Source organism: Nipponia nippon, unplaced genomic scaffold (assembly GCF_047370975.1).
Source record: "Nipponia nippon isolate SJK-2023a ecotype South Korea unplaced genomic scaffold, ASM4737097v1 scaffold_9, whole genome shotgun sequence".
Classification (NCBI taxonomy): Eukaryota; Metazoa; Chordata; class Aves; order Pelecaniformes; family Threskiornithidae; genus Nipponia; species Nipponia nippon.
This window is the reverse complement of record NW_028262413.1, coordinates 34,337,700-34,626,057: the sequence shown is the minus strand read 5'-3', so window position 1 is coordinate 34,626,057 and position 288,358 is coordinate 34,337,700. Positions and strand designations below refer to the sequence as shown.

At 39.6% G+C, this 288,358-nt stretch overlaps 8 protein-coding genes and 2 long non-coding RNA genes across 24 annotated transcripts; 3 read left to right on the top strand and 7 right to left on the bottom strand.

Annotated features, from left to right (window-relative positions):
* Positions 1-59,634: 59,634 nt before the first annotated feature.
* On the bottom strand, positions 59,635-68,309 carry RSL24D1 (ribosomal L24 domain containing 1). The gene is made up of 6 exons (XM_087743747.1): positions 68,139-68,309; positions 65,571-65,684; positions 63,033-63,105; positions 62,240-62,303; positions 61,680-61,765; positions 59,635-60,040 (listed from the first exon to the last, which is right to left on the bottom strand). The coding sequence occupies exons 1-6, from the start codon at positions 68,217-68,219 to the stop codon at positions 59,967-59,969; spliced, it is 492 nt and encodes a 163-aa protein (XP_087599873.1). The 5' UTR covers positions 68,220-68,309; the 3' UTR covers positions 59,635-59,966.
* Positions 68,310-73,246: 4,937 nt separating this feature from the next.
* RAB27A (RAB27A, member RAS oncogene family) lies at positions 73,247-107,923 on the bottom strand. Of its 4 annotated transcripts, XM_087743744.1 has the most exons (11): positions 107,672-107,923; positions 95,689-95,806; positions 87,050-87,220; positions 86,290-86,515; positions 85,967-86,204; positions 83,795-83,831; positions 81,714-81,886; positions 79,911-79,996; positions 79,040-79,143; positions 78,156-78,279; positions 73,247-75,707 (listed from the first exon to the last, which is right to left on the bottom strand). In XM_087743744.1, the coding sequence occupies exons 7-11, from the start codon at positions 81,864-81,866 to the stop codon at positions 75,509-75,511; spliced, it is 666 nt and encodes a 221-aa protein (XP_087599870.1). In that variant the 5' UTR covers positions 81,867-81,886; positions 83,795-83,831; positions 85,967-86,204; positions 86,290-86,515; positions 87,050-87,220; positions 95,689-95,806; positions 107,672-107,923; the 3' UTR covers positions 73,247-75,508. The 4 variants fall into 4 exon arrangements, with proteins under 4 accessions (XP_087599870.1, XP_087599869.1, XP_087599868.1 ...); XM_087743743.1 differs by lacking the exons at positions 85,967-86,204; positions 86,290-86,515; positions 87,050-87,220; XM_087743742.1 differs by lacking the exons at positions 83,795-83,831; positions 85,967-86,204; positions 86,290-86,515; positions 87,050-87,220 and having other exon boundaries at positions 107,672-107,920.
* Positions 107,924-109,178: 1,255 nt separating this feature from the next.
* On the bottom strand, positions 109,179-110,124 carry LOC148050266 (uncharacterized). Its single transcript, XR_015701217.1, has 2 exons — positions 109,986-110,124; positions 109,179-109,813 (listed from the first exon to the last, which is right to left on the bottom strand). It is a non-coding gene; the product is annotated as an uncharacterized LOC148050266 (long non-coding RNA).
* On the top strand, positions 110,094-119,558 carry PIGB (phosphatidylinositol glycan anchor biosynthesis class B). 2 transcript variants are annotated; one of them, XM_087743119.1, is made up of 12 exons: positions 110,094-110,237; positions 110,317-110,452; positions 110,722-110,839; positions 111,445-111,549; positions 111,717-111,847; positions 112,464-112,604; positions 113,026-113,077; positions 113,503-113,714; positions 114,964-115,028; positions 117,336-117,546; positions 118,328-118,508; positions 119,094-119,558. In XM_087743119.1, exons 1-12 carry the CDS (start codon positions 110,108-110,110, stop codon positions 119,223-119,225), a joined length of 1,614 nt encoding a protein of 537 aa, XP_087599245.1. In that variant the 5' UTR covers positions 110,094-110,107; the 3' UTR covers positions 119,226-119,558. The 2 variants fall into 2 exon arrangements, with proteins under 2 accessions (XP_087599245.1, XP_087599246.1); XM_087743120.1 differs by lacking the exons at positions 111,717-111,847; positions 113,026-113,077.
* CCPG1 (cell cycle progression 1) lies at positions 110,545-145,393 on the bottom strand. 9 transcript variants are annotated; one of them, XR_015701216.1, is made up of 13 exons: positions 145,239-145,371; positions 140,359-140,430; positions 134,201-134,315; positions 133,145-133,224; positions 132,754-132,961; positions 131,668-131,763; positions 128,349-128,603; positions 127,459-127,470; positions 124,701-124,822; positions 122,236-123,632; positions 120,209-120,297; positions 111,441-111,561; positions 110,545-110,667 (listed from the first exon to the last, which is right to left on the bottom strand). XR_015701216.1 is itself a non-coding variant. In XM_087743114.1 (12 exons), the coding sequence occupies exons 2-12, from the start codon at positions 140,416-140,418 to the stop codon at positions 111,557-111,559; spliced, it is 2,439 nt and encodes an 812-aa protein (XP_087599240.1). In that variant the 5' UTR covers positions 140,419-140,430; positions 145,239-145,371; the 3' UTR covers positions 110,891-111,556. The 9 variants fall into 9 exon arrangements, 8 of the variants coding, with proteins under 8 accessions (XP_087599240.1, XP_087599239.1, XP_087599238.1 ...); XM_087743114.1 differs by lacking the exon at positions 110,545-110,667 and having other exon boundaries at positions 110,891-111,561; XM_087743113.1 differs by lacking the exons at positions 110,545-110,667; positions 111,441-111,561 and adding an exon at positions 113,638-113,780.
* A 1,400-nt stretch (positions 145,394-146,793) lies between these two features.
* PIERCE2 (piercer of microtubule wall 2) lies at positions 146,794-147,321 on the top strand. Its single transcript, XM_009470162.2, is given in 3 exon segments — positions 146,794-147,099; positions 147,101-147,177; positions 147,180-147,321. Coding segments are annotated over 3 exon segments (345 nt in total). The 5' UTR covers positions 146,794-146,971; the 3' UTR covers positions 147,320-147,321.
* Positions 147,322-147,647: 326 nt separating this feature from the next.
* Positions 147,648-158,174, bottom strand: DNAAF4 (dynein axonemal assembly factor 4). Of its 3 annotated transcripts, XM_087744611.1 has the most exons (10): positions 158,105-158,174; positions 156,450-156,497; positions 154,800-154,947; positions 154,264-154,397; positions 152,995-153,235; positions 152,096-152,241; positions 151,317-151,426; positions 150,457-150,610; positions 149,351-149,456; positions 147,650-148,774 (listed from the first exon to the last, which is right to left on the bottom strand). In XM_087744611.1, exons 3-10 carry the CDS (start codon positions 154,825-154,827, stop codon positions 148,665-148,667), a joined length of 1,029 nt encoding a protein of 342 aa, XP_087600737.1. In that variant the 5' UTR covers positions 154,828-154,947; positions 156,450-156,497; positions 158,105-158,174; the 3' UTR covers positions 147,650-148,664. The 3 variants fall into 3 exon arrangements, with proteins under 3 accessions (XP_087600736.1, XP_087600738.1, XP_087600737.1); XM_087744610.1 differs by lacking the exons at positions 156,450-156,497; positions 158,105-158,174 and adding an exon at positions 155,534-155,673 and having other exon boundaries at positions 147,648-148,774; XM_087744612.1 differs by lacking the exons at positions 156,450-156,497; positions 158,105-158,174 and adding an exon at positions 155,534-155,615 and having other exon boundaries at positions 147,649-148,774; positions 154,800-154,835.
* Positions 158,175-159,574: 1,400 nt separating this feature from the next.
* Positions 159,575-173,011, bottom strand: PYGO1 (pygopus family PHD finger 1). Its single transcript, XM_087744613.1, has 3 exons — positions 172,880-173,011; positions 168,353-168,438; positions 159,575-166,611 (listed from the first exon to the last, which is right to left on the bottom strand). Exons 1-3 carry the CDS (start codon positions 172,926-172,928, stop codon positions 165,490-165,492), a joined length of 1,257 nt encoding a protein of 418 aa, XP_087600739.1. The 5' UTR covers positions 172,929-173,011; the 3' UTR covers positions 159,575-165,489.
* Positions 173,012-173,917: 906 nt separating this feature from the next.
* On the top strand, positions 173,918-199,295 carry LOC148050265 (uncharacterized). Its single transcript, XR_015701460.1, has 3 exons — positions 173,918-174,049; positions 174,435-174,512; positions 199,168-199,295. It is a non-coding gene; the product is annotated as an uncharacterized LOC148050265 (long non-coding RNA).
* PRTG (protogenin) lies at positions 191,398-279,951 on the bottom strand. The gene is given in 20 exon segments (XM_087744495.1): positions 191,398-191,854; positions 192,969-193,073; positions 194,066-194,231; positions 195,151-195,271; positions 196,480-196,662; positions 200,302-200,472; positions 201,242-201,369; positions 203,068-203,254; positions 203,802-203,897; positions 229,227-229,415; positions 230,609-230,914; positions 231,955-232,119; positions 237,862-238,109; positions 238,759-238,918; positions 239,519-239,677; positions 240,841-240,978; positions 241,294-241,427; positions 242,359-242,503; positions 278,556-278,858; positions 279,864-279,951. Coding segments are annotated over 20 exon segments (3,582 nt in total). The 3' UTR covers positions 191,398-191,464.
* Positions 279,952-288,358: the final 8,407 nt, after the last annotated feature.

The window sequence follows — 288,358 nt, the reverse complement described above, 5'->3', positions numbered from 1 at the left end:
TCAACGATAGAGAGTGAGAGATCTTTAAATGTTGTTCAGTGCACTGAGAGTTTTATGACAGAATCATATTGATCAAAATTATTTATATGGTATAATTAAGTTTAGCAAGTCATCAAGAATGCAGGTCATTATTAGTCATTAGCCAATCCTGAAAGGGAAAGCAGAAAATTGGATAATACAAAATAACCTTAATAAACTATGAGATGGCCAACTGAGTGATCAAACCTGATAGCAAGTAACATATTGGAAACACTAAAGTAACAAAAGATCACAAAGTTGAAATGCATGAGGAACATTAAAACTGGTTCTACAGAAGGAAGATTATGACCTAATTTTTTTTTCCTTTTCACTACTGAAGTAGTAAGTATAAAACTACAACAGAAAAGTACCAGAATCTCTGGAAAGGATCTGGTGCTGTTCTACCCAACAAATTAATTTATAAGGGCAGAGGTCATCAGCCAGAAGAAGAAATTTGGAGGTGTACAAAGTATAACGTAAGGACAGAAATTTTCACGTAGCAGAAAACAAACAAAACAGTGAATTGGATCTGTGTTGGACATGGCTAACATACACCAAAAACGTTTTCCCTTATAAGTGGATAAACCATGATACCGTGCACTTCTGCAAAAGAAACAGCTTTGTTATTTAGAAGATGTCTTGTATATAGTTCATAGGCCTTATTTCAACATTTTCTAAGTGTGAATTAGACACTCAAAGTTATCACAGCACTAATAAATGGAGATGACAAATTTCTCAGTTGTTTGCAGTCATGCTTTCCTGCATCCTCGTGAGCTCTTATGGGTCTGTGCAAGATACTTTTGGAAAGATCACACATTGCAATATCTGATCTTTCCCTAGGGATATTTCTGCCACTTAGTTTTGAGACAATTCTTGTGTTTAATTAAATTCACCAGAAGACATTTACATTTGTACATCTCAACTTATATAAATTAAAAATATAAATAGGAAAACATTGCAGCATTCTGTGTGTCCTTCAGCCTCTTATCCCTCTCGGTTGCCTTTCTGTAATTCAGTGTTCTCTGCTAGTGCTAAAGGTTCCCACACAGACTGCAGTTTTCCTCCTAAATATTCCAGCATCACCTAATGTCCTAGACTTTCAATCGTTCATCAGGTGGAGCTTGAATTAAATTTAATCTTAGTGCAGTTTATGTTTCATAAAACCACTTGCTCCATGGAAACATTTTTATTCTATCATTTCCTACACAGAAAGAAAAGCCGTTTCAAGGAGAAACTTGCAAAGTACAAAAAGCAAAATCTATTTGGAAAGACAAAACTGCTTTTTGTACACAACATGACAATAAAAATCTAAAATCTAAATATGAAACATAAACAACATCTATTTCAGTAGTACCACACCCCTGACAAGAAACTTCGTATAAAGCAGCACATTCCACAGCCCGCCCTTGCCATACTTCCTACATCATTATATCACACTACTTAGACTTTCTGAGTTTTATTATAGAAGAAAATGGTCCAAAAAACATATGCATATGCATCATTAATTTCTCTCACATGGACTATGGTTCTCATTATTCATGATTCCCAGGCAGGAACTATTACAGCAGTCAGATATCAAGATGCGTGTAAAAATCGATGTCCATATTTCCCGATCACAGCAAAATAAACAGAAATTGATGAATCAACAAATTAGTAACATTTCATGCAGCAGAAAATTCTGGTTCACTGGTCATTGGCACAATATTCCTGAACTAGGAAGCTGGAAAGACAACTAAAAGTAATCTGGAAACTCCAGATAAACCAGACAAATACTTTCAATTATGGGTTTGACTTCTAGTTTGCTTACTGTCTCCAGAACTGGAAGCTAATGCCAGTGGCATAGATGAAATACAAAGTGCCTTATATTAGCTGCTAATCTAACTCCATTGAAGCCAATTAGTTAAACTGATCTGAATTTGCTCCAAGGCTTTATCACTTCAGCCTTGCCTTTTTTAATAAATCAAACATTATTAAAGAGAGAATTCAATAAAGTTACAGCGGGGTTATTTGGGATATATTATAAAGAAATTCATGTGATACCAACAGATGACAGCTCACAAGTTTGTTCTTTCACTTAAAAAATGCATAACATCCTCCAACCAATGAAACAGAGCAAAAGAAAATTCAGGGAAGATCATTTGAATTCACAGCTTTGCTAAGTTTATAAAATAGATTTTATGCACGTAGTACTACACAGACTGAAAATTCTTGCATTACTTGAATTAATTCACACAAAAAAAGTTATAAGGTTATGATACTGAAAAACTTTAAAGTATAACTGAAAATATATTAACGAAATTAGGTTTTTTGTTCAGTCGATTAAAGACTGATCAGGAAGATATAAACTAATCTATTCTTCTCCCATAAATTAAAGAGGGAAAAAAATAATCTATGTGAAAAAAATCACCGTGAAAAAGACACAAGCATTCAAATAGGTAGAATCTGCTGCAATTATAGTTATCCCAGACTGCTGGGTGCTGGGCAGAGAGAGGCCCCCCCTGCAATTGCTTCATATGCTTACCTCTAGCAAATTTGTGGGGATGGGGGAGTGTTCAGAGATTATTTTGCAGATTCTATGTATCAATAAAAAAATCTCCTTATGTGCCATATCACCAATGATACAAACTGGTATTTCAGTTCGACAGTTTGGTTTATTGACTCTTCAAACCTCACACCCACAAAATGGATAACTAAATAACAAATGTTTGTCTCTTCTCTGCTGCTTTTTCACATCTCTGCCAGTAATGTGATCACAGTCAGACAGTGTGGACACAAATGGAAATCCTAACTAATGGTCATGAAAAGATTAAATGCCTTCAACTATCATTTCTAAGTTTTAGTGAGGTTTTCCAGTTCAGCTTTTATTATTGTTCTTAAACTTTAAGAGATCAATTGAAAAGGGAAAACTCAAACACAAGGTCTTTGACCTGAATTGCTTGCAGTTAATTAGGATATCAAAAGTCCACAATAATGGGTACAGTACTGTTCTTTTCAAAAAGTACCTGACAATGAATGTTTGATGGTACTCGCAGCGCTAACAGAAAATTTCAGTGTGAGGACTCTAATTCTGCTTTTAAGACTGTCATAGTTAGTACTATCATGGGAGTGGGCAGGGAGCGGGGAGCTTAAATAAGCTTTTTCTTGCAATGAATAGCAGTGAGTTTGGTTCCTCCTACAGACAGACAAGCTCATTAGAAGAGCTCAGCAAAGCAATGCTATTTTAAAGTTCAGTGACTCTGAGCAACGGTCAAAACAATGTGGAATCACCACAATAACAAAGAAAGATGACCAGATTCGAGCATGCCTAGACAACCGCTTGAAGCTCAGAACCTCTTCTAGCTCACCCACTTGGACAAGGTAATTGCTCTACCAAGTGGCCCAGGGCTAGCCAAGGGCAGCAGCCTTTCCCACAGAGCGGCTGTATTAGATCTCTGCAGGTCTGAGCATCTTAGCCCAAGCTTTACTGATATTTGTAAATCAACTTTCTTTTCTTCTGAGAACAACTACAACTACAACTGCTTTGCTCATTAATGTATAACTTCTAGTAATGTCTTCAGTGAAGACCTTTCATTTATAATCATTGTAGGTTTCATGCCCTTAACCCAGAGCATAAAATTGAGACTTCTTCAGAGTCATTTTCACCTTCTTATTTTCATTAACAGCCTCCATTGGGAGCATAGAGTTTTCAGTAGTTCTGCTCTGCAAACAGCATATGGACCTACAACACTTTCCTCCTACACATCCAAAACATTTTCATGAAGGAGCCAAAACTAATTATTAAAAATATAATAATATCTTTATCTGAATACTTTCTATGTTTCCTACAGCTATTTGCTCCACACACAGAAATGGTTTCCCCACCCCAACAATTCCACAAAGATCCAGTTAATGCCATTCAGCAATGACTATCTCCCTGACCTTTCTTACCTGCATTAACTTCTCCTGGTTTAGTCTGCATTTTCATATGCTGAAACACCTAGGAGGTATGCAGTAGTGGCTATAAATAGCCATTTCCAATTACTCTTTCTCTGACCTTTCTGTCTCTCATTCTTGCCAATGTTCACTCTCAGGGCAGCCAAATCACAGTTTTCTCAGTATTTTTTTGGATGTACTCTCTTCTCTCATTTATACTCTTCTTTTTTTCCTATGCAAAGAATCTCAGTAAACCTTTCCAATTAAATTATACATCACCTTTTTGTTAATCAAGAACTAGTGCTCCACATGCAGCTTCCAAATTATAGCTTATATATATACACCCACTGTACACAGCCTCATACAATTCCTCCATCTTTGCTCTTTTTCCACCCTGCTACATTCTTTATATCCTATCTTTCTGACCCTGTTTTGTATGGCCAGACAGAAATTCAAGACTCTTGTGTAATATTTTATAGTTTCTCTTCATTAATGACTATTAGTATATGCTGATTTGTCTAAAATGTCCCCTACTTTGTTTTCTAAGAAAAAGGTATTTTAGAGTTAAACATACAAGTGCATAGAACCTGAAGTGCAAAGAGAAATTAGTGAAAATCACTATCCCTCCAGCTCTTGCAAGAGGATCTTGAGTGAGAAAAAGACCTGGAAGCCATAGCTTGCAATTAGAAGTGTACTACTTTAAAAAATTCAGTACATATAAAACCTTGAAATAAACCAGTGTTTTCCAGTGCAAGCACTGCCTGTTTTCTGACTTCAGCACAATAAAAAGTAACAATGCAATATTCTTGAATAAGAGCTTAAAAACAGAGAAGTAAAGTTATTTACAAATGTTTGTACACAGAGCTATAAAGCATAACTCTGCAAACTAACCACTAAAACACATCCCTAGAATAAAACTATACTACACACAGTCATCTTTTTTAGTGGAAATTTTATTCAACATTTGAAGCACGAAGGAGACATCAATTTCAAACCACTTAACATGTTTGGAACAGTCTATGAAAGCAGAAGTCAGAAATATGCACTGTAGATGATACTGGGTGGAGAGAACTGATGTGAGGATGAGGAAGTTTACAGGTTTAGCTTGAAAAAGTTCAGTGAGGATTTACTTACCGATTCCCTCGTTCTTTGATGAATCCATTAATGTTGTACACACTCACACAAACAGCTGTTAAACATTCACATCCATGCAACCAAGGATGACATTCATCCAACAGAGGTTTGTGTAAACCTGGGGTTTTAATCTTGTAGTCTGTGGACCCCTGGCAGGGGCTCTGCAGTATTTATAAAAGGTCCACAATATGTAACCGAGAGCAGAAAGCCCATTATTGGTAAGTTTAAACTTGCAATACAGGAAAACAAACTTTCACTTTAAAAACATAAGTGGTCCACAAGTGGAAAAAGGTTGGAAGTCACTGATACATCAGGCAAGTCTCACAACATGGGTCACAACTCATCAAATATAACATTACATTTTTTCCATTAATATTATGACAGTAGCCTGTGAGGAGATAATAGATCAGAATTTGCCTATACAATTGTCCTGCTTCTTTGACAATATGTACTGAGCAGATCAAATGACATCAATGACATTCTAACCTCTATTACTTTTATTTAAGTTTATGTGTGCTCTGCAGGGTGAATACACGATGTAGTTACCATACTTGCCATGCTGCTTGGGGAAAAAAAAAAAGTTACAGAAAGTAAATAAGATCTATAATATTTTCTTTCAAAGCTCTGGACAAAATTGTAGCTGACAGCTTAAACTTGACAAAAGTTATGGCAAATGTTTGAGATGTTCTGTAGTTTAATTTTACATGTCCAAATCCCTGACCTAAGTAAAAATCCAAAATTCTGTACACCCCAAAATTCTTTAAAGATTGCTTCTAGCATTCTTCAGAGGGCAAGTTTTTCCCCCTAGGACCATACAGACTGATGGATAATTACTTTTACAGTAAGACTGCACATCAAGTCTCTTGGTAGAAGATACAACAGGAAATTCAGATTTGGCTTCCCTTCTCAGCTGATCAACAAATACAGCAGGACGACAATTTACAGACCTACATTCACTCTAGAGAACACCACAAGGATTTAAGCTTTCTGCAAACCTGCTTTAAGGCTACTTTATAATGAAGGCAACTCCTGTATTTCTTCGGTTTTGCAAGACTTTTAAATTCACATATGTTTATTGTACAATTTTTTGAAATCTCTGATTTCAAGCCCTATAAAAGTGAAATAAACTGAATGGGACACCTTCCACAAAACCAGAGGTGTCACATGGGTTTATGCTAGTGATTCATAGAAAAGCTTCCTTTTATTGGGAGAGCAAACAGCCCAACAAGACCTCAGGGAACACATACAAGAGATGACATTCTGCCCAAGGAGTAAGGCCTGAGGCCTTGACATTTTCGCATCATTAAGATTTCATAGAGCCATTTGTAAAAGTCAGGGACACCAGTCCTTGCATGCTGGCCCAGCTCCAATTTTGGTAATTACTCCCTGACAGCTTAAATTCCCCTTTGACTTTGAAATATCTTCCTGTTCTTTGTACAAAAACCCTACCACTTTTTCTTTGCTTAGTATCTCTGCTTTTTGTGGAGGTTAAGACTTGTATACCTTGACTTCAAGATCAAAAATAAGCTTTATTGCTTTGTAGCCCTTGCACTACTGGAGAGGCCATAATGATGTCTGTTGATGCATAACGTGCTCTGGTTTCTCACTAAAGGATGGCCCATGGAGTGCCAGTGAAACCAGAAGGTACTTTCAGTCACCCTCAAATGATTTCTATTAAAGTGATGGGTTAAATTTACTCCTAATAGTTCTGTCCAGGGAAGCAGGACTCTAAACTGCTGATAAAAGAAGCCATAAGGAAAACAAAGCCTCTGAAATCTTTGAAGCTTAACTCCCAGAGCAGGAAGGCATAGGATGAAGGACTTGAGGAGTTGGGCTCCAAAGCAGAGGAAGAAAGGATTGACCTTCAGTTCAGTCCCTGTCCATGATGCTTCCAATGGCCTTGTAAGGAAGAAAATAATCTTTTAATAAAAGTTGATGTTAATAGGTGAACTCAAATTACAAATAACAGTTTACTAATGTAACCTAATCAGGCTTGTTGTGAACTGCAAATACAGTTGTTACAGAGCAATTTTTTTTTCTTGTTTTTTCTTCAAGCCTTATGCCTTCCTATCACTGTTTTCAGATTTGTATTTCCTCTGTCCATCCTTCCAGCCTCCTTCATACAGTTGCTTTAAAAATCCATGTACAGAGACTAGCCGCACTACTGGTACAGAGCACTTTGGAGTCAAAACTCCAAACTCTTCCAGACGTAACAGACAAAAATACATGCAAGTTTGGACATAATTGTATTTACTGCACTTGTGGTTTTGTTTGGCTTTTAATACTAAATTTAATGAAAATAATATTTGCCACGCAAAATCCTGCAAGCAGAAAGAGAACTCCAGGAATTACCATGAAGTTCTGCTTTGCCCTTTGGCCCCACCACAGGCAGGGCCTAGATAATCCCTATGTGCTGCTGGATTTCACTGTCAGATTTTAGTTTGCAGACAGTGAATTTGGAGTTGCTTAGATTTGATGCAAAACACTCTACTCCTGAAACACTTCTCCTGAGATCCGGAAGTCACCTTCTCCACACAGCAGCAACCCACTTTGCTATAACAACAGCCCTTACACTTACGAATATCAGACGTTCAGTAAATCTCTAGCACCTCTGTGAAGGAAATAAATGTTTTACAGACAAAAATATGGTAAAAATATTAAAGACCACACTCTACTGCTTTGCACAGTATCTTGCAGTACGTAGTGTCTCCTCTGCAGTCATCAGAACTACTCCCAGCACAAGAAAGAGTCTGAGCTTGAGGCGGTCCTACACGGCTGGCCAAGGTCATACAGCACATCTGTGACCAAAATGGGCAGACAGCCCAAACCTCTTCCAACTCCTGCCTCCTATGCCTTAATTTTCAAACTATGACTCCTTTCACTATGACATTCAAAGTCTTCAGAGCTCTTTAAAATATTGATACAGTACATTAATTTCTAAAATATTTGGGATAATGTATATTCTACAATGGTACGCATACAAAATATGAGTCATAACAAGAAGACAGAAAGGCCATTTGTAGGGGGCACTGGAGTTAGAAGCAATAACACTGCTTAACAACAAGTTGTTCTGCGTCACAGTTATCTTAATACCAGAGTCCCCTGGCAAGGCCATTTGACCAAAGGAAGTTAACTCCAGAAGGACTGCATAGCATATGGCAGGGGTCCGTGCAGCCCTCCCAGAAGCCTGGGAAACACACACACATTCACAGAGACAGTGTTTGCAATACGCAACTCAGGAGTCTCTGTACAGTTGCACATTATTTTTAAAGTGTCCTCATTGACTTACTATTTTCTCAGATGTATACGGTTAAAAAGAGTTATAAAGAATAACCCTTACATAATTATTTTTTTAAGCTCCTTCTTGAATACACACTTTGGGGCTGTCTAATGTTAGAGACATACTAACTTGTTCTCCTTGAAATGCCAGTCTGTATCTATTGCAGTCTGATGCTTTGGCTGGTGACCAGAACGCTTCTGCCAGCTGCATCCACTGTTTGCATCTTAGCTTTTCACCTTTTAACTTCACTTCTTTCCCTGCACCAATAACCTCAAACAATGTTTTTTTATGACATCCAATGCTGAAATAATCTTGGGCTTTCTTGTAAATTCCTACCTGGGATAAATATGTCCTACAGCCCCCCACCTTTGGTGCTCTCAGACAGCAACATCAAGTGAAGAACGCTGCAGGCAGAATTGTAACAGCCCAGATACCTGCTTCTGCTAACTGCAAGCAAGAGGGAAAGAGCTCACAAACAATGTGTGGCTGCTAAGCCAGAATTATTGTGCAAAGTTTTTTATTCCCATTGTTGAAAGATGAAGGATTCTGGACATTCTTTCTCAGATAATAGTAACAGCTAAAGAGTAACACCAAGAACCCTGTCAAAATAGTTGACTGACTTAAACCATTTTTGCAGAGCAAAAGACTCTCTTCACAGCTCCCTGTGTTGGTAATTAGTGCAATGAAGCCTTCACGTTTTTGACATCCAAAGTTGTTACACAGTAAAACACAAGGAACGTTACTCAACATTTCTCTAAAGGCTGCCACACAGAAAGGGATACAGCTGTTATTTTTCATTGGATTTCTAGTATCTACCTTCATTCATAAGAGATTTGGGGTGGGGGAGGTCACCAAAAGGGAGCACCTGAGAGAATTAATTACCTGCCAGTAACCTCAGCTGTTCTGGGTGTGCTGCTCATGTGATTTCATGCCCTGCTCTCCCTGCTGACTCCACAAGCTGAAGACAGTACCATCCACCCCATTCCCACACATCAGTACATAAGACTTTCTGCGTATTTTAAGATAGTCTCACTCAAGGACTTTGTCGCTAGAAGCTATTTACTTCTGCAGCCTTACACAGGTGACAAGTTTCTTTCAATTGAAATACTATTACAAGGTACAGTCTGCCTCAGTCATCAGTTTGTTTCTGTCTCTGACATTACGTTCTGCCATGCAAACCAGAATAAGACAATATTTCTGTGGCACTGACCAGCAGTACTGACAGGGTGATGGGTAACTAAAAGAACATTGGTGTCTTGTTAATTTGACTTATAAACATAATCGCAACTAATCAATTACATACTGAATTAGATACCTCCACAACCAGGCTCAGTGAAGGCCCCTTAATTATCTTTGGCATCTGCAGCAAACAGCCTCTGCACTACATGTTCCTCATTCCCATCAGTGTAATTTTACGTTCTTTTGGCTTTCATAAAACAAAAGTTACCATGTCAGCATCTCTGTGTACCTGTGAACAACAAAGTGAGCTAGCTTGCAGCACCCGGAGTTAAGAGCAAATCCTCCTGGAGACAGTGTAAACAGAGCTCGCATCAGCCATGCAGTCAGCTCACCAGCATGTCTCCCTTGATTACAGCTGTTTTATTTCAGAAAATTGTCAACAGAGATAACTCTACCTCGCTTGTCAAAAGAAAGGGTATCTAAAAAAAAAAAAAAAAAAGAGCAATACTCTTACCCAAGTACAAAACTAAAATAAACGTAGCTGTTTCAGCATTCAGAACACAAAAAGAATCAAAGGTTCATTAAATTAAAATTGAATTTAATTTCATTCTTTCATACAGAATAGCATGGTCGTTGCCTATGTTAAACATCATAATTCCATACATTAATTATTAATTTAATAAATTCAGAATAACAGTCTCAGAGTGCATAAAGGTCAGCAGTTTAGCAACTAAATTTGAGCGAAAATTAAGCAAAGCAATAAAATGCCATACTTCAGACAACAAGTATGACTCTTGCACTGAAGTGAACTACGCTCCCAGGGCTGCGCCAGACACTGCATTCTGAAAGCGTCGTTATATAACGATGCAGCTCGCTCACCTGCCGGGCAAAAATCCACCAGAAGGAACCTCTGGGGAAAATTCAGTCATGATGAATATACGCAATTGCTAATTACATATTTTTTTCTTTTGCATACTTCTAGACCTTTGGAACATGGCCACTGCTTTTGAATATTCTGCAATATGCCACAGCATATAAAAGTACTATAAGTTGAAGTAATTGTCCTTGGAAAATAGGGCTGGTTTATACTACTTTCACTTTCTTTTTTAATATTTATAATTATGCCGCTAGTGCACTATAGTGTGGATGAATAATCTGTATTTCATATTGATCTTAGAGAACTCAGCAAAGGCTTTCTTTAATCTATAATTAAAAATTAAAACCTTTAGGGAAGCTATTCATCTGACAGTCAGTTTTCTTCCTGCTGCCCTCTGCCAGTAATTAAGTTCTGCTAGAACTTTCAATTTTTATAAGGACTTGGCTTATTATAATTTTCTTCAAATTTGTTGCCACAAAACACCGGAGGCTCATGTGACAACAACTTCCATTTTAATGCTGCACAGTAATACTGATAATGTATTTAAAGTGTTTGTTATTACCAAGCTGTATTCTATGAAAGTCTGTACTACATATCCATCTGCCTTTACACTATACCTATTACACGTAAAAGCTACAGTTCGCAGAAAGAGGAATGTAGATTTCCCCATTCTGAATTCCATTTTGTTAGTTTAAAACTGCCTGGTTTTACTTAGTAAATTCAATCCAACTGACTGATAATAAGAAACGATTGATACCACAAAACCACACCTAGCTATCACTTTGCAGAGACATGTGCTGATCAAGTCTCAATATGTTTTGTGCAAGAGTACTCCTTCTGTGCTGCCCCAATGGGACTAACGCTGATCTTTGTATTAACCACAACACTTTCCACCCAAAGAGCTCAGATCACTTCTCTAGGGCTGAGCATAATTACCCCCATTTCCTGGGTGGGCCAGGCACTCCCATGACTAGCCCAAGACCCAATTCTAAAGAAACAAATATTGCTCTCGATTTTCACCAAACCTTTTCACGTTAGACTTGTTAACATGCAGAAACACGACCAGCAAAGGATCTCAGTAATGTCAAACAAGCGGGTATTGAACTCCCTTGCTGCCTAAAAAAATAGTTGACTTTCATCTCTGCTTGTCAAATCAGAAATCATTAGTTTACAATAGAGAAATCTGGCACTTGGCACTTTCCTTATTAGAATGGGAGCTCGGAGGAAAACAGAATAAGAACAGCTCTGCAGCAGCGCGCCCCCGTGATTAGGATAGTGGCATGCAGTGCTTGACACTGCAGGTCTTGCTAGAAGGAATAACTACAAAGCAGCTACCAGCCTTCCCCAAACCTGTCATTAATTGTAACCATAGGACTTAAAAAATTAATAGTAAAGATAGGATCTGAACAACCTCCTGCTGTGTAACGCAGATTCTCCAAAAGGTTCTCAATCACTAGCCTGCAAAATACTATAGGAGGGGCAAAAATTATTTTAGTTAAACAGCCAGGGAAACACAAAGGATCATAGCTAAAGCAAGCGAATCATTGTACTGCTACATTTCAGAGAGCATTTAGAATTTCAGCCCACGCTATTTTTTTTTTTGTCAGTACAGATAAAGAAACATTAAAGAGTTTAGATTTTAGCCAGATTTAGAGTGTCAAACCCTGGAGCTAAAATGTTCAATGTCATCAACATTCTTCCCACTTTTATAACATTTATTTGAATGCAAAGCAAAGCTAAAGACTCTGACACGCATTCAAGCAAAATAAAGTAGGTATTTAGAAAAAGTCATTGGCATGCCTTTTCATGCCATACTAAGAGGTTAAATACATGTCCATGGGTAACATAATTAGTTAAAACAATTCTGATATGAAGGAGATGATTTTCTCTTTGGTCTTAACCAGAAGAACATGGAAGTTAATGTGTGTTATCCAGGAGGGAAGGTTTTAACTTTAAAATGTGAGTGTACAGAGGTAAAATCGAAGTATCTGGTGAAACTGATGCCAGCATTACCCCCAATAGTTACTTTGTTTATCAGTTCCGATTTAAAAACACACAGCTGTGAAGATAATTATTTTGAAAGACATTTGAATTTCTTACGAAATGGAGTAAGAACATGAAAACAACACAGCCACATAAGCTAAGCACAGACCCAAATCCTGTGACGTTGACAATGCCCTGAGGATCATAGCCATAGCTTGAAAAAAGTCATGTATTTTCTGCAAAGACAGTGCTTCTCTGTTTCGATTCATACCCTTGCATATTTATGAAGCCCAAGAACAAAGTGAGGAATCTACTTTGTAGGAGGGGAACATGTAAACTGGACGCTGGGCCAGCTTATTTTACCTGGGATAGGAGGATTATAGGGAAACATTCCTGTAATCTGACAGTCTGTGTTCACTGACTATCCCACTTCTAGTGTTTAGACATATTTAACTTTCGACAAAGAAAATTACATATGCCAAAGCTCTGTTTCTATGGTTTTTCCCCTCTGAGATCTCTTGTGCTACTTCTTATTTTTCTGAACTGAAGCAATAAGACTGTCTTAGATCCTCCCACCAGCGTATGCCAGAAGAACAACATTAGAGAGGTGTCAGATATTTTGGCTGTTTGGGGCTTTTTACCAGAGGCTGCTTTTCTTCTTTATGATTCCTTTTTCAAGAGTGAATTTCTAAATTGCTGGACATATTAGGATATATATTCTTCTCCTCTCATTGCCATATATTACAAGACCTGAACTGGCCAGTACATCAGGGTGAAATTGCTTCACCACTCCAAAGCCAAAAGGCACCAAAGGCTTCCAATCTGCAAAGCCAGGTTTCATTAAAATGAAACATATGGAAAACTAGACCAAGGTAACCTTTTAAAGCAAGAAAACATAGACCTGCTGGGATGGACAGATGAAAATTAAATGACCTGAGAACAAACCTCTTTTTCCCTTCCTACCGTGTCCTTGCGCAGTGCTTCTTTCCACTGCTCTTCGCTTTCTAATATGCAATTTTCAGTTCTTCCTGATTTACGACAAACTCCTCAGGCCCATAAACAGCCCCTGTGGAGGTGTCCTCTCTCTCAGCCATAGGACTGGCTTTGGGCTACTCTCCTGCTGCAGGTTTCCAGTGGGCTGTGCCTCTCACCAGGGCTGTTTGCCCGACTGCCCTGTGTAAGCCCAGTCTCTTCTCCCCCACAGCCCTGCTCACCCTTCAGCACGGCGCCATGACGGGGCAGACAGGTTGCCTTCCCCCTACCACCCAGCTGAAGCTGCCTGAGCAGAACAACGTACCACACCATAAATGCAGGCCTAACATCCCTCACACCTACAAAAAGATTATTTCTGGCTCTATAGCCCTTTGTGAACCAGCATATTCCCAAGTTATCCAGTGAAGGAGCCCTCTTCCCCCTGCTAAGTGCCAGTAGAAATGCTAAACTTACTCTCTGCACTTCTCATAGCTGTAGCCCAGGGAAGAGAGCAGACCTGCACAGCCACATGAACACATGCCACAGAGGAAAAGAAAGAATGCAACACCCATTTCTGTACAGGCCACATGTTCACAGAGGAATTAACACAAGCTGTATAAAAGGCATTATTGCATGGAAAGCAATACAGCCCCCAGTCTCAGTTACAAGCATCATTCTATGATACTAATTTACATTACATTTACTCATGACAAATGCATGTTTCCATAAGCAAAAACATTTTTATAGCACTGCAGCTAATGCTGCTTTGTTTCACTGTACCTGACCAAGCAGTTCTCATGGAGAAATGACACTGAAGCAGTAGAGAGTGGGTGGGTTGACCTTGTGAATGGGAGGAAAGTAAATCTCTGTGGTTTTATTTTTCTTCTAGAGGACTTCTACATTCTGCTGCTTCAATGTCTCTTTGCATGACTCAGTGATCCTTGATCCCAAAGGGACATAAAATTTGGCAACTTTATTTTCTGTTGCTTCCTTGTTTTCTATTAGCTGTTAGTGTGAAGATATTGGATTTTTTCTTTGATCTGTCAGAAGAAAATCAATCTTTTTGAAGAAAAACAAGCAGAGAATTGTCTACTGACAATCACTGTTCATTTGACTTTTTCCTATTATTTGGAAAGCAGCAAATGCCTCATTCTACTGTAACACTACTTGTATTAACACCAAGTATTCTCCAAGGTTTTTCATTTTACTACTTAAGCTAGATTTCCCTTTTAGTTCAGGCTCTGCAGCAGTCGCACCATATGTGAAAGCAAATATTCCAGATTTTCTGTCCAGTGATTAAGGCATGACTAAGTTATAAATCAAATCTCAGATGGACTGGAGCAGAAAATCTTCATCAGAGAAAAGGCTTAAAAAACTATAAACTTCAGAGTTGCACCTCATGTCCAGACTCAGCCATTTGCGTGTCCCTCAGAATGGAATCTGACCCAGGAACCTGCTGTGAATATGTGGCACAGGTGATCTGTGCATGGGCAGTAAATCCAATGTTTCTGATACATACTGCGTTTGCTAGCTGGGCCCATATGGATGAGCAGGCCCCTTTGGCATGGCAGTGCGTTGTACAGCCTGTTGTGCTGTTTGGAGCACAAATGGTTGAGAAATGAGCAGAGGAGACTCTCCTAACATCCTAGCCTTCTCCTGCTTTGCCCAATCAAAGTTTTCAAATCTTATTTTTCTACCTGTTAGTTTGCTGCTATCAGTAAGCATTGCCAAATAAGTTAGCAAACATAGAAAAATATTTTAATCTGGTTAATAACCCAAATTTCAATTAGAAAGCTTGGAAAATGGTCTGAGGTAAAGTAAACCATGACACAAAAAAATAATTTGCACTGGAAAATTTGCAGAAACCAATATATTGTCTGTAAGTTTCCTCATATGAATATGCAAAGCTCTTATTAAATTAAGGACGAATACACAAAATCAACAACAAAGTATACAAAGATTAGTTATATTCAATCATCATGGTATATATTGTTGTTTTTTCCCCTGAGGTCAAACAGTAAAGTTGATTTAAAAATTCTGTTCATCTGCCTATATTAAAAGGGATCATCAAAAACACTTGATCTCCCTCAAATACAATCCCCTTTGGTAGTCTCTCTGAAGAGCAGAAGGGAAGGCATTATAAGTGACATATCAACAATACTGTAAATGGTTTTTCATATTTCAGACCTGACAAGGATGTAATCGAAATTCCATGCTTAAAACACAAGGCAAAGGAAGGAAGACAGCTGCTAAAACTAGATCTGCTAAAAATAAATAAATAAATAGATAAACAAATAGAAGCAACTTTTCAGAGAAACGGGCTACAAGTGCCCACAGGCCAAGAGGTGACTTCATTAACGGTGGCAACAGTGTCACAGAGACCAATGGACTAGTCTGTCTCTAGTCTAGTCTAGCAAAGAACTGAATGAGAGTAGTTCTAGATTTAATAGTCAGGAAATGTTGTGACTACCCCAGTTTCCTGAGTGGACTCCCAGAGTCTCACTGGAGGGTACCAGGTGCCCTTTGCTGAGGCGTCCATGTCAGAGACCACGATGCTGCCCCACTGAAGCAACCTACCCTGGCCCTGCAACCGTACTCCAAGGAGCACGGAAAGTGAGATGATAAATCCAGCCTGGCAGGGAAGGTGCTCTTTGTTTAAAAGCGGTACTGTTTCTCAACAGACATATAGGCAAAAGTTTTCCATCAGACAAATGCCAATACAGCAAAATTCTGCAAGGACAAGTCAGTTTAGTCAACTCTAATGACTGAAGCTTTCTGGCTTCCTGCCTACTCGCCTGCCTCCTTGCCATCCCATCTGTCCCAGCTCTTCATAGCATTTCCCAGTTTCCTGCAATAAAACTGGCAGCCTGGAAGTACTACCCTGAGCTGAGCTTCCCAGGGCATCACCCCTGCAAGGCTGCAAGGAGGGCAGGCATCAGGGGTCCCCATCTATTATTATTGTTGTTGTTGTTGTTATTTTAATAGAAACATACATTTGGAAGAGCCAATGAAGAGCACGCTGAGTATCCAGGTGTCTTCAGTAATGCTTCTATCTCCCATTACATTAAAGCCCAGGGCTCCAATATAAGCAGTGAAGGGAAGGGGTCCTCTCAAGAATATCATTCATTTCCTCACTAAACACACGTTTAAAATTAGAACACATGTTTACAGCCTATTAGCTACTGTCAGGATTTCATTAACCACTGTCAAAAGCAACCAGAGAAAATTAGAAGTGCTGATATTTTGTATAGTGATTTCTAAATACTTTCTTTCACGGAAAAGAGATTCTTTTCCAGTAAGATGAGAGGGAGAAACACAATTGAGAGAAGAGGAAGGGAGAAGATTTAATTCAGAGAAAGAAATTAGAGCTTTTTCCCCCATAAATAAACATGTTTTATTATTGTCACAAGACTTAGGACGTGGTTTACTGCACATACAATGTGTATGTTAACTTCAGTCTGCTTTAAGTAAGATTTTGACTAGCTATGAGAAATTAAGAATCTCACTGTGCAGAGAAAAAGCAGTGAATCAGGATACAATGCAACCAGAAGAGAGTATTCAGGATAGCTGTGGCACCTTATAGAACTCCTAAATAATTTTCAGAGGTAAGTGTCTGCTTAAAAGAAGAGTATTTTAAATGTGTAACAGAAAAGATTTCCAAATGAATTTACTATTAGATAAGGTGCTGGCTTCACAGTGAGCCCGTTTCACTGTTTTTTGGTGTTACTTGGTTCATCACAGGCACAGATACTTGCTTCCACCCAGTTCTTCAGGCTCAGTACTTTCTGCACTGATGAGATACACTGACAGCTGATATTCTGGCTTCCTGTCCATCTTGGAAAAAATCAAAACTGAAGAATATTTGAATACTTCCCTGCAAAATGTAAGCCCTAATAATATTCAGTTCCTGTAAAACTCCAGCAGGAAAAACCTTTGGGAATCTATGATTTTTTTGTTATAGAAAAATGTATTTTGGAATGAATGTCTATAGGTCTAGTTCACTTTCTTGCTTAAAGCAGGACTAACATAAACCCCTTTTTTTTTTTTCCTGAGATACTAACTTACGTTAAATCACATTGGCACATATAGCAAGGATAAAGTCCCCAAAAATGTCAGAAAATGGGGGGGAGGCCAGCCTGGGGATCAAACAAAACATACTTAGAGATCAGCTATTCCAGCGTGAACATCCATACTTTCATGCAAATGAAGTGACCCCAGTTTGCATAACTTGCCCTTTGAATACCAGGTTTGTTCCCCACCCACACAGCTATGAGTAGTTGCTTTCCCAAGAAGGATTTTTACAGGAATGGAGTGTCTTGCATTGGTATTCCTCCTGAAAAAAACTCCCACCATTTTATTAACTGTTCTTCCTCCAGTAGGTAGGTAATTAGGGAGATTAAAGCATGCTTTTATACCCAACCTAATTAGATAACTACATTAACTGAGCCACTTACTATCTCATTTATTTCTGAAGCTGCTAATGTTTATAGCGCTTCAGTGATTGCACAAAATGTATAAAGAGGACCTAAGGATATTCTAGTGCAACTATTTATTTGCCTTGCTACAGACTTTCTATGACTTTGGGATATTGATTTATGTTGAAAGGGCTATTTTCATTGTAAGAACTGCAAACCCTTTGAGAGTAGCCAGGTTGTTTGTTCTGTGAATGAGATGCTGACAGCCTCACCAACATTAGCACCAAGATTTCTCTAGGAGTGAGAGCAGAGCCCAGACAATTTAATCAAGAACAGTGCTATTATAATAGTGCAAGACAAACATTAATTTTAGTGATTTATAGAGCACCTATGCTGTCACCTTACCTCTCATGAAAGAGCCATCAATTACCCGATAGCAATTTCACGAAAATAACTCCTAGCTTAATTGCAAATACACGTTAAACATTCTTTGAATCCAGCCACTTGAAGTTTTATGGCATAAATTTTCACTTAGCTAGTTTTTCATCTGATGATGAGAAATCAGTTTACAATTTACATTTTCCCAATGCTTCTGTAAGTTGAATCTCATTATCATCTCAGAAACACGTGCTACAAATTCATCAAAAATGTCAGAAGTAGCAACAGAAAGGACTGAAGTCTAACACAGATCACTTGATTAAACACCAGTTTATTTGCAAGCACTATTGCTTCTGCATAAAACAAGGCTTTTCTCCTATTTTATTATTAGGCTTCTCTCACTTGTAGTAATTAAATATAATTTAAATTCTGCTTTTTAATAGCTATTAAATTATAACAAATAAGGAAAATAAAATTTACCACATTTCTCTGTATTTTATATCTGAATCTGAATTTAAGCTCTTCACCTTCATGTTATCCAGATTGCAAAGCTTTATTTTTCATCTTCTCTCAGACAAGAAACAACCAAGAATTCATAGCAAAATGAAATGGCTAAATATAAAATATTCAGTGAAAATATTCAATTCAATCCTTAGCAGCAATGGAGGAAATCTCCATAAACGTTCTAACACTTTTTGAACTTTGTTCAGTCACAGTTCTTTGCAGTGATATAATTTCAGAAGTACAGCAAAGAAACTTCATTGGAAGATGAAAAGCTAGGGTATGCTGCAGGGACAGGACAACTAAAGTTTGTAGAACATAGAGCTTAGCTCAGCAGATATGTATGTACGTATCTAAAACTCAAAAAAAAAAAAAGACTCAAACCAGTAAGTTCTGCAAGAGGTAGAGCCATGCAGTCCTCTTTGGATTTTACCATCTGGATTTCATCTGTATCCTCTTAAAAAGTAAAAGGTTTTTTTGCCCCATCCGGAATCGCACAAGACAATTCCACAACAGGCTTTTTAGACAAATGTGTCTCTCCTTGCCACAATAAACTTTAAAAAAAAGTGAAGCATGTTATTTTTTGTATTCGTGTGGTCTCAGTGAGATGCATGGTCCCTGGGAAGGAGCAGGGCCAGGTGGAACACTCTGGAGGAAAGGGCAGACAGGACCCAGGGAGAAGCACAGTGATGTGTGGGGCAGGGAAAGGGGTCAGAGGCCCAAGCAGAAATACAGAAAGAAACAGGGAAGAAAGAGCTGCTCAGGGTAGAACTTCCCAGGGGCAACAGGAACTGAGCACAGTTTGCTGGCAACAAAATTTGTTGAGTTAGACAATACCAAGCTTTAGTACATAGACTCACCTGCAAGGACAGTGGGCTGGAGAACCATGTATAAGCTCTAACTCCTGCTCCACCTTCTCTGGGCTTTTTGGATTTTTTGTTTTAAAAATTAAATCTTTGAGTTTAATCCTAATAAAATGTTTTAGAAGGGCATGGTTTAAAGCCTTTTGGGTGTTCTGGGCACCTCACTTAGCAGACTGTTTAGGCAGATCCTCTTCAAAGCTCTGTCTGTCTTGGAGCCCCAGCACAACAAAAATTAAATCAAGAAATTATCTTTTTTATCATTTCAGTGTATATCTGTTAGTAGATGTAAGCAAGGAATGTCAATTTTGTCAATATGTCAGTTTTTAATTGTTATTTGTTGCTTGCAAAGTTCTTTCTTCTTCACCCTCACTCTCCCAACATATAGCCCTTTTAGTGAGGCAGTTACAAACTGGTGAGAATAGTTTGCAGCCAGAAAAAGAGTTCGATGGAAGATGACAGTCAGACCAACAGGGTGCACATAAAGGAATTGGCCTTGCTGCTGTAAGGTGGTATTGATGGAAGTCAGAAAGAAAGGAAAATTACTGAAGAACTCAGTGCTGCCGTAGGTCACAGAAAAGTATTGGATTTGTTTAAGTTAGCCTGGCCCAGAGCCACTCTGCTAATTGTTGCTTGCTGTGAGCACCCACCCTTTCTCCTGTTACTGCTGTTTGGAAGTAGAAGACCAGGGCTGTGTGAATTGCAATCACAGCAGCTGCTCTGAGCATTCAGAAAGTGACACTAAAATATTGACCGGGGATCTGTCACAAACACTGACTTTTCCCTGAACGAGTTTTTATAATAGCTTACAATTGTCAGCGCTGAATCTTTATGTTTAGACAAGAATAATGTCAGATATTTAATATTAAAAAAATTATGGCTTTCTGGAACCTTTCATTCAAGATCACCCCCCTGCCAGAGCTGAGTTTCATCTTCCTTAAAGCACAAATCATACCACAGTACACAGCATTAATACAGCCTGCATTATTTAGAACTGTCACTAGCTACATTTTAGCCCTACTAGACACAGTCATAAGCTTGAAAAATACTGTAGAGCATTGTTTCAGAATTTAAATTTGAAGTGTTTGGGGTGGGGAAAAAAAGCTCTGTCTTGTCTGTCATTCAATTAATCCAAAACCACAACATACATCATCTTCTTTGATTCCATTTACTTTTATCTTCTGCTTGACCAGAAAAATAATTTTAAATTTCCAACTGGTTTTACTTGTTTGGGTTATGGAGTCCCACAAGATTGCTTAAAGTCAGATTATTTGTAAATGAAGTAATTTGGCAAAATTGCAAACTAATAGGTGCAATTTGTATTGTAACTGAGCATTAGGAACTCCCTGGAGTGCAAACTAAGTAAAGAGCATTTATGATACAATACCTTTTCTGGAGTAGAAAATTTCTTTTCGTTGGAGCTCAGAACAGCTACAGAATAAAGGACATCTCACAAAAAAAAAAATCTATTTTTGAGGGAAAATATAAAACTTCCTTGCCTTTGTAGCATAAAGTTTCCCCTCTTTTGCAAAGGCGGGAAGGATGGAGAGGGAGACATCTAGAGAGATCTCAAGGTTTAAGACTTCAGCATTTAACAAAATGCGAGCAAACATGTTACAACGCATTGAAACCATGGAAAGATCAAAGGAAAAATTTTATAAACTGGTTTGAGTGTCTCTGTCTCCCCGCTTTAGACAGACTGCTGGATTGCCATAGCCATTTACATAGGAACGGACTATAATACACTGTTACTAACATAAAGTAAGTGCAAAATACTTCATCACTGAGGATGTTTATCCAACCAGACTGATCTCACTTTCATGCATACAATGCCCAGCTGGAGAAAAAGCACCTAAGAAAAATGAAGTCTCAGTCAATACTTCGTTCCAATGCTCCATCAGAAAAGACTGATTCACTGATTGCCTGCCTTCCAGGCAGTATAAAACATGTCTGTCTGCAGCTATTCAAAAGCTCGAGGAGATGTTATAATTACTGCACCACTGGCCAAATCCCCATTCTTCACAGGCCAAATGAATTCCAGCACCAGTTTGGGCTCTCTTCTGCCATGACTCATTACTTCAATCCGTTGCAGTAACAGTGGAATGAAGACATTATTTAGAGGTAACCATAGGTTATAAGTAGGAGTATGGCATAAAATTGAGAGAAAATTTCAGCAGAACATTGTCCCTAAAAATTGTTACACAGAGCAATTGTAGTTTACTGGGAAATGAACAAAAAAGACTTATTTAGGTGTTTGGCATGCCAACTTTCTATGTTTAAGTTATGTTTTATATGGAATTTTTCTCAAATGCACACTTTGAACAAGGTGAAAAAGAGCTTCCCAAGCACTGGGCTAGAGAGAAATGCCAGACTGTAGAGAACTTGCAGGTGTCTACTGAGAAATTATAGATTATATGGTGTTAGCTTCCCTATTCTGATTATAAACTGAACTAAAAAGCAGATATTGGAAAAAGTATTTAATGAGTTTTCTATGCATAGAAATAGATGTACACCTGAGAAAATGTCAGGAACTTCTGAGAATGTGCAGCACAGCTTCTGAACTTGCTTTTAATATCATAACAGAAACACTGAAAAAAAAAAATCTCAGAAGGTTATTTAGGCAGATCTCACTGTCCATAAAACTCCGGTGTTTAATATTTGCTCTAGTCATTCCCCATTATATTTTTTTTTAAATAAAATAGTGATACAAGATTCATTCTCTTCAGATCAGACCTATACTGTTTCAGAAAAGCTTTCCTCCTGAATCTGAAGCTCTATTATGTTCTTTAATCTTTCCTGCAATAGAAAGATTACTGGAGTTACATATGAATGTTGTCAGTCTTGAATAATTTGGATTTAGCGTGGAAACCCAAGTGATGAAAACACAGACCTCAGAAATACCTTGAATCTTTTAAAATGCAGGCACAGAAAGGAAGGGGAGAAGGAAGGTAAGCAAACAGCCTAACATTTTGTGTGGTTTTGAAGTTTTGATATGAGCAAGTAAAAGTCTTTTCCTACACCCTACCAAGTCACGATCAGTCTACAGTGAAAAGATTTCTTCTTAATAATATGAGCCAGCCTGCACTACATAGTAGCCAAAAAAGCTTTAATTTTCATTTGTTTAATGTACAACAGAAGTACAAAAGCAGAATACAGCCCTGAATGCATTCCTTTATATCACAGTATAGAGCAAATTACTAATTAGCTAACTATGAATATAACTGTAATGAATAAAGTACCAGCCATTTTGTCTTCTCCAAAAAGCTGGCAACTCCCTAGCACAGGATTTGGGACAGTAAATGTCAATGAAGAAGCCCATTCTCAGTAGATCATTTCTTACTGATGTTTCCATCCTCACATACCTGTTTATAAGGCTATTCTTGATGCAGCTCCAAGATCACCACTGTAAATTCTTTTTTCAACATGAATTTCAATGTAAGACAAAATTTTCTCTCCAATGGAAAGAATTATAAGCATCAGGAAATGCAATAATTTTCATGATAAACTACACATGGATTCTGCTTACCTTGATAGAAAATGTTTTGCCCAAGGGACAGTAAAAGCTAAGAGTTACATATGCCACCATGGATTAAATTATGTAGACAACTGAATCTTTTAAAGACTCTGACACTGTTCAGCTTATTGGACTTACAATTCAATATCCTTTGGAATAAGAGACATCGAACACTACAGAACACTGAAGGAAACTTCAGTATAATAACATTAAGATTGGTACGAGAAAAAATTTGGAACTTGTATTGCGAGGAGATAGAAAATTATATGCAAAAGTATCTGCTGCTTTTCACCTCCTAAGGGTTTTAAAAAAATAAACAAACAAACCACTGAAGCTACAAGGCTCCAAGACAAAGTTTTTTCTTTTCTACATTTTATGGATATAAAATCTCAAGGATGTCATACACTAGAAGACAGAACATAGAAACAACTTCTCCACAGTAAAATGTTTCAGATGCACCTGCCCAGATTGTCACTGCTTTGTAAATGCAGCAGTTTCAATCTGTGCTGGGCATTTGGAAATAAAAGTCTGAGAAGAGATCAAGTTGGCCAGATCTTTCTGCTGGATCTGGTTAGACCTTCAAAAAAGGAAAAAAGAAAAACAAAAACCGAGAAGATCCTTATACTAACAGATGGAACTCAACTCGGAAGAGAAGACAGAGACAAGATTTGCAGACAAGACTGCTCCTGTCCCCTGTCCTGGCAAGTGGTCTTTGTTTCCAGGCTTCACTTCACCAGTTTCTGAGCTGCAGCAAACTCTGCCCAGTTCCCTGTGGCACCCAGGAAGTTCTACGTGTCCTTGTCCTAGACCTGGCAGGTTGCTCCCTGCTCCTCCTTACAGGCACCCAGCTTCCTGCCGTGCCTACTTCACCTGCTCTGCAGGCTCTAAAGCCACCTCTTCCCCAAGAGAAGGGCCAACAAGCCTCCACAGCCTCAAAGGTTATCTTGTCAGCTTCAAAAGAAATAAAGAGGTAAGCAAAAAACAGATGAAAGACACAGGCCATATTACAACAGAACTGTTTAAATAGTAATTTTATTATATTCTTTGTCGACATATGCAAATGACTAAGCCACTTAAAACTAGAATATTTTCTTTCTTTAATCCCCATTTACAACACGTTTGTAATGTTTAAGTACCACTCCTTGAGGGTTTCATTTATATATATAGTCCAAGATATTTATACATCATTGATCAGACTGTGTTTCAGTTTAGTCCCTAGAAACAATGCAGCCACAATGCATATGGCTTAAAATAGTTTTATTATTTCAGATGATTTGCAATCTTCAAACTCAGGCGCTTTCCTCAAAAAATGAAAAGGAGTAATTGAAATGTCAATTATTGCAGTTATAAAGAAATTTATTCAAGTGGCTTGATTTCAAGACACGTGACTAGAACAAAAATCCTTAATAAAATGTTTGTTTTAAAACAGTGACTAAAACCTCTGGAAAATGAAGTTGTTCTTGGCTCTGTTTTTCTAGTTGAAAATGAAGTTCCAGTTCCTCCTAGTTTTGTCTCGATGGTCATACCAGCACCATCTATGCCAGCATCAGCCTACACACAGTGTTTTATAAAGCACATTCCAGATCATAGAATCCATGGAATGACTGAAAGGGAAGCTGTCGTCATATCAACTTGAAACTATTCAGTAAAATAAATTGTGAATATTTTTGTTAAATCAGTCTTAACTGAACTATATGAAAATATTGGATAAATATAGTTTCTTTCTATGCTCTCCAGATACAATTATCAGTCAAAGCATTTGGAGTGACAGAGCAAGCAAACACACAAGGAGGGAGTCAGAAGTGTGCATTCAAAGATAAAGATTTCTAATTTGTAATTATGGTCTCGGACAAGACAAAATGAGCCAAACCTCACGGAGATAAAATAATATTTAAAGTAACATTGTAACAAGCTCAATATTTTTCCTGTTCCTAGAAGAAAATGTGATCCCTCGGCTGGTTTAAGGGCAACCTGAGGAAGATGCAAACAGAAAAGACAAAACCTGTCTTAAAGAATTTGGTTGCTCTGCATTTCTTTATATGTCAGTTAGCAGAAAAGTAGCTGGCAGACTACTGCATATACCTCTAATTTGGTGCTATGCTACCGATATTCCCAGCAGGTTTCTATACAGTTTGCTATTTCAAAGAGTCACATTATATTGTCACTAAGTGAAATTTACTATATTAAAAGCCTTTTCAGTGAAATAATAATCACTGTTTGCTGAGACAGTCTCCCACATGAATCAGCACAGAAGAGAAAAACATGTTCACCTTCCTCTAATTTGCTTTAAATTGCCATGTAGTCAGCTACATAAATCAATACATCCAAACAGACAATAACTGGGTTTTTTTTACTTTAATATATACATAACAATGGATGCACAGTAGCCCTATTCCTACTTATTAGGAGCACTATTTGCAGTACTACAGTTATGAATCTGTCAGCTAGTTCAGTAGAGAAACCTATTTACAGACATTTATAACTACATGACAGAAACCATCTTCAGGCTGCAACAGAGCATAAAAAGTTTCAGATGTGGTTTTTTCGGATGTGCTAAGGTTTACAGGAGTCCTCAAGTGCTGCTAGATATGGGGCACTGGCATAGGCTACCTATATCCCTGTTTATTTGGTGTAGGAAAGTTTAATTAGAAAGTTTGCAAAAGCAGTTTTAGAAGTGCAAGTACTTTCTTTTCAAGTGTATCTGATGTTCTTAAAACTTGCCTGCTTATTTCCACTTTAACCACAGTGTGTATCCAGAATTCCCAGTTCAAGGGAAAGAATGTTCAAAAATAGGAGCACACCTGAACCTTGACTTGAGAGGGCCAAAAGCAGTACAGAGTGTCCAGTTAATTTAATCTTTAATATCTGTGCTGTCTTCGTCAGCCAGGATAGCAAACCACAGCAACTATCTGATAGATATTTTTTTTCAACTCCTTACTCACCCTGATATCAGGGTGACATGCTCTCCAGACTTTGCACAAGGCAAAACCAAATACACATTATTGCCATTCAGCTCTCAAAGAATAATTACTTTCAGGCAACAGTCAGTAGGGGCTTTCAAGAAAGGGCTATTGAAAGCTCTGGGTCGTTTTCTGAGCGATCTGAAAAAATCTATCTTCTCCAAGTGCTTTAGTATTGCCTTGCCTTCTGCGGGATGTGAGTTAAATGTGCTCTTTTGCAGGGGAAATATAAAGCTGTGCAGAGTTCTTAGTCACCATTTTGCAGAGCTGCTAATACCCTTCCCTCTCACAATACCTAGCAGCAACTTGTACACATAAGGTAAGCATCAAGGAGACAGGCTCCACAGGCAGGAACAAACAAAGACAGGATATTTTGCATTTTCTTTGCTGTCATACCTGCTACTTCTACAATGCCAAAAGGACATGTGGGTGCCGCCAGGACTTTCAGCCTTATCCATGACTTCACAGCTCACCCTGCCCTAACTTAATTCTACAGATCAAGATGAACAGGTAGATACCATCATTTTGCATCACAAGACAAAAATTGATTTTTTGTTTTTTCAAACTTGATTTTTGTGACAGTTACCCCCTGTTCCAAGAGGTCTAGCCATGCAGTACTAAGCAAACCACTAAAGTCCCAATACAGGTCCCCGTGGGCATGGAAGCAGAGAACCAAACTACAGACTTGGTACTGAGTCTCCTTGTTGTTCAGTAAAAGCATTTCAATACAGGTGGCTCCCATATCTCTGCCATACAATCATTAACATGTTTTCTAATACAATTTTCAGGTGCCAACTTGCAGGTCCAGACAGAAAAGCAAACTCCCCATCACCAGGAAATGCCAGCCCAATGAACCTTAGAAGACTTGAACAGGAGCTATCCTCTGCCAAATAAATTTCCTTGACAGCTGAATAATTCTACTTTATCAAAGAACAGGAGTCTGTTCACCTGTCTTGAGTCCCCTTGACAGAAATTCATAAGGACAGTAGTGTTTTTTAAATGCTGAGTTGCAGGAAGGTCTGATCACATGGCAAGTATCAGCTTTTCTCCTGCACACCAGGAGGGGTTGTCAGATCAGGGCTAAGAAGTGAAGGATGAAAGTTTGGCCACAAGCCTGAAAGGTGAAGATCATTTGTAACCCCTTCTAAAGCAAGATCTGAATCAAGATTACTTAGCTCTTCTCAGCCTGCCTTTTTTTTTTTTTTCTTCCTTTTTTTTTCTGTAGGGCACTACCTTTGCCTGATTTTACAGGTAGAAAAAACTGCTAAACTGCAGTGGAAATACTAGGTGGCCAGCTACAGAGCCTCTGGAATACCTATCCCACATTAGTATGCAATATCCCCCAATTACAGAACTAGAAGATAGATTGTTCAAAATACAAAAAACTAGAAGACCCAAGATGAAAAACAAGGCAGATGATCATCTGTATTTTTTTTATCTGAGGACTTCACAAGCTGGAGAAGTCTTTGTCATTGTTCACTGTTCTCTATAAAGCATCACTTTGTAATGAGGACCAATCTTGAGGTTTGTTTTGTAGTTCAGGTCTCAAAAGAAAAAAGAAATAATTTTAAAGCAACAAACCCTTTTGTAAATGGTGCATGTGAAGGGACTAGAACTGGTTTTAGCATGCAATAATACCTAAAAGACATGACTGTATTTCAGACACAAATCTAAATATTATAATTATTTGCAAAAGAAAAACAAGGCAGACTGTTGCAACGCTGGGGCACCAGCTGGCTCACAGACAAACCCTTAATCTAAACAAAGATGTCAAGAAGACTTGAAAAGATATGCAGTAACTTGTGGTCTGTATTTTAAAATCACTAAAACTTAACTTTAAATCCACTTTGCAAGCACACGATGGGACAAAACATTTTGATCGCTTTTCTATAACCATCAAAAATGCTGTCTGTATAAACTGAGTTGAGCAATTTTTAATCTCTGGAAGACCACAATCAACAGAAATTTCCATTCATGAATCACTTTCTGCAGAAGAGCTGATGGGGAGGGAGAACTCATATCTGAAATCTGAGCCCGACTTTAGATGGATGGAAGTGAATCTTGCACACTTTGTATTAGTGTTTTTCAGATCTCCTGTTCTGACACGTGGCAGTTTCAGGACTTACCCTATTAAGTTACAACATTAATTTCCCAAGCACTTGAACAGCTGAAATGTTCAGACCATCATTGGTGAAGACAGGAAGGCAACGGCAAGAATTATGTTGAAAACACAGCATGCTCTTTCTGGTTTATACCATCTCAAACATGTAAGAAATAGAGGTTGTCATCCTTATATCCAATCTGTAACTCCACTTATCACTAAATCTATGAAAAAGAATATTTTCTGATTGCAATTTTACCAAAATGCAGACACCTAGAAAATCGTACATCTTCGTTGAGTCTGAAGTCTTTCAAATTCATCTAAGACAATACAGTGCCCTCTGCAGGTTTTCCTCTTATATTACAACTCCAGAAAGTAGGTGTCTTCGAGTATCTTCACAATGGAAAAACAAACTGAATTTTTATCATAAAATTCTGTCTGCTAATCTCTGAAATAACACTAAGTACTGTAAGATGAAAGGAAGACAAACTAAATAGAAATGGTCTCTTTTAAAAGTAATAATAATGTTGTTAATTGAGCTAAAAAACTTGGAACTATAATAGATGATAACATGTAGTTTTAAATTATTTGCTACTTAGTTGATGGAATTGAATGAAAGCATATAAAATATGTAACTGCTATCTAAGCATATATTATCAAGAAAAGCCTGCTAATAGTTTTTACAGGAATTCCACTTGGTTTAATTTTTATTACTTTTAGCAGGAGCAAGTACCATTACAAACTCAATTAGCACTTAGAAAGTCAGAAAGGAGATTAAATCCCATCATACCAATTTGTACAAAGCTTTTCCTTCCCTAGTACCTGGATGCATACAAGCTAAAAACTTAAAGCCATAACCACTTTGGCCATAACACTTAAACACACAGCCATAAACTCAGAGGTGGAACACATGAAGCTGTTCAGATACAGCATGACAAAACTTTTTCCTTGGCCTACTTTTTCACATAATAGAGAAGACACAGATATGAATTATTTTTTACTAGCTGTATTACAAAAAAAGTATTCATAAGAAGTTAATTGAGCATCTTTTTAAGGCATTTACAAAAGTACATCAAATTCTACACAGTGCAAAGGTAAAAGTTACTGAACTTCAGTACTTAGATTGAATTGAGCCATGTTGCAGTAATATATCACAGTAAATTTTGCCAGCAAACAGACTGATGACAGTGACAGGAGTTACTTTCTTTCTGAATATGTAAAACCCAGACAGAAAAAACAGAGGTTTTTATCTGAGGAAACAAGGAAAAAGATTAATAATGTTGTAATTTTCCTTCCTTTGTATACAGTATGATTCAGTGGCATGAAAACCCCTTTTAAATATGTCGCTGAGTAAGGGGAAATGTCATCACATCACATCAAGTTAGATTCAAGACTGCAAAAAGTATTTTTTGTTGAGATAGCTACACCCCGCATCAGAAGCATGGCAAATAGATATATGGAATTTATACACGTGTGTGCGTGCATGTGTAACAAACAAACGTGTGATGGTCAGTTTCATTTTTGTAGCAATTCTTTTTAAGCTACTGAAAAGGAGAATTCTAGATATATACCCAAACCATTTCACTAGAATTTCACAACTCAGGAAGAGCACAGCAAACATCTGTTAGCTCATCAGATGTAATCACAAACAAAACAAAGACACCCTGACAAGCCACAGAGCAAAATGGAGTTAATAACCCAAGTGGCAGTGCTCCAAAAGCAAACCTGGTGCATCTGTTTATAACCTCCCAAGAACACCAGCAGACTCTGGCTTTGCAAACAAAATTAAAGGAAATACTGTCCTTATTAATATGAAGCCTTTCAACAGTTTCAAACTAATAGGGGCAAAATTCCATTAATATTATAGCCACCTAGATTTTTTTCCTAATATGCAATAGCATTTTCTCCTAAGAGAGAACTTACGATTTTTCTACCTTTTCACAAAATGCTTAATGCCCCCAGCAATCCTGGGTCTCTAGCAATCCATGGTTTCTCTCCCTTGCCTTTGCTAATGTGATGGGAAGAACAAGCAAGAAATCTTAAAGGCAAGAGACTGGATATGTGTTGTTATCCCAGCAGATCTCATCACCAGCTGGGTGCTGCAAACTGCTCTGAGCATAAAAGTCTCAAAGATGTCAATGCCCCAAGACTCCGAGATACACCAAAAGGTTATCACTGATCACTAGTAGGGAAGCTGCAATTTGACTATTCGTTATCTTTGGAAAGGACAGGCAACCATGCAAGAGTGGGTTATGAGAACTGTAACACTTTTGTGACAGCTGTCCTCACACAGCCAGTGTCAGCATGAGAAGGGTAAGCCATGTCCATGACTGTCATCTTCCCCAAGATTAAATCAGAGAGGCAATAGCACTCTGCTGCACAAAGCCAGGGAAAAAAAAAGATTTGTTGAGAAAAAGCAGAATCAGCCTCATTGTCCCACTGGATAAAATTATGTCAGGAAGCAAGAAATGAGAAGCAAATCACTAGCTCATGATGTAAGAGGATACACTGGTCATGTGGTGTGTCCCCTTGAGAGGGGGCTGCAGCACAGACTGGCTCCTTGGCTGCAGCTGTAAGAGGATTCAGCTCCAACAGCAAAATAAACACAGGTTACGGAGTGACGTGTCTGCAATGCTGCTGATGAGGAGCAGGCTTACACACTGCATGACAGTAGAAAAGCGAGTGATGTTTCACCCAAAACCTACCAGTATAAAATGGCATGTTTTGATTTCAGATACTCATTAAGCAGGAAGTTATCCATTACATAAATGAAACACTGACCCAGTTCAGCCTTCCCTCTGTGTTGCCATTGCTGCTTCCTGGCAATGGGAGCCTTCACCAGGTTATTTCAGGGTAGTAGCTGTCTTCTGTGATTACAGTTTACTGCAGGGGTGATATCCTCCAGGGACTCTTGCCCTGTGACAAGGAGTAAGATTCAAGAATTAAACAACTGCTCTGATGCTCAGGTTGATGTTTATAGGGGAGGCAGGTTTTCCTGCTTTTCTTCAAAGCAGACTTTCATTATTTTGTTAGCACAGCATGTATTGAGCCATGTGGCCTCAGGTCCCTGGCTTCCACTTCATAATTTAATGTTAAAGAAAACCCAATATCTTACCCTCTAGCTTTCAAATCTGGACACAGCAATCCAGATAGATACACCTCAGGGAATCGTATGATTATGTTCCCACAAGTGTGTGTCTATAATTAGGAGCACAGCCTGTAATTTACCAAGTGAACCGCTCAAAGTTGATTTATCCATTGCAGCCGACTAATATTCCCAGCCAAGTCCCTGGTCACAGGAGGAATTCCAAAATGGGTGATCAGGCAGCAGCCAAAAAATTACAATTAGTTGGGTTCCAAGTAGAGAAGTTCATCAGTAATTAGCCATGTGTTAGAAAACAGACCCAAATCCATTTGGAAATTAAATGCATTCCTGATAATCAGTGAAATATCCAGTATTCTGGTGGAACTGCAGATTTAGAGATTTTTTTATACGTATTTTTGATGATCTCTGCGTTGTTAACTTGAGCACAGAGATGCACAACCTCAGTGCAGCTGCTACAGATACAACAGAGGTGTTATTGTTTCCTGTGGTCCACACTCTGTTCGTGGACCCTGGGTGAAGCCAGGTGAGCTGCAGAGCACCTCGGTCTGTTTGTCACAGCACTGACTTTGAGGGCCTCTCCCAGTGATGCCCTTCTCCTCCTTTTTCCTCCTCACAATAGACAAGAGCTGAACACTTTCTCAAAGCAAGCAGGACCTGAGATAGGAACACAAGAGCCAGCATTCACACACCAATGTCACACATTCAACAGAAACTCTTTCATCACAGTAAGGCTGGTTTTTACTGAGGCATCCTGACATACACAAAAACCCACTTTTGTCTCCTTGAGAGCAAGATGAGTATTACCATTCACATTTTACCAACAGGGAAAGAAAAGATGACTTTCCACCAGCACTGAGCTCCCAGAGCAGGGCAGCATGCCGGGAAGAGATCCCAAGACCGCTCTACAGTTGCTGAAAACCTCATGGGCATGGTGACAAATGGTCCTGTCAATAATTCAGTCTGGGCATCACACACACCACCACAGTTCTGCTCAAAGCTCCCCTAGGGGTCTGTCTGTTTCTTTTGTTTGTTTTGTTTTTAAGGTTTCTCCATTCTACTTACCTCCCCCCCAGTGACTTTTAGCCAAATTCACACCAAATTTAAGCACACAGATTACACTGTTTTCCTCCAGAATTCAGGATGAAGAAAGTGCTCGTTAGAAAAGCCATACGGCCTGTTGACATGCCTTCTGCAGTGCCCACCATCATTAAGTGTATGATAAGTCATGCTGAGAATGTGATCACAAATTTAAGACCAGCTTTTGAAGAGAATATAATGAGCTGATCCATTGTTGTGTGTAGGTACACCTCATTAAAAATAACTTTTAAAAAATTGTCAAATTAATGGAGACAGATTAAAAAAGGCTTCAGTTACAGCTGCTGGTATTCTCCTTACTGGCTTCATAACTTAACCCAATTACATAGCAGCCAGTTGCTGGAAGTGTTTCATTTAGGGCACTGTTCTTTGAATTTACAGGGACACAGAGAGAATACAGCTGTGCATCACGCAAAACTTGTTACGATGTACTAGATAAAAAGAGTTCAATTAACATGTTATATAGGACTTGAGAAGCCAACCATTTAGTCTTGATGCTAATAAGACCCACATATCTAACTCACATATCCAAGTGTTTTTTTACTCCAGTGTTGGTATAAATGAAGAAGCATCTGAAAGACTGAAAGGAAAAAATATTTCTCCTAGTTTTCACCTTGAAGTTTTGTGCAATCACAAGTATTTTCTATAAAGCCTCTTTTATCTTTTACATGACATATTTAGTTATTTTCAGAGATCCTTTCCCGCATTACAACAAACAACTTTTTAAGAAAAAAGATAATATTGTGAATATGAAACAGCCACAAAACCAGAAAATATGCAAAGTACCTGGAAATAAAAGGCAATACTACACAGAATTTTGTAACTGATTTAAAACTATCTACTTCCTGATCCATTAGCTGTCCTCCGAATACACGAAGTCTCAGTGAAGTCATCAGGACTCCACTAGAGATCAGATGTTTGCCCAAATGGCCCCCACAAGAATGAAGCCACCAGGCTTTAATCCTCACCTAATTATAACAGCAAGGCTGCTTGAATGGATAGTCTGCAGCCTTCATAGCTATAAGTATATTTTTACTTGGGCAAAAAATTAATTTCAAACTTTTTATATATATATATATGGTACAGAGATACAGAAAATGCAATTGACATGATTACAAATCAGAGTTTATCTAAGACATGATTCTTGTCTAAGCTATACTCATGTTTTGACAATCCCACCTACTTAAATGCCTTCACTTTCCTCTGTCATCCCCAGCCCTCTCCAAATTATCCAACTAAATACGCCAGCATAGTTTACACTAAAAAGAGAGGGGAGAAGAGGACTCTTGTAGTAAGCCAGCTAATAAGTGAAATTGATATCATGCTAGAAGGGAGAAAATATGGCAAGGCTGACTGAATAGAGCAAGCAGGATGCCTAGAATGGGAAGGGCAGAGGTAGCTATTACAACGAGATGAAATCAAGAAGAGCAAAGGAAATTATGATATCAGAGGAAAGGGGAGTATGGAGACTTTGATCTGGAGATTGTAGAAATGTAGATAGGGAGAGGGAGAAGTTTCTTGCAATGTGCTTGAGCACAGTGAGCTTTGGTGAGCAGCCTCTCCAAGGAGTACAGTAGGGACGCACAAACTACACCACAGTTATTAAAATCCAGCAAACTAATGACCACAAAGCAATACAGCAGCAAAATATGTCAGTTACATCTTATTCAGTAGTGAATATGGACATTATGGAACATAGTTAAGCTCAATATTTACAGGAATAATGATCCTAAAATCTACACTACTCTAAGGCAGAGCTGGATCTCACTTCTATGATCCCCCAAGCAAAGGAAAACCCAGGCTGAAGTCTGGAACTTTTGAAATTCTTTTGTGTATATGAAGATTTGCTGCCTCACATGTGCCTGCTGAATCTGGATGTGGATAGGGACAACCATAAAAAGCTGATCTCTGAAATTACACTTTTGGTAAGCTGATTCACAGTTTCTTCTCCAAGTCAGAATGCAACAGGCAGTCAGACAGCAGCTGACATGCAAATACAAAAAGCAAGTCACAGTAACTCAGACAAGTGAGACGAAGTCAAAGACAGCTTGCTTGTGTGTACAGGTCTAAGGAGACCGAAAATAGATAACTCACTCCCAGAATCCTGTCCTGCCTTTCTGGGCTCTCATATGCCACAGTTATTCATAACACTTCTGTGCCTCAAGGAGCCAAGAGCTGAATGTCTCCAGGCACTCAGTACTTGAAATACAGGAATCCCACAAATGCCAGCATAAAGCAACTGCTGCAGTTTCCAGTCAAAACCAGTGGACTCTTCTTCAGAGTCTATGTTCATGCTTTCTTTTGGGTACACTAACCACCAGATTTTGAAGCCTGACTTTGCAGCTGGATGCTGACAGCATCTACTGACAAGAAAGCAAATTCAAGTGCCCTCTTGAGAAGCACCATTTTTGTAGTTACTGATGAAAATCTCTTTTGCCCTGGCACAAAGTAGTATTTTGCATGTACTGTTCGCCAGTAACCATCTCTGAGCCTAAATATGACTAATTATTCAGGCTAATGACTTGTCCACAAAATGAGTCACGCTATTCTAAAGTAAGCGTAATTATTTTTTAGCAAAGTTAATTATTTCAGTAGAGAAGGTTAAAAAGAGTTGAGTTTAATTCAGATGCAATTTGATTTAGAACTCAGTTAGGAATATGCTGATACTAAACTGAAAATTAGAGTATCGAACGAAGGAGTTTCAACAAAATTAAATAAATCAAAGCAAGTTTATGTATAGGTAGGCCTATAGAGGCCATACTTAGGATAATCATTTACTCCAATTATTTTAGCAAATATAGCAATTTCACACTAGCTATAGTTTTAGAGATGCTTTAGAGGATCATGAATGGTTTATATTCAAGTGTTATTTATCCTGCCTGAGGCCTGAAGGTCAGCAGAGTGACTCATGAGAAGCTTATTTAATTATCTTTTTTCAGAAACCTGCGATATTTTCTCACACACAAAACTTCTTTTAATCTAAAAAAAAAATCAGATTTCCTTCTGCAGCTTTAATTACAAATTAAACCCAAGTTGTAAGCAAAGACAAATCTATTTTTAAGGCTAAGATCACTAGCACACAGAAGAGCCACTAGCCTGGCTTCCCCAGGCGGTTGAATACAATTTATACTCTGCTTGTGAAAAGTTCTTTCATAAGCCCTTGATTTTCAGTGTAATGTGTACCAATTAACATCGTCTTCTGACTTAATGAGAACAGCATTTAGAATTTAAATAAATCACTCTTTAGGGTGTTATCATGGACAAAACTCTACTGAAACACCAAAGAGAAAAAAGCAACAAAACCAGAGTTTAGCCAGTATGCAGGCTCCTAGCTCTTTGAATGAGAAGACAGCCACAAAATCCAGATTTGAATACTTCTCAGATGAAAATACCTAGGTCTACATCAAGACTTTACCTCTAACTAAAAACATTTATTTTTTTCATTTCATTTTAAATGCCACAGCTAATCTTGAAGGTTTTTCAACAGATTAAAAAGTAAGTATCTCACCAGTCAATGAAAAAGGGCTAATAAAAATTGCACATTCCTCTCCCAAAATTAAAAAAAAAAAAAAAAGGATATTTTAATCAGACGAATAATTCCCTCTGCAGATTTCTGGTGTACTAACTACAAAAAGGGATAGACATATATTAATCGCTAATGGCTTCCATACAACAACTACTTCAAAATTTACATTTCACAAAATAGGAGAGCTTAAATCTTGAAGAGCCTAAGTCTCGCATCATAATGTTTTCTCTTGTGGTGACAACAGAATCCAATGGGACTCTTGCAGGTTTTATTCAGCTTTCAGTAGAAAATGGCTGTAGTTCCTGTCTTATTCCTGTCACTTTAGCAGTTCCATATGTAGTCATTTTCACAAGATATTAAAAGTTATCAGAAATTAAAGGAAGCTTGAATTTCTGAATACCAGATTAAAGGTAGGTAACTTGATCTCTGGTATCCACTGAGCACTTAATAAACATCAGCAAGAAATTTGTGGAAGGAAAATAAACTCTTGATTTGACAAGGAAACAAGTAAGAAAATTAAAATTTACAAGATAGATAGAGACTTCATCAAATTACTAAAACCAGGAGTGTCACAAGGTAGAAGAGTTAGGTATTAGTACCATGGCGATGGGCTGCAGTAGCCTCACATGCTTGATTCTATTGTTTGGTCATGAGAAAATGAAAGACTTTCCCATAGACAACTTACAGAGTATCTATTTTTCTACCACTAATTCCAAGAATGTCTCCAGCAGGCTGCTATAAAAGCAATTACAGCAAAATGTCTTCTCTCCTTGCCTCAGCAATTTTAGCTGCTGTCGCCACAGCATTTTAATGTTGCCTCTTAATAAAGAGTGGTCATAACAGTGACACATCCCCAGGGATCATAGGAGCACAGGCACCTCTTGGTTGGAACAGGCTTTGGCCAGTTGTGGTTTGCAGTGTAACCAAACACCATCTGAAGAAGAACTTTTTCTCAGCTATCTGTTATGTTATTGCTCAGCTGTTCAGCCAGATCACTTGTACTTTCCAAGACATTCTGCACAATCACCAGATAATTCAGATGATTTGAATAACTGACCTTCACACAGCCTCACAAAGCATCAGAAATTCAGAACAGAAAATTGGAAGTGTTTCTGTATTTTTTAATGATATTCTAATTTTGAAGTTAATCTTTAAGAAGATGTTTAATTATTTTCCCTGAGTTTTTTCTATATTCACTACATCACAAAGAAAAATCATTACACTAACAGTACAAATTGTCGTTTCATGGTTACTTGTTGCTTCCTTCTCTCTCTAGTATTACATTTATCCAGTCTGAGCTCAGAAAAATGACCCTGAATAGTTTGCCAATGAAGTGCACAGGACTAAGGTGCTTCCTGATATCAACTCCAACAACTTGCTACCATGCCCACTTCAGATAATCATTTCTTAAATTAAAGAGTTGCTCTTGAACTCCCCTTTTGCTTCTGCTATAGATACATCGTCCAAGAGTTTTATTCTCCTGACAGTTAGGAACTTTACTTCCAATCCAAATTTATTCACTGCCAGTTTATGCCCATTACTTGTGCCAACATTTATCTTGCAAAACTCTTTCCCTGGAGTTTGTTCTTTAGGCATATTTATATAGTAACACATCCATTCTCAGGCTTTGCTTTCCTGAGCCAACCACAGCTTCCTCACAATATATATTGTCTGTTCCCTGATGAGCCTCACAATTCCTTTTGCACCTGCTCCAGCCTGCACCGAAAGGGCTGTACATACTTGTACTGTTAAGGGCTTACCAGGGCCTTGAGCAATGGCCTTCAGAGTTGCTTGCAGCAGCAGCGTAATGCCAGCCTGCAGGATGCTTGGGCAGCACAAAAGAAGCAGGCGAGTGTCCCACACCTGGGGCCCCACTGGCTCTGCAGACCTACTGTGGCACAGCCCCAGCATTGACATCAGCAGGGCCCTGCTGGCACTCCGTGCTGTTACAGCATCCCACCCATACTAATGCATCCATCCAGCACCAGCTGGGCACTGAGCCGGCCTGCATCCGGCAGGGCTGACACCAGGCATAAAACTAAATCACTCACATCTGACCGGTTCACTTAGCTCAAACCTGCCACAGGAGCTGTACAGCCAAATCCCGGCAATGCAGGGCCACAGTTGACAGATCCTGCCAGAGTCAAGCTGGATCCATGCAGTGCTAAGACAGGTATCTCTGACAGTGTGACCCCATCTACCTGCAGCTGGGGTTATTCACCCATGAATAACAGAGGGTCTGTATATGTTTATGACTCCATCACACTGTTGTTTCATACTCACCCTGGGCTGCTACAGTGCAGAAATCAAAACCACTCATACTCTGTATTTCCTGTGGGACTTGGCCATTGGTTCATTTCTTCATTGGTTTATCAACAGGGAAGAAAAAAAAAAAAATCAGTGTGGGTTATAATAATAAATTCCTTTCTAATTGACTATTGATTTTTCAAGATTTTTTTTTTTCTGGACAGTACCCTGCCCCATAGGGCAGTAGCCAGAAAGGTTTGAGGTGGGTGCCAGCCTGCACATCTTCCATGTCTCCCCAACACTGGAAATGCAAAAGCAACGCAGCTCAGCTGGAAGGAGACCTTCTCACTGCAATCCAATTCTGCTAGACCCCAAATGTCTAATACAGTTATTTCTGTTATGTTCTTATGCTGTATCCATCATCGTCTGCCATTTGCAATTTCACAAATACAGACGATATACATTATACAAGCTGCAGTCTGCATGCCAGATTTTTAAATTCTTTAGCAGCTGTTTCAATTGACAATAATTCCATAATGCATCAGGGTGTTGAAACAGTGGTGTGTACCTATATGTCCCTCTGGCAACACCCATCTGGTGTGATATTTGCCTCCTGCATCTTTAAGTCTAGGAGAAAGCCATCCTCTCAGTCACATTGTGTTCAGTAAAAAGCTATGCTCCAGGAACTAAACCATCAGAGGCAAAAGGAGAGACAGAAAGGAAGAAGCTGAGATTAGCTACATGCCGCAAGTAGCTCCTGGAGTTAAAAGTCACAAATAGACTCTGCCATTCTGTAAGGACAGATCAGTAGAGGGTACCCTGGGTAAAGGAAGGAGATAGCACTCCAGTGATGGAGGAGAGAAGAGAATAAATAGGGGAAGAATGCAGAAAGGAAACAGGAGAACTGGGACTGGACAAATAACAATAGGGAAAAAAATGACAGGGAGGAAAGCAATAGAAGAGTAGCAAAGAAAAGAACATGGAACACAAGGATGGGGACTTGAAAAGAAAGAAAAATGACATTATGAACAAAGAGGATGAGTCAGAAACGATTCCTGATTTCATTTGCAGCCAGTTCATTTGCAGAATAATTGCTTACAAAGCTGAACTGGTTTTGGCAGCTGCGTAGCTTGAGATTGCAGCCTCACGGGTGGCAAAGAGAACAGGAAACTTTGCATGCTATTGAAACAAGCTGACAGAGAATTGCAAGAGGAGAGCTGAGACTCCTTCATTCCACAGAGCTACACGCACACTGATTTCCCTTGTTCTTGTGTGTAGTGGGGAAGAGATCCTTTGCAATGGCTGGAGCACAAGGCAATTTTTTTTCAGGAAGAAAGTTGTCTTTTAAGAGGTCTCAAAATTCAGAAAACGAAAGTTTGTTTTGCAAAGACTTTAAGAGATTGGTTATCATTTTAAAAGGAACAAAAGGGAAGGTCCTGTTACTGCGTAGGTGGCAGCCCTAGCATAAGCAGCCATTTCCCTCCTGGCTGCTGCTCATGCCTATCCCAGGCTCCCTCTCCTGGTCTTTTGGGACAGCGGTCAGTGGGAGCCCTGTTGTGAAACAGGCCCAGAGAACAAACCTGCCCTCAAAATCATCACTGCTGTCAAAAGAAATGGACACATACCTCTGAATTCAGTTCAAACCCCAAAAATCATTTAAGAAAATTTAAAAAAAATGTTACTATGAAAAGTTATTCCTTGATGCAGTGAGCAAAATGGCCTCATGGCTAAAACACAACTCAGTTCCTAGTTCTGCCAATGAATTCTCTGTGACCTTATCACTCTCCTCTGTGCTTCAGTTTGTCAGATGCACACACCAAGCTTTGCAAGAACCCATTCAAGATTGAGACATTCACAGTCTAATCATGACAGCCAGAGGCAAGCACACCAAGCTTTCAAACAGAAGGAAAAATTCTAGGAACGAAAAAATCCAACTGCCAAGCACACAGACCAGAGAGATTTTTCATTTTGTTGGAGCAGGAAACCAAGAGTGTGATAAGGAAAGCGAGGAAAGGGAAGAGAGAAGACCAAACATATCAGAAGTGGTGAGTGTTCAACCATGGCAGGGGCCACCCTACAGAGGAATAAGAGCTGCACGCCCTGCAAAAGCAGGGCACGCATTTGGGAGCAAGTTTTTCCAGATCAGGACCCCCGGCTCTCTTATTGCAGTGCTGGCTGAGAAGCATTTGCTTGTGTCAGCTGAGATAACAGACATACAGCCAAGACAGCAAGTTGGATTAAGATATAATAAAAAGGTGCAATAACAGAATGGTTGCCAGTGTGGTAGACAACATGGGAAACACTAAAAGTCACTTCCAAAACAGAGGCTGCTATTTTCACTCACAAGAAAAACAAGCAATTTTTTTTCCAAATCACCAGCTGCTATAATATAAGCCAATTAACAGAAATAAAGCATTCTGTAAAATACAGTTTATATCAGCTGGGGAACTACAGCAAAATCATTACAAGTCTAGAGATAATGGGACATATCCTTTCTGGTGTCAATTAGTACAGTTCCCTTTGTTTCAAATCCAGTTTACACCAGTTAACTCTTGCGAGTGACACCACCAAACATTGTACTAACAATAACACCAGGCATGTGATGCATCAAAGGGCTGATGACAGGCATACTAATCAATGAGAGCCACTTGTTCTAATAACTGCTGAGAACCTGAAAAACAGGGAAACATAGGGAAAATTCATCTTGTAGAAGTCTACATGAGAAATGTGGAATGGTACGAATCTTATAGGCATAGTCTGGAGACAGTGGAATTAAGTTTAGTGCATTTTTTTCACTTCTGTTGGGGTGTCTGTGCAGGGCTAGAGTGCAAACCCTCAGAGGGATATCCAGGAATTGATTTATGAAGTGAGATGTAGGTGCCTCGCTGGAGATTTCACCTGCCTGACTTTTTCTGTCACAAACAAGTTGAGTGCAGACAAGAGGCTGTCTCTTGGCATCAAGGCCAATCTTTCCATTTTTCCTATTGCTGGCATTTATCCTCTTGCTCTAATGAGATTTGCAAATCAGTAAAGGAATTCTACTATAAAGTATCTTAACTTTAACCCGTGGAAAAGCAAAACAAAAGCATGTGATGAAGTATATATTTGCTTCAACAAAGCTGCATCACTGCACAAAAGATGCAAACATCTTGCTAAATATATCACAATACTAAGTTCTGCTCTGCAAACTTGCTTTAAAACCGTATTTCAGCTATACATGAGAATAAGACAGTTTGTACATGAAACTGCCCACAGAACTGCAGCTTCCATCTCTTTTAATCCCCTCTCTATGAAAATGCTCATTCCTCTCCCTTTATATTCTTCAGGTTGTGCTTTTAATTTTACTCTTCCTTCAAAAAGATTATCGGCATCTTTTTCTAAGGCAAGATAAATGAGGAGGATTTCTCTGTCCTAGAGAAGGTTCACCAGCAATCACACTATCTTTTCAATCAAAATCACCAGTCAACCAACATGTGTTTCTAATGAAATTGCACTTTTCTTTGATAAACCTCTTTCTATTATTTTTATCAAGGTTTTCCCCACAGCTGATTTTGGCTGATATGCTTGTAATTGACAAATTGGCACAAGTCACTACCTTTTCTGAATATTAATCATACAGTCTACTCCCTAGTCCTTAGAAATGTCCTTAGAAAAGCTAAAAATATTATTTTTTCCCCTCTCAAAACTCAGAGACATGATGTCAAGATTTTTAGCCTGATTTGCAGCTGCAGCAATATTAAAACTAAAGTGTCTTTGCTAAGCCTCACCTTTAGGTAGGCAAATCACCCACAAATATAGTCATGAGGGGATAACAATGAATACTTTCAGCCAGCAGGATCAAGATCCCAAAAATTACTCACTCACATTTTCCATATTTACCATCAAGTTACATCAATATTTTCTCTCAAGACACAGGAGATATTGCTTTTTTCTCTAGCTACTTGCCTCCTTGGCAAGTAAGATCACTCCTTACATGGGCAGAATTCCAGAGTCAATGGAAGATTTTACAGACTGTATGAAACCAGGCATCACTAAAGACAAAATACCAATACGAGTGGTATTTCTTTATTGCACATTCCCAGTTCCCATTTATCAGAGGACTGGTTATCTCTTCTCATGCCCTAGCTGCAATCTACTTTCAGCAGTGTATTGTAAACAACCAGCCAGAGCTATTTTTAGCTGTGTAATTAGAAACCATTGCTTCTCTGTTTAATTTCTCCTTCTGTAAGTATAGCTCCCAGTCATTACCAGATGGCTGTTATTACTCTTAGTACTGACCCTGCTGTCTGGATACCTACTTACACTTATTATCCACTCTTATTTTTCCAAATAAGGACCTTAATAAGGACAAGCATAGTCATTATCTCTACAATTGTGTATTAAATATTTCAACTTTAAAATTCAGATTGTAAGCAGTCAGAGAGCATATGTTCAGAAATTTTTTTTTAAAAGACTTCCTTTATTACACTGTCAAAAGATTCAATACTAATGATATTTTTGCAGTCACTAGAATGCTGATGTTTTATAACCTCTACCTTATTTATTGTACAAGGTTTATTTCCTTGGATTTGCTCCAAGATAGCTTTTGGCTGTTCAACAAATTAAAAATATGTTGTCAAAAAAAAAAAAAAAAAAAAAGAATCCTGGCTTAGCTCTACAAATGTGTTCACATCTTAAGCTTTTCTCTTAAAGGTTGTTATTCCCCTTGACTAATTATAATTAAAATTCTATACAAACTTTATTTTTCTTCTCCTACAAGCTCCTCTTAATTATAAAGATTTCCTGATCTTCTTTCTGTCACTGTCATGGGGATGCAGAGGATCCCAAACAAAAAAAATCACCTCATTACTTTCAGTGTCCATGACTTCCATCCATGTTGTCCCTGCTGTGTCAGCCAAAAGGAATGCATCATTTCTCCCCATCCACCAGCACCATCCATCAATGCCCTTCCTGCCACACTTGTTTTGTTTGCCTGTCCCTTTGGTAAACTTTGCACTTCAGGATTTTAACATCTGAAGGCAGCTCTGAAGAGCTTGGTATGGAGCAAACCTACCAGAAACCACGGCAGGAGGGCAGGTAAAAGCAGCCCCCCAGAGCACCCTGCTGGGGATGGCCCCTGCACTGGGATGGCCCTGGGAGGCCAGCCCAGTAGCTATACACACACGTACCTGATGAACAGAGGCATCTGATTTTCCAGGGAAAAAACACTTTGTGTAAGTGGATGATTTGCTTTTGTAGCAACTCACTGCCAGTTGTGATTTAACAATGTGCCAACGTGAGCTGAAACCTGTAATTCTGCGTGTATTCTTGAAGCTTGGAATACAAAGCTCGAGATTACATAACAAGAATTAGTGAGGTTCATAGGAAGCATACTTACAAACACAGGCAAGTTTTACTGATGTATAAAAGCGTATCATTAATAGGTTCATAGCTTGGATGAGTATGCTGTGCCAGTAATATTGATACTGGATATATCTAGGGAGGGGGTTGAATATTTTTCTTTAATTTTTAAATCTGATATTCCTGTCAAAAAAACATTCATCATATGCTGGCCTTTCTTATACAGGGGAACATAACAGTAATACATTAAAATAACCAAGTAACATTCGTTACAGGTTTTAGTCCGAAAATACTAACAAGCACCATTTTCTGCTTTGCACACAGCCTTCCCTCAGTATTGGCCTGGGGAACTTAAGAGATAATTGAATTTATTGTCCACCAGAGCCCACACCGAGAAGGTTCTAATTAGTTATAAAGATGCAAATGTCTAAACACTAGTATCACCTTGTACAGGTAAAAGGCCACTGTACAAGCACGTGAAATCTCTTGAAGACAGCTCATTTGAAACTTATTCACATTAGCAATACAAATGAAAGTACAGACAAGACTGTCAATGATATCTGGCATATTATCCCATTAAATTTCTACTTCCCCACTTCTAGAAGTGCACCGCTTATTTTGGCTACAAGTCACAATTCATCAGAATTACAAATTATTTCAAGACACCCTTAAATTCTTCTCCCCCACCCTCATTTAACCTAAATTGTTTATACTGTGCATCACTAGCACCTACAAAAATTCTCCCCTATTTTTTCTTCAACAACAAAGGCATTTGCTAGCGTCACACCAGGACATGGCATGAATATTTATGAAAAGATTTATTAGCTCAAACGGGTACATTTATAGATTCATTTGTTTTTGTCAAAACAATTTGTACCATTCATTCTAATTCCTAACCTGGATGGCTCTTTGCTGACTCAAAAGCTTGCATTTGCAATGCCTTTCCAACTGGTACCATGCTGAAAATATATCTGTCCTGCATCGAAAACCAAAAAAAGCCCCAAAACAATCAACCCCCCCCCCCCCCCAATTTTATTGAAATTTCTCTAACAAGCTACCCTTGGATCAGCCAAGAACAGTGCTTTCACTGAGAATTAGCAAGTAAATTCCTACCTCAGGAACATTGCAAAGATGCACTCAGCTACACACTAAATGATTCAGTAACGATCTGGGAATTTGAAGCACATGAAGCCTGGGTCTGACAACAGGGCTGTAATCAAGCAAGATTAGAGATCTGATGACTCAGCAAATTACATTTCCATAAGGTTTTGATTTCATTGACTATATTTACATCAACAGAAGAGAAAAATCTCAGAAGTCGTAATGCGGATTAGAGTAGTCTAATGAAGCGCACAGCAGAGGGGAAATCAAGTCAATAGTGTACCTTCTATTTCCCTTGTTTTAACCAGTCATTTGATTAATCAGCAAGTCAACAGCATTCTTGGTAAAAAGCTCCAGGATTAAGTATTCTGCACTGGGTGCACACGCAGAAATCGCCATTGAGCAGGAAGCCCCACAGTGCAGAAGCCAACATGTGGGCAGCATAGAAGCCCTTTACAGGTTGCACTGACAAATGCAGGGCATTGATCATGCTTTGGGACCAGCGCCTATCCCAACACCTCCAGCAGCTGTCTCAGTGTGTGAGAAATCAGGCTGCTCCCTCCTCTTTGGGGGAGGCCCAGGGCAGGCAGCACCCACCAGACATGCAGAGAGCACCTGCAGCCATCCCACAGCCCAGGCAGTTAATTTGCAGCTTCATTCAGTACCAGAGGTGGCAGAAAGGCAGAACTGAGATGAAAGGAAAACACAAACTCAGCCTTGCTTGTCATTTTTTAAATTTCTTCCATGATGTCAGGGTACAAGTGCAAATTCTTTAGGAAAAGAAACCCCTGATTAAAAACACTCCAGTTAGGGGAGCCAGGGCTGAAATGAAAAACACTAGCCAGGACAGTTTAGGGCTTGTGAAAGGCTTCAGCCCGTAAATCTAATCTCTTGCTGTAATGTCAGCCCCAACTGAGTAATAGTCATGCTTCAAAAGCCAGAAGGAGAGCAATCCCTCTTCACCAACCCCAGTGTATGGTGGTGGGGATGTATCACCTTCCTACAATTTAAGGCTTCCGGTCCTGTCCCAGTCCTCAGGTCCTGACAACCTGCAGTGTTAGCAGCACTCTCGGAGGACCCAGACCCAGCATGACTGCTTACAGGCAACCTTGTTGCCTAGAGATGGCATCCCCTCCTTCTTATATCCTAAAGAAATTCATTCTATGCCCACTTTGCCCACCGTAATTCTAAGGGAATAATAAGTCCCTCATAGTCCACCTCCAGACTAGCCTTTAATTATGCAGTCACAACCCCTGCAAACAGGCTCTGCTCTTTGATCTTCAGTTTAGTACTGCCATAGATGTTCTTAATCCCTTTTTTCTTCCCAAGTACACTCATAAAGGAATGGAAAGGAGAATAAAGCAGAACAAGTTCCTGTTAAAGCTTAGGGGATTTTTGTCCCAACCAAATAGCAGACCTGCTTTCAAGCTGCTGGGGCCTCTTCCCTCCTGTCTCCTTTGATGAAATGGAGATCTGTATGTGGAGACTGGCTGAGTGAGTGCAACCTGTTAGTGCAAAATGGTCTGAAGATTGTATGCATCCAACAGGCAGAGGTTACACACACTTAATCTCTTCATTTTGAGTTCTGAAGTGGCCTATCCTGAATACTAATCAATGGAAAATAGAGGAAGCAATTATTTATATGGACCTTCTCATTTATCAAAGCAAGAAGCTATAGGTTCAGCACACATTCGATCAGAAGGCAGACTGCAGGGAGCTTTCAGCTTCTTCCAACTACCAAACTTGTGATTAAATTCATTCTGTGCCCACTTTTCTCACACAGCTGGGCACCCATCAATCACAGCCCCCCCCAGGAAGTCCAATTCCCTCAGCTAATCTCCAAAGAGCAGTTAGACATGCACAACGTTAGCTACTTCTGGTAGACTGCATGCTGTTAGCAGGCTGTTTGAGAGACACAACCACTGTCCGAGCAATAATCACTCGCTGTTCAGTCCCCCACCACTCCCATCCTGTCTGCATAATTAAAAATCTGTTACCTTCTCTGACTTGGCTAGCAACTGGCAGCTCTCACAATAGTGCTCAGCAGCCATAGGGCTTTAACAGATGGCAAGACAATGACGCAGTTCAAAATCTAAATGTGATGCCACAAGATCAGACTGGTGCAGATATGGTAACAAAACAAAAAGCATGACAACTGTGGGATCAATAAGACATAGATGAAAAAATAAATTAAATGCATCTCATACAGTAGGAAGTGGGTGTAATTTGTTGAAGGATAAAAATAACAAGCTTGCTTCTCTTGTGTGTTGCAGTACCTGTAGAACCTCTTTGTATGTTTCCCATTTCCCTACTAATGATGCTGCAAAGCAATATTAACCAATAAAATAGCTCGTCATACTAAACACCCACGCACTGAGAATTAAAAGATGTAGTACGCAGATTTCATTCAACTAGTTATGGTGTACATATCATACATTTTTGTTGTACCATAACAAAAAATTAGGACTGAAATTGTCTTAAACATGCTCCGATTTTGCACCTTGCTGCTTTGTTAAAAGTGAAAGCATGTGTAAAAAGACTAAGTAATTGGATCTTCTGTTTTCATCTATCACTATCAATATTCAGAGAAGACAGGCTGAAACAAAGAGACTAGGGAACATCTGAGATCAAATCAAGATAACTCAACAGAAATGGATGTGAAAAAAATGGATGTGAAAAACAATGTCACGAATTTCTTCTCTTATTTGAGTTTGTTAACTTTTAGTCAAAAGTGTTTAAAACACCAGCATCTCACAAACACTGTACTTCCTTCATATCAGCCTACACGAAATTATGCCTTTGGTTCTTGAACTTTTTGATAAACCACCAGTATACTACATGACGGACGAGTACCTTAACACGATGTGAAAGATTCCCATAAAAACACTGAAAATGCATTACATATTTCAGCACTTAAACCACGTACCTGGTCTCCCCTCTGTCTGGAATTAGAGGCAAAGAGCACCACAGCAATTATTTCACAGCTAGCTCTTGGGGCCTAGTGTTTTCTGCTGCTCTCTGTCACCATCTGAGATTGGCATTAAATCACCCAGATCATGCAACAACAGTAAGAAAGTTATCATGTAGGATATATTACCTATGCCCCTATAAGGCCTTCTGGGCTGCTGCTATGTGAGGTAACCAAGTAAAACGGCAAATGTAAAAATACAGACAAGTAGAGCACTGTGTCCTTGCCCCAAGGGAAAGCCACATCATGCCATTTTGGGTCATTTTAGTTCATTCAGGAAGTTAAAATGCTTCCTTGGAACAAAAAAATCAGGTCAGGAATCATGGACTTGGGTTTCACTTGAACACTTTTTATATATACCTTTCAAAATGCAGCTGAAACATTGATCATGTGTTACTATTTCCCAAGACATGTTTATCGTAACAGCACCTGTGGACTAAGAAAGAGTCAGACACCACCATGCAAGGAGCTGCAGGGGAAGCCGTGAAGGACAATGCTGATGGCTGGAGCAAACAGCTGCAGGGCAGCAAGAAAGTACAAGAGAAACTTCTTATTTATTGAAAGCTGTTGCTCTAGCTGTTACACAGCCTGCACAAAAGCTGTGTAGAGTCAGTCTCCCTTAAATAAGGGATGCCCTCAGATTCAGTTTGCTTCTTTTCTAGCCCAAGGCACAACATATCCAACACAGACTGGATGTTATCCTTGCAAAATATTTAGCTTTAATTTTACAGACAGAAAAATAATAGCAGCAAGGAACACCCGTTGCACAGAAACCCTGCAGCTCTAGTGCTCAAGGTATCAAACAGCATGCCTCTCCATGGCTCAGCCTCCACACGAGCCCACCGATTCTACCCAAGATTACTAGCGATCTTCAGGATCTTGAAATTAGTTTCTGGAAACTGATGGTGCCCCTGAGGCACTAGGATTGATCAGGCCGCTCTGGCTCTCACCCTAGGTTCATGCACTCTGAAGGATTTGGGTAAGTAAGTTACATATAGTCTCTGATCTCCTTGCCCACACGTGCTCTGTGCTCCCAGGGCACTTGGACACCCAGATTCCCTCCATTCCCTGCCCAGGAAAGCCAACCTTCCCCAAAAGGATCCTTCTAGAGTACTGTAAATTCAGTTAAGCTGCAAAAGAACAAGTAATTGAAACTGATTCTGCACAGCATTCAAAAAATAATCCTTAATTACAAATTGGCAAGCTCAAAAAGGTCAAAGACTGAGGTAGGTGAAATAGCCTCACTGAAAAGCCATAAAAATGGATTACAAAAGATTAGAGGAGTGAAGAAAAAAAAAAATTGTTTAGGTCTGTTTTGACAGAACTTCTTCCACTCCCCCATCACATAAAATCTAGGACAGTTGATACTATAGCTGTCTCAAGTTCATCTGGTATTGACTTTTACTTTTTGGAGCTCTTCATCCCTACATCCACCCACACTATCTCCAGAATTAAAATTTGTTCTGCAAACTCTAAATCCATAGAACAAAAGCTTTTTCAGGGCATTATCCCCCATGTATCGTAAAAGTGTTCCACATCATCTCCCCAGCACAAGCTTTAGAATATGACAGAGGAAAAACTACAGCAAAAAATAAATGCGCATCTGACCAAAAAAAAGGAGTCCTTTGTTAACTCCCAGATTCAACAAAGCATCTAAATATGTGCCTAACTTCAGGGAGGAAGAAGGACTTGAGTAGCTATTTCAAGTCTTTGCTGAATTGAGATCCTACACATACACAGATTTCTTCCTTTTCTCTTTCAGAATTTTAAGTGATTTTTCTGAAGTTACATGAGCATTTTTAAATAAGTATTCAGGAGAAAAGATTCAGATCACAACACAACCTGAAATAGCATCAGTAAGTTCAAGCTTTTGATAATGTTTACCTCTATTTCATTTTCAAAGTACACAGAATGCCAAATCCTACTTGCTTTTCATATGCAATTAATCCCAGCAAAATCCTTTGGGACTACTTCTGAAAGTAAAACAAGCAGGATTTAGTTTATAATCCAACACCAACAGGAAGGGAAAATATGATATAGTGTTTTATCCCTAGCAAAGAACCCTGGCACTAAATCCTCATGAGTGAGTACAGCGTCAGTGCATATTCTGCAGCTAATCTGGCAACGGGGCAATTTCCTGTTTGTAATTTATATCCTTCCCCAAATGACAGTACAGAGACAGATGGTCACACCAAAGGAGGAAAATTCTGGAAAGAAATCTCCTTCCCTCAGGAATACTTCACAAGATCAGTCTGGGGACTGCCAAAGCAAGATCTTTTGCCAGGCAGCCAAATCACAATACACTGAAGACCTTCTTCAGGTTCTGGCTTCTGTATCAAATTCTTACCATCTAATATATATAATGCTGACGAAAGAAAAGCAAAAAGACATTTCCATGACTGGATAGGGCTTTGAATGCTAACGACTGGATGTTGTGACTCATTTCAAGTTTTTATCGTTCAAGAAAGGAAAGCTTTTCTGATTGCATTTTCTGCATCCTTAGGAGTATGCCCTAGGTTACCGATTATTTGGGATCCCATCATCAAGTTTTCAAGAAAGATACTTGTCTCCTTCAGGCTGCAATGGCTCAAGCAGATCAAGTTTCTAAAATACAGGCCATACAAATCTGATTTCAGCCAAGAGCTTTGTTCTCCTTCATAATTTTCCACTGTTTTCTGACACCAATTAACAGGGCCTTCTTTGTTTTGTTTTAAAGAGAAAATGAGGAATTTTAAGAATTATCTATGAAAACACATGATATAGTTAGTACAGCAACCATATATTCTTTATTTAAATGGTGAGTTTGCCTTTCTCTGAATTTTCAATATGCCAGAAAGATTTTGATCATCAACAACAACTTCAGCTTAAAAACCTTCAGGGCTGTCAGGTAGTAAGAATGATTTTTGGACAGCAAGATGAAATCAAATGCTGCTGTGATCAACAAGCTGAAGAGTTGCCAATTTTGATTTTGATCAACCCAAGTTTCAGAATTAAAACTGGATTTACAATGGTGGAAATTTGTCTCACCTTTCCTCTGTCTGTTTTGCTTGTCCGCAGACTGAATAAGACATCACTTCTTTAAGGCATTCATACTTGGCTGGGACACATTCTTCATAAGCTTGAGGGCTAAGGAAAAAAAGTTTTAAATTACATTTTAAAATACTGGATTACATTTCATGCTATAAATCATAAAATCTGCAACCTTGGAATCACAAAATACGTGTGACCATATCCTCAGTGAATAGTTTAGGAACACTTCAGCTCTTTTGTCCTGTCTCCATAGTGATAATAAATATAGAGATTTCAGTGCTAAATTTGGTTGCTTACTAGACTTACGCTGGTCTATTAGGATTTCCAAATTACATAAGCAGAGAGAGCTTCTGAAACACGGCTTAAGGGAAAAATTATATAAAATACAAAGTGTTACTAGTTATAAGAACTACTAGAATTTTGTTATTTAACTTCAGCAGAAGAATCAGAAATAAGTAAGATGGCCCACACCCTAGGCATTGACCCAGGAAAACAACAGTCAACTTCGTGTTTGCATGGGAACTTCTTTATTCCCAGTCAAGTGTTTGGGGTCAGACCAGAGTCATTACTGAATAGCACCGTGTCTGATTTGTATTATACTGATTTGTATCAGGGACACACATTAACAGTCCCATCTGACTTCCACAGCAACCAGTATAACTGCCTCATGATTGAACCTGGCCCTAGAGGCCCCAGTCAGTGACACAAACCTATCAAAAAAGATGGAAAGGATGAATGAAAGGAACTGTTTGTTTCAGAGCTGAGAAAGTAAGATTGAAATGACATTAAAAATGTCCTGTAGGCATTCTAAGATAAAATTTAATTGGTGGGGTAAGTCCTACTTCAGTCCTTTACTAGGCATGGGAAAGTTGGAAGAGAGGGAATGTACTCCTTGGGATGAGGTAGACCATTTTAGACAGGACTCAGAAAAGCTGAGCAACTTGAATAAAATTACTGAGGAAAGCAGAGCCAGGAATAAAATTCAGGTCTGCTGACTTGTAGCTGTCTACTCTCTGCTCAGCTATTGCATGTAATGTGTGGGAAGGGAAATGGCATACTGTATTTAGGATGTCAGAATTTACTTCTAAAAAGGTAAATGCTTCATAAAACTCCATACCAGTGAACACTTCCCTGCATCTATGATCAACTATCCTCAAGCATTTAAGAGAACAGCACCACTCATTTCCAAGTCACAGTTCTCAAGAACGAAGAGCATTCAGGGTGATATTCTTGGCTTGTTAAGAGCAGCAGATGCCCATCTGTTGAGATCTGTTTTGACAGAATTTAATCCCTTTGCAGTTCTTTTTTGTGCGTCTGTTTATTTTTTTATAATGTTGTCTGTCTCACTTCTCTTAAAAGCAAAATCCTAACCATGATGGCTGATGCATTCAGGGAGCCATGGACTTGTCTGTTCACTGAAGATTTAGAAAGAGAAAACATAGTGAATGACGTGGCAAATTCTACATCAAAAGAAACATGAACAGTGAAAGTTATTTTCTTTCTGCAAAACATGCGGGAAAAAGCTAGGAGTATCAGTTGAAAAGACAGTTACAAAAGAAACAAAGAACAAAGGGAAACGGCGTAGACATCCAGGGCACATCCCTATCTTGAATATTGCAATAATTTCTCATCATTCCATCCCATGAACCAGACAAGAAGAGTAGATGTAAGAAAGAGCAACAAAGATGCTCAGAGGAATATGCCTTCCTACAGAACAGGTTAATAGATTAGGACTCTTTGGTTTAGAAAACAGGTAACTAGAGGTCCACAACACTGCAAAAGCTGCAGAGAGAGTAACAAGAGAATGATTATTCAGCTTCTTGCAATACCAGAACTACAGAAAACCCAATTGTATCAAAAGCAAATCACAAATAAGTTCTTCCTCACAATAAGCAATTAAACAGGAGTATTCATCACCACATTACATTTGAGAAATGGAAGTACAGAGGGGTTCAAAATTAGGTTAGATTCAGTCATAGAAGACTGGTTCACCAGCAGTTTCCCAAGAAGTCCCTAGATAACTGACTGTTTGAATTTGGGAAGATAAACCATGGAAAAAGTCACTCAGATGCATGCTTCGTTATACTTCTCTGAAAGGACCTGTCATACTGGCCACCACTGGTACTACTAGGTTAAATGGACTTTAGACCTGAACCAGCACAAAAGTTCCTATATTTTCAGTCTAAAGGCTTTAAAAGTTTCCAAAATTGGACTCAACATGATTGCCATGAAAAGTGAAAAAACTATTAAAAAATTTTAGACAAACAGATCAAACTCATGTAATTAAGGCAGATTTAAATGACTGCCAAAAACCTACACAATCTGGGAAATGTAGTTGAGCAAAAGTTGGCATATCCTTAGAAAAAAGGGAGAGTATGGTTTAGATGTTCCTCATATGACCAGGTTCATGTAGATCATTAAATATGATACAATAAGAAAATAAATTGAACTGAGTGAAGTGCAGACCAGGATGATCACTGGAAAAAGCTTGCAATATTGTTGCCTGCAGACACTATTTTCCTATCAACAGAGGAACTGGATAAATTTATTGGAGGCCTACAGGTTTTTACCCTGCTCAAGCGCCTTTAGTTTGACCTAAGAATGCCTCCCGTGTTCACAGCTGTACGTTCTTAAGCAGAACCTGAATTCTATATATCTGCTGTAGAAGGCCTTCAACAGTAAAAGCAATTTTCAGAGAGCCATCTCCTTCCCTTTCAAAACAAATGAATCTACATCAGCTGTGAAAAGTGAAGAATGCTTCCTGTCACCTTTGTATCACAGCTTTTTGACAGCACCAGTGACAAAATCTGACATGCAATCTCCTCCCAAGTCAACATCAGACACGGAGGTAGACATGTACGGAGAAAAACCACAAGTTCTTTATAAACAGCATCACAGTATTCCCCAGATATCTTGGGGATCCTCTATATGAGGCATCCCAAGCAGTAGCAAGGCCATGCCCTAAAGAAATCTGGATTAGAGCGTGCTTTGTGCAAAGATCATTCTAAATTTATTCCTAGCTCAAGGATAAATACTGTTTTTTTCTAAATATCACACATGAATTAGGATCACATTATGATATCTGTATCTTCTATTTCAAAAGAAAGATTTTCCCCAGAGATTACTCACAAGCCGGGTAGAGCTAATCAAACTAACCTCGAATGACTTTCCGTCTGTACGCAGGCACAACTAACCAAACAGAGAAGGCAGGAGCCGCCCAGGGGGCCAGCCTGGCTGGTTCTTTCTGACTTCCAAACCCACCATCAGTTTTGTTAAGCTTGTTAGAAGAAAAAGCTGTCTTCACAGCTGCATCTGACAACTGCTGGGTTCAGGTCTGCCACCCATATGAATCAAGCTAAACCTGTATGGCCTGTACTACTCTGTCCCCGAGTTTTGTGTCAGGGAGTACACAAAGCCCGAGTACATGGGGATTTGAAGTGCAATCTGAACTTGCTCAGTGCTGGGAATGGCAGGCAATGGTCGTTGTATGAGAGAAAACCATTTGGTCTTTCCACTATGCACCTTATCCAGTACTACTTTTTAGAGTCAGTTTCTGCAGTGAAGCTAAAAGAATGAAAACATTACCTTTGGCAACATCTTGCATAAACAGAGATACTGTAACCAGTGCTAGCTTCAACACAAGAGAGAATTTCTGCCAGCTTTTTATTTTGTCAAGTACTAAGAAATCTCTCAAATTCTCCACTCAGGAATCACTTCAGTCAAAGTGGATTACCAAAGCAATTCTCTCAATCAGCAAGTTTAGTGCACAGTGGAGCTTTACAGAAAACAGCTTATATAACTGTAAACAAGAATTTCTTTTCAATTATGCAGAGACCCCCGCCTTGATTCCAGGTGGTAAGTTGTGGATGCACAATGTTATTGGCTTGTAAATAGCATGTCTGTTTGCATTCAGGAGTTTGTTTCCCTGTACTGAAACAATGTCACTAATAAATCACACTGCTTGAAGAGCTAGAGCTGATATCCTCCTTTACTCAATACATACCTTTACCGCCATATAGATACGTGTAAGATAAAATGTTCTCTGAGTACTTTTTAAAGGTGAAGCAATAGCAGTTTAAGAAACAAGAGTGACTTTACCAAACTAAAGATAATATGAAAAACCTAAGGGGGGGAGGGGGTAAAGAGAGGAGTTGTTTTGTTACCAAACAATCAAACCCAGCAAAAAGTATCTTCCAACTCAGCTATCTCCACAAATCCTTATTTCTCCCTCTGTTCCTACCCGGTCTCAAATAATGCTGCTTGTTCAAAACACTATGGCTATAATCAGGTTGATTAGGTCACAGTTAGAAAAAACAAGACAAAAAAAAACCCCACACTTTGTTGTATTTAGCAAACACCACCAAAGACTAATTATTACTGATACCAATAAAAAAAAAAAAATCCTAGTAATTTCTCTGCATAAGGCCTTTTTAAATTGAGATCTAAAAATAGACAGACAGACAACAAGCAGACTTAAACAATTTTATCAGTGGTTGATTTATTTTGGCTTTCTGCTCTCCCTGGTCGCAGTTCAGTGCGACCCATAAATAAGTTAGCCTGGTGAAGGAGATTGAATTTTTGAGGCCAGAACAGTAATTGAGGAATTGAACAGCCTGGAGGTTGAAATATAGTCTCCTGGGATGTAAGCCCTCGGACCTATTAGCAGCTGTCTATATTGCTTTTCCAGCCATTGACACATATAACCATGTCAACATATTGAGCTGATTTATGTTTCTTTGTGCAGCAAAAGGACAGATCTCATACGTGTTCTGAGCTCCATCACGCTGTTACTCTAAGAGTAAGAATATCTCAAGCCAGTTAGCTACATACATTACAACACATGCCAACATTTTGCTGCAAACTAAAAGTTTGCAGTCACCATCAATTTCCTCTCAGGAACTGTTTTTCAATATTTAAAGACATCCAACCAAACCTAATATTTAGGAGGTTAGGGGGGGAAAAAAAAAGTTGAACAAAGCTTTTAAGCTGTAAGCTTTTATAGTACAGTTACAGGGAAAAAAAAAAAAAAAAAGTCTTATTTCCAAGATGTGTTTACTGTATCTAACACCTTTTGTTTCTCAGCTAGTTTGCAAAATTACCGTTATCCACCGAAACTCAAAGATTCTTCTCTTGCCAAGTACTAAAATGTCAGATCTTTCGAAAATATGGAAAGGCACGATTTCCTGTGAAGAAAATCTGCACCAGTTCAGCACAATTTGATTACACAGAAAGCAGTAATCTTCACTTTTTCCACACTGTATTTGTCAGCATTTGCAAAGGAAAGACTGAAACGGAAGCCTGAGAATATTTTTGCTTTTTTTCTTAAAAACAAAACAAAATAGCAAAACAAAAAATCCCCACCAGCACCCACCACTTCATTTTTTCAGTTGTTCTCTCAGGATCAAAATTTCACAAGAAAACAAGAGACTCCACAGACAACCAAAGCAACAAGTGATTGACTGGAAAACCAACCCATGACTAAAGGTCAAAATAAGTATCTCCAGGTCTTACTTCATATGAAAACAGAGAAATTACCTCAGCAAAAGCGCAGGCCTGTGGAGGACACCTGAGCTCCCCGTGGGGCACAGCGGCTGTTTCAGGGCAGCCTCGGGGGCTTTTTTACCTGAGGAACCTGCCCCACCCCGCCCACCCGGCAGCTCGCTTGGTGCTGCCACTGCATTGCTGCTCCTCCACCTTTGGCAATAGATGTGCGTTTGATTCACAGCTCGATACGCGGAAATAAATACTTCTTTCCCTCCCTTACTAACTTAGCATCCCACGAAACCTAAAGCAAATGTTATTTCTAAGATGGCGTCATCGAGCGTGGGCCACAGGCTTCACAGGCGTGACAGAAATGGTTCCCCACACAGCACCCCTGAGCAGTGGTGTTTCGGATAGTTATGATGATAATCACATATTGAAAAAGAATGAAACCTGATAAAAGATCTAAAAGGCATCTCCAGGGTCTCAGGGCAGTGCTGTAAACCCCACAGGGGCCGCAGGCCTGCTCAGGGCTCTGCAGCATGAGGAGGTGAGGCAGTAGCCAGAACGTGTTAGCATGAGGTTAACCTTCTGAAAACAAAGCCAGCATTTAACTTGAAATCATTAAAGTGATGGATTAAAAAGGAAAAGGGGAAATATGAGAAAAAGTCACTTCATAAATCACTATTAAAATCCACATTTCCCCTTTGGCACAGTCAGTCTGTAAAAAAAGAAAAACATACATCTGTTTTTGTTTTGTAAGAAAAGATGACGACAACTGAAACTAAAAAGCATTTCTTAAAAACAGAGTATCACATTTGTTCTGATCAAGCCCATCATACTTTGTTTTGAATAAAGGCTCCCAATGGCATCAAGTACAAACACAAAATGGCAAGTTTGTTGGATCTAGTAAATGCCAAGCAAGACAGACTGTATACTGGAATTAAGCACTACCAGTTATTCATAAATAAATTATTTTTCTGACTAAATATTGAATCAAATGCACACTCTATCATCTGTCTTGCAACAGACTACTCACAGCACCTTGTGCTCCATTCCTACTAGATCTCAACACAGACAGGATCAGTGATTTGGACGTATGACACTAAAATAGAGATCTCTAATGAATAACGATGTGCTGCTCATGAAATACCGTCTCTCCAACTCGCTATTGGGGGAACTGATGGCAGGTCCTACCTCCCCAAAGGACTGGGCACTGCTCAGCCCCACAGGCAGGAGGCCGATGGCTCCCGGTTTGCACATCACCACACTCCTCCGTACGCAGCGTCTGAGCTAGAGCTGTTCAAGTGGGGAGCGGAATGCGGTTACTTCCTGGCATTTAGCAGTATTTCTCCATGACCACCGGAATACTGCTCAGTTGGATATTTTGTCTCCAAGTCTTGTAAACAAAATCCAAAATCTAAAGGAATTTTGAGTCAGCTTTGGCTTAGTTGAAAATTTTCATCCTAAGCAAGTAAAGATAATAACAGCTCTTCACCAAAATATATTTGAATAGGAACAGTTCCTATTAGAAATGTGGTTTGACAGCCAGCCCCCTAAAAGAAAGAAAAAACACCACTCCTCCGCAGCTCAGCAGTGCCTTGGCTGCGTCTGTGCATGCAGTGGGTTATGCAGAGATGTGCAGCCCCATGCTGTTCTTCAGCTGCAGTTGTTCACCCCTCACCATGTGCTGTCTCAGCAGCATCCTGCTTTAGCTGACACAGACAAGAGAACAGGACACCATAGCAATTAAATAAAAATTTAAAAAAAAAAAATCATAAGGGCACCTTCAGACCACGTGCTGTAAGCATGTTACTCATGACAGATTTCTAAACTCAACTACATCCTATGTACTCACAAGGTATACACAGCAGGCGACAAGTCTCTGCTTCTCAGGGAAACAGCACACCTGCACAATGATGGACAACTTCAGTATTAACTTTCGAAGCCCTTGCTTGCAATTACGCCATTACACAGGCTGTAACGAGGTACACAGGTTAAGCAACTCATACAACTGGCACGACGTTTAGGATTTATGGTTGTGGTGTACTCCCCAAATAGCTCTTCTCAGCTGCTGCACAATGACTGCTTCACTTACAGACCTTCATAGGAAAGGGTTAACAATCCCATAGAGACACTTTCATAGAGCACACAAACAAGTATTGCAGTTCATTTAAAGGTATGTGGACAGAAAAACTACAGATATTATGTAATATAAATTATTTAATGCTAAAAACTCATATGAAGTAAAAGATTGTATACAAATACTACTAACATCCAATGGGATTCATCACCTTTCTCTGCTTTGCACAGATTTGCTTTACTATTTTTGGAGAAAATTAAAACTTGGCACTCACTGAACATCATATCTTTAAAAGTCAGTAAAAAAAAAAATCTGTAATAACATTTTTAGATAAAGTATCCCACTTCAAGGATTAATGACATCAAATACTATGGTAAAACAGGCCACACAAAAAACACATTTCCCAAGCTGAAATACTGAGTTAACTTGTATAGTCACACATAAACATACTAATTAACATTCTGTGAAGGTCTCCCCTTCACTATGTCCAAGGATTATACTGTAGCATCTTAGTGATTTCACCCTATTGACGTGTTTTCAGGCCAACTTACCATATGCTTTTGAGATGTTATTTATATTACAGTTTACAGGGGAAATACTAATATTGTACATCTAAAATACTTATCAGCTATCACCTTATCAGCAAATTTTAAATTATAGCAAAATTTTTATTTCATGAAAATATGAAGGGATTATGTATTTTTATTACTAGAATTCAGTTATTTTAAACTCACTAAAATAGATCAAAGTTTCCTAAATATCTAAACACAATTCATAAATCAAGACATTATAAACTAAGTACAGTGCCTGTTTATTTCACACACTCCCCAGTGCCCCTTCTCACATGTTCAAATAGGACTCTCTTCTGAACTACACAATACACATGTAGGTGGTAGGCATGAGGAAGTTTTCCAGTGCTTGATATAGCACATATTCAAGTTTGGACTAGAACTACAAATTACTGTTTTTCAGGATAACTAGCACTGATGAGAAAGTAAATACTATTTTAAAGGCCTTTGAAAGGCTTCTGTGATCACACTGATGTAGATAAAATGCTGACAGTTTAAAAAAGCAGTGTATTTCTCTCAGTACGGATGACACACTGAATACCACAATATGCAAAATACCTACGCTTTAACACGATCGTCTTTTCTATCAAAATACTCCCAAGTGTTAGGTAAAAACAGTCAAAAGTGTGATTTATTGAGCATCTCAATCAGCCTGATTACATGTCAGATTTGAATTTTGGTAGGTCAGGAGGATGGCAGAGCCAACTTCAGGCTGGATGCCATCACCATTACTATTTTCCAAACAACAGTAAGTCCTACATGAATGTTAGCTTTGCCAGGCTTAGGTGTCAACTTCATCGTAATCCTGGGGAAGCTGACTTAAAAAGGAAATAAAACAAACGCTATATGCATTTATAACAAACCAAAAAATTTTCCCAATGACTACAGTAAAAATAAGTCTGGACTGATGAAAAATAATACATCCTGCTCCACCCTGTAACCATTAAGATAAATTTTTATCTGCTTTTACCACTATGAAGAAAAACAGACAAAATAAGAAAAGCTCAGGGCCAACATCTTTTATTCCTTGAATTATCAGGGAAAAGTTACCCAGAAAGAAAGTGTAACTTTCCAAGGAGCACACAGCATCTCAAACAACATGCCTTATTCTCCATCCTGATGACAAGGTCTTCTCAAATTACATAATAGTAAGTACTGGCCAAATCAGTATCCAACTTATTATTTTTTATAAAACCAAAAATCATTCAAACTGTAAATGACCACTATTTATTAAAATATATTTTTCTTCAATTGTAAGCACAGTCTGAATGATGTCAGGTGAGGCAGTAAGGAACTGTTAACTGCTGAAGACATATAAATAGAAAATAAAAACATTTTAAGAGTCTTCTTCCATAGCCACATCCTCTTGTAGCTTCTGCACCATTTTGTCCTCCAGCTGTTTTGGTGTGCCTTTAAAGCAAAGAAAAAATTAAATTCAGGATGTCTCTCTGAACCCAAATAACTGTTCTTCTTTGAACAATATATGTGTCTATTCTAGGTGAAACAGCCTAAATATATTGCTTAAAGAGTTGTTTAGGAGTAAACCCATCAAGCTTACAAGTATTTATTGCTCACCTCCATCACCACCTAAAACTACTGAAGAACTGTTTCAACAGAAAAGCTGATGCTGTTTTTATGCAAAATCCAAAATGCAATCAAACATATGTTTTCATCTAGTATGATGAACTTCGATATAGCTGGCAATACCTAGCAGAAACTTGCAAGGACTATAAAAAATGCATTACTTTTAACAGATCAATGGCCTTCACCCATTAGTTTGTATGTAAAGATTTAAGCCCTCCTGAATGCTGTGTTGGATGGCAATAGTGTTAACTCTCAATAATACTACCAAAAAGAAAAAAAAAAAATCCAGGATTGACACCTGATTCTGCTCTCTTTGAGGCTCAGCAGGAACTGCAAAACACTGAAAAGGCAGCTGTTGTTTGACAAAAAGATGTACTACATGCTACTGTGCATCAGTACAAAAGAAATAAACACTCAGGTTTATTCTTCTGAACTCAGATCTTTTTTCTTTTTCTTCCCTCAAAAAACAAGGGACAGATCAAACCTAAGTTTAAATATATACTAATATACTAATAATACTAATATACTAATAATACTAATAAAACCTTGTTTCATATATATATATATATATATGATCTTAGACTATAGTTAATGCAAACTAGAACTAGAAATATAAAACAGACTTCTAGTTAACGTCTAATAATATGTCACACCTACATCCATGGAGACAAAAATCACTGGTTAATTTTTATAAAACAATAACTAACGGAAACATTTTTAACTTCTCTTCACTACTCTACTCCATTAACTGTATTTTAAAAAATAAATAATCTTTACAATCCATTTTTATCAACATCATCTAACACAAGCTAGTATTTGCAATAGTTTAGAAACTAGAAAATTATTTAGGAGAAAAAGGTTTCTCCAACTGAAAAGCTCAGTTCACTAACAAAGAATACACATTATTATATCTGAACTAGGTACAGATTTTACTGAAAATTTGTAAAATTACCATATAAAAAAAAATGTTAGGCTTACACTGAAGAAACAGTGTTTTCATGTAAGTTTCACTGTACACAGTGAACTACAAAAAATCCCTACTCTCACAATTAACTAACAAATTCAAAAAGCAGAGTTTAAATACTGTATTTTATATCAATCAGTGGTATTGTCTGTTGAGTTCAAATAATCAATTCAAAGGGAAGGCTTAGATAAATGTATTGGTTAACAAACATGCAGTTCATAAGAGTACCAGGTATTGAGTGCCATTTAAAACACTCAAATAAGGAAAAGAAAGGATGAATGCAGGACTAGATAAATAAGAAGGTATGTTTGATTCAGAACAAAGATACTGCTTACATTTAGTGGCAAGAGCTATTCTCCGTATTCAACAGACAAATTAATTGTAAGAAAAATGCACAGGATTATTGATCTGTAGAATTAGTCATACCAAAAAACCCCAATATTCATCATAAAATTGTATACACAAGTTAACCTAAGAAAACCAGTTAAAGCAAGTTCTTACTTGCATGTGGAGCACGAAGAAGGTGGATATTCTGTTTGACTTCTTTGATGTCTTCTGCCTTCTGCAACTCTTTGCTCTTCTTTAATCTGCGGAGAGGGAAAATGAAAGTTACCTTCAAAGAGGAGATGTACATTTTTATTTTAATGCATGACACATCTTTAGCTAAAGGTATGTAAACTGTAAATTACTATGATTATGAGGAAGTAAAGGTAAAAACTATCTGAAAACCAATTCAAGCGTACACTGGATACTAAACCAGAAAAAGAGCCAGCACTCTATCAACTCTTACCAGAAATTTGTTTAAATCCAAGACTCCATATTACAAACAAGGAAATTTAACTATTATCATCGAGTGTCCAAAAGCTACATCTCATTGGACACCCAGTAAAGCGTAGTAGTTTGGTAGAGCCTTCTCAAACTGTTTTACCCCATCGCTTGGATGACTGTGTATGTACAAAGCAAATAACCATTTAAAACTTTTGATCCTCTTTTCTCTGGAAAAGACTGACCGTCTAATATAGAGTTGCAAGAGCTGGCATAATACAAATCCTTCTTCTTACCTGTTCATAATAAATCTAGCTTGGCGTTTTTGCTTTATTTCCTCCACTCTCTTCATTGCATCAACTGAAATAAAGCAGAAATTGCTTTAAATGTACTTACATGCCTACAGTTGAAAATACATGCTATTTGCAGAGCAACACTACCAGCATTCCATAATACCTCTATACCAGAGGCAACTCTTACACTATATAGAGGAAATTATTCCTTCTTCAAAGAGCAGGGTAGAGGAATATTCTGTGTACCAACTATGATGAACTGTATTTTTAAACTTATTTATGCTTCCACTTTTGCGCCTACGCATATTTTCTACAGTTCACCACCACTACAAAAGACTCTTACTCTGCTTGAAATCAGACGCAAGTTACCACCTTCTCCTTTGTGGCATTCATTCATGACATAAGTAACTCTTCCATTTTATAGCAATTGATTTATTAAACAAACTGAAGCGGAATGAGCAGGAAGAAAAACAACTGCATTAGTATAAAAGGCTTACAGTGGGAGCCTCTTAAAAAGCTGGAGAACGACTAAGGGTTTTTGAAGATGATAATTCAAAATAGAGGAATGCTGCACCTCATTTTCTAACCAGTTTCTGAAAAAAAATTAAGCGAAACTCCACACCTGTTCACGACTCAAACCTCCTCCACACGTAAGAATTTGGTCACAATTCCAGTAATTTCAAACACAATCACTACAAAGTGCCAACACTCTAAGTCGTCTTCTGAAAACACGTTCGTGTAGTGTAAAAGTTCACTCCCCATAGTTCATCTTTTGTTTTTTTCTAAAATGACTCACCAGTCTTGTTCCACAACTCTCTCTGGTATTTCACTGGTTCATTTCTACGTTTTTCAAACTCAAATGAATTATCCTATATTAAGAAAAAGTAAATATATATTATATACAGAAGGACATTTAGATCAATATATTCTTACTACAGCACTCACTCATATAACTTTATATTTTACATGATTTTTTTTTTCCCTTTCAGAATCTCAGTTCTTGTACTTTAACAACCATTAGGGATTACTAAACTAGAAGAAAATAGAGTGGAGTGTTTGACCTCAAAATGTCAGAAGCCACAGTGATTTGTCTGAAGAGAATTATTTACCAAAACATCTCCCTCAGCTATTTTCTTTTTAGCAAGACAAAAGGAGCAGAGAAGACCAATGTGGAGTAGGAAATACAGAGTAGACTAGACAGGTGGAAGGCAAAATTGAAAACGTGTAGAGTCAAAAGCATTTAGTGCAGGTCAAATAAGTTCTACTCAACAGCCTGTAATTTTGAAAAGGTTAAAAAAAAACCCCACACCACTATTTCATTTTAAGAATATTGAAATAATACAAAATAATTTGAAATTGTGAAATATTTCAATTGATGACATTGTGGTGTTTGGGGCAGCTGGGGGGGTTTCTTTCTGGTTTTGTTTGTTTGTTTGTTTTTTGTCCCCCTCCCCCCCCCCCAAGAATTTAAAATGGAAAAACAGTTTCCTGATTTTTTTTTGCTAGGCATACTTAGCTTTACACCAACTTTATCTGAGGACTTTTACCTGCCCAAAGGTTCTTTTTTGTAGTGGTAAAGCAGAATTATTAGACCAGCTGCTAATCTTCACTTGAGCTAAAGACAGCTCCAACGAGAAAAACGACAGAGAACAGCAAGAAATGGCACGTACGCACTCACAAGCCATGCTCCATTGGCAGACGAATGTTAGTTTTCACCACGGGACAGCATCAAGCAAAATATCCAAAATACAAGCTGTAGAGCACACCATACGCTAACATCTACACGCCATTCTTATTTTTAACAAAAAAAAACCAAACAAAACAAACAACACATACCCAAAACCCTAAAATTCATTTTTAGCCAAGTGTGACACAGCACCACAACTCACTGCAGTTTATCCTAAACTGTGTCAGCTTTTACGTATTTATAATATACAGCATTGTTTTGTATCATGAGAACACACCACAAACAGTGAAAAGAAGTCTCATAAGAGTACAGATGTTCAAAGTGCCATGATCTTCTAACCTACGTGCACAGAGATAAACTGCAGCTGCCTCATACTGGCCAGTGGATCTTTTCAATTCCAAACATGAGGGGACAGAATGACCAACTCCTCGGTCATACTGAGTGAGAGAATAAGACAGTCCTTCAGAAATACCTTGTGAACAACCACCTGGCAAGATTATGTCCTTCTTAATTTGTTTGTTGTTTAATAAAAAACTTGAAACCCAGGAAAACAAGTAAATCTATCTAACCTCTGTCCAATGACCCTGTTTAAAGCAGCAAGAACTGCCACCGTCTTACAAACTACAGCATTTCCCATTGTCACAAATCTATTCAGACACTCTCCCAAAGCTGGCTTATGAAAGAATGGATACCAACCAAACTACAACAAAGCACCACATTTATACATTGTTTTAATTCTTAGCATACATAGATATATCTCAAAATTGGAGCACATTATCACCTATTTAGACATGTACAAAGGAATTTCAAATTAAGTTATTTTCAAAAAGGTAATTCAACTTAGCCAGAAACAACTTAAAATCAAGAAATACAATTACAGAAGATGCTAATTAATCACGGCTTCTCAGAGTCACACTAAAAAATAAAATAAAATCACATTCTTCCCCTTGGAAGATCCACAGAAGGCAGCAAATCACTGTGTCAAAATACTTACTAAATTGTTAGTATTCTGTCAAAAAACAGGTAATTAAGTCACAGTAATTCCTGAATTATTTAAGGACTGTCCCACCAAATATGAGTGTTTAGTATTTTTACCACTGAAGTAACTTTGTCTTGAAATTGTTCTTAAGATCTTATATGCCGTTTTTGCAACATTCCAATCTACACAAGGATTTTTCGTATACATTGTATGCTTTAAGGAGACTTCAAAAGACAACCATCTTATGTGTCTACATAGAGAGACTTCCTGGGGTACTCGGTAACGCAGATTATCTGATTGTGCAGAAATACAACTACGAAATGTATATCTACAGACAGCAGGAGATTTATAGATGGAAAAAAAAAAATGCCTTGGACTTGGGAACTGCCATGTATTACCAACGTCGAGACCTGATACACTGGCTTCCACACTGAAGCTGAAACAGGAAGTTCCAAGTTACGGTCAAGCTAAACGAATAGCTCACTCTCAAGAGAGCTCACATCCTCTTCCACAATCCCTCTTTTTTCCACTTACTCCATCCCTCGTGCTCATCTAATTAAATGACAACACATTAAGCTAGCTAACCTAACCTACTTGCAACTGGAAGAGGCTAAATTTCTGCCATTTTAGTGAGCTAATGTGAAGCGTGAACCAGTTCAACTTCTTACCACTGTCAATTCTTTGCCAGCTGCTTTCCGGAATGCTTTGGTCCATCTCATCTTCCTGGGATTTCGCTTCTTTTTGAAGTTTCTGTGGCATTTTGATTTGCAGAATCTAAATATCTTAAAGAAGAAGGGGGGGGGGGGGGGGCAGGAAAAGCTTACAGTCAAATCATGTTGTTCCTGCCCCATTCTAAGCATGATATCAAACACTGAAGTTTCTCTAACAATACTGCTCATTGAAAACAATATTGATCTTTCAAATGTCAATATTTTTAGTTCAAATATAGCTATTAACAAAAAGAATTTCAAGCACTATTCTTATTTTTTCATTATAAAGTCATTTTCACAGCTGTCAGGGACATGCACAAATACTTACCATTAAACTGATTATAAATAAAATATACTGGAGTTGTGAGACTTATCATCTGCAAAAATAACTATAAAACCAAACCTGTACTACGAATAAACAATTTTCTATACCTGTCAGCACTTTTTAGATATGGTCCCATCCTGACAACAAAAAATCCTCACACCTCTCATATAACATTTTTCAATGCAATACACATACACACACACACGCACGCGCGCACACACAAAAAGTCTATCTTCTGGAATGTAGCGTTAAGCCTTAAAGATTACCCTGCAGCAGGAATCCTAAGCACATTAGTTAAGTCCTGGACTGAATTTACTGAAAGCTGTTAAAGCATATGCCAAAACAGAAATTGTAACCGACCTTTTTCCCCACTTCCCCCCTTCCATTTTTCTACATATTCTACAGAATGCCAGACTCCTTTTAGGTACCTGCCACTGCTAGCCATGGAAGCGCCTTATGTTCACCCAGGTGATGCTTTCAGGCCCCCATTCAAGATGCATAAAAGAAACTTCACTATCCATACTTGAAATTTCCCTTTTATTAGTATTGAAATTATGTAGCTAACAGCCAAGCTAAAGAACAACCCTCTGTCCCAAACTGTACCAAATCCAACAGACATTTTCCAGTCAAAAAAGAGTATGCAGCAAGATGGTAGTAAGATAAGGGGGCGGGGGGAAGGGCCATAATCATATCCCTATTTACAGTTTTTAATCTTCCCTAAATTTGTGCCTCACTTTGAACTATCCTGGGCTGCCTAGTTTCCAGAACAGAGCTGAAACTTTACTTAAGAATACTTGAAATTACATTTGTTATTCATGAGTTTTTGAAAACCTATTTTTCTTCAACCGTACTCTCCTTCCCATCTAATAGTCAATTCTAAAAAAAATAAATAGAAAATATGAAACCTCTAGTAAAGGTAATCATCTTCAAATAATTTTTTTTTACATTCTTCTACCACATTTTTTCACCTTAACTCAGACAAATCTGCCATTATATTTTGCTCTTTCATAGATTATCTGTTCACAACTAACCTGCCATTATGCTACTTTTAAAAAAAAAACAAACAAACAAAAAAAAACACGCCTTGCAGCCATTTTCTAGGAAACAGAACTGTGTCAGTCTACATCTACCTCTAAATTCCCAAAAGCTGTGACTCGGATGAGCAATACAATTGAGCCAGTATTTGTTTTGACGTCTGAGCATGGGAAGGAAGCTATTTCCGTAAGCTGTGTTTCACACTGGGGTCTCCAACACCCTATAGGAGTGATAAGGAGCACAGCAGAGGCTGGGAAACTATACACAACATTTTATGTACAAAATTGTCACCGTAACACAAAGCCCGAAGCGCTATGCGCATCCTGTTATGACAGCCTCAACTGGGTAAGTCACATCAGATATCTGAGTGAGTTACAACTTTTAGCAGGGTACCATAAGAGAAACATAAACCATTAAGTTTCGTATACAGTGTCTGTAATCTAGATTGTTCAAAGCTTTAGAATCACCTGCTATTAACCTGAAGCCTCCACTTCTCCAAAATCAGAAAATTAAAAGATAAAGATTTTGTATTGCTCTGCAAAGCACGTTATTTCTTAGTGAAAACTGAAAATAAATAATTCAGCCCACACTCTTCCACACGGCCACAACAGCTGCCAAATTACAGTGCCACTCCACGTAACGGCTCCCACACAGCAAACAAACCTGCGCGGCGGGTGAGGCCGCCCGGCACCCGAGGGACACCGGACCGGCCGCTGCGCCGGTAGCGGACCGCCGTGGGCGGCGGCTGCCGGGGCTCCAGCACCACGAGGGAAACGCTGCCTGCCGCCCCGCCGGGGCCCCGCACCTCCACAGGCCGAAGGAGGCGTGGCAGAAGCGCAAGCAGCTGCGGCGGGACAGGGGCACCCACCCCGGGGGGGGCCCTCGGCCACGGCTGGAACCGAACCGCGTGGGAAGCGGACTCCGCCTGTGGGGTCTGAGAGCTTCCCGCCCCCGCAGGGCGGGCACCTTCGGGGCCCCCAGGTGCACAAGGCCCCCCCCCCCCCCCCCTCCGGCGCAGGGCCGGGCCTGCTCAGGAGAAGCCGCGAACGCCCCGCCGCTGGGCCAGGCCCCGCCGGGCAGCCTGCGAGGGGGAGCGGGCCCCGGCCCCGGCCCCGGGCCCCGCCGCTGCCAGGCGCCAGCCGCGCCCTCCCCGCGGCGGGCGGTACCTTGCAGTCGTTGCGCACGAACATGACGCCGTGGCCCGGGTAGATGGGCCCCGAGCAGAAGTAGCACTTCTCGATCCGCATCGCCGGGCCCCGCCGCGCCGCGCCGCTCCGCAGGCCCCGCCGGAAGGGCGCGCTCAGCTGACCGGAGGCGGCGGGGCGCCGCCCGCGAGAGAGGCCACAGCGCCCCCTCGTGGAGCAGGGACGGCGCTTCGTTCGCAGGGTTTTACTGCGGCCATTAAACAGCGCAGCCGCTGCTGATCAGGAGCTTTAACGGCCCGACGCAGGCAGCCGGCTGGAAACAAGGCGGTGCTCGCTCTGGGGCTCCGGCCGAGCCGAGCCGACAGGAGTTACTGGGGGTGGCGGAGCGACAGCCAGCCGCAACGCGGGCAGTGACAGGCGCCAGCCGCCTCCTCAGCAGGCACAGGCACAACCCGCCGCAGAGCCGCCAGGCCATTTCACGTCGTATCCCTGTCGCGCCAGCAGCGTACTGGGTATTGGCAGACTCGCTCTGCCGACGGGCGCGGCAGGAGAGCCGGCGGCAGCCCGGGCCCCGAACAGAGAGGGTACAACACGCCGGTGCCGTCTCTCTTCACAAGCTGCTCGCTGGGAAATGGCACTGCCACTTGTATGGGGGGCCGTGGAAGCCTCTACCTCACACCCACAACGAACAGCCGTGAGAGAGCAGCAACGCTCCTCTGTCGCACGCTGTAGGCATCTGAGCGGAGCAAACTACCCCGTGAAGAAACCAGCAGCCAAAAATAAAGCGATACCCCCAAGAAGCCTGTAAATCGGATCACATAAAGCCTACCTGAAAAACAAAGAGCTCCTTTTCCTGAGCGTGGCTGAAGAGACCAGACACAGCCACTGTTTCTGATGCGGTCTCAGGAAAGACGGCTCCTGTTGGACATAAACCCCTTTACAGCACGACGTAGGACTGACCCTTCACCTCACCAAAACGAGGACACTCCAGGCCACGTTCCCACCCTAGGAAAGCAATTCTGGAAGAACGTGTCATTTTTTAATTTGGGGATTTTGGTTTGGTTTTAACTCTGAGTAGTAGAGTAGCATAAGCTTTTCAAATTGGTCTTCATGTCTTTGGCAGGCTTTGACAGTTGTGAAATACAAGGACCATCATGAGACTTATTATATGTCTTAGCAAGATCTCTTAATAAAACAGATCAGTCATATATAAAATGTGGAAGAGATTATTGCTCCAAAAATGAGAAACTGGGCCACAAGGCCACCACATGAACAATGCTGAGACTATAGTTTGTGTGGAAGTTCTCATTGCTGTGCTTTCTTTGAAGCTGTAAGAAAGCTCCATTTATTGGCTGATTGGAGCCATAATTTCTAAATCATTACACTAACAGGTTATTGGGGGGAAAAGGGTGAGAAGAATATTTACAAAAGCAATACTATGCCAAAAAACACAAACATGCTACATTTACTCACTGGATATACATATCAGCCACATGCATACTAGCTGTAAGAGCATGGTCCGTCCTTTGATTTCACCAGAGAGAATCCTGTTGAAAGCTGAGATACACTCATGCTCATGAAAGTATTAAAAAACAAAACAAAACAAAACAAACAAACAAACAAACAACCCAACCCATACACAGAAACAAAGTTGGGATGAGCTATTAGGCAATACTGCATCTTCAAAAGTAAACTGACTTTTCTCTTTCCCAGATGACTCTCTACTTCCCTGAAACATACATTCATATATTAGTATAGAAACGAAATACAGATGAAAAGATTTTGTGATCAGCTTGTGTTTGAGCCCCTCTGGCTTCTCATTATAAATGCAAAATTTTGTTCTAAGTGTGAAAAATGAATGAAGCTGAAATGGCTCAGTATTAACGTAAGGATAGAGACAGCAACCCAAGGAAAGAAAAGGGAGTCAGACATAGATTTTTAAATCTACGGTTGATTTACTCTAGAATTCAGGCAAATCACTTTCTGCTCCATTTCCATAGTTGTAAGATCCAAGTCTTCTACGGGGGAATTAATTTTTAAAGCAAAATTTGAAGTACTGTCTAAAGCCGATGGCTCAGCATGCATTACTCTAAGGAACCTATTACTCCTTCTGTTCTGCCTCCAACAGTTACCTGTTTATTGTGAAAGGACCTAAATGCTAGGCCCTGCACCTTCGTAAATTGTTTGGCATTGGAGAGTGTCTTCTCTCTGTTCTTCAACCTGGGGTGCCATCCCAGCTCAGAGTCTGAAATCTTCCTCACCGTGTTAAGGCTTTACCACCACATTTCCTGCTTCTCCATTTAAAAGAAATTAACTGAGTATTTGATGAAAAATCCATGTGTTGAATTGCATGTGCCTTTAGGGCAGTTTTTGCTTTCTGGTTTCTAGAACAACAAAAAAGGCAGTCAGCTTGGGGCTATATTAAGAAAGATGGAAGGAATTAAAAGAATTGCTTTAGCACAGGAGAGTCAGTAACCTTATCATCACAGAACTTGTCTCCAATCTTTTTGAAAACCAGACCTCAGCCACATCCTATTGCAGGAGACACAGGCTAGAGCATATGACTGGTGACTAGTACTCACCCCCAGCCTTAAGGAGCAACAGCTCTGAACCGACTCAGAGACAGAGAGCAAGATAGGACTCTACAGGATATTAGTTAGTCTCATGCTGCATGCCGGAGGGAAGGCTCTGTGGCTGTGACAGAAGATGGCAGCCCAGCTGATAAGAGGAAATAGTAGAGACACACACACAGAGCAATTTGATGAGGGCAGCTATGAAGACACAAAGTTTACAGCTAGAGGCAAAACCAAATAGTGACAAGTTTGCTTAGGTCTAGAGCTGCTGTGCTTTGGCATATGCAATTGCAATCCTTCTTTTTCAGTTTGATTACTTTGAGTTTTCTGCCCATGTGACTTTTTTTCCCCATGGGCTGTATTTATTTCACTGAAGACAGCTTTTTCTTGGCAGAGTACTGTATTATGAAGTCTTTGGTGGTTTCTACAATTTAAACACTGTGGATTACAGACTGTCACCAACACCTCCAGCAGACAGACAGGATGTGAAAGCACAGTGATACTACAAGCATTTACAATTGGATTTTTCCCTCCCCTCTTTTCATATTGAGGCACTAATCTCCTCTTCAAGTACAAGCCATTATGTTGTGGATTGGAACTGCTTATTCCTGATCTAAAGATTGAAGGTTGCTGGAGCCAGAATCCAGATTAATTATCAAAAAAGAATATGAACACCTACTCCATTAACAGTTACTCACAGACAGAATTAGGTATCCAGCTGAAAAACAGCCTCACTGGAAGAAGAGGTTTTGCAGCAAACTGAGTGGCTCACTTGTTTGATTTTCGACACAGGTTACCACAGCAAGAATTGTTTCACCAAACATCTCAACTCAATACCTTAAACTCCTAACAAAGCTCTGGTCTGCACATATTTACATACTTGTCCATGTTTCCTAATAGAAGAAAAAGGACTGTCATAAACCGTTCATATAAACTGTCATATACAGTCATATAAAAGAACTGACAACTGTCAGGCATGTACACATGTAGGATCAGGTTCATAGAGCGTATGATCATGTTGGTTGGAAGACACTTCTGGAGGTCATCTAGACCAAAGTCCTGCTCAAAGCAGGACAGATTACACCAGGTGGCTCAGGGCCACATCCAGTTGAGTTTTTAAGTGTCTTCAAGGATGGAGATTCCATAACCTCCGTTGGCTCCTGTTCCAATTTCTGACCGCTTGTACAGTGACAATTTTTTCCTAATGTCTAATCAGAATTTTCTATACCCCAGCTTTTCTCTGTTGCCTCTTTCCTATTCCTGTGCCCCCTGAGAAGAGTCTGGCTCCATCTTCTGTATACCCTCCCATTAGATAGTTCAAGACAGCAGAAAGGTCCCCCTTAGCTTTCTCTTCTTAAGGCTAAGCAAACCCAGTTCTCTCTCCTCCTACCCCTTGTGCCACCCCTTGGTGGCATCTGCTGGACTCACTCCAGCGTGTCAATGTCTGTCTTCTACTGGGATGTCCAAAACAGGGGACAGCACTCCAGATGCGGTCTTGTAATTACTGAATATAAGGAAACACTTCCTCAACCTGCTGGCTTCATTCTGCTAATGCAGCCCCAGATGCAGTTGGCCTTCTTTGCCACAAGGGCACACTTCTGGCTCCTGGTCAATCCCCTTTTGAACAGAATGCACATCCTCTTTTCTGCAAAATGTTTTTTTCAGCCAGTACTACCGCATGGAGTTATTCCAACTCAGATGGAACACCCAGTCACACTTGCCTTTGTTAAACTCAAGGAGGTTTAGTTCAGCTCATTTCTCTTGCCTGTCAAGGAACCTTTGAAGAGCAGCTGTGCCCTCCAGCATATCATAACCTACCTGGTAATCTACACTGCTCTTGATGGAAGTAGGTATTCTGAAAAATCAGGCTCCTTACCTTTGTAGAAGTAGTAGATTTTATAAAGTGTATTGCTCTATTCCCTTTGCTCTGAACATGCTATATGCTCACATTAGCAGCTTTCTGAATGTCTTATGAATACGGAAGTGTTGCCTCTATTTTCTTCTATGGGTTTAAGCTCCTTCTGGCATCACCCAGAAGGCATCAACCCCTCCATCCAACTGGTTCGGTCAGTGCCAGAGGGTAACATCAAGAAGTACCTAGGCCACAGAAGAGAATTTAGACACGTTTGAACTAAAAAAAACCGTAACGCATCGAGGCCGTGCAGAAGGACACAGACTGATATTGAACTGAGACAACAGGAAATGTTACAATTCAGTTCAACAAATGCTGACAAGGTTCATATCAGGAATGTTTAACTATTTTATATTAGTAAGAAATCCTAGGACAAAGCATCATAATGGAAGTCCTTTCCAAAACTTTGTTCCATTACAGATCAACATTTTCTTCTGACACTGGATGGAAACAACTTTTCTTGAAATTACAGTTTCTCATCACATGAGAATTCTTCTTTGTTTGGTTAGTTTTTAGAACTAGTGATAGACTAGTAAGAATAGTGTAATTCACTGTCAAGAAACTTTTACCGTGATTTCTCCTGAGAGCTAAAAAGGGAACAAAAGAGTTTTGTCGCAGAATAATTCAAACAGATAAGTCCTATGGCACATTTCAAAAGCTGACATCAAAGCAATTTTATGTAGACTCTCTTTATACAGTAAATAGTTACATATAATATGCATGACAAAATATGACAGTTTCAGTATTTAATATTTAATATCCAATCTAAACATAAGTATTCAAAAGGAAATATTTTTACACCATTTCAGTAGTCACTTAGCTCAGTAGTTGGTTGCAATAATCGTTACTGTTTTCAGGAAATGGATGGAGCTATAAGCACAAAAACTCCCATTAAAGTTAATGCATGACAAAGTTCCACTGCAACCCTCTGAAAAGCAAAGAGTTACATTAGAAGAAATTCAGACACTGAAGTACAGTGAAATGTGTTGTGTCCTACAGTAGAGTTCGATACTCTACTGGTCAGAAACGTGATGTTAACTTCAAAAGGCACTCTGAGTTAAACTACAGTAACTCCGGTCCACAGACATTTTAGAATCTTGGTATTGTATAGTAGACAAAAACCCTATATTTATTCAATATAAATTGCTTTAATCTCTGTCCTAGCCCCAGAGCAGTCAAATTATATTGCACTTTTAAAATATTCTGTGTAGGCTGTGATAAAAATCTAATATTTACATGTTGTGTTTGTTAAAGAACAATGCATTACTTTGTAAAATATTTTAAGAACCAAGTTTTAACACTTATTCTTGCATTATTAACATAACCAGACGCTACACCAAATATACATTTTTTTTTTAATTAGCTCCTATTCTAGAAACATTTTTGGTCCTTCAAAAAATTTGTTGTGCTGCAATTCATGTTTACAACTGGTATCAATGTTTGCCTGAAATTGCAGTAGTTAGAATATTTAAATAAATAAATATATAATTTCTAAAGAAGTAATAGCTTTGGAGTTTTGTAAACAAACTGCTGTGGAAAGTCTGTAAAAAAGACTCAATTTGGCATGTCATGACTTTAATTGGCAATACTTCAGAGTTATACAACCTCTGCCAGGGTAGAAAACAGTTTGGTAGGCACATCTTATAAATCAGTCTGGAAAAAAGACTCCAAAAAATACTGATTGTGCCTTAGGTTGTATGAATAAATAAAAACGATCAAAACGTAACATGATCCACTGAAACCAAAACTGACATTTCTGTGATCCATAGGGGGGAAAAAAAGAGAAAAGCAACTCTATTCTTTTTTAAATACAACCTAAAGGAAATGAACAAGCCGTAAATGAATATACGATAACCAAGATGTACAAGACACAAAGGTTGGCAGAATAAAACGTGCATTAGAAATACTGATCTAGACAGAACTCGTATTTTAGCTGCATCTCACCAGAAGACAATCATCATTCGTTTTTTCAATCCAAATTTGAAGAAACATTCCAAATCTGTGTTTGGTAAAACAAATTCAGCGCAAAGCACTAGCTCTGATGAAATTTTGCTGACATCTAGGTTGCCCTACATTCCTGTTAAAACATGAGTGGTAACATAAATGAAACATAACAACAGATGTACAGTTATGCCATTTACATATAAATGTATATGCATGTTCTAGAAATTCAAATGATGTCAGGAGGTCTCATAGGCTGTGTTGGATATATTTTATATAGTACAGTTGCAGTTTACACGTTCAATTTCATAACATACCCAAAGTGCTCTACATATGCACCCCTGTGCTTCTCTGTAGTTTTTTATTCTATATAGAATAACTTTCTATTGGTTTTCATCACTAAAAACTGATGGTTTGAGAGAGCAAGGAAAAACTAATCGCAGGCTTTTGCGGAAAACACAGAATTTGCTCTTTAAGATTGTTATTGATTGATGAAAGATTAAATGTTCCTTTTCAAAACCAAGAACCATGTTGGTAAGCTTGCCGTTAATAGAGACTTAAGAGCTGTCATAGTATCTAATCTAAATGCCTATCCTATGTAGTTAACAGACCCTTCAAAAGGCAATTGAGAATTCTTCAATTCAGAATCCTATCCTTTCTCATTGCCCATAGAGAGATGTTTCTAAATTTGATAATGAAAATTTCTCTCCTTCCCTTCCCTCCAAAGTAGAGAATTAGAGTAATATCCAGTGCTACACCAAATTAAACCTCTGTCCCATCACTAATAAACTGCATACCTTGCAAGCAAAGGTCAATGTTGTTTGAGAGGGAAAAACCAAAAATTAGTATCAAGAATTAATATAGCTCATTAAATAACTACACAATGTGATTTATCCATAAGTTAAACAGTTAAGCTGCAACTGTACTATACTTTAGCATCTACATTAAACTTAATTGTAACCGAGTTAACAGCCACATTTGCCTTTTTCTTGCTCCTCATTCAGTTGTTCTGTAGAGCTGTGCCCATTGGAGCGCACTACCCCTTCTGGGATCCAGGATTTATCCACACACCGTTCCATGCGCTTCATAATGAGGTCAAGCAGAGTTTCAATGGCTTTGCTTACATTATTCCCATTAGCTGCACTGGTTTCAAAATACGGTATTCTGCAGAAGACAAAAAACACAAACTTACATCACACAGTTTATATTCATAGGAGCAAAACCAATACATGACTACTGCCACATACTTAGAAATCATACAAACACTGTTACTGCTACTCCATAGCAGAAAGACGCTAAGTGGTCAGTGGTCTGAAATGCAAAAGAAATTAAAGAAATGGTAGGTAGGGCAGAAGGATAAGCTTTAATTTACATCATGGAGTCCACAATCTACAGAGGCACTGGTCAGTATGAGTTCCCAAAGTTATGCTCCCGAGGTCTGTTTTTTTCAGCTCCATTCCCCACAAGAGATGCAATTACTTTATATAGCCCTGTGTGCATAAGTGTTCCCCTTACTGATTTCTATCTACGTCAGCTAGGGTGTCATTGCGAGAGAGGGAATGCTAGTATGGATGTTCCCCTGCAGGCAAGGCAGTAAAGACTCCTAATGTGGTAGTCTTATCACTACAAAAGGTGACCGTTTCCTCTGTTGACACCTCAACTATAAGCTCTCTTACATAAAACAAACAAACAAACAAAAAAACCCAAAAAACCCCACTGTTCAGATCACCTGTGTCTTTGTTAAAAATGTTTCTGGGCACCTTGGTATTGGAAATAAATTGCTAGTTTTCATTATCATTGTGGGTCAGGATGTTTCAATGGCGGATCTGCAGACTTTTGACCTTCTGTGCTCGGTGCTCCCCATAGGGTGGTGCTGGAGTGGCAACATTAGCGTTACTCCCCAAAAATGACTGAAACAATCACTTCATAATTTTAAGTATTTCTTACTTAACTTGCAAGATTCTATGAGTGGTCAAAAATATTCTATTACTGTCTCTGTGTGTAGGTCTCCTGCAATCATTTTCAAAATACATCACTTACCAGTACAAGGCCTTTCCACAGAAAGAGGATATTCCCTATCTCACACTTTTGTTACCAGAAGACTGTCTGCTGCAGCAGGATTTATCTTGCTTTCCCTCAGGAGCATTTGGCAAAGTGACTCCTAGCAGCTATCTTGTCTCACTTCTAGGGGGCAGAGAACTTTGTAACTGCCTACAGATTGGATGTGATCTGCAACTTTGACTTTTAGCTCCCTATTCCTAAATTAAGTTGGCATTTTCAGCCACAAAGATAAATGCTTCAGAAATTACTTCCAGAAGGTGAAATCTCATGCAAAGAGATCTCTTCCAAATCTTTAAGAAATGGCTACATGCCATCTGCTGCTGTTTAAAAGTTTTTGCTCCTTCACAAGCAGCTGGTTAAAGTACCAAATGCACTTGCTGTTGTGTGTGTGACATGGACTTCAACCAAGCATTCTCACAGGAGAAGGAAAAAGTAAGAAGGTAATATTGCGCTAAACCCATTTGTCTCTAATAGACAGTTTGCTTCTGATTTGCTTCCAATGACTCTTCAAGGTCAAAGAAAGCTAGTTTGTGACTATGTGATAGGAAACACAACAGGACTAGACCTGCAGAACAAGGCAGTTATCACTGAGGACCTGGTGTTCACACTATGCATGTTTTGTGGGCTTTACTTTGGACCAGCTCTAATCTAGTCCCTCAGACTGAATGGAAGTTACTGGTTGGAGCACATCATCTAGTTTAGTTTTCAACTGAGAAGGAATCCAGTTCACATGCTAGAAAGCTGCTCCACTATGTGAATCAAACCACAATAAATGGATCAGAAGATTTTCTTCAAAAGTGCACTTCTGATCCACACTGAAATGCAAATGTAATCTAGAGATGAGACCCAGAGAAGAGTTAAGGGAGTATAAGAGTACTATGGGATTAATTAGTATCTGATAGGAACAAAGATTTTACATAGTTCCTTTAGGGACACATGACCTGTGCCTGTGGGGAAGGGGAAGGGCAAGGCTACCCTGTCTTCCTGCTGGTCTGACTTGGTTTTCAGACTCCCTGGAAGTCTCTGAGAGTGCGGATGCCTGCACGAAAACACTGCTGACCCCCTTGAGGCTAAGTCACTAAGAATTCACCTAAGGTACAATCCTAACAAAATTGCTTGAACAGTTGAGGGAAGATAGAATGGGAGGGGGCAGAGAACAGGGGAACCGTGGTCTGGACCAGAACTGCTCTTCTGTGGGAACCCAGCACTCTGCAGGCAGACTGTCGTAACGCTGGTGAATGCGTCCCCCAAGGCTCTCAAAGAAACTGAAGCCACATGTTTCCATGGCCATGTGAAAATTTACTTTGTTTACTGCCAAGGAAAGAAGAAGATTAACCAATCTCCAGTGCAAGATTATTGCAATACTAAGTATGAATTTTTAGGCAATGCAGAAAAAGTTAATCTCTGACAGAAAAAAAAGATATCATACTGGCCAGTTAAGCATTCTAAAATGCTTATTTTCACAATAACCCTTCAGTATACAGAAAAGGCATTACAGAACACATTTCATTCTTCTTTAAACACAGCAATAACTGGAAGGAAGTTACTTACCGATATTTTTCTGCAAGTTCCTTAGCCTCTTCTTCTTTCACCACTCTTTGGTCTTCCAGATCACTCTTGTTTCCACATAATACAATGTCAGGGTTTTCACAATATGCATGCATTTGTAGCTGACCTAACAGCAACAACATGAATAGGGGTCACAACTTACTGTCACACATGAAGCTTAGTAAGAACACTACCACATTTCAGGGGACACAAAGTCCTTCAGGAAAACAACTCTTTCAAAGACAGGAAAAAAAGTACGTTCCCTGTTATGTCACAGCACTTCTGCTATTGCACCGAGGAGCCAGAGAACAGGTGAACATCCACTATCACATACCCAGTGAAAAAGCCAGGGGAGCAGAAGCCTGACAAAGCTAGCACAGAAGCTGTGTATTTGTAGCTTAAGGAGTTATGCTCACCAAGCATCTTCAGTGAGCTGCCAGGAAAGCATATACTTCCCTCTCCTGACAGAAGATGCAGTTTGGGAACAGCTTCACCTAGATACACCAGCCTAGTAACATTTACCTTCCATTAAGTTTTGCTGACAAAGCTTCAGGTGAGTCAAAATAGAGTTTTGCATAGGCTTTCCACACACTTAAATTACTGGATATCACCAGAGTCGGGGATACGATGTTCTCTCAGCTTGCTTTCACATAGGTTAAGATTCAAGTTCAGTAGGCAAAGCTGAATTTCAAGTAAGCACTAAAAGCCAGCACTAGCAGCTATTACAGTTACGAATGCAACGCTTACTTTCTTTTACTGAGAAAGCTATAAAAAACCCCAGTATTTTCAGTTTTATTTCTCAGTGAGACTCCATATTTACAAACATAGCCCTCTTCTTGCCTGTGCAAAGAAAGAGAGAAAAAAGAAAGAATAAAGAAATGCCATACTTATCCAGTTCCTGACATTCAGAAAGCTTTGCTCATTTGTCAGATCAAAGAGTAGAAGAAACCCCATGGCATCTCTGAAGAAAGCTGTCGTCAAGCTACGAAACCTAGACCAACAAAGTGAAATTAGTTGGCTCTTCTGACAAGTTACTTTGAAAATATAATTGCATACAGTCATAAAACTGAGGTAGCTTAAGACTGAATTAACTAGAATGAAATATTCATCATAATTGTTTTGCTGATGTAGGGACTGGATAACAAGAATTGCTAACATTACTATGGCCTAATCAAGGCCTAAGGAAGTCAAGGAGACATTTTGTTCAAGCATGAGAGCTTTGGATAGTGTCTGCTACTATAAAGCATGACTTGATCAAAATTCAGAAATTAAAATAAGAATGAAATTCAAACTTTGAACAGAAATTTGTCCCCTATACACATCAGTTCTTGATTTTAAGACTATCAACCACTAGGACGCTAGTCTTTCGATAGACAAATAGAAAAGAATCCTTTGAGGTGATTTCACCTGTCTGACCTTCCCAAGACCTCAACATATTTACAGAAATTTAAGGAAAACTGAAAAAAGAAAAGCTTTAAAAACATCTATATACCCTCATCATGAAAAAATAAACGTAAAGTTTCCAAAAAGCAACAATTACAGTTTTAATGTTCTACAGTTGTAAGTTACAGTTGTAATTTAATGGGTGTGCATAGGAAACTTCTCCTCACTGTTAAAATTAAAGTAAGCGCACTTTCCCATCTTAAGTCATACAATTAAAATGTAACAATCAATAAAGAGAATTCATGTACTCGGTTCCATTTGCATCTAGCTTGATGACAACTGCCTTACTTGCTAGGTAGAGGGGGCAGAACGTACCTTTCCTGCCCTGCAGTATCCCAGAGCTGAAGATGTATCCTCTGTCCTCTGCCACCAACACCATCTGGCCCATTGGGTCTATACACCTGTAAAATGTAAATTTGCAAGACTGAGTATTAGCAATCCAGCCTCTATAGAACACAAAATAACTGACATTTAAAGTCATTAAATGCAGCAAAACTAGCACTGCCGATGCAAAGATCCCAACTACAACTCAATCCCTCTGCTTTATAAGACAAAAGTAATATGGGTTGCATTTTAATTTTGCATCCAGTTGAATATTTAAAAATAAGGGTAAAAGTGAAACTGGGAAAACAGTACCCAACAGACTATAGACTCCAAAAGATATTTAGGGCAGCCATTAAGTTTCATTAGGCAAGCTTAATTTTAGTATTTTGATTTTCTACTTTTTGCTGTTATCTTGTATCGTGTTCAAATTAAAAGGTAATTATAAGAAAACAACAATCGGATCATGCAATCTGGCAATAAATTTGTACCACTAACAGAACCTCATTAGCAAACAGAATATACTCATAAAGACATCTCTTCTTAGCTGCCAAAAGATTGCTGAAAAAGAGCTGAGGGGAGATCTTATCATATCACAGCTTAAAAAGCAGAAATTGGATTATAATAACAAAAGCTGAAGAGTTTATTCAGCATGAAAATATAAATAAGGGCATCTGTTAGCTTTGGAAGGATCAGATAAAAATAGATTCATTTCTTGTTTAGAACACTTCATGTTAGGTCATCTTCTTTACCCTCAACTGTCATTGTACCCAAGATTACCAGAGTTACAAACATTATCTTTAGAGACACAAAAACTTGCTGAATTTGTGGATTTTATCATTCAGGTTGTGAAACCTAAATCTTACCCTGAGTTGTCAAATATGCTGATCAAGTAAACCCACCATGTTTACTATCCCACAAAAGGAATACTATCTTATTCAAGAGTCCAGTTTCTCATTTCAGTAAGATATTTACACCTTCCACTACTGTGGTGCATGTCATCCATCAAAAGCCAGTCTGCACAATGCCCATTACACCATCCAGATTTCTGGACACTTGGGAAATCATCAGACTACACTGAAAGGCATTTAATACTTCTACATAAGAATGAAAAAAACTTGTGTCAACTCAATTTCTCAGTGCAGTAAGGACTAGCATCCAATTGGTTATCATAATGCAGTGCTCAGCCTCATGTCAAAAGTATTATTTGCCTAGTTTAATAACAATTCAGAGGTTAAAAAAACACAAACTACCTTATTTTTCACAATTTTCTGGTAGTGGTAACTGCTCAGGAAGATAGATCAGTTCCATGTATCATGCTATCCCACTTCATTCACATCTTAAAACGGTTTTAAAAAATCAACATTACAGTCCTTGTTCACTAGCCATTTCAGTTCACAAACAGCAAAACGATTTTTACTACAGCCCAATCCTTCCTCGTGAAGGGAGTTCAATAATAAAAGTGCTACTCCAGGTACTATGTGCACAACTCACAGAGTAGATACACTCATAGATACACTTGCTGAGCAGTAAGAAGTGGTTGCTTAGAATCAGCTCTTCTTACTTTGACTTTGGGGAAAATGGCGGGGGGACGACGAACGACACGACAACACACAATAACGACAAAAATAACCAGGTAAAATGAGATCATTTCCTTGTCACAAGATTAATTACACAGTAACTATTGATTGCATGCCTACACATAAGGATCGGCAGGTTAGATTTTTAAAAAATAGATTCTAGCTATCATCAAGACAGATACCATTTTAAAGTAGCACACAGTTTGTGAAAACTCACCACTCTCTTTTCCCGAAAGTCAATGCCCACTGTTGTGATAAATTTGGAATTAAATTTGCCATCCGTATATTGGTAAAGAAGGCTGGTCTTTCCTACTCCAGAATCACCAAGTGCTAGAAATTTTATGAGGTAATCATAGTCCCCATCAGACATAGTGAGAATTCAGGAGACACCTTAAAAAGCAAAGCGAAAAGGATTAGTTAGTGAACAATTCTGCCAAGGCTTTTTTTGACAAATGTTTAAAATACAAATCGTTATTTGAATTACAAAGCATCCAGCAGTGGGACCAGTTCTGTGCTCTTTTACACTGATTTCACTTTAAACTCTCAGTTATGCCAATTATCAATATCAAATTCAGCTGTGACTGAAAAAAATGCATAGTTAATTTTATCACATTCCTCTTATTACAAAGAGAAGACAAAATAATTTTAACTTCTTCAGGAAAGACTAAAAAATCAAGGTCAAGTATTCAAGATATCTGGAACATGAACTGCAGAACTGTTTTTAATGTGCGTGGAAGCTGGCAAAAGCTACTTGAACATACCACATGCCCACTATATTTATTAATAGAAAATTACTGTAATTTTTATTTAGCTATTTTTCAGTCTTGAAAAAGTTTTTTCATATCAGGAAGAAAAATAACCAAGCAACATTTTGTTGTTGCTGTTGTTGTTGTTGTTTTTGTTGGGATTTTTTTGTTTTGTTTAGAGGACCAATTTTCAAAGTTTTTAAAGTTTTTATCATGATGGTAATTAATCATTTAAACTAAATCTTGATTCTGAATTGCCATTAAACAACACACACATTTTCCTGTGGCCCATACACATTTAAGAAATTTCTCTCTGTCCTTTTTGTTCCCTTGAAAAAATGACCATATTAGAGATAGTCTGATCAAAGTGCAGTAACAGCTAGAATGTATAACAAAAATCACTGGCAAATTTCATATATACTAGAAAGAATGATGTAAGTGCACTAGTACTTTCCTGTTGAGTAGCTACTGAGCCTCTCTTCCCCCAAAACAAACATTAGAGAGCTGCCTTAGGTTGTTTTCAAAGAAAAGAACGTGAAAAGATAAGCCTAAAATAATCATTCTAAAAGCAACATAAAACTGGCATTAAATTGCCTCTTATGAAGGAGGGAAATAAGATACCAAAATACAAAAAGTAAGTTAGATGATGAAATAAAATACCAAAAAAAGTAAAACCTGCTGTTTCAACTGTAAATATCTGTATTCAATTGTAAATAAAGTATGTTGGAACTATTTGTAGCTTGAACTAGACAAAATTATTCATTTCAAGTCAAACACTGCAGTAGTTTGCATCAATAACAAAACACCAATTCATTTCTTGAATAGCAACTCACAGCTCGAGGTTTGGAAAAAACTCCGTATCTGAAGTATGTGGGTGTCAATCACCACCGTTAAGCTAAAACCATGACTATCTTTAAAGCTTCAACTTTGTTAGTACTGCTCTTGGTTACAAGACAGAACTGTGATTAGTCGACTTAGTCATGTCTGGACTTACCACGATCAAACGCAGACAACGGTCAGATTTACACCCAGACACTCTCCAGCTGAAGAGTCAGTGGAAAGCATCTGACACTTTTTTGCCATTTCCAGTTTTGAAGTCTCCCTTCCCCCAGCCAAGGCATATTTTACATTATGCCCTCAATGACAGTAAAACCTTGCAGGAAAGGGGGTTTAGGCAACAGAGTCACTACCACACAACAGCCAGCTAATTCACTTTTCACTGCTTTGTTTTAATGCAAAGTTTTGCAACAGAGTAAAAGATAGAAACAAAAAACCTTGCAGTAATAGTTATGAGTGAGCTTTTTACATAAATACACCACAACTGCAGGCCTGCATCTACCACGCAGGTCTGAAGGAGCAGTATGTTCAAGTGAGCAAGTGGAACAGGCAGCCACACACTGACATAAGAATATTTTTAGAAGAAATTAAAAGCCCTGATCCATTAGACACACTCACATATACCAACAAAAAGGGGTCTAGGGTTTTTGTTTCGTTTTTTAAATCCTCCCCCATGTTGGGGAAGGAAAAAACAAAGTAAAATCAGATCGCCTACCTTGTAGCTCTACAAAAGGTCTTTTCATTGAAAGGCACTAGAAGAAAGGGAAAAATATTTTAAAAAGCAAACAAGGAGGTTTTTACCAAAGACTGGATTTGATTTAGACTTCCATCTCTTAGATGGTGTTTCTTTCGCTCTCAGATGTTCTCCAAGGGCAAAGAGCTGTGTAAGCTCCCCCTCTACTCAAGTACGTGTTCTTTCAGCTTCAGTACTCCTAAAGCAATTGTTGCTTAAAAAGGCTTAAATGCAAATCTTATGGCCAGTATATTATATAAAGACAAGTTAGCTTCATGTCTTTTACTATGCTATCCCACTTGTACAGAAGTATTTGCCTTGTCGGTATTTTGTTAGCTAGCTATAGGTATGTAGAACATACTTTTAATAAAACAAGTGATAGTGCCACCTAATCACTGCTAATTTATGTTGTAAGAAAGCTAATTTATTTTTTCCCCTGTGCAAGACGGAGGAAAGAAGGGCTCTACAGCTCTTACTTGGAGCTGTAAGAAACTGCTATGGTTCAGCTGCATCCTTCCACTGAACAGAGCTGGGTGAAAGCTCTGGTTAAAACACAAAGGTCAAGGTTAGACCTTGGGAAAGTAAAACCTAAAGGTATTCCTAGTATCATATCTGATTTGTGGAGTATTTGTTTGGGCAAAAACACCACATCATTCGGACCACTTAAACCTCAATTCTCCCTATGGCTGGTAGCAAATAAAATTTGCAAGTGACTGAAAGAGGACTAGGAGCCCTTCACAGAAAGGGCCTAAAAATGCTTTCTAAAGGATTTGCTTGAGAAGGAAATTTTCCGCTTAGGCTTTTGAAATGCACACACCTTTCACTGCACCCCATAATGTCAATCTATTATTCAGATATCTCCAGGGAGTGGTTCTTGTGAAACCCTGCACAATTAACCTATCCTTGGAGACATGCAAAGAGCTATTTTCTTAGCAGTTTCAAGCCCTGTCCTCCTCCTTGTACAAATATTTAAGTAGTGATCTCCACCCTCTACTTCCGAGACCTGCAGTCCTAGGGCCCAGACACATCCAGCTCCACACAACAGAAATAAGAATATATTCACAGCAAAGTATATTCATAGCAAAAACTGCTGTGGCGTTTTTAAAAGTCATGGCCCTGTTACTATAAACTCATCCCATTTTTTTCCTTCCAATTTTGCTTTTTTTTAAATTAGGCTTTATAGCTTCATACCTTCCAGTCTTTCCTTCCATATCTCCATACCTCATGCATCAGGGGAGTGGGAGGTAAAAAAGGAAGAATCAGAAAAAAAATGATGATACAGTTGGAATTCATCAGGTCACCAAAAGAAAAAAAAAAAAAACAAACCTGAATTTGTTTTAGAATGATCATTCCCAAATCTTGCTTCTAAGAGTAAGAACTCCTTGGCTGAAAAAATTCACTGATGGACACAGTTTTAGGCTCCACACCAAGCCCTCTAGGGTTTTTCCCTTTTGTAAACCCATCCTTGAATCCCATTCACCTCTGGCTTTGCACTTCACCTAGCATGCAGATGGACAGAGGCTATGAACAAGTGCTGGGAAAACTCCACTGGCCTTTTCCATTGCTGACAGGACCCCTACAGCCATCACTTAAGCTGTGCCTGTACAGCTGCCACTCAGAAGCCTCCACATACACACACGTCCAGATCGTGGCTTACCAAGATGGGATGCTCTGCAAAGCAAGTGCTGCTTTTGTTCATTGCATTTCCTAGTCCAAGGTACTTTCACATTAACAGGCATCAACGTTAATAAGCTCATATTTTTGCCTCCAGGACACAAATATCACAACCCTATTGTGTGATAAAACATTCAAGACTATGGCAGTGTCGTTCCTGAGTAAATTAAGGAAATCAGCTTGGCATGCAGGATCTCCCCCGTGCACTATGGGGACAGGACATATGCTTTCTGAACAAACTGGCCTTGTGCAAAACATGCAACTCCTGTGCTGCTACAGAGCTGATGGAGGGGAGAATGAAGAAGGCACAAAGAGATGAATAAATGAAAACGCAAGTCAAAAAAAAAAAAAAGAAAAGCATTGAGCTGCAAATAAAAACGTGTTCACACACACAGAGAGTGTAAAATTCAGGAAATCTGAACATGCTCTTAAGCAGACAGTCTTCAAGCACATCAATTTAAAGTAAAGTATACCACTTACCCCAAACTCTGCTAAAGGAATACTTAGGCCACACTGGAGATAGTACTTCCAGTAGAAGTATTTTTCTAGCACCACCTCTTTAGCACACAGCCAAGAGGCTTACGTGTCACCTGTTTGCATTCATGTTGATGGGTGCTCAGAGATAAAGAGGTGTGCCTCATGTCTCCATGTCTAAGGAGGGCGCTGCCTGGCAGTGTGGCTGGGAAGCAATTACACAGTTCACATGTCCCATTTATTCCTAGAGGCAAACAGCATTTCAGAAGAGATCTGTGTGTGACCTACCTAGGAGCAGATGTAAAGTACCTGCTAAATCACCCACACACCTTAATACAATTATATTGTTCCTAACAAGCGTTTTCATAGAAAAATGTATTAACGATGGAGTATATGGATCACAGCTGTTCAGTTCTGTTCATAGCTTTACATCTTTCTCTCTCAGGTGCAAGGAGAATACAGCAGTCTCTAATGCAAACTGCTGTTTTCTTTCTTCCTCTCTCGTACAGACTCGAGGACACGACGCTGCCTCACGGGTACCATGGTGAAAGCCATCTTTACCAAAGAAGAGAAAAATTATTGTTTGGCAAAGACTGGAACATAAGGTATTACATCTGACGTGACTTCAGACCACACCCGCAACACCACCCCATTTCACAGAGAAGCAATACATATCTAACAGAGGAAGCTTTTTGGGGGTGGGGGGTCCTCCCCACACTACACCACCTAGCCAGCCCTCCCAAGAGCAAAAAAGCCACTATTCTGTATTAAACTACTCAAGTAAAACCATTTGTTTGACTCAACCCACTCTTCCCCCTCATACCAAGTGAAATGACTCTCTGTACACAAACTCAGACATCACCCCAGCATCCCAGATCTGTGGTGCAGCCAGCCATAACACCAGTGACAAACATGGTAGGATATACCACACAACTATAAAGAGACAAACTAATTTGAATTTGCCAAAACACAGATATTAGACCAATAATTAATTCATATTCTAAGATACCACAGGATTTTATCACATTATCCTTTTGGGGATGGACAGCAGACTCTCAAGAGTTACAGTTAACTGTTAACAGTGCCCACCTTCTGCAAGTGTCCCTCAGTTTTCAGGTAGATCTTACAAAGACAGACGAGTTGTGGCTTGGCCTTGCCTTCTTTGTTCGGGAGAACCAGATCCCACTGGAACAGCGGGACATTCACTGGTCTGTGTCCTAGAGGTAGGAGCCAAACTGCAGTGAAGTCTGCATATTCCCCCTGCAATGGAGATCCAGCCCTCAGTGGATAGAGGGAGCGCAGCAAAGGGTTACATCCCTTGGCATCTATCACAGCAAGAGCAGTGTGCAATAGGCAAAAAAGTTGGGAGTTTGCTTAAGAAGGTTCTCCTGTATTCATAGATAATTGAGCCATATTTGTAAATATACTGTGAAAAAGTCAATGCTATTTAGAGTTCAAAAATGCTTTGCAAATGAAGGTTTTGCCAAACATGGCTTTATTCTTAAAAAGCAGTTGAGGATGCATGCTTATGATTAAAAAGTTGACATCAGCATTGGGGGAAGAGGAGTCCAAATCCCACACAGACAGAAAAGGAAAATACTGCAGGTGTCTTGATGGACAATGTGTAAATACAAGTACATGGTAATAAAGCATTTGTACGGGTTTGATCATTCTGCAAGTACAAGTAAATTCATACTAAAAAAGGTTCTCACCCGAGCGCTACACAAACTTAAACAATTTCAATAGCTGTTTCATACATCACCTGATCTGTTACAGCAGAAGCAACGAGAAAGTGATCTGGACCTCAAAGGAATGCGTTCACGACTCCTGTCATACCAGCACTCCCATCACACTACAGCAAAGCAATAACCACATTCTTGCCTAGCGTGGGTGAAGTGTAGCGAACGGCCTCACCCTGCTCTAAGGCTTCAGTAGCACCTTAATGCCTGCAAAACTGGTCACCATCAGACACTTGCCAACTCTGTCGAAACAGGGGACAGAGAGTTAAACAATGTTCCTACTTACTCAACACTTTATTAGAAGTGCCTTTGGCTAAAAGCTGCCAGATATGTACAAATGTAATTTAAACAAATTATGACAACAATTTTTTATAAACTCAAGTAACTGCTATGCTGGGGGAAGAGAGTTAATAAATAAGCATTTTACTGAAATATTCTGAGCTGCACTATTTTTTTCTTAGGAAAATATATGACCTGGCTTGCTTTAATTTTGGCCAAAATGACACTTTCTGCGACTTCTGGGACTTTTCTGTAACATAAATAACAAGAAGGAAAATACCCCTTCCTCTCACAAATGAGAGGAAGAGATTCAGTTGCTCTGAGCATTTATCTTTTGGTTACTCTCAATTGCTTTACTTGACATTTCATTGTTATGACCTTTTTAGTTTCAACTATAGAGGAATTCTAAGGAATTGTAGGATCAATGTCTAAGGATTGTCTCTTTCTTGGAAGGATTTAAATCATTTTAAGGGTGCTCAGGATACATATAAGAGTCTGCAAAAATACATGCAAACAAATAGGCTGCAAGGCTTTAGCTTCCAAATGCTGATGTCACTTCTGTCTCAGCTGAAGACGCTCTAGGACACTTTGTCAGCTGTCAGCATTGCTAGAACTGCAGAATTTTGCAGAGCAAGAAGAACTGACAGGCACACAAAGCACTCCGAGAATGAGTTATAACGGGATATGCCAGGCATAAAATCACGATCCTACCCAGAAAGGGGGCACAAAAGAGGTAAGTGAAGCAACAGGTCTGCAGATGTGGTGAGAGCATTGCACAACAGGCCGTGCAAGGAAACAGCAGATTCTGGATTTCGTTTCCAGACAGCCAGGGGAAACTGGGAACGGAGAAGCCAGGAAAGGAAACAACAGTTAGTTTTGCAACTATATCTGCATTTCAGCATAACCAAACCAATGAAAAGGAGGCTGAATTTCAAAGAACAGCTCAGTTACATAAAGGAATGAAAGGCAGCATAGAACTGGAAAAAAATGGAAAATAAAACCAGGAATGTTGCACGTGATACTCCAACACCACCCATACGGAAGGATCTCTGTGCAGTTTCAACTTATCTGCAAAAAGTGCAGCACCATCTCTTTCCCCTCATTAGTTTCTAACATTTTCATGCTTCATGGAAGGACAATACTGTAGATGAATTTTGCAACGGTATCTGATGAAAACAGCTGAACTCCCTGAGAGGACCTGTCTGCCTCCTGGAAACGAGAGCTTTTGCCTCCCAAGTTACCTCTTTGAACTCTCATCAGAAGTTGCTTTCAAGTTGTAGCAGTGAAGCAAACGTCTGTACCATGTGAATAAACTCCAGAATAGACTGGGAAAAATAAGGCAAAGATTTTTTTTTTTTTTTTTTAAAAAAAACAGCTCCATACTACTTACTCCTTCCTTAACCATTCAACTGTTCCTCTAATAAATACATTAAGCCACAATGCCTTACAAGTTAATGTGCCATGCTTTTTCACTAACTTATGAACAGGGAATTCAGAGCGATGCCCAGCATCCTTCCTTGATGGGACAATTCTGACCGCCTTGGGACTCAGCTCATAGCTTACCCACAGCCTAACCTTAACATGTGTAACACATCTCTACACTGTACCTGCTCTTGACAGTACCAAGGAATTATGAATTGCAAGTCTTACGTAGATTTACACAGTTTCAAACTCTTTCAGTCAACACAGGAGCCACCAGGATTTCACCCACAAAGCTGGTCGTATTCACAGAAGGGAAATATCCAGAAGTTTGCCCACCCACCCATTCAGCAACACTTCTAACTCCAGAAGGACAAGGAAAAAGAGTACACTTCTGTTTCTGCCCTCAGAAATAGCCACTGAAAGATAAAGGAGAAGATAATAAGAATCAGACAGGATCATAAAAATTGAGCATTTCTTTAAGGAGTGGTTAGGTTTTCCTGCAGATAACAAAAATCTCCAGCAGACAGCTAGAACAAGCAGACACATGAAAAAGCAGAACAAAAGGAATAAGAAAAGGTAAAAAAAAAAATCTAAAAACTGAAAAAGGAAGCAATTTCGTATGTGCAGTTAGAATATGAATGCAGTGGCATCTCAGGGAAAACACATGCCTGTACTCAGGCTAAAGAAAGTAGTACATTTTATGCTCTGCTTATATGGGCGATTCAGTAGGCTGCGATACACATTTGTCAGGCCAGGTTCTTTGTCCAAGCCCGTTAAAGCACATACTGTAAACAGCCAGAGGAAAATATTTGCAGCTTTAAAAAAAAATTTTTTTTTTCCTCCTCCAGGGCAGGAAAGTTCTCAGCTGCCTTCCACCTTGTTTTGTAGGATAGATACCTGGAATACAGATAATGCTTCTCCAAAAGGTCACACCACCAAGCTCATGAAGGGTACAAGATACATGCTGCATTAGAAGGAAATAATTTGGCAAAAATAAATTATCATTATTAGGTCAATTAAAAGTCTATGGAGAAGGTCAGGCAACAGACAACTTGAAGATACCTCCTAGTCACTGTTAGATAAAAGTGAAACCCACACAAATATGATACAAATGGGACTATAAAATAAAACTGCATCATTCATCTAACATGATGTGGGCAAGCGTACAAAGGTGTGAGGCAGGAAAGAATTTCAGTGCAGAATTTAATCCACGTTTTCATCCTTTGGATTAGGAAATATCTGCTTCTCTTGTTTTTCATAGGAGGCAAACTCTGTTCCTTGCTAACTCTGGTTTTTGATTGGAAGAGGCAACAAAAGTTACTCTTTTTTGCAGCTGCTACCATTCTTCAGCATTATTGCTTTTCTATAATATTGTGATCTGCCCTTACTTTTGGTGCAAGTTACTCGATTTAGTTCAACAATAAATACCAAGAGGTCACAGTATATAGCATTTCCTACATTTTGTTCTGGCTATTTATTCCTCAGGAAGTTAAAAGTTTTCTCATTATTTAGATGACATTGGAGTATCCAAAGATTTTTAAGTCTATCAGAAGTTAGTCTGTCTACACTTGCCAAATGAAAACGGCCAACCACAAGGCATCGTGGCCTTTTGGAGCAGGATTGATGTACCAGATCACACTTCCAGTGAAAACATCCTGTTCCTCAGAGAACTTACTGGTTATCAAAGTTATTGACTGAATAACTAATCAATATCCATTTCCAATGAGCTGGAAAATCTCTACTATCTATGAATATGGGGCATGGCATTAGGAATAAGAAGAAGTTATTTGTGGAAATATTTAAATCAGAAGGGTTTCTTAAATGGATCTAGCAAAAAGGGCAAAATAAATTTATAGTTATCTGTGGGAAAACAGGCAAAAATATCAGTTGAGAAAAACCCTGTCTACTAACTAGAAAAGATTATTCCTTCTGCTCCCTAATCTCAAACCCAATGTGATTGGACTTGAAATACAAGGGACAGTTAGAGATGCTAAGCAGGGAAGTGGTGCACATGGCCAGAGATGGACGTATCTAGATTGATAAAACTGAGGCTCACAGCTAGCATTCACCTCTCCCAAACTTTTAAAAATCATAAAATCTTGACAGAAGCATCCTTGCAGGTGCCAAGCTCACGGGGCCTACTCCAGATCATGCTGGCAACCACTGCAAAGTCAGAGCACTGCAGGCTGGCAGCATGACACTTCAAAGAAATGGAGAGATGGGTCAGTCGTGAATAATCTGCTCTTAAGAGGTCTCAAAAAGAGACTGAGTCTTTGATTTCAGAGTCTGTAATAGCTACAGTCTGAGCAAGATATTTTCTGCCAGTACTGGGCAGGATTTTTTAGTAAACATGTCTGGAAGTAGTAAGCATATGTGATGCTTTCATGTTTCATAAATGCTATGAAAAGGTTAGAAATAACTTGCTGAGAATACTCTGGGCATAATTTAACTTGTCCATTACATAATAAAACACCAATTCTGCCTGAAATAGAGCCAAGCAGTATTCAATAGGCCATGACCTGTTCTCTTCAGGAAGTTACGAACGTGCAACAGCAAAGCAGAAATCTTGACAGCAAGAGTCATTTTGGAGCATGCTTGTGGCTTAAATGTACCACTCCAACTCTTCTAACAAAGCAAAGCTAAAACTACAGGTTCTTTTTGTTTTCGCAAGAATTGAAAAAATAAGCCCATGCTTTCAACAAGTCACTGAATCTTCCACTTCGACAGCTCCAGAACTGCAGCACGTATTAACACTGTCCAAGCTTTCTATTGAGGCTCTGTAGTCTGCCAAAATATTCAGACAGTGCTTTGGCAAAATTTGGTTCAATTCGTATCCTAGCACGGCTTCTTTTCTAGAGCCTCAGGGAAGGGATAATTCAAAAGAAGCACCGATTAAGCGGGCTGAACTGCACAACACAAAGCTCCCATTCAAAAAGCCTGCTGTTTTTCAACCTGAGTTTCCAACTCTATTTATCTTGCTACTCTGATCAAAATTCCATATTACAGCATGAATGATAGTTAAATCTTGATATACAGCAAAGGCTACTCAGATAAACAGCACAGTAAACTATCATTTCTTACACTAATTCTTGTCACAAAGGTATGCATGAGCCCTGCATGGAAAGCAAAAAGAATCGCAAGTCTAATGCCACAGTTTGCCCATACTATTAATTCTAGCTATTCCTGAGATTGAGGGAGGGCCCCCAGGTGGCTGTAGCGTAACACCCCTGGCTGAAACCTGGCAGCTGTTGCCAGCTTTTCATGCTGTAGATGCCTTCCTGCAGAATTCTTTCTTAACATTTCATGCACATATACAGTGTCCTCAAGTTTCACTTCAACTGACCTACAGTAACAGGCAATTTCCTACCTCTCCTCCCAGAAGTCTTCAATTAAAATTATTATTCAGAATGTTTCTGCTATAGCTAAGAAATGGCTTAGCAGCAGCAAACAACCACCTTTATAACCCAAGTTCCAGAAAAAATACACTAAGTTATTCTAAGAAAATAAATTGCCAGTCAGACTGCTGTAATTGATCCAAGCAGTATAAGTTCCGTGTAGAAAACTGCATCAAGAAAACACATATGTAGTTTTCATACCACAGTGGATTCAGACTTCTTTCTTGACTCAACACTAAGTATAAAACTTTGCATGCTTATGAGGAATCCGAAAATCTCACGCAAGCTGACAAACCATATAACGATCTGCAATATTTTATGTTCTACATTATGACTGAGAAAGGCATCAAACCTCTGAAATGAAAAACAGGATATAAAGGGTAAGTAGATATGAAAGAATCTATTCAGCTACGCACTTCTGTGCACAAGTCACAAAAAATGGGGAGTATGCAATGGTACTGTCCAACAAGAGTTTCTGTTTGAAAAAACTCATTAAAGTAGGAGCTGCTGTTCCATCTTCTATTAAAAGACTGACTTTGGCTTGAAGTGTTTGATTTGATTTTAAACCAGTGCATACGATTTCCTATAGAAGGAAATAAAAATCCAGCAGTGAGATTCCAGTACAAACAAATTTAGTATGTGAAGAAAGAAAACCTCAGTTAGCGCTAATCAGTACAGCTGCGGTGCCTATTGTGGGCTATGCTAACATACATCAACCCACATACTCCCAGAGAATTCTCACCTCACCAAGTTCTGCTTTTGTTGATACCAAGAGTTGCACCATAATGAATCAAATAATGCGTTCTTTTCATAATGCATTCTTTTGTAAAGAAACTTTATCCCTATGACACAGTGTTGAAACAAAATTCAGAAGCAGAAACTATATTATTTCCAAGATATGAAGCCATATTATTTCCTAGTTATGAAGCCAAACATTTTAGACCAAAGAAAAGTTATTCTCAACTTTTTCTCCTTAAAAAGTTATTTCTATTGCCCTTTACTAGAGCTTATTTCCCTCATTCCACAAGGATATGTTCCATCTCTTTTTCCATCATCGGTCTTCTTTTTTTCAATTTATTTTTTAAAAGGCAAAAAAAAATATACAATTTCTCTTTGATGCCATTCTTAGTGACATGTTTAAAGAATTCCAGCTGAATTAGATTCCCAGTTTGTCTTTAGCAGGCTTAATTACTAAGGGTGTTTTGTTTAAGATAGTGCTGTAAACGAAAGACATGGTGGAAAAGAGCAAATATACCAAAACCCATTGGGAGTATGGTGAGGGAAAGGGGGATAGCACCACATCCTAGAATATTGTTTTGATCTATACAACAGAATCCTAACATTATCAAAATTTAATCCTCAAATAACTTAGGCTATTAGAAATCACTACCCTAAAATGTGCTAGAAATTGTTTCTGTACCACACATTCAAAATGCACATGTAATGCAGTAACTGAAAAGCATTATGTAACAGTAATTTACAATGAAGCAACTATGACAACCGATCCATCCAGCACAGCACAGAAAAAACCCACTAAGTTAAGCATCAATGTTCACAAAAATCCTTTCTCCCAGTTATTTTATATAAGCTTTTTCATACACTGAGGATGTCTATAAGGAAACAGCAAGAAAACTTATTTATTTATTTAACTACATTTATGAATTTGTCACTTCTTTCTCATAAACAGAAATCAAGGGGTGATGATCAGGACTAGAAAAATCATTTCAAGATACTCTATGGTAGACATCAATTAAAACCCTGGGAAAGCCTTGTGACCTTCCCACAGAAGTGGAGGGGAATACTGTTTTCTGTTCTCTGAACAACCCCTTGGTTACTTACAGTCTACAAAAACTGGAGTTTTGGTCCATGATTAGAAAAACACTAGCAAACACATGGGCTAGAAAGGATGCCTGATTACAAATTCATGCTTGCAGTGGCAAGGAATGACCTAGTCAGATAGGCACATACATTTTGAGTTTCTTCCAGAGAAGATACAAAATACAGTAATAACATACCACCCCCATATTGTCTTTACCGTAAAATTAATTTTAAGATTGAAACCAATACTATATGATTGAACAAGGAATGTGAACTAGATGAGCTCTCATGGTTCCTTGCAGTCCAACTTCTTTTGCTAATTTTGCTAATAGACTGTCCAACACACCATTTTTATTCCTTTTATCATCAATACATTTAGTACACATGAGAACAACCACATTGGTGCACAGCCCAGTCAAAAAAACCACCATTCTAAAGGACTGTTTTATTAAGTATAATTTATATGTTAATGAGAACACAGGAATAATGGGGGAAAAAGTTCAAGCAGTACAACATTTAAAAATACTGAGTTGCTTTGTTTTGTATTATGAAACATTATTTGCGCAGTACACTTTACTATCAAAGGTCTAATTCCACCTTCTAACTGTAGAACAAGTTTGACTTAACACAGAAGGAAATGTAGGCTGATGACTTGGGACCAGAAAGGGCATCTTATGGTTACTGAATCCAGACACTGGTCACTGCAGTTGTTTCTTTTAATCTTATTGATAAACTTACCCAGGTTTGTCTTTAAATCTGACTGATTTCTTTGAGAAAAGCAACGACCGAAAATGTACCAAAGAGCTGCAGTTTTCTCATTTAAGCCCAAAGCCTGTGTTTTACATAAGCCAGTATACTTCCTAGTTTTAAGTTTACTTTTCCCTCTAGAACATGAGGATGCAGCAATGCTGAACCTTCTCAAAATCAAAATATTTCAGGCAGTTTGTCAAAAGTACAGCAACATTGTTTCAAATCTCTGAACAGAGGAACAGTTGGCATACAACAACTGTCAGCTCAAGGAAAGCAATGTAATAAATCTGTGAAAATAAATAAAAAAGAGAAAGTGTTTACATACCTATGCTTAACAGCTGCAAATGGATCTGTAGTTTTCCAAGGGTACTTCAGTGACGAGTTTCCTGACACAGTTCAGATCTCTTGAATACCATAGTCATCCAAAAAGAGCCGTTTCTCATCTACCCGTATTATCAGCAGAGAAAACAAAAACAAAAACAAAATAGTGTAGTTCAGAATAATAGCTCTAAAATTCACACTGAGATGCAAAGCTGCCAGCCCCACACAACCACCCTACCCACCTAATTACATTCAGCTGCTTGTCATGTGGTCTTGCTGACTGATCAAGTGATCTCTTTTCCTCCTTTTCAAACTAAGCAACTTAGTTAACTGGATCTCCCTAAACCAGGTAACAAACATTGAGCTTTTGCTTAAACTACTGACCCTCTCCCTTCTGGTCATAGGGAGAGGAAGTTACAGTATGTTTCATTACAAAAACATAGAATAAAATACAGCAAACACAGTAGTCTACTATAATGAAACATAGTGAGAACCAACTACTCACAAAACAATGGAGAATTTCAATTTTGAGCCTGATTTTATGCCTTTACAGATGGCAGAAAAAAGTTACCGACAACAAAATTGACAAAGTCACCTGAGTGAGACCACATAAGAAGGAGTTGGAAGGATTCAGGTGGGCAGCGGCAGCAGTACCCATGGCTTTGTGGGCATCCACGTCCAGCCCCTTCTGCTGAACCACTTCTTATAGCAACAAGCTCCAACAAAAGACCAGAGTTAAGATGCTGCCAGAAACTTCATGAACCACTGCAGCTAAATCTGCAAGCCCTTCCCTCAATCCTAAGACACATATGCAGTCATTTTACACATTTAAATACTTTCAAGGAAATAAAGTTACTGATTTAACATGTAAACCAACTCTTCCTCAACAACGAGTCCATTCATCAAGGCCTGTTAACACAGACGCCCAACAAGCAAGATTCACGTGTCTGGCCACGTTATGGCACTGGTGTCTGCACCAAGGCACTTGCTGGACAGACGTCCCTGTGCTGGGTCCAAGGGATAAGAGAGGAACTCTACAGCCGCTTGCGGTCACCACGAGGCCTCGTCCCCTCTCGCAAATGCTCTTGACATTACAGATGCTAACAGTAGAGGACTGAAAGGTGTGGACAAAGGAAGTTTTGCACTAACCATGTAAGATTTAGCAGATGTGAGCTTTTACAGAAGTCAGGTTGCCTTGCACAACCCTTTCTTGTCTCAGTTTCTTTCCTCACAGTGTTTCAAGAGCAGAGAAGTAAGAAAGCAAATTAAGAAGGTTTCTAAGACTACTCTCCAGGCTTATAATTTAAGAAGTGCTACAGGCAGCCTGCTACAACATTTAATGTATCCTTAATGCATTCATCTACCAGTAACGAAAACAACTCCACAAGCTCTGTAATTCACTTGTCTGAACTCTCTCACCTCCTTTCCTGCAAATCATTCTATCATGGTTTAGTGGTGGACTTGGCAGTGCTAGGTTAAGAGTTGGACTTGATGATCTTAAAGGTCTTTTCCAACCTAAACAATTCTATGATTCTAATCTTTATTGCCCCTTCCCCAGTGAACATCTAAGTTCTGTTATACAGAGCTGGCATCCAGCTATTTGTGGTGGAACACTTTTTCATGCCCTGCATTAGCATTTTTCCAGATTTAGCAAAAATCTATTTCTTTGACATTTTGTTACAGGTTATAATTTTTAAAAACTCTAACCATTCTTGGCTCATTCCAATCTTCTATAAATTCCACCACACTTTCAGAAGAATACAGAAGTCCCTTTTTTGCTCCCACATGCAATAAAAAAGTTTGTGTTCAGTTTTCAGCAACGTGAACATTTTTAATCTTTAACTGCATCCCTGATCAATACCAGCACATTTGCTTAGTGTGAAGAAATACTCAGACCACAAGCACCCAAGAATTTCTGGTAACTGCTCCAGAGCGCAGAAGGAGGAACAGGATAAGAAGTGTTGACAGACAAACCAACAACTCTTTTGCCGCGTTGCAAACAGCCCTGGGGGTGGCTACACAGCCTGAACACAAACTGCCTGTCTGGAAGTCTCAACCAGCAATGTAAACAAAGTTCAAGCTCTTCCACACAGTAAGATTTTTGCCATCTTTGAGGGGAAAGCAATTCATAAATAATTTACAGAGTTCAGCTTTTGATTTCAGGTCAAAACAAGGCTGCTTAACTTTCCTCTTACCAACCCGGTGTGAGGAATAGCAACCAATTTCCACTTCCCACTTCCAGGAAAGGGTTTATCCAAAACAGTAAGACTTTGCTAGGAAGGTACAGCTGAAATAAAGCTTATTTTCTGAGGGTGAAGTTTCGTTGATTTCAAACTGCAGAGTTAGTACCAAAACAGAGGTCCCCAGTTTACATACTGGGAGGACATCAATGTTTGGTTATTTAAAGTATCTGTTTTTAAATAAACACATTTGCAGCCTCTCAGCAAAGGCTGCACAAACAGCTGAGCCAGCCCTACTGTGGTGGCAGGCAGCGCACGGAAACGGTACAGCAGCAGCTGGAACAGGAACCCCTGCAGCCAGCCCATGGTAAGCCTTCCTCTCGCTGCTACCTGAATCTTAGGGGGTTGTAAGAGCTTGGACATTTTGTAAGTTGATGTAGCGGATCAAAATTACACCAGTAAAGTCCTGAAACTGTGAAATGCAGTTTGAAGCTCCAGCTCTACAAAGGAATGGCCACCTATTTAGTTATTAAATCTTCCCACCGTTTTTATGAACAAATTTTATGAACAGGTTGTATGAACAAGATGACCTGAATGCAAGGAATTTATGGCCTTCTTGTAAAAATAATCTAAGCTATACAGGCCTAGGAATTTAGGAGGAAATCTGAGGAGAGTCAAACACAGTGGACAGTGTGGAGCACTCTTCATCACAAGCATCGGAATATTTGCCTTCATACATTCCACGCTCTTGAGACAAGCCGCAAGTGTCCGAACTGTCCTGCAGCAGGTGTTTCCTCTAGAAGAAAATGCTGGATTGTTACCTGTCTGACTATGGTTCATGCAGGAATTAAGACATCTGCCACTGGAGACAGAAATAGGGGAAGAAGAGGATCTAGCAACAGTCCATTTCAGATTATGCTCCAGAACAGCCCATCTCTGTTTTCAAAGCCAAAAGCTCTGAAGTTGCCTAACATCAGTGTCAACCGCCTCCACTCTCCCCACTCCCCAATTACCCAATTCTGTTGGGGGTCTCCTCTTCAGCACTCTGACCAGTTAATGGCTTTTTCCGACACTCACCAAAACTCACCATGCCCTTACCAACAGCCATAGCTTTTACACGTGCATTCAACACATGACCTGCAAGACTATGGAATGAAAACCAACCAGCTGGCAGCCAAGGGTAATGTTATTTTTAGTGTCCACAAATCTTATCTGTGCCACAAAACCTCTACTGGCAATCAAAGAGGAAACTTAAAAAATGCAAGAGGAGGAAAAGCAGCCACTGGGACACAGTGCTTATGAACTGATTCGTGTATATGCTGGCAAACGTCAAGAAGACCCAGAGCACATGCTACACAGCAATCATTTCACAGTGAGAGAAATACCTTACAAAATACAAGAAGAGGAGGTGAGAAAAAAGTAAATAGGCAAAATATGAACATATTAATTGGTACAGACACATTCCTACAACTGTAAAACAGAATTAAAGTTGTTTCCTTGGAAGAAAGTCAGCTTCCCACAAAAAGACACTCTGGAAAAAACCAGAGGGGCCGATGGAATGTGTTGCAAAGGAAAACTGACCAGCTGCCATGCAAATGAGCTTGCTACTTACTGCCGCAGCAGTCCATAAATGCAGTAACACGCCAATACCTCAAGACAGAACTAAAAAGACCTGAAAGGAAGAGACAAAATCCTTTACATTGATTTTTTTTCTGCTTTCCTCTCACCAATATCCCTCCAAGAAAAAAAGAAAGAAAAGACAACCCACACTCAGAAGATCAGCTTTCACACCAGAAATGTAACAGCTGAACTTTGCCAGCATTAAATCATGAAATACCCCTTCAGTGTTTAAAATGAAAGTAGGTCAGGCAGGCCTTCCTTCTACCCAAAAGGCACATCTGCTAAATATTTAGTAATACTATAGATAAAAGTAAAACTTTCATGTTTTGTCCTTTCAACTATAAGCCAACCTAGGCAGTTTCTAGTAATGGTGACAGAGCTTTCTTTTAGCATTGCAAGAGATGAAGTATTGGTATGTTTAAGGTCACTAGCATTTTACATAGAAAAGAGCTTCTAAAAATAGTCTCCTCCAGGAGAGGCTCTGCGTGACTAACTTCAAAGAGTTACCAGGGTCTCTTCAAGAACAAAAAAAGTTAACGCTAAAATAATGGACAAATTAAAAGCATCAATTTTGTTTTCATGGAGTATCATACTGCCTAAAGACAGGAATCCTTCCCAGCAACTAGGCACTCAACATCAGCACTTTGGAAAACTCTAGACCAAACTCTGTCATCTTTTTCACAGGAAAAACATCAAAAGATTGCTTCCCAATATCAAATTTGCTTATATTTGAAGAACCTGTTAGTATCTCAGAAAAGACTAGTAAAACTATCTCAAACAAGCAGCTCTAATTGAATTGTCAATTCTGTTGAACTACTAGTTTACTGCCTCTATATCACTTTCTATTAATGTCAGCGTAGGCAGTTTCTCCTGAGGCAAAGCCAAGAGTGTAGGTGCTTGCTCCAGACCTGAATGAAAATGGAAAGAAAAAAGACTTTAATTCCTGAATCAGGTTCGTTCCCTCTTATTACAGTTCTGAAATATTAGAAAGAAAATAATATAAAAAAGTGTCCATGTACAAGGTGTTAAGACACCAAAAAAGGTGAATAAAAACTTCTGTATTTAAAATGTCAATAAAATGTATTAGTGTAAGAACAAACATGATTATTCATTTTGACTGAAATGCACAAATTTGATCATTTTGCATGTAGGGAACGATATTTTGGCAACATTCAAATCACATCATCTGTACTCAAAAGAGGAATATTTAACCTAAAGGTGGATGAATTACTCGATGTGCTACAGCTCTTCTGCGAGACTTCTGTTGGTTCCACATTTTGTAAAACTTACAAAGTTGGTGCCTGATTGCATGAAGAGAGCACCTAGAACAGTAATGCATGCAGACAGAAGTGTCCCTGCATTTTGGTAAGAAGCTGTAAAAGCAGGCTAATAATCTGATGTCTCTGTCTTCAGTCTGAAGAGTTACAAATCTCATTTTAGATCAATGATCTTTATCTATGTATTAAAAGGGTTGATGACTAAGTGTATTTTTTAAATTAAAAAATGTAGTAGCTTTACAGGAAGCTGTTGTTCCAACGTAAAGGAACATGTGCACTACAGCTTCCTTAGAAAGGACTTTCAATGTTTTACAATTCTATAATATTAATACAGTTTTGAAAGTTGCTTTGGTATTTTTATTCATGCTTAAGCTTAATCGATATGCATTTGTTCTTTGCACTACCTGATCCAATACATCATTGCCAAATAAAAGACACTGCTTATTAAAACTGATTGCAGCAGAGTTCCCGTTTGGAGACAGCTGGGCTTTCCTTCCAGCACAAGAAGATCCTGTTCACATCTTCTGTAAATCTTCTTAATAGGACAAGTGGTCCTTCATTCTCCCCATAAGCTAACAACAGTGTCTCTTCCACTTTAAATTTGCTCTCAGGAGGAAACATTGAAAGGATAGTTATTTGCACTGTTTGAGAGATATAGATGCATGCCTCTTCTGAGCTACAGAAAAGTATTCCTTTTGTCCTATATTATTGTTTGATCTTCCATGCAATGAAGCATATGAAACCTAACTAAACACCTGTGATGCCTATTTTTCTCCTCTACCATTTCTTAAACCATGAACATCATTAATATTAGAGCTCCTTCATTTCCACATTTATTCAGTGACTCCCTAAGTAGGACTAACCTGACTGGTTGATCTTCTTTCCTTCAGAGTGTGCAAGAGGAATGGGTGGGCTTGTAAAGGTGGTGGTTCTGGAGTGCATTAGCAAAGTAGGTCTTTCAGTTCCACTGGCCCTATTCCACTCCCTGTGCAACTCCCAATTAAGAAAAATGTTACTGCTCCCATTCCTTGTGATCCCTCAGGACGCTAGGCTGAAGAAAAATTCCCTAAAGCTCAACACACCACAGTGGAGACTGCGAATGCATTAAGGACTTCTTGGAGCAAAGCTCCAAATTTGCAATGCAAAAAACAAAGCTGAAATGAGGACATGCCTTTAGCCTGGTTTCCTAAAGAAACAAAGCTTATTAGAGAGAGGGGCAGACACATTGAATTTCTCTCATTTCTGCCTTCTCCCCCAACATTTGAATCTGTTGATCTGTTTTAACACTGCTTCACAGAGGGGAAGAAGCCACAAAGATATTAAGTTCCTATACAATTTGTGAAAAATTGGCAGCTGGATTAAGAAAAGAGTCAGATGCACACCTCCACTGAAAGCTAGCAGTTACACTTTTTCAGTTCTGAAAGGGGCACGCACTAGCTGGCCAAGTTGCAATGCATTGCTCCAGACTAGCTGCAGCACATACTGCCACAATCATTCAATTTTATGTTTACTTTCAATTTGGATTTAAAGACATTTTCCATTTAAAAGCAAATTAAATTTAAGCACATCTATTATTAAAAAGAATAGTTAATAGAATAAAAACTAGTTGAGTGTCACTGTATTAACAGTTCAAATTCGCGGGTTTTGTGTTTTGTTTTTAAAGCCAATAGAAAGCATGATTCTACTTTTGCAGCACACTCTTCTAATGGGTCTTCCAAAGCCTGCTTCTACTGGCACCCAGCAGGATCTCAGGCCCTGTCCTGTGCCGTGGGTGCTATACCCAAACTGACAATTCTAGAAAACTATCAAATAAAGATTTATAGTCACCTCTTCTACTTCATAGCTAAAGAACATTTTAAAAACTACTACTTTAACAACTCCAACTTAGGGCTACATTTATCCAATGTATCCAACATTTTATGAGAGTTTTGCTCTCAAATTCAGAAGAAATACAATGAAATTCAGACAGTACTGTCTTCAAACTTGGATGACACCATCTCTGTACAGAGACATCTATCCTTACACTATTCTGATGCAAGAAAGACTATGGAAAAATTAAGTACAGCCAGACAGTTCATGCCCCAGCAGAAAAGACCTGCCAAGTTCAATCATTGTCAGAGGAAAAAGACAGCACACCATGTGCTGTTACATGCACAGGATCTTAAAGCGACGGATGAGAAACACTCTGTTGCAAATGGATGATACCAGCAGGGCTAGAACCTAACCTGATACCTGTATTTTGGGTCACATTCAGTCATGCATGAAGTTTGGCTTGGAACCAAACAAGTGGGGGGAGGGGAATTATGATTAATATTTGCCATTTAAACAAAACAAAACAAAACACTACTACCCTACTTTTTGCTATAATGCACATTCTGAATGTTAGCTAGGCTTCAAAGTAGATTTGGAAAGCACCACCCATTGGCAGGAACTGTAACAGCAATTCATCTCTCATGCAAGCCTTGCATAAAACAGTTTCACAGCACAAGCAACTCCCACAACAGCTCGCTTTGAGTGATACCCTTAAGTTTTCAAAATGCACCACACTCTGCGTTAGTCATGCAATTATCAGCAGGGATTTGCAGAAGGAATATAATTTCCCTCAGCAACTACTAATATGAAACATTATACTTGCAAGACTGTCAGACACACACAAGAAAACTTGCATTTTTTATCATAAAAATGAATAAACTTTTCTTCCTACCCAACATACATGCTGTATTAGTCCTTATCACTGACAGCAGCCTTCAGTCCAAATGTTCCCATTCCCCAAGGATGTTATTAGAAAGAATTTTTTTCTTCCTTTTCAGTTCATAGAGCAACCTTTTTCCTTATAGCTCTTGGACTGAGCAGCTGAGAGAACCAAATGAAATATCCAACAGTTAGGAAAATAATGAGATAGGCCCTCAGAGTAAAACCTGGTTGACTTTGGAAAGCACATGGCATTCACTTTCACAGTTGTATAGCAGCTACTATGACAGCACTGCCATTTTGAAGTGTTTAATTAGAAATAAGAGGATGCCTTTAAAACAGTAGTACTTCTGCAAGAGAACATTCGTCACCTTCTAATGACATACGCTGCCCCATGGGTTCATATGCTTAACAGAAGCACTATAAATATGGTGTATCAATTGTTTTCAATTTTGTTTTGTATCCTGCTGTTTCTAATTCAAACCTGAAAGGGGCTTACATACCTGAAAGCTCACCTACCCTTTCCAACAACATAAGTTGGTCTAATAAAAGGCATTACTTCTACCCATGGTGCTCACCTTACCTGAAAGGAAAAAAACTGAATCTTGAATAATACTTAACTATTTTGCTATTTATTCCTTTATCCTTTTATCACCTTTTCAATTGATAGCTGAACACACAAGCAGTAAGATGGCCAGATGCAAAACTGCAATCACAAACTCCAAAGTTAATCTGGAATCAGGTACTTGATTTGCATAGCAGTTGCCCTTACACCCATTCAGTGTTTTATTTGCATATAAAATATTTCAGCTAAGTATACTCTTTACAGTACTTTCATTCACATAACTCTTTTACACAAAGAATCACTGCAGAATTGTAGACTGATTTTCAAAATACCATCTGCAAGTCCCCACAAATTTAACTTTTAATTTAAAAACATTGCTCATATATCTAACAGCCCATTTTTTTCCACTGCAAACCACAAATTTCTAGAAAAGCTGTACTCCTCCTCCTAAGATTGTATCATCTTCATTGCTGTTTCCTGCCCCTTTCCTACCTTACTACCAGTCTTCACATTGTCTTCCAGAAGTGCCTTTATCTAATATGGTTTAGTCTTACCCGTTTCTCACCAGTAAAAGTACCAGACATAGAGAAAGGGAACAGCTAGGGGAAATGGGTTTGCAAACTCAGGAAAATAGCACTGCATTGGTTTACACTTGGATATTATCTTCATAGCCGTAGAAGCAAGAATATTTGCCTTTTTTTTTTCCCTGCAGTAGTTTAAAATACTGAAGAACTTGTCAGGTCAGCTCCAAAGTGCTGGCCAGTACGTGAAAAGGATTCCAGCACCTGGTACTATGCAAATATATATATCAGAGTATTTTCAACCCCTTGAAGCCACTGCAACATCACAGGAAAAAATTATTCTGGTTATATGCCATATTTTAATATATATGCCATAACTTAAAATCTTCAAAGCTTATTAGATTGGAAAATAAATCACAGATGTTGAGACTACTTATTACAATAATCAAAAGTAAATTCTGTTGTATTATGTATGGAAACAAAACAATATAAGGATGTTCCAGGAAAGAAATTAGGGGCTAGGACTTCCCATTCAACTATGGTTTTACCTCCACTGGATATAAAAGGGTATGATCTCAGCTGATTTAACGTTCAAGTTAGTCCTGCCTCCTGACAGGGATGCAGTTTTCAGACTAAGACGACCAAAAAAGAAATGAGGAGAAGAAATCTCATAACCAGATGCTATTCCCAGAGGAAGACTGGTTGGGAATGTATTTGTATAAATAGGAAATAAAAATTATTTCTTCTACAAAAAGCTGCCTTTCTTAAACCATGCTATACTTAAACAACTTTTCAGCCATGTTTGAAGTCAGTTCTGTAAACATGATTGTATCTCCAGCATGAGTGGTATCTGCAAGACAAGAGGAGCAAAAGCAAGTCCTTGAGCACTTGACATACCCAGCCCAGCAAATGCTTAGCTATAAATATGTAAGTAACCTTTTGAAATTACTGAAGAATAAACTTAACTATCTACAGGATCAGATAACATGTGCAGTGGAGTACAGTAACACAGCTTTAATACGGAAGAGAGTATCTGATGATTAACTATGTAAATCATAAGTTTAATACATTTTAAATGCACCTTGTTATAATTATTTGCTGAGACATTAACAGGGGAAAGAGAGTTGTCATTCCTTATATTCCCTCTCTAGTGCAAATTTTGCCTGTTTCTAAATTAAATCCTTACTAGCCTTCTGTTGACCATGACAGACTGCTCTTCACAATGGCGTTGATCTGCAAATCCAGGATTATGCTGAAAACTGACAGACTAATCAATGGTCATTATGCCAGCACAGCAGATACCTGGCAGTAACAGAGCAACCAAGAATCCAAAGCAGACTCACAAGGATTACTGCTCATAAAACTCCTTTCTGTAAATGACAAAAGCTACTTAAAAATTCTTTTATCTCACCAATCTTCTCTTTGAAAGAAAAGGAAATGTGTAGTCAAGTGATAAAATAATGTGTTCCCATGTTTAATGATAGTGATGAAATCACACTTACAGTCTAGTTTTAGATATCTGGTTGCAGATGAGAAATTTTATTAACTGTAAAAATAAAACAGTGTAAGTTGCAGTACATTCCCCCCCACCCAGAACTCCTTTGTACAAGAGACTAAGTAGACGTAAAATTAGAACCCTGAACTAGAAACACAGGAACATGCTGTTCTTTTTCCCATCTTTTTAACCATGCTTTTGAGACATCCATTTAGCATCACAAATACTATTCCTACAATTATGTATGAACATTTGAAATGCATATGGTATTACATGCTTTTCCCTAGCCGGAAAATACTTGGAACAGTCACAAAAGTAGTATAAGTCTATGAAAAGAAACAAGAGATGAGAAGACAAGTCTATGTAAGAATAAATTTCCAAGAAAAGGCAGCCAGAAAAGATTTTGGAAATGGATTAGTGCTGCTAATGCATTTTATGTGTGGAAATCAATAAACATTTTGCAGAGTTTCGATAAAAGCTGTAAGTATAGAGAAACATCACCTTGCCAGTAACACCTAGCAGAACTCCTAACTCCAAACATGCATATGTGTTATCCTGATGAAAAATTCATAAGCACTAACCATTAGGGAAAGTGAGGAGTCATACGATCAGAAAGCTCAAAATACACCTGATGCATCTCTAAGGAGAGATAAAAATTAAAGTTGGGTGGTTTTGACAGTTCTAGGCATGTCCTTTATACTTTGCTAGCACCATAAAAAAAATACTACTTATGTATTAATATAACCTAGTTACTTACAGAGCTAGGAAAACCAAGACATTTGTCTGATGGATTTACCTTTCTTTAGATCCAAGATCATCAAAGTGTTAGTTTAGCCCAAGCATTGCAAATCAGGTTGAAGAGACCTCCTGAACCCTCTCAGCAAGCAGACTCTACCTGACAAACACGCAGTGTTCAGAAAGAACCCACTGCTCCCAGTATCTGTTGATACTCGGATACAAGATTTAAGTTCCAGGTAAACAGATAAAACATACTTATTTTGCTCCCACAACAATTTACCATTTTTAAAGGCTTTTTTTTTTTTTTTTAATCAGACATGCAATCCATGTCTCTTTTTTAGAACAGAAACGCATGTCTTGAGCCGTAGGAAACTTGCAGGTCCCGCAGCCGGTACGTGCGAAGGCCTGAGAGGGATTGTTTGTGCAGTCAGTCGTGTTCACGGCAGCAGTTGTAAAGCTGAGCACATGCACGGGCAGAGGAAGGGCCGAGGCTTCAGGCTTTCTCCTTTGATCTCAGGAATGAGGCCCCCTTGTTAAAAGCCCCAGGTGGGCAGGCGAGAGCAGCGGGCGAGAGGCCGCGGAGGCAGAGCGGAGGGGGACGGGTGCCGGCGCTGCCGCCGCGTTGGAGGCAGGTCCCCGCTGCCGGCAGGCTGGGACACCGGCTCGCTCCCCAGGCTCTGCAGCACCGGGAAATCACCTTTTTCCCCCAGTATTTCGAGCTCCCTGCCCAAACCACTCGTCCTGAGATTGTGTATTAGTTCCTTTTGCAGCGGAGACGTTTCTCTGAAGCCCCCCCCCCCCGTGCCTCCTGCAGCGGCCCCGTCGGAGGGTGACAGGGCGGGGAGAGCCCCGCGCTCCCCCGGCCCCGCCGCCCCTCAGCGCGGCTCCCCACCCTCCTACCTGCTCGCCTCCCCCGGCCTCCGGGGCTCCCGCAGCTCCGCGTCCCGCCGCACCTGCCCTTTTTTGGGCTGCAAGCGTGCGTTTTCCGTCAAGGCAACATCACTTCCCGTAAGGCCCGAGGTAGGGGCGGGAACGGGCCCTCCCGGCCGCAGGGCAGCCGCGGGCAGGGCTGGGCTGGGCTGGGCGGGCGGCAGGCACCGCACCGCCCCGCCGTGGCTCGGCTCGGCCCGGCCCGGCCCCACGGCCCGCCCGCCCGGGGCCAGCTGAGGGGGCCGGGGAGCAGGGCCCGAGGGCAGCACCGCCCCGGCGGGGGGGGGGGGGTGGTGCGGCACTGCCGCCCGCGACTCCCTCGGCTGGAAGTCGGTTTTAGTTCACCAGGCTGGCTCTCCAGGCGGCCTCCTCCTCGCTTTTCTGACAGATGGCACGCCGTTTAATAAAAACTCAGGAGAGGCAAAACAGGTTTTGAAGAGAAAACACGTGTTGCCAGGGAATGCCCACCACTGTGGGTTTAGTAGTTGTTTCTGTTGCCCGCTGGCTACCTTCCCTCACCAGAGAAAATAACTTTCTCTTTGCTCTTTCGACAGCTGCCCCATACACCCACTTTAAATCCAGCAGTCTGCAGAATTCATCGTGTCTTAATCTCAGTTGCATCAATAACCCTTTCTGTCTGCATCAGTTCAGACATCCTCCTTCTTGAGACTTTTTAAAATCAACTGCCATCTTTATGGACAAACTTCCAGCAATTATGCTTACAAAGCAAGTGCCTACCAGACTTCAGTTACGCCTTTTTAAAATAGCCTCTTCAGTACAGAATGGTCTGGTGAACAAAGGAAGCTGCTGGAGTCACCACAGCAGTTCCTCTGTGTTTGCACTCACCACAGACCGGTGGCATTTCCTCACGTCCACTCGATTTATCACGCACTCAACTGCGCCTCCCAGTCCACCTTCTACTGCTGTCCTCTCATCTTAGCTGCTTTAAAGTCCGTCCACTGCCTCCAGCTGTCACGTCATTCCTGGCTTTAAACAACAGCACATCCAGGGAAAGGGTTTCTTCCCTCGTACTGTCCAAACAAGATTCTGTTTTAAAACCAAAATCTGAAAGAAGTTCCTCCCAAGATCTGCAGGTTTTGGCTTCTTTTAGATTTACTAAAGTCTTGAAACATCTACTGATCTACTGTCCTTGAGTCTCAGGTCCTGTTCTCTTTGTCAGACTGATCCACACCTATTGCAAGATTAATGCTGTCCTACCAAGCTACCTGCTGAAGCCCTTCTCGAAGTACCACCTTTCAGGCAACCTTACCTATTAAATAGCCACTCTAGCCTCGTTCTTTCAGGAATGAAAGATGCGTGTATGTATGTGTGGTACATGCGTATGTATATATATATATATATGCCGGTATGAACATAAGCCAAGGACACCAAAGTTGGGTGCCAGTTCCCTTCACAGCCATCAGTACAACTGCAGTCCCAACAGAACTGAAGTATTAAGAACTGAAACCGTGACAAGTGGATAAAAATGGTATTTATTGCTTGGAGGATCAGATCAGAGGCAATCCAAAAAACCCCATGAAATGTAAGCGTACACCAGTGACTTTCTTTTTCCAGTTCTCTGGTGGTTATTTAAACTTAGACGTGAAGACATACCTTTAAACATCCAGAATTTTATACAAGTTTCAACATTCACGTCCCTACAGGCTGGTGCCAAACACACACGGACGCGGTTACATCCTCCGATGGCGGACTGCCTCAGAGCGTGGCCGGGCCGCGGAGGAGCCCGCCCGGGACCGCCACGGCTGCCGCAGGGCGCAGAAGGGACATCCCCCGGCAGGCGACGAACGCTCCCAGCTGGTGCGAGGCGTGGGCGCCATTTCCTCGGCGGGCGGCGCGGAGGTCCGGGCTGCGCGGCGGTGCCGGGGAACGGCGCGGGGGCACCGGCGCGGCTCGCACGACTCCCTCAGGGCCTCTTCTCCGGCGCGGCGTCCGCCGGCGGCTCCGCCGTGCCCTCAGGGTGCTGCGGGGGCGCGGGCGGCTGGAAGACGGGCCGGTAGATGTAGAGCCCGCTGGCCACGCCGAGCGCCACGGCCAGGGCCACCTGCGGCAGCGGCAGCCGCCCCCACATGCCGGCAGGCGGCGCTGCCGCACCTGCGCCCACAGACACGCGCGTGAGGCGCCGCGGCCTCTCCGCGCCCCTCCGCGGCACCTCCGCCCCGCGGCGGGGAAAGGGGACGGGGGCAGAGCTCGGCGCTCGGCGCCCCCCGCCCCGGGACCGCTCCGCCCCGCGGCCCCGAGCAGCTCCAGACCCGGCGCCCCTCACCTGAAAGACAGGAGACCACAGAGCGGAGGCCTCCCGTTCGCTAGAGCGACCGGAAGGAAGTTCCGGCGGCGTCCCCGCGGCCGGGAGGTCGCGCATGCGCCGGCGGAGGCCCGCCTCCGCGGATGGAGGCGGCCGGCGGGCTGCTGGCGCGGGCCCGGGGCCGGGCGCGGAGGCCGGAGGCGGTGCGGCTCCGCAAGCGTCGGTCGGTGCTGTACAGCGCCCCCGGCGGAGCCGCCGGGCAGCGAGGCGCCGGTAAGCGGGGCGGGGCGGGGCGGGGCGGGGCGGTGGCGCCCCCCGGCGGGAGCCTTGACGGACAGCCTTCCCTTGGCAGGCGCTGCCGGCGGGCCGGCGCCGCTGCTGGCGCTGACGGTGGCGCTGCGGACGCTCAACTGCTTCCTCGTCCAGACCAGCTTCGTCCCGGACGAGTACTGGCAGTCGCTGGAGGTGGCCCATCGCATGGTCTTCAAATATCCTTCGCGGTGCCGGCCTTCCGCCGGTCCTCGCTCCCCCCCCATCGCCATGGCTCTGCGGGCCGGAGGGGGCACGGCCCCGCTCCCCGAGCTTCGCGGGAGGAGCGCTCGGGAAGAGGCTTTCAGCGCTGGCTTGGCCAGAAACAGGCATCCCGCTGCTTTTGGCCGCGAGGGTAGTGGTCTCGGCCCAGACAAGTCTGAGAGTATCACAGCTGGAATGAAACTTTTTGTTTCAGTTGTTCATGATCTGTCCTTAATATTAATAATTATGGGTACCTGACTTGGGAATGGGCAAATGGCTTAAGGGGTTATTCGTACCCCCTGATCTTTGCAAGCATCTACAAAGCTTTACAGCTGCTGGCTAAGGACGACGTTCAGCTGCTGGTGAGTGTAATCAGAAAACGCATCCCCTACTAAAACCCAATTTAAAAGCATTGTATTTAAATTCAGTGTATTTTTATCATTGTCCAGGTAAAATACAAAGCCTTGAATCTGGCCATTAGAGATGTATGAGCACAGAGACCTCACTGAAGTGTTTCGCCTGGGTGCAGAACTCATTTGTAGATCTCCAGTCACAGTACTGATGCCTGTGACTGCAGAGGATTATTCTTGGCCTCCATCAATCCCCTTCTGTTTCATAGTGATATTGTTTGCCACTACATCATAATTGCTCAGTGGTTCAGTTTTCCAGAGTGTTTAATAATATGTATTTGTACTAAACTCAGTAACAACAGCCCCTTTTGACCTCTACTGGAGATGAATGGCAAAGAATTCTACTTTCAATTTCTGAACACTTTCAATTGAACTTTAGACTTTCTTCGTCTTACCAAAGGACCTTACTGGTCTTTTTAAACAAATCATAAAAAGCTATAGAGAATATTCACTAATTCACTATTTTCATGTCTGAACTCACTAATTCAGTAGTCCTCTCTTTGAACTTGGAATATAACATGTTTGTTGCAAATAAAATTTTCTCTCTGCTTACATAGATATGGGTCCCTAGACTTGCACAGGCAGTGCTGGCAGCTTTTGCTGATGTGAAGCTTTACTCCTTAGTGCGACACCTTGAAAATGCAGAAACAGCAAAGTGCGTGGTGAGTCTTAGCCTATAAAAAAAATTTATGCATGTTAATAAACAGTGTTGCAGTGTAAACAACAGCAAAATGGTAACTCACACCTTGAAGAATTATCACCTTCATTTAAAACTACAGAATTTGTTTTCATGTTTCTCCCTGTGCATCCTGTTGTTCATAATTTTCAGTACTTCTGCCAGCTGTGTTCCTGGTTTACATGGTATTCCTGTACCAGAACTCTAACAAACACCATGGAAACTCTTCTTACCATTTTTGCTCTTTCCTACTATCCGATAAAAGGTTCCAAGATGGGAAGCAGGTGAGAAACTTTCTACTAACAGTACTGATAACTTTTGGCTTGGGATAACACTGATCTACTGATACTGTTTAAAATGCTAACTTTTATCTTAAAATATAAGACAACCAAAACCACCTCATTCATGTAGCAAGAGCTCTAGATCATGGAAAGAACAGCAATTGTGGTATTTCCTTTAAATTTTTTTTCTGAAGCCGTGATACAGTTGGTATATAAAATTACTACTCTCTAGTTCCCTTATGCAAAGTATCACTTTATGGGAAACTAATTTAAACTTGAAAGGACTGGAATTTGTGGTAACTTGGGAAAAGATAACAAAAGCTTGTTTGGGTTCAGATACCAGTTAATTTGTGGTCACGACTTTCTTTACCAGCTATCTATTTTAAAGCAAGTATGTGCTTCTAGTTAACAACTCCATTGCTAATAAAGCAATTACATAGTCGTCAGCCTTCCAAGTAAAGCAGAGTATCTGCACTGAGAGAATCAAAGTTATCTGCAGTATGAAAAACTTTTGGTCAGAGACATGACAGTATTTAAATTGTTGACATGTCACTGTCTGCAAAAGAACTGACTAAACCTTTTGATAAACTTTTGTTTTTCTTATGTTCCCTCATTCTAGTTGCAAATATTTAGCTTTGATAGCACTTGCAATTGTTATTCGTCCCACCGCTGTTATCCCATGGATACCTTTGGTCTTCAGTCATTTTTTGCAAGAACAGAGGAAAGCAGACCTTATCCTACACAACTGCATTCCAGTTGGGTAAGTTCTTTCTGAATTTAAACTATGACTGTGCACAGCTATATCTTAAGATTGATTTTACCACCACAAAGGCAGACAACCCAAAAAAGCTGATTTCATGTAAAAAGCAAGGAAAAAAAAACCAGTCTTTTTGCAAAAGTTTAAAGAAGGGGCATGCTTCCTTTAAATTAATGTATATGCTGCAAAAAAGCACTAGGAGAGATTTCATGAGGATGAGGCATGAACAGCATTCCAGCTTAATCTGGGATTGTGCCAAGGATACCAGGTGATGGCAACTGGCCACTGTAAAAAGACCATGAGTATGGATAATCTCAAAAAAGATTAGGAATCAAGGAATTTTGACAGCTGTTTGGAAAAGAGTAGAATCTGGTACAAAAGCAATTCAGGCAATATCAGTGCAACCAACTTTCCATTTTTGCAGATTGGTCACAGTAGGAACCTCTTTAATAATTGACCGTGTGTTTTTTGGTGAGGTAAGTTGTTTTAAATTTGACTTAGAAAAAAATTTGGTTTAGTATTTTAAAATAGACAGATGTAGACTTGTCTAACTTCTGTTATTTCTGTGACTGTGTCTGGCCTATGATCTCTAAATATATCCTAAGCCATAAAACCTTAAACACTGACTTCTCAGTTATTTTAAATGTCAGGGTGTTACTTAAGATCAGTATGCTCAGCTATAAATCAATAGTTATCAACAAACTACAAAACTTAACACACTTCTGTGTTTCATTGCTAAATATAGGAAGTCTGTGACGAGTCTTAATAGAAAAAACCCGTAAGTACGAATGAAAATGCTGTATCATTTAAGGCCAGTGATGACTGTAATTCAATTTAGCTGTTGGTTTTCACTTTGGATTTGTATTTAACTTCAGCCCCCCACCCCCCCTAAATCTTCCAGTGGGTACTGGTTCAGCTGAACTTCTTGAAATTCAACGTGCTGCAGAACTTGGGAACATTTTACGGATCTCATCCTTGGCATTGGTACTTCACTCAGGGACTACCAGTCATCTTGGGTACCCATCTGCCTTTCTTTATTCATGGCTGTGTGCTGGCACCAAAAAGGTATCACATCTTTCTAATGGCAGTGATTTGGACAGTGTTGGTATACAGGTAATTTCTCCTAAGTGTAACTACTATCTTTCACTGGTTTTGTTCTTCTCAAAGCTCATGTCCTCTCTAGAACAAAAAAAGCATAATATGCAGGTTAAGTGATAGAAAACTTTAAACTACTCAAACACTCCAAGAAACGCAGTCAATTATACAATAGTTTCTAGAATTTTATGTAATACTACTTCTTGTATCATTACCAAACATATTTTTAGAATTTATTAGACCCTTAAAGAATAAAATAATTCAGCATTAAATTCAATGGAAAGTTAAAAAAAAAGACAAAAAACACTCAGTCACCTAACAGGTATTTAAGCAACAATAGAGCTAGTTGGAAAACTGTGTTTACTAGATGCCTGTTAACATAAACACCATTTAATTTGGTTCTTTAATACATCCCCAGTAGGATGAGATGTTCTTGGGCCTCTAAAACTTACTCCATTCACAAGTCTACACATAGCTCTTAACATTTATCATAGGACTGTATGTCTTATTTTAAGTTGAGAAGTAGAAGAAAAGGTAAGCTGTTTCTAAAGCATCAGAATTAACTGTAGATTAAACAAGAGACACTTTCAGACAAGAAAAGTTAGAGCAAATTAATAAATACTAAGTAATAAATAGCGTTAGACTACAGTAGTAACGGAATACAGCGAAACAGTAGCGAGGCCACAAATGCCATCTCTTCTTTCAGTCTAACTCAAAACTGGCTGTAGCTCTCTTGATTTTAGGCCTTTTTTATCTCCCTTAGTCTTGTAAGAAGCTGCTTGGTTCCCATGACACAAGTCTTGCAGCAATCCCCAAAAAAGCCCCAAAAGTTGGCATGGGAAATTGTATAAAGTTGCAGCAGCAGAGGTGAACGTTACTTTGTTAGACACAAATGTGTACTTGAATCTTATAGCTTCTCATCCACGCTTTTTACTGTGTTCTATTACAGAAAGCAAATTGGTGAAGTACTAGCTAAGTTATATCTAGTAGTGATAGAAATAAATAGACCACTTAATTGCTAGATTAGTAGCCAGGTACTTTTATTAGTGCTTGGTTTAAACTGACCAAATAATCTTAATTTGAATGTACTCATTATGTTATTAAAAAGTAACAATTTGGACTTTTACTCTAAACTGCTTTGATGCCAAAAGCTTTTTAGTACATGCAAGTGCTTTTCTTCCAGTCCTCCAAGCTCAAAAACGCATTTTCTCAAGAGAACTGATGCATTTAATTTTCTCGCTGTATTATTATATCTGTTTTATTACAGCATGCTGAGCCATAAAGAATTCAGGTTCATCTATCCGGTACTGCCATTTTGCATGTTTTTTTGTGGTAAGCATTCGTTTCAGATGTCTTGCAACCTTCCCTGTGTATAATTTTTACCTAAAGAGAGACTGTTAATAGTCAATGTAGGTATTTGACAAAGGATTCTTAGAACTAGCCTAACCTTTTCTTACAGCTAGGAAAAAAAAGGGAAGGAAAAAAAAAAAAGATGAGGAACAGCGAGTGACTGAAACACAGATGGAGAATCCTTAGCATGGACAAAAATACTTCCTGCAAAAAATAGGGAAATTGCCTCAGTGACTCCTAACTGTTTTGCGATGCCACCCTTACAGTGAATTTTGTTCCTTGGCTCCTTTGTATTTTTCCACCTAGTTCTCTCAAGTATGTCTGACAAATGCCTTTGACTATGCAACAACAACAAAAAAAAAAGTATTCAATTATCCTTTTCTGAGGACTGAGGTGTGTTAGTAGATGATGCGAGTCTTCTGTCTGCTCTTGACCAACCACCAGCTGGAGGCTACTTCCTATAGAAGTTTTAGAGCAGTTAATGTGATCGCTTTTTCCTTCAGGCATAGCAATGTGAATTTCTTAAAACAGGAATAAGGTCCCTAAACTAATGTGGTTAACTTAAAAATTAAAGAGAATCTGTCCACAGTTTAAACTGGAAAGCGTATTGCTTTTGCTAATGAAGATTTTTCTGATACTTTAACAGAAACTTTTAAAGTATTCACTTTTTTCCTGTTTTGTGCTTTTTTTTTTTTTTAGGAACAAAAAAGAGCCTAATAAGGAAGTATTTTATATTTTACAAAACTAGGTATTAACTACAGTAGTGCATCTATAGGAAAAGTAAAAACATGATGTAAAGTCTAGTATGCTGAAAAGTTACAAAAGAAAGATTAAAACTTCTGGAACATGAAGCTGTATAGCTTTAGTTTAAATACAAGTTCAAAACAGGTTAAAGAAAATGACAATTTTCATTGATTCATCTGTTTTGCTAGTCTAAACAAAAGTGCATCTTATTTCAATAATTTTGCTCTCCGCTGAGATCAAATATGTAATATGTCTTGGCTTAGTTCAACAGCAGATTTAAGATGAACCAGTTCTACCTCACATGCAGAAAAATTCCAATCAGATCACTGTTTTTTGTTCATATCCCTCTTAACTTTCATGTCTATAAGGGAATGAGGTCATCTACGCAATTTATCAAGAGCTAATTATCTTCTGTTTGGATATTTTAGTAAAGAAAAACATGACAAAAGTTACTTCTGATAACTCAGTGGTTACAAAGAGGTCTTTAAATTGCTCAAAACATTATAAATAAAAGCAAGAAAAAAACCACATGAATTTCAAAGTCATTTTCAAGCACACTTAAAGATAAGCTAAGAGCATTTCACAAAAGCAGTAGAAAATGCCTATAATAGAATGTTTCCACTCGTGTTTAAACCACAGAGTAATTAGTGGACTGCTTTCATCTGAAAGATCTGCAATTTGTCAGAACAGACCAACTGAAGATGAATTTAACTTACTTGTTACTGACTTCTGAAACGGGCCTATTCTAACTTGTTTCTTCTGGTTCAATAAAGGTGGTCACAGAGCTAGGCTGTGTAAAATATTTTTATCTCCTAAGACTGACAAGCACATGACTTAATAAGGGTTTCCAGACTGGTTGCAACATGAAGCTGTCTTCTGTGCCAGGTTCATCTAAGTTGTGGTTGTGAGAAATAGGTTTATACACCTATCTCCCACCAGGAGAAAGGTCTCTTCCTATTATTAGCTCCTTCAAGAAAAGTAGGGGGGAAAGGGGCAGGGATGGGAGATGGGAAAAGATGGAGGAGTAAGCGTTTCCAAAGATAGTGGCTCAAAAATGAGTAACAATAAGGGAATGCTGTAGCTTTCAGCATGTTGGAAGAAAAGAATACCACAGCCATACCAAAGCACGTGTAGTTACCGTTTATTCTGGCTCTACTAGGACATGCATGAATCGGAACACATCAGTAAGTCGCCACGTATCATTCATCCAAACTACCAAATGGACTATTTTTCCCCACAAGAAATTAAAATTAAACTCTAGGGAGACAAAGCACTGGCTTTGAAGTCGTACTTCTGTAGTTCAAGAGACAGGTATGGCCTTAACATTTACACTGTTAAATCCAACAGTTAATAAGGGCAAAGTCTAACCTTTGAATTTCCATTCAAAGAGTAAAGACTGAAAGAACACTGTATTAGAATACCTCAAAGCACAGTATTGTTATCAACTGAGTAATGGTTTTCCAGTAAGTTACCGTACTTTCAAAAATACGGTGTGGAACTGGTAGTATTTGCTTATCTCCAAAACTTACTGAAATATTTCTATAGGATATTCTTTGAAACACCTGAAAGCATGGAAGAAATCTGCAGCAAGTTTCCTGCTTTTATCAAACTTACTCCCAGCCCTGTATACAGGCTTGATTCACCAGCGAGGCTCTCTTGATGTTATGAGTCACATACAGCAACTCTGTAATACCTCTTACCAGTCACAAGCTTTTGTCTTCATCATGATGCCGTGCCACTCTACTCCATTTTACAGGTATTAAACAGTGTACTATATTAAAATCCATACACTTAAGCAGAAATTAATTTTTTTCCCTAAGATTAATAAATTGAGATGGATAAAATGTATACAGGGGGACTTTTGGTTTTTCATACAGTTAACACAGAATGAATAGGGGAAATAAGCCAAATGTTTATACCACAGAATAAAATTCAGCATCTAAGCTTTATTCAGATTTTGTAAAACAGCTTTCTATGAGGATATGCAGTAAGTCTTATGACTTCTGAAAGTCATACTGCTTCATTATGATAGCATTGAAATCATTATGATTTGCTTCATTCTGTAGCAAAACTAAAGGCTAATTGTTACAGTCAAACTGTATTAATTTTACCTTTACTTCTGCTGCTAGACAGTAAAGAAATGTAATTACAACATACAATGACTGAGGTTGCTATTCCAAATAGTTTGCAATAGATCCTGATAAGTAAACAAAACGTTAAAGCAGATATAAACAGTGAAGCCGATACGGAAAAGTAGCTTTTAAGAAACTGATGTTACACAGATGGCATTTTTATTAACATAAATCTGCTTTCTGTGAACTGCTAACAACATAGTCACAGCAGTTTGGAGCTGAATCTACTTGTTCTACTTTTGCTTTCATATGAGGTACAGAAGGGACGAAAATATGACTCTGGGGAAAAAAAACCTTAATTATTCAATTTTGGTTTTGACTGAGGTATCTTTAAGTGATGAGTCATTTCAAATCTTTGATATTGGTCAGTTTATTCTGAAGTGTTTGTTTTGTTTCTCTCCCTAGTCACGTTCACTGTCCTCTAAAAATGAGATTCCTTCAGTGTCCCCCAGACCTAACTGGAAATGAGAGCTATATTGATGAAGCAGATGTATTTTACTCTAATCCACTTGGCTGGCTTAAAAAGGAGTTTTACAATGATACGTTATTACCCAGTCACTTGATCTTCTTCAATGTGCTAGAACAGGTATGGTAACTGCAAGATGAAACAAACTAGTTCTGAGGTCAAGTTAAAAAATAAATTAGGGGAGAGTTATAGTTAAGATTTTTGAAAATTGTTGTCTGCAACTTTTTAAAACACAGCTTAAATTAAAATTGAACCCTCTAGTTCACAATATAGTATAGATACCATTCCAGTGATACATACTTAATATTCATGTATGCCCTCTCCTCTGTGTGAATTCTACATGCCATAAAGTAATGTTTTATGGAATTCTCAAGCCATATTAAAACAAATGTGTGGTCTGTTCCCAGAACCATACACTTTTAAGTAAGCAATAATGCCAAGCAAAAATGCCTGCAGTCAGAGTACGTTTTGCCCTCAATTCTTTTATGAAGTCCATGTATTCAAAACAACAGTGTCTGGTGAGTATCCACTCCAGACAGAATCAAACAGGATAGGTACCTCTTTTTCTAGCAGTCTTTCCTAAAATAAAGGATAAAACTTCCAAGGGACAGTTGAATTGATGGTTTTCAGAAGAGACTGCAACACTGTTCTGATGCTCCCAACTATACTTTCTGACTGTGGAAACTAATGTATGTTCATTTACAGGAAATATCATCATTTCTAGCTTTAAGGGGCTATGAGAAAACAGCCACTGTCTTTCACACTCATGTACCTCAAGGACGAGTTGGAAGCCACATCTACGTCTACAGGAAAAAAACTGAAATGAATCATACCTGAAGATCAGTTTCTAGACTTAAGACCTAATGAGATCAGTTTTGCATAGCAGTACTCTGCTTAGAAGATCTTGTACTGCAGAAAGGAGAGAGTAGTGAGTCTGAAACTGGGTAAGTCAAATGGGGAAGTGTGATTAGTCTCTTCGTGAAGGCAGCTTCAGTAGCAGTATGGTAGGGTGGGGGTGTTGACCTACCTTACAATGCTAGGAAACATCAGGAAGACCAAAGTTACCATAGGACTACTTAAACAATAAGAAATTAGACAAGACTGGACCATTTTTATAGAACTGTACAGCTATGCTATGTTTGTTTTATAAATAAAGACTTTTATCCACAATGTCTCTTTATTTTTCTTCTACAATATGCAGATATGCAAGACATTTCAAGTGCTTAAATCAGCAAGCTGATTAGAATGCAGCACAGCAAATTCTTCACAATTCAACAGGCTCTTGAACCCCCTCAAAGACAAGAAGCAAGTATAAGATTACAAAACTCTAACAAATACATTACCTTAATGTAGACCTATTTTTTGAAGGATGAGATGAAGTTAGTATATCAAACATCAGAGTTAATTATTGGTACATTATGCATGACTCAAGCTTGAACTACGCTAATGGAATGCAATTAAGCATATTTTTCATACACAAGTCATCACATGCCTAGTTTCTGCAACAATACTGCTGGCACCCAAACTATCGTCACTTCCAAAGAACAGTTAAAGCAACAGTACAGAATATGCAAATTAGAAAGCTTGACTTCTGCCTTTTAACAAAAATGTGTAAAAATCAAATTATTTAGAGAAAAAAACTTGCATCTTGCTGCTTTGCTGAAAAACAATTAGTTTCTGGAGAGGATGTGAATTATTAATTCTGATCTTATTTTCACCATAAATTACTCAGTATTTTGGATCAAAGGGTAATTGCCCCAATTCTATTTCAAGATTTGCCATGTGTCTTCCATTAGTGCGACCATGTTTATGCCATTTACCTTCTCTTTTATTACGGTGGTGGTACTTCTGAGCTTGTTTTTCATGTCTGGAATTTTCAGTTTGTGTAAAAGAAGGCCTTTTAGGTCGACTGCAAGGAGTAAACAAAAGCTTATTACTACTCTTATGAAATCATTGCTCTAAAAACATTTTGAAACACAATTAAATTGTCAAGAACAGCTTTTAACACGCGGAGGTTGACTGAAAAGAAAACAAAATTAGTACTCAGAAGTAGTCCTTCCTCTTATAAGCAAAATGGGTGTGGGGTTTATCATCACCAGTAAGCTGGTATATTTGAAATAAATCCTTTCTAAGAATAAAAATGCTCTGCAGCTGGTTGCCTGAAGTTATTTTTAGAATAAAGCCAGGTGAACAGCTGTTTGATTATCCCTACTGTGATCCTTGAGTGAGGTCTCAATCTATTTTTCAGTTATTCTATCACATTCTGCTCTATAAAAACAGTGAAAACTTTACAGACCCCTAGGAAAGCATACATTTATACAGAGAAAGGGGGCACTGATGAAACACTGTTGCTCACCTGTTGCAGTTTTTGATGCAAACAGTCCCATTATACTACATGCTGTTATCATATGACTAGCATCTCTAGCCTACTGACGCAAGGCTATTTTCATCGTCAGTATCATACAAACATCTGTATAGTACTATCAGTAAAGGAATTTGAAATTCTGTTTTTCTGCAAAGTGAATTAAAGTACTCAAAAATTAAATATTTAAAAACCTTCATTTTAATAATAAATTAGTAAGAAGTACTTGGACTATAAATAAAAAGATAAAACTTATGTCATGTGTTTGCCAAAACTACACATTAAAAAGGTGACTTGGTAGCTGATAACAGGAGTATCATCCTCACAGTTCAACTTTTAACAGGAGAAAGTACTACCTCACATAATCTTTAGTAACCCCAAAGTAGTTAAGTATTCAAACTTCCTGCTGCAATAAACCACATGAAATAATAAACAATACAAGTCCAAAACAGAAACCTGACTGAAGAACTGCACCTTGATCTAAATAATAAATATGCTTTGCACTAAATACCAGCACAGGGAAAAGTTCTGCTATGTCTACAAGGACAACTTCTTGTGTATTATAAATTAGTTCATATATCACATTTTTTCTTACCTCATCAGAATAAAGATTAGTACAAGAGACTATATAGCCAATTTTGTAATAGCAATGATATTAAAAGCCACATAAAAAAATACACATAAGTGTTCTAGAAAGAACAAGTTCCACACAATATATTAAGGCTGCTTGCTTAATTTTCTTTCATCAAAGTCTCTGCAGTAGACACAGTCCACCACATCTAGCTCCATTGGGCCAGCCAGGCAGCATACCACGGCTGCTCTGTAGAAGCCCTGACCATTCCATACAGGAAGGTAACGTAGGAAACAATCCATGCCAAGGACCTTTGTAAGCAAGTCTGAACAAAATACAGTCTGGGTCTGAACTAAAGCCTGCCATTTGAGTAGCTCTGCTCTGGGCGTCCAGACTAACTCAGTATTATACTCAGCTACAAGAGTAGTGAAATTCCTGAAAAGCCAGCAGGGAATATACCTGCCAGAACAGGACTTTGAAACTGCTCAAATATATCCAAAAACCTTCTCATTCAGGGAACGACAACAAGGAAGTCCTAGTTAATGCTTCTTCTGAGCTAGTTATTCATCCCATCAGATAGGCAATCATAGCTGTTCAGTCTAAAGTAAACCTACTTGCAATTACAGTTTTCTAAAGAACTCAGTAGAAATAATAGTTTTGCTATGTACAGTGGATCTGTAATGCCTCACAAACTAAGAGCCCCCACTAAATTTATATATAAGGTATTAGAGATCCACTTTATATAACACAATCTAGTATTTCCATTGAGTCCTTCAGAAAGTCTTCTGTGGTAGATATATGTATATGCACATATACATACACGCTAGAAGACCACCTATTAGAACAAGGACGCTAGTTGTCTTTACAAAGACTACTTCACTGTGTTAACAAGTTCAGGAAACATGGAAACAAACCTGGGTCCATATTGGGGTAAATTATCATAATGAAAGTAGTATCTGTAGATGTATTTGTCCAAATCCTCAAAAACCTTTTCATTATTATTTTGGTATTCCTTCATATCTTCCAGGTAATCCTTGACATCATTAACAAAATCAGTGAACAGCATCTGGTCATGTATAAATACCCCATTATGAAAAAATTTATTGATAAAATTTTCTAGTTCTCTCCAATGATGAAAGTTATGTACAACTTGTTGCAAGTACTTTTTCATTAGCCGATTAAATTCATCCACCCTGATAGGGTCTGATACTCTGTTAAAGAGACCAATGAATTCTTGATGAGCACATTCAAAAATACCAGAGCAGCCCTTTAGGACAAACTGATGTTTTCTGTTACACAAAGGATCATTGAGACATTTCTGTGAATATGTATCTTTTTCAAATGTTGTAGACTGATGCTTTCTTCTGTCTTTGAATTCTTTTGGCATGTTAGGTCCCCTGTAATGCAGGTGCTTCTTATTCTCGTAAGAGTTATGTTCTCGGTAAAAAGTTCGAGCTTTCTTGTTTGCCTCATGTCTTTTATCATTTGACTTCTTTTCATCAAAGATGTTTTTTGTGGTATCTTTGAAGTGTCTGAATGTAGACTTTACAGAATCAGAGAATTTTTTCAGGTTTTCTTTCACTGCTTCTTTAGCCTGCTTAATCTTTTCTTTATGGTGTCTTACGAACTCTTTTGTGGAATTTTTCATAGCATCAAAAGTTTCTTTAACTGAACCAAAAAATGATTCCTTTGACTTCTTTTTAGTCTTACTTTGCCCTTTAGCACCTTTCTTTTGTCCCTTTTCATTCATTTCTTGTTTTTCAGTTTGGTCTTTCGCTTCAACATACAGCTTCTCCCATAAGTCAGAGCGCTGTTGCTCAAAGTTTAGCTTTTTTTCTAGTTCTACTAGTCTTCCTCGCAGAGTTTCTATTTCTTGATTTTCTCTTAACGTATCATCATCAGCATTGTCAGGTGTTTGACGAGAACTTAACTGTTCCAGTTCTTTTTTTAGAGCTTCTGTAACATGCCGTTCTTTGTCCAGTTCTCTCCTTAACATCTGTGCCTCTGCAAAGAGTGTTTCCTTTTGCCTAAGAAAGTTGTGGTTTCTTTGCTTTTCCTCTTCCAAATGCTCCCTTAGTTTCTGATTTTCCATTACAATAGACTCAGTGCTACTACCTTTATCTTCTAAGTTTCTAATTTGTTGTCTTAGCTTCCTTAATTCTTCCTGAAGTGAGGCCAAAGCTTTTTCTTCCTTCTCTAGAGATTCTCTTAAGTGCTGATTTTCTGCAGCAAGACTTTTTTTTTGAGATTCAAAGGATTTCTTCTCCATCTCAGTAGAGGTCAAACATGTGGCAAGATCTCCCTTCATTGACTAATACAAACAAAAATAAAACAAGCAAAAATACTACAATTAGAATTGTTACAATTTCAGCTAGAAAGATGAAAGACCAAGGTAGCCCAGACAGAGTTTACTTATTTTGGATGCAGTGACACATGCTGCAGCAAGATGCAAAAATAGAGCTAGTTTGTTTATCTCAGATATACACACAAACACTTTCTTGGCAACAAAGACCATGTGAGAGGCTCCCCCTTCCAACCAGAGGTCATCACCCCTTGCTTGTATTGGTTTAACTAGCTGAAGGATGGCAAACTGGGTACGTGAATTGATCCATCTTAAAAGGAAATTAAAATGTGCATGTTTGCTGTTGATTTATGTTCAGCAAACTGGGTTCACAGATTACAAAACCAAATACATTAGCAGAAGCAAGGGCATTCAACAGTTGGGGCAGAAATTCAGGAACTGATTTTGAACCAAATTTGCTGCTGAAAATACGTGTTCATGTAACTATAGCCTAACACAAAAGGATCCCCTCAGTTTCTTGGCATCCTTGACAAACTCCAGAACTAAACATATTGAGTTATGTATAAGTGGTGCTATCAGCAACCTAAAAGAAAACTTTAAAAAAAAAGACATGCATGCACAAAGCACTCCCTAATCTTCTCTCTGAATGATCTAACAGTAAAAAACTAAAAGTACAGGTTAAGTATTTTAAAAAAATTAATAACCATTGACAATTTAGAAAGTAAATTCACAAAACCTGTAGATTCAACCTGTAATAGGTTTTCACCAGCATATTCTGCTTCAGCTGACAATGACAACCTGGCACTACGTCATAGGGAAAGAGACAGTCTCTGTGTCCAGATAACTCCTAGACTACATATATAAAAACTAGTATGCTTAAACACATTCCAATAACCAATTTGATCAAAATACAAAATCTTGGTTGAGAATTCAGGGGAAAGAAAAATTATAGTCTCAGAAAGTACTTCCTAAAGAAAAAAATGTAATGGATTTAAGTGATAAATTAATTTCACTTTGTGTAAATTACACACATAATGACAGAATAACCCAATGACTTCCAGCTAAACTCATGCCTACCCCCTCTTTTTGATGGACTTTATCTCCTTGCTCTTGTTGGCACTGGTAAAGGTCATCTTTCATATCCTTTAATTCACGTGTCTTTGTCACCAGCTGCTGACGTTTCTGGATCTGTATTGTACCTACAAAGATAAAAACTTTCTTTTGATAGTCTGACTTACATTAAGTAGTTAGAGAAACAGATGAACCTAAACATCATCTTCATTTTCTCTGCAAATTCAAAAGCATTCTTACCTTGCAATTTCTGCCCAGTACTTACTAGTAACTGTTTAGCTGTAACAAAATAAAGATTATAAAACCAGATTGTCACATACTGATTCTGTTTCTTCCAATGAGAAACAATTTCTCAAACAGACCCCAAAATTCGCTGTCTTTTATCTGACGATAACAAATGAAGGGATTTTGGAACACTACATAGAAATAAGTTAGATACAAAACAACAAAAGTTATGCAGGAAAGGATATGTGATTTTTTTTGTAGGTTTTTTTAGTAACATGCAAGCCAATCAGAATAAAAGGGAGACCATTAGTCTATGCATTATGTATTTCAGAACTATAACTTTTACTGTTAAAGTTACATGAATAAGAGGATATTAACAAATTATTTAAACTTTCATGCAAAAACACTATTACACACTGCTCACAAAGCAGCAAATATGTGCAGACCCTATATCGTCATTTTTATCCATGAGTGAAGGCTGAAGAGAAAGATAGTAATATCCTATCTTTCAATTGTCAGATAAAGGCTGAGAGACTGTTTTTCTGAAAAAATATCTTCATGGTACTAGCCACCAATTTTTTCCATCAAGTAAAACTTCTTTACTGGTACTTCCCTACCTATACATATTTTCTGTAAATCCTAACACTGATGTAGTTTTCATTTCTTTACTTTTAAGATTCTCTTGAATTGACTCTACAAGCAGATGGCAACAGCAAGTTTTAGGTATTTCTTTCAAAACCAATGCAGCATATGCAGAGTTCTACTTCTGTATTTAAAGGGGGGGTATTATTAAACAGAAGAAATTCTATAAATACTATTAAACTGAGGAATTTCTTGTGCTCTCAATTTCTATTTAACTCATTGTCAAATAATAACTTAAAAACAGACAATGTTCTATTAAACCGAGTTGAGCCTCAATAGTTCAATTCAGCTAAGGGAAAGCAACGTTTCTACAGCAATGATTTCAAGTTTGCAGAGTCCTAATAAACACTTATTGGAAGTACAGATGCTTGCATAAGTGAATTTAAGTATACTGACAGTAAATTTGTTTTTCATGTTTATGTTTTATAGATACTTTAGATGAAGTCCATTGATCCTAAGAATCTGAAGACTGCCTCTGAAAAATCATCATTTAGTGTAAAGGGTTCATGTTAAGAGGAACCTGAATTACAGAAAGACACTTAAACTCTGTTTCTCTGCTTATCAAGGATCATAATTTAGATCCAGTAAGCAAAAATGACATTTAGCAACATGTAGAGGGTAGCAAAGACACTGAAAATGCATATAATGAGGTGCCATTCCTCAGTAATTAGTTTGTGTTTCCAGGTGCTACTCTAAGTCACAGTATCCTTCAGATTCTTTAAGTAATCTATCCCAATCCCTAGCATTACAGCAATATTCCTTTTTGCAGATTCCGGTTAAAGAAAAAAATTAAATATCTAAATGTCCATAAGGAAACACTCTTCTGGCAAGGGCTTCCTAACTTTAGCTTTCCCAGTTACCTATTTTCCTGGAATATAGGAAAAGCTTGCCCTCTTTCAGATCTCCTTCTTAAAGCATCATAAAGCCAGCTAACTCGGTTTAATACTGATTAGGATACAGTTACTGATTAAAACCTAATTCTAGTTGCTTTCTACATCTTTAAAAGTCTTACAGGGGTCCTGGAGCTCTAGCCAAGGGGAAAACACTATCCTGATAGTGACACCAAAAAAAAAAAAAAAGTAATTTCATAAAAAGTAACCTTTTCCAATCCTCTTACAGGACACTTAGTCTAGTATTAAAAGACTGCTGTGAAAAAGATTAATTCCAAGCTGATTCACAAAAATGCAAAGTAGTCCTCTAGGGAGATAGATTTATCTTTGCAAGTTTGTGGTTTATTTTTAAAAAACAAAAACAAAAAAACCCCAACCAAACAGGAAGATGGAAAGCAGGGTTTGATTTCCTTTCTAGTGGTAGAAAGATTAGTTATCACATAACCATGAAGAACTTTCACTTGAAGAAGCAAAAACTAACGCCACACAGAACTGCCTTCTTTCTGCTAAGAATGCTGTCAGCGCTGTCATCAGTGATGACAAATTTTATTTAGGTCCAGATTCAATGAATGAACAAGTCAAATTGAATCCCTTAATAAAGATATGACCCTGAGTACATTTCCAAAATCAATTTTTCATCCATAGATCTCAAAGTTCTTTAAAAGGGTAGTATTTATGATTAACCCCAATTTAAATACAGTAAAATGATCAACAGAAGTGAAACCTCAAGTTACCACCACAAAGCACCAAAGACTGGTCTAGCCATTGTGTCCTCTCTGCTTCTAGCATGCCAACATACATCAACCAGTTTTTTACAGCAGCTACTACTAGCTGCAGCTGCTAAATAAAAAGTATTTTATATGACTGAATTAGCCATTCCTATAATCCCACATACACTAGTAATTCTTAAGACTTGATTTTTTATGTGTGCACATACACACCCACAATTTAAAGAGGAAATCTGAATGCAAGCACAGCACCCACAACACATCACTCATGACTCTTACCTTCAGGTTTGCCTAAGAACAAAAAAAAAAAAAAATCAGTCTCGAGTGAAAATTAGTATAAATGTCAAAATAAATGTCAAAATTTATACCCCTAATAATCAGTCAAAATCAAATCCAATTAGAATCATATTCCCAGTCTCAAATTGAATCACAAGTCTTCTTATGAAGGCACATTTTCATATAAAATTAAAATGACTCAGGAAAAATTACTATTAACAATAAATGCCCTCTTATTGTTTTTATTGTAGCATGTGTATCTTAGAAGATCAGGATTGCACTATGTAGATTTAGTTCTGGAATGAGTTCTGCTGTTTGTTAAATGTAATAACAATCTGTGTAGTGCTTAACTTTAGGCAACACACTGAACACAGAAAAATTTTTGCTATCCTGGATTCCATAAACCACTCTGGAATTGCAAGGACAACTACAGCGTATTTTTCTCCACTGGAGAGAGAAAAATATTGGTATTATGCACTCCTGTAAAAAACATGCCTTGCTCTTACATTTACCAGATGAGTACATATGGGACAAAAGCCTCAAATAACTGTGAATGCTGTTAGGAACGATAAGCACTACCACAAATTTATTTCAAGAGAAAAAGTGTGAAAAATGAAGGGGTACACACTGCATTATGAGAACAAGACACTTCTACCTGGAAGGGCAACGAAAATTAGTTTCTTTTTATTTACTTTAATTTTAAAGTAGCATATATTAAATACAATTGCACTGCTGAAGGGCCTGCCTATATTATCCATACATTAGCAGTTGCTTTTTCTCGTTTTTAGGTTTAGATTGTTAGCAGAGAACAAGAAAAAAAATCAGACTCACAATAAAATGGTATTTGTTATGCAAGATGTTGATTCTATGTATTTTGTCTTCTATAAACTCACCATAGAAGTGTCCAAAGCCCATGCTGATTGCAATCACCAAAGCTAGTATGATGCATCTGTTAAGGCCACTACTGAACTGGCGTTTGTGCTGCTCTTCTCTGGGAGGTTCAGACTCCGGTTCAGCAGGTGACCCACCCTCAGCCTCGGAGCTAGAAATCAGCCTCTTCTTAGCCCGACGTTTTCGTACTGTGGGACTGGACTGATTACTAGTTTCATCACTACTTGATTCACCATTGCTAGCCTGAGATGAAAAAACTGAAAACCAACATAGAACAGTCTTTAAAATGCATTAATTGTTGCTTTAAAAATCAATTTGAGTACCAAAATCCATCATATTTATGCAAAACGTATTTGGCATTTCTCTTAGAGAACATCAATAAAACAAAACAAAAATTCTCAGTGTGATAGTTTATGCTGGATATTACACAAGGAATGCTTGATCTCCAAAGTTGAAAATTCATTTTTTTTTTAAAGGAAAAGATTATGGAACGTCCCCATACCTTATCATTCACTCATTAGAAAGTGTTTCTTTCAGACAATCCTGCCTCTTAAAGCACCTACATGTACTGTCTCTGCAAATTCTTGTGAAGCAGAAAGGTTAAGAATTCAGTTTTCCTTCTCTTACAGATATTGAAACTGAACTATTTCATAACAAAAGAGCAACAGAAAGGCTTGCTAAAGAAAGCTTTCTAAAAGACAGACCTGGTTTTATTATATTCTCTCAAAAAACTTCATTCTGTGATCTCCATGCAGCTGTAGACAAAATTCCATTAAAGTTCCGTTAACGTAGGTATTATAAATATCGAAACAAAGCTCTGCATTGCAAGTTTATTTAAACATGTAATTTTGTTTACTTTTAATATCTTCCATATACTACCTATTAACATCTTTACCCACCTTTCAAAAAAGCCACTCTCAACCACTACTGCACAGGAAAAGAACCACTCAGGTGCTTCTGTGTTTGTCCGTCTCTCACACTCTGAATCCAAAACACTTCCACTACCTGACTGATGTTTTGGAAGATTGAATCAGCCAAGATTTGAGATAAGAACAAATTCTAACCATAAAAAAAAAATCTTTTATAGCATTTTTGTAAAACGTATTTATTATTGGTATTTACAATACCATTTGTATGTTGATGTTCCTATGGCCCAAAAGCCATATATTCTAATGGGGAAAATAACAGAGCTGTAATTGCTTGTTGCTACTAGTGGAACAAATGCTTGCTGCATGTACTGTAAATAAATTTATATAATCCAGTATGTAAGTAATGATTATTTAATCTCCCTCCTTTGAAAGCATCATTTTCAAGTGTAAGGCAAATATCAAGGGGAAGCAGTAGCAGGGTGAAAAAGAAACTTTCAAATATCTATGCTCATGTACCTAATCCACATGCCTGAAATAGATTCGATGTGATCAATGAAGCCTCCAGCACATGACGAAGTGCTCCTGCTCAGATAATTCTAAATTTGATGCCTGCAATTACACAATGGTAATGCCCCTTCTAGAAATATGGTTGTTCATCTCGTATCAGAGATAATCACTCAAATGTAAAAATATAAATACAGAGTTACTGCCCTTGAACATTTCATGACTGAAAATCCTTTGTTTGAGCAAAGCCATGCACACATCACTGAACAGACAAGAATGCCAAGCAGTGCTAGCCATTATCTATAAAAAGTATTACCAGTTAAGATTCTTCACTGAAAATAAATTCCAACTTCATAGAAGTGATTGCATCAACCCCCCAAAAGACTACCAATTAGTATCTGTAAGACATGTCTAATTTCTGACTCCGTGGACAAGCAACAGGTCAGATAACGAAAGATAACTTCCCCTCTTACTGAAAAAAAAAAAAAAATCCATTTTAGTCAGTCAAACTAGACTGACCAAGCAGACATTGCAATAAAGACAAATCACTTCATCAGCTACTTGACATGCAGATTCTTAAAGGAATTTATATAGCTTGGCAGAAAAGGACACTATTTTAGCATCAGTCATTTAAGCAGATGCATACTTCCACAATCCTGGACAATAAGGACAAGCATTCATTTAGTCAGGAGAGAGGTATTTTTACTAGAATGCAGAGGTCAGACATTATAAAGGATTATACAGGACACACTTAACAAGACGGGTGTTATTATGGCTTATAATAAACAACAACAACAACCAAAGAAGCTTATACATATGGAATACAAAATTGGTTAAGGAACAAGCTGCTTCTAGCCAAATGGGAAATTCTTTGATATACACTGGACAGCAAAGTATAGGAAAGAAAGAAAAAAATAGACAATTAGAAAGCGAAGAGAAAAAGCTGTACGACACTTAGAGCCATTCATAAGCACTTACTGGCAAGTTGTCAACAGCACTACACTTTCAGGCAAGAATGACATGGCCTTACAGCTGCTCTGTGAATTCAGTACAAAGATGTACTCTAACATTCACAGGATGAAAAGGAGTATAAATGAAACAAAGTGTGACACAGTAGCAGTCCAAAATTCTAGCTTCTGCTATGATTTTGAAGTGTCAGATCTACACTAGACACCAGATGAACTAACAATCTCAGCTAAGAATGTGGTTTTCTTTGATGTTTCTGCACAGACACATCTCAAGCCTAGATGCAGTTTATTTCACTATATGAGTGCTTCTGCTAGTTAACTTCATTCATGAAGCAATATTAAAATATTTCTGTTCGCATGGTGAAGACAGCCTAAACAGGAATTGGTTTGCAAATAAAAGTGGCAGAAAATCCTTGTAGAACATTTTAGTACCTATATTAGGAATATCTGAAGCTCATCCTTCTCCAACACAATAGAAAACTCATCAAGAAGCGGATGGCAAAGATTTCCATTGCCAAAAAGTGGCATGAAAATTTTGACTGCTAAAACTTTGGCATTTAAAATAAATGCAAAAGTACTCCAGACATTTTCTATAATACTTGGTCAATCAAATGCACAGCACTAAAGACCATGCTGAAATCAGCTTACGTTAGAAGGAAGAAATTCTTTTTGCCAGTCACACGTAGATTTGGAATCCAACAAGAACCATTCATTTAAATGGTCAAGCATACATATTAAAAGGTATTACAGTGCTTACTGATGCCCATTCCAAATTTACATATAAGTTTATCATTTTTCAAAAAAGCAAATAAAACAGTGACAGCTTAGGCAAATTCTTCAGCGAGGACCGGCTTTCAGCATCGGTTTTCAATATCACTACTCTAAGATCAAGTCAGATTGCTACTGATAATTTTAAGAACACTCCATGCAAGCCATAAGCAACCAGCTTTACACAAGCTGATCAAATTTAATCACACCACCTTGGAAAGGAAGACTGCGAGACACATGCTCTTTCACCTCATTTCCCCATCCCCTTACACAATCAGGAATCTTCCTCAGCTTCTCCAGCCAACTGACTTTTGTGTACAAAAACATGGGGGGGGGGGAAAAAAAACATTTTTAGAACTCAGCCCTAAAAGAAAAAAGAAAGTCAACTAAATTTTAAATTAAAAATTAAGTCAAGTCATCTAGAAGACTTAAAGAAGGCGACAGCTTTGTTACAAATCATCACTGGTCATAATCAGATGCTAAGCCATCATTTTCTGATTCCAACGGATACTATACAGATACATAAGCCTTTAACAATGCTTTGTTCTCCTTCTAAGATAAAACAGTATTTTAAGAAAAATCCTACTCTTGCAATAACCTTACTTTGAAGGTAAAAGTCAGTAACACAAAAGTGTTACAGAGAATAAAGAGAACAGAAAAGATTACAAATAAGCAGCCAAACAGAATTAAGAAGGAAGACTAGAGAACTAGAGAAGAGTAACACAACAGTAAGTTTTTTTGTTTGGTTTTGTTTGTTTGTTTGTTTTTAATTGGCCAAATATTCATATCCTTCCTCCCAAATATCATGTGTTGCATTTCTGCCAGGTACTAGGGGTATCTTAGAAAAAATATATATTCTACATTAACTATGAAGGTAAGCGAAAAGTTTTTGTAGTCATGTTGCTATTAGTCCTCATGGCCCCAAAAATCAATTCTCTCCCAGTCGCTAGTTATTTATGCCAACGCCATAACAGCCAAAAAAACTGCCAAGAGAAAACGTACAGTTCTGTGAACTAAAAGTCATTTTAATTCTTCAAAATATGCTAGAAATTTAGTTTGTATTTAAAATAGTGAACACTTAATGGGAGAGAACGCTTTCAAATAAGAAGATTGTAGACATGCATTTAGACAAAGTTTTAGAGTTAGGGCCAGAGTTGTCCTAGAGACTGCAAATACTTGGACATGTACTCAACAAGACCAATTTTTTTTCCCCTCTTCACACAAACAAGGTTCCCTAAGATTTATCCCCCCCCGGTAACATTTTTGCTCACAGATGCTTAGTAATTTATTGCTCTTACCAGTTTCTAGATGGGAAAATGCATATTGACTGCTAGAGGAGGAACCCATGTTAAAATCCTCTGAACTCTGAGCTTCTTCACCATCAGCTGGAGCTTCCTCCTGACTTTGAGTTTCATCTGGTTTTGGAGCTTCAAGTGTAACAATGTCAGAATCATCGCTAATAGTTCCAATGCAGGACCCATCATCAGGGATTTTTTCTTTCTTTCCCTAGGGAAATGGACAATATAAAAGTTATCCAGACACATACAATATAAAGTAGTTTAAAAAAATAACAAGAATCCTTAATGCCTTAAAGAAAGGAAAAACCAGTATCTTTATTTTAATGCCTTCAAAGCATTGCTTGGCATGATGGGGCTTACAGAAGCTTCTGAATAACGTAACGTAATTTACCTCTGGAAATGCCTGAGTTTCCTCAAAAGCAGAGAGAGAGTTATCTGCCACTGGTATCACTCCATCATTGTTGCACTGAGCTATATAAATAAAAAGAGGAAAAAACCAAACAAACATGAGATTAAAACCAGTAACTCCACAAATTATGCCCGCTCTCATATAATATTAAAATATATATAATTGTGACAGATTTCTATTATCTACTCATATCAGGGAAGGTTTTCTAAAAATACACTAAATCTCACTTTTAATATTCCTCTAACAAACATCAGACTCCAATTTGTCATTATGTAATATAATGTTTTGGAGGATACTTAAATTCAAATGCTCATACTGATCATACTGCAAGTAACCTATAAATGAAAAGCACAGTTAGATAAAAATCAACACTATACTGTAAGTTGATACCACAGTACATTTGGATGCTAGGATAATTAAAATATTTTCCAGATACTGGAGTTTGAGTGTCTAGTCCTGTTTCTACAAGGAGAGGTTATGAATTTGGAAACATGGCCAAGCTGAAATTTAGTCAACTGCACACTGAACCTGTCACATCTATGTTCTCATACCAATGTTAACAAATTGAGTATTAAATTTAGTAATTAAAATAAGTGGAAGGATTTTCATTATATTAATATGCACCAGACTTACACTTCCAACTCAAGAAATGCTAACACAGTGCCACAATGTTATATTTTAGGTGTAAAAGCATTGATGTTATGATGTAATCTATGACGTTATTAAGGAATGTTTGATATAGTAAATTTCTTTTATCAATAGCACTTCTATAAACTATTTTCCACCAACACCAGTGCATACGATACTATAACATATCTAAAGGATTGACAAAATGAAAGACATTCTACTAATTTCATCTATTTAAGAAAAATACTTTTATGAAGTTGATGACTGAATATTTTCCGTAACACTGATGAAGCAAGTACTTCGACAGAGGCCTACAAAGTATACAAACTCTATTAAAACTACTAATTTTGTGCCAATGCTACAACAGACACTTACCTATTTTATGGAACTGCTCCTCTTTTAATATCTTACCTTGCAAATCAATTGGTTGCTCCTCTTCTTGCAAAGAAACGTATTCTTCCGAAACAAACTCATGGTTATCATTTGCGCTTCCATTTTCTGAAGTCACTGTCTCTATGTCAGACCCCTGGAGTTGAAGAGTTTTAAATGAACATCACAGTTACTGGGGTTTCCATCAGTAAGGTAGAAAGAAAGGGTTACAAAGAAAACAGAACATTAATAATAAAAACAGAAGAGAAGAATAACCACCTTTAAAACTGAAGAGGATTTTAAGCATAGAAAAGCTAGAGAAATACCAAGTAATTAACTGGAGGGAAACAACTGTTAGCATGTAATAGTTATGACCATGATTGAAAAAAGGCAGAGGAGGACAATTCATGGGGGGCGTGGCAGAATTTAGGCATCAATTAACAACTATGCTAAGTATTTTAAATAACTATTTTCTATTAACTTTATTAGACCTATTTATTAAATAGAATTTAGACAGAGGAGGTTGTCAAATGAGTTTGCAATGAGCAAATGGGATCTAACTCTTGCACACATGTCCATGTAGTGTATGCAAATACACACACCCTCCCCAAAATGGAACTTCAAGAGTACCACCATGAACTCTAATAAGTACTACTACCAGGAAAAAATACGTCTAACTCTAGTGCATCTCAATTCCTGTCAGCAAATTTGAATGGCTGTTTTAATAGTATATCTCTGACACCAGGAAAACAAATATTTACACAATCTCTAAATTGGATTTCTGTCTTTAAGCCAGAAAGGAGCCTTAGTTATTCGTCAGCTGTCAGTCAGCAACAACCTCAGAGCAAAACAGGAACTGAAGACAGACAACACTCAGAGACTGCAGGGCACTAAAGACAAGCAATATAGTTGACAACTCTAAATATTTAATCTTCATATTGCAATTTTTGTTTAAAAGAACTGATGGAACACAAGTAAGGTTATGTGCTGGTTTTGGCTGGGGTAGGCTTCATTTTCTTCACAGTAGCTAGTATGGGGCTATGTTTTGCATTTGGGCTGGAAACAGTGTTGATAACACAGGGATGTCAAGGCCTTTTCTGCTTCTCACCCCACCCCACCAGCAAGTGGGCTGGAGGTGCACAAGAAGTTGAGAGGGGGACACAGCTGGGACAGCTGACCCCAACTCATCATGCTCAGTATAAAAAGCTGGGGGAAGAAGAAGGAAGCGGTGGGAGGGGGGAAGGGGGAGAGGGACACACGTTTGGAATGATGGTGTTTGTCTTCCCAAGTAACTGTTACGCGTGATGGAGCCCTGCTTTCCTGGAGATGGCTGAACGCCTGCCTGCTGATGGGAAGTAGTGGATGAATTCCTTGTTTTGCTTTGCTTGCATGCGCGGCTTTTGCTTTACCTATTAAACTGTCTTTATCTCAACCCACGAATTTTCTCACTTTTACTCTTCTGATTCTCTCCCCAATCCCACTGGGGGGGAGCGAGCAAGCACCTCTGTGGTGCTCAGCTGCTGGCTGGGGTTAAACCACAACAGGTTACTAGAAAACCATAAACATGCAAAACATAACTGAAAAATACTAAGTCACTCTGATCCATAAATAACTTGAGCTGTTTTTGTAAACAGAGATAGATATTTTTGCAACAGCAGGTGTGAAATTACAGTCGTAGTAATTCTTCCAGATCAGTTTCCCTAGATGCCTCATTTCAGGACTCAAGCAAACATGTATGCTTTTGTTTGTAAGAGGAGACTGCGTTTCAGAAAGATTCGATACCTCAAAAAGAGTTGCGTAAGATACATTCTACAATCACATTACAATGTCATGTTCCTTTTTAAAAGGCTTCAAAAATTAACTGCTTTAGTAATTTGACAAATACTTTGTATTTTTTTCTTTTGACTACAAAAGTATCACAAATTTAATCTCAAAAGTTTCGCAGAAATTCACCACTCAATTATAAGTACCTTATTAAAATTTGAGTGAAATCTCAGGAAAGAAAATACAAAATTATTTCTGGTTTTGGCTTGGCTGGCTTTTATAGATAGGTATATAGATTTAATATATGACAATTGTTCTCTGGTGTAATAGAACCATTACTTTCATTTCTTAAGTTGTGAAGATGACAAAGAATAACAAAAATTTAGTTTGCCCAGGCTCCAAGGCAAACAAGGCACACATCAGGAATACAGCTTAAAACAGATTAAAATTCTAGCTAAAATACCAAGAAACTGGGCTAGCTGAGTACAAGGTAAGCCATCCTTTTCTAAACACATGCAGTGGATGTGTGTGGATGTCTGAACTCTCTGATTCACTTAATCTGTTGCTAGACCTCATCACCCTTCCATTTCATCAACAGCAAAGAGGTTGAGAAAGGATATTGTCTCCTCATTACACTCCTTTACCTACACTTCTACTCAAAATTAGCAAGTCCTTTCTTAAGAGTAGTCCGACGATACGCAGCATCACATCTCTGTTCAAAGCAGATATGAAATTCAGCATACACAGCTGTCAGTTCTCCACAATCACAATCTAGCCAATTGTCATTTCTTGCGCCTCTTAACTCAGTGCCTTTGTAAATGGCAAAACAAACCCAGAAACTGATTCTGTTGTGTCATCATCAATACAGGTCGCAGTAATACATGAGGAAGTAATACTATAGTATTCCAAATTTGTCTAATCCTTAGCTCTATCACTTTCCTAAATATTCAAATCATTTCCCCAAAGTATACAGTAGTCCACATGCCACCCCTTCCCTGGATAACAAATGTGCGACGGGTATCTAGCCATCCCATTCATTCTACTTTCTTCATGCTCAGATGCAAAGCTGTCTTGCCAGGAGAACACCAATAATGGGAGCTCTTAAACACCAGTGTTTTCCCACCCTGAATAGAATGATTTTATTTCTTTTAATCAGGGAAGAATAACTGGGAACAGAAAAGATCTACACCACAGAAATCTCTTCTGCTTTGGCTAGACAAATCCCTGCCTTCCTATAATCTTGTATTACGTTAATTTATTTAGACTGCATATTTCATTTTCAGTTACAGTGTAAAATAACTATCCCAAGTATGAAAATAAAGCCTGCAATTCACAGCTAAGTAACCCAGCTGTTGTAGCCAACTCCTAAATCCTTTCACTTTTATTAGAAGTCTATAAAGTCCAGCAGCCTGTGCACTCCTGTATCCCACTTGGTCTTGAGGACTGGAGTGAGTTTTCTGTTTCTCTTTTGATGGCAGGATTTCCAACTTGTCATCCAACCCAAAACGAGGAAAAGAAGTTTTAACCAGCTCTTAAATACCACCTTGCTGCTGACAGAAATGAAACCATGGCCCAACATTTATATATAAGCCACAAACCATATCTCTTGCTTTTGAAACTGAACTGAGCTTTCAAAACTTGAGTACAATCACAAGCTTGTAATGGCTTCCCTTTTGAATTACCCAGATTTTCATTATAATCTGCAAATAAGGGAGTGTGCAGTGAAGGAGGAAGAGCCAATCCCTACCCAGGATCTCTTCCCATTATTTCCTATTTTCCTCCTATGAATGAAATATCTCAAGAATTGTTCCTTGAAAATGTTTTGGGGCAAGCAACAAGACGACAGACAGACAATATGTAAGTGGCATTCCAAGAAAATAGTTAATTCATTTGCTCTGAGAATTCTGGCTCAATAACCTGCTCACTTTACAAGACAATGCTAAATACTTAAAAAACAAAACAAAAAAAACCCCATACTACACCTACACATCAGCCAAGATCTGGAGAGAGACAAAAATCCTCACGACTAAAGAAGAAAAGTATATTGGAGGTCCACACTAATAGGTAGGGCCTCTCAGAGTCTCTGAGCAACTTAGGCCTGCCTTGTTCACTGCTAGGGGAAAGTAAGATAAAACATTAATCTTACCTAACTTCAAGTGTCTACACCTGAGCAAATTCTTGAAGGCACCTTTACAATCAATACAGTCAGCGGAGTCAATACAGCAAGTCATTTGATCAAATATAAATGTTGACCTTAGCATAAGAATTACCCCTCTCTAGAGTCCCCTGATTGTATTGATTTAATCCATACAATGCAAACTTAGAAACCAGCATCAGATTCAGATGCCTACCCTGTAGACACCTAGGCAACAACATATCCCATCCCAACAGACCTTTAATTGCTTCACTTTTTTTTGTCTCAAGCTTTATTCTACTAAGAATTAAAAATTACTTTTGTTTTAATAAAGCCATTGTCACTTTATACAACTAGTCAAACATCAGAAGACAAGAAACAAACACATAAATTAAACCGGGGCTACAAGACATAATAGTGACTTTACAAATAGCTGTACCCCAAGACTTGATCAAAGAATGAGGGAATTCTAGCATTTCATCCCAAATAAAAGTATGCCTAATAAATGAAGCTATAGCAGAGATCGAAAGATGGACAGAAACACAACTGAAGCCATACAAATTTGATAGAGCTCCACATTATCAACTGAATAAGTATTAAAAGTATTTTGAACCAAGAACAGTTTTTTGCCTTGCACAGAGTCTGTTAGCTCTTTCCACCTGCTGCCACACAATCTACCATCACAACTTCCTTACACAGTAATTAGATTGCTTCTGGGTATTTCCTTATGGAAGATACCTCTTCAGTGACAGTTTGCCTAATGGAAAAAAAAAAACCAAAACATTCTCTTAGTTGCTGCCACTAGCTCAGTCCTGCACTGCCACGAACTCCTCCTCCACAAGGCACCAACACCCAGGTTATTTCTACATATTTTATGTCTTGCACTCTCCTGCCTGAACAACAGGGTCAAGGAAACCCAGGATTCCAGCATGAATTGCAAAGAACTTGTGCTAAAAGCTGCTGCAAGTCCCTGGAAAACACAAAAGAAAGTCACTTCAAAGCTCAGTCCTTCTCACAGAAGAATCTCTTACCACCTCCAAGCCTTTTAGGCTGTTACACTTTTCGAAACCCTCCAAGCGTACACATGACAAGCCCTCACCAATCATCATTTTAAGCTCTGAGAAGGCTATACTTCTCATTCCTGACCTTACAAAACAGATGGGAATAGAGCTGCCCTGCCCTCCCATCACCTTCATTTCCCAGTAAACCTAACAAAATGCTGGCATTCCTTTTCTCATTGTAGCTTCCCCCAGATTCCACTTGTGGCAAGAAAGCCTGGGAAAACTTCAGCATCTTGGGTATGGAACACATAATTACATACTCTCTGTAATACAACCCTCTCCAAGGGATTTCCAACTAGTCTTTGCAACATTGCTGATTTCTGGAGACCCCAGACCCTCTCAACTCCCCATATCTTTCCTCCTCAATGCAGAACAGCATTCCACATAAATGAAAGGGCTTACAATCGTGCAAATAAGACTCAACAAGCCTATGCGCATGTTTCTGCAAACTGCCTATGCATTCTGTAAGCGGAGTGAGGCAATACAAAAGATTAGAGGCAGCACAACTCACAGATGTCTTTACGCCAGTCCTCAACCTTCTCAGCTCAGAGGCTCTACTCAAAGATGCAGACTGTTCCAGTCAGGAACAAAAGCAGTCGCTTATGTACAAACTATATCATTCACACGAGCCTTGGAAATGCCTTCTTCTAATAGTCTAGTCATTGAGCATAAACTTGTCTCTATCCTATTTTTTTCATAAGACAGACAGAATGTAAGGACAGAAGGCTGTTCCTAAACAGCAACTGTTGAAGCTAGGATCAGATACCTTAGTGGTAGAAAAGATTTGGAGAAATCATGGAATCATTCCTTTCTGTATGAGATATTTTTCCTGCCCATCATTCCCAACCTTTTTTTTTTTTTCTTCCAGGGGTGGGGGAATGGGATTTGGAAGGAAAAGGAGATATATATTAGCAACAACAAACAAGTTACATAGAATGCCAGTGTTTTCAGGAAAGATGGAACAGAGGAGAGCATCTCACTAGAATTCTAGCAATTCTTCCAAGTAAAACCTTTGTAGAAAAAAATTATTCCTTTAAATAACAAAATTTGTATCAGCTATAGTAAAGTATACACATTTTTAAACAGTATTTTTATGTTTTCTTATTTATAAATCTCTCTCCTATATTCTCTGTTGATATGCAAGATCCACACAAAACAAAGACTACAAAAGTTGAAATAATATTTTACTGTATATGGGTAGTCTTAAACTGACAGAACTTTATTAATTTGAGATTGGGTACCTCATGATTGATGACAGTCCAGCCACAAGATGAATCACTGTCACTGGAATTTTCAGACATTTTCAAAGCACACTGCAAGTAAAAGTAGATTCTTTTAACATGCAAGGTATGTAATTTCACTGCTTTTTTGGAAAAAAAAAAAAAAAAAACCCCACACAAAACAAACAAACAAAAAACCCCCAGAAGAATCCAAATCATGATGTTACAGACCACTACATTAACTCACAAATGGTTATTCCGGAATTAAAAAAAAATAGAGTAAGAGTTTAGAAAGAAAATATATTCTTTTGTACATATTTCCTATTATCTTTTTTATACTTGGAGCAAATATGGCTTTGCTAGGTACATACCTATTTTAGCCAGCCGAAAAGCTCTTAGACTAGCTAAAACACACACTCACAAGGCTACCCAATAAATCAATAATCAAATTTAAAATTTGTCTGTAGCATCATTGTTTAAGACACATTTCAGTAGGTGAAGTCATTTCTCAATTGTTACATGCACAGGAACTACAGTTTATTCAAGAAAAACACCATGGTTTGTTTTTTTTTGAGAAGACACAAATTAGGATCTTTTGGAACTTATTCTCTTCAACTACTGGGCAAAACAATGTTTCATGTTTCTTTCACTCCTTTCAAGTACTCTCAAATATACTAATTCTGAAGAAAACTGAGAGTACCTGGAGAGTATAAAAACAGAATGAAAAAACCTGAAGTACAAATTTTACTTGTTACAATACTACCAGATGACTTTGGTAGTTATTTTCAGAAGAGAGCTGTCTGGCTGCAGCTGCCTGTTGTTTTTTTTTTTTCTCCTGTACCAGGAATACAGAGTATTCATTATTGTTATACATTCAGATTATTTTTTAAAGTTCTTAACTAACAGAAAGACTTTAAAAAGAAATTTAATGCATTTCTAGTTCCTTAAAATAAAAATATATCAAGTTGTTAAATAAAATTTACTACAGATTTATCTTGGGGGAAAAAGAACTTCACAAAAACAGAACAATTTCCAATCAATTGTGTGTTACGTTATGCATCCAATGTAATAAAACAGCAAAAGAAATCATGGCTCAATGTCTATATCATCTACAAAATGACGACTATATTAACAAAGCAGAGAGTTCTGAGAACTTCAGACATCTGCTTTACTTCCCACACCTAGTTACTTCCAGTAAGTACACAGAAAAAAGCACCTATTTGTTTAAATTTATTTACTCTCTACTTTATTATCAATCCTTTCTTTCCTCCCAGATTGTTAACACAGAAAACATACACAAACCTTGAATTAGAATATCTAAATATGCCAGCATGGCTAGAAATTTGCACAACAAAATATGAAACTTCCAATTCCATTTAGGTTTCTCACAAAATACAGTAAACATTTGTCTCATATTATGGTAGTTATCCTATGTTTTTCTAATACAACACTTTCTCCTCATCGACTTCAACTAATATATTTGGGGTTCCTCTGTGAAAAAGGCAATAGCGACAATCACAACCACAGTTTACAAAGCAAAAATATTCACTAACAAAGAACTTAGGTATCAAACTTACAGAGAAACTGGATTTGCATTTATTATAAAGCCCTACTTTGAATATGGTTGTCATTTCCCTTTAGATCTTTTTCTTCCTTCATTAGTGCTTTTCCTGGAATCTCAGCTAAGGAACATCAGGGTTGGGGTTGGGAGGTGTTTTGTTTTAAATCATACTGTATTTGACCATAAATTTTTTTTTAAATCATGATTTTTTTAAAATCATACTTCTTCAATCATCAAAATAACAAATGCCCAAATGGCAAAGACCGAGTTCCAGAGTTCTCATGAGATGGTAACATCTGCGTGCTGTCATTAAATTCTTTTGAATTTGACCAGGCATTCAGCAGCAGCATTCCTTTCGGAGGATGGTAACTACCAGCACCAGAACTTGCCACCTATCAGAAACATTGCTGGCTATGTTGCAAAACCTGTACTGGTGATCTGAAATTATATTTTAAGAATTCTCTTCAGTATAAAAACATTCCCATTTAATTATTGTACAGTTCAGTGAATAGAGCAACCATAAGAGTACCAAATTTATTGTTATTGAAAACAGAGCTTTTTGTGTAACCACAAAAAATACAGTTTGGGGCAAATATAGTACAGGCAACCACCCAGTCCTTACTAGCAAGTCTGATCTCTGCTGTGGAAGAAGTTCAGGCTGTGGTTTCAGAGCATGGCAATTCCAGTTTTAGTGCATCTCAGTGCTAGCTGAAAAACACTGAAGTAATATAATGCAAATCCTTTAATAGATACCCCCCCCTCAAAAAAAAAAAAATCTGTTGATACAAGTGCATTTACAAATCTTGAAAGGACAAGTTTTAACGGCAGACTCTGTGCTAGATATTCTAACATTTGTCTTCCTCTAGCTAACTCAGCACTGCCTCGTGGGCCCTGGCTAACTCAACATAAATGCTACCGTGTTCTCCCTCTCCATCCAGATCACAGACTTGACAGGTAATTTAGCACCGCATAAAACCAATTCTACTGAACACACAACCATGGCCTCAGGCTCCACAGAGCATTAAGCACCTGTCTTCCCTTCCCAAACGAAAGCTTCAGGACCTAACTATGTGGGTATCAGCACAATCAAAAAAATATTAAAAAAAAACAAAAAGAGGAACAAGCAGACAAACCATCACCATTTTCTATTACTTGCTGGCCTTGATAAATGGCCTTGAGTTAAAAGTTACGTATCTCGTATTCAAACAGAATATTATACTAATGCTGCATATTTAACTGTATACAGGTGATCGATCTCCAAAATAGAAAAGTTTTTAATATCAAGAAAAAGAATGGAATAAAAAAGAATAATTAAAAAATCATTTGAGGTTTACAGGTAGAACTGCTAAATTTATCAAAATCACGATAGATAGATAGCATGACATCAGACTGAAGGGCATCTCTAGGGTTGTTATATTCCTACAAGCACATTCAGCAAACATACATGAGTAAAACAGTTATCAAAAGTAAAGCATTTTATTAATTATAATTAGCTAGCTCTAAAAGAGCAAAACAGCCTAAAAAGCTTTAATAAAAAAATACCTGGGTACAGTGTACCTAAACTTCAATCAACAGCTAGAGTAAACAGCTTATTTCTGTAAAAGATTACTAAAACACACATAGTCATAACTATATCTGAGGTCAAATCCAGTCCCTTAAGGAAACTGAAATACATAAGACTAATCTGAGCCCAATGGCTAAATTCACCTACTCACAAAATCTTCACCAGCTTGTATGCTGCACCATCAAATGACAAAGACCCTCTAAGAACCAGGATGCTTTTCCTACCCACGCAAAGGTGCTGGATACAGTTGGCACCGTCTTCCTGAATGCAAGCTATTAATAAAAAAAAGTAGCTTTGGGCAGGAATTCAACAGACATGAAGCCTGCAAACTTCCTAACGAATCAAGATGATGCTAATGGGTTCTAGTCCAATAACAGCAGGGATACAGTAGAGTATTCCACATCTCCTTTATGTCAGGCTAAGCCAGAAGGAAAGATTGAAAAAAAACAAAAACTCACCCCACACACACACAGCTTCACTGGTTTGGCTTCTCACTAAATACCTTTATTACCGCTATTTTTCAAAAGAAAGTTACAGTTCAAGTTCTTCTATGCTCCCGTCTAAACTGCAAGGCTGATCCTAGGCCCACAAATGTCCTACACTCTCAGTGACATCGCCTTTTAAATTTCTATCTGGACAAAATAAACATCCATTATATTCAAAGTTCAACCTCTATGTATTGGGGGGGGGGGGGGGGGGGCCTGGGGTGGGAGAAGGGGGCAGGAAATCAGAAGTGTGAACTACTTTCCTAACCTTAGTGAAATGCCAGCCAGAAGCATAAGGTGTAAAAGTTTACAGCCATATGTATTGTTGATAATGTAATACCAAGTTATCCCATATATCTACATAAAAACAAATATGCGATACTACATCCTATTTATCCACTGTGAAGCAGAACAAATACCAGTCTCAGCAAGAATAACTGTTCCAGTCTAAACAAACCCCTTAGTTCTTCCGTCTTCAAAGAGGATTTCCTAGACTAAAAAAAACTCAGTAAGTGTTGACAAAGAAAAAGGTGAATAACAAGGCTCCGATAGGAACTGGTGTTCTTTAGAGTTTGCTCTGCTGTCGTTCCAAGTAAAAACTCGCTGTTCTCCTCTACAGTAGCTTCTTTGTTGCACAGCAAAAATAAAAACACTACAGTGGTATTACACTTCAAGGTTTTCATGCAAGTCTATTATTTCTACTAAGCGGTATAGTTTCTTCCCCAAAGTAACATTCTTCTTCGTGAATATATTTAACAACCCATAAAGACTATTTCCTTGCTACGACTTCCAGCACGGCAACTGTGGCTTCCAAAAGCCAGGCCAACGCACCCCAAAGGCGGGCGCCCCGGGCTCAGCACCCACCGCTTCCCCCTCGCAGGTGTTATTATCGCACCTGCAACAGAAAGCGGCACCGTGCCAGGGCACTTAAAGAACAGTAACACAACTTATGACACAGAACACCTTGCATCAGCCACAGAGACACAGGCAGATGATGAAAGAGAAGGAAATTGGCAAACGCCAGCGGCCAGGGCCGGGGCCAGGGCCGGCACGGCGGGGAACGCCGCCCGCGGAGCCCGCTCGGCCGCCACGGAGAGGCGCGGCCGCCCCGCAGCGCCCCGGTTACTCGCTCCCTGCGACCAACAGCGGCCGCCGCGGCCCCAGGGCCCCCGGGCTCTGCCCCGCTCCAGGCAGCCGCTCCGCACGCCCGGCCGCCGCGCTCCCCGGGAGGCTGCGCGCCGAGGCCGCGCCGGAAGGCGGCAGCCCCCCGCCGGCCGGTCCCGCCGCCTACCTGAGCGCGGCCCCGAGCGGGGCCCGGCACGACGAGGGGCTGCCGGCTGCCGCCGCCAGTGACGCCGTCAAAAACAACACCGACCCGCCCGGGCCGCGCCTGCGCACGGCGGCGGCGCCCCGCAGCACCCTGGCGAGCGTAGTCCGCGCCCCGCCGCCGCCCGCCGGCCCGCCCGCCTCCCGAACTACAGCGCCCAGCGTGCACCGCGGCGGCCCCCGGCGCTCCCGCTGCTATGGCAACGTCGCGCCGCCGGGCTCGGGGCCGAGCGGCCGCGGCGCCCCCAGACAGCGGCAGCGGGTAGGGCCGGGCCGGGCCGGTCCCGGGCCCGGGCCCGGGCCGCGGGAGGGAGCTGCGGGCGGAGGAGGCGCGGGGCGGCTCGGAAGGGGCGAGGGCGGCAGGGCGGACCCGCGGGCCGGCCGGTGACGGGGTTGGCCCCTGGGGGAGGGAGCGTTTTTCAGATGCGATCACAGGATAACCGGGCAAAGGGACAAGCAGCTCGGAAGGGACGCACTCCGTTACACACGAATAATGCTCGTACTCAGGGAAAGAAACAACCAAACAAAAACTAAACCAAGAACAAACAAAAAAGCCCCACCAAAGAACACCCTACCCCCCCAAACAAACAAACAAAAAAGTGCAGTATATAGACTAGAAATATTTGATCCTTCTCCTCTTGGGCAGGTGGAAAAACGCCGATGACTGTGAATAAGCTCATTTGTAAAGTTTCCCAACAGCACGGGCTTGGAATCAGACGCCTGCGGCCGTGCTGGTCCCGGAGAAGCTGTCCTTTCCCGAGAGCCGCTCGCGATGGCATAGGGCAGCTCCTGCACCCACCACGCGCCTAGACCACATCTCATCAACGGGCACAGAACAGAGTAGATCCTGAAGCCCAGAGATTTAGGCCCCAACAGTGCTCTAATACTGGTGCAAAAAATAAACGGGAGACAACAACAGGCCTCATTAATAAACCAAGTAAAGGAAAAGTCAGAATTTCTTACTTGAGTTTTATCTAAGCTAGCAACTTAAATGTTTTCCTCTTCTCTTACATGCTTGAGAAACAAAGAAAAAAAGATTTCATTGCACCTCTGAAGAACAGCAGGTTTGGAATGGCTTGCTCAGCACAGCTAAGGGAGGTACTTTACTCAGTGCAGTTTTACCACATGCTCATCAACACAGCATTAGAGCACTTTCCATGAACGTACTTAGAAGTATCTGTCATACGTTAATTCGCTCCCTACAGAGAAAAAAAAAAAAATGCATGCATGTGAACATGAGCAAGGAAGTACAGTCGTTTGGAGGTTTGTTTAGGGCTCTATTTTAGCATACATATTTCTATATATTAGAAAAAGAAAAGTCAAAACAAAAACAAACCATCCACAAATCCTCACTATATTCTTACTCTCATTCATATTTTTATTATCCATACTAATAATTTCTGCCACACATATTAAGGTATTTCCTGTGCTCACGGTCATCGCTAATACAGAAATTGATGCAAATTCCCATTTTTACTATACTTCATAGTCAACATGAGTCCATTTATCACTGCCCACGGTTTACTAAATAAGGTCAAAAGTCAGCAGTGTAAGTTCCTCACTCTCCACCATGCATGTATTTCAATACACATCTTGAGCAACATTTGCTCTGACCACAAACATTTACAAATTTTGAAATGCTTTGCCCTGTTACTTGAAAGACTGAATTAAAATCCGTCTCCTTAGTAGGCAAAGAAGATGATTTCTGCCAAGAAACTGCCATCAAGTCCAAACACTGAGCAAAACCAATCATCTCCTCATCTGCCTCTCTGCACAAATCCTGGCAATCCGGTGTTTTCCTGTATGCTGTACCCCAAAACACTCATGTTCTTTCACAAAGCCTCAGGTTCTACTGTTTAAAACAACTTCAAGTGAATATGGTGTCCTACCACCTATCTCACAGATGGTACCTGCACTTATCATCCAGTGGATCAAACCTTTTCAAAACACTTACCCACTTGTGGGTCATTTCGAGATAGTTATTTAAACACTGCCATTGACAGAAGTAGGGTATATGACTACCCCAATTTACAGCATACTCTGTAAAAACACATCTCCATCTTTTCGTCATAGACTTACACTAGACACTTAACTTTAAGAAAACAAATCTGACTTACTTCAGTCATTCTGGGAATAACTGTCAATATCTGATTTATTTTGGTTTTGCTGGGTTGAATAAGACGTATCAAAAAGGATGTAGCCCATTTGATGATACACTTCTCTCAATCAGACCTAAACCCATAAAAATAAAACTTTTAAAACTAGTATCATAAATGTGGAACTCTAACTTTATAGAAAGACTTCAGTGCAAGAGACATTGAGCTGAAGTTTTATTTGTTTTAATTAAAGTATTTTCTGGTTTTAAAACTTAAAAGTCAGTCTCCACATTCCTACATCTCAAGACACTAGTACCAACATAACACATATGACTTTGATACGGTGTACACACCATTAGCTCAGGTATTGAAGTCAGAAGTTTAACATCCATTTCCTCCCAATACAATCAGATGAAACAGGCAGGTATTGTTCATGCCACCAAGCACATTTGCTTCCCTAACCTTTAAAGAGGGTGCTGTTTCCATTTCATAGGAGTAGAACAAGGTGCCTGTCTACATGAAACATAGCCTTGAGTAGCTATAACAAATCACTACAATACAAATAGCCTATACAGATGTATAGAGATTGTTGCAATAGGCTTACCACTACACTACAATACCACGCTACAGGTTTATAATTTTTCCAATTACCTTGTTTGTTCAGCCCAAACAAATGTTTCAAAATAGTCTGAAAATATTCAATGTATGTTACGTAACGTTAAAACGAATGTTCTACATGACATAAAATCTACCTCTATGCATCCAGGTGGAGGTTTTCCAAATTGGATGCCTGAATTAGAGTATCCGAATTCACTGTCTTAGTTTCAGATGTGCCAAACACTATTAACAGTAAGAAACGAGGAAAGCATATAACCATAACCATATAACACATAACTGTTTCAGCTTTGGTGGAGAACAGAAAGATAAGAAGTTAAAAGGTGTTGACTACATGGAGGTACTGAAGTTGTCTGGAAACCCATTGTCTAGATTCAGTAGGTATTTCCAGACAAATACTTCATTTAGTGATGAGTAACTTTAAATTAAGTACTGAAAGCATGTTTTAATATTTGTCCCACCAATATTTCACAGAAAGCAAAAATTACAACTTTGTATCAAAATGATATAAAATATACCTCATCATATTTGTTATAATACTATACTTTCCAAAAATAGTAATTCATATATCCAATCTTTTACCAATTCTGTAGGTGTTCTGAGTGAAACAGAAAAATGTCTAGTTAACAACATATTGATGAGAACTAAGGATCCCTCTCAAAAAGTTCCTTTTTTTTTTGTTAAGAATCTTGTGTTGTTCCTTGAATTAGGTGTCGAATCTTCTCAGCATCTTTTTCTATAGTTTTATTTTTAGGATCAATCTTGAGAGCTGCTTCGTAATCCTGGAGACCTAATATAGATACATTAATAAGAATGTCAATCAATAATGCAAGGGCATCCTCTATAGCAACTAACTGGAAATAACTGCTCCCTAGTCATACACATAAAGTATTGATCTTGAGTTTTGCTATTGAGCAAGATGGAATCAGAATGACATTAGGTTTAACTTTTGTCAGTAAATGAATTTATATTTTGTTTATATTATTTTACAAAACATTTTAGTGGAAACACTCTACTACATAAATGTTATCGGGTATTGAAACATGAAAACAGAGCCTCTTCACACATATATACATACTTTTATATACATATATATGCACGCGTGCATGAGGGGAACGTTCAAAAGTGTTCTGCAGAAGACAGAAAAATTGAATGAGACAGTAAATTAAATTAGCCAGTAAATTAAAAAAAAAAAAAAAAGAATGTGGTATAAAGGTTCATAATAAAGAGAGAAATAGATTGTATAGGCCTCCTTTAATGTCCCTCCTGAAAAAATAAAGGTGTGAGCAGTCTCACTGAGCTAAACAGAATCACTTGCATGTCATTATAAACCCACGTGCTTGTTTTCACAAAATCAAGGTCTCACCTTCAGTATATAACTCCAGATGACAAAATGCTGTTCCACGTCTCACATATGCTTTTACTCGAGCATTCTCATTATCAGGAACAGGTGGTGTTAGCAGTTCTAGTGCCTTTACAAATTAAAACAAACACAATATTTAGAGGTAGATTTTCCATAATTTTGGGTTTTTTTCTCATTTACACACACTCTTCTCACCTGATTACTATTATTATACAGTAACAAAATAACTATTCAAATAGAAATAGAAAATAACTATTCAAATATAACTATATGGCTTGTGAATTTCGTCATTAAGATTTGTATCTGTCACCCCACAATTTGCTAAATGCAGTTTCATTGCCACGGCTAAAAACTGACAAATACTGTGTTAAATGTTTATTACAGTCAAATAAAGTATTCTATTTTCATACATGATATTACATACCATTCTACACACACAAAAAAAAAGCAGCCCTAAAAAAGCACGTGTTGTAGCAGTAGTTACTAGAAAAAACAAGTTTCAAGCCTCAAATACTTATTAGTTCAAAAAAATAGTATTTTTGGGACAACTTTCTCCAAATTATTCAAGTGTCATTTGAGATCACTCCTCTTGCATTGCACATATAATGGCTACTAAAACATTGAGGTGATACAGCCCTAATGTCTGGTTTGTTGGGGATTTTTTAAGGTATCCTCCTCATCACCACCACATTGTTTTTTCTTCCCACCAAATGAAGAACACCACAACATAATACCAAAGGTATCTGTGTATATTTTCTTTATTTTATGCTCAGAGTTGTCTTTTTTTTCAAGTGTATATATTGCTAAAATATTTTACCTGTAAAGAAACACCTACTGAGTAAACATGTGGCCATTTGGCCCAAATGTGTGGAAGCATGGTTTGGGTTTTTTTGTTGTTGTTGTTTTGTTTTGTTTTAAATTTCTGAAAGGTCATTAATCAATCACTATCAAATTTTAATATATCACCATGGCTTCATTATACCAATTTTGAATTGAAAAATTTCGAATTGCACTAATAAGTATTTACAGATATGCTTGAAACAGAGGCATCACAGTAATAAATCACAATCGTGTATAGGATGACAGTTTGAGAACCTATATATTTATACCTTAGAGGAATCTTCAATAGCTTTATGTATATTTCTCAGTTTAAGGTGGCAAGCAGCACGATTCAGATACAGTAGGGGAAGCTTATTGTTTAGCCGCACTGCGAGGTTATATGCATTTACAGCTGCAAGATAGTTTCCTGTTGCAAACATTTTGCTAAGTATAAAACAAAAAGTGAAACATGCACTTTAAACAAGGTGATACATCACAAAGTAAATACCTACTTATTGTTAACAATTAATTTCCAAAAATTTGAAGTTTTAGCAGCTTTTCCTTGGAAATGGCCATTTACAGCCTTTCCTGAGAACAACATAGCTGAAGTTCAGTCAAACTTGATGCCGACAATATAGCGTATAGACGTATAACTTAACAAAAATAGTCACTGCTTAAAAGCAATGAAGAACAGTAAGAGGTGGACATACCTATGCAGACACAGGACTAATTTTGAAAGCTGTGGATCTGATTATGATTGCCTAATCAAACCTTTCTGTATAAACACAGCTATATAAACATACCGACATTTTTATCAAATTCCTAAAGTTTGTTTTAGGCAGATGTTTAACCTCTCAATAAAAAGTACAAATGAAAGGAAATGCACCTAGGTATAATATTGCACTGACTTAACTGTCCTCATAGAAGAATATGCATTATGTGTTCACAATGATTTTGTTCACCATGAGCTTCAGCAATTGCACCTCATGACTTTATCAGATTCAAACCCCATAAGCTGTCAATAAATTCTCCACTACATAGATGTTCACCATCTGTGTCTAGGATAAATAGGAAATGTCAAAACTAAGCAATAGACACTATATAACCAATATTTCATTTTAAATACATCTTCAAATGGAATCTAACTTACTTTCCTTTGTCCTTCAACCAATCTGGATTCTTCTCCTCTTCTTTTAAATCTTCCAGCTCAGACAAATCAGCACTTACTGTTCTTCGAGCTTCTGCTTGTTTACGTAGCCACTGTAAATATATAACATGCAAGTATTATTTCTGAAGGAAAATTCAAATCCAAAAAAGGATTTTGCTTTCACCTATTCACTCACTCCTATCAAAAGAATTCTATTTGGCATATATTTTGGACAGAGAGAAATATTTAATAATGTCAGATATGAAACACTTCCAAGTTTCCCAAATATTTTATTACTATGTGAGAAGTAAGGTTATTGCATCACTAATACATTTTTGTTTGCTTGTTTGTTTTGGAACTTCCAAAATTACTCTTGTGTTCATTCAATAGAGCTCAAAAGAGCTAACTATGAGCTTCTTTTTAAGAAGGCAGAACTTAAAGATTCTTAAATATAAGAGTAAAGACATTTCAAATTTTGTACTTCAAGGAATTCAATTAATATTGCTGCCCCCCCCCCTTTTTTTCCCCTCCCAAAAGAAGGAACGTGCTATTTATTAATCTGCACAATCACATGCTTGGTGACAATAATTTTTATATAAAAGTGTGTGTTTCTTTAAATCTTAATTTAAATAAGACTGCCTTCCTTGGAAGATAAGAATATTGCCCAGGTAACATTCCTTGACACAGGTAACATTTTTGTCAACTTACTGAATAAACAGTAAATAATTCACCACCTTGGAAGACAGTAGAAGCATCATACTAAAACAGAGAGCAATCCTTACCTCCTCCTCTTCTGCGATGCGAGATTCTCGCAGAGCTGTAGGAAAAACTCGTGATGTAAAGTTGATTTGAATTGTAGCAGTAGATCGAGGAGCTGGTAGCTGTTCTTCCTTTAAATTTTCTGAAAACATACTATAGGAACCATGACCTATGAAGAGAATTGGAGTACTGGAAATGAAAGATGAAGCAAGAGATTTTTCTGGTTTTCTACCAAAGTCCAAAGTACACCTAATTTAGAAATTCTGCACATTACAACTAAACCTCTAATAGCTTGAGAAAGGTTTAGACTTGTTCTTTTGAAAGGAAGGTTCAAAAAATGTTTGTTCTTGCTGTATCGTGCCATCTATTTACTGGCTACATTATCTGTCACAAGTGAACTTAAACTCCTCTTACACCACCGTCTACCTCTGTCACTTATATGATTCTCTGACAGGGCAACTACAAGAGCTAAAACTAACCTTACCAAAACAAACAAACAAAACAAAAATGAAGTCTTTTCTGTTGTTTTAGTTCCCTGAATTGGCTCTCTGTGGGGCCAAGACACAGGATAGAGAGAATAAAAGGAGATTGCCTATTTCTATGAAAACCATCAGTTAGATGACTTAGGGTAACATGAACTCCACCCTCAGAAAGTCTGCATTACACTGTCAGAAAGGCTTTCTGTTTTACTTTTCTAAAGCTTAGAATAAAACCTGCCCTTTTATTTCCAAAGACTTAAACAAGAGCTAAGAACTCACGTGCTCAGCAAATTGCCTGAAAATAAAGACACTAAAATAACTGCAAACTAAAAGAATTAGTTCAGTATCGTGGAGACAAAGATAAATGATGAATTAGAAACCATCTAGGAATAAAGTTATACCCACACTTTAAATAATGATAAAATACACTCCAATAATACAACCTTTAGTAGGTTTGAGGCTGGTCTTAGAAGTTCCTTCATTAGGAATCCTAGTTTTGTTCATTTTTTCCTTTTTTTTCTCCTTTAATTGCTCTACTTCTTGATGTAGTTCCTCTTCTTTTTCTACCCTCTTTTGTTTCTCAGCATCTTTTTGCTGTTTTTTCCATAACTCCAACTCCTTAGTGACCTTCTGCCGCTCCTTTTCTTTCAGATCTTCAATTCTTTTTCTTTCTGCTTCTTCTAGCTGTTTGAACGATAAGCCTATGAGATATGTAACATCTGATAATAGGAGGATGACTAAGTAAAAGTTACCATTATTTTGCCAGTTTCATATCCCAAGCATAGCATCATCATCAATGTGATTTACAAGCAGAGTTATGAAAGATGCTTAAAAATGATTGGGAGAGTAAAGATTTCTGATTAGCTTTTAAAAGTCATATCTTTTAACTATTTTACCACTACTAACGTATGACCCAGAAACATTCAGAAATAAGATTTACTTGTAAACAATGAAAATCCTAGCCATATTCCAATTCAGATCTCTGGAATATACAGAAATGTAAAATATATGGCTCCATTTTAATACACTGTTTCTTATTTCTCATCTTCTCTCTGAGATTATTACATAGGCAAAAAAGGTACAATGTCGCTACTAAGAAAGTCACCAACTGCAGTTCGTTTTGGTCCAAATTGCATATGCAATCTTCAAATTTAATTGTACCCTTTAAAAAAATCCTTTTAAACACAAATGAAATGACCAGACTTTTTATATATATAAACATTTTGAAGAAAAGAACTTATCTTAAAAGACACGTAAGACACAGAACAACAGATACATACACACAAAAGGCAATGAACAGCGAGTCTGATATAAAATGTAACAATTAAGAAATAAGATTTTTTTTAAATCAGTATTTTTGACAGTGCTAAATGACTAAACACTTGCAAAAATATAATCTTTTGTGGTCTTTGCATCAGTGCCACGTTACTGTAGTCTCCTTTCAACTGGCAAAAATCTGAGTTCCTCACCAAAAATCTTCATTAGTGGAATGGCAACTAATGGAAAATGGCAACTTCTAAGCATTTTTTCTGTACCATTTTCATATTTTGTGATAGATACGCTTTAAGTACAAAGAAGTAACATGGTTCTCCGCCACTGTAATAAAAATGAGTACTTTTCATAGTTTTTAAGGTACATTTAACCAAGCAGCTGCCAGATTAGTTGGCAATTGCTTACATGTATGTGTCTTGTAGAGTTCCTTGTAAGCTTACCTTCATCGTGGCCTCCAACGCATATTTTTTGTGTTCCTGTTTTGTAACTTTTTTTGCTTCTGTCTCCTCTTTTGCCTTTTCATGGGCTTTTAGAACAGCATTCTTTCTTAGATATTGCAGTTTCTCTTTGTTAGCTTAAAAAACAAATAAAAACTATTTCAGTAATTTAGGCCTTAAGTTCTACTGTTATGTACCATATTCATAAAAACAGGATTCCTTTTGCTACTTTGTCTGGGAAAACGCAACATGGTTCAAATTCCACAAAGCAGTCTCTACCAAGCTCATCTCTAAAAAAGCAAAACTAAGATTTGCTTACACGCAAAACGTAAGTTTTACGAGAAACGTTTTGTTTTGTGCACACCACAGCCAGTAGATGTTCTTTGTCCGTTTTCATATACTTTCTATTTTTAACAATGAACAACGAGGTTTAACTTAGCAGATATCCAGCAGCAGCAGTTTGACATTGCATATTATAGTTTGTAAAGTTTTGGCACAGTTTCTTACATGCAATCTGCTTTTCACAGTCCAGAACTTACCATTTACTAGAGTTAGGGAATCCCACATGGCCACTTCTTTTTTATACAAAGTGAAGAAAATTATTCCATTTCCAATCTTTGCTGTGCTATTTGTGTCATCAATAGGAGCATATAAAATCGCTTCAAATAAAAAGGGAGGGACGCTTACCTATAAAAATATAATTTATTTGTACTAATACTTACAATTTTTAATTAAATCTCACATATTCAAAATACTCAGTACAAGCATACAGTAAAACTCAAGAAACACATGCTATTGACAAAACTAATTTGCTTAGTATCCAGTATGGAGGTTATATATTTTATTAGACCAGATAAGAGAGATTGAAAAAGTTGGTTCTTCAGCACTGCAACAGAAGCTATTGACCTCAAATTTAGAATTATTACTCATAATTTAAGCAAATGTGTATAATTCAGGCCATTTATGAGAGAAAAGGCAGCTGGCATCTATTGAGCAGCAAGAGCATTAGTACAGAGAAGAACAAACAGCGGTAAAGCCATTATCTCTAGTGGGACAGGTATTTAACACCGTAAAAAGGGAGACTATAGATTAAATATTATAAAAGATTATAAACTCGACAGCGCTGCCATGGTGTAAAAAGCACACGCTTAGTAACAGAGCTATGAAGTAACGCCAAGCCACAGGCCCACGGGCGCCACACATCTCAAGGCGGCGATACTGCACGACAGAAGGCCCGTGAGACGAGCGAGGGCGCGATGCGCGGCCGCCCCACCTTCAAGTACTGGTCAGTGCAGAAGATGTTGGCGGGGGTGACCCGAACGCCGCGCACCGGCAGCGAGAGGTAGACGGCGGAGCCGCTCTGCCGCCAGCTGTACTCCCGCAGCCACACCGGCATGGCTGCGCCTGTTGCTACGGGCGCTCCGCCGCCGTTGCTAGGGGCAGGAGAACTTCCGGTGCTCTCCCAGAGCACTTCCGGGCCCTCCGCACTGCCCCGGAAGGCGCTGGCGGGCCCCACCCCCGGCCTTGGCCAATGGCGCCCCGCGCCGGGCGCGGCGCACGCTGGGAGTTGCGGTCCCCCGAGGCGGCGGGGCCCTAGGGGGGACCGCAGGCCGGGGCCGGGGCCCCCGGAGCGGAGTCCCTGGGACCCCACGCTTCCCCTTCCCCGCTGCTACCGAGGAACACAGCGAACACAGCGACAGCAGCGCGACCCGCAAGGCGCCGGGCGCCAGGTGGGCGGGAGAGCGGCGGCCTGGCGGTGCCGCGGGCGCCCCGGAACGGGAGCCACCCCGGAACGGGAGCCACGCTGCTGGGGAGCGCCCCGCCGCGGCCAGGCGCCTGCTGAGGACGGCGGCGCAGGGCAGCCGCGCTCCCGCCGAGCCCGCCGCCGGCCCTGCCCGGTGCGGAGCCCAGCGCGCACCCGGGGCTCCCCAGCCAGCCGCGCCGCCCGAGATGGGCGAGAAAGGCGGGGTGCGGGCCCCCAGGGCGCGGCGGAGCGGTGCGGGCCAGCCCAGCCAGCGCCCTGCTCTTGCCTGCCAGTCCCGTCCGCGGTTTAGAACAACAAGAACTGTTCCGGGGGCTCAAAGTAACGGTGCGGGAAGTTAAGCAAACGTATAGGGCTTTGGGCTTTCTAAAACTTGGCGAGGTTAGTTGACAGAAACCCTACGGCAGGTCCTGGCCCGCTGACTTACCGAGATACAGCGAGCGTAAGGCACTGTTCTGGTTTTCCTCACTCACACCTAAGCAGAGTAGGAAGGAAAGCAGCCCTTATTATCCAAACGTATTTCCATAAAGAGACAAACTGCTATTACTTGGAGAATTTCTGGTAAAAACTATTAAAAGCTGAGGACTGATTTAGGAAAACACTGAAACTTCCAGATGTCCTCTAAAAATAATTAGGTCATGCTGGCAGCTCCATGCTATTGCCTCGCAGTATTGTCTATTCTGCTGTCTTTGCCAAAAACTCGGGAGGTAATTTGCACGTTGTTGCTCAACCTGCCTCAAACAAACAGCAACACCATATCTGCCAAAACAAAGTCTAGTATATAGAAAGCAACTGCTGCTGGGGAATACAGGTTGAAAGGCAAGCCAAACAGATTTGGATAAACACTGAGGTATGTTTAAGTTCCTCAAAAGTATACAATTACTTAGAACTATCTGGAAAAAATCCAGAACCAAAAAGTCTAGTTTTCCCCCTTTTCTTTCTTTTAAAATATGACCAAGAAATTTGACTTTAACATAGCACACATTAGCTAAGATTGATGTATATCACTGAAGATTTAATTTTTATGTTCAATTATCTAAATTCCAAAGCAATGTTCAATGGTAGTGGGTACTATTGGGGGGGGGGGGGGGAGGGGAGAGAGAGAGAGAGAGAGAGTGTGTGTGTACATATATATATATATATAAAAACAGTAGGTAACACAGAGGTTTAAAACTTTTTCAGAGCAAGAAATCCATTGTAACTGATATGATTTCTGCGTTATTCTCCACCCTTACTCGCCCACATCAGTATCATCTGGATGAATGCTTGCATGGACTGGAACCTGAGAACTGAATTAAATTCCTCATTCCAAGAGCATTCAAAAGTACAGGAGGAAAGAGATTTAACTGAAAGTCAAAATGCTCTAGGTCTTTGGCACGTGATTATTATTTTTTTTTTTTCTAAATCTTCCATGATACGTATTTTCAGACTTACGGTAGATCTGCACCATGGCATAAAGAGCCTTGCTGTCATGCAGACGATGACTTCTGTGGTTAATAGTTCTGAACCTAGACTTAAACCATGACGTCTCCATAAACAGACTGCTATCAGTCTGAGAAACTGTAAAAGAAAATAAATAAATAAAAGCTGAGGAAAGATTCTCGCTGTGAGAACAAAACTCCTCCTGTTTGTTTGTTTGTTTTTTTGTTTTAAACCTGTCGTGTGTTACCTTTATTTAATCTCTCTCAGTTGTCTGTATTGCAAGATAAACTTCAGGCAAGTGCAGACAAGGATGAAACAAGGAAGTTCTAAATATCCCTTCTGTGCCGTTCAGTTTTTTATAGACCTTTCTCCACTCTAAGAGATGTTCTTTTTTCCTAGAAAGACTCTTAGCTTGCTTACATTTCTTTTACATAGCTTTATCTTCTTTGCTGACCTCCAAAGCTTTCCCAGTTCTGCTCTATTGAAAATGGAGAGGCTAAAACTGCACACAGTAGTCAAAATCCTATTTGCCTGCTTCCTAGAGGAAGTAATGGAAGAGTTGGGGGTTAGAGGGGATAGCGTTTTGTTTTAAATCAGGGTGTTCCAATAGCAGCATTGGCTAGAATCATTATAATGTAATAGTAATTCAAAATCTCCTACCACTCCAGAATGCAGCTGTAGTCATCCAGAATGCATCCTTCAGTTTTGGAGAGTTCATTCACGAACAATAAAAGTCTTAGATTTGTTGAGTGCTGGTCTTCTGCCTTGGTCATTCAGGTGTCATTTTTAGTTTAATCACAGAGAATATACTGAAATGAAGCAGCTTATTATTTATTCTTGCCAGAAAGAACATACTAGGTATAACTATGTCCTGTCTTGTAAAGTGTATGGTTACCTGTATTTGGTGTTCTCAAGTTACACAAAATAGCTCCAATACATTAACAAAAACGCCTATTTACTTAAAAGCTAGATCTCCAATGCAAAGCTATGTATTTAACTCAAAGACACAGTAAATGTCACAAACACATTTCTAAGTCAAAGTAGCAGATCTAGCTGCTAAAAGACACAAAAGGGACTGAGCAAGCTCTTGGATCAACCTTAGCAGTCTTGTATTGATGTGTATCTGCAGAAACACCACCTGTATCATACACATTCCACATTGCTAGCTTACTTGGACAAATGACTGAGCTCTCACTGTGACAGTTTTGCAAAATAAACCAAAAGAGAGGTCCATTCAGGATCTTTCTTCTGTTTGCACTAACTTATCAGTCGAAAGTGCAAGAAACTTTGTAGTGAAAGGAGATAAAATTTTCCCTGGAAAACTTTATTCTTAAATTCCCATCTTCTGTGCTATGAAGGATGGAGATTTATATTCCAGTCAAATCTAGTAATATTACTAACACTCTAGACCTTCCAGCTGCCAATACATACATACATCTCTTCTAGGGGTTATTTTACTTCTAATGGCTTCAGAGGCTTTAATATATGGTAAAAAGAATCCTTGAAATAGTTTACATGTTCTTATCTTTAATCTAATAAATGACCTTTTTTTCTCCCATATTTTCTAAATTCTCTTTCATTTCTCTCATCCCTCCATATTTTTTTAAGAAGAGCAGGAACATTTTATGAGATGCAATTTATTCCAACAAACTGTTTTGCATGTGTGGCTTGGGACCACCCATATCAGTTGCTTTTAAAGATTATTGGTAAGGTACTGATTTGGTGCGCGTTAGTTCTAGCATTTCAACAAACAGGAAGAACTTAGTAATAATTTTATAAATTAGAATAAATAATTCTTTGCATAAACTCTTCCCAAGTGCTGAAAGCTTAAAGAAAAAAAAAAGAAAAAAATCTACTCAGCCAACTGCTGCCTGAGCCTTCCCTCCCATCCTGTAAAAGAGAAATGGGGCTTATGGTGCAAGACCTCTTCTAATCTGCTTTGAAGTTACTTCAGATTAATGCCTTTACAAAACAGTGGACCTCTCCAAGAGAGGCAGGAGCTGTCTTTTGTGATCAATACGACCTCATACTGTTTCTTACAGGATTATGCCTAATCTGCGTTCTCCCAGGTAAAACATTAGAAGAGTTCATCTAGGCATTACATCATCTTCATAAAATCAACAGGCAACCTCCCCGCAAAAATTATCTTTATTTTAAAAGAAACTGAAACCAGACAACAGAAAGCAACAAAGTTACATACAGTGCTGGACAAAATCTACCATATACATTTTCCAAGAATGCTTGAATCAGATTCTGATATATGTTCTTCTAAAAGGTAAAATATCACATCATTATTAACAAAAAAATTAAATGTCAACAATCTTAATCAGCTTCTATTTTGCACCGTTTGGATGGCAGTAGATTGGTAACTTGCCTTTTTCAACTCATCTTTAACACTGAAAGGAGAACGTGGACAAAAAAAATTCCAAGTCAGAAGGCCCTAAAGAACAGTGTCTGCTCTAAAGGCCATATACAAAAGCTTGGAGGAGAGAATGTCTTTTAAGTAAAAATCCCTCAACAACTCCATATTATTTCACATTTCAGAAAAAAACTATCAAGAAAGGCAAAAAAAAGAAATATATTAAAAGCTTGCCATCCTTAAGTTATATGGAAGTTCAGATTTAGACCATCCTTTAGAAGATGAGATGAGTGTCTAGGAATAGACACAACATCTCTCATGACTCCAATCCCAAACTGTCTCCAATACAGCAATTCCTGAATTACAGTGCACAAACATCCAAGTAGAAAGGTGGGATTGGATCAAAAATTACTTTGAGACAGACAGCTTATTTGAACATGAAAAGGAAAATTAATCATGTATGGCAAACAATACAAAAATAGGTTATTCCCTATGATGTCGGGATAAGCCATTTCTCAACCAGGAAACTAAAGGCAACATTGAATACTTTAAGCCATAGGCAGCACCTCTAAAGGGGCTGAACACCATTCAGAATTAATTACCTCAGAACTGATGGCACACAACACTAGGGCACCAAAGGGACCCTTTATTTCCATATAAAGCATAAGCCAACAAGAAATCAGAGGAGTTCCATACAAAGAAGTGAATGTGCATAACTCAAGGTGTAGTGTAGGATAGTTATATTGCCTTAAGAGTTCTGCTAAGTACACTTAATTTTCCAATTTTAAGGAAGAGTCTATTCTAATATAGAAAGCTTCAGACAAAACTTAGTAATTGCAGAATAACTTTAAAATACATCCAGTTCTACAACCTCCTGCATATATCTAATCACATCCAATAGATAAAAAAATTACATGTTTTGTAAACCCAGTAAAGAGTGTTAGAATAGAATTTTCACACCCGTGAGCTTATTACCAAATGTTCACCCATTTGTCAGTGGATAATATTAAGAAATTCATACCAACAGTTATGGCAACAAGATGACAATGCACATAAGTGCTGCGTGTTCTGAAAGGTAGTCAGTTTTAATTACCATGAATTGCTACCATCTATCATACCTCATTCTATGCAAGATACCGCGCCAGCTACCAATCCATAAACAATGTTTCACATACTTCATAGAGTAGCTTAAAACACATCGTGATATGAAATAATTTGTATTACATAGTAATTTAATCCCTGGCCACAGGGTTAATGTTGGACAAAGTCTGGAAACTTTTTTCCAATTTGAATTACATACATTAACTTTGCCACACACCACAGCACTAATGCATGTATTACTTCAGACATGCTCTAATTTAAAATCGAAACAAAAAAGTTGCTGCAAAAATACATGTCACCAATGTGGAACACATTCAAGATTGTATAAAAAGTACTGAACTGATATCCCAAAACAGGTATATTTAAGCAGTACATAAGGAAAGATTAGTTTTAATATGAAACAGTCATTTCAGTCACATACAACATGATAAGAAGCATGACTTCCTTTTTTAAAAATGTTACACCAATGCTTTTACTGCCAGGCAATGTTTATTTATAAAATGAAAGGGATATATTTAATGCAGATGTGCTATCGTATTAAGTTGGAATAAAGACAAGTGTTAAAAAGGTGCTACACTTGAACACCATTGATTTTGTAAAAATCTCAAACCGTAAAAAGCATTTAACTTGCAAATATAATAGGCCCTGAACTGCAAACACTTCGAAACGTTCTTGACTGTGTGCATGCAGTTCCACTGACTTCGTTAATTCTCACATGCTTGAAGTTAAGCCTGAAAAATGTGATTACAAAACTGGTTCTTAGATGAAAAACTTCAGAGATCACAAAGTATATTCTTCTTTGAGCAGCCCCCAAAATTATATTTTTGTTTTAAACAGAGCAAACTTTATTACTTTTCTGTAGTCTCTTTCATCTGAAGATCTCAAGTAATAACTAGGCCTCTAAACAGCCTTGGGAAGTAAGCATTAGTCCGATCTTCTGAAAGAAGAGATTGAGGCACAAACAGTTAAACTGCTTGTCTCAAGTTGTAGAAGGGATCAGTAAAACAGCCAGAAACAGGATTTTTGATATCTACCCTCTAGCCTATATGCAGCACTGTCACTTACCCTGACACCAATAAAACAAGTATTTTAAAGAGCAAATTACTTATTTTTCTCATTTAAAACTGGTCTGTGGCAAAACAACTAAGTATTAAGGACAGTTCAATCAATTTATAGGTATTTCTTTCAGTCGGGGGTGGGGGGGAGGAAAAAAAAGAAGAAAAGAAAAAAGAAAAAAAAAAAAAAAGAACATTTTGGGCAATATAGGCTGCGTTTCTCACCATGACAAGGAGCTATTTAAAAAAGACGCAGACATTTCCCACAAAATGTTAAGGTTTGTAAGATTTACAAAATCTTTGCAATATTTTTTGGTGTGCAGCACCAGTACACTCTAAATCACTACTAATGAAAGAAGCACATGATAGTTCAATACAAATTGTTTCATGTAGAGTATTACAAAAAAACTCACCTATTCTAATCAGCCCTCCCTCCCACCCACCCTTCTATAACTAATATTTCTAATTCTAACCAGCTGACATTTTCCTAGTACCTTACTAACAAAACATGATTGTTGTTTTTCCTGTGCATACTTGAACTACTACTAGTCAATACATGCAGAGAAAAACAAAGTATAACCCTCTGTCTAGATAAAGAGTCCAGGTATGCCAAGAGCAGATCCGTAGGGCAAGCATATTGGCTGGATGACTTCTGGAGATCCTAATCAGTCATATCTCTATGATCAGTGTGATAACAAGTTTGGTTTTGTTGTTCATTTGTTTTTATTTGATATAATTGGCATTTGCTAATGCCTTGAATTTGTAGGTTAATAAATGCAGAAAATTTACTGGGTTACAAACCCAACATAATACCAGTTTAGAAAAACTGAAATAAATTGCTAGAGTAAGTTTCACAAATACACAATTTAAGGCCTTATAAAATGATACTCCAGTTGATTTTAAGTTTGTAAGAACACTATATTTAAATTCTAATGTCTTGCTAGCTAATTTAAAAAACACTTGCCTAACTTCATGTAAGGTTGAGGAAGAGATTAATACATGGCTATTTTAAATACAATGTCTACTCCAAAATGTTAAAACATTAATTGGACTTCTGAGAACAAATGCCCCAAACATCATCTCACAACAGGAATGGGGTGTGGGAGTGGGAAAGGTATTGTGAACAGTACGCTTGGGTAACAATATCATCACTGGAGCTTTTGTTGAATTGTCACAGAGCAAAATTTTTTATTTCATTGACATTGCTGCAAGTCTGAACCAGCTCCACTGACTTCACAGTCCAAATTGTTGCAGAGATTAAATTGATTCCCAGAGGAACAAATCTATCTAAACAAGGTTTGGTTTAATTTCTACTTTAGATACCAACAGCAAATTCTAGCAGTCAGTCAGTCATTAGGAAAACTACTGAAGAATAAATCTCTCTAACAGAGGTTATTGCTTGGTTGTTTTTTTGTTGCTTGTTTTTAAATATCAGACCTCTAACAAAACAAGATTAAGTTTAGTCTCTGTTCTAAAGAAAGCAAATAGCGATGAAAACAGAAGCCCTGGATCTGCCTTACACTTTCTTTGCATCTCCATACAGGAAATCCTCAAGATATGAATTGTGTCATTTACACTTGAGACATTATTTCCTTTTTCCTGATGAGAGGCAAGGCAAAAAAGGAGGGCAATACTGCACTTCGCTAAAAGAGTATATAAAACTTATTACTTTTAAAATAAAACAAGGACAGTTATGTAGATCTGCACAGTATCTGCCAGGAAAGTACCACAGTAGAGCCCATTTAAAATAAAACACAATGGTAAACTAGAAAACAGGCCTTACTTTTCACTCTTTAGCATAGCTTACCATAAAAACTACCTCTTTATATAGATGACTGTATTCTATGTAGACTCCTACATCACTCATCACCACAGACCTGAACATTTTGTCACATTAAGGAATGTGACTAGTACCTGTAATGCTTGGCATATGATTTAATTGCTGATTATTTAAGAACTAGAAGTTTCCAGCACAGTGGTGAGTATTGCAACTAGAGTCTGCTATTACAGTGCCACCTTTTATTAAGTTAAAACAACAGTTCTCTCTACAGAAACGCACATTTTTGGTTGCATATGCAACTTTATCACACTGCTAAGACTGAAGTCTTCAGAGCTAGATGTTGCCCCACATTGAAAAAAAAAAAAAGGGGGGGGTGGTGTATTTTTGAGATCAAGAATAAGATCAAATTATCCATATTAAAACAGAATTCTTAGCATCACACATGAGGCTCTAGTGCCATTCATGCTTGTCAGTAGGATATCAAGTTTAGCAAAGAAGCTGAACTTCTGATTACTCGCTCCTGATGTGAGCTAAATTCACCTGATGTGAAAACTGTATTTTTCTTCACCCTAGATTTCCCACCCCCTCACTGCAAGACTGGCTGAGGCAGTTGTGGGAGTTTAGTTTTAAGACTTTGCTGGCCAAATTATCTTGCAGTTCAGAGCCTGTGCTGAGCACACTCGATTGCCTTGCACCCTCCTTCATGCCAAGTGGACTATGTAAGCTCAGGACGACCGAGCAGGCTCTAGCTGAAAGCCCTAGAAGATGGGCAGGACTTTCCCCACACTAGTTCATTCACAATTCTCAGGCAGCATTGAGGTGGGAAACGAGAACCATCAATGAGAAAGGATGAGAGAGAGGTGCACGATTGAACAACCGTGACAGATGCAGAGACTGTATCCTAACGTATGTGCTTAAGATAAATGAATTAAGGTTACATATGCAACCCTAGTTTTGGTATCCTCTAGATTTAAAGCACCAGACTTCATAAACTTGATGTGTTCTTTTTCCAGTGTAATTATATTTTGTAACTATTTCCAAATACTGCAAGACCTAGCAAGAGTCCTCAGCAAATAAGTATTTGCTGAGAACTCAAAAGAGATCATTGCCTTTTCAGGGAAATATAAATGTGTAAGAGTTCACATGTTTCACTGTGTTACTAAGTATGAAGTCATTGATTTTTGAACAGTGCGTTAATGCCTTACTTCAAAAACAGGAAAAAGCACATATGAAATTCTCTGTATTTACCCTACAATAAAAACTATTAGTACTGCACATTCCTCCATGTCATCTCCACTATATTCAAAGAAAGGATAGCAAGAACATTAGTGATGGACATTCATCCCAAAAAAATAAAATGTAACGAGTACTTGCAAATGTAGTACCATTAAAACCGAGCACTAAATGCTAGTGTTAGTTAACACATTAACACTAGCAAATTAGGGGCTATTCATACAGGCACATCTTTGCCTTCAATAAAATTGTCAATGCACATCCTACTTCTGATCAGTTGTCAGTTATGTTTTATAGTTTAATCAGGAACAAAAAATATTCCATCCTGTAAAACATTTGCACACATAAAACTAAGAGTACAAAAGCTGAGATGGAAGTTTATGAATGAAAACAGATTAGGGAAAAAAAGAAGATGACAGCAATCAAACACAACTGATTGTCTGCAGAAAGTGAAGTACCCAATTCGTAACCAAATCTTCATAGCAAGTATTTCAACCTCTACCACCAATTCACATTGTTAGCCATCCGTATTCAATGCAGGTGGTCCTGCAGTCTCTCTTGTACGCATTAACTGGACATCTTTGTCAGCCATACAAGTATCACAACCCCATACTGCTGATGCTTCTGCTGTAAGAAGGCCATAAGCTGACTCAGTCATGCCTGTACAGATCCGATGAAACCATTTTTGACAAGAGGCTTCACACAGGATGGCATCCTGGTCATCGTTAACTTCATGTGTACAAATTCCACATGGATAGACGGGTTCAGAGGACGAGTGACCATGACGACTGGGATGAAGGGGTGTTTTGCTGCTCTTTTCAGAGTTGCATCCTTCAGCAGTACCTCGAGGCTGGCGGGACTTACTCTGAGTCCCATTTGAATGACCAGCATTAGTGTTATCAGCACTATTAGAATGGCTATTATCCTGATTTACCACATTGTTTCGAGTAACATTTTTTAGGTCACTGTTACCTTGACTCACAATGTCCTCTGTCCTGTGATGATGCTGATGAGCAGCAGTGCTCTGGCTGGATGCTTTGCTTGCACCTTGACTAAAGTCTTGCTTTTGTGCTGATGATTTTGTCTGGTTGTACGTGTTTGGTGGAGGAACAAAAGAATGGTTTGACTCTAGCTGAGAATTTGGGAAATTTGGATTGTTTCCAGGACCAAAGTTAGATGGCACATCAGGGTGAGGTATCTGACCAGAATGGCCAAAGTTCTCACCAGGATTTGGTCTGAAATGCTGACCAGGCATATTGACATTTTGATTTATCTGACCACTACTATAAGGTGGTTGAGTCCCAAAACCTGGGTTATCATGTGGACCGAAGCTGAAAGAGTGGGGTCGACTAAAACCCATTCCCACAGGGTTTTGAGGAAGGGGATGTGGTTGGTTTCTGAGGGAGTAAGAACCACCATATGGCGAGGACACTCTGGGCAGCATGTGAGGTGGCATTCTGAAAGTGTTATAGCCTCCAAAGCCAGGATAACCAGGATTACTAAAATATGGATTTCCTGAAGGAAGTGGTTTATAAGACACAGTATTATAGTTGTCATCAAATGGATTTGCAGCTACAAGGTGGTCAGAGCTTGGATTCGGCGGTGGAGCATATTCAGATGGAGGAGGAAATGATGATCCCTAAAAATATTTTAAATACAACATTTAAATTAGTTTTAGTATTTCCCTGCAAGACAGACTAACCACAAAGGTCCTGGATTAGCAGCACTACTGCTAAAAGAACTGTTCAGCTGTTGTGTAAATCTCACCCACTGTACCCTGGAGGCTGTCTGAAATTTCAGTACAGAGGCAAGAGAGAAGTTTGGGCTCCAGATAACACAGTGATTTATAGTAATCTCAATGTTTTAAAAGTTGTGCAGTTGCACAACCATGCTTCTGAAAATACTACTTGATGTGTGACTTCTATTTCTTAATCTTTTACATAACAAAAGCAATAATACAGAAAGCCATGTGTCACTTAAACACATACACAAAATATTTCCAGATGTTGAAGAGCAGATGTGAAGCATTTCCTTAGTTTCATTTTGGGTTCATTTTACTGAATATGCAACTCTTAAGACACCCCACTTCTGTGAGGATATACAAACCTAATGTTACTATAACCCTAAAAAAGGTATATAGAATATAGGAGTCTGCATATAGGAATTTTCTATATTCTGTGTACCAAACAGCATTCAGTGATTGTGGACAGTCTGCAAAGCATAGTCAGTAGGTATAAATACAAGGATTTCTGGTTACAGAGCATAATCAAGTGTTTAATGGAGCCCAGAGGCTGTTTAAATGTCATCAGAGTGGCTATACAATTGAATTTCATTCTAGACTAGCCTGTGGGGAACATCTAACTGGATCACCCTCACGCTAACTGTGCTCACAGAAAGCATTTCCTCCTAAATACTAATAAACTAAGACTGAACATTTTTTTTTCCAAAAGAAATTCTGCTGTACTGCAGATTTTTAACCTGGTAAGAAAAGAGAGGAAACTAATCTGTATGCCCTCTACAGTTATCACCATTCCAGAACACAAGGAAAGCTCCACAAAGAAAGAGGTCTGAAACCCTTAAATTAACTGAGTATTTCTCAGAGCAGGTTTCACCATGACTACTTTAAAACAAAACAAAAATTAAGAAAACAGATCCACATCTCAATGGAATCTGGACAGGCCTAACAGAAAGTGATTGTTTGACCTACATAAATAAAACTACTCTCACTGGGCAGTACCAAATTAACAGATACTCTCACTCAAAACTGAATGAACACACAAAGGAAAATTCTGTACTACAGATATCTAATTGCTTTAGATGTTTTGTATTCAGGCTTCCTCTTCTGGAAACAGAAACTGTATAGAAATGCCAAATTGCAGGGATTCATTGGAAAGGAGCCAAACCTGCCTCACAGCTTTTGCTTGAAAATCACTTGGGGAACATGCCAAGAGTTTGGTCAAAGCATTAACAAACTGTACTGATCCATTAGCCCACAAACCTACACATATAGGAACAAAAGCAAGAAGAAAAAGTAGTCTCATGGCAACTACTCATGCTGTATAGATTTCTACCAATGGCTACAAAGTCATTAAAAGAAAGTCTGTCTCAGAATCAAATCCATATGGTAAAATACAAATTCTCAGTCTCACTGCGCTCCTCTCTTTATAGGTCTTTGGCAGCCTACAGAGATTAAAATAACTTCAGTGAGAATAACTAGTATTATGAAGATTTCAACTTAACAGTTACACACAAAATATTTCAGTTGTACTGTGATTTGTGAGAATAGACTGATATTCTGAACAATGTGAGACAGTCATACCAGCAAACATCATCTGAGTGCACTATTTATTAAGAAATCAAAAGAAGCAAAGGGAATTTACCTGTGTATTTGCTTTGCGCTTTTTCTTATCAGGGCTTCCAAGTTGTACTCCTGGTCCTCCTAACCCATCCAATCCACTGTCACCACCTACAAAATTTCAATCAGTGCAATACGGCATTAGTTTTCTTACAGACTGTATTTTAAGTTCGCCTCTGTTGGTCATAGCAACAGGTATCTGTAACAAATACTGAACTTGCATTAATTCTGGTGCCTTACATTGCAAGTCCTTAAGGAGCAAACATCTGGAGGTAAAAGTTAGCATACCTCATATACAGCTATCTTACTCTATTACCGCTTTAATGTCCAATTCATGTTCATTACAGTTGGAATAAACATTTCCATTTATTTTATGTTTATCTGTCCCTTGGTTCTTAACATCCTCACTTTACCAGTTAGAAGTATTTCTTGTTTGCCTAATGCATAAAATTTTCAAAAGAACTGCTGAAAACCATGCCTAAGACTTACCTCCTATTTGACTTACACAGACATAGCATTTATCAAACTCACTGTACCAATATAAAACAGTACATTACAATATGCCATGAAGGAAAACAGCAAACAGTAGTAGATCCATGAATGAAAACCACTGAAAACCTGCCATATTGTTTAGTCAGATCTCCAGTTTATCAGATCTAAATTTTGCTAAATGCAAGACTTGATCAAACAAAAAGACACATGCCAAAAATGAGAGGGGCTCTAAGTGAACCTGCCCTACTCTGCAGAAACCTCATAGAATAATTGAGCGTGACTGCTCTGGCACAAAAAGAAGTAAAGAATGTTCATGTTATTGATCACTCCATCAGACTTGACTCTGAGCAATACAAAGATATCTGTACTTCACCTGGGATTCGTCTTCACCTTTCATAACAGTGGGACAAGCTCTCAAAGTTGTATAAATCATGGCTTTCATTTTTATAACTCTAGTTAGACCATAGACGAAAAAAAAAATTCTAGCACATTCCTTGTTATCCCAGTTGGTCTGCCTTCATGGGGCTCAAGTGGATTTGCCATCATATGTGAATGCAAAGAAATCCCTGAGCTGAAGTATGCAAATCACTTTCGGGTGATATGAGAGCAACACATGTTAAGATACTAACATCGTTACATTAAGAAACTACACGTTAACTCATTTTTTTTCCAGGCCCATTAAGATAATAGCTTAGTTGCTCTTTAAAAAAAAAAAAATATATATAGTAACAATATAGAAAAATAAGCAGTGGGCAATCCAACCTAAAAATTTTACTGTTATTCGTTTAAAACTCATATTCAGAATACAAGTCAAACTTTATCACGATGCAAGCACACAGCTGAACACACGGGTTTGTCTTTAGTATCAAAGGCAACCTGAAGATAACTATGAATTATCAATAGTATTATGCAAAGAAGCATAACGCATGACATTACACCACTCTACGTTAGACAAGTATTCCCAGCAGACAGCTAAACCAGCTTTAGGACTATTCAGTAAAGTAACACAAAATCTCTTCTCACAGGGAAGAAGTAGACTGACTGTATACAGACTGAAATATCCAACAGTTATTTCAAATACTCCTGATCAAAAGAGGCTTGACAAATTTTCACTCCTAGCACTTCTTTCCTCCCCCCCTTCTTTTTTGAGGTTTCAGGGAATTTACCAGTTCTACCTCAAGTAAGAATCCAGTTCTGCCTCTGCTTTAATAAGTTCACTTTGGCTGTCACTCTTGAAATTTAATTTCATTTTTCATTATACATAAGGAAGATACGTGAACATGCTAAATCAACACCCACCCAATTTTAAGTCTGAATTTCAAAGACTAGTCATGATCATGTTCTCAAAATAAACTCATGCTTAAGCATAGTATATCGTGGTATAACCTACCATCAGAGTAACTAGGGATTACTCTTTAAAAAAAAAAAAAAAAGAGTCCTTTTTGCCTTGATTTAGAATACAAAATCCTGCACATACTTAGTGTGCTATGAAGCACTGCCACTGCATTAACTGTAAATACTAAATAACCACAGCATAAAGTTTTAAATACAGAATGATGACAAATCTCCCTTAAATTCCAACTCTATAAATCATCTGCTGATGAACTATTTGCTCAAAACTGTCCCTGTACTTTCCATTAGCTTCTTCTCCAGCATTCCTATACATTCATCATAAATTCAGTGGGAGGTTGTACTGTGAACACCATTCCGCACAACTGCATAAAATATACTCCTGTTCATGGTTCTGTACTCTTAATACATGAATGACATTAACCACTGATAGTAAAATATAGCAAATATCCAGTTTTCTTTTAATAAATTCAACAACTAGCAGCAGAGATATTAGTAAATCTGTGATCAAGTAAAATACCAGGGATCATATGCAAGTGCTGTTTTACAGTAGCATAAGTTAAAACTTTATAAAATTATGTATAAAATCCCTCTCTAGGATATCATTCTTCAAAAACATAAGCATATGAATATTAGAATTCCAGTGACAAGTTCCACCCATTTCTACCTGAATTACTTACACGAGTGAAGCCATTCACATGCCTAGGTTTGCAGAACTAAATCCTACATCTGGAAAGGTACAAAGCTTTTGTATTTTCAGTTCTCACTGTGTGAGGCCAATGATTTAATTTAATCCTACAAAATTATATTTTCCCTGTGGATTTTATAATGATTTAATTTATACAGGAAAGAAAACAGAATGTTAGTCCTAGCATACCTCCAAAAAAAGTGAATAAGGGTCATTTTCATGCAGCCAAAATAAACTTTCCAGAAAGTCACTTTTGGTATCTACTGCACAGACTTTCATTAAAAGGTGTACCGAGCATTTTGGAACATTGCACTAAGGGTGCAAAAAATGATTTCATCATCTGAGACCAAAATACAATCCTTTTGACTGGGACATCATATATGTAATGGATCTAGAGATACAAATACATATCTGATAATTAGTCCCTTATTAAATAACGGATAAAATGTATTTCAGCCATTTACATTTGGGAAAAGGAGAAGAGAGAAGTCCCATATTCTTTTATACTTCATACCTACACAAGATAGTAATTTTCATTGTTAGTCAAGAAAACTGCAACGTGTAGTTTTGTTTACACATTAAGAGATTATGACGTTGCATGTAATTTATGCCATACTTAACATACTGCAAATATACTACGGCATATTTTCATACTCACTGACAAATCTCTGTCTAGGTTTTCACAGGATGGATGCCAGAGTCTTTTCAAACAGTGCTTTATCTCAGTAAGACCATTTTCCCAAGAAACATAAATGGCTGAATAAACTTTTCATTATAGACAGAAAACTACCAGATTTGGTGAGCCTATTCTGTGGCTCTGATACTGTAAACAGTTTTGATATTAAGTGGTAATCGCATGGAACTCGGTGGGTAACTCAGGCATGTGAAACTGTATGTGCTCAAATATCTGCAGATTCAGGGCTTGAGAGTGAAGGAGTCTAATGAATCCCAGCCTCCTTTGTAACACTGCTGCATATTTTCATTCTCTCGTTCTCAAGGTTGCAATCCAGCTGTTACTAGAACAGTTTCAGAAAAGCAAACTGTAAATCAATGACAATATGCATAGCAGAATCCACACCTTTCCCCACTTACCCAACCATAAAAAAAAGCTTAAAACATCAAGAACAATAGAATTCCAGGGGCAAAACAGGAGGTGAGGAAAAGAGAAGCAATAAATTGCAGATCTTATCATTTTGCCATTATTTTCACCCAACTCAGTCACCCTACTGTGTTTCATTATTTCATTCAGAAATTAATTTCTGTTTTGAAGGACTATAAGGGCACAACAACCGCTACGTAGACTGACGTGCTACTGCCATTAAAGTCAGTTGCACAGCCGAAGTCGGAAGAGAGACCCTATTTCTACCTTTCTCCTCACACGTTTCAGAGAAATGCATACTTCAAACCTCACTAGAGCCATATAGCAGTGCTAGAATAATAATAAAGAATAATCTTTCGATAAATTTTTCATTTCCCGAAAAGAGAAAAGCGAAACCCCAACTAGAACCAAGCACAAGAGCAAGACCGGGGTAGAAGAGCGAACACTCAAGTGTAATTTATGGGCTCTGCATCAACACTAACTCGGACATGTGGCACTGCCGACGTATTCCCTTGCACCAACAGTATGCACGCTGCATACTAATGCGCAGCACATCCAGAAAAACACAACAGACAGAACGGCGCACCGCACGCCTCCGCTCGCGGGTCACATCTGCGCGCAGAGCGAGCCCCGAGTTTTGCATTTCAAGGCCCGGAGGCTGCGGGAGCCCGCGGGGCCCGCCCGGGCCCCACCGTGCAAACTTAGCGCGGCTCCCGCGCCGCCCGGCCCCGCCGCCGCCGCCGCCAGCCGCAGGGAGGGACCGCGGCGGGGGCGCGGGCGGCCCGGCCCGGGCTGCGCGGCGGCCGGCTGGGAGCCCGGGGGGCGGCGGCGGTGGGGTCCGGGCGGTGCGCGCATCCCGCCGCTCTCCTCACGGGAGTTAGGCCTCAGCAGCGGCCACCCCCCCAGCCCGGCCCTCCCCGTACCTCGGGATCTCTTCAGCGCGATAGGGTCCTTCTCCTGTTCCGCTGACATTACAGACAGCAGCGCATGGCTCCCAGGGCGGCAGGAATCGGGGCTCTTTGATGCTGCTGCCGCCGGCGCCGCCGCCGGCCCGCACCCCGCCCCCTCCGCCCCCGCCTCCTCCGCCACCGCCCCCGCCCGCTGCTGCCGTAGCCGCCGCCGCCGCCCCAGCAGCGGAGCTGCCAGACTTTGCAAAGTTTGGGCGCGGGAGGGCTCTACGGCGGCCCGCGGCGGGGTCCGGGCGAGGCGGGCCCCGGCGAGCGGAGGGCCGCCGCCCGGGAGCTGCGCGGGGGTCCGCGGAGCGCCGAGCCGCGCCGGGCAGGGCCCCCACGGGCTGCGGGCACCCGCCTCGCTCGGCGCCCGCCGCCGGGGCTGCCAGGCCCCGCGGCCCCGCACAGCGCCCCCCCCGGCCACCAGCGCCGCTCACCGCGCCGTGCCCCGGCCGCCGCTGCCCGCCGGCTCCCGGGTCCCCAGGGGCGGCGGCGGCTCCCGCGGCGGCGGGACGCTCCGCGGGGCTCCCCGCGCTCCCGCCATCAGCGCGGCGGGGGGGGCGCGGCCCTTCCCGCGGGGCTGCCGGCCCCGGCCGCGCCCCCCGGCCCGCGCCGCCGCTCGAACAAAGACGCCGCGCTGGGGCGGGCTCCGCTGCCGCCGCCACCCTCCCGCCGCGGGCCTGCGGCCGCCGGGACGCGCCGGGCGAAGCACCGGCGGCGGGGCAGGCGCGGGGCGGGCTCGGGCCGGCCGCGCGCGGCGGCTGAGGAGCGGCGAGGCCGGCGCCCAGCGCGCGGCCGTTGGGACCGTTAGCGCGCGTGAGGGCGGGGGCCGAGGCACGAGCCGCCTCTGCCCTGACTGGAAGCGACGAGGACAGGCGGGGGTCAGGGCGCGCGGCTCCCGCCGGCGGTTTCTCGGCGGTGGCGGCGGGCGTCCGCGCCCAGCGCCCTGAGGCGATGGCTTCTCGGGGCGCGGGCTGGGCTGCCCTGCCCTCCCCGGGCTCTTGGTGGCTTCAGCGGTTGCCTCTCACGCCACGCGTGCTAACGCGTTCTTCGCGCCTGCAGGCTGCAGCCCCTGTTCCTCCCAGTCCACGCGGGCGCGTATCTGAAGCGCTGAAGCCCCGTCCTCCAGCGGCTCGCTGGCAGGTAGGTCCACGCCAGCTGCAGGGCCCTCTTCAAGGAGGGGCTCTCTCCGTACAGGTGTCACCCTCCTGTCTGGCCTCTGGCCCGAGCGTGGTACAGAGGAGACAACAATCCACCGGGCCCAACTGCTGGCCCTCACAGTGTCGGTAAACCCTTCTGAACCCTTGAAAAACACAAGGTGGTAAGTAAATCACTGCAATTTTGTGGAAACATACATTCTGCCACACATCTGAAATGGCTGCGTTTCAGAGGTGTTACATGTGAGTCCTCGTCCTTGATCACAACGGTTAATCAACTGTATTAAAAATAATTAGACTAAGGATTTATCCTCCCTTAACTGGGATAAAGATGTCAGTGCTATTTCTTTACATCCCTTCTTTCTTTTTAGGTGGATAGCTGGTAGTTGTCCGGTATTTGGAACACTTTTTCTGAGGGAGAAAAAAGTGATCTTTATATAAAGGTTAAGGTAATACTATGTTTCTACTTTTACATTTTGCATGTCTAACTAAATAAAGTGGAGCACATCATTCAGTTTATGTCGATTTCTGTCCTTCCCTAGACATCGTTTTTATTTGTCCACAGTCTCTTACTTTGCAGCAATCCCAGAATGCATGTACCTCGAAGTATAGCATATTGCCAATATTCTCGTGGGATCTGCTGGTTAATTTTGTGTAATCTTGCTGAAGAGAAGTATAGCCTGTTATTAGCAAAGTGGGTGTGAGCTAGTCTATATTTGGAGGACGATGTCTTATCTGTGAAGAGATTTGCATTTGCTGCGATGGAGCTCGCTGTAGGCCTAGATGATTCTCCCAGGACTGCATGAGCTTTTGTGCAAGGCTGCCTTCTAATAGCATGTAGACTGTAATTATGGATGCGCAGATTGATGTCACTGAGTCTATAAAGGTTCCTAGGGGGAGATTGTCTGCATCAGAAATGTGAGCAGGGAATTCAGATTTAACCCAGTACTCCAGTTGCAAAAAATTATGTCTGTTTTGCCGTTCATCCAAATTCAGCTTTAACTGGTACTCGGGCCTTTAGTGAATGGTCTGTGAGAATCCTGCTGGCCCGACTTTACACTTCTAAACCTACATTGGAAATGGCTGACGCAGTGTCTGAAGGGAATTAATTCACTTGCTCAGGTGCCTACACCAGCATCTCAAATATTCCCCAAAAAATCGATGAAAGTACTCATCAGATGCCATTCACCACCTGATAGCCTCGCTGCTCATTGGTTGTCCTTAAAATTACTCCAATATTTCTTCCTTTCAAAAGTTGGCATTAATTAAGAAAGCTTAGGGGTACCTAGTAGCAACCTTCCAACAGCTAAGTGGAAGTTACCAAGAAGAGTGAGACAGGCTCTTTACTGAAGTGTGTAACAGGAAAGTGAGACTCAGTGGTCATAATTTGAAATGAGGTTCCAACTGGCTGGGGGGAGGGGGAATTGTTTTGAGGCTAAGCAAGCACTGGGACAAGAAACTAAAGGAATTATAGAATTTCCATCCTGGGAGGTTTTCAAGACCCAACTGGGCAAAGCCCAGAATAGCCTGGCCCAAGTTCAGTGTTAACCTTGCTTTGTGCAGGAGGTTGGGCTCAAAGTCAAGACGTCCCAAGGTCCCTTCAAACTGTAATGATTCTGTGATGCTGAAATGATTTTCTTCTTTCTAACGATAACCAACCACACGGAAAGCTCTTGCTCCCTGCCAGAGTACTCAGTTGTGAATAAATACTATTTACGTTTAATACTTTGTAACTCACCCTGACTGTTGAAAAGGGTAGCTTTGGTGAGATAACAGTAGCTTCAATCACATGTGAGACATCAGGCCTAAAAATGCTATTAAGTATAGAAGAGCTGGTTTTGGTAACTCCTAGGTTCCTTTCCTTCTGAATTCAGGTTAAAAAGAAGGCTATTAAAAGAGCCTTTCCGTACAAACTACCAGTAGGTAAAGGAAGTTCTTTTACTAATTGTTGTCATAGTTCTGAACATTCAACACTGCATTACATTATCAGGACAGAAATATCAATGAGACGTGGGTCCACAACAGAACATTAACATTTAAAGGGTTTTTACTGCATCCTTTCACATGTATCTGCTGCATATCTCAGGAGCAGAGAGTAGCATGGAAGCCCTTTTTGACAACATATGAACATATGCAAATGTGCTTATGGAAAAAATACAAGCACCTCAGAGAAATTTACTGACATTTAAGGAATTCAGAAAAGGAAAAAGTGAAAGATTTGTTCTGTTTGATTTTATGGGGGCTGAGATTTCATCCCAGAGGAATAAAATTAGGAAAGAAAAAAGAAAGCATGACATCAGAAGGAAAAAAGCTGGAAGCTGGCTGAACTGTGTAACTCTGCCACTTTCAGTACCAGGGGAAAATACAAGTTTTCCTCTCATGTAAGCCATCATAAATAAAGGACACACAGCTTTAACCTGTCAAGTTACTGTGATTTATCAACTCATCACAGAAGATTTCCTACCCTGCGAGACAAAAATGGACCCCCGTGCAATGGACATGGACCTGGGAGTCCAGCAGGCTCATGCGGAAGGGCAGTACGCCCAGCCCACGTGGGCAGTGTCAAGGTACGGCACGTGCACGGCAAGATCTGGCAGCACCTGCGCAGGTTTTCTGGCATGTGGACACAGAAGCCAAGCAGCCAGTAGTCTCTGTCCCACCTGGGCAGAAAGTGTTGAGCTGGAGGAAAGGGGCACATTTAAGGAAATTTGCATTGTGATAGCCTTAGCTCGTAACAGTCTTCCAGCATCACTAGATTTGATTCCCCCACCTGCTATGAGGGGAAAAAAATAAAGTCAATAATTCATTTTTCTAAAAGGGCCTTTTTCATGTTATACAAATTAAAGTGCTAGTTCTACAACTTGTACATGTTTCACAATACTACTGTGATAAATAAGACTATTTGTCAAGGCTGGAGGGAGTTTCTGTCCAGCATGAGACAACGCTAAAAATCTGTTGTTACGATAGTTACACTTCTTCCTCCAGACTCATTTGTTCTCCTCCTCCGCATCTCCCTTTCTCAGGGTTGTAAAACTAAACACGTGCACATTTGTAAGTTACACAGAGATGTGCTTTTTATGCCTTTTTAGTCTAGCTGGTTATGCAGCTGGTATTGCTCTGGAAAAATGTGTCAACCAGGTCCCTTCTGGGTCTATCAGATGTAGAGCATCTCTCCGCCAATCTCAGGGATTGTAACTGTAACTGAAACAGTTTGAGCACAAGTCATTGAAGCTGTTTTAGTACAAATTGCTCACCTACTGGTGAATGCTACATCTGTTACGGTGACGTAAACCAGGTCTCACAAGCCCACGGCTGTTTTGTTTCTGCTTTTAATCAACAAAAATTAAGACTGTCTAAACTTCTGCCTTAGCCATTCATCCACATAATATAAAGTACAAAACAAAATCTAATTAATTCTCTGTTCATGTTTCAACTTTAATCTAAAATGAATACAAAACTGTTGTAAGAAAAAAGTGCAGAAGAGATTGCTTTACAAGTTAGTCCATGAAAGAATATAATTTTTCTGTAGTCCATTGCGTTAGTTTTCTTCCATACGATGCATGATATATCTTGAAATCAAGTAAAAAGCCTGAGAATGATCATGCCTTTGTCTAATCACATAGCAAATCATTGGCTGATGAAACCCATTTTTCTAAGCTTTGCAAGACAAGTTATTAGTGGACTGATGAAAAAAATGTCTCAGAAATATGTACAAAGGGCACTCTAGTGTCATATCTGTGCTGAAACAAAATTTTTGAAGTTCAAAGCAGGCTCTTAGACAGTTCTGAAACTCAGCGAGACTAATTGATTTCTTTTGAGTGCAACTTACGTTTTCAACTTACAATTAAAATATAGTCATATATACTCAAGTATTTCAGTAAAAAAAACTTCGATGCACTCAGATATTCTTGTCAGCAACACATATGGCTGATAAAGTTAAAACCTACAATTTACCAACAGTTTTAAACTATAAAGTTTTATAGCCGATATGTAAAAATTAATAAGTATACTTTTATAATATGAAGACAGACATTGATTATCTAGGAACTTGTTTCATTATTGTATTTATTTATATACCAAAGTACAAAAGTTTTGACAAGAAATCCAGTGTGTGTGTATATATATGCACTAAAAAACCCTCATTTGATCTTCAAGTCAGCAAGGAACACAAGATTTCTTTCCCCTTTACCTCTAGGATAAGTAAAAGGGAACTTTCAGTTTACCATGTTAACATTATCAATATCATAAATTTTAAAAAGAGACAGATACATGTTTAACAAACCTTTGTGGGCTCCTCTCCAAGATGGAGTACTACCTACTCCAAGAAGTGGTCACCTGTTGAGCAATGAATAGTGAAATGGGGACACTCTGTGGGGAAATGAAAGAAATGCAATTTCTTGTGCTTTCTGGATTATCATCTTTAATCCTTTACATTTTCCTCTTTATCATGATTTGATGAAAAGAGAGGCAAGCATTTAATTCCTGCACTTACTCACGTTTTCTCAAGAGCCCTTCCTAGTTTTCTGCAAAGGCCATGCTGATCTTTGCAATAACTGGTTATGAATCTGCTCTTGGATCCAGACTCTGTCAATGACTTTGCTGAGAGTCAAAGTTATAAAGTTTGTGTGCTGTAAAAACCCGAGGAAGCCTTGTCCCAGGCTGTCCTATGCATCAGCACATTTGTGAGTAATTAAATTTAGGCAAAGACTCTTCTGGAATTTGCATTGCAGAATTGCCAAAGTGAAATCTTTGCCATCAAACTAAAGGAGTGGTAACGCTAACTCTAGAGGTAGCAGAGCTTCTTGCAGAAAAAGCTCTCCAGGCTTAGCACAGTTGGGTGGGTATTCTCTCATCTCAGCCCTCTGTCTCAGTAAAAGCCCTGGAAAGGCACAGAGCTGCCTGACCCGTGCGCGTGCGTCTGCTCGCACTAGAGGGAATCTTCCTGGGTACGCTGCCTCTTTTCTCTTGTACACCACCGCCACCTTCTTTACAAAGTTTTGCAAGTCATATTCATTTGACAAGATCTATATATTATGGACACTTCCACACACAAAAATGCATTCGTTTTCTTTTATGGTCTGCTTTTTATGGTTTTGGAGAGTGCAGTTCACAGGGTGCTGCCTCTGGGATGGATCAGACCCATTGAACATTGCTGACTGAAGTCCTTGAATTTCAAGCACTAGGACTGCTTGTCCAGAGTTAAGAACATATGGAAACTACAGCTCAGAGTATCAGGCAGAGTCACGGAGAGAATAGCAGAGCCTCTCCTCGGTACCTCTGTAGACTGTTCTGGATTATGTGATACCACTATATGCATCTTCTAGCCACACCACAGCTGCTCTAACACTAGTCACAGATGGGTAAATAACAGCTTTCTGTACTAAGGAAGAGAATCAGTACCTCATTGCTATAGGCAAAGAACACATGAAAGAATAGATTTAATCCATGCATTTCTGATTCTCTGTCTTCAGTTAAAACTGACATGTATTAGTCGTGAGACAAAATACTGATGCTCAGCTCATGGTTACAAAACTCCAAGTCAGATTTAGAGGCCAGCTGGTTTTGATGTTACTGTACTAGTTTCTCTTTTGAGGACTCTATATTGGGGCTTATGGGGTACATCTGATCTCTCTAGGAAGGACATGGATAGTCAAGAATGGGGACAGATTTTAGCAAGAACATGTCTGTCAAGAGGAACAATTAATTTTACAGCCACCCCAGTTAAATTATATCACTTGCCCTTCCCTCCAGATCAGTAGTTGAGTTTTTCAACTACAATTATGTTTCTTTGAAATTAAGAGCACGATGCTCAGGAGCCAGCTCTATATTAAACAGCAAATGGGACCAAAATCTTAGTACAAAAATATCATTAATGTTTGTACTGGGTGTAGGTGGCATGGTTTATGTAGCAGGGGGCCTGCAGAGGTGGACTCTCTGAGTACAGACCAGGAACAATAAATTAATCTTCCCCAAGTCAAGTCTGTTTTGCCTGTGATGGTAATTGGTAAGCGATCTTCCTGTCTTTATCTTGACCCATGAGCTTTTTCGGTTTATTTTCTTCCCATTCTGTTGAGAAGGGGGAGGGAGAGAGCAGCTGGGTGGGCATCTGGCAGCCAGCCAAGGTTAACCCACCATAATGTTATAGACCTTCTTACAGTAAGACCTCATGTATTTGCAGTAATTACCAAGCATTTCCACAATTAGCAAGTAACAAGGAAAGGTCGTTAGCAGACAATCGAGGGGACTGCTACGTAACAGTATGTGCTATGTTGTTGGTTTTTTGTTTTTTTTTTGCAATTATACCTTAGTCTTAATTTTTAAGGAAAAATTTACTGCAATGCAGTAACAAAACCTCTCTATTTTGAACAAGCAGCTATGCCTAAGTAATAGGAGATCTGCTGGGAAGCAGGAACCAACTAGTGTCTGAATTTGGGTGTTTGTAGACTATGAAAGGAAAATGCAGCTAAAGCAAAAAAAAAAAAAAAGAAAGAAAAGGTATCACAAACATACCATTGTCAGAAAAGGCAGTAAAAAAAACCCCACAGTGAAATCTCAGAATTCTGCTATTCTTCAAGAGGAGATTACAAATCAAACTTAGTTATCTCTTTTGTTTATTGTGCAACAAAAGTAGGGAAGAACACAAGAACAGATAACTAAATATGCCTAAGTACACTGTGACCTAGTTACATAGATGCTGCACTCACCCATTACATCTGAGAGCAGCTTCCCTAATCCCCAGGCTGAAATTCACATGAAATCCAAGGATTTCAAAAAAAGAATGTGTAACTAATTATTTAAAATATATGCACTATCTGTCAGCAAACACCAAACTGGATTAAATTTCTTGACATGTATTATGCCTAGTGGGTACGATTCAAAATCTGAAATTTACAGACAGACATTTTAGGGTGCTATACCTCTGTTCCTATGGGAATCCTGTCATTTGGTTAGCTGCAACTGCAGGGCTGGGCTACAGATTTTGGCCCAGCTGAGCTACAGAAGAGAAACATCATCACAACCTCTTAAAACCTTGTTGAACGCTAAACCAAGTTGTGGAGTGCTTCTATTAAAAGGCTGTTTCTAGTCAGCCCAACTACAAATGGCAACCTCGTCACTTGGGCTGAGACTTCTAAATCATAGGATATGATACAAGCCAGCACACTCTGCTGGGCGCCAGGGTGCTTACCCCATCTCTAGCTGGTGCCCAAAAGCTAACCACAGACGTAGTCCAGGCTCACGTAAATCTCTGAGCCTTTACAATGGCAGAAGTTGATTCTTGCATATTTGTGATTCTAGGCTGTGCTACAATGGCTTCTCATACACAGACCTTCTTCACTGATTTTATCTTACCATATATAGATCACAAAGCTAGAGATGCAGTATATAAAAAAAATAAGAGGGTGCTTTCCTCTTTAACATAGTTATTTTTTTGTAAAGTGTTGTAAAAGCCAGTATCAGAATTCTTTCCTATTATGAACTAGAGGTTGTCTTGCTTTTGATTTCACAGAAGAATTTTAATTGAAATACTTAGAACTCAAGCTTGGAGTTAACTTATGCTTTGAAGTTGGAAATCTTGATCTTAAGGGATTCATTCTGCCTTGACTGTGGGTTTTGTGTAAAGCAAAGCCATATTGTTTTATTTGGTAGAGACTGAGCAAACTGTTACTGACTTTAAAATATTCAGGATCTATTCCAAAGCATGATGGCTGCTAACATGAATGATATAATTTTTAACAGAAATTAATTGTATTTTTATTTTACAGTTTGTGCTGAAATCTATCTTACTTCCAACTTCAATTGTATGACCTAATATAGGGAAGGCTATGAGCAAGTAGTTTAGTAGGATTGTTTTAAGCTAATATGATGGTAAACTGCAAAAAGTGAGAAGGGAGCATATATAAGCTCTGCCACTCATCCCCTGGTGATAGCTTTCAGCAAACCAGAGGGGTTAATTTCCTAGAGCAGCTCACCAAAATGCAAATTGTTAAAGGCTGTAGTGAGCTGTAATGTGAGCAACACTTCTGCTTTCATGTGGTGCAACTCCTGGCAGCCTAGCCAGGAATCTGCTGCTTTACTCATGAAAATCTTTTTTCTCAGTGTACTGCCATTCAGATAAAAGGAAATTCAAAACCATTCTATTACATGACCTCTGAGGAGTCCCCAGTCTATTTCCAGCTAAAGCAGAATCCAGTGTTTTAGGCATTCACTTAAAACTTCCCACGGAGCAGTATAACAGGAAACACATCTTCAGTCACCCACAGAAATTCACTTTCATCCTTCAAAACTGCAGATAATTACAGTATCTCGCATCCCCTGGACCCACCTGGAATTTTGGTCAGCTTCCAGTGATGCTTGAGCCATCTCTCCAGAGAAACCCTGAGAACTTGGACCACGTTGCAGCACTGCTGGAAAACCATCTCAGCTGGTTCTTGCAGGCCAAACAGGGATTCACGCCTGACAGTGAGGGCAGAAGTCTCTCAGAAAGCAGCTGGTAGCCAAACGTTTGCCAGCCCCCAGACCTCTATTGCCAGCCAAGGGAGATCCTACGGACTAGGGATATCCATGCATGGTATATCTTTCAGTGAGGCACAGCTAGGTTCCGATTTATTTGCATTTTCTCTATGTCTTAATCGTGCATTCCTGTGTAAACAGGATTTAAATTATGGGATTTAAATAAAGCTTACACTTCACTTTCAGGTAGAAACAATAGGGTATCTCTTTGTCAAATCTGAGCTTCTTTAGCTGGGGCTCTAGCATGCAGGTATGTGCAGAGAGGAGGGTTCAAATCCCATCCTCCTCACTGTGTGGGGAGGAAAATGTAAAGCCAAGTCTTAATACATTAATTATAGAAAAAGTAGGACACTGCAACATGGACAGCAACAGCATTAGCACCTACAGCTTCTCTCTTACTGACAGAGGATACGCTCTACTGTCCAGCACCAATCCTGAGACCATGATTGCAGATGAAGGAAAAAGGGGAGACAGACTGGGCTGCACAGCACCAACATGTATACGAAATAAGATATGGCATAGGTTAATCCTACTGATAACAAATGCTTATGCATCCCCAAACAGAAAACCCAACTGGATTTACTTGTAAATATTCAGAGAAATAACTTAAGGAAGAAATGAAAGGAAAGCAGATGTCTTTTTTCATATATAACAAAATGCAAAGTCTGGCTTTAGGTGCAAAGGAGATTCCAAATGCGCAGTCACCAGAGCTCCAGATTTGGTGGAGAACTGCACTGGTTTTCGAGGTACACATACCCAGTTTATACCTTGGGGCAGCCAGTTCCATTAACGCAAGGTGCTCTGCACAGTACTAGCAAGCAAATACAGGTACAGACTCTGCTTCTTCACAGAGATGCCAATTTTACCTGCTGAGTGAAAGGATGAGGATAGGGAGAGGAATTAAACCATAAAGAACTGCTGCTCACCTGCTGTAGTGCAAGGGATGTTTCACATAGCACAATCCTGATGTGTTGCCACAACTGCAGGTAGAGTCCTTTCCCTCCCTACTCCCTGCTTTCCTGCTTGCTGGGGGCCGAGCAACCTGCAAAGCATGGCAGAAAGCTAGCTTTCGTATTCCAAGGCATTGGTCCTTTCATCCAAAAAACACATAAGCAAAGATTGTAGACTGATGTCACTGATAAACTAAACGCAGAAACAGCAATGTCGTCATTTCAATTAATGTGGCAATTCAAGGTAAGTGGGCCATTCAAGGCCCACAGAGCTCACCTGTCTGAAGCTCAGACATTCAGGTTGGTGGCAGACTGCAAGCAGGTAGCACAGCATCAGGTCACAAACCAGGGCTGTTTTAAAGCTTTCCCTTGCAATAATAACTCCTTGAAAGATGGTGCTTTACTATTTATTTATTGCTACTGAGAATGAGGATTCTGGGCTGTAAAATGCACTTGTACTAACCAGCAGTAACACAATCAGGAACTGCAGTTGGTTCCTGTTCTCACCCAGAGAAAGAACAGCATCTCTGGTGGACTACACTGGTAGAGCTTTTGCATCACTGGACAGTCCAAGACTGACTGCTCCCTAGCTATTCAAAATTATTTGTTATCTTTTAAAATTTAATTTATTTACTGTATTTAAGATTTATTCATTTTTTACAAATACTCTGTTAAAATACTTTATTTTTTGGTCTAATTGGTCATTGGTCTAATTTTCTCAATTACCTCTGAATAACAATATTTCAGTGTTCCTATATTTGAACATAAGGAATAAAGAATTTTGGATTAGAGTTTGTTTTATAAATAGTCACCACAGCTGGTGCTCTAATACTCCCAGGGATAAACGTTGTATAAGCTACCCAACTGGGCAAAACTGTTCTATAAGCAGACTCCGCAGGTAAGAACAGCTGTGATTCATAAAGCAGCATGATGAGGCTTTTCAATTTCCTTTGTCTTCTGAGGATTCAAAAGGAAAGAAAGACATCATAGTTCTACTGTAGAATCCAGGCAGCCCAACTCATCAGCACGAGATGCTGCCAGAGCAGAAAGGCTCTGTCACCTAGAGGTGCGCACAGTGCACCCTCTCTCTTAGGGGCACCCGTAAGTGACAGGGCACATGCCTCTTATTTTTACTTCTTATTTTGACCCTCTCTAAATGTATTAAGAAGCAGTTATTTCCTGGACATAGAAGAAAGTTAGAGAACATTTATTTCAAATCTTCAGTTCCCAGTTCTATGATTTCAAAGCTTTGAAATACTTGTGAAATACCTTTTCTTTCCCGTTAAGTATATTCAGCGCCAGTAAAGAGTTCCAGTCTTTGAAGGAACAATATAGATGAAAAACCAAAGTCAAGCCTACCTAAGTATTGTGAGAGTTCAGATTCCGTTGCTGTTTTGTTTTTATTCTCCCTAGAGAGCCTGTCAATAACAGCAGTAATTACTGTGGTTTCATTTTCAGTAGTGTAAGATTTGCATGGGCACCACTACTCTAAATCCAACTCTGTACCTAACTCTAAACTGGCTGGCCAATTTTTCAGTTGCTTTCAAGCGGCAATCAGTAATAAACCCGCTAACAACAGAAAGCTTTTAATCCCTTATAGAACATAATTTCCTCGCTAATTTAACTTGACTGACTTTCGTCTAGAATGTAGTCCTTTGTAAAAATACCAATTTGCCTTTTGACCAACAGCAGCAACTGCATTTTCATAGTCATGTCATACGTTGAAATACCAGGTTCGACAGTTAGCAGGTGTAAAAATGCTGGGGAAAACTCAGTCATGCAGCTTTGTCAGCAGCTTTCCAGACTTTTGAGAACAACTGTGCTGAGAACCACATCTTCCGCACCCAATGAAAATAAACCAAACCAGAGATCTTGCATGGGTGTTTGACAGTGGTGGGACACAGACAAGAGTTTTTAGGTGGGAAGTAATTCCAGGTACATAAATGATGTATGAGTGCGTGTTTGGGAAAGTTCTATGAATTTCAATGATAAGGCATGTGCAATTTACTGTCTACCGCTTTTTATGACTTTAAGTGCCAGTATTTCCCTATCCGCTCAGCCTAAAATGAGGCACGGTATTTATATCTTCCTTGTTTTGAGCCACTTGTCAGAGACACTGAAAAGAAAATATTTAGCAAGTAGCACTTTTACTAAGGAAAACTTTTATTTCAACTGTGCAATCAATCAGTATTTAGACAGCAGTTTCATAAACATTTGGCATTTAAACTTCTATTACTTTTTGGCATGACCTCCGGGCAGTATATAAACAACCCTGGGGAGGAAAAATGAACCAACACACTAGGTAACATTTACTAGAATGCTAGAAAAAGAAAAACAAATCCACATTATTAAACAAAATAGTTTTTAAAAGACTTTTTAAAGTTACATTCAAATCAGGGCAAACATTAGCTTCCCTCATGCAATGGAATTCACAGAGCTGATCCCCTGAGACAAATATAAAATTAATACAATTCAGCTCCATCCTCCATTAGCCAGTCAGCCATTGCTGCCCTTAGAAGAAAATGGCACATGGAGTGAAAGGATCCAGAACACCACAATATGAGATACATACCTGGCTCCTACACTGGCAATTCATTCACAACTTTAAAAAAACCCAAAAGCCACACAATCAAAAAGCAACATTTGTATAAGTCAGTTTTTCATATACAGTCAGTCTTTACTGAAAACACACCAGGCAGATGCAATGTGGGCATATGCAACCAGGAAAAGCTGAAAACTTCTAGAAGGAGCACAGCTCACAATGAAACCAGAGGGCCCAACACAGCAAAACCTTAAGCATGTGTTTACATCCCTTTTGAGTCAATTAGGACCAGCCTCAGTGTAAATCTAGAGGAATTCCAAAGAAATAAACTTACTTGCATTTGAGCCAAATTGAATGTGTTCTTTTCACATGGGCCTCTATTAACAGAAAGTGATTTGGTTTTGGACTTGTATTGAAGAACAGTATTTTTTGAAACACATGTTCCAAAATATACAGTTACATAAATAATATATTTTTAACTTGCATTATTATAGAAAGGCGCTCAATATTTCCTGAAGGCAAATTCCTCCGCTTTAGAAATTGCTTGTTATTTGCAGAGCTGCAGTTGCAGCAACTAGTAAGTGTGTAACAAATGTTCAAGCTAAGAACTACCTCTTTATCAATTACTAGGTGTAATTCTGCTTTCAATTTTACCAGAATAACTTCAGTAAATTGATTTCTATGAAATACCACCAGAGTTACACCTGTGCAGCTCTCTTTCAGTGGGTGTGAATGAGATTTTTGGCTAAAAATGGAGTGCCCTACAAAACCTACCAACATTCCCCATGTTAGGAGGTGGACTTTTCCCTGCATGAACTTCATTCTGTAATGAATAAAATGAGTCCTGGTCTTAGGGCTTACAAGTTTGCTCAGAGTAACATGTTACTGAGACCCAGCAGTTCATGGTAACTACTCTTGTGTACACTCAGGTTGCAGCAAATGTTAAGTCATTCAAGTTGACTTAGTTTGCAATGAAAAAGAGGTAACCTGACTTGAAATACTCAGTATTTACTACAGGCTAAGACTGGATGCACAGAGAGTTACAGTGGACCTCTGATGCATGGTAATTGTTATCTTACAAAAATCCATTTGCCAATGGGAGTTTTGACCACGTAAGAATTCTGTCCTTTAAAAATAATAATACTGTGGAGACTTAAAAAACAAACCAAAAAAAGGAGCTGATTTTTTCTGTCCAGACCATGCTAACTGAAATCAAAATTAATTCTCCCATTGACTTAAAAAGAAACAGGATGAGGACCCTGATTTGAATAAGGCAAACAAGATTTAGCTCATAGTCTAAAGCAAGGGAATAAAACCAAAGAGGGAATGAACTATGAAAAATAATTAAAAACAGGTAAAGAAATCTCTTGATACTCTTTTCTGTTAAAATCTCCTAAGTTATACAGAAAATGCACAGCTAATATAGGAAATTATTAAAAGTATATGTAGATTTTTCAAGTTTCTCTTACAAAAGCAGAGCTATTAAAAAAAAAAAAAAATCAACTGCTAGGCCCTGTTCTACACAGCATCCACATTCCCAATTCTCCTACATAACTCCTGAAAGATGAGAATACTTTTTATTTGTTAAATATGAAGAAAGTACACAAGTGTGACTGTGGGCAGATTGAGCGTTTGGTTTTCGATCCGGGTCCTGCAGAACAGGCATTGCTGGTGCAACTGATGGGCAGACTCCTCACTTGGCAACAAATTAGCATGGTAAGCCAGTTTCAAGATTTCCTCTGTAAGTTTTGATGCTTTTCAGGTCACATAAACTGTAACATTTTTGCTTTCTTTTTAAAGTACAAGGGTTGCATATACACTCATTATACCAGCCACGGCTCTTTAGTTCTTAATACACTTAAACAAAATCAATTCACATAGTGTAACACTAAATTCCACATTTATGTTCATCTTCCAGAACATATTTAGTAAAATTCATAATTAAAAAATGATAATTTTTTCTCCAGGACCCAGTTTCTACAGACATAACCAAGAAAAAAAATACTGCAACCCTGAAACCATTCTGCCTGCTGTGGTCTGCCAGCTCTTTCTAGGCAAATGGAATGAACAAAGTTTACATATGAAAAACTGATTCCCTTAGATAGCCACAGGTATAAACGTTTAAGAAAATTAGTGTCTGTAATATCATATCTATAATTACATGCGTTGGCTTCAAGGATATGAAGCATTTAAACTATGAGCCCAATTTTGCACTGTTACAATCATGAAGGATTGATTCTGCTACCGAGTTCAATAGAGAAAGTATCAATTTCTACACAGTTTTTCTGGAGATTCCTTTGCTTACATTGGTGGAGTTTTCAATCATAAGACAAATTTTCTCTCGCAAAATCTTGTGATATATTAGTAACAGGCCATGAATTTTGAGGACAACATATTTTTTTGTCCTGTAGTAATCATGACTATGTGACAAAGGGAAGCACATGAATGTAGACTGGGTTCTGGAGAAACATATTGTATTTGGTTAACATAAAAAGAAAGAAAAAGAATAATTAATGTCTAACTAAGCTTGCCTATATGCTGAGGTAACCTTAAATATCTTTGGTTTTCTTTATTTGCTGATAAAAAGTACCTTAAGAAAACATTAAGTGATGAATAGAGTTCTGGATGGACTGCTCTCTAATACACTGAGTATCTTCATCTCTTCGGCTATTGAAGTTAGAGCATCTATATTAGATTGACAAATTTTATATTAAGTCTCTCTTTCTCATATTATCCATGGGTTAAGCTATAAAGTGGGTCTCTGGAAGAAAAAGTTTAGGATTTAAAGTATTTACCTGTAATAAAGGTCATAAAATTACATCAGATTATCAGTACTTACAGCAAACAAGTCTTTGGAGAGCCAACAGTTACCATCTGCATATCAGCTCTTTCTGAACGAAAATAACAAAAGAGGCTACTCTGAAAGATGAAGTGTGAAACTTCATGCTACAGTTACACATTCTTAATCTAGTTTTGATTAATTCACGCTTTACCTAACTAGAAACAGTACTCTGCTGTACACTAAACTTGCTTGACGAGACCAAAAATAAATCTTTGGTGAAAAGGTTTTCTTTTTCTTCAGCAAGTAGATAAAAAACTGTTCAAAAATATTTTTTTTTTTAATACTGTATTGTTGATCAACTACATGCTGGAGAAAAAAATTACACTTGGAAGTCTTTGGAAGTATCTGCTGGTATTACTATAACTTTCTTTAGAGGCTCTTGTAACAACAAGGTAGTTAAAATTGTAGAAGCATACAATTCATCTATGCAATCAACTACTACAATCAAGAAGCCGTATCGGTTTTTGTTAGTAACTACTTATACAATAAAACGTATTCAGCTCTTCAAACCTATAGCTTTTAACTAGTTCAATTATTTTTGGACAATATGCGGCTTCCTTCTCTTCCTCAGAAAAGTCTTTGGTACAAGATTATTTTTAAAGCATTTGAATCAACACTGTTATGAAAAGGTGAATGTGTACTGTCTGGTTCAGAACTAGCAAACAGTTACAAGGTAAAGAACTACAGTAACTAGAGGCCGATTCATCAACACAAAACAGACAGAACAGTAGGGCTTATTGACGACTTCTGACCACCTTTTGATACATGAGGAACAATACAAAAGTCAGCCTGGCCTACCTTAAGGGTGACATCTTGGCCCCAGGAAAGTCAATGGGAGTTCTGACAGACTGAAGTAGAGCCAGGAGTTCCTATGCTTGCTTTCTCACAACATTACATTTTAAACTTTTTTTTTTTTTAAAGTAGAAACATATGCCAACTTTTTTTTCTTTTCTTTCTTTCCTTCCTTTTTTTTTTTTTTTAAAGTAAAACGGGGAAAGAGGAGGAGTGGAGAAGAGGACTGGATATAGATACAGGCAAGTTTATAATATTGGTTGATTCCAACCTCCTCCCTCTCTCTCCCTCTCTCCTATTAAAAAATAAAACATGATACCCTGTCAGTTTGCTCCACGTTTCCGTGAGGCAGCTCAAAAGTAACAAACTGTTCCCTGAGTACAGGAAAAAACAACAACAACAACAAAACCCCAAAAACACTAGAATAACTTTTAAAGGAGGTAGTATAAAACAGGAATTGCATGGGTTCAAGGCAGTAGCAGTGCTCACCTCTTGCAACAGACTCTTCAACTAAAGCTCTGGCTTTTTTATTTCTCATGGTAGCCTAATCAGAGTTTTAGATTGGCATGTGGGTAAAGTCACTCCCTGAGCTAAAATTCCTGGCTAACAGCACACTAGGCGAAGGCAAGGAGCAGGGCTGCATCCTAACAACAGCTCTGAGACATACTAGCAGTGCTTAGCAGCACTCAAAGCTGGGTAAAAATTAACTATAAACTCATGATACAGTTTACTTAAAACATCTAAGAAGCATTTAAGGCATATTTCTGTACTCCAAAGCAACTTTATGAATACTGAAAAGGCATAAGGCAAATCAGTAATTTCATAATATATAATGCAAGGCACCATTGCTAAGAGGTACTGTGATACTGGAATACTCAGCATTATTATCTATTCCATGACTCTCAGGCAGAGCCAAACTGAATACTTCTTCATTTTGCCATGCTTTTTAGCATTAACTGTCAATAAAGGGGCAACATTTGTCAATGTGGGGAACCCAACATGTCCCAGAGCCCTAAGGATATAGCATACATCCTGTCAGCAGTTGCTGACACAAGTTTCTGGGGGAAAGGCACTGTCCTAGGCTTACTGGGGTTATGAGAAATCAAGAGGTACAAAAGATTTCATGTGGCTGTATACACGGAAGCACCAGCTCCAGTTTTCCCAGTTTTTAACATCCTCTATGTCAACCACATTAAATCATTACATTTTATACTCTGAGGTTTCCTTCTTTTTAAAGACAGAGCTTCAGCTAAACAATCTCGTTCACCTACCTATACAACTCCCTGATCACTGAGCGCACACATGTGCGCACACACACACACACATTCTACACACAACTGAAAACCAAAAAAAAAAGAAATCCAAAATAAAACAACACTACTAGGAAGTATCATCAGTTCCACAGCTGAGACCAACTAGAACACAAATGAGGTAAAGCAGTCATCATTCAGAGTTCACCTCTCGGCAAACTGAGGTAGATAGTCAGCAAAAGGGCCAACAGCCTTCCCTTTGCTCCAGTGACATATTTTTAACTTTAGTCAGAAATCTTCACTGTCCTTTCACATTTGTTGACCACTGAACATTCAAAATGAGTGAGTTTTAAAAAAGCAAACAAAACAAAAAAAGAAAAGAAAAAACATTCAACAGAAATATGGGATCACCTGCTAGGTTAGTCAGGCTTTCCACAATAAAACTTTGGCTCCCTGTTCATTGTCCTTCGAACAGACATACACTGCAAGAATGTCTGGCGTGGCCCTAAGGATGTCAGTTTTGCACGGCAGAGTGTATCTGAAGAGGTGAGGTAGGAGTCTGGTCAGTGTCGAACGGCAGAGGAGACTCTGTGCAGTTACTTATGGCAGGGCTCATCATGTTCGTACCCGAGTCACTGCTTACAAAAGGACTGGTAGTGGAAGGGGTGGCACTTGTCACAGAGGAGAGGTGTATCTCATCGTTGGACTCGTGAGAAAATCTTCCAGAGTCACCAGTCTCGTGGCTTCCTTCACTGTTGGCCGAATGTTCCGTATCAGCAACAATACTGAATGGCACCTGGAAATTAGACTGCTGGCCGGGAGAGCTGGGGGAGTCATCCTCGCTGAGCAGCACAGTGGTGCCTGGCTGATACAGACACACCGCCTGGACAAATCTTCTCTGAGGCTACATAAAAAGCAGAGAGAAAAAGGTTGTTCAGCCTCTGAAAAGCTGAGCCATAATTTGAATTTTTACTGCATTTCCTATCTCCTATTCCACCAGAGTGCCTCTAACAGCAGTGGCTCAGAACAATCTGGGCTTTGCTACAGGAGGTTAAAAAGAATCAATCTCAAGTCTTGCTCATACTTTTCTCTTCCATAACAGATGAAATAACCCCTTCGAGCTAAGCATGCCTAATCAAGAATGATTTCACTGGAGAGACCTGAATGGTATTTTAAAAACATACTTGAAAGAGCTCTCTCCTATCCCTTCATGCATATTCTTTGAGCATTACTCCTTGGGTGGTAGCAAATATTTTGCTTATAGAGGCATCAGAAATATGCAGCTACTTCTGGAAGTATTTTGGAATATGGATTTACAACATAGATATCAAGACTTCCTATTCCTTAAACATACAAGAGCATAATACAAGTTACAATTCAATAAACACAAGTAGATGCCCCGTAGGTGTGAATTTGCACGATAACGTTCAGGATTTGGTTTAACGCTTCAGTTTTAAACTGTTACTTTTCTCATCCAAATAGCAAATGTGTCCAGAGCAACAATTTCAGAAGCCAGACAGTTCTACTCAGATTCTCGATTTCTCCAGTACTTTGGGTAAATCATTTAATTTCCCTCTTTGGTTTCTCTTCAGCAAACAAAGTTTTAGCCGTCAGGGTAGGAGGAGATTCTTTATATTTTTGTATTATTTTTATTTATAAATACGTATTTAATTTGTATTGATATTTATACAAAGTCTCTGGAGATGCAGTACTGTAGATGCTATGCGTAGACCCAGTACACAGAAATCCTTTTGCTCACAGATAAAAGGGCACAGGCAAGAAAGCAATCAGTTAACTGTGAAGAGTTACAATATCTGACAACTTGGAACAGAAAATGAGACTTCCATAAGACTTTATGACAAGGTAGAACACCACCAACCTTAACACAACTGAAACTATCCAATTAAAACTTAGAGCACTAATTATGCTTTTCCATAAACAGAAAACTATGTATCTTCCTTTGCAAACACAGGGTATTACAGTAAAGATTACGCATCTCTGCCCATTAGACCAATTACCTCCTCAGTCTTCACCTTCCTAGTATCTTGGAAGAAGAGCCACCTTTTCTTGCAGTTAGCCTTTGTGACAGGCCCATAGCTGTTAATGATCAGATCAGATCCCCCCTACAATAGAGGGAGACACACAGACATTTATTTTAACAAACTAAATTTCTAAGATATTTGAAAATATTTTTCTATTCCTACGTATTGGCTCCATACTGAAAAGGAAGACAAATGAAGTCTTAGTGCTCAGTCACGTTTTTGTGGTCTGGTATTCATCTACTGCTTGAGACAAGTCAAGAGCAGATCCACTAAATTCCAGCAAGCCCAGAGGCCAGACCCAACAGCTATAACACTGCAAACACGCAGCAAAATATTCCAGCCACTGCTCTTGCTCTACTACTTTGAACGTGACCACTGATAGACATAGTGTCTGTGCCTGTGCTGGGGTCCATTTCCATTTCCCAGCTCTTGCATATATCCTCAAGGAGCAGCTCCATTCAAGTTTGCAGTGTGTACAGAACAAGCCTTAAATCAGTATGTCTGCATGTGAAAGTAAGGTCAACGTGGTTTTGTCCCACTGGACTCCTGCACTGTAAGATTCTACACATCCACTGATAGATCCTGCCATATCGATTAATTTGTAATTTGACCAAATATGAGTTTATAAAATGTAGCATTGTCTTACCAGTAAATATATAGAAAAATAATATTTTCTTTAATACTTGCTAGTGTCGTACTTGATTAGATCATTCACAGGCACTTACTGAACTAGGCGCTGACAAGGACTCTCTCAGCTATCTGCTTGGACTAGCAGAGGCCACCTAGCAGCCCAAAGTCTACCGTGCTTTTACCCTTTGATGCTGTGCCAGAGCCAAACTCTGCAATCTGCAGAGTACAGTGTAAGACAAGTGTATTGAATCAGATTTCTAGCTGAACTTTAAGATGAGTTTTGAAAATTTGATCCTGGATTGCCAAACTTGCACTTGTTCCATTAAAAAAACCTGCTGTGCATTTTTAGTGTACATATTTTCCTTTTGGTAAGGACTCAGATGTTAGAGCAATGAATTCTAAAGGAAGATTTCTGTTTTGGGAGTGAGTAAAGCTCACAGTACCTTAGCATCAATGAAGCTGTTTCCCACTATCATTGGCAATAAGGATTCTTCATTCTCTGCAATTCCTTCAATACTCTTCTCCGCCTCATTAGCACTGGCTAATGAGATGCTGGTATGCGACAGCTGGTCAGTGCTTTGCTGCACAGGTTTAGGAGCAGATGTTTTCCTACACAATGTTAAGCAGGAATAAAATTGACCCACAGGAAGAAAATACAAAAAAAATCAAGAATAAACTTTAAAGCTATTATTAATCAAGTAATATTGGTATATTCTTGGCATTTACATTTCGTTATACGATACTCCTAACTTTCATGGAATTTAAATGTTATTGCTTGTGACAAAAATAACATCTGCTTCCAGTTAATCATACGCAGTAGGGTGCAAGCTTACGTGCAGACAGAAATTGTCATGATTAGTAATATTACTTGGAGGAAGTAACCACTAATGATATTAAGACCTTTCTACCATGCTACACAGAGATTGTCTCCCAATTCATACTTTTCCCTGCATGTACGCTAAAAAGCCCTTGTTACTAAAATATACTTTCAGACAGTTTTTTAATTTATTATTTCAAGTAACTTTGTTCTGATCCCAAAGTTATGGGCAGAGTCACTGGGTCAGTTTATGCCCCATAGCAGGTGATGGCAAGACAGACAGACAGTGACTTGCACCACTGCAAAGAAACTGCATTGTGGAATTGCTTTATGTCAGAGTTCCTCTTGTCCAGCAACGCCAGAGGGTTAAAGCCTTGCAAACCAGGTCTAGGCAGGCTGGAGGGTTAAGCAGGAGGAGCAGATGTAAAGCAGCACACTTATCTGTCTCAAAAGGGTTTTTTTGTTTGGAAACATGCCTCATACTTAGTTGTCAAAGCACCACTGACTCACTCTATGGGTTCTTCCTTCTTTACGTTGGAGAAGGGACTCAGGTAGAATAGGAAGAGCCAACAAAGTGCTTTGTTTCCACTGCTGGTAGGAATAGGTAAAGAGACGGAGTACTTCAGAGAACTTAGCACTCTTGGAGAAGAAGGCATGTCCCAAGAATCAGTGCATTGAGAAAGAGCTCCATCTTCAAGAACAGAAACATACCTGGCTTTACTGCGATAAATTAAGATCAGGACGCAGATAAGGATGCAGGTCAACGCTATGCAAACCCCGACAACAATGCCAGTCATTGATTTCTGGTCCAGATGGTAATAGTCAGAATACGCTATAGCAAAAAAGAACGTAGAAAAGCTCAGTAAATAAGAAGAGTTACCCCCTGCTCCCTGTCAGGAAATTAATAGTGGTACAGTCACAACCACAGAGACAAATGCTTCCTTTTAATGAGATTTCCAGACCTCTGTCATACATTTTGACACTTCTGAAGATAAAACTTGTAGACCAAACAGAGAAGCGTATGCAGTCCTGGTGTGGGAGGGAAAGAAGGGACTGCCCCACACCACAGCCTCTTCGGTGACGTACAACATGGCGCAGAGGAGCTCTCTCCAACCCCTTCCTTACAGGGTGCTACTAGACAACAAAGGGAAAAGGCTTGGAGAATTCCAGCCGCTGTCACCTAGGAGGGTTCACTTTGGTTTATGCTTTGACATCCTATGTCTATTAACCTAATCCTGAGGGCATGACTCTGTTTGCTTATTCAGGCCTAAAATATAACTGAATTCCAGGAAGGGAGAAAACCTGAGCAAGAAAAATCCCCGTGTTTTAATCACAATTCAATGTGCAGCAACAAGGAAATGTTAAAAGGTTCATATACCTGACTAATTACTAGCTCTTTTCCCCCCCAAATAGCTTTAAAATCTGTAACAAGTCACCAAGATAAATCCTCTTCTATGTCAAAGACAATCTGTTCCTCCATTCTTATATGGAGAAACCACTGATGTTACCTTAATTTCTGCAAGGTAACACATAGTTTTCCCCAAAGAGCTGCAGGTGGGGCTGACTTCTTTGGTGAAAATACATGCTGGTATATCACTGACTGACAGGTTGATTTGGATTGCTGGAATACCAGGAACCAGCAAATTCCAACAGATTTATCTGAGATGCCATCTCATCTCTGCTGGGCTGTTTGGTTCTAACTGACCCAGTGCTACTCGTATCTCAAGCCAAATAAAGGACTTAAAGGAAGTGCTTTAAAAGAGTGGCTGCAAAGTTGATATTGATGTAAAATTCAAAACAGTTATGTTTTCTCATTTGAAAGGCAAATTTCCAACTTCTGAGCAAAAAAATTAAATCAGTTCTGAGTTGAACTGAGATAAAAATTCCAAAATGGTTTCATCTAGAAGAAAACGCTACGCTGTTAGGACTGCCTTACATAAACCAGAATGGTTTACCCAGAAAGCGGTTACAAGCTAAAACAAACAGGCATCTTTGTTTACTGGTACTTGTGACAGCAGTAATCGAAACATTTCTACTGACTTGTAGAATCTCCTGAATCCAAGCGTTTAGGTCTCTGATTAGACTCTGATGTCTCCTTTGGCAGGACAGCAAGTTCTACCGCATTTGAGAAGGGTCCTTCTCCCACTTCATTGGAGGCTGCTATTTTGACCAAGTAGACATTTCCCGCTACAAGGTTTTCCAGCAAAGCCATGGTCATTGCTCCTATGAAAAGATTTGATAAACAGTTCCAGTTAGACACAATCTGTGGGAACAGACTGCGATTTAGACATTGGGACCTACACTTTCTTTCCAATACCACCTCCAAATCTTGCCTGAGGACTGTGATCACTTTCATAGATTCTAACCTGCATATACAGGGCACAGAATCAACACTGGGGTTGCCTGCTTGTCCCTTCTGTCCTTTCTCTCCATACTGCTTGAACATAGCACACTGTGAAGTGCCAGTATAGTTCAAAACCAAGCATCAAGTATTGGCTACGACACACAGCATACTAATCCTAAATCCAGTGCTAGCTGCATTTCAGTGTGATAGTGTTTATGTTGTGATCGTATCTGTGAGGAGATGCTCCAAGCATTAACCAGGCTTTCAGACAGAGAAAGCAGAATGCTAGACCTTCATATACTAATCTATGTGCCTCTCCTAGACCCACTGTACCATGAATATGAAGGAAAATTGCTGTAACAAAATAATTCAGGTTCAGTTTATCAAATTTCAGGCCTAGCTGGTAAAATGAACAGGACAGATTTGGAAGAGTACATTATACCACGCTTTTAAAATAAAATTAAACCCTATTTAGACCTGTGTAGGCTTCCTTGATTACTGTGCATCTAAGCTGTGCTACTAAAAATATTACAGAAAATGTCCTTCTCACATGCTAAGGATTCATTTCCTAAAGTCCCTGAAGGCAGGAAAAACAGATTAAGAACATAAATAGGATTCACTTGCATTGTCCTTAGACAGGCAAAACTCCTCTCAAAGTCCATGAGAGCTTTGCCTGTCCAGGGACTGCAGACTGCTGCTTAAAATGCCAATTTCTTTCTAAAATGCCTGTGTTTCTTCCTACCAGAGAAATATATTGCTTTCTTACCCTAAATAGCGGCAGTTACAGGACCAAATCTATCCCTTGTTCTCTTTCACATATTCCATTCACTTTCTCAGACTTAAGTCTAAATTTCAACCTTTCAAATCAGTTTCAGAAGTCCAAATTAACAGTATCATGGGAGTGTATAAAATACAAGGTTGTTTTGTTGACAGAAAAGATTATACATTTGGCAAAAGGGAAGCTACTTCAAAAGCTGTTTCAGCTCTTCCATAAAAGACACCCATTAGCTGAAAGCATTTGAAGTAAAATGTGAGGTATCTGTAACCAAAGGAGCTGTAATATTTAGCACCAGCAAGGGTGAAAGGTCACATTTCAATATTACAGGCTCTTTCCCACCAGCTCCTTTCAAATCTGCTGCATTGCTAAAGCAAGTAAGCACTTTGTACTGATTTACTGCACACCAAGTGTGTAAAGGCTGTAACTTCTGATCCACTTGAAGCGAACCCGGGAAAAGGGGGGAGGTAGCTGGAAGATAACTCACATCATGAATCAGCAACAAACTGCAGTTACATTTTCTAATTCTGCCATGCCTAACACAAGCTCAGTCAAATTAGAGGGTTTTGGTTTTTAAGTTGGTGGATTGGTAGAAATTTTCATGCATAAACTAAGGCCCGTGCTAGGACTTTTATAGGTGGTAGAGTTGGTCTGTGGTTTTTTGTTTTGGTTTGGTGGTGTTTTTAATTTTTTTTTTATACGGGGGCTGTCTTTGGAGGTATGGGAAAGGAAGAGGGTTAAGATTTCACAAATCTTCTGTAGAACAAGTTTCATGTCAAGACAAAACAATGCTATTTATTGCATAGGGCTAGCAGATCTTATCAGAATAAATGCATTAAAAAACCCGAACCCTGCTTCTGCCTCAAATTACCTATGAAGGGACTGTCACGGGACTATCACGGTATTTGCCCAATTTTACCTCTACATACTAATTTTCTTTCACAGACTTTTTCATCTCTACTTTAACTAAGAGCATTACAGATTGTCCTAACGTGTCAAGATGCCTGAATTCCATGCCATGCCTCAAACCCTAATATATCTGTCCAAATACAAAATTAGAGACTCTGACATTGATGGACATAGTAATACTCTGAGATTTATAGCTCTCCATTTGCTCATTCCCTCCAACACTTTCAATATGGGAACACATGAAAATGTTTACTGTTATTGCCATCCCCTCATCTGAAATATCTATGGTAAAATACTATTTGAGATGCTGTTCAGTTTCACAGCCACAGCTGAGCTAAAGTATATACCTGAAAGCAATTCAGCCGCTTTGCTGCATACAACAAATACAGCATACCATCACCAAAATGACAAGATTTATTCTTCAAATATAACCTCTCTGTGAATTTAAATCTGCTGCATTTTTCAGTGAGTAAAAATTAATATTAAATTGGTCCTTTAATATGACAACTTTACATCACTGTTTCTTTCATCAATTTAATGGAACAACTTTATATCACTGTTTCTTTGAACAATTTTAATAGTGAAAAACCATGGGCTCAATCTTCCCCTTATCATTAGACCTCACTGATATTTTAGAGACTGGTTATTTTTCACAAATTTTGCTTAAGATTAATAGTCATTTTACTGTTATTCTTCACAGCTGACCATTCTATTTGAGGCCAGCCCGACAAATACCATTCTGCTCCAGCAAAGGCAAAGTGGCACTGCCACCTTTCAAAACGGCTGTTGGTCCTTCGTCCTCTCTTCAGGAGCCGCACAAAGGACACCCACCCTCTTTGAAATGAAACAGTTCACTCCCACTGATGGTGAAACAAATTGTCCTCTGTGAGTGCATACTCGTTAAGTTTTATGAATTTTCTCCACAGAAAACGTAAAGCCTCACTCTCTGCTGGCAACTAAGCTTTCAGCCATGAAACAACACAGAACAAAACAGTAACTCTTCCTGGGCAATCCTCTTAAATAAGCTACTCAAGCACATGGCTTTACTCTGTAACACTGAGCTTCCCTCTCTGGTTTAATTCATTATTAGGACATTATCTATTCTGAACTGCCTCTGTCTATTTTGAATACCAACCGAACAGTAAATGCCTTTTTCTTTTTTTCTGGCTACAATAGAAATCTGTTCTTGATGCAGCTCCTCAAATCATAGTATTATTCTGGAAAGTGCCTATAAAAATTTAGACTATATCTACATCCAGTCACAAAGATGTGACTGCAGTTCATATCACCATACCTGAGTTACTGTTAGATTAGCTAGCTGGGGTTCAGCAGTAGAATAGAGCCAGAGACTTAAATTGAATTTGCAGAGCAATTTACTGGGAGTAGGGGAAAGTTCATTAAGCAAACTGAGCTAACTGGATTGGCAGTGATCAAAAGAAACATATAAACCCACGCAGCTACATTAATAAATTTGTTTCTGGCATCTCAGAGACTTCGGATTTGAAAGAGTGCATTTACAAAACAAAACCATCACAATCACGGTTACGACAGAACCAAGATGGGTGTAACTGGATCGATGAGACATTTCGGTTCATATGCACACACTGAGCTCCAAAGCAACACAGACAGCCCCTCTCCCCTCACCTTCTGAGTATTAACTGGTTTTTAATACATTTTCATCACAAACATGGGAATAATTGTGTTTAACTAACTTTTATGTGAACATTTAAATGAATTTCTTTCTTGTTGTAGTCCAAGGGAGCTGAAAGTAACAAAGCATCTTATAAGTAGCATCATTGTTTGTCCAGTTCATAGGTATATGATTTCAGTTTACCTTCTCTGTGCAACACTTGCCATTCCCCAGCAATCCAAGACTTCCTGGATGCATAGAGGATAGTATATCGTGTAACAACTGTTTCAGGACCATCAGGTGGCTTCCAGGAAACCAAAGCAGTATCATCCTCTATCAAAGTCACCTTCACTCCTACTGGAGGGCCAGATGGTGCTGTGAGAACAGTAACACAATGCTATTAGGCTAACCTAATTTACATGCAATTAAATTGCTCAGAAAGAAACTGATGTGCAGACCTAATGGCTACTGCTACATCCTAGGTAAACAACATATAAACAAACACATACTGCTCCTCAAGAGAAACTCTCCTGTTAACTCTGATCTGGTCAATACCTTAAATTTTTGTAACAGCAAATTTTGTATTTTTCCTTCAACTCCAGAAGGAAATGGTTACTGACAAAAAACCACATCATTACCCTGTGAACAGGTACATCCCAAACATTGCAACGCTGAGAGCATGAAACTGAAGTTTTTGATTTGCACTGACCAAGCTGACAGAAAAGCAAACCAACAGCTAGGACAGTAGATGTGTAATATTCTTACAGTTTCTAAAACTTCTGGTTTTCAAAATATGTTTTCATAATGCCTGTGAATCAGCCATGCCTCTTCAATACATATTTTTAATTTTTTATTCACGTTATTTCCATTCAGTGGTTGATAATGGTGCAAGCGTATCACATTTTATATACAAATAGTTGCTGATTTTAGGTAGATTTTGAAAAAGAATTTCACAGTTCCAAACCAAGGATTTTCCTGACAGCGTTTTTCTATCTCTCACCGAGAAAAGCAACATCTGTATCTCAGAAGAAAGTATTTCTCTCTCCTATAGACAGCTTAAAATTAATTAGTAAGCAATTTTTCAGGCCATTTGGTTTAAAGAGCTTTCTTTTTAGAACCATGTGGTCCTCTCCTAGTGCCTTACCTTCTGGAAGGGTAGTATGGTAGACTACTGGACTCCAGGGACTGGAGAGCTGGTCCACATGCAGCCGAACTGCAAATTCATACATGGTTTTTGGCTCAAGACCTTGAACTAACATGTGAGTCTCTGACCTGTACAGATGAAAGAATAAAATAAATTTAACAGCAGCAATTGATTTGAAGATCCCAAACTCAGATGGTATCTCTTAGTCACTGTGAGTAGATTCTCACTGTCAGTTCAACACAAGAGAAACCAGTCCAAGTCCAGACACATGGTCCATCTGTGCTGTCTACCTGAAAATGTAATTGTACTAACCCTGGAGCTCTCTGGAGGATATTATGTCTGCTGCCACTTGACTTGAGCTCAAGTTTTTATAAAAGTTGTTTGGACAGCTGATGCACAAGCAAGTCCAAGAATATCATTGCCCAGATCACCAGCAGGTATCCCAAACTCAGCTCTTTCCACACTTGTCCATAGGACACTATGCTTCAAGCTGGAGTAACACTTAACCTACAACCAGCACCACTGCTGAAAAGGCACATGCTGTTGGCTCCATCAGCTATTCCTGGATCTGCTTGTCAGTTCACAGAACAGACATAGGCTATGTGTGCAACTTCCCCTTCCACTTACGGCCTCTATCACCTCATGTTTAGGGGATCTCTCTAGAATATGAATGTTCCCTACTCATCATGTAGTCATATTTGGTCATTTATTAATTGTAAAATTGATTATATTAATAGTAATATTGAGGTTTACTATTTGATCACAAAGTCAATTGTAGACATTCTGCTTTATTTTGATTCTGGGGGGAGGGGGGGGGAAATCTTTCATATACACCAGGGTTAATTCTGGGTGATAATACCCAAGTCAAGATTAAATCTCAATTTAAAATGGTGTTACTCTACAGATATTGCTTTATTAAATCTCATTTAGTATTTTCATCTTCCACACTGCAAAGGCAGTCACCAATATTTGCAATAGTCTCATCCTATCACAAAAAGCAGCATTCATTGCTATGCTCCATATTGCACGCTAAGAATTTTACATGGTGATTATACTGTGTCTAATCATTAAGTCCAGAGTTATACAGCAGGGGATGTGCTCTTTGAAGAGAAAACCAGCAATATTAGGATGGAAGCTATCTTTTAAGACAGCATTTTTCTTATTTAGAAGGCTTGAGTAAACCCAAGTGTTGAGGGAGCTACACACATATGGATTCCCTCAACAGCACCACGGCCCCCAGCATAGGCAGTCACAATGGAGCAAAGTCCTCGGCTCCCATACCGCCTGGGCAGAGAGCTGAACACCAAGCCTCGGCAGAATTTCTTTCCTGTTCTGCCATTCTGTGGCTCATGCATTGCTTCTCTGAAAAGCAAGCTGTCGTTCCTACTCAGCTTTCTCCTGGCAGGGTGCCACACACTCAGGAATGTGGCATTCCCACAATAACATGCTCAGCCCCTCAAAACTTCTTGTTTCCAGTCTTAAAACGAGACATTGGACTAAGTCCCATCTTTGCCCAGACAAGCTACCTATAAAATAGGTATTCTCCTTTGTTTGGCTGAAGAAAAGCTAAAAAGTCATTAAAACTTCCAAGAGCTTGTCCAGGGATGCAACACAAGGATCACAGGTAGAGAATTAAGCTGTTCTAAGAACACATCTTAAATAACCCAAGAAACAGAACTAGCAGCCACTGGGCAAAACACACAGTCTTCAAGGGAGATAAAAGCTGCTACAGCAGAAGGCAACTAAGAGAGGGCAGGAAGAGTAGAAACTGAGTGGGAATGATCTGGAAATGGGAAACCAAGACTCATTAGTAGCGCTGCACTTACGTTTGAAGGTAGAGAACCAGAGAAGCATTCTGCAGCCCCACTGGGTTGCAGCGGATTGTGTAGTTAATGACTTGCGCAGATGTAAAGGCAGGCTTTCCCCAGTGAAGGTAGATAGAAGATGAAGTGTTAGCTTTGGCATAGAGGTGGTGAGGAGGTGGTGGCGGTGGGACCATACGATCACGGACAGCTGTTTAAGACGAAAAGGAGCATGAATTATTTAATGAACTGTATACAGATACTGGTAAGATTAAGAGACAAGTCTGAGCCCACAGGTTTAGATTCAAATCTGCCCCTACCCAGCACTACCTGGTATTCAGACCCAGGAATCTGGTTCAAGCTATTAAAGATCCCTCCTAACCCAATACATGTCACATATTACTTCTGTAGTCCCACTTGTTTAGTCAAAAATAAAGTCAAAACTATAAACAGAGACAAGGGAGAGAGAGAAATCTCTCATAAGATACATGATACGTCACTGGTTAGACGATGCAGACAATCCAACAGGGGAGGAAAAGGTGCTTGGTAGCTATCTTGTTTCCTCAGCTGCAGTTCATGAACACAGGAGACCGTCTCAGTTGCAGGATGACTAGGACAGTATTTGTAAACAGATATGATCTTTCTGGTTCTCTGTTTTACTGAATTAATTGATTATTTATGGGTTAAAAACCCAGAGCTGCTGGGACCTTGAAACAGCGCAGCTCGTAATAAATTCTTCATGCACCTACAACACTTACAGACACATCCTGGCGTGCTGACTGTTTGGTCTGCCTGATAACCTTCTTCCATACTGTTATATGCCAGCAGCCTTACATGATACTTTCTTCTAGGATCTGCACAAAGAAAAAAGGAATAATTAGAGTCAAGAGAAGAAAAAAAAGGGGGGGGGGGATTTTCAGACTTCTACAGATAGTGAGATAACTTGATTCTCCTGCAAGTTTGGTTCAAAACTTGTCTGCTACAATCAGCAGACTGATGAACAGGCTGGATGCCTGGAAGCCTGTCTTTTCTCCAGCTCTGCGAATTTCCCTGAATCTTTGCCCAGACTGCACTAGAATCAGTCACACATCTCCCAGTCTTGCTTCCGATAGCCTGAAACCGAAGTTTTCAACAAAAATCAGTGGGAGTAGGATACATATCACGTTTCTATCTGCAATAAAATCACACCTTCACAGCTACAGAGCTAGGTTTAATAGTGTTATTCAGCATATTGAAAGTGCTTTCAGTCTGTAATAAAGATTTGTCAGAACAAACAGCATGAGGTCCACAGAAACCAACATTTATTTCTGGATAAGCAGGCTATAATGAAGCAGGGCAATCAAAGCAAAGGCAGGAAGACGGGACCAAGAAAGAAACGGGAAATGTTTTGGTTCCAGATTCTGAGAGGAGATATACTGTAAACAACAGTGATTGTTAATAATGCCTTTCACTCAGAACTGCTGCTTCCACGTGTTTGCTTGAAAGTTGGTTCTGGCATTCTTAGAGGGTCACCGTTCCTAGCTTGAAAGGTCTCCCTATTTCCCTTTCTCTGGCCATGTGTTTGGGTACCCATACTGCAGTTTGCTGCTTCTCTCAGTTCTGTTCATGATATGCTGGCCTTGATCCAAGTGAAAAATTACTACAGAGAAATGAGTTAGAAAGGGGCCTTGAGCTTTCTGTAAGTGGAGATGGCGTGGGGTACCCACAGGTGGTTAGGAGTGCAAACCACCAGGATGGCTGCACTGCTTCTCTGCAGCGTACTCCCTTGTGATGGTATTTGCAACAAATCCCTTCTGTACCATGATGATTTGCAAGGTGGTAGAGCTTGCTGCTAGTGCACAGAGCTCTTCCGGGTCCAGCTAAGCTTCGCTCCAGTACTGACGTAGATATTAGGACACTTTCCTCTTTTACTGTCATGAAACTATTTCTTTCTATTAAGATTATCAGAAGGTCTGGACAGATGTTATAGAACTGTGCTGATCTTGTTTATTTCTTTTTTCCTTGCCCTGAAACACCATGATATTATCCCTTCTCAAAATAAGCTCTCCCTCATTTTAGCTGAGATTTGACATGGCCTCTCTCATGAAATAAACAGCAACGCAAATCCCTGACACTTCTTCACCACAAACAGGACTTTTGTTTACATCAGGTCGTTGGCTCCCTCTGCAGCCTCTGCACCAGCGATGCAATCTTAACAACTTGATACGATGTTTCCATAAAAACAGCATAGCAATTTCATAATAATGCATTTTGTAAAATCTTTTCATATTTATTTTGAAATAGGCAATCTTTTTGTGCTGTAGTTACCAACATCAGCTTTAAATGAGATATCGCTAGGTAGAGTTTACATCTCTATGTAGGCTTATTTTTAAAAGATTATTTTACCGAAATCTAAACATAGGTGTAAAGGAAAAGAGGCTCTTAAATTTGGTTTAAAGTATTTCTTTGGTGCATTTAACAGTAATGGCAGAATAGGCAAGAGGAGCCCATTCCCATTTTTCAAATAGACTTTCACATCACAAGTAGACAATATAAATAACAAAATGTCAAAAAATGAGGTTATTTTAAACTAGAGTAAAATTCTCATTTGCTTTGAAGGGATTTTTTTTTCAGTTTACAGTATCATTTTTAACAACAGATGGTGTCAGTTGTTCCTAGCCAACAAATTACAATCAGAGAAAAAAAAGAAGACGGACACAAACACACAGAATAACTTTCAACATGTGATAAAAGAAAATATGGAATTTTAATATTGAAAATTCAGAAAGATAGTAAGATACTATATACAAATCATTGCAATCTCTTAAAAATTTGTAAATAACAAAAGGCTTGTGAAGGGAAGGTGCATTTAAAACCACTGAGCCCAACCAAAAAGATAACTGCACTTCAAAAGTACCAAGTTATGGTGACTTACTGAGGCTAACTACAGTATGCTTCTCAGAAAAGCAGAAATATATACCCTTCCCAGGCTTCTTCACCTGTGGTAGGAATACATATATTTAGCGCATAACTGAAATATTCAAAAACAAAGCCAAGATTTTAAAAAGAGGCCATCAAGACCTCTTTTAAGATCTCATTAGCATTATGCTTTGGAGGTTGTTATAATAATCGATTCTCCCATCCATTCTTAGAAAAAACTTGAATTTGGGTACTATTTAGCAGACCCTTGAACGGATTCCACATAAACAGGCAGCATCCAACCGGCCAAGTGTCACAGTCTATCTTTTTCTTTACAAGTCCCTGCAGAAGAGACCCCTGCTGCATTTCCGCAAGACACAGGATGACAGACACGACAATTTATCATCCTGCCGAGCACCTTCAAAAACTGTGTGCCCTTTGAAAGTGGTCACCCAGAACTGATCATCTTCACTGTGAAATGAAGAATAGCTAAGGTCTAGTGCCCTGCTGAGCTGAATGAGGAGCCTGTGAGGTCTGTTTATCCTCATTGCCTTTTTTTTTAAAAAAAAAAAAAAAAAAACTGAATTCCTCATTAACACTTGATTGGGGAGGAGAGGAAGAATAATGGGATGTGGAAGAAAGGCAAAAATGTAACTCCCACGAAAAAAATTCAAATGTCTTCGAGAAAAACACATTTTTTTTAACCTTATTTTTAAGTGTCTTTAATGCTCTACATTTAGAAAAAGCACAGTGTTGAATACCATTCATCTTACTCTTGTGTAATGCAAGAAGTTTCAAAAAGAATTATCTGTATATAGAAGAACCTGTTTAAAAATCAAGTCTCCCAACTAGTGTCTACCTTCTAAAAACCAAGGTTATTTCCACTTCAGGACATCATGGTTCAATTGGTAGCAAGACTAGTTCAACCCAAAAGCGATGCCAGAATTTTGAAGCTGTCACACATTACTGCTTCTTTGGTTGAAAAACCATCTACTGCTATCTGGAATTGAAACAGCAACTGAGGAGGGCCGCATTATGTACTGGTCTAGAAAAGCCTAAATGCTATAGTAATCTAAAAAGGAGAATATAAAAGAATTTTAAAGACAGTGTACTGAGCAGCGAAAGAAATTAATGTGAAACTTGCTTCACAGATTACATGTATTCAAAGTACCTGCTGAGATGCTGTTCCATGTTGACCATAGCTTCACCATATGCAAAACAACATAACCCATAGCCAAAGATCTGCCTCCAGTTCCAACAGATACTTGCACGCTACTTGTTTTATGAAGTGGTGGAAAATATTTTTTTGTCTGAAGTAGCCTCTGTTTAGAATATTTTTAACAATTGTTAGTTTCATTTACAGGCCTATGATATAATTTACTCCTCAATGGCAATCCCAGTACAAACCTGGCATAAACACTTTCATCTGTTCATCAGCTGGATCAAACATTCAAAGCCAGACATATCTTTAGAGAGAAAACAAACTTCAGGAGCTTTCTTATCTTTAACCAGCATAGGTATCCTGAATAGTTTACACATAAATCATTGATAAAAGATTGAGGATAGCACGGCCACCTGGGCAGCTGACAGTCTCAAATTTAGTGTATGCCATCCATGCACATTACAGAGCAACAGGAGGCTTGAGAGGCTCAGAAAACAGGGAAGAAAGTACTGAGGCCATCAGTCATGCTCATAACAGACCCAGGAGTAACACATCTTTCCACAGATCACTGCTATTCAGAAACAAATTAGGTGCAGTGATTTACTCAACCCATTCAACACATAAATTCAGTTTAAGTAAAAAAAAAACAAAACAACCTTACATCAAGATTTCACTTCTGCATTTTTAAAATTTCTCTGAACAGCTGGTAACACTGAGTCATTTCAATTAATTCTCTTGCAATTGCCAGCACTTGTGTAGCGGTCGAAGGTTTGTTCCCAGACCTAAGGTGAACAGGAACAATTTTGTAGCCTATTTACCAACTGGCTGAATTTTTTAACGTTAATTTGTTTCTGTTGAATGTGGTTTATTTTGGCTTGGTTTTTTTTTTTTTAGTGCTGCTGACATTAGGTTGCTGTGAAATTGTCACAGCACCTACAGCTTTTTAATAGGCATTTTTATTGTTATTACTTAAATCAGCCAGTGGAAAGGATGCAAAAACTACACTGTTTGTACAGATCAAGAGGCCGGCACTGATGTTGATATAAACATGCTAGAGCTAATTCATAAATTTTATTACAAGAGTGCCTCTGGAGTACACAGAGGCTGTCTTAAAAGACATTATAGGCTGGATGTGATAAGCTGGCATAGCTTCACACAGTACAATGGATCTGCCTCACACACCCTTTTTACATAACCAAAACCTGGCAGTATTAAACACATGAATAATAGTTCAACCAGAGGCACAAATTTCATCTCTGGTCATAATACACCTGTAAAATAAGAGTAGGGAAAAGCTAAATATGCCTTATATTAATTTCAAATTATCAAAATAGATATTGTCCCAAAAATCACTGTTTTACAATTTACATAGGCTCAGCCTCATTTTCCTAAGGCAGCTTTTGTAGGTAGGTCACTGGTCCCTGGTGATACTCCTCCGGAATCCCATATCCTGTCATTCACTCTCCCATAAAAATCTGCACTGAGCCCTGCAGATTCAGCCCTGATAGGTCTTTCAGGAGCAAAACACGGGGGAGCCTTCTCTTTGTTTTGCGTGTCTACGAATAGGTTCTACACCTTAGAGTAAAACTATGACAAAGCTAAATACTGCAAGTATGAGCAAAAAACTTAAGTTGAACTATCATTTAAAACATGGATTGTAACTTGGAAAAAACATTAAACATCACAGTAGCTGAAGCCTGGTAAGAGTTCAGGTGACAATGATTTACTTGTGTATTTTACTGTCTTACTACATCCCTGAGATATAATTTGGAGATTATGTCCAGCTTCTCAGAAAGCAGATAGGAAGCTCATAGCAGTTACTGGTACTAATGCTGTAAAAACAGATTCTTCAAGAAAAACATTACAGTGCACTCAGATGTTCCAACCCTGTTTTTGTGACAAGTCATTTCATTTCCCAGCATGGAGGGAGAACCACAGCTGCTTAACTGTCTGGACGCAAGAAACTGAGAAACTGCAAAAATATAATGAAGAATTGAGACCTGATTTATTAGCAGTTCCATTGCTCTACAGTTCATTGGAACATCCACATTTTATTGCACCGGCTCAAAGTTAGTTAGTATTCTTTACTACTGCCATCAGCCTTGCTTCTAGGTAAATCTTCCATTTCTCTTTCAGTAAGGGGAGAAGTTGCTACTACAAAGTAGCTGTCAGTCTGAAATACGCATATTCAGATTTTCCCATTTTCTTTCCCAAAACTTAAGATTTTAATATGTGCAAATTATATCTGTTTGTTAGTTAAACATGGATTAAACATACAGAACACAGTTTTCAAAGCTCAGGAAAATATAAATGGTCTAGTAAATACATACACAACAGTAGGCAAAAGCAACTACAGAGTTGATATCTTCTCATGCCAGAACTAGTTTTAGTGTATGTTGGTGTATTCCATGGAATTCCATTGAGTTACTGTCTCAAACTTAGTTCTTCAGTTCTTCTAAAACATTGTGACAAATACACAAAAACATACAAAACAATCTGGCATTGTTCCACAATACAATAAATGGTGCTTCTGTTGACCCTTACTGGCCTCTGAAATATGTCCACTGGAAACCTAGGTTTTGCTGGGATGACTGCTGTAGCAGCTACCATTATTTGGAGGAAGGGGGGAAGGGAGGGGGAAGTCCTCCGGTTTGAAGACCCTTCCCTAGTGACAAAGGTGACATGGGGAGAGGAAGGAACATCGCTCCAACCAACGTGGGTTAGTTCCATCTGGTAGAGTTATACCTCATTACTGCCAGATGGTGTCCTCATGCACTTCCAGTGAACACAGCTGGAAAAACCAGAGGCATCAAAGATTAAATGCCTGTATTAGCAGTTAAACAACTAAAAACAAAAATGTGCTTCTAATCACTTTGCAGCTGGTGAAGTACTTTTTAATGCAACCACCTCATTCTTAAGTGACTGAGATTGCACAGACTGAACTTTTAGGAAAAGTTACTAACAACAATAAAGTCACTTCCATGTTCACAATGGAACAAAAATTCCATTCTCCATACATGCTATTACATAATTAAAACCCTCTAAGCTCAAAGCAGCACAGCACTAACAACACAGCCAATGAAAAATCCTAATCCATATATAATTCCATCCCCCCTTCTCAAAAGAATACATAGAAATGCAAATGTCCTGATTACATTTTAACACTACCTTCAAATCAGTTTTCTGCACAAGCCCTAACTGCGCTTATCCCACGCAGATTTTGATCATTTGTCCTCATACAATTATTCTATTGCAGGTCAATCTATAGCATTAAAGATAAATATAAAACCTGTAGCAGCAGGTTCCACGACCACATTGTACACAGGAGACGCACTGGGTAACTGTTCATTCAGCTGAAGCTTATATTGAATACAAAATGAAGAGTCCTACATCAAGAGTGTTACAGAGCCATGTTTGCTGATATCAACACAGCCAAAATTTTGGCTTTCTGGCAAATGCTTCATAGAAAGCATCTGTTTACAGGCTACTTAGCCAAGGTTACAAGAGAGTGTAATATTGCAACCCCTAAAAGCCCTGTCATTGTTTCCTTCAGCTGCTGCATGTTTGTGAAGCATCGAAGGCCTTGAAAGGAGCCAGAGCAGAGCCAACAGGTCAGGGCTAGATAAAATTAAGAAAGAATCCGAGGTCAGACCATGAAAGAACTTTTTCTCCCCCACCCCACCCCTCCAGAAGAGTGAGTCCACCTCCAGCAGCCTTTCATTCAGTCCTGATAAGAAGAGATAGCACTCTGCAATCTGGATTTCAGACTTTTTAAGTCCTCTTTGGGGAGAGGAAAAGATAAGGAAGCCCAAAGAAAATGAGTGTTTTACTATCATTTACTGTTGACTCATTAAGTCTGGATACTGAACATACTTTCATACCTGTTTTGAACATCCCCGTTCTCAGCACTTTAAAAGGAAAATATTGATAGAAATAGAAGTATTGGGGGCTTCGTTCTTGTTTCTAAAAGAGTTAGGATTGCACAGAATTTCTAGAGGGAAAAAAAAAAAAGTTCAGTGGCTTGATGTTCTGAGTCGAGTTCAGCAACTAGAAACCTAGCAATAACTTCTTACGCTACATCCAATATGGTGATTCTAACAGTTGGGGAAGGGGATAAGAAAAATATTCCAGGTTTATTCTAGCTTGCATACAAAATTTTAAATAATACTTTTTTCCTTTCAATTAAAGGTATCAAAACCACACTACCTACACTCAGAAGGCTGAAAAAATGGTTGTTCTAAAGGCAAAATTTCTGTGGCCAAATGTCCATTTTTAATTTAATCTTTTGTGCTGCTGGATTTTTTGTGTAACCTACAGGTCTATTGTTGGGTAGTGGTCCGGCTGGATAGCTCATTGGTCTGGTTTGCCAGGGTGACTGCGCTGCCCCCAAGCCTGTCCCTTCAACACAATAAACTCCAGATAATTATTCAAAGAAGAGGCCAGCAGCATGGGCTGTTCTGACATCGGGTCATGGCCTTTGACATCGAATCTGGGGCTAGCCAAAGTCTGCTCCAAGCAACAGAGGTCCAGGGGAATTATTAAGGGGGAAGGGTGGGAAAGGAAGAGCACTGAGAAATACTATCCTTAAAAATGTACTTTTGAAGCAAAGTAATGTAAATACAGCAGAAACTTATTAGGAAAATAAGCAAATACATTTCAAATATACTAGGCGAAAGGGACGGAGAGAAGCACATCAAGCGAAACAGTAACATAAAGCTGGGAAGTGGAAGGATGATACAGATTCAGGTCTGTTCCTCTCAAAAGCAGGTATTCCCTCTCAGATTTTCCGTACTGGATTTTATGTCTCTTTTGTAAAAAAAATGCCCTTTTACCTTGCTCGAGTACATCTGATTAAGCAAATAAACACAGTTTAGCAATCCTGTTCTGTTACGGTTTTTAAAATCTTGTCGAGGCTCTGGGTATGTAAATTTCTAAGCATTATTACTAGCTTCAGATAATAATATTTAATTACACCTATTTTTAAAGGAGTTGGAATTTCAATTGATCACACATTTTAAATAGCAACTTTTTAATATCAGATTAACATAGTTTGAGAGGTTACAAATCGCCAACATTTTACAATTGAAATGTAACTTTAAACAGTTAGGTGGAACAAAGACTGTCTGTGATACTCATGTTTTCCTTCGCAAACCAAATAACTGAAGTAGAAACTAAGCAATCTGTTCTTTGTACAACATCGTACAAGTTTATTTTGGTAGAAACTAGAACATATGACATATGTGAATTGATCCAACTAAACGGTCTGGCTTTCCACGGCTTTGGATGGCTCTCGCTTATTTGTCTAAATCTGAAAAGGGTCTGTATCCCTTTTGTAGCTTTGCGCTATCCCCTTAGAGGGCCCCAGGACAAACAACGCCTCACACCCCCTTGCAGTAAAAACATCACCTCTCCTACTGCCCACCATCAGCAATAGCAGCTTTATACAAAAAAAGTGGGGGGGAGGGCTAGCAGGCAGGATGAATTCCCAGCATACAGCAGTTTGGCCTTTTGGAGACTACGGAAACAAGAGAACTGTCTGAAGGTCTCTAATCTTTTTAAAAGAAGTGAAACAAATCTCAAAGATTTTAAGTTTGCTCGATGTCCTTATGGGCGTAGAACACGACCAGCGTGCCTGCAACGTTTTCAATCGGTCCCTATGTTTCTCTTGCGCTTTAGAGAACTGTTAAATTGCACAAGCAAAAGCTCTCTTCCAATATTATTCTAACAACACACTCTAAAACTAGCAGACACTCTTAAGTTAACTAGCCTGGCTCACCGTTTTCAAAGTGAGCCCTCAAAAGCTAACTTGAAAGCAATACCAGAGGCCTGGACAAACACCTAATTTTGATCTTTTGTGCTCGTCTTTTCTTCTGAGAGACCTTTTCTTTTGTTGCTGCCCAGTGGAAAGCACATAGCTCATTGGTCCTGCTTTGAAAGATGAGAGCACTGCCCCTCGGTCCACCCCTCCGAGCACAATCACTTTAATGGAATTATGTAGAGAGGCCATCTCTGGAAGAAGAAAGGGAGGGCGAGGGGGGAGGGAAAGTGTCCGAAGGAGCCAGCAAAGCCTTAATTACCCCCAGTTACTAACACAGATATGTCCACTGAGAATTCACGCAGTGGCCCAAAGAGGACGTGCCACCCCATACAACAGGTTCCCTTACAGACAGCAATTGACCCACGCACGAGTGACAGAAAACAGTTAGTGAATCAAAGATTACAGCAGAGGGTCAGGGGAAAAAAAGAAAAAAAAGAGAGAGAGAGAGAGAGAGAGAGAGAGAGAGAGAGAAACCCCAAACCACACAAATGCTGCTACAAGCACACCTCAAAACAGGAGTGTGCTATGAAAGGGCTGAAAAGATGATCTTCCCAGCGAAGACCAACATTTCTGGATTACAGATAGGAAGGAAGTTCAGACAATTTGCCTGACCTTCATGCTAAGAGGAATGCTTCCAGAAAATACATCTAAACACAATGCAATAAGCACTTTACCAAGTTTGGTTTAACATCTGTTTAGGTACCAAGCTCTATCATACATATGCACTGACTGCCTGACATCCAGCATCACCTTACAAACAACACATTTTTACACAATGACAAAGGCAATCTGTTCACAGCGCCCAAACTTTCCCCTAAAGCTATGAAATAAATTTTCTTTCAGAACCAACATTTTCTGCTGGTCTGTCATGGACTCTCCGTGCCATTTTGACCCTTTTGTGCAGCAAAATGAAAACACTATCTATCATTACTTGCACCACAGTGACTTTCTACGAGGTGCACAGTTTCATTGCAAAAACATCTGTGGTCTGGTGACTCTTCTCAGATCTCAAGCTTTAGGAGTTGTGCTGTTGCAAGCATGACTGCAAGATGCAAAAGTTTCAGGTAGGGCAACTAACAATCAGTCTGGCTCTCTCCTCCTTGAGAGGGCAACAAGGAACTGCACTAAAACACATTAAAATGGCTAGATGTAAAACAAGTCAGTCATGACAGGAAAACAAACAAAATATATGCAAGTAGAAACCACCACTGTATTTTTCTTAAGGCAAATATTGGCTACATAGCTTATATCCAGCTGCATCTATAATTAGGGCCCAAACTTCAGTGGGACATTCTGTTATTGCAGGTGTCAAGGGCCATGTGTGCTCCCACTCACACAGCGCTCCCCTTTATTTGTCAGACACCAGGTTGCGGTGGTGCACCTACTCTACACTCGGTGTCCATGGGCTTGCTGGCACGCACAGTTGTGCGAGCAATGAACTGTTATTATACAGACACTTTGCCGATGTAAATAAAGCAACTGCTTAATGAAGCTCAAAATTTGGCACTCATTTGTTGAATACAGAGGTAAGTTAACCTAGAAGGCTGACAAGTTTTATAGTGAATTTGCTAAACTGACACATTTGTCATAGACTGCCAGTTAGTCTGATATACATTTACTGCTTCTAATATGACAACTCTCATACTTCATTTGCTGAAGTTAAATCCAGATGCATTAAAAAGGCTTAAAATAAAAGGCTGGCATCAAGCTTCCTTTGTACACTACTTTTAATGCAAAATATTCATTGAAAACTCAGCATATAATGCTAAACATTTTCCAATTACACAGGTTAATAAACCAGGAAGCAGGGAAGACAGCTAATAGCACTTGTAAAGAGTTCAACTCAAATGCCTTGGCTCAGCAGGTAATTTCACCTGAAGTGTGGTGGCATGACACGCAGGTCTCTGTTTCCTCAGCCATGAAATGCGTTGCAGTACCTCTCTCCGCACATGAACATGTCTGTTACCTTTCCCTCACTATCTTCTTAGATGCCTCATTCTCTACAGCCTCTCTGACTGGTTGCGTATCTTTGACATTTAGCAAGGGTATTCATTTTAATTACATTTAGATTATGCTGAACAACCTCCCTAGTGGTTTGGCACAGCAGTGTTATTTTTAGCCTTTACATTTTCCTACAGCACATCCCGGACTTCTACAACATGCCCTGAAAAAAATTTCCATTTGTAATGATAATAAAACTATCCAGGGCCCTACAACGTCCTTGGCTCTAATACGCATCGCTGTTATATTCAATGGCACACTGGCATGAGCTATTAATAATGGATTTTGTCGCATGAATTTGCACAGAAAAGTTTATTAAAAGAACACAGTAAGTGACAGCTTGTCACCAGGCGACGAAGCCTGATATACTACACGCTTATATTCCTTCTTGAATGCTTTCAGTGAGCTTAAATTTGGTACAAACACCCATCTAGAAGGCCAAGAGAATTTGCTTCTCTCTAGAAATTATACTAACTTTTCATCTCCATGCTGATTCTACCTGAAACCATATTTCAATGGCATCTCATGTTCATCTCTTTCCAGGCCAGGACTCTGCTCTGCTAAGATAATGCACCAGAAGGATTACTCAGTCTATATTAGTGGCAGCAGCTGTGCAAGTTAATGTCATTGTTGTTTTTAGTTAAATAGATGTTAATGGTTTATTTGAAGACTAATTAAGACCAAATTTTTTGGAACAGTATTCTTGAAAGCACCATAGACAGATCTTGCAGGTGTAAAAGGAGTCAATATGTGCAATCTGAATTTGGGCCTAATATTCTCAGGAGCTCAAATCCTTTACTCAGAGTAATTCTCTGAACTATGTTCTGAGTACTAATACCTTCTACAAAAATGTTGTTTAATGTCCATACAAAGAAGCATGTAAACAAGAGGAGCCTGAAAGATTTCAGGCTTCCTGAAACTTCTGCTCTTCTGGCTGACAACACAGCACCTACTATTTCTTTTACACTTTGTGGTGTTTTATAAAGACAAAAGTGTATTTTTCCCCCACTTGGAAATGGATTATAACATGTTTTTAATGTAAATACTACTTACTACAGGTAAATACTACTGTACCTTAAAGGATGCTCAGAATAGCACAGGATAGCAATAACACGGAAAAGTAAATTACAACTTTGCAGAATCTGGAATAGAGTTTCACAGATTGTGTCCCCTTTTCCAAGAATGCTTTTTATGTGTGTAAAGTATTTTCCATAATTATATACATGGGAATTTGGTCTGGCTTAAATTTTTCCTTCAAAATGTTTTTGTTTAACTTTTTTTTTTATAAACAAAATCACTTCTCATGGGAAGCAATGCTGCTGTTGTCAAAATATTTGACCACAGCCCAGTTGTAATTTAAATCCTTCACCATACCTGCTGTATTTTTTAATTAGTTTTGTGAAGAACAAGCATTGAATACATGTCAAACGTATTAACAAACTGAAAGGTTCAGAATAAAAGACTAGGAGACTACTCAGAATCAAGGTCATTTTTGTTATCTTTCCTAATGCATTCAAGATTTAAATCCAAGCTATATCACTATCTTGATTGAAAAAGGGAGAACAAAATTATCTTGATGTAATTCCTCTGCATATGAAGTTTATACAACACTTAGAAAATGGAAAGCAGTCTGATTGATTACTTAAGTAAAATAAACACACAGCTACTTAACTCTTAGCTAGCTATCTTCCTTTGTACAAGTAAAAGGATTTCCCATCATTAATTCAGTTTTACAAATGCTAAGTTGAGCCTGCAGTTTGATGAGCATTTTAAACCAGCATTAGCCAACACTGCTGCTGAAAGAAGCCAGCCTGCTTCCCCTCACCCTTCAGCCACTCACTCCTGCCACAACCTTCCTTTGCCGAGTTATTTTTCATTCAGGCCAACTTCCCACCCCGTCCCTGTGCAACCACACGAGTGTTAATGCAAGCAGAGACGAGCAGCACAAATTAGCACAGACAGGTACACAAGGAATGTGGTGTGCTTTCTTCCAAAAGTGCCAGCTTTTGCTACGTTATTGTGCTCTGAGTTGCGCTTTGATGAACTCTGAGAACTAAGAGACGTCCCAAGGTGACAGAGCAAGCCACTGGCCAAAACACCTTGCTATTCCCGGCTGCGGCCAGCTGGTTAGGACCCAACACAGCCACCGTGAGTCTGTTTCATCTTATGCAGCCTGGTGAAATCATGAACCTCAAACCTATCCACACAAAAACTCCAATGATAGAACAACTGGGTTATGAGTTTATTAATAAAAAGTTTCCCTCAAGGGGGAGCTGTTATCTAATAGACTGAATGCAAAGCTGGAAGTCGAAATTTACAGCTCAGTTCTGTCACTGATTTCATACCACACTCAATTTAAACCATCAGTACCCAGGCAACTCCACAAAAATGGCCCTTCTCTTCCTTGTGTTTTCAGGTACCCAGTTTGTAAAATGGGGCAGTGAACACTCGTCTGCCTGTGAAACTCATTGGAATGGTTACAAAGTGCTGGAAAAACACAGCATGTGTTATTAGCAGAAGTAACAAAGAGAAGTGGATATATGAATAACTGCCCAAAGTGGATTTTTGTCACACCGCTCCAGGCAGCGTGCTTCAGCTGCCTTGCACGGGGGCACAAGGGACAACACAGGCCCTGGGGTCCCACAGGAGAGACTCCCCCTGGCTTCAACAAGGGGGACGATGACCCTTCAGAGACAGATCTTCCAACAGGGAGGCTCAAGCAAAAGAGGGAGGTGTAGGCACTGCTGGACCCACTGGAGTACCCTGGACTTGTGCCTGCACTCTGAATCATGCCAAGCAATTCACTTTGTCCTACAACTTGGCTGTGCTTTGGTGCTCTTCTTCAGGTGTTTTATTGGGTTGATTGGAAGCATGATCTGGCTGTCATTTCTGAAGGAGAGGGACAGTTATCACTGCATGTATCACAGAGCTCTTCCAATCACAGCCCATGCATACCTGCCTACTCTGCTTGGATAACATACAAAGACTTAATACATCCAAGCCACTCCTGAGCAAAGTTTTTCAGCACAAATAACTGGTAGGGAATGCTACAGCTATGGGTTTTCCAAGGCAACTGGTTGTCACTGAGGCAACAAGGACTGATGGGAAACTAAGAGAAATCAGATAAAGGCAGGTGAGAAGCAGTAAGAAGGCGGACAAAAGACATGAATAGAGAAAAAAGGCTAGGTTAGGCCAACATTAACAATTATCATGAAAATAAAAATTAATACACAGGACTAATATAGTAAGAGGTATGCTTCTGACGGAGAAGTGCTGGACTAGACCAAGACTAAGAGGATCAGGAAGCCAGAAGACACCCTGTATTTCTCCCAACAGTTCCTACATACACATGCAAATATAGACACACAGATACAGAGCTAGGCAACGGGCTGTGAGCACATCCCTCCCTACGTCTTAAATATACAAAGTGGGCAATTGATGGATAAATGGACACAAGGCACAGTAGCGCAACACCTACCCATCTGCCTCTCTTCCCCCATATACACCATCCCACCCTACTGCTCCTAAACACCTCCAGTTCAACTGCCTTAAGAAAAGCCCTGAGATCTGATATGCAGACCACATTTTCAAGATGTATTTGCACACAATATTTTGTGTCCTCCTTTGTCGGAATATACAAATGTGTCAGTTGTACAAAGAGCCACAGCATGCACAACTGGATGCACACGAGAGGCAGAAAACTCAAGTCTTTAACTGATCTACCGAACAGGATCGAGAATGTATTTCCCTGTCCCAGCTTCTACAAACATGTGTAGCAACAAGTATTTTTGTTTCCTGATAACCAGCTTGAGTTGGAGTACAGTATTCAGCTATGATAATGGTAAAAACACCGTGGAAATAAGTATAAATGCTGAAATACACTTTTTATGCAAAATGTATTTCTACTGAACTTTTTTCCCAGATGCAAAAAATCACAGGTTTGGAAGAGGTTTCACAGCAAGAGCTGCTTCTTCCAACACAAGACTGTTTTCTTCCCCACTTCCCGCATACCCTCCCTTCATTTGCCACAAAAGTGTGACTCCAGGCAGTCTGGGGAAAAAAAATAAAAAATTGGCTTTTCTACAATTGCATCTTTTCCCAAAATAGAAAAATGCTTCTGTTAGCAATAATGCCTTCATGGCAAACATAAAACCAAGGTGTTAGTCAAGGCAGGAAAGCTGCCAGAAAACATATTAGCTTAGCTTTAGAAGTTCATTTACTTATTACTAACACAGAATTTGCAAAGAGCCCCTACTATTACCTTTCCCATACAACTATCACAAGCGGTAACATGACCCAAAAAAAGTTAATGAAAAAAAACCTCAGGAGAAATTAAGTTAACGTTTAATCACAACATCTGGATTGTTGTTAAACAAAGGAAGATAAAAATAAAAAAATAAAAAAAAAACGGGAAAAAATTAAGAAATGTAACTAGCCCTGTACAGCAAATGTTTTCTTCTGTCCACTCTGAAGTCTCTTTCATGTGCTAATGGTGGCATTTTTTTAAACTCTTCCCCTTTGACTTACTCAGACCTTTAAGGACCTCACACATCTAATGGTTCCTCACATTCACCAAGAACAATCAAGAGAGGTCTGGGGGTTGACATGCAGTATGATTAATGGACAATGTTGATTTAATTTCCTATAACAGGAGTTTTCTCTAAGCTTTCTCCAAGGAGCAGTTTCTTTGCAATCCAGGACTTAAGTATTTTACTAATGAAGTCCAATAAATAGCAAATTAAATAATGCTGTCTCCCAGAGACAAATCCTCCCATTTCAGAAAAAAAGAAAGAAAAAAAAAAAAACAACAAAACACCACCGTATTTAACGTTCTGCTTAAATCTAAAAAAGGTTGCATAGCAGGAATGTACATTGTTTGTTAGGGATTTTTTTGGTTTGGTTTCGTTTATTTTGTTGTTTTGTTTAAGAAACTTGAGAAATTCCTGCCATTGTAAACTGTTTGATCTTTTTTCTCTTTAAACAGGGGTACAAGCTTAATGTAATTTCCACCTCCAATAAATCAGTCTTTATTTATTGGTGACTTTTACATTACAGCTACTAAAATGTATATTATTACATATTCATTGTAATACTTAGAAACATTTCAAAAGCAACTTTGAGGGGTTTTATTTAAAATAATTTACAACTTTCTCGATGTAAAGAGTGATCAGTATGTCCTTTTCATGAAGCAAATTTTAACCTTCAGCTCCAGCAAACGAACAATGAAACACTATTTGCATACATACTAACTGTTACTCAATCAACATGACACAATTTCCCAACTGAATTCCCACACAGCTTTAGCTTTAAATGGTGGAATTTCTACCCTGAGAATGCAGAGCAGCAGAGAGCATTTCCTGCAAGATTCTAATCGCCTTCCCACCACTGAAAATTTTACCTTTAAATACTTTGAAGACAGCACACATTTTGCTTTACTATAGGCTGGCGAGTTATCTTGCCAGAGTGCAAAAAATCTCCCCCTCCTATTTCCAAGGCTTTGCAACACCTTTGATTCCAGTTCTTCGAGTTGTGACACAATTAGTCTGATGTCCTGAAAGAAACAACTGCATCTGACTCCGTTACGGGGACAGTTGATAAAGAAACAGAAAGTCTCTCAAAACCAGGCAACAACCCTCCGTGCTACTGGAGTGGGCCCACAGAACATAATCTCTCCTGTTGCCTTAGTAAAGCCTGTATCTTCACATTGTTACCTTTAAAATTGATATAAGGCATTGTCCCATGAAATAATGAAGCTTCCCTCATCCTGACAAGCTCCCACTATCTCTTTAGAGAGCCAGGCTTCACTGGTCTTAGCACTCTCTTTTGTTTTTTGAATTACAGTACATTCAATCTTTATTCTGCACTTGGGTATTCCTCCCTCACCATGTCCTTCCCCTCTGAAGGGCCACTAGCTTGGGAAGTTAAAATGAATTACTGCAAAAGTCAAGGCATGTTTAAATGAGGACATCAGGACCATTTTCCCAGATAAATGTGTTCAAACTGGAACCGTTCAGAGAGCATGTTCAAGAAGGTTACATAAAAATATATTAAGCAATCCTTCCAACACACAATCTACCCGTTTCTGAAAGATCTTAACTGTCTAGTTAAGAGAGATGCATTCTTGCTCTCTTGCTCTCTAGCAAGAATGCATCTTTCTAACCCAAGATTAAGTGCTTAGCATGTAGACAAATTCATAATTTTCCATGAGTTTTAGACCCATGTCATGACTCTGCAGTTAATTCAAAGAAAGCCTAGAGATTCCTCTTAGTGTCTGTCATATGTAACATTTTAATCAACACCAAAACCAGTTATGGTGCTAATGCAGATGTTACAGATTTCAGTATTCCAGCGCCTACTGAAGTTGATGACTGGCTAAATCAGTAACCGATTGAGAGGCTTGATGGTGCAATTTAAAATTGACAAATACATTAAACATTAATTAAAGCTTTCCGTTACAAATGAACTGTATGAAAAGAACATTTAGTTTCAAAAAACAAAAACATGGGCAGAAGTAACTGTGATGTGATTAAAAAAAAAAAAATTGATAAATCCGATTTCTTTAATAGAGGCAAACTTAAATGCTGTCAGAAAGAATACATGACAAAGTAATTTTTTTAAGAACAAAAATTAAAGTGAAAATATGTAATTATGATACAAATCTGCAATAGCGCACAGTGCAAGAGAAATAATTGCAGAACAACACAGGAAGGAAGGCACTACATTTTTACAGATGTGGCACTTGAACTGCATAATAAGTATGCAGCATTAGCAGCTGATAGCTAACCGGCCTCTCCTCAGCAAATCTGCTCACAACAAGCTGATATTTATCTAGGATTCCCACTCAGTCGTGTGTAAGAGTGCTTAAATAAAGCCCAGCCAAAGACACAGTTGTTGCAATGGATGCCATGCCAATAAGCTCCAACAAAGGGCCACATAGTTAAACACAAGCTTCAGTTTTGCTCAGTAAGAATTCAATTTACAATCTGAGTGAATCAATTTTTCATCTGAACAGAGCAGTTCAGTATTTTCCTTCCATAAGGGAGGCATGAACCAAGTGAGTCTGTGAATCAGTTTGGTCACCTCCTCTCAGTGTATTTGCACTGTGCAACCTCCTGATATTCCCTGCTTGCTTGTCCTGGTACAAGTCAAGCTGCACATGGACCAACAAGTACATCATCAGAAACGCTGCACAAGACAGAGGTTTGATTCTTACCCTGCCTCTGACACCCAGCCTAGCTCTTGCACAAGCAAGAACAGTAAATGCGAACCTAAAGACAAGCTCTCCACTACAAACATATCTAGAGAAATTACTAGCACTGATATACATTTGAAACAAAACATGATGTGACAGTCCGTAAATTCCAACAACAAAACAGAACAAAACTCAGTTTGATCTCTATTTACAGTTGCAGCCTGTAAAATGCAATATAGTTCCTTATATAAAAGAGGTAAAAGCTTATCAAAGCAGCATGTGCTTTGACATTTTGCAGGTAAAAAAAGTTACAGGGTAATAAAGCACCCTCCCTTCTCTCTTTTAATCTGTAAGGGTTTCTCCCCCTTCCCTTTTAAACCCTGAAAGAAAAAAAACAAGGAAAAAAATGATATGCAGATACGCCACGTCTGCATTTGGAAGACAGGCTCATTTAGAGTGGTGACAGGTCTGCCTTTCATGATTATGAAGTAAGGAATGTGTGTCTCTTGTTTACTGACGTGTAGGGGAAGTGCACTATCATACCAGGACTAGGCAGGAGCTCAGGTTTGTTAAGTACAAATATACATAAACTGCCACATCTGCGAAAGAGAAAGAGGTCACAGTTAGCTGAAGAAAAGGTTGCTTTTAAACATGCCCAGTCTACTTCTAGGGCTTTTGGTTTTATTCCTGTGCAGTACGACCAATTCCTCCTCCCCTCTCTCAGCAAATCCCTTATGTTTTAGCTGATAAGTAGTAGTAGCAAGCCTGTTACACACAATCAGGAGAATTGACAGATAAGAGGTTTAGTTTAAGGATGTAATCAGCGTGAGTAAACACTAGACTGACCCAGCTGTAAACAGTGGAAATAAATGATAATATTTGTCCTGGTCACCTACTGAGCTATTAGACACTTTTCACTATGTAACAATGTAAATATAATGGCTACAGTATATACAGCATACAGTGCTATCCTCTAGTTTTCCAAGCAAGAAAACTGAGCTTTTAGTTGATCTCTACCAAGAACTGAAGTTATTTCTGACTTTTTTTTTTTCTCAAGAGAGCTGTAGTTTGTTCAAATCAACATTTCATTAACTGTGAATGTCTGATCTGATATAAAATACCTCAAGCAGAAATAAAGTATATCTGTAATACTAAATTATGTTTCATCGAATAGCATTTGAGAACAGTTAACTATGAAATTAAAAAATAAAATAATATGGAGTGTTGAGGGAGAAGAGCTGTGTTTCTTTCACATCATTTCACGAAACTGTAGGAATGCCTGGCTCCTTGAATTTGTATGGGAATCCCAAGCTAAACTGCAGTAACTTATAGTTAGTAGTAACTTATAAGCAAAAAGCAGTATCAATTCCCACATACGCCAATTTTGGGTATCCCAGAATTTTCAGATACAAGTATATGAGACTACATTTTGACACCAACAAAACCTGGGATAAAGCTGAAATTACAGCCCTAGCTATCAGAAATAACTACATTAACACATGTAATGCTCTTACAGTATTCCTTCTCAATATTGCAGCATTTGCAGTTCTTAATGAGAAAGATGTCATCAAAGCTGTCACAGATGTCGTTTTTAAAATTTACATTTTTCTAGCACATCCACTTGCAACATGGTGCAAATGAAACTGCTATGTCATCTCTGACCATCATATCAACTGCTTTATGAAACTTCATAAGCATTTTTACGGAATTATTACAAGAGGCACTTGGGTGACATATATCAGGCAGTTTAATTGGAGAAATTCTTTGCATTGACTCTTCACACACCTTTATTCAATTTCTATAGACTGTAGAATCACCTTGTCATCTTTGCTGCCCTGGACTAAAGCTTAGCTATAATCATGGTTGTAACACGATATAAATAGATCCAGGGGAAATTAAACAACTGAAGGCCAAGTCTCTGGGGGAATACTAAGTGTACTAGGTAGCTGGCTAATTCTTCAGCACAAGCCCCCTTTTCAGAGGAGACTGCCATGCAGGGTCACAAAATATGTCTTTGTGTCATTTAGACTTTGACAAATTCTTCACTTGGAAATTTTGTCCAAGTCGGGGGGGGGGGGGGGGGGGGGAGGGGCAGGGAAATGCACTTAATGCACTTTGCCTTATTTCTCCTCCCTGCAACGGGAAAGAGGTAGGACACAGAAGAGCTTTCAGGCAGGGAAGTTTTTCTGATTAAGACCAGAATTTTTGGAGTAAATTGCACAAATGAGTCTGACAGAACCTCATTATTTTTCCCAAAGAGCTAGATTGGGGCAGGGGAAAATGCCACTGGGTAACGTAAAACTGGAGTACCAGGAGAAGCAGCAAGGGCTTGTGATGCCCCTCCTGTTAAACAGCTTAGATGACCCCAGTCAGCATAGAAGAAGTTTTCCCAGAGGGAGAGCCTGCAGTCTCTCCAACCCTCAGAGGAATCACCAACCAATTTTTTTTTTATTTTTTTTTTTTAAAAGCAGATACACTCCCTTTCATGGCAGTTTCTGCCCAGTCCCCTGCAGCCTGCAAGTGCCCCAAGCCCTCGGGAGGGAGCAGCGCTCCTGGGGGCTGCAGCTCCCAGCGCAGTACACTCCACTCCACAGGCTCTCCTTGGGAGGGGCCTTCACCAGGGAAAGGCCAAGGTATGTGGGCTCCCACGCTCAAGGCGTTTTCATCAAAGCTAACAGACCAGTTTTTCCATCCCCTAAGGTGGCTGCCTGAAAACGGTTATTTACGGCGATATCATCTTGTATGCAACAGAAACAAAAGAGCACCTAAGGTGCACACGTCTCTGCCACAACCTGCTTGCCTCAGGGTTAGTGTGCATTTAGTGAGACCCTACATCAGCCTTGTCACCGAAGTGCAACTTTCTGAAATCCTCACTGTAACTACCATCACTCAAGGTGGCACAGCTCCCAGACAGCAACTACGGAAGGATGAATTAGCAGAGTGAATTCTTGCTTTCCTCCCTCCCTCCAAGCGTAGAAGGCATTAATGGCACAAGAGCATGTTGCATTCCCCCATCACCAGTGGCATTCATTTAATTAATTACCAGCATGATAAGAACTGAAAAATAAAAAAAAGTTGAGAGAGGGAGACTTCCAGGCAGCTTGAAGAATAGCATTCTTGTGTTACAGCATCAGAATTGATCATGCTTTCTTGAGTTTGTTAACCAAGAAGCTGAATTTGATTTTATTCTCACTAGATGTAGGTTCTAGGATGAGATTCCTATCAGCATTGCAACGTAGTTATGAAGAGTTCCTGGCTCCAATAAACCAAATAAGCTTAAAATGGGTTCTTCTGAGTCACTGCCCTTCTTGTATAGGTTCTACCTTCCTGCCAGTCATATAGCTGCGAACAGAGTGAGCTGTGATCGGCAAACACTCCACCCAGCACAGCAGTGAGTACCAGCAACACTGAGGCAGAGATGCATATGCACATGCTTAAAATACTCTTTGAAAAAAAAAAAAAAAAAATTTGGAGACATTTAAAGGGGGACACGAGCTTCTCTGGATGTTCCCTTTGTTTTAACTTTCAAGCTTTGCCAATCCCTCTCTTGTTGCACAGCGAGAAGGCTCCCAAACTCTTCCACCAACAAAACTCACTTCAACTTCTTAACACACATACTCTGAAGCATTACAGAAACAGGACCTGTACCAGCGGACTCATCAAGCCTCACAATGAAAGACTTCCTGTTAGGGAAAACTTTCTAGAGCAGGAGGAAGCAAAGGAGGAATTAAAAATAGAGGCAAAAATGCATGGTATGCACCCAAGGGTCTGCTCCTGTGGCAAATTCAAGTGATAATGGAATTTACACTGGACTAGGAATCGGCCGGCTATTGAAAAATAAATGCCAAGACCTTTAACACAAACAAATGTCTATGTGAAACTGTGGATATTTATTTTGAGAACGGCAGCCCTGACTCTGATCACATCATTTAATTCCATTTACATGGTGACTATCATGCTAAATAATCCAGTTTAAAAATACACAGAAGCAACTGAGTAGACCTACACTGGAGTAAGAGGTCAGTTCTCAAAAAACAAGGTAGGAACCAACAAGAGATTAAAACATACAGCATAATATTCCCATTGCCATATTTCATGTTCAGTCATTGTAACCTATTTTACACTAGCATTGTTGATTCTGCTTTACCTATCACACTTGTCCCTCCATTAAGAGTCCTGTAGACATTTGCAAATCATTTACAGTAGTTGTACCAATGCTATCAACAATCAATGCAATCAACAGTGCTTATAATATCAATGCTAATGTTCTCTTTGATTAGAGAATATGATGAATTCTGATTTTGTGATGCACTTCAATTGCCACAGAGTAAGTGAACCATCTTTAAACACACAGATTTTGCGCAATTGGCAGTTGCACCAACGTCTGCAGAAAGTTCCATGGAGAGACATACTGACATGCTCCAAATGTCACTAGAAGTCTATCTGCAGTTTATTAACTTATGCAACAGAACAGGGAATGGTAAAGCAGCCTTAGGTCATGACAAAACTAAGACATAAAGAGGGAGTGTTTGGAAGCCACATAACTTCAGTGGCGACAGATAATGCATGAGAAACTACTCCATCTTTGCCACTGGGAAGCACTTAATACTATCAGCATATTCTTCCAGATTAGGAATAACCTTTTCTTTTGACCATGTTATCCAACATATATGAAACCAAAAATCTTAAACCACACCTTTCCCCTTCAGGTTTCACACTTGCAGTATTCTACTAATTCCTGTAGCTCATAATGAAGACATTTATTTTAAAGAGGCTGTCAATAAATCAGTAGTTTAGTGTCCTCAGGAGAGGCAAATGGATGACAGAACATTAGTCCTCAAAGCCTCTGTCCAGTTCATGAAGATTCAGTTTACCATAGTCACAAAACCTAGAGCGGTGCCTTGCCTTGTTTTATCTCAAATTCTACTAGGTAGGACCACTTCCTAATAAGTACTATTTTAAATTTGAAATGCATAAATAAAATAACCTGGTCCAAATAATTTAGATTATTCACAAGAAATAAAAGAAAATCCGTCCCTTCTAAATGCGTGGATGTTACTACAGTCTTTGTGGGTTTATATATTGTGTCTCATTTTACCTGCTGTATTCTCCACATGTGCAGCTGCCACAGGCAGAAAAAGGCTGGCTGAGCACTGTTTTCTAAGAAATAATTTAGCACGCACAATTATTTCAAACAGGCAGCTTCTCAGTGGGCAAATACAGTAGTCAGACAGGCACTGTCACTGTGAGAAGCCTATGTGAAATTTCCAGGCTTCAACATATGTAATCATCTTAGCAGTGGAAAATCATAACCTAATCAAATCTCCTGGGCCAAGTGAGTCTTTTGTAGCTGTAGCAATGAATGCAGTTTTCTGTAAATGCTACAAAGCAAACAAAAATAAGAAACCGGCAAAGAAACTTACACAGGAAAACTTCCCATATGTGATATACACTTCAAATAACTCAATACATCCCATTAAAAATAAAACAAAAAGATTACTTCTTCTGAAGTTATTTGAAAAAAAGTGGATCTAACCTATGGCAGCATAAACTACGCATATGTGAAAAATATAAATGATGGCCATCAGATTATAGGGAATGTATCATGTTTTGGTCACCATATTTAGATACTTAGAATTCTGATAAGGAATAAGCACTCAACACATCACGTGCACCATGACTGAATGGCTAACTCAAGCACATGAATTCTTCCAGGCCCACACTTCTTGTAATTCAGTTAACAATGTGACCATATTAAAGCTGTAATTTCCCACACTCACTTTGCTTTTGTTTTCTCCTCTGTCTACATGCTTACTGGAAAGAAAAAACAATAAAAACACACAGATAACATACATTCTATCATAATTCTGTAAAATAATATTTTAATCTGAGGAGGATTAGTGTACTGAGAAAATCCATATGATGTAGATCGCACAGTTCATAAGTTTGCATGTGTCTGAAATTACTGCTTTGTAACTGCATAATGAGAAGAGAAAAAAAAAAATGCATTTATGTCCTAGGACACACAGACACCACATCCTTTCAACCCACTGCTCTTTTGTCTCACAGCTCTGTTAAACAGTCAGCTGCTGCCAGATGCTCTGGCTAGAAATGGTCACAGATGGTCAGTTGTCCAGTTAACAGACCAGAATGCTCTCCTCAAATCTCCCCTAAAATAGTATCTCAACTGTATGCAGCAGATGAGAATATCTGAGCATGGTCAAGAGGCCATTTGACCTAGTTAAGACTGCAGGTCAATTTTGATAATTTAGTGAAGATTAATTCTCCATACTAAGCAAACTATCTCGACACACTTCAAACACTAACTGTCAAATCCTATATTACCTTTGCTGATTACATTATAGATCACATCTTTTTATGAAAGAAATTCTCAGTTATATATGTAAACAGAAGCACCTTCTACCTAGGGATAATACCAACACATCTGTACTAACACACATTGCAAGAGCTACCGGAGGAAAGAGAGTCAGATGATTTATGGAAAGACTCCAGTGGGACTCAGAAAGCTCTGTGCCCTAATCTTTGTGCTCAGTCCCACAAATATTTACCAGTACTCTTTAAAAATATTAACAGGATAACAACATGCAAAAGGGTTACTTGCTACTACGGCGAGCAAGCAGTGCTTGTTGTGCAGTATAGCTGTGACAAAGGTTACAAATAACAGAGAAATAAGCTAGAAATACCAGAGAAAAATCTTTGGTATTTTGTATTAATCTTTCACTGTTTCTAGATCAGGCGTAAATACAGAAAAACTGAAAAAAATTAGTATTAAACTGTATATTAAAAAGACATGTCATTTACTAACAGTATTTACTAACGATAAGTTCCGTATTTTGTGATAAGTAGTTGGGTGTCCTTCTTCCAACTTACAGAAGATTTACAAAATCTGGTTATCTAAGTGTTGTGCAACACATATTTGAGAGAGGATTATTCCATCAGCAGCATAACCCAAGCTTGCAAAGCTTATTGCTGGGAAAATAGATGGCCAAACCTAATGTTGTTGCCTTACAGGTCTAATGATTTAAGCTCTCTAAGATGTCCTTTGACTTCGCTGTCTTCCAGAAGAGTTAAGAAATATTTTACGTACTCACCTAAACCACTGACAGTATACTCAAGATCACCGGCATCCAACAGAATTGGTCCGTTCTCCTGTTGGCCTTCTTCTTTGTAATACAGCTTGTACCCTTGAATAGTTGCAGTGTCCTCAGAGTCCTGCTGCCACTGTACTGTAATGGTTGTACAGTTCATCGGCTCCAAACGCAGCTCAGGAGACTTTGGTGCTGATTTTAGAGAAAAATATTCTTATATTCTAGAAACAACTAATTTTCACACAAAAATCTGGATGCCCATCGGTCCAAAGTTCACTCAAGACTTGGATTCTAGCTCATCTGTGTACTCACATAAGTATTTCTTTATTATGATGTCTGACTCCCCATAAGCTAATCTAACAACTTAATTTAGGATAAATCAGAATAGAAACATTTTTTTAAATTCTGCATCTTAATTAATTAATTAAATCTATAAGGTAGTTATTTTCAAAGAAAAAAGAAAACACTCTGAAGATAGTTATAGAATTACCTCCTGTTTTAAAGTGAGCCAGAACAAATGTGATCAACAATAACATCACAGTTCATCAAGTGCTAATAATCTGCTATAGCAGTCAAAAGTCAATGAAACCTGAAGTGGATGGATGTGGATTACAGCTAAGAAATAAAGTTACAAAATCAAACCTACATCTTTTTCAAGCCATTCATGCAAAGCTGAATGCTCTTCTGCAAGACATTATTAAATAATAATGTAATCTAAAGCTCTATTATAACAACTTAAATTAGACTTCAAATATCAAGTCAATTTGCATATTAAAAACATACGTGCATTTTGTTTGTAATACAGACGTACATGCATCAACTCAGATCTTTCAAGTACCTGTACACACTGCTAATGTGTAATGTCCCAATTTGCAGAAAGGTATTTTACACTGAACAGCAATCGGGTTTGGGGTTGTTGGATTTTTTTATTCAAATTATATGGAACAGAAGAAAATGGTGTTATCACCGGAAATGAGTCTACAAGCTAAAACATTTGAGCAGCTCACAAACATAAATTAGTTTCCTGCCACCATTTCAAGTATGTGAACATCAACATGTGGAAACAATCAAAGATTGACACCAAAATAATATATCAGCTTTTCCTTCTCCTGTCACATATAAGGCCTTTCATAAGACAGATTAGTTCCTTTTCAACTTTTGATCCTGAACTATGTATTAACTGCATTTACTAAAGGAATCAGAAGGTTTTGCAGATTATGCACAGAATCATGGTTAGAACACTATTTTCTAGATCACCAGAACAAGAAGATGTAATGGGAAAACCTATTTCACATCCTTGCATTATCTATCAGAAAAATCTGTAGCCTTCACATGAAGCCTGCAATTGACCCCATCTCTAGGCTGCTGGTAATGTTAAGAATTACCTTTCACGCTTGTAGCTTTGGGAGTCCGGTGGGAAGTCCACAAAGATGCCTCTCCCCAGCCAATCCTTGTTGCAGCAGTGATACGAACCAAGTAGACACTGTCAGGCCTCAGGCCTTCAAGGAGATACTCATCTGAAGTCCCTGGAAGCTCCAAGACTTGGATTTTGGTCTCCGTGCTGAGGCGGAAAGACAGACGGTACAGGACCACTTGACCTCTCCTGTATTTTGTGGGAATTGGCAGCCAAGAGATGAGAATATCCGTAGGACTCCTGCTTGTCAAACTAATTTCAGGAGCTCTCAAGGGAACTAAAAAGGAAAAGACAAAGCTTTTTTGCTCAGGGAACAGAGAGATGGAAAATTCTCGTCTGACACCTTAGCCTATGATGAGGTGCCAGTAATGTAAGAGTAAATAATCCAAGTTTTGTAGATGCTTGTTTAAGGATAACTTGACGCTGCTCATACTTCTCACCTTCTGTACACAGTATAGCCTTAGCAAGCTCCTTTCTGTAAGGCTTTCAACATTTTCTTCTCTTATTGTTGCCAGCAGCAATCAAAGGCAATCAGCGCTTTACTGTTCTGACAAACTGACCGTCAAGTTTAGATGCAGCAGCTTAAACTGAGAGTCTAGACAACAACCTGTACTGTTGAAGACTCAGTGCATGTTCTCTTCCGCCAACCATATAATGAGAGTAGTAACTCCTGGCAAAGAGACAGGCAGACAACTGGAACCAGCAGTGTTCCACACTGCCAAAGCTTAATCCTGTCAAAATTTATTTATCAGTTCTAATGAACTATACTAAACAGTTTGTTGTTGCCACGATGTTCAGATTAGTTAAAGAAGTCAGTCAGTAGGGTTTTTTTATGAAATTCTGATTCTACTAACAAGCATATAGACCAAAAAAAAAACCCAAACAAAAAAACACAATTTTTTTTTTTTTGTATAGCAAATGTTTATTCCAAATTTTCCTTCAAAATTTGCAAAAGAAGCAGTGGATATGCAGTTTGATTCACATTTCAGATGCCCAAGAGAGAGTCATAGAGACTAAATCCTAGGCTATCATCAAATTCTCAACACTGAGGGAGTTCTTAAAGATCTAGAATAGTTATTCACATGATTTAATGAAATGTCTTTCAACATAGAAAAAGACACCGTTTAGTGCAGAATGTTTCCCTGTCAGAATGTTATTTTATTCTTATTCCTTTCATTAGCTGGGTCAGGCTTACATTGCACATATCCAGAAGTCTCACTGACATCAATGGAAATTTGGGATCCTCAAGAGCTATTAGCACTGGATTGCACATTTTTATTCAGTGCAAATAAAAATGTTCACCTATATTTGTCTTACCATCTTCAAGGGTGTGCTGAGTCACATGATCTGACATCTGACTGGCTCCCAGAGGCATATAAGCTACAATATAGAAGGTGTAGTTGCTAGCTGGTTCCAAGTCATCAATAATGTAATGGGTTGTATCATTTCCAATGACCACTTGGTACTCTTCGTTATTTAAACCTGGCATAAACCAAGGGTTAGACAATAAAAAATTTCTGATAATCCCTAAACATCACAGTATCTTGGCTTTAAGATCTTACAAAGTTATTTTATGTTCTTCCCCAGCCTACCTCTATTTTTTCAATCCTACTAAGTAAAAGCTCTTTTATGCACAGGAGTAACTGTGTCTTGCTGTGGTGTAGATTATGGTGTTTCAGGATTTTCCTGAATAAGGGATGCTGAATGCAATTCTAAACCCTATTTAGAATTAGTCACAACAAACTGTGCCCAATGTACAGTAACACAACAGACAAGCTCTAATAGCCTTATCATTCATACCAAGCTTCTAAATCTATTTGTTTAGAGTCAGGGAGTTTTTTTTCAAAACCTATTTACAGAGCCTTTCTATAGCAGACTGCAAGGAATGCAAGGGCTTCACTCCATCAAAAACAAAACAAACACCCCCCCCCAGAAAGAAACAAACAGAAAGAATTTATTCAGCAAAAGGATCTCATTTTAGCCTTGCGAATTCTATTACATTTGATTGACACGGTTTTTTTCTTTAATTTGGAGAAAGGCCAATAAGAACAGACCAGAATAAGCTTCAAAAATGTTTGGCTCCTTAGTGAGTTGGTAAAAAAAAAAAAAAAACCCAACAAAAAAAAGAAAAAGAAAAATTCTCAGCAATTCACATTAAAATATGCATAGCAATGCATGCAGCAGCCCTTGTCTTTGTTGGGCTTTATTCCTATAGAGGAAGGCTATAAAGTGGAATAAGTGTGGTGAAAGCTGCTGTGTTAACGAACAATTCACACCAAGTGCATGTCAACTTAATCAAAACTCTGTAAGAGCCAGCTCCTCCTCTTCACAACTGAATTTATAAACAAAACGAAAGGCAAATTCCACCATTAAGTTTTCCCACATTTATGAATTAACTTGATAGCATTTTAATTAGACAAGATTACGAGCATCTCACAACAGACTAGTTAATGGCTTGTTAATTAGGAATTGCAAGGCACGATTTCTGACCTGCTAAACAAGATCCTTGAGCTCAAATTAAAAGGACTTGTTCTCTCATTGAATGGATTGCTAGGCCTCATGCAGAGGCCCTAATGAAACAGCCATAATAGAGAACAAGGCTTGCCTTCCACCACAATCAGTGTTCCCTTTGTGCCTTTTCTAAACCACTAACAAGGAATTAACACACTCCAACATGCACGCTCATCAGACCCTTATTCTTCTGACCACTATGACCCTGATTTGAATGTAAAATATTCTGCTTAAAGAAACAAAAAACAAAATCACAAAAAAACACCTGTTAGTTTCTTCAACTAACTTGATTAAAACACTAACTTTTTTTTTAAATAGGGAAGAGGACCTGAACCTGTTTTTACAGTGAAACATCAGAATACTCAAGTTGTGAAATTAAATGAGTGTCTTTTGTATTCAAAGCACCTACCACATTATGAAGTCCACAGAAAAAACTCTACAGAACCTCATATGATTAGTGTATTATCCAGTTTTCCTTTCTGTTTAAAGTTTATGGAATCATAAGCATCAATACAACTTAGGAGATTTAGCACGGACTGTTTTTCTTTTGCAATAAAATGTTCTTTACTCACACTGAAAAATGTGATCCCTAACTAAAACAAGAGAGCAATATATGAACATAAATGTACAAAGTAAAAAGTTACACATGAGAAGCTTTAAGCAAGTAAGATATGCTCTAGTTAAGTCAGATATATCTGAGATAATTTTTAATCTTCATTATGGTCTGAAACAGGGTGTGAGGGCAGACTGGGGAAAGACAGGCTGAAAGCAATACATTCATACAAACTATTTACATTAATACATAATATATTTACATATATATAATACATAAAATATTTACATTAATCCATTAACATTGCCAGGAAGGACAAGGAGAAGGCTGAGGTACTTAATGCCTTCTTTGCCTCAGTCTTTAATAGTCAGACTGGTCATCCTCGGGGTTTTCAGGCCCCTGAGCGAGGAGATGGAGATAGGATGCAGAATGAAGTCCCAGCTGTCGAAGAGGTGGCAGTCACCAACCTGCTCCTCCACCTGAATGCCCACAAGTCCATGGGGCCAGACGGGATCCACCCGAGGATACTGAGGGAGCTGGCAGAGGAGCTGGCCAAGCCACTCTCCATCATTTATCAGCAGTCCTGGTCAACCGGGGAGGTCCCAGATGACTGGAAGTTAGCAAATGTGATACCCCTCTACAAGAAGGGTCGGAAGGAGGATCCAGGGAACTACAGGCCTGTCAGCCTGACCTCGGTGCTGGGAAAAGTCATGGAGCAGATCATCTTGAGTGCCATTACACGGCACATGTGGGACAACCGGGGGATCATTACACGGCACATGTGGGACAACCGGGGGATCAGGCTCAGCCAGCATGGGTTTATGAAAGGGAGGTCCTGCTTCACTAACCTGGTCTCCTTCTATGACAAGGTGACCCGCTTAAAGGATGAGGGGAAGGCTGTGGATGTTGTCTACCTGGACTTTAGTAAGGCCTTTGACACTGTCTCCTACAGCATTCTCCTGGAGAAGCTGGCTGGTCACGGCTTGGGTAAGTGCACTCTGCGCTGGGTTAAAAACCGGCTGGACGGCCAAGCCCAGAGAGGGGTGGTGAATGGAGTCAAATCCAGTTGGCGGCCGGTCACAAGTGGTGTTCCCCAGGGCTCAGTACTGGGACCGGTCCTGTTCATATCTTCATTGATGATCTAGATGAGGGGATTGAGTGTACCCTCAGTAAGTTTGCAGATGACACCAAGTTCGGTGGAAGTGTTGATCTGCTGGAGGGTAGGAAGGCCCTACAGAGGGACCGGGACAGGCTGGATCGTTGGGCCAGGGCCAACTGTATGAGGTTCAACAAGGCTCAGTGCCAGGTCCTGCACTTGGGTCACAACAACCCCATGCAACGCTACAGGTTTAGGGAGGAGTGGCTGGAGAGCTGCCTGGCAGAAAAGGACCTGGGGGCGTTGGCTGACAGCCGCCTGAACATGAGCCAGCAGTGTGCTCAGGTGGCCAAGAGGGCCAACGGCATCCTGGCTTGTATCAGGAATAGTGTGGCCAGCAGGACCAGGGAGGTGACAGTGCCCCTGTACTTGGCACTGGTGAGGCCGCACCTCTAATACTGTGTTCAGTTTTGGGCCGCTCACTACAAGAAGGACATTGAGGTGCTGGAGTGTGTCCAGAGAAGGGCAACGAAGCTGGTGAAGGGTCTAGAGAACAAGTCTTATGAGGAGCGGCTGAGGGAGCTGGGGTTGTATAGTTTGGAGAAAAGGAGGCTGAGGGGAGACCTTATTGCTCTCTACAGCTACCTGAGAGGAGGTTGTAGCAAGGTGGGGGTCGGTCTCTTCTCCCAAGTAACAAGCGACAGGACGAGATGAAACGGCCTCAAGCTGTGCCAGGGGAAGTTTAGGTTGGATATTAGGAAAAACTTCTTCACTGAAAGGGCAGTCAGGCATTGGAAGAGGCTGCCCAGGGAAGTGGTTGAGTCTCCATCCCTGGAGGTATTTAAAAGAAGGGTAGACGTGGTGCTTGAGGACATGGTTTAGTGGTGGACTTGGTAGTGATAGGTTAATGTCTGGACTCGATGATCTTAAGGGTCTTTTCCAACCTTAACGATTCTATGATTCTATGATAATTATCCAGAATTCTTACAGAGTAAATAAGGTGTTGATAATGTCAACAGTCTATGTTAGCACCTCTATGGTATGGTGTGAATGTCATCAAAAGGTTTTCCTTAATATTTAATTTGCATTTCTTTAAATATAGTTGCTTCTAAATTTACATTAGAGAGATGGCTGATATGATACTTTCTCACAAAGGCATTTTCTAGGTTTTTAATAAAGCCTCTGATATGTGGGCAACATTGTCAGAAAGGTTTACAGACTATCACTTTGAAAGCAATTATTTTTACAGAAGTGCAGTCCACTAGCCTTTGAAGCTCAACATTTTTTCTACAAAATGAGACAAAAGTGGTTTTATGTACTGATGCAGATCCTCTGGTACTACCCAATCATGCTACCAAAGGAAAAATGCATGCAGATCACCTACATTTTTATTCCCACCACTGTAATTACTCCCCTTAACACAGCCCTACCCACTCTCCCTGTGTGGATTTCTTTACTAATGAGAAAGGATGCACAACAGCATTATATTAAATAAGTATCACAAGACAGTCTGGAAAGATGAAAAAAAAGGGGTATTTGAGAAAGCAAGTTCAAATAAATCAGAGTTTTTTGGTTGCTTGCTTGCTTTTGTTTCGAGTTTGTTTTGTTTTTCAAACCAAGACAAGCTATAATCTCATTTCACAAGATATAAACTTTGGATAAGCAAGCAAATGAAGCAGGGATTGCAAAACGATTTTGCAGAAAACACATTTCAGAGATACCTCCTTTCACTACTGTGCAAGAGCATTTCCTCCACAAATACACACTTCCCTAAGGACAGTTTTCCAGTTTTCTTTTCTTCAGAGAAACCAGTCTCTGCTCTCTACACTGGCACCGGATATATAATTACCCAGATAACTTATCTAGTGTGACTTTATTCATATTAACTTTAAGAGGGGGTTGTGAGCACAATATCTCAGTGACTGAAAGTTTAGGGGTTAATTTCCCGCACCTCTTGTCCTCATTATCTTTTAAAACTCTTTCCTTCCCTCCTTCAGACAAAATTCTCTTGTGTCCTGAAATATCCCACTTGCAAAAGCAAAGGCAGCTATTCCTGCATCAGTATTAGAGTAATTAAGCTGTCCTTCCTGTCTTCTGCTTAGCAGATGGCAGACCGGTATTCCACACAGAGCTGAGCATCTGCAGTCCTGCCCTTGAATAAACCACTTACTGAATAGAAATGGAAAAAGAAATCACTCCTAGAAAACAGAGCTGCATTGCAGCTTAGTTTAAGCCATGCACCTAACAAATTTTCAAGTCATTTTGCAATCACTTCGCCTGCTTATGAAAAATGCCTCTTTTCTATCACCTTAAAGATTACCTTAACTTAAAGCAATTAAATAATACTAAGGGGTTTTAAAATGTCTAGTTACTCATTTTTATTCTAAATATCCATTCCCTTTTATATAGGAATTTATACAGCATTTCAGAGACTAGTATAAACCATTCATGGCTATTTCAGCATATTTTAGAGTTTGAGTATACTTTTCTCATTATAGAAGACCAAGGGGTGAAAGGAGAACAGATTTTACCATTCAGCCAATATTCGTTCTAAGAGAAGATAGTTAAGCCAATAAAACATCGCTTATTCTACTCCAAAATATACGAAAGCCAGTAAAGTCGCTAGAATGTGGGGATCTAGACAAAAGTGCTGTCTCTGGTGAAAAGTTCAACTCTGTAAGCCTCCAGGATTCTGTTGTATGCTCTGTCCTTCCCTGCCAAGCATACACATGGAAGAGAGTAGGCAGAAGCTCCTACTGAGGACAGAGGGAAACCCAGATAGTACTATGGAGGCCCCAGGTTTTAAAGCCCATGCTTAACTTTAAGATCTGCTCACTAGAGTGATCAGACAAGGATGAGTTGGAAGAACACTCAGTCCCACAAATGAGATATGGCAAAAGCATTTTTCCCCAAGCATGCCTGTTGATTATGATATGCATTTATATGTTGGTATGCTCTGATGCAGCCCTGGTTATGAAGCATTCAAATTTGACAGTCTTTGCAAGGACATTTAAGTTCTTACCACATACAAGTAGTTAAATAGTATTTAAAGCAAATTGCTTACCTTCTGCTTTCATGTAATGCACAGAGTATGCAATCACTTTGTCTGAATTATACAATGGCCTCTCCCATGCTAGCAGGATCGCTGAGCTTGACATTGTTTCAGCATGGACATTGTAAGGTGCACTGGGTCTGTCTTCTGACATAACTACAGTAAGCCTGGCCCTGGAGAGAATAGATCCCTGGCTATTCTCAGCCATGCACTGATAAATGGCATCGTCTTCAGGAATGATCTGGTTAATCACCAATTTACTGAATCCAAAAGGAAGAAAAAGGAGGAAAAAAACTCACATCGTGAATAAACTTAGCTCTACATAATGCAACAACAGTTACATTTGCCTCTGCTTCATGAGTTTAGTATAATTGACTTATGGGCCACAAACTCTTCTATTAGAAATGGATGTGCAGCTGTGAAACTTAGCAACTTGAAGTGTTCCTCAAAACCTGACATGTTTATGTTTATGCCTGCAAAGCCAGGCACAGCGAAAACAAGCCTGTAAATCTGTTCCCCCCCTGTAAAAAGCACAACCTTAGGGTTGTCATTTCTTAACCAACTCTTTAATGTGAGCTGCTCACGACACAGAAGTAGTGAAATGGAGCCTGAAACAACTAGCAAGATTCTGTTCTCTGCTACATTACTGTAAATCTAGAGCAACTCTGTGGTGAAATCACTTTAGTTTCCCCCCCAGGCAGTGATCACAAAAACTTTGCTGAGGATTTTAGGTATTGACTAATGTGCATTCCTTCTGCCAAGGAAATGCCCTTAACTACATTTAATGTTCAATTTCATGTTTACTTGAGTTATATCTTGCTTGGCTATGTTTAGTTACTGGAATTTCATCCTTTGGTAAAGGATCACTACATCACTAGTACAGCTCTCATACAGCAATTGTAATCTTACCTGTTGTACATTTTTATTCTACCATTGGAGTGTATTCTCCTTCCATTTTTTAACCATGAAATTTTGGGGACAGGATTTCCTTCTGCCTGACAAGCAAAACGAGCAGTACCAGCTCTAGGCCTTGTTAAACTTTCCGGCCATTCCACAAATGAAGGTGGAGCTACAGATAAGTAACAAGGGGGGGAAAAAAAAAAATAAATAAATCAAGCCCCCACAAATGCAAGGGCAGTCAGAATAATAATGAATTTTCCACACACAAACCTCTCTCCTCAGGCCACTCAAATACACATATACCCATGCAGAAAGCACATTCCATGTGAACAAAGCACGTTTGTTTAAAGATACATACTATCTGCACAGATAGCAACATTTCTACACAATTTTGTTCATGCATTTATGAATACAAACAAATCAAACTCCAGCCTATGACATACTGCTCACGAAGCATACATATTTCTACTTTGTTATGAGATTCTTTTCTGTGTTGAAAGACTGTCTTTCCAGAGCAAACATTGCACCTGGGTATCTCCAAGTGCAAATGAACTGCTAGTTTATAACTCAGATGTTGAGTATCTGACACTTCTCACTAAGTCAACAGACAGAAGAAGGCAGCCACAGTTCTGTGATCTGTTTCATCCCTGCAGTCTCACTACAGCCCTTGGCACACTATGCCTGAGATAAAAATTCAGCCCAGTACATAGCACAGCTCAAGACAGACACGAGTTGTTAAAACACACTGTGGAAGTCAAAGCAGGCTCACCCAGCACAGTGAGAGTTGCCATTGCTACTGTGAAGTTTCGTGTGCCCGGAATAGTGGCTCGACAGACATACACGCCTGCATGCTGCACCTTTACATCAGAGATCATGAGGTTCCCATTTCCAAGGACACGGGTATTGAAGACGTCAATGGACTTATGGTCTATTTGAGAGAGTGGGAGAAGAGTGGTTACAAGGCTGTTCAAGGTATCTAAATAATTTATCTAAATAGGGTTGCCTAGGCAGTAATGGCATAGACTAGTGTTTAAAAGTCAAAAGATGCAAAGGAAAAATCACAGATGAGCTTTCAGAGGTTTCCATTTTGCATTTGCTTTGCTCTTCACTCTAGTTATCTGACCATTCAGGTGGTTGGGTCTCACCACTTGCTAAGTGGTTTATATCTGAAATTCACCATCACAGCTAAAAAACTAATGCCATTTTCCCAGTTAGTCTCCCCAGTTGCCTTGCACTATGGTTCAGTTAATCATTACCGGTATCCACATCATCTTTACAAACAGCGATCACCTGTCTCCTCCTAAATTATGCTGGGGATAAGATGAGTATATTTGCTTATCATATATTTTATTTTATTTTCACAGCAAATGCTCTATGACTGTTAAGTAACTTTTTTCTTACTTGTTTGTCTATAAAAGCCACTGAATCAACCAGGAAATACATGTTTATTTCTCCCACTTTTAGAAATAAAAATGCAGGAAAACTTTTCATGCTTCTACAGGTACAGTCCTGACTTTCACATTTAGGCACATGTTAGAATAAAAAGAGAGGTAGTTTTCACGGAAAAACGTGACACACTGATGAATGTTATTATTCTCATTGCACTCCCTCTCTTCACCCCTTCTAGGTGGACTATTCTGAGTTTGACTATACCTATCCATAGGGCTATGGCCCATTAACGCAAGGTCCAAATCACATTCACATACTGCTTCTAAGAAGGGGAGAAACATTTACAGGATTGTTTCATAGGATGCAACCACTCCAGCCTGCACTAACTCACCATTGATTCTACTCCAAGTCACAGATCCCTGGAGGTCACCACCCTACCGGCACTTTGCCCACACTGTGCCGGGGGCAGTGTAGGATTGACAGCAGAAGTGGGGAGTCCAAAGCCTCAGAAAACCTCAGGTCTTCTTAACAGCAGTATGGAAGAATGCAACTAGAAGTGTTTCACTTATCCTACCCTAACCTACTAATCGTTACCTACTACATGAAGCCTCAGAACAGTAACCTAATTGCTGAAATCCTTTCTTTCCAGTTTCACTTCCTCTCCAAGGGCTGAAGGTTGTATGCTGTAATTTTAAGACCTACCTAACCGGCTCCATGAGATGATTGGCTTTGGATTCCCTGTGGCTACACACTCCAGTATGACAGTTTGATGAAGAGATGCCGTAATGTTTTGAGGACCAGCTATTATAGATGGCTTGTGAAAAGGCTTCAAGTCTGAGGCTTTGGAGGGAAAAAAAAATTAAAAAAAAAAATCAAAGAAAGTGAGAACAATTAAACAAAAACTCAATTAAATATGAAATAAAACATTACATTTTTTAAGGATGCTTAAAATTAAATTTACACCAAAGCCTTATTTCAGTAATTGTGAAAACTTACACTGAACAATATTTTAGCCACAAGATACAAGTGAGAAAAATTATTATTTGGGCGAGTGGTTCAGAGGACGGTTATAGCACTTCAACACATATAAGTGTTTTTGCTATGATGTAGAAAAGAACATAATGCCATTGAAAAAAAATCTCACATGGTGAGTACCTGGAATAACACTCAGCACTGCCTCAATGCTTTTACGTCTATTGGCTATTGTTGTGGCAACACATCGATAATTCCCAGCATCCTTCTGTTCAACACCATAGATCTGAAGAACTCCTGTAGGTAGAGCAGTTATCCTGTCACAGAAACAACAAAAAAAAAAGTAGATAAATGTTCAGCCAGTGAACACCATCATGGAATTAACTACTTGATTTACAAACAGCCACTGCTACACTGACCTGGGAACAGCAGGCTGGATACTCAAAAACATTCTCTATACATGACTCACCTCCCCGCATTTCTGAACAACAGGCAAGATTCCCCCCCCCCAGCACCACAATGAGAGCAGAGGAATTTACTTTCAACAAGCAGATCCTTCTCACACTCAGAAGCAACCATTCTAACCTTCTTTAGCCAGCTACTACATTCCTGCTCTTCAGGTTGGCTGATTTTTGGCAGCAATTTCTAATATACTGGCATAACTGGTATGCAGTTCCCAGAAACCCACCTATGCTTTCAATTTTTACGTTTCTCTTTTTACCTTCCTTTGAGTGCTATGTATCTTAGACGTGTTCAACAAAAGTTACATGTCAAGAAGGATGGGAGTAGGTTCAACGAATACAATCTGGACAGGGAAAGAATCTAGCAGGGACCAGGCTGTACGCTACAAGTTAATCAATTCAAGAGAAGTCCCCCCGCACAGAATTTCCCTAGCATGAACTGTTTTAACTCAATTTTCTGTACATATAATTCTTTATTGGCCCTCTAAAGAAAAACGGGTTCAGCATCAATTCTTCTGTGAAAGCAATCCTGCTAGTTCAAACCACTCCCACAGCCAAAGTCCATCTATTCTGCATCCCACAGCAATTCCCAGTCCTGAGGATGACTTGCATACAAAACTCTCCAATGACAACATAACTATTACTACCTATTTTAATAGTTGACATACTATATACATGGAACCTTTTTTATGTAATGGCATTGCAAGTATTCAGATTTTCTTCTTGTAGCAGGCTCAAAATTATCACAGAAAATAAATTACATTCTAAAATGTGTAACTCTACATACCTGTCCACCACTAAAGGTAAAGTTGTTCGATTCACTTCCCATGTCACAGTGGCAGGAGGGTTTGCTGTTATTTTACAGGCAAATCGAGCTACTCCACCTTCTTGGACCTCAGTCGAAAGTGGCTGGACTTCAAATGCAGAAATGGCTAAAAATAAGAGAACATGGAATTTAAAGGACTAAAGTGAGGAAAAGTTTCTGGCTAAACCAAACTCCAGATCACAGATCAACTTGCAAAAATACCCAGAAATACTTCAAATATTCCTCTTTTCTATATGCAAAGAAATATAGGTCTAATTACCTTGTCAACTTTGCTCTATAGCATGGTTTCACTGGTTGAAGGTTTACTTACAATAACTGCTTTAACCTAATTTGGTAAAAAAAAGTTTCAATGAAAATGAAAATGACACTCTCAAATAGAATTAAGCAAATTGACTGGCATGCATCTGGAAAGCATATCAATTATTAAACTACTGAAGTTCATATGAATTCAACTAGTTTGGGACTGATCCCACTATACCTCAAAACTAAAATATGACTGCAATAGAAAATTTCTAAAACAACATTCAGTTCCTGACAGACATATTTTAGTCCCTTAATAATGCTCACTTTAGTAAAGGCATTTGGAGAGTTGTGCAAGTTCATGTTTGATAAGAAAAAGAAATCAAACCCATAAAAGATCTCAAAATAAGTTTAATCATGTAACAACACTTTCATCCCAACACTCCGATCGGTTGTCTTATTCACAGGGTATCAATATAATTTCAAGCATTTACAACTTAAGGAGTTCACAAAAATTGAGCCAATTGAAGTGGCAGATCAATAAATACCTTCCAGCTAACAGACACCTAAGAAATTGATCAGTAGTTGGATTTCTTTGCTCAGACGATAAAAGCCAAAGGGAAAGGAATACAAAACCTTCTAATTAATTGCTCTATTTACTGCTATTTACAACATAATTTACAAAAAGAACAACCCTTTAGCGGCAACTCCTTTTGGATAACTCACAACACAAATAGTTCCACACACATTTTCACCCCCTGCAACTGCACAGGGAACAATCTCTGCATAAACTCAATGGTACTGATTTGTTTTTTTAAAAAAGCAGATTTGAAATAAATTTCGACTCCTGTAAAAATTACACAGAAACATGATTTCAATAGATAAACCAACATTACTGAGTTACCCATCTCTTAACATTCAAGTTCTGTGTTGAAAGAATTCTTCTATTTTACTTGTTTATTAATTGAAATGTTCTTTCATCCTAGTTACTCTAATGTGTTCTCAATAATACCCTTCTGCGTAGAAGACACATACAGTACTGACACACACCAAGCATTCTAACAAATGCTCCCCACCCCTTGTCATTTTAATACTACTGCATAGCATCAATAGGTTAATATTGGAGTGTGAAGGAAATGTGACATGACCCAGTTGCTTTCCTCTCCATGCACAAATTAACTCCTAACACGGGCCTAACTACTTAACTTAAAGATTTCTATTAGTAGTATACGTATTTCACTTCCCAGATCAGAATAAATCCTTTTTTTGCACTGCATTCCTGTAGTTGCATCAGCACTGCAGGAATAAGCATTTCTTATCATAAAAGCAGAGTTTAAGTATTGCAGCTTTGTGAACAGACCTCCCAAAGATTGCAATTAACTTAACAAGACAACCAAACCACCTTGTACAGCAAAATCACCTGAAAGCAGTTTAGGCCACGTGATGCAAACACCGTGGCTGTTGGAAACTAGGTCTGGTACTTCAAATGTAATTCAGACTCCCAGGACACAAGCAGAGATGCTCCTGGTATCCATTTTTACGACCAGTCCCATGCTTTTGGCAGCGGGTCCCCACAGCCCCAGCACACTCTGCAGTCTGTTCCCTACCCACCTTCACGGCAGACAGCACCAGCCTCTCTCACCAGCAGAATTCAACCCAGTTCCCTATGTTCCACTTTTTGTTTGTTCTTTCACTTTTGAGCAGTATCAGGTTCAAGAACAAACAAACAAACAAACCCCACAACTCCTATAAAGATGTTACAATATAAGTCTTAATTTGAAGCCTGTTGGGGGGAGAAACAAAACCAGTTCTCTCCTTAAACAGGTTTTGTTTTGATTGCTAAGGAATCATCAGAAGAAAAAAAGAGACTTAGTAGATCTTTGTCTACCTACAGAAGTTCAGCTTCACAGAACAGAAAGACTCAGTGCAAGTCAAATAACCTGCATACACACCAGGTTGTTCCCATAACTCTAAACTTTATGGATTTGCTTTCTGCTCAATTTGATGCAGTCTGACTCTCCTGTAGTTTTCCACCACAGAAGGGAGAGGGGAAGAAAAGGGAGAAAAAAAAGGGAGAAAAAAAAGGGAGAAAAAAAAGGGAGAAAAAAAAGGGAGAAAAAAAAGGGAGAAAAAAAAGGGAGAAAAAAAAGGGAGAAAAAAAAGGGAGAAAAAAAAGGGAGAAAAAAAAGGGAGAAAAAAAAGGGAGAAAAAAAAGGGAGAAAAAAAAGGGAGAAAAAAAAGGCACATCCAGGTTTGTCTCACTTCCTCCCTCCCCTCCCTCTCTGTTCTAATTCCTCCCTACACAGAAAATGTGTTTTCACCTGGAGTCAGTGTATTTCCCTAGTGCTGTTCTTAATAGATTTTCTAACAGAAAGCATAGTGCTTTGCATTCTTCATTTGTTTACTGAAAGTATGATGTGGCAAACTAGGCAAGTCTGCTTAGCTTTCAAAATAAAATCTCTAGGAATGTAATAAAGGCATAGATATTAAGAACAACACAAATCAATGTAACCTGAGTTTCAGAGCCATCATGTAGCACAGCTGCACCACACAGCCAGTGGTATAAGAAAGGACCATTTTAACAAGGCAGAAAGGTAATTATACAGTCTTATTGAAGCAAAGCTCTTGCACACCTTTAAAAGTTTCGTCTCCATAGGAACTGCAAAATCACACCCAGAATTTTCTTATATTGGTACAATTATTTAAAGGGACAGAGTGAGACAACAGAAACATAATATTTGGTTTTCATTTATGCATATAAAAAGAGTGATTTATTTCCATGCATCCGTTACATTACAGCTGAAGATTAAAGACAGAAGCAAGACTCTCAAGAACTACAAAAGAAACTGAGGAAAATTAGTATTTCACAGAACACAAAATGTCATCATAATAGCAAGCAAGAACAGATTCAGCTGTACTACTTAGAAAATCCAATGCAAGTTCTTAATTGAAGCCAATATTTAAAGAACATTTTTCCACCTGAGCAAAAACAATGCATTTCCTCAGAAAATTAATCTTTAAAGACAGCAAAAGTCAGAACTACGGAGAACTGCACAAAATCTTCAGAAAAGCTCCTTAATGTCACTAAACGTGGTTTTAGAAACAAAAAATCCCCACATCTCTTATCTAAACTTATATGTTGTTTATCAGTTTAGCTCAACACTTGCTCCTTCTAGATCTTGTTTCTTTACGCAAATCTCTGGTTTATTCTTAATTCTGACTTCATTTGTTCCAGTAAAATCTGTTTTCACAAGTCTATTGCTGTCTCGTGAAACCTGACCTCTTTGTAACAGGCTTGTTTTCATGGCAAGTGCTGATACCAACTCAGAACCCCAAGAAAAAGTCATTAAAGCAGTGCTGTTAAGAGGCCAGAGCTCTATAAAATGCATAAGAAACAAAGTCTCAAGAGACATACGTTGTTCCCGAAAACAACCCTGCAAAATGCAATAAATGTAAGTGCCTTTTTATTTGAGTTTTCCCCCCTCTTCTCCAGTCTATTTAATCATTTTGTTCCCAGATTTATAGCCAAAAGAAAACAATTAATGTTACTCCAAGAACCTGATGCTCTCACCCTTTTTAACCTGCCAGATAATAAACGCTGCTTACAGAAGAAGAAAACAATAGCTAGAAACTGTATTTACTTTTATACATTCCTGCAATTTCTGTGATGGGAACGTGTGTTTGTGTAGTTACTTTTGAGTATGAATACCTCTGATGGGATAAAACACACAGTTCTGTCCAGTATTCCCTCATTTACCATGGAGGCAAATATCCACAGGCTCAAAACCCAACCGATTACTTGCTGTCACACACTGATTAAACATTAGAGAAACACCGCTGGTGTCTCCTGCACCATACACAGATTGAATACTGTCCTGCATACATGGAAAAAAAATTTTGTGTACCTAAACAGATTTACATAGATTTAACTATTAAGGTACAAAAAAGTAAAACTTAAGAAGCTCATCCATCACATCTTTTGTTTGTTTGTTTGTTTAGTGAAGCAGTCCTTCACCCACTTCAATTATATTAAAAAAAAAAAAGAGATAAATAAACAAACAAAAAAGAAACACAACACACCCACTTCATTCACTCCTGCAATGAAGTCCTCAAGCTCGTTCAAGCACAAGTCCAGGTGACTTGTTCCCTTACATGCTGCACTTTCTACTCACACGCTTTGTGTCATTAAGTGATTTTCTGAAGGAGCTTTCTTAAGAGGCAAAAGAAATTCCAACAACCTAAATGTTTATTATTGTTAAAGCTTGCTGGTTTCATCACAGCTGATGCTAGTCCAAGACTGGACTGCAACTGTATAATAAAGAAACTGAAAGAATGGAAGATAAAATCCCTGAGCTGAAACTACTCCCTGAACTGAAACAGTAGCACAGAACTGGGTTTCATGTAACCAGAAAGCAGCAAACATTGAGAAACTCTCCAGCACATGATACCGACCACTTAAGTGTTTCTCAAGAGATAATGGCCACTCAGACAGATGAACTGCTCAGGTGGAAAGAACAAAAGTGCGTAATGCCATTTATAGAACTTATGTGTTAATGCTATTGAGAATTACATAATAGCCCTAACCCTTCAGATGAAACCAAGAATCTTTTCCTTTTTTTTTAATTCTCAGGCAAAGAGGTTTCACTTGAGAAAAATAAAACTTGCATGTTGAAGAAAAGCTATGGCTTTTTCCAAAGAAATGGATTTCAGAACAGCACATGATAAATTTAATATCAAATGTTCTGTTTTTGATCTAGTTTTCATGATGGTCTCTCTGAAAGTGTGTTTAAAAATGCAACAAATACACATGTGCATTAGACTTTAGTACCGAAGCCAACTTGCACATATTTTCCTCGAATTTAGCGTGATTTCTCAGTCCTTGCAGAAGTGAGGCTTAAAACAGATTATGCCATGCCTTTTGGTACATGAACACATATTTCCAAATGATTTGCTACTCAAATGGCACACTCTGGTCTGGATCTGGATGGGAAATAACCTTTACATGAGTACTGACAGATCCAGACACATGGCAAGACTACAGACAGATAGTTGTTCTCCCCATTTCTGATGAAGCGGCTGGAGCACACAGAGCTGGAGCTGTCGTCAAGTGATCTAATGGGTGGATCTTTGCTGAGTTTCCCAGGAGATGCTAGTAAAAATTAAATAAAGTATTTGGGAGCTCAAGTTCAGCTTAGTACATACAGTTCAGAGGTGAATGTCACACAAATGGAGCAATATGGGTGAAGTTTTTCATAACTAAGTGAAAAGGGGTTATTGTGAAAGGATGTTCTGTATGTGCTACCACAAGCACAGTGATTTCTTACATTCACTCTTAAAATTCTAACCATGTTGTTTGACCTAGAATTATTATTTTGAAAATGCAAGGCATAAAAAGGAGAGATCTCAGGAGAAAACAGAACCTGACCTGTAAGGAAAGAATAAAAGAGCTGGGACCTGATTACCCCTGGGAAAGGAAACTGAAGAGAGAAGTGACAGTCTTATAAATATACAAAGCAGATATTATAGAGGACAGGGAGCGATGACTCTCAGTAACCAGTAAGAACAGAAAAAGCACGAAGAGGCTTCAGCTCTAGCAGGGCAAGTTCAGGTGAGGTTGCTGAAGGGAAATGTATTAGCAAGGAGCAGGCAAGTAAAGGAGGCGATACAACTGGTACCAAAAGGGGTGCCTGGGCTGTTACCTATCTGCCTGAGGGCTGGGACACTGCTCCTACCACTTTCCTCACACCAAATGCTACAGTAAAGATCCTTTAATGAAGAAAACAATTTTGTCCTTCAGAAACATCCACAATCTATTAGTGTTTTTTTTTTTTTTCCCAGGCAAAATGACAATTCAGAGTAGGTTTGTATGAAGAGGCTCTTCAGTTTCCAGCCCTCTGCCTCCACCCCCCTTCTCTTTCATTCTTCTTTGCTTTTCACAGGTTTATCAGTGTAGTGTATTTTACATCCATAGGCCCTAAAATCTGTGGAGATAAGATAACGAAGCTGGTACATAAACAAAAGGATATCTAAGAAAGAGTCAGTGCCAGAAGCACCCCTTGGTAGAACACAACAATCCCCTAAGGCATCGCAGACAGCTGAGATGTGCCACCGCTTAACCTCACCTGGAACCACTGTTGCTGGACAGCGGTTTGTGCCCTTGCTATTCAACAGCTGATGCAGCTGAATAGCTTTATCAATATCCTTACACATCTCCATTCTTCTCAAGCCAAGTGAGTCAATAAACTTCTTTCAGAGAAAAAAGTGACAAGATGACCAACAGGTACCAGAGGTAACCTCTGATGCCTCAACAGCTGTTCAACTGCATTGCAAAGAGAAGGACAGCCCTACTGATTTTTAAAAAACAAAATATCAGCCTACTTATTTAAGATGATATATTCAGAATTTGAAAACAAGTTGAATTGGAGAGAAGTTTTGCAGCAACACAAACCTAAACTTTCAGTCCAAAAAAACCCTGACTGTCTTTAATCAGTATAGGCTGCAGTCTAGAAATGAGTGCTGCTTTTTGAGAAAGATATCCGTGCAAAGAGAACAAGCACAAAGCGCATGGGGAAATCCAAATCTTTCAAAGTAAAATATTATTGGATTTTTTTAAATTATGAAGTAGGTTATAAACTGCTGTGTTTCAATTTAAAATTAATAGTTTTAATTAAAAAAAAAAAATCCTAAAGCCAACTTTGGCATACAACATACAATGATCATAGTTCCACACTAAAGTATGGAACCTTAAACACACAAGGAAAACCTCTCCAGATAACTGTAAAGTCTCATAAAATAGGATTTCTAGGATGCAGGTAGATGACAGCTCCTGAGGCATTTAAAATGCTATATTTTTACTAAGCTGCTAACAAAGCAGCTTATACGTCAATTCATACAGAAGCACGTAGTCTGTAAACGTCACCTACAAGGATGTGTATTTTGCTCAAGGGATGGGAACATGCTGCTCCTAGTTCACTAAGAAATGTGGCTGCAGGTCTGATTTAAATTATAACTTACATTCTAGATAGGAGACAAACATCTCCTTTGCATTATTATTTAATGGCAATATAATAACCTTCCAATGAAGTCGCCAAAGTACCAAGAATCGCCCAACTGATTCTGAACATCTTCAGTGACCACTAAATATGAATATAAAATAGTGGATATGCTCATATAAAGTATGAACATCAGAGAACGCTAAATTCTAGCAGGGACTGTTTTAAGGCTCTTGATCTAACCTGTCCTTACAATTCACTGCGTCATGATGCACTCAAAAAAATTTCAGTAACCGCTAGGCTGCTAGACCAAGACCGAACACATGGACCGGTATAATTTCCTTGTAGTCTCCTGTCTGAATCTCTTTATTGTCTTTTTTTTCCTACTTAAGTTGTGAATTTCTTGGCACAGGGACTACATTTTTTTCTGCATTTGCTCAATTACAAGCAAATGCTGTCTTCTGCATGTATGAGGCCGTATCTCAGTTTACAACAATCTTAAATCCATTAACAAGGAAGCTGGATTTTTTTCGGTTTCTCTTTTTTTTTTTTTTGCAACTATCCTTTCTGTTTCTGTTCATTAATGCATGTATTAATCAGCAAGACTACCATACTGAACGTAGGTGCTACAGTTGATGACAGGGATTACAATGCTCAGCTTTTCCTTATAGATTTCTATTGACCTTTTTGGTCCAAATTACATCTGTTTTCAGCAAAACACCATGGACAATTCAGGTAACTCCACATCACTGGCACTGTCTGCTCTGCAAAAACTCAGAACCTGCAGTGGTGTGGGTCAGTGAGGACATAAGTAGGACCAAGAATGTAAGATAAAATTTGCAAAGTGTCAGCCTGACTTCACCCAATGAATAAACTTCCTCTATTTAAAGAAAGTAAAATCTAAAAAAATAGAAAAGGAGAAAGGGGAGAATAAACTGAAAAAAGTATTATAACTATCTTGAAGTCCCTGTTGGGATTACTGTAGTTAATTGGACCACTTACACAGAAAAAGTACTTACTTTCCAAATAAGTACAAGTAGATCCGAAATTGTAAGTCATTCTGGAAAGTAACCAGACAACAATTTACTGTTGTCACAGTGGAGGCATTGCTACAGCTGCAGCAGCAGAGAAGAGATCAAGAGAAAATTGAATTTTACTGGTATACTGTGATCAGATGAAGACAGCAGCACCATGCTAAAGAATATGTCTTCATATAATTATGAGCTAAACATCTGAGGAACAAACCATCTGACATCCTCTTCATTGAGCTGGATAAAATCCAACATAATTGGAAGAAAACCGAAGACAAAATAGTAAAACAACTAAACACACAGACAACGGAGGAGACTACTTGTTGGATTTTGCTTCTTGCAAAGTATTCTCCTTTAACTGGTCCTTCTCTAACTCCAAGGATCAGACTCGATGTTATCTTACCTTGCTTTTCTTTGAAACGCAACAGTATATGTTAACTTGGGACCAAAACATTAGTCCTCTAGACTTCTTGACCACTCTAGGCATCAGAAAGATTTTTTTTCTGAACTATGGACCTCTGGTAGTTTAGCTCATAAATGCAAGCATCTGCAAAGACTTTCTCTTCCTCCAGTCTCACTCATTGTCTGCACAGATATTTTCCTCCTCTTAATGGCTATTATTTAAGGCAAACAACTGAGTTTGAGACAGAACTGAGTTCCGTCTGTAAGAGGAACTGATATCATCCAGAACACATTTGGCCCTTTCAGGCACAAAGGAAAAGTGTGAGTTCATTCTGACTGTTATAAAAGAGTAAAGAGGAAGAGATCGTAATTCAAACATACTGGTAATGGCATTCCTGTAAATTACCAGAGATTTAACTTTTCTGATAAATTGGAAGTGTGGCTTTTTCCCTAAAGCCACCTGTTATTTTTAATTTCTGCCAGAGTGGTTGGGATAAGCTTAACTAAAATACACTTTTTCTATACCCTTGCATTTTAAAGAAATATTCTGAAATTGCATAGTTTTTTACTACTATTGCTTAAAACTTTAGTTTAATATACTTATTTTTAATTCATACCCAAAGATGTATACAGTGCCAAACACATGATACTTAAAATCAGTTGGAACAAAATGAGTCTTTTTTTTTTTTTCCAGAAGCCTCCCAAAATAAATAAATAAATAAATAAATAAATAATATAAAAAACATATAGGCTGCTGACATCACTGCCAAGGTCTTAAGAACTCATTATGAAAATTCTGGATAACACTATATCAGGTGCTTAACTTTTTACACTAGAATTTTGATTTTTTTTTTCTCTCTCTATTAATCCCTGGCAGCAACTGCTAGCTATCACACATTGCCATATTAATGAGCTGAGATAGCCTAACAAAAACAACTGATAGCAATAAAACAACCAACCAATTGTCCTCTCCTTCTCCCCAGCATCTAAAACCAGGGAGGGGACTGTAGTGTCCATAAGCTCATACTATGCCTCCCCCCAAATTCATTAATTCATAAATTAGGGCTCTCAGGATGGTTGTTCTTCTCACTTGCATGCTTAGAAACACCTGTAGTATGAAAGGGAGGAGAATAACGACCAATTCTGTTCCAACTACCCACACACACTGCACAAGCTGCATACCTCCGCATACTAGCGGGAGAGAAGAGCAGAATATTGCACATTATCCTTATCTAACATGCAAGGAAGTCTTGTTTACAGGTTGAATCTCCAACACCAGTATCCACAGATTTTAATGTCCTGGAACTAACCTGAGCCCAACCAGGTTGGGATCTATAACTCAACTGCCTTTCTTAACATTTCAAACAAGCTTTTCCAAACACTTTCACTTCCAAAGATAACATACATTGTAAAGGATTATTGAACCAGTTCATCACAATTTTAAAATCCATACAGGTATATATAAAAATATATAGTATAACTGGGACAGTTAGAGAAACCACAGTCTTTAAGCCATCCCACTTCACCTCACTGATACCTTGGGAATAGCTTTGCTAGAATGGCACCTTGTACCCTCTGATCCCAAATTAAACTAAATCCTTTTATGCGCAACAAGAAGATTGCTGCTATTAATCCCTGGATTTTAATGAGGTACTAACACTAAACTGTTAGACATGACTTTAAAAATCAGCATTCGCTTCAATTGTCTGAAAATGTGGTCATCCCTGTTAAAGAGTATTCATTTTACCTTTCTGTTTTGTTTTCCAGCTTCATACTTTAGCTTTAATTTCTGCCTCTCCTTTGTTCTATCAAGCTCGTTACCAAGAACTCACTCTTAGAAAGAGCACAGGATACAGACTTAAGATTACATGACAGAAACATGGTAGTGTGCCATTAGTGAGTATGACATTTAATTTCCCAACAGGAAAAATAAAATAATTTTCCTGGAAAACCTAGAGGCTGAACACCAAAATGACAAAAAAAAAAAAAAAAAAAAAAAAGGACCCAATTCAGATATTACATAACAAAATAAGTGTTTTAAGGAAGAAAGAAAAACAAAACACAAGAGAGAAATTGAATTGAGCAAACAGTAGTGTTATATAAATAAAAGGACTCCTCAAACCACCGTATCCTGTCAGTTTAAAAGCCCTTATAGCCAGGTGTACAGTTTTTACTACAAGCATTGCTACAAAGCAAGGCTTGGTTGGCACCTAAGTTTGTGTTTCTACATACAGAAATATTTCAGTACTTTTCAGATTCTTTGTTAATACCTTTCTCCAGAAAGGTCTGCACGTGCAGGTCAATAGCTAGCAGAGAGTCTTTTCACAAGACAAAAAGCCCATGTATTTACAGAAGAACTACTGTGCTGGCAGTATGAAAATTCTACAGAAAAATCTAACTGTGCATTTAGCCCTAAATCTATGCTGGCAATACCTCAGAAAAATCAGGAGGTTTTCCTCACAAATACCTTTGAAAAATGCCTCTATAATCACTGCAAGTTGCAGGGAAACTTCCTTAAAAGAAATGTTTATACCTTGGCTTACTGAAATTAAATCTGAGGAAGAAAAAACTTCCCTTTAGTCACTAATCAAAATGTTTAAGTTTAAATTCATCAAAACTTTTTCCATTAAAAATACTAGTTCAAGACAAAAATGTAATTCTGGATATGGTAAGAAGTCACGTTTCCTTTAGTCTACACTGAAATGAAAAGTAGTCACAGAAGTGCAAATAATGCTGCATTTTTTTAATAAACTCTCTCTACATTGTTCAGGAACATACAGAACAAAAACCCCACAGCCTGCTGTGTATACTGGAAATATCAGCAAGCAGGATAACATTTAGCCTATCACCATGCTATTTGTGAAACAGATTACACTGTGTATATTTTTACAGATATTTCTTGAATTAAGTATATTTCCAGGGTAAACCTAATACACTGGTTTTCTCTTTCTAAAATGAAAACAAAAAGATAAAGAAATGTTCCTCCATGACTTTACCGATATTAAGAAATTCTTTGATTGTGATAGTATGAACACCATAGCAGCAGTTTTGAAGACAATAGTTCAGAATTGTATTGAAAAAAGGAATCCAGGCTCAGGCAATTACCTTAGAGCATTACAGTTAAATAATAGGGAGGTTAAATGAGACTGAAACTGCTGCATTGATTTGACACTATCAATAATTGATATGAGACACCTATTAATCTGTCTATCCCAAAGATTTTTCTTAACAATTTGCCATTTAGAATCTCCTAGCAGGCATTTTAACATTTTAAAGAAGGTGGATTGGAATTACAGCTTGTACAAAATACAGTCATATTCTACAGTGATCATTATTATTCTGATGCTTTGGAAAATCCTGCAGAGTGGGAAATTACAGAGCTGCATTTTTAGGAGCCACTAGCTTAGCACTACAACTTGGGTTCCTCTTCCCTTCCTACCATTTTTTTTCCTAAGCCAAAGAACAGATTTTATCAAAATGGCATGACATTTTGGGAGCTACTGGCATAGCTTATTGGCACCCATGCACTTGATGTTCACAAATCCAGAGAGTTTGAGAGCCAGACATTTAAGACTGGTGACACATATTTCTTCATTTTTTCTAACCTGTTGACACCTGTTGACCAGCAGGAGTCTTCTCCTTGATTTCAATAGGCTTTGAGTCAGGGCCTTACCTTAGAGAAACAAGAGACCCTTTATTGAGAAAATACTGTGCCTCCTCAATTCTCTAGATGATGAGTGTATTACTCCGGAACTCTAGCATATATTGCTTTGTTGGGATCAGGACGAGGGAAGAAGGAAGACTGGAAGGGAAGGGAGTTATCATGGTTTGTTTTATTAATCTTTACAAAGATTTTTTCTTTTTAAATGAGTGCAAAATATGCCAATACTTCAACTGAAAACACAAACCTAAACAATAAAAAAAGGGATTTTTAAAAAGGTTCAAATATTGCAAAAAACTAACAAGATCAGAAACCCCATTTCTACAGTGCGAAAGACATGTAAGCACACAGAATGAGCCAGGTTTGACCATGAAATTTGACATTCCCTATAGACAAAACTGATGCTTCACACCATGTGCTCCTCACGTTTCAGTTCACAGAATAGTATTGGCAGGTTGTAGGCAAGGAGCAAATCTTTCTGAAGCATTAGTCTGCGAGACCCTCTCAAAATCACATTTTGAGTTTTGGAGGGACCAGAAACTGCTCTGCACATAGGGGTAATTACAGAAAGCTCTCACTGATAACTACCAAGGAGACCCCAGATGAGGTAATGAGTGAGGATTTGGGCCATCTGCCCTTTCTGTTATTCTCAATTCACTACCTCTGCCCTGGACAAATCTTCTCCAGGGCCCTGATTGCTAAGCTTAAAGGATGAGCTCCTTTGTGGAGCTTACTGCAGTTTCGCCTCCAAGAAACTGCCCGTCAATTACATCTGGGCAGCAGTCTGCTCTGCTAAAACTTATGGTCACCTTATTGCAAAAACATTTACTTCTAGCCTACCGTATACTTAGTTCCGCCACTAAAACTAAACAAAGAAAGGTGCAATAGAGAAAGGAATGGAAAAAGGAACGAACAACAGTATGTTGTAATTTTTTCTTTCCTCTCTCAAATTCTTGCCAACCTGCTGACAAGTATCTACAAAGCGTAATTTTTAGACAATGATTTCCAAACTAAGGTGCAGATCACTAGGAATTACTCTCCAATCTCTGGTAAGAAGAGTAAGAGGGGAGAAAAGGAAATAAATCATTAGCTTCATATATAAAAACCACACTTCTAAAATACAGTGCAAAACTCTTTCTTTGTGCATTAAAATCTTTGCACTGCAATGTCCATGACTGCCACCCCCACCCCCCCGCTCCGAAAAAAAAGGTAGCATTTGCCTAGTCACAAACTAGCCACTACTTTTCTGGTACTGAAGAATGCTATAATCTAAAGGCAATGAAATGGAGAAGCAAAGAGGTCAACAGCCTGAGCACCCCTGAACAAAAGTTCCCTTGGAGATGTCAGCTGCAATCTCATTTGTTTCCTCTAACACTTTCAGGTCCTCCTGCTCCTTTCTTTAAAGCTCCTAATTCAGTGTCTGACAAATGATCACTTTAAAAATCTCTGTACAGGAATAACCAAGTCTGAATATGTCTAGTGAAGATCACTAAGCTCTCCACCATTTGGGTTAGGACTAGATTCTGTAGAAGTGTTTCTGGCCACACACAGAAACACACACACAGAGACACAGTTTTCACCACCAGCTTCTCCAAGTAAAGACCAGTCTGAAGTTTCATACGTAGTATTTTCTCTTCCTGAAAACTTAGAATTCAAGTAGACTATTCTGGACTAGGTTTTTAGGGAAGAAAAGGAGGACTCAAATGGATGCATGTTGAAGACAGTTGACAGGAAAGAAGAAGAAAATTTACAAGATAAGGAAAAATCCCATATCCCCCCCCCCGAAGAACTGAGAATAGCCTTTTCCTTGTATGTCCTGACTTTCCCAAGTTTGTTTTTGTTTTCATTAAAAACAAAACAAAAGTTTCTTCCCCTCTTGCAAGAGCTCTTTAGAAGTGCAAGTCTGGAGATAGGGTCTGAAAGACAGACTATCATCTTTGGCTGCTCCACAGAAAAAGCAGCAGAAAAAAAGAACAACCGAGGCATGTGGTTCTGGAACAGCCTCCCTTTAATGAGGCAGTTTTGGAAAGGCAACCCTTTCCTACACACGTGGACATCACTGAAGGCAGAAGCTAGCCCTACCACATTTAACTATTGTCTCAGAAGCTTTCAGCCCTGTAAGTGTTTGCTTTCTGGGCACAGGACACATCAAATGGCACACCAGACTGTCAACATTTAAACATGTGGCTGGCTGTCTAAGCTTTCCTTCTTGGGTAAAACTATGAATTCAAAATGATTATCATAAGCATCACAATACACCAGGAGTCTCTATGATACTGATCCATTTTTTCAAGGACAAAAGCAATCATTCCATCTCAGGATATATTGTACTTTATGAAAGATGCTCTTTCCTTTTGCTAAATAAGCAGCATATGTTCACCATAAATTTTGGAAAGCGTTAACCTTAGCAACAGAAAGAGTTCATAATTAACATGCCTGCTGTATGTTAAGAAAAAACATCAAAACGGTTAAAGAAAATTGGTTCCTCAGAAGTGGATAATCACCCTTCAAAAAGTTCTCTTAAATGCAGAAACATGCATGCAGGAACAGAAAAGTACAATTTGACAGGGTGACTATTAGACTGTACTGTTTCCTCCTCACTTCTTCAGACCACTGGAACAGACACACAGCTTGTTGTTCATGACATATTAACATAACTGTGACAATAAATGGGATCCTAGGCAGCACCAATGGGCTAGAGAAAATAACAGGAGGATCCTAACTGACATACTACCAGCCTATGAGCGCCTTGTTTTACCGCTCATTCTCCTGCCCATCAGGTGCTCTTAGAGCCACAGTGAGACGACAATGCAGGAAAACTGCAATGCAGAGGCACGCATCAAAATTCCCCATCTGTGAAGGAAGGAAGTACAGGATAATACACCCTAGTCTTTCTATTTTACCTTGGTCAAAGCAGCTAATGATATTGCAACAACAGCACTTTCCACCTCTTGCAGCTATGCATAAGCTACTCACGTAACCACACACATTGCCTTACTACACCTCAATCATTACATAAGTGGCAAAAAATATACCACTACCACCCTTCCCAAAGAAACCAGGCATACATATCACCACAGGAGTTATCACTAGCACTGTTTTAAAAGAAATAAAAGATTGAGGCTTAGAAATATGCAGTTCTATATATTCAACAGTTTATTGATGGTGTAACTGACATACCCTACTGAATCACGTAAACAAGCATGAGAGATTTGATCTTTTCACTTTTGAAGGCATCCCAGCTGGGGTTTTCCCTTCTCAGTCTATCTATCATCCAGGCAACAGTGTGTGGCCACAGAAGCACACAATAAATGCTAATGCACTTATCAAGGAATTCCCCTCTGCTCTTCTGCAGACAAGAAATGTAGGAAGTAGGATAGAAAAGGCACACAGTAAGCCACATTAACCAGCTTCAAGGCTGTTCTACTTGTGTGGCTGCATGCGTTCAGGAAAAAGCACACACCACTTTCTCCCTTGCAAGGACTGCTTTCCTTCAGCAGTTTGCAAAGTGATTGCCTTCTAGTATCTATGCTTAATCCTACAGATGTCTGTCTTTGGAGTTGTTGCCATTCTGTGAAGAAGTTCTGCTTAATAGCCCAACTGTTGCATACGGAACATCCAGCACAGTTTTGCACTTTACAACATGAAGAGAAAGATCAGAACACAAGCAGGACTGCACAACAAGACATATCCCTTCACAACTATCCTAATTTGGCATCCAAAAACAAACAAAAAAAAACACCAAAGAAAAATAGAAGATTAAAGATTGACTGCTATGATTCTAAGGTTTCTCAAAGAACAACCCCAAAAAGAACAATGGAAATTTAATAATCACTCAGTGCAATGCAGAAAAGACAATTTCAGCACAGTGCAACAAGAGCCTCTAGCATTGTAAGCGCTAAAGCTGCCTCACTGTGATCAATGAATTTCACTGCAGATGCCAGCTGAAGGGTAAGACCTCTATTTATCAGCCATGTACCTTTACAAATAAATAAATGCTATTCCTGGCTAAAATAAAACAAGACCCTAAGTAGAATGCAATGCCCGCTCTTCAGCTCACCCTGCCCAGCTCATCAATCAGAGGAAGCACCGCAAAGCGCATCCCAGGACAGGAGCGGGGCCCCACACATTCCTCTGCCGCGTCGCCCACCACTGCGCCTTCCCTCACATCTGGGGGGAGGTGGAGGAAGAGGTTTCATTTCATACAGTGGCAAAGTGACACCATCCACATACGAATGAGCGTAAGCTGATATGCGGTGCTGTAAGTCTTCAGACTGTCAGAAATGCTATCCCTGAGAGATACGAGCACTCTCCATTTCTTGCTTACAGTGTTTCGGAATCAGCATCCTAGGATGAAAGACAGAATTTCACTGCAAAACACTGAGGAGAGACGCTGGGAATTCAAGCCCTTCAGCCCCCTTTCCAAACGTCAACATTGCGGCGTTCCCATGGGGAACGGAAAGAAGAGATGCCTCCACTCTCAAGGGCCAAACGCCTGCAGCTCATTTCCCTGTCACCAAATGCCCCCCTACTGCATTACACAGCCCAGAGATCTCTCCCCTCTAACAGTCTTTCTACACAGCATAGTAACTAACAGCAAAATTCCGAATGTCTTAAAGTTTGAGAGCAGCAGGGAGAAAAACAGAAACAAACTTCACACAAAAAAAACAAGTAACAAAGGCATTGTCAGTACTGCTTATTTATTGAAGTTACTTAAAATCCTCTAATTAGATATTTATCTGAAAATTTCTGGAAGTAGGGGAGGGGGAAGAGTTTACAACTCTTGCAATTTTCACATAAAACAAATCAGAAGTGTGGCTTCCAGATAAAAATCATATTTCCTTTAATGGCATAGAAATCCCTATACTTTTCCCCAAGTATATTTCTCTCACTCCCTTATGTGTCTGGAAAATATCCTGCAAACTTATTCTGAACGCACCATAAAAGCCCTCATATCAAACAGAAAAAAATTTTTAAAAATTGTCTTTAGAGGAAGTCACCTTGCTATGGCTGTTCACTGCTCCCACTGCCTCACTGTGGGAGGTAATAGTTGGATTTCCAGTTTGTCCAGTCGTAGTGCAAGCAAATAACCATGTACTACTAACTAGGTAATACCTCTGATTATTAGATTATTTATACTCTCTAATACACAATGACAACCCATTTTCCTTCCCATGATTTTCAAAAGCTTGCTATTTATCTCCAACTCGAGGCCATGAATCAAAGTCACCAGGAAGGCACCGAGGGAAGTGTTATCTGGAGCAGAGAAGCTGGTACCCCCATCTCAGACACCATGCTCCAGCCTGGAACAAGCAAGCTCTGAGAAAGGGGACTGATCCCTGGGAAATGCTACTGCAGACATGAAAAGAATACCACCAGGCCTCCATGAAAGAAGGAGGCCTATTCAACAGGTGTTGTACTTATCCCAGATTTCTGACACATATGTAGAGGTGTATAACAGAGAAGAGTTAAGCAAGGTTAGCTTATCTCAGACTTCCTTCCTCTCTTGTGCTCTTCAGACAGTTAAGCCACTCATTTATCTCAACAAATACAAAATTCTTCCTTTTCCCTCAAAAAGAGGGAGAGAAAATAATACAACAGACCAAGCCTCACTGTATTTTCTTCTAAATTATGCACTTGTATTTCTATCAGCAGAAGTGTAACACCTTGGCCTGAAGCCAATCAGAAATCCCTCATAATGTGTTCAATAAGCCAAATCAAAACAATACATAGCTTATGAGAGTGGGGTAAAGAAACTTGAAGGTCATATTTCATCTGCTGCCGCTCATCATGTTCATTCAAACGGAGGCAGAAGGTTAACTGGCGGGATCTGCTCTTTAATGCCTGTTATTTCCAGTGGAAGGAGCTAAGCAACAACGTTCTTTTCTCAGTACTTCATGAAGAGGATCAGCAAAAAAAATCCTAATGCTAAAGGAACACAGCCCAGATGAAGGGAAGATGGACAGAAAAGCCTGGCAACACAATGAAGAGGAAACACACCTCCCTAGTGCAACTCAAAGTTAGTTTTTTGGATGCATTAATTATAAAATTGAAAACACGATTCAAGATTCATAAAGCATGGAAACACCTTCCTCTTGTTTTAAAAAAAGGGATTCTAAACCAGCAGACAAATGGACAAATACTACTCTTGCGCATTTGGAAAATGCTGGGTTTGTACAACAAATTTCTGTTCATCAGGTGAAAAAGGGGACTGGATAGAAAATACTAGGTTCTACCCTCAGCTTTACAGATACCTGTGTTGTCTATAGCAAAGTAATTTCTTAGTTTGATCCTGTAGAATTTATTCTCTTCTCAGTTTTCTCCACATGAAAAACAGAGGTAACACACTAATCTTTTACTTACTCTAGATTTTTCTGGATTGCTTAACACCATATATGAGAGGCAGTAGGAGCATTAATTTTCACATATCATACACATTAAAACCAAGAGTGAGATTAATAGAAATTAATATTCTTAACCCTCTGTCATATCAGCTAATCACAAAAATCTATGGATTTGTTGGCAAAAAAATGGGGGGGAAGACACGAATCATAGAAATGGGGGGAAACAACAACAAAAAAAACCCACACAAAACAAAACAGCCTTATTGCACTGATGGAATTGAAACGATCTGTCCCTCTTCATGAGCACCACACTGTGCTGATAAACTAAATCTCTCTTTGATTGAAGGCCGAATTAAAACAGAGCAATGCAGGAACTCTTCTGACCCAAAAGTAATCCACTCCATCATATAATGCATCCCTTTCCTTTTAGTAAAATGAATAGCCCTCCATAGAACCTTTTTCTTCCTTGACAAGTCCTTGACAGAAGAATGTGAATCTGGACAGTTAAATGAATCAATCACCAGCTGCTAGTCTAGGGCCAAGATGGTGAGCCAAGGGGCCTGCCAGAGTTCACTGACCACTGGTCAAAGCAGGACAAAGGCTTTGCCTCTATGAATAGCCTGCTTCTGGGATCCAAAGGTCACTTAGCTGCCTTGGAAACGGTCCCCTTTGGTTATTTAAAGTTCTCAGGCTATTCTGCCACAGATATTATTGTTTCAGGTGGTCACCATCTTTCCTCTGCGCAAGTTCGTGAAAGGCCAGGCAACCATTATTTAGGTAAATGCAACACAATGGCAAACATGGCAGCAACTAAATAGTGAGGAAAGGAACAATTAAAATAAGTACAAATAATGCTTTATGTTTCCTCATAATTCCAGCTTCTGAACATGCCTGTGAAAAACATCCTCAGAGAAAGAAGGTCCCAGAGCACAAAGGGCCAGATCCCCAACAGGATCCAGGTGCATACCATGCACTGAAGGTGCAAGGTGTTGAATACTTCACTGCCTTTGAGATTCTTTACATAAATGTGTCAGGAAAAAGAACAAAAAAAAGAGTATCAGGGCTTTTCTCTAGTCATCGCTGCTGAGCTGCATTTCTAGAAAGCTGCCCTATGGCTCAAGGCAAGACCTGTACCCTAACAAGTAGGTGGTACTCTAGGCTATATGCTGGAGTAATACTTGAGAAAAGAGACAGATCAGATAAAGGAGGAGGTGAAACCCACAGGTGATAACTCCTCTGCAGCACTGAAGCCTGCAGTCCTCCCTGGCACCTACCTAATACCATGCACTGCAAAAAAGTTCTTCTCCCATGCACCAGCAATAAACCCAATTTCTTCTCAGTCAGGTCACAGAGAGAGTAAAGGTTGCACTGACAAACACCAGACAGTGTACAGGTGAGCATGCACCTAAACCCTGTCCACACACAAGCTTAAGCTGTAGTCAAAAGTATAAATTAAATGTGGGTTTTATTACCAGTGTGCTAAAATGGTTTCCTAAGCCAGCTTATGCTCTGATAAACAATACTACCAACAGGTTTATAATTGCTGCTGCAGACCTCTACAGGGTCTTCACTGGTCAGTAAACCTTTATATATATTAAAAAAAAAAAAAAAGTGTTATTATTATCAAGTAAAAGCTATTGCTAAGTACATGCTTAGACACCAGCCCATGTTTTGGTTGAATCAGAAAGTTCTGATAAACTTATTTAACTTGTCTCAGAAGTTGTCACAGTGCCCTCTGTTAAAAGTCTTTTTTCCCTGACACCCTACCTATATAAAACTCTAATACTTTAAAGCATATTTATTTCACTTTTTTTCTGCACTACATATATCATTAGATAAATGAAGCTAACCCCTAAACTTTTCCACTAACACAGCATTCAGTGTATCTGCCTCTTACATGTGTGTATACACACACACGAGATGAAAATTTCCAAATCCAAATGCTCAGAAGTTAGGAAACTGAAGAAATGAAGATTCTTATGTAACTGATTTGCTCTGTTTATATACATGCTTTAGGAAACAATCCAACTGCACAACTGCACTTCCCCCACTATTCATGGCACCAAATGAATGGTGCTCACATAATGAGCATCTATTCAATATTTTGTTTTCTCTTCTCTGTTCAGTGTGTGGCTTCATTCCTTATTTATTACACTCTATTACGCACTGCCCTGAAGACAGAGTTATTAACTTGCCTGTGGCCTTTTCTGCAGGGCTCTGCACTACAGTTCTTCACAAATGTTAATGCACCTACTCTCACAACACCTCGAGATGACGTTCTATTGTTATTTTAATTTTACTGTCGGGTATGGACAAACAGTTGGATGGTGGCCCAAAATATTCACTTAATTTAGGTGTCCAAAATAAGACACTGATCCTTCACAGCACTCCATGTGTTGCGACCACAGCTCCCCCAACTTGTTGGGGCTCCAACTGATCAAACCTCAGAACCTCGTACCAAACTCCAAGACCATAAGAAACACCTAAGTACAGACTTCCCATGAAAAGTAGGAACAAACTGATTTGTGTCACATATTGTAGAAGCTTCTGGCTGAAGCAGTGATGCAATGTAAACCCTCCAAATCTCCCCTGACTGGGAGGTTATTCTTTGTCTTTCTGAAGTTCATAAGGGAAGTCCAGGATTCCTGGGTCCACGTTCCATGTCCTGAAAGATCAGCTGCTCCGATGGGCACACTCTCGAGTCAGTCTTTGCCAGCCCCTTGGTCCTCTCCCACTCCCGACTTGTACCCATGACAATCTCCAAACCGAGCCAACCCAGGCCTCACTCCACACGCTTTTGCTTAGTACTAGCCGCTTCCCACCAACGCGTTTCTCTTCCCCTTCCTGACCTCTGGACACATGCAACCACTCACACCTCCACCTCACCCACTTCCCCTCCCAAACTTCCTCTCCAGGTAATTAGACCATTGTTTTCATTTACTTCAGCTTTCTATGCCAGCTGGTTTCTCCAGGCAGTGTTAGATCACACTTTAGCTCCTCATTAATTCAGAACAGGAAAAAAAAGGCAAGACCACAGCTGCCTAGGACTGCTTAGAGGGAAAGCCTAGCTCAGTGTTCACAAGCAATATGCTCAGCACAAACAGCATCTTCTCTAGCTAGTCAAGCTGAGTAAGTCTGTGCTGAACATGTGCAAAACAAATTCTGAGATTTTTCCTCAAAACTTACAGGACAACCAAATTTGCAAATATATTCATAGTAACAGCAAAAGCTACTTCCAGACACAAAGACCAAGTCCCCAACAAATACCATGTCTCTGTTCCCTAAGTAGACATTCCCATGCTATCCTAGTGAAAAACAAAAATACAGAAAAAGCAGTTTCATCTTAGATCTAGGTAGCAGAATAAACAGTCATGCAGAAGTGTGTGTGTGTGTATATTCGTATATATAAAAAAAAAAACCTAAAAACATAGAGATGAATACTGACATGAGAAAGTTATATCCAAAAGGTTAACATGACAGGAACTTAGCAACTACAGTCCTGCAATATAAATATTGGTAAATTTAACAGCAGAGTGCCACCAGCCCCCTTAGTATAACATCATCATTTGCACAAAATAACACTGCAGAAGAAAAGTCTACCACTGATATTTTTTGTAAGAGTCATGATTAAAAGCATCAACAGGCTTCATCCCTACTATGTAAAAATAAAGTTTGGCAGCCAATTCTCTTTCTTGAGGTGAGTGATGGGAAGACTTTTTACATCTTCTCAGAAAATCATGGGGTTTTTTTTTTTCCCCATTGATACAATTCTAGGCTCTGCTATTCCTTCAGAAACAGTCCTGCTAGGAGGACTATAGCCAGGCCGTGCTAACAATTCAAACCTATTTCACCTTACCTAGCACATACATTTTGATTATTTTAAATCAAAATAGCACCTGAGTGAAGCTACCTTCACACTACTGTTTCTTGAGCCGTCAGAGCTAATCTACCATTTAGTAGCTGCTAAAAAGTGAAGACAAACTCTTCCCAGACAGTCCCAAATCCCCACTACTCTTGCCTACTTACTTCCAGTCAGCTCTAGCACTTGTCTAGAGAAGACAGACAGAAAGCCAGTTCAAATCATCACAGCTAACCACATTAGTTAGATAACTATCTAGCTAAAAAAAGAGTATTTTTTTCTGCCAGGTTATCAATCAGATGAGCACCCCACAGACTGCACAAGGGATATGGCATTAACTGCATCCTATTCTACATTTCCAAAACTTCAGAACTAGTGTCAGCCACTTTATGTTTAAAGCATGGTTTATTGTTCTCTTTTTGCAAACTAGTGGACTGATTAAACTTCTTTATATTCCATTGCAGTTTCTTTTTTAATAGCTTCATGTTTATGTCATCAGTGGACTTTCATATCTAGTATACACCAAAAATCCCACAGGCTACTGCTAATGAAGGGCATTAAAGAAAATGTCAACATTATAAACACCCAGCTAAACACAAAGCACAGATTTTGAATGTGCTTCATTCTCTCAGTAGGATCTACTTCCAGTATCACCTCTGGTGCACAAACCGTAATATTCATTTGACACCACTCTACAAGGAAAGAAATACTGTTTCTAAATTGAAGTGTAATAAAATTTTTCATTAGAAATGTTTATTATATTCTTAAAATTGACCATTTTCAATACAATCTCTGACCATAAAAAAGCCTAATATACTACCACGTATCTCATAATGATACCTATTAGCAGATTAGATATGTCACCCTTTGCGCAGACAAATAGTTTCCTGCAGTTATTTTTATGATAGATAAGTATATTTTTTTCTAGTGTGCGTATTTTTTATTATTGTTTATTTATCTTAAATAAAGTTATGCAAAATCAGTAATTATATTGGGGCAGGGGGGAATAAAGCATTGTGTGGATTTCAGGGATTCACCATCTGAAAGCTTTTATTCTTCCACAGTGAAGGAAAGTTATGACCTTTGACACGTGGCCATGGTGCCAAAGAAACTGCTCATAAATGTGTGTCAGTAAAGAAGCAGAAATCAATAAATTCATTTAATCCAGTGAACTATTATGTAGTGAGACACAATATATTTTAAAGAGCCAACTGGTCTACTCTTTCTCTCAAAAGACAAAAAATTTTATGCAATGGATTTTTGGATATTCAATTTTTGGAAGGTTTTACAATCTGAACATTATCTTTGACCCATTCATAAATATTTTAGTCAGTTATGCCACAATTTGTTAATACATTCACTCCTGTTTGAAAGACCCCTGATACAGTTGGATTCAGGTAGCACAATAGAACACTAGCAGGTGGGCAGATATCCTATTAACAACCTCTACCATTATTAGAGATAGCTATCCACAGGAATCAAATACAGGCAGGTGTTAAAAGTGCATATTTTTTTCCATACTGGGTGCTCAAGAGCAGAACAAATGAGATATTGTTCATAATTCCAAACACAGTCATTTTAAAAGACCAAATGAAGCACTGCTCTACAATGTATATTATAAAGGCTTTCAACAAAGCATTTGGTCATCTACCATATATTTTATGTGAATCAGCAATAAGCTACATCAGGTAAAGATGATGACCGTTAAAAAGAAGTACTAAATGCCACGTGCTGAGAATGTCATAAAACTCCCATCAATGCTACCAAGAATTCCATAGTTAATTTCTTGTACACTGTATCAATGCTTACCTCTTCTAGTGTTTAGTATATCCAAGAATTCCAAACACTAGAAAACATAATTATTGCTAGAAATAAAGTTCATGCCCTTAAAAAGGAAAAAAAAAATTTATTAACTGGAATAAGCAAGAAAATTCTACTAATGAGAAACAAAAACAAAACAAAAAATCCCCATACCCAGTTATGTCTCTGCTTCTTAAATAAATGAACTACTGATTTTGAGAGTATAGGCTAATGCATTTGTATACAAACTCACGTGTACCAGTTCCATGAGCTGCTGTGTACAGAGCATTGCAGATTTGTATCATGGTCATTTTTACAATAGTTTGGTCTTGTGATAAAATTGAGCTGCCTTCCTGACACAGACTGGCTGAACAAATAAAAGCAGTATCCACTTCCAACCTCTATTGAAGATCAATGATAAATCTGCTTGCAAACTGTGGCCCACAGGGTTGTTTGCATAAATAAGCATTAAAGGCAAGATGAAAAAAGAGCTGGTCATATGCTCACTTGTACTTTTGGGGAGGGGACAGGGGAAGGAAGTCTCACCCTTGTAATTTGGGACACACTATATACAAAGCTTCTCTCTCCTCAGGCAAAATGACAGAGTCACGCCAGAACTCCCAGAGAATATTTCCAGTTAACATCAATTTGCCGGATGTCATAGACAAGTTTAATGAACAAAATGATAAATGTCTGTCAATGGCTTCATAAAGTCAATGAATTCTCGTTACAAAGAACATACATAATGCACAGCTCTGCCTGAGGCACATGTTACAGTTATTACAGGTTTACTAGAGATCTTGATGTGGACAGTGAAATGGTAATTTAACAATTTACGCTAGTTAATTTGCTGATAAATTACGTAAACAATTATTAACATGTTGAAGATTGTACAAGCAGGAGCAAGCAAAAAAAATACTTAAAACTCTTCTGCATGGTCAAAGACCTTAAGATTAATTTTAAAGTTTCTTTGAAAAGATAATGGCTTATTTGATAACTTCAAGTTTTAACAAGTTGTAAAACAAAAAACAATACTGTGTAACACTAAGCTGTTTTTATTGTACATTGTAATGGCTATCAAAACAGCTTTTTCTTAATCATAATTATTATCGGATTTTGAAGTGACAGCCAGACCACTTGAGACAAGATATTACACTTCTGTCAAATCATTTTTACCTCATCTAAATTTGGGGTCAAAACTGACCTCAAAGTATCTTATGACACTTTCCTCCGCTGCCACAGCTGTGAAAATAAGCTCCACTGGAAAACAGTACCTCCTTCCAGTCATCAGACAGGAATAAGAAACAAGGGGTCACCAGAAGCAGTTTCGCAAATCCAAAACAATGATAGCATGTATGTGACAATTTATAAAGAGAAAAAGGGGCGGGGGGGAAAACCTGACTACATGCAGCAAAAGCAGCCTGCAGCTGACACAAGAAAGAGTAGGAACATGGGAGAGGACATAAATGATGAGAATTTTGAATATTAGAACAGATCAGCAAATAAATGAAAAGCTTTCCTATTTTATACTTTTTCCTCTCCATTTTAAGGTGTACAGGAAGTGAGTGTCTCTCAATACAGCTTAAAAGAACTGACAATCCCACTTTGTAAACAGGCTGATAGATGACTTTCATGATTTTAGTGAGAGAAGGGAAGGCTGACCATTGCTACTTCACATGAGAAATTCATGCTGCAAAGGTTGAGGAGATATAGAAGAGTAGAGTTATTTTTCTAATCCTATTTTATCTTGTTTTGTCTTTAATCTGACATGGCTCAAAGGAGAGCCAAAAAAAAAAAAAAAAAAAAATCAAACTCAAAACCCTCTTGACTGGATGATTCAGAAAGATCTTTGGTGTAATGCAAGATTTTTTCCACTGTGAGGGTGGTGAGGCACTGGAAGAGAAGTTGTGGATGCCCCATCCCTGGAAGTGTTCGAGGCCAGACTGGATGGGGCTTTGAGCAACCTGGTCTAGTGGAAGGTGTCTCTGCCCATGGCAGGGGGGTTGGAACTAGGTGATCTTTAAGGTCCCTTCCAACCCAAACCATTCCATGATTCTACGATTTTAAAAGTGAGTCAGGTATCTATCAGGGTGTCCAAAGATGATCTAGTACACATGTGGTAAAATTACACTGATCGGTTAAAAATCCAACATTTTTTCTACTTTTATAATTCTGTCTATTTGTCAGCGATACCATTAAGACATGAGAGTTTTGCATGAGAAATTCTTATCTACTGAAATGAGAACAAACAATGTAATCAATCAATGTGGACAGCATTATTATCTGAAGATGCTAAAAATCAAATCTTAAGATACAGTTGCTGCTGTTCACAGAATCCCCTCCAGTTTCCAACATTCATGCATCACTATACACAAGATATACATCACAAGTTGTAACGACTTAGTTTAACTGCCCCCTAGCTATGTATTAAAAGAACACCAGACGACATGTTTAATGCTTGTAATAACTTTTATGTAGCCCTTATCCTTGGCCAGTCAGGTGATTATTTCTTTCAAAACTGTCTCATACACAAATCATTTCAAAATGGAACCACTGCACTTCAGAGCTATAGAGCAAATTTCCATTACACATACTTCTAAGACAAGGCAAATCGTTGCTATTATTAAATTAAAAATCATAATTTTAGCATGTTCTGAGACTAGAGGACTAGAATGAGGGAAGTTTTGCTGCTTTGCCATCAATATATGGCTCAGTGTAGCCTGTAGCTAGAGACAAACTCTTTTCTCCTTTCTAAAATACTGTATTCATTCCACCTAAAGCTATGATTCAGAAAAGCCTGCCAATTTTAGACAGAACTGTAAACTTGCACAGAATGGAATCTGTTGCCCATTCCAACATCTACTTAACATGAGCTTGGCAAAGATGTTCCACATCTGAATACAGATTTAGTGAATTGCAATGTTTTGAGATAAACCCCATCCTACCACCAGTCCCTTTATATCAGCCAGTACGTAGGAAGTTTTCTTCCTAAGATTCTACAGATGCAAAAGGATATCAAAGACCCCCTCTGCGGTTAGAGTTGTGCTTTTCACAACAGATTTCTGTCATAATTCAGAAACAACAACAATCTTACTCCTTGCTGTCCAGAAGAATTTTACCAGGGCTCTTATGTCAGGCGCTGCTTTCAAACACAGTTCTTGTCAAAGGCTGGAGATATAATTTGCTCAGTAGTATTCTACCATTGAAAAAAATAGTAAAATAGAAGTCAAAGTGTAACTATAAGGTCTTGAGAGAAAAAGTGTTTATCATTATTGTCTATGGAAGGGACTGCTGAGATTTTGATTTTTTTTTTTTTTTAAATAATGACTTAACTGAGCAGATGGCTCAGCTGTATTTTCTCATGTAGCAACGTCCCTCAAAAACGGCCATTGAGAGAATAGTTCAGTGTCTACTGAGGTATCCAAAAGGCAGGACTTCCACACTTGCAGGTTATTAAACATTTTTGCACATTTTTGTAAAAGAGAAGTCCTGCTCTTTGGATTTTCAGTTTTCCAAGGTTTTTTTGGCTTTGGTTTTTGGGGTTTTTTTTTAAAAACAGTTCCTTGATTCATGTTATACAAAGTAAAATTACATGACCTGGCTGTTTCTTGTACACTTATTAGTCTGGACCAATGCCCAGATTTAGTGACAGAAAGAAATATCCCAGGTGAAAAAGGTAAAGTTGCATTTCTTTTCTACTTTCACTTCTCAAGATCACCTGAGATACTTTCATTGAACAAATCCCTTACAACCACAAAGATGTAGGATATGGGTGGCACCCTTGTGCCCTCATGCTCTTTTCCTGTATTAACAATCCTAGACAGTAAGGACAGGTTTCTAGAAGGAGCTGGGACAGAGCGCATCACATGTTCTGTGAGCCTCGCAAGCCTCCACACCCGTGACTGCAGGAAACTCTACTTAATGAGGTTTCTACCTGTTTTCTAGTTTTATAACAAAAGTTCTTGTCTGTCCTCAATTTTGCTAGAACTTTGCAATCAGTGCATTTCCATTTATTCATATTCCAGAAGTCATTCCTTTCCTCAAAACTTTGCCTATGTGCAGAAACAACTTCATAAGATCATTTTCAAATAATTTATGGGAATAAGTGTGTATTCTTACTACTTTAGTCAGAAGAGGAAATCAGTTTATACAGGTATAAACCCAAGAACCACAATTACAGAAGATTAAATAACTGCACTCCTTGCCGACTTGCTCCTTCCCCAGTAGTCAAGTCCCTAGTAACCCTTCCAGAGATGGCAAAGTAGTATCTTGGTACATTGCAACTTTTGCCTCAAATTAATGATTAAATTCTGATAATAGCTTTGGATATGAAGCTTGTTGTCAGCATTCCTATGTCTTTTATAACATGTTCATTTTCAGTATTTCATTTCTCACGTTGCATGCTACTGCTCTGACATCCAGTAAATGAGAAGGTACTCACTGAATACTACCTCAATTGCTACAATGAAGTGTTCAGGCTAGAAGCAAACATAACTTCCTCAAGCTTAACTACTGAAAAATTTACAGAGTTTTCCCATTAGCCAAACTCCAGCAATACCCTGACCACAGCAGGAGTTTTAAAAGCTGTTTAGTCTAACAGTGGCACAGAAAGACTCAGTAACCCTGAAATCTCTACCCCATAAAACACAAAGATTGCACATTCTGTCATGTTGGGGTTATGATAATAAGAAACTAAGTGAACTTAATGAGCAAACAGCAGACTTATGTGCATCTGGGGGGAATGATACCTAGATTCTGTTCTCCTAAGCTGCAGATGCACTGATGTGTCAGAAACTCCCCACCAGAAGCCCAACAGAGACGGGCAATTGAGAAACAAGCACTTCAGAACAGGGCCTCGACGTAACTGTATTGTCCAGATGCCACTTAGTTTATTTTGCCTTCGTAAGCATTCATGTTGTTAAAAACAAAAAAATTCCACCCACCTAGGGAGATCAAATTTGATTTCATTGAAAAGAAACTAACCAGAATTACTGTTGAGAGTTATGAAACAAAGCGAAAGCAGTAAAGAAAATCTGTCTAGTACTGCTTATTTACATTTTCCTCTAATATACTAGGAAGGCATCTCCCTCCAAAACTTTTACATGCAGAAAAAACAACACAGAAGAGGAGGTTACAATCATTTCATAAAGTAAGTCACAGACAAACCCTCCATACTCCGGTGGTTTCACAACCATCTCCTTCCTATGTCTGCTGTTTATCTCCATCTATTGAAAAAGCAACAATTTCATCCATACAAACAAAAAATGTTTCCACTATAGATGTAGGTTTTGGAAGGCTGCCAGATGGATTTCTAACTCCCAACACAGATCACCTAATGTGATTTTTTTTTCTTCGTCTAACTCAATTGTGGAGACAATCAACTTTAAAACGTAGACACTGCTTAAAATGCTGCTGCTTAAAAGCTACATAGAGGTTGACCCTAGTAACTAATGTTGACCATACAACCCACACTTACTCAACAAAATGTGGAGACTTGACATTGTTGATTACTTTTTCACTTAGGTGGTGATTACCAGTTATAAAGACTGGAAGTAATCAATCCCAATTTAACAGCTGGGCCTATTGATGAAACAAAAAAAACAATGCAAAACTAAACAAAAGATTATGTCCACAATTTTGGAGATAAGATGTGGAAAAATACAAAATCCTGAGGAAAACGCACAAAACCTAAGCGCAAGTTTGTCCAACAATGGAAATGACCACATTTCTGTAGGAAAATGCTTAGTAACTTTTAAATTCTTCCTCCAAGATTCTCTTTTGTCATTGTCTTAAATTGTTCTGCACACCATCAATAGCCACAGCTGTTAAATTGTGAAGACGTGACAACAAGTCTCTAGGCAAACAACTGCTCAGAGTGAGATCCTTTTCTTTAGGATAATCAGAGCTGGCTGACAAAAGGGGGCCTTACTGAATGCCCTTTCAACAATTTCTACATCAAGAAATGCAGAGGGAGAGGGAGGGGGAAGAAAGGGAGCAGTGGGGGGGAGCACCACCACACTGCAAGAACAGAACAGCATCCTTTGCTGCCGTACATTGCTTTGCAAGCAGAAAAGAAATAGCAATAGTTTAGTGCACATATCACACATAGAACTTGCATCAGGTAAGAACTGAGTGCCTCTAGTCACAGCTCTGAACAACTTCTAGCACGATACCATGTTTTCCTTCTACATTTCTCATGTAGGTGAAGGTTTTATTAGCTACAGAGCACACAGCCAATAAGACTGAGCATTCTTTTAAAAAAGAAGCTGGTAAAAACTTTATACATTATAAAGTTATAGTGATACAAACTAGTAAAAACCGTAACAGCTTTGGCCTTACTAGGCAGGAAGAAAAGCAAGGGCATGAAATGCCTCAGTTTGGCATTATACTTGACACAAATTTGAAGCTGAAGTGTTGAGGAAATCCATAAAAAGCTCCCTTCTCTAGTGACATGGTAGTGGAAGCAAACACTGTTCATGTGCACCAAGTAAAGTTTCATACATATTTTGTCCTGGCAACAATATAAAAGCCCATCCCCTAGCCTGTGGAGTTCTTAGAAGTGCAGACCAGTCATTGCCAAAAGAATAGGGAATGCCCTAGTGCCAAAAAGAAAAGTAACTAGTGGTTATGTCTTAAAAGAATGTTGACGATTTCTTCTGTAAAGGTGTTGTAGGAGTTCAGGTCAAAAGATGTCTGGGCGAGCTCTAGAGGAAAATCCTACAAGAAAAGGAGTTAAGGAAAGGATTTCCCAGTTTTCTTATTTCTTCAGTGTATCTCAGTTAAAGAACAAAAATCTTGCTGCTCTTCTTCACCATTATCAACTGACATTGCCAACTGAGAGATTAAACATCCTCCTCCTGTATTAAATACTGGAATTTAAATGCACTAAAGATCAGCCATGTGCACTCTCAGCTTAGAAACGGATCCTCCTCTCAGGACATTCAAATCAACTAATCAAAGCAATAGCAATAAGGCAGCACTTGTAAAAACCTCAAACAAAAGCTTCCTCAAACTGTCTGTAACCACACCAGTTCTACAGCATTAAGACTTTGCTATCTCTTTTAATACAAGACCATTGTCTACAACAGCCATTTGCCATTTCACTTCCACCTCAGTCAAAAGCCACTTCTGCCCCCCAGACCCACCCTTCCATCTCAGAATTTTTTCCTCTCTCCATTACTATTTAAAATAATTAAACATACCTTTGAGCTCTATATGCATTTGGAAGATACCTGAAATTACAGATTCCATACAAAATGAAAACTATATTGTTAGACCACAGCTATTAATCCCTTTGTTTAAGGCAAGATACTAAACTTAATTAAAAAAAATCAGTAGCAGAAGGGCAAAATTTTTGCCTACACACGTCCCATAAAGGCCGTAGTTTGATACACACTTATTTTTGCAACAGTCTAAGTTTTAGTAGCCTTCCTCTGTCCCCACTAAGCCTTCCCACCTCCACATCATTCCTCCCAGTTACGCCAGTGCAATCACTGTGAGTGGCTCTGTGACAAACCGCATCAGGGAACTCATTCGGGTTAAACACCATCTTTTGTTTTAATTCTATTATTTTAACCCAGATCAGTTCCCTGTTCAGTTAGCCACACATGCAGCTGTGCCCACACAAGGAAGGGCACAATGCAAAAGTGGGAACAAACAGCTGGAACTGCTAGGAAAACGTGATTGTCACAGTATAGAATAAGGCTCAGCTGGATGCACTCTTAAGTGCAAATATTTAAAAGCAGAGGAAAAGATGTTATTAGGATATCAAAACATAAATATTGCCAATTACTAGCATGACAGTGGGACCAGAAGTCACATCACTGCCACAGCAGGTAAGCAAAATCACAAACTCCCCACAAAGTATAGCCTGCTACGTGTAAAAGGCCCAGCATTTCACAAGCTGCTGTGCAGCGTGCACACAGTTTCCCTCCAGGAGCGTGTTCCCAGGAACCTTCTCCTTGCATAACCTTTCACTCTTGTGAAATGTAGAAACCTGTACACCAAGAATTGGGCTTACGTTTCCTGTAATTCACAAACACTAAATCAATTCAGCCAAGTTACAAGAGAAGAAAGGGTTATCTAGAAATACTCCTACCCGGCTGTATATATCCCATCCAACCATCTTAAGACTTCAATTTCCACTTTTTGTGAAAAGGAAATAAACAATGAGCATCCTGTCCAATCACTGCCCAAAGCCCATGTTACTAGCTTCAGAACATGATCCACCTTCTCCATTTTTTTCTTAATACTATCTTATTGGAAGTCTAGCTTTATTTTTAGATGGAATCTTAGTCAACTGTGGTTAAACAGTCACAATTTAAAAATGCAGGAATCCAAAAATCTCAGCTTGGTTATTTTTGGCTGATTCAAAGTTGTAGCAAAAGTGTTGAGACTTTCTCCATAGTCTACATTCCTTTTATATTCCGTTAAGAGACCTCTCTTAGTAGCAGTGGCAGCAGTAAGTTGAATTTTGAGTAAGTCATACTCTTCACTATTAGCATTTTACCCCCACATGTTGCCTCACAAAGAACCACACAGGAAGCTCCTCCTCTCCCCCCCACGTTAATTAGCCTGCTTTGGAAGCAACTACAAGCATTAGTGAAACTAATATTTATTTTTACCTAAGCAAGACCTCAGCCCCACAGTTTCCTTTAAAAAAGTAGGGGGATCTCATCAAAAAAAAAGCCCTAAATTAGTCAAATTCTTTTGTGCATGGATGAACAACAGGAAAGCAAAGCCTTGGGGCCTCTGGGGAGGAACCCTGTCCCTGCAGACCTACTCTGATGTGCTCGGGAGATAAGGCTCCATAGTGACACTTAAGGAAAGGCCTGCTCACATTTGAATTTCTGCATTCCTCAAGAACAATTCATGGCAATCACTAACTTTGCAGAGGAGCTACATGAAAGCTTTGGCCAATGAATGAGGGTCATCTGCTCTTTATCACAAGGGTAAACCTCATCCTGGCCAGTTTCTAACCTTTTAACCCTGTGAATTCTTAATTTGCACATGAATAATGGAATTCTTGCCAAGAGTGCAACCTTCAGCTTCCAGTTCCTAACTTTAGAAACCAAGACCTGATCTCCTTGTGTGTTCAAATCTTAAACTCTTGGACAGATTAAAGTTTTTGATTTCCAAATGCAACACTAAACATTACAATTCTGAAGCAAAAGATAAGCTTACTGGCAAAAGCTCTGACCAGGCAAAGTAAAAGAACATCCTCGCACCCTGCTGCTACCAGAGACTGAAGAGAGCATTTGCTTTTTTCCTCCAAAGAAAGAATGCCCATTTAATGCCTATTCTCCACCTGTTTAATATGTATAGTTCCTTCTGCACCCTGACCACAAGGTAATTTGCCTTCACAGGAACCAACAACTGCTTCTGAACAAAACTATAAGCTTACAAAATCCCCCACAAGACTTCAATTTAGTTCACTTAAAATGTCTGCAAAGTTCAATCAACTCATGATAGCAGGCAGAAACGCTGTAAAAATGAGATATAAAACTAATTTTGCACGTGTTTTATGTGCTTCATAATATAACGATACAAATTACTGCCTTATTTCACAGCTGTACAGTAAAGGTGACATTCTGAAACAGGTCAGATTGGAATATAACTAAAAAGAAGAGACTGCTACATAGGATAACTTCATGTTTGGCCACCAGTTAACCACTTAATCGCTAAGTCAACAACACCTACTGTGATCATTATGGATCCACTATCTCTTCCAGTTTTCTCCAACAGCCATAGGAAACCTTTCAAGTATTCAAAGAAGAAAAAGAAACCTTTTGTCACAGTCTTACAGGGGAGGGGAGGGGAGGGGAAGAAAAAAAAAAAAAAAAAAAAAAGGCTGCAAAACAAGAGTCTCACTCCACAGCATGCAATCTATTGGTTCACAACTCTTCCTTGGTGGAAAATCTTTCATTACCAAAAAAACAAAATTAAACCATCTTTCTGGTGAAATAACGTGCATGTGAGAAACAAACATTTATAAGAGTTCAGTATGGTCTGAATAAAAGCAGATACTACAAATGTATTACTATGCTGTACTACTATAGTGCTCTGTGCTATTCCAGAAGTTCTCCAATATGAAGCACAGAGCTCATCCTGCAATGTCTCAGATTTAAAATGGCCCTGAATTTTCCACAGTCCTACACACAGAATCCATCAGCCACTGCTTTGCTTTATGTTTATTCACACCAACTAAAAAATTCCTACCCTCTTAAAAAAAAGGTTTTCTTCAGTCTGTTTATTAATGGTGCTGACACTCTGAAACCTAATGATGCGAATTTAAATGTCAACAATATTAATACCTCATTTTTCATCATTTTATCAAAAGTATCAAGAACTGCTTGGTCTATTAATCCTGTATGTGAGTAAAATGCCATGATACAAAGTAATAAGTAGCCAGGTTTTTGAAATCAAGAGTTCACAGATCAGCCTCTTACAGCATGTGAAAAACTCATCACTTACTTGGAGCCACCTGCTTCCAGGCTGGTTTTCAACTGCCCAACACTTTAGCTCACTGAACAAGGTATTCCATACCTTCCTGGTGTACCTTACGGACAGTTTTTATAATCAGTTCAGAAGCACACAGGAAAAAAAAAAATTAGCAGATGTTAACATTCAGAATTTTTTTAATGTAAGCTAGCGTACCAATTGCGTTAACTAGTTTCAGACTAAATTTGGTAAAACTTGCAATTTACAACTAATATCAAGTTTCCGTATAGGTATCAGTGCCACAGTTTTGTGCAACTTGCTACTAAGAACAGGCTTGAAGAGGTCAAAGGAAGCCTTTTCCTATTAGGTTAAGTTCATCAGTTAAGCCCTATTATGGAGGGAACATGAGAAGACTACATGAACTGTGTACTCCCTGTAGTATACTTTCTTCGAGATGACTCCATGTACTTTTGGAAAGCAAAAAAGATAGTGTTGTAAAAGCAGCCTACTGGCAAAGCTCTGCACTGGCATGGAAAAAGGCGTGGCATTCAGTTCCTAACACACATCTCTTGCTCAATATGTTTAAAGATGCTAGGACAACAGAGGGCAACCCACGCTCAGGGTCAGACTGTTAGAGCCACAAAGGCACTTACACACCACTATTTCCTTCACCATTCATCCTGTAGTGGGGAGTCACCCTGGAACAGATCTCTCACTTCCTGGTGGAACCACATAACAGGCCCTTACTGTCGGCTCCAGAGGACCCTGAAGCAGTTCCAAAAGTGACAGCACCCGCATCTCCTTGGCTGAACACACGTGTCAGAAAAGCAAGGGCTTGGTAATTTAACATTCACAGTTGCCCAGAAAACCTTCTCCCTCTTTCCCCTCCCAAAGACAGCCATCTCTATTACCGTTCTGCCCTGCCCTAAGATAGCACAAAACAACATAAAGCTATTGAACAAGGAATAATAATTTTTTTTTATCAGATTTGTAGATAACCCTTGTAAGGCTGCCTGAACAGCACTTGAGAAACAAGACCCATGATTTCTGTAGCAGGTTGCCAGCATGGCTGTGCACCACCACCTGCTCTGGAGACCAGTGACCCACATGAGCCACCCACACAAGGCACCACTGCCCAAGGCACCACTGTCTCAGAGGTGGCTGTGCCGCTCCTGCTACATCAGGGACTCAAAAGGGGGCCACCACAAGTTTTGCTCATAATCTTTACACATTCAAAAAGAAACAAAGGTTCTGCAGAATCGACTTGCTCTTTACTTTTGTGATTTGTCTTTTCAGGTACACAATCAAAACGATAGGTTGTTGTGTGCCGTTCAGGGACTTGCTGTCACAGACTCAAGAGCAGGTTAATAAACATGAGCTGGAACTTACTTGCTAGTGTGAGGTGGCTTTTTTGACTGAGAATGGCCCCGTATTTGTTCAGAGCTAAGCACTGGTAAAATCCTTCATCAGACAGCTCTCCTTTCTTTCCTTCCACCTCACTGATATATAACGAGCCATTGGATAAAGTGTAGATCCGTTCATTTTCAGATACTTTGCCTCCATTTTTCAGCCATGTAATAGTTATAGGAGCTTCACCACGGGCCTGGCAGTCTAAAACCACCGGATCCTTCCTTGAGACAGTAACATCCTGAGGCTCTTTCACAAAAAACAGTTCACTAAAGCACCACAGTCCTAAGAGAGAAAAAAAAAAAAAAGATTTTGCCTGTTAAGTACAGATGTGCAAGTTACCCAGAGCACTTGTGAGCTGAGCGTCATCGTGCTGAACCCACAGCATGAGGCCAAACTATCGTTATTACAGGCCCTGAGGTCTCTGAGCCCTCCAAACTCAGAACACCCTGGGAAAACTGCGGTACTGACTTCGAGTGGAGCAAAGCCACCAGGCTGTAGAACACCCAGGCGTTTGCCCCCTGGTTTTCAGGCGCATTGTGTCAATGAGCGAGAGAACCAAAGCCTTCAACGCCCGCACAGCCACCGCCACGGCGCAGCGCGGGAGGCGCCGGGTGTCGAGGTGAGCAGCGGGCACCCCCGCGGGGCCGGCCGGGCGGCGGGCACGGGGAGCCGGCCCGGTGCCGCCGCCAGCCCCGCGGCGGCGGGGGCTGCTACGCAGGTGCGACCGCTGCTGCTGCCGGGACAGCGCCGCCCGGGGAGCCGGGGCGCCCGAGCCGCTCGCTAATTTTACAAGCCTGCCAAAGGAGCCGGAGCGGGGCGAGTCGTAAAAGGCTAATTTTACAAGAAATCGTTAGCGAAAGCAAGCCCCTCGCCGGCCAGCGGCGGGGCGGCAAACGGCCCGGCGCCCCTCACCGCCCGCCCGGGGGCGCCTCCCGCCCCGGCCCCTCAGAGCCCCCCCAGCCCCCCTCGCGAGGGCCCGAGCGCGTGGCTCCCTAACGGCCGCCCGTCGCCGGGGGTGGTGCTGGGGAGCCACCCGCCGCACGCGCGCAGGAGCGAGGCCCCGCGGCCCGCTCGCGCCCCCTGCCGGCGGGGCGGGGCGCCCGGCAGCCCCCTCCGCGCCGCCCGCCCCGTCGCGGCGCGGCGCGAACAAAGCGCGGGGCCGGGGCTGGTTCCCGCTCCCGCTCCCGCTCCGGCCGGTCCCGCCGATGCCGGATAAATAACACCACGTGCGGAGGAGCGGGGCCGGGGCGCGGGCGGACAATGGGCCTTCGGGGCGCGCGGACTCACCTGGCAGCGGGAGCAGCAGCGCCCGCAGCAGCGCCCGCGGCAGCGCCCGGCGGCGGAGCGGCGCCATTTAGCGGGAGGCGGCTGGCATGCCCGGCCGGCCGCCGCGAGAGAGACCGGTCAGCGGGCGAGGGGAGGAGACAGGGGACGGACGGAGCGGCCCCGGCGCGCCCGTCCCGGCCCTACTCTCCGCATCTCGTCTCCATTGGCCTTTGGGGAGGAGAGGGGCGAGGGGCAGGGCCGGGCGGGGGGCGGAGGGAGGGACGCCGCTGGACGGGGCGGGCCGCGGGGGCCGCGGCGGACAATACCCCGGGGCGAGGGGGGGGGGGGCGGCAGGACCCGCCAGCCCCGCGCACGAGGGGCGACGGGCTGCGGCGCCATCTGGGCCGGTCCCGGCCGGGCCCGACCCCCGCCCGGCTGAGCGCCGGCGCTGCCCCGGAGCCGCGGCCTCTCCCGGACGGCGGCGCCTCGGACAGCGCCGGCACCCGACGGGAGCTCCCCGCGGGCTGACCGGGACAGCCCCGAGCCGGCCCGGCTCTGCCAGCTCCGGTGTTTCGCGGGCAGGGGCTGAGCCGGCTCCTGCCGGCCATGCCTTCCCCCAGGGCGCAGGGTGCCCCCGGACACACAAACCGCAGCGCGGGCTTGCCGGCGTGGCGAGCATCTGCAAAACGTGCACTGAGCCAGAGCCAGCTTTACCAAGGGTCTGTGCCAAAACTAGAGATGCCCACCCAGGGCATCCGACCGCTGGAGGTGCTCAGCCCGAGCCCCATGCAGCGGACCCTGCAGTGCCCGGTGCAGGTGCAGTGGTGCCCAGGTTCGGCAGAGCGCTCCAAGCGCCCGTGAAGCTGGCTTTCCCACGCATGCAGACTAATTTTTGAATGCAAGGATGGGAATTGATCGGAAACAGAATGCCATTTTGTCGATGGTTCTCACTGACCCCTTCATACAGCACCGATAAAACCGCTTCCAGATGGCCGTGCGGGGCAGTGCTTTGCTGCTGAGGATGAGCTGTCCTTCGCATGTCTCCACCAGCAAGCAGCCATAAGTTTACATCTGCCTCGACTCCAAAATGTAGCTTGCTGAAATGCAACCTAAACTGCAAACATAAGGCTTGAGAATCATCCTATCAACACCCTGTGGATTATTTGTATGGGAGATATCATCAAATCAAATGCTGCCACTATCATTTAAGCTTTCAGCTTCACCCGTGATTTTACTCCATGCTTGCAGCCAGTGATTTCTAAGCTCTTTTTTGTCTGTTCAGAGTCCTAGTTTCTAAAGTTACCATGTAGGAAGGCATCTTCTTACTCAGCAGATTTGCCCCCTGTTTGCATTCATTATGAGAGCTGCTGACTTCAGTGACAGGCAAGTTTTTACTGCTTTTTGTTCCTGCCAGCACTGCAAAGCTCACAGAGCTGGGAGCTGGCAGCCAAACTTGGTCCCTTCTGCTGCATCATCACCGGGACTGGCTACAGCCTCAGTCGGTAACTCCTCTGAAAGCCTTCGGGAGAAAATCAGAGCTATCTAAACACGACGTAAACCTTAGTTTGACCTATATCACCTTCCTTACTTGTCAAAAATACACGAGCAGAAGAACTCAGCTTCGTCTGATCTTAGGATGAGTTTTTAAGAAAGGTAATTAGGAAAGATTTGCTTTACATGCAAATCAGTTACCCAAAAGGCGTCCAGGCAGTTTCACAGTCACTTAGCAGAGCAAAACCGCACGTGCACCACTTTGGTGTCCAAATAGGAGTAAATACAGCAACAGGATCCACTTGACCCAGTATTTTCAAATTTTCCTCAGTGTTTTACTTTATCCAGTCACAAAAGTGTGAACAATGAAAAAAAGTATCACAAGCAATTTTGTTTATCTCATTTTTGAGTATTAATGATTAAACATTCGTTCTTTCTTGTGGCAAACTGATGGCTTCCATCTGCAGCCCATGCTGGTACTGTACTCTCTCCTGCTAAACTCCGGTTGATCAGTGACCTGAATTTGAGATTTCCTAGATGACCTCAGCACATCTAGAAGACAAACACACCAACAGGGGATGCATTACCCGGTAACATTTTTATGCCATGTGCTTTGGTCAATTGGTGGAGAGGCTGAAACTGTCCCTGGTTAGACATAATGTTATTTCCCTGCAACCCTTTGCTCTGCGCAGCAGGGCGCTGCTTCCCTTAGGCACGAGCGGGCGGCTGTGCCGGCAGTACTGCCAAGTGCTGGACGCTACCCCACCCATCCCAGGAGGGACACCTCCTTGCCCAATTCACTGGCCCTTTTTGAAGCAGGAGTTAGTCCTAGCAGACCAGGGGACAAAAAAAGCTGACAGAGAGCGAGAGCAAGTTGTAGTCCTACTTGTGGGCTGGTTTCCATTAGCTGTGTCATCTGTGCTCACCGCTGTATTCTGCTGTGGCGGGGAAACTGCTTTACCGTCTCCCTGGACTACCCTGTGCCAGCAGGAGGTTTTGACTCATGAGATCAAATACAGTATTTGTCTTAAATGGCTTAACAAAGAAAAATGCTTCCCACTGGAGCGCTCGTTGTGCTGGGTATGGGCAGCTGCAAACACCAATATTTCCATTTCCATATTTCCGTTGAGCAAAACAAGTAATAAATTCCTTGCTAGAATTAAGCAGTCCTATAACTAGATGAGCATAAACTCTCCCTCCTTAATTTGTCAGAAGTCATTATTTTAACACGTTTTCCAGCAATTAATTGGATTAGAGATAGTGCAGACTTGTGATAACATACCTAAATTCATACTTCACTGCAAGCTGATAAACCCATTGAACCACAGTTTAAAGGCACTGCCAGCCGTAACTTTGTCAAATACACCATGTTAGCAAATGTGGTGCCAATAAACACAATTATCTACTTAGCTAACCATCTCACAGAAGCATTATCTTGAGAAAACCAGAATGGCAGTCCAGGTTGAGTACAAGATATTGCCAGCCAACATAAACAAAGCTATGCCTACTTTGCTGCAGGGCAGCAATTTTTCTTCTGTCACCAACAAAGACTTTTTTGCTCAACTTGATCTGTATTTTTGGCATATGTGGGAAACTATGCAACCTTCCCCAGTTTTTGTGGTTCTTTTCAGACCCATATAAACCCTTTTTGATGCTTTCTCTTAGATTTTGGGATCTGCAAACAAGCTGCACACATCTTTCAAAGAAATAATAACTCATAATACTTCAGCAGTCAGCTCCTCAATGCCTTAAAACCCAAGTCAGTAGTAAGAAGAGCCCTCTTTGAAGTGCTACCAACAGCTGGAATAACAGCATGCTGTCCAGGTTGCTGTCTGTAAAGAACCTGATTTACCTTATGCTGCATTTCATCTTCAGCCTCAGCCCTGGCAAGCCCAGTTTATGTTTCCTGAAAAGAAAGATTTTAAAAATCAGATTAACATTAAGAGATCTGGCTCAGAGCTTTGCTCCACTGCTGTTCTCGAGGGGGAGGGGGGCAGCTGTCAATCCATCCAGGACTGCTAAACTGGGCTGGGGCCATAAAATCCAGAATTTTGGTCCCATTATAAACCAGCAAGGAGAGAGGGGGACTTTCCAAAGGTGAATGAGTCTCATGACCATGGTGTTTATACACTTTGTCTGAAGTGTTACCAACATCTCTAGAAAGGGAACTAAGAGGCAGGACTCTTCCCTGGGATGGAACACAGCAGCCTCAGGAAAAGGAAAGAAGCTGAAAATTCACCTGTAACTGGAGCTTCCCACAGTGAACTCTGTGTTTATGAGATCTCTGCAGCCACAAGCCCAGGGTGGAGAATGCGGTTTCTTTCCAGGTTAGAATAAGACTTTTCTGGTGTTAGACCATTTACATTTCTTTCAGCTTAAACCAGAAACAATTCAGTTTGGTCTATGGTCAGTTTTGCACGGAGCATTTCAGCTCTACCTGAGAAAAAGAATAACACCGCATTAGCTCTCTCATCCCTGTGGTCTGGGAAAAGCCATCACAGCAGCATGGATGGTGTTTGGCATGGCCACAACCGGCCCAAGCTGGGTGCCCACATGCTCCCGTGTCCCACCTGACCTAACAAGCTCAGAGATGGGAAAGTGGCTTTGCCCACACGATTCATTCCCTGGTTTGGCTTCGCACAGCTCTGCTCTAACACCGTAACGTCGTGGGGCAGAAAACGATAGGGATGAGCACCCATAGGTGGGAAACGAGAGGTGGGGAGAGAGCTGCTTACAGCAGTTTAAGTGTCCCCATTGCCACATGTGCAATCACAACACTATCCTCAAATAGCTACAACCTATAAGAGGCAGTAGTAGGGTCCTGGAGCCCAGATCTATTTTCAAACCAACATATAATCATCATCCCAGTCCCCCCGCTGCTCCCAGCCCCGCAGGCTCAACCCTTCCCTGCTACCAGTGCCAGGTCCCAGCTCATCCTCCACCCCCGCCGGCAGGTCACCGCAGGAGCTGTCGGGTGTCACTGCTGGCATGAGGAAAGCTGTAGCTACAGGCACCCGGGGCGGAGGAGAGGGTACAGTCACCACGGGCAGCTGAGCATGGCTGTGGCAGTATTGGAGCTGCGGTCAATTTTCAGGGCAGGCTGAGAGCAGTGGTAATTGCCAGAGCCCTATTAACTGCAGGGGAATTACAGCAATTTGCACCGGCTCAGCTCTGCCTTCAGCCAGTGGAGTCCTCAAAACCCAGCTAAAAGGCTGCCACGTTGCTGCGCTCCCGGCAGGGTGTCATTAACCCTTGTTCTCAGGGAAGCCCCTTTTTTCTTTACAGTTCTTGCTCTGAGTGTTTTTGATCTGGTGTCACTGTAGGCATGTTTAGACACTTTCTTGTTTCTCATGCCAAACTCCCGACCCAATTACAACTGTATTCACAGATTTGCAATATGTTAAGCTAACTCAATTAAGACCCACCATACAAATGTTTACTTTTGGCACATTTGGTCACTTAGTGGATTCTTGCTTCATTTTGAACCTGCGTACAGTTACCATCTCCGCTGCCTTCTCAAAGGCGATTCACTCCTTCCATGAGCAGATGGGCAAACACACCTTGGGCTGAGCCCTTGGGATGCTAATGAACTTTCTCTCCAGGGAGCCTTCCTGTACAGGAAAAGCACAACTCCTTGACAAAGGGATTTTAACACAGATCTCATCTGGTTATAAACCAACAAACACCGAAGTGGAAGGAGTACAATTATTTGCCACACTAGCATTTTTTTTTTCCTTCCAGCCACCTTCCACAATAGTGCTCCACTGGCCCAAATCGGTGGGTGCACCTCGGCTGGGTTGTTTCACAGTGCCCCAGAGGCAGCCTCCAGACATTTACCCCCACCCCTGAAGGCTTGTCACACCAGAATGAAGAGGGACCCTGCCATGAATTTCAGCAGGAGAAAGAGGACACCCCAACATCCTCCCCGGCTGCTGGAGATAACCGCAGGCAGTTTGGAGGAGTAACCTCACAGGGATCTGGCAAAGTACGTTTCCTCGCTCTCCCATGCCTGTTCGCTGCTGCTGGAAGGTGTGAAAAATACCTGAGTGGTTTTGGTCAGTCACTCTGCTGTTTCCTACATGCAAGCCATCAGGTCTTCTCGGTACTTTTAACAAACTACACAGCTACTGCTACAGAAAGAGACAGTACACACCTGAGGGCATACCTGATCCGAGATGCACTCTTCCCCTTACACAGAGTGTAGAGCTCTTATGGTGTGGTGTTTGGGTTTACCAGAGCTCCATGCTCTCTCTTCTGGCCCTCATGCCACAGCTGATGCTCCTCCACCTGCAGTGAGCTCCTCTGGACACCTAACCTGCCAGAAAACTCTTCCTTTTTTTCAGTAGAGCTTGTTTTCTCCTGGTTTATCTCCCTAACCTGGCTCTTTGTAGTGTAAAATGAATGGTGAAACACCCAGGGTTGCAACTTGCAGCTGAAGGTATGGCAATAGCATGAGACAGCGGCTGCCCTGACTCAGATCAGCCAAATCACCATGAACGTTTCCCAGGCCAGGGCAGCCTCCACGCCTCTGCTGTGCCACCTTGGGCTCTCACAGAAGGTGCTGAGCACCGTTTACTTCCTCTGACCTCAGGGATGCTCAGCACTCCTGGGAGGTAAGCCCTTGGTGCTCACCTGGCTTGGGACCAAAGTGACAGCAGACGGGTAGCCACAGCTGGAATCTGCACACTGAAACACATGGAATAACTTCGTTAAGGGTTTATGCATATGTGGAAATCACAGCGAAGAGCAGGATCAGGCAGCATGTGGAGAAGAGCTGCCCCATAAACTGCATTTGCAATGTATGTATATTTTTAATTGGGTCAGTACAGTCCCCTTTCTCAACCCTTTCCTCAGTAAGAAAACAAAACAAAATCCTGGACATGCTGCAGTACTGTACTCTGATGTTATCTTCCATAAATCAGTGTTAATACACTGGGTCGATACAATAAGTATCAGACCAATAATAACTGAACAGAAAGAAAATACCTCCTAGGTTACCACTTTCTATGTTTGAATCTACAAAGGAATCTTTTGAACCTTCCAGACAGAGTCAGCTTTTTGTTAGTGTCTTTCTTGCTTATCATGACGACCCACTGTTCTGCAGCTATTTGTTTAGCAACAGGCATGAAATATGGTCCCCTTTCATCCCTGTATAAGTTACCTTCATTCTGCTGTTACAACAGGAAATACGCAAATCATTTCTGCCTCTTTTCCTCTATATGTTTGCAATCAGGAAACGATTACTGGAAATAAAATAAATGAAAAACGAAGCAAGTCAGAGGCTGACTAGCAGTTGGACATACTGCTGAATATACCATGCTACAGATATACCTATTTATTTTTGCTGTGAAAGATTGCAGCCCTTTCCTTTGTCTTTGCGTTCTCAGCTTGTTAACAATGCGGTCTGTCCTCTTATCTACGATTTATCCCAAGGAACTATTAAAAAGAAGGATTGGAGGAGGCTTCCTGCTGCTCTTGTCCCATTTCATCTCACAGAGACATAAGGAATTGCTGGTCAGGGAGAGGCCACTTGGCCAAAGCAGCCTGTGCCCCATAGGTTTATCTCCCTGCTGCCAGCGCAGCTCCTTCCAGTGTGCTGCCCTGTCACAGGAGAGCGATCGCCTCTCAGGAGTGTGAAGATAAACAGATTTGAAGCCTTCAAGGCATGTTCCCAGCACCTCCTCCCCCTCACATGCACACAGGCTTGTCCTGCAAACGCCCCCGCGCACAACGTGGCTTTCAGGACGGATACCAAGATGTTTGAAGGGCCACGTGAAGCTGTGACTTATACCAGAACGGCTTTACGAAGAATTCGGGCTGAACCGCTAAAGGCAACACCCTGGTGCAAGGAGCAAGCCAAGGGGGGGCGAACCGAGGGAAGCCAAAAGCTGGGCAGCACAGGGGTGATTTCTTTTGATGCGGAAATTACTGCCTCCATCAGCTGCAGTCACTGGGATTTTATCTCAGCTGGGCTGCAGGAGTCACTTGGGAGCCCACGGGAATTTCTCATTTTTTAGAGGCTCTGGAAGAGCTGCCTGCCCGCTGCTGGACAGGAGCTGAAGGCAGGAGGCATGTCGGGATCACGGTGCCCTGCACGGCCCAGGGCGCTAAGGGGAAATGGAGCAGCCCACCCCAATTCCTCTTTCCCCCACGTTGTTACTGACCTGGCTCAGGTCTCTGTCTGGCCCCTGACCAGGTGCAGCAGGGCAGGAGGAGGAGATCAGAGGCTCTGCTGGAAGCACATCTACAGGCACCCTCAGTTTGTTTGATGCAATTCAGCGCTTTGCAATTTGCAGTGCCTGTGTTGGGGTGCCATCAGAGCTTGCATGGCCAAGTGACGAAACAGATCAGAGAACTGATCCTGACGGAAATAACTTGGGGGGAGAAATACACGTATTTTTTTGCTGGAATCAAGTCCCTGGTTGAGTTTAGTATGTGGCATACACAGATGTGTCTGCATAGTGCATCAGGAGAGAAACCAGCAGTCTTAACTGCTGCTGGTAGTATAACCTGGTTTCAGCTGTGCTGCTATCCAGTATCTAATCATTCCCCCAGGATTATGTTTGCTAAATGCTAAATACCATTTTGCTGTCATTTATGTTCATATACCTCTAGAAGGTCACAGTGGCCAAATGCTTGGCACTGGGCAAATAACACAGACATGGAATACACACCATGTGCATGCCAAAATGTTCACCCTAAGTAACTAGGAAAAGAACATGTGGGGGGTGGAGTTTTATGGCAAGTTAGTGAGTTAAATTGGCCTAATGTGCCCAGTTGAGGACCAGGCCAGTGCAAGTCACTGAGGGGAAATCCCATCTGGAGCGGCTGAGGCCACAGGGGCATCCCATTCAGCATCAGCAAGCTGTTGCAGCATTGAAAGCATGCTGCCTTAGAGAAAAGAAAACCTCCAACAGGCAGAGAGCAGTCCAAATCCTCCCCCGAGTATTAAAACTCCTACTGGCTTCAGGAGGGGCAGGGGTGGACAAATGCCCTTTCCAAGGCATCCTGAGCAAGCTGCAGCC

Excerpts from the sequence above, each read along its gene's own strand:
- RSL24D1 (XM_087743747.1), bottom strand. The coding sequence starts at position 68,219 with ATGCGGATCGAGAAGTGCTACTTCTGCTCGGGGCCCATCTACCCGGGC. Across the intron at positions 65,685-68,138 it reads TCGTGCGCAACGACTGCAAG|ATATTTAGATTCTGCAAATC; the intron begins GTACCGCCCGCC and ends TTCTTCTTTAAG. Across the intron at positions 60,041-61,679 it reads TCTTCGTGCTCCACATGCAA|GCACACCAAAACAGCTGGAG; the intron begins GTAAGAACTTGC and ends TTTGCTTTAAAG.
- RAB27A (XM_087743744.1), bottom strand. The coding sequence starts at position 81,866 with ATGTCTGATGGGGACTATGATTACCTCATAAAATTTCTAGCACTTGGT. Across the intron at positions 79,997-81,713 it reads ACTTTCGGGAAAAGAGAGTG|GTGTATAGACCCAATGGGCC; the intron begins GTGAGTTTTCAC and ends TACATTTTACAG. Across the intron at positions 78,280-79,039 it reads GAATGTCAGGAACTGGATAA|GTCAGCTACAAATGCATGCA; the intron begins GTATGGCATTTC and ends TGTTGCTGTTAG.
- PIGB (XM_087743119.1), top strand. The coding sequence starts at position 110,108 with ATGGAGGCGGCCGGCGGGCTGCTGGCGCGGGCCCGGGGCCGGGCGCGG. Across the intron at positions 110,840-111,444 it reads AGGACGACGTTCAGCTGCTG|ATATGGGTCCCTAGACTTGC; the intron begins GTGAGTGTAATC and ends CTGCTTACATAG. Across the intron at positions 111,848-112,463 it reads GGTTCCAAGATGGGAAGCAG|TTGCAAATATTTAGCTTTGA; the intron begins GTGAGAAACTTT and ends CCCTCATTCTAG.
- CCPG1 (XM_087743116.1), bottom strand. The coding sequence starts at position 140,418 with ATGTCTGAAAATTCCAGTGACAGTGATTCATCTTGTGGCTGGACTGTC. Across the intron at positions 131,764-132,753 it reads ATTTTCCCATCTAGAAACTG|TCAGTTGGCTGGAGAAGCTG; the intron begins GTAAGAGCAATA and ends TGTACACAAAAG. Across the intron at positions 123,633-124,700 it reads AAGTCCATCAAAAAGAGGGG|TCAATGAAGGGAGATCTTGC; the intron begins GTAGGCATGAGT and ends TGTTTGTATTAG.
- DNAAF4 (XM_087744610.1), bottom strand. The coding sequence starts at position 155,656 with ATGCCGGTGTGGCTGCGGGAGTACAGCTGGCGGCAGAGCGGCTCCGCC. Across the intron at positions 151,427-152,095 it reads GCATCGCAGAAGAGGAGGAG|TGGCTACGTAAACAAGCAGA; the intron begins GTAAGGATTGCT and ends ATATATTTACAG. Across the intron at positions 150,611-151,316 it reads TGGTTGAAGGACAAAGGAAA|CAAAATGTTTGCAACAGGAA; the intron begins GTAAGTTAGATT and ends TTTTATACTTAG.
- PYGO1 (XM_087744613.1), bottom strand. The coding sequence starts at position 172,928 with ATGTCAGCGGAACAGGAGAAGGACCCTATCGCGCTGAAGAGATCCCGA. Across the intron at positions 168,439-172,879 it reads CGCGCTGAAGAGATCCCGAG|GTGGTGACAGTGGATTGGAT; the intron begins GTACGGGGAGGG and ends GAAATTTTGTAG. Across the intron at positions 166,612-168,352 it reads AGCGCAAAGCAAATACACAG|GGATCATCATTTCCTCCTCC; the intron begins GTAAATTCCCTT and ends AAATATTTTTAG.